Below are 285,094 nucleotides of genomic sequence, written 5' to 3'. Positions count from 1 at the left end.
TGGGGACACTAGATCAGTTTTTGCAATTAGAAAAGAACAATCCTGAAACAATTTAACAGAGCTGAGTCAAGGCTTTCATTATTTATGAACTGGCTCCCTCCCCTGTACATACCCGGTAGAGTTCTAAGGAGTACTGTAGGTAGGACCATGGCTAGGTGCTGCGTTTTTATCACTCATTCAATGAAAAAATCTTAATAAACAGCCACCTCCTCGTGAAATTATCAACTAAGCTATTAGTAATCATATTAGTAATCAGCTATCAGTAAATTCTGTCAACTGATCATTCTCAATCAAACCCAGAACCAAGATGTACGTCCTGTGAGAAATGTCTCGGGAAAAGTCATTAAAATAATTTGATTATTTACACGATCTAATCTTTTGACGTATCATCTAATCCCACATATCCGCACCAGAGTCCCAGACATTTATTACCACAAACCACTGTTACCAAGCCCACCAAATAGAAATGATACCAAACTGTGTCATACTTCCTTGACACTTCCAAACATACTCTATTAAAATGTTTTCAATCCATTATGTTATGCATACACTGGGTAAACGTCATGTATGGGCAACGTATGTGCCGTTCACATAAAAATGGTAATTAGCAACATAATGACCTTTCTGTTGAACTAGGGGGACAACAGATCCAAACATTGGTAACAAATTATTGGATTTAGGATTAACTAATAGTTATATCAGATGTTTCTCTCATATTAAATCACATAAACAAAGACATTACTGTGTGTAATTGCATTGACGAATTGTTGCTTATGGAAAAAGTATAGGTAGCTACAATCAATGACTTCACCCTGTACAATCCGTCTGCGGTGTGTTGTGTGTCTAAGTACCGCATTTTTCGAGTTTTGCTGAGCCCATAGCCTACATTCAACTTTTCATTTTTCTGATGCATACAATACACAAACATGATACAATTATTTACACTGAAATTAGTTTATTAAGATCTTTCAAATCCAACAACTTCCTGCGTTACTGTTTTTTTTTTTTTTTTTTTTTGTGGGGGGGGGGGGGGGGTATTTCCAGTCATCGTCTAAAAGCATATGTACCTTCGAATGATAAAATGGCAAGCACTACACTTCCCTGCCAGCTTCTAGCCTTAATTATATGTCAATTAATTTCAAGTAATTTGTCTGATTAATTTTAATTAAGGCTGCTGAAAATTGATTTTCCCTCACAAAGTGAGTATGATGTTCTATTAGTTTGCCGAGGAATGAATTACTGATTCTTCGTTGCATTAGATTGCTGGGGTTAGGTCTGCAGGTGGTATTAAATGGGTGGCGATTTGGATTCCACATTTGAGCTATTGGCAATAGCACAGAACCAACCATTATTTCTAAACGGCACATTTACATACCAAATTCACTCGCACAAGAGAACGTCTTTCATAAATAGTTAAAAGCGTCTAAAGTGTTTATTACATTAAATTCGAAAAGAATATCACGACAATATCAATTCCATGCCATGTTTAGATAATTCATGACGGTTTTGTTGTGAGTACCAATATATTGAACCGATCGTGTCTGCACCACGGTTAACCTGATATATTCTTTTTCCGTCCTCCTATAATTTTCATTCAGCCCAATAACAACGTATTCATTTCTCTGTCAACAAGCGACCCTTCACTGGGAAATCGGTGGCTACTGCATACATTTTACAAATGCATAAAAGTACAAGTGCGTGTTCATAAATTCTCCCATTTTAATCCCCAAAGCATACAGATTTAATTCAACAGCATTTCTATACGGCATGGGGAAAATTAAGCAAAAACACATTTTATACAGTTGAACAATGGTGCATTTCAAGTAAAACGTCAAACTTTGGTTACAGATATTTTCCCCCATATTTACCGTCAAGCTTGGTTTCCAACACACGTTGTCACCTCAGAGAAATCTCTTCTTTGGCATGTACCGATATTTCAAAAGTGTGCATTTCTTTTCCAAGAGTCATATCAAAAATGCCCAACACATGAATTAAAACAACCGAAAAGAGACATTATGGACTCGTCTTCTTATAGTTCGTCATAATTCGATCCAGCAAGCGTGCAGATGAAAAAAATGACCTTACGATTTTTCCTCTGTAAATGTAATTAAATATAAGAGTAGTGTTAATCCAATTTGCTCGTCTTCATTAGAAACGGCCCGCGGCTTAGCTTCTTGTGGGTGTCCCTCCAATATCCCAATGCATTGCAAAGTAAAGGACAAGAGGATTTTTCATCCGCTCCTCACGATTCTGGGTGCATTGCTTGGTGAAATGCCGAGATCTCCCCTTGTCCCTAATACAGAGAGGATGAACTGTAGAGAGCAGATCAAAAATGGAGCAAAGGTACTCCTAGCGGCCTTCCAAAGAACTGCAGTAAAACAGCTGAACACTTTTAAAGAGACACGGAATTTTTCTAACTCGCATATTTCAAAAGCGTCCACTTCCTCCTCATAGCCAGCCTAGTTTCACGGATATTATATGATGTCTTACTTATGTTTTATCAATTGTATCACGGCATGAAAGTAAAGGAAACAATTATTGTAGCATTTTGATGAAGGTATTGTTTTCAGAACAGCGTGTTAAGTCCTATGACTAAAAATCTTGTGGAATGCTATCAACAGGAGGAGGGTTGAGTCAGATCCAGGAGAGCCAAATTTGGCACAATATTCCATTTCACAGACTAGTGCAGCTGCATCAGAAATTCACTTTAGAGTCCTAGTGCTGCACTTCCATAGTTATTTATGGTAAGGGATGCCATTAAAAGAAGTTTAGAAAACACAAGAGGACCAGAATCCTATTAGTGGGGTTAAAGAAAGCAAATAAAAAGCCAAGGCTTCCCAGAGCAGCTTTATAAACTGCTACTATCAAAAGCAATGGGGACTCAAGGAGTAATTACGGTCCTTTCTTGAATTAAATCTCTGCTTCTTCAGCAGTAGCGGATGCGCCAATGCTGCATCTCAGACCTAATCTACAAATAATTGCTCCAGAAAATTAAGCCACAAAAGGTCAAATCATTCCATCTGATAATTTTAACAAGAAATTACACTCTTTTTTATTCAACAGAGTGACTGTATTAAATAGATTTTTATGCATTGACTACATTCTGGCAGTGACTATGCAGCAACTACAAGACAAAAAAATGTGAAGCTTCAGAAGAAAAAAAGGGTGAACCTGTGGTTATAGATGTCATAGTCATAGATGAATCTAAAATAAGTTAATACCATTCATACTTCCAAACAATATTCTAGTGAACAGTTCCTTTTTAAAATATAGTAAACCATTGATTGGTGACCTTGTGCTACATAATGTCTTAACTGACTATTTTATAATTATATACATATTTTAAATGTATGTATAAAATATTAAAATTCTAATGAAAAAAAAAATCATATATATAAATGCTAGGGATTTCAGACTGTAATACTATAATGGCTAGATTCCCTCTTCCATGTCATCAACATGGCACTGATGGACTGGCACTGTGGAATTCAATAATACAGTATTGCCATCTATGCCATCATAACAAGGACTGCACACTTGCAGTGCCTTCTACCCATCACTTCATTTACAGCAATGTATGGAATAACCCATTTCCACTACAGTGAGACTGGCCATTTGGAAGAAATGCCCCCTTGGCAATATGTGACTTCCTTGTTCAATGTCTTTGTGTCTTATTTTATTTTATGAATATTACACATTTTAACTGTTGTGCTACATTTAATTACATACAAAAGGATAACCCCCTGAAAGTTTTAATGCACTTTTCACTGTAATGTACTTCAGCCATAGCAAGAGAATGTTGCCCTGACCTCTACTTTGATTCATTCCACCTACTGAATCTAAAAGCTGCATTTTGATGACAGCATTGCGTGACTATAGAGAGTTTTAATCTCTCTGCAAACAATGTCAATTATATCCTCTCATTGGGGTTGTACATCCCTGCTCATTCCACAAGGCCCAATCTTCATAATACCCCTCTCTGTGTTATAGCTTCAATGATAACCTTACACAGCTACAAAAACAAAACTATGCTTGCATCTGGACGGCAGAACACTAACAGAACAGTCTCATCCTGCACTCTTGGACAACTGTAACACCAGCAAATAGCCAGTGTAGAGCATAAGAGAAAAGCACACAATAACCACCCCTTGCAATTGTGTGGCTTGAAAGTCCATGCAAAAAAAAAAAAAAAAAAAACAGATGGAACACTAGCAGCTATTTTCATTTGTCGGGGCTTTACCACCATTCAGAGGCATAGCCATCATACAAATTGTTCTTTTTCCAGTCCAGCACAGGACAAAAGCGAGGGCAGATGTTTGGGGGGGGGACATGCTGAGGCCTGGATGAAAGGTAGCAACACACAGAGTCATAGCCTGGAGTCAGTGTGCCCCGTGCCAGACAGGGGCTGCTCTAATGACTACCACCTCTCGCGGGCTCGAGGAACAGCTCACGCCTGGCTCCCGGGAGTCGCCACAGAGGCAAATTGCCGCTCCTTGGTGTTCACCAAGCGCCCATCCCTTCCAGAAAGGCTGGGCTATAAATAGCCCCCACTGCACATGCACTGGCAGTCTGCCGCCAGCCCTTCCACTTTACGCTTACCTGCTGGAACATGGATGTTAGCAGCAGAGGGCAAGCAGCGCTATCAAATCCACGCAGCCTCTACTGTGAGGTGGATTCACCTACTTCAATATCATGACCAGTCCTGGTCCCAGCACACAGCCCCCCAATATTATTTGATAAACTGGAACCAGCATCACTGCCATGTCATGTATATTAAGCAGATGAGTCAAAGATTAATTTTAATCCATAAAAAAAGAAATATGTTTCCTTTTTACAGCATTCGCTCTTGTTTGAGGCACAAAGAAACCTGCCAGTTATGGTCAATCACTGGAAAGAAGCTAATGACAAGGTAGGGTAGGTAGGTCCATGTTCTCATTTAGTCTGGGCCCACAAAAACTGTTTTTGTAAAGCAGTGTTTGTTATATAAGCGCATGGTTGCCATGCAGGAATGGCACACTCCTGGTATTAGGAAATCACCTGAATGGGAAAAAAATCTTCACCTTTACAACTCCTTAGGACATCTGATGCCAGTAATGAAAGCTTTTCTCCCTGATGCAAGCATTGAGATTTTGTTTTTGCTGTTGTTTTCTCTGCTCTGTGTTTGAGCATGCTTTTGAGGGGAAAAAAAATCACCTCAATGTCTGTTGCATATCTGCAAACCGAGACCTATTCAGCCATGTCAGATTTGAATAAGAGAATGATAACAGGGAAAGGATTTGCCACATTTAACACAATGGATGGAACCGAGCAGCTTATTAAAATGTATGAAAATTATTAAACACTTCTTCAGAGCAATACAGTGTGTTAGACTGCACCCAAAATGTGGAGAAAAACGGCCATGGCGCCTTAAGACACTCAAGACAGACAGTTAAAAAGTCAATAGGCAGAACTGACTTTAGCAAAAAAATGATTCATCTCTTCATGTAGAAAAAATGTATAATAAGCAAATACAATGTAGTCTAATGCATAAAAAGTCCACTTCGTGGATGGGATCAGCTTTCTAAATACATTTTGAATGGGTTTTTGTAGTGTCAAATCATTTACCGCCTACTTCCAAATTCTCCAGATATTTTTAGAACTACAGACATTCATGCACTGCATCTGTCTCCTTTTTTTCCCAAAGAATTCAGTCACAACCAAAGATTATGGAGAGAATTCAGTATCAAGGTTGGATGTGGTGCCAGGAGAGGTACTGTACACTGCTGTTCTAATAGAGAGAGAAAAATCATGTGGTATGATCAAACTGTAATGAACCTGTAGAAAACAGTATGCTTTCTGCAGATGGTGACCTCAAATGCCAAACTACTAAAAAAAAGAGCAATCCTGAAGCATGTATGGTGCTGGTGACACAATGCTTAAATGTCCCAGTTTGCAAGTTCCATGGCCAGTGTACTCAACCTTTGTAACAAGGAAAGCTTTAAACAGTAAACAGTATATCATGTGAACATTTCATTTTGAAATTCTGAAAGCATGAGTTTCTAAACAAGTACTTATCCCTTACAGCACAAAAAGTACTTGACAATAGTCTTTACAGATAGATAATAACAGGCACAGCAGCCTGAGATTATGCTATGATTGGTTGTTCTGACTATTTGCAGACCAGGAGCCCTTTTCCACACTGGGATAGTGGACTGTGCCCGTGGATCTTCAGCCCTGAGGTCTTTCCAATTACATCAGAACTCTGAGGAGCAGGAGCTGCCTGGCACATGGCGACCGCCCACTAAATCTTGTTTATATCTTGCCATAGGGTCAACAAGTGTGACTGCTGCAGCCCACTCCTGGCAAAACGGACTGACAGCTGGAGGGTTTTACAAATGCAGCGTTCTCATCTGTCCGGAGCTGTCCAGAGTGCTGAAGTATCACAAGGCACCTCAAGCAGATCATTATGACAGCATTGGGGCTGCTGCACTGCTGGGTTAACAATTATGCACCATTACAAAAACATTACAAACCTTGTGTTAAAAGAAAGCCACTTGTGCTACAGCAAGTGTTTTACTTGTGTGCACTGAAAACATTTTTTTCCCAATTCATTTTTTTTTTCATTCTAGCAGAGTGTAACACTCTCCTGCACCCATGTTGGTAAGTGTTAATCATGCAACTGTGTGTCCTCAATAACAACTCCAAGTAAACATGTGAATGGTCATCAGTTCCCCATTCTCATACGCAAATCCAAGGCATACTTCTTTTTTCATTTGCTGTGAGCCATCAGAGATGCCAGCCAAATCCAAACATATATTTTCTAAAATAAAGCTCTATTTCCCAAACCCTTGCCTTTTACTGGTAAACAAGTTAATTCACAAACTGTCAAGCTTCCCAGTAACCTTCTTAATGTCTAAATCCAAAAGCCAGTCAGAGTAAGCCAGTTTTTGAACAAAATTGGAAATATGTCTTGTTGTTGCATTTTGGTCATTGCACTTCCGCAATTCTGACCTGTCTCCTCACCATGAGTTCTCTCAGTAATAAAGAAACTAGAGAAAGACAGAATGTCCACACCTCAGACTTCAATGGGAGAACCTTGGAGAAAGCGGAGAGCTTATTAACTCTCTGACCCCCAGAGTTTCCACTGAATGATGAATCCACCCTCTCAACTTTGCTCAGCTGTTGCAATGGTAGTCAAATATGTCACAATTACGAAAGCTGTACGCTAGATTGGAGAACATTGAGCATTCTGCATTGATAAAGAAATGATCAAATATGAAGAGAGACATTGCAAGAGGCAGTTTTTTATCCAACACAAGGTCAAACTGATTTAGTGCTTTCAGAATTCTGTGCAACCGCTCAGTGAAAAAATGCAACTGACATTGAAATCACATTTCACGTCCTTGCAGGGCAGAGGTAAACTGTCTTCAGCAGAGCCTTTGCTAATTTATATTCCAAAACACGCAGGACACAAGCTTGATCAGGCTGGGCTATGAAGCCAGGCTTTCTATCTTCTTTGATGTAAAAAAGGATCTCTTACGTACTTTTTGACAATAGATAGGAAAAAAAAAAGTGCTGGGCCAGGAACTTTCAGAGTTTTCCCACCATTTTAGTCTTACATAGCAGCTGCAGCAAAAACCTTGGAAAAATCATGCCGGAATTTGTCAGTCCCATAGGGTATTGAACAGCTCTGGGTAGCATAATCCATTTAAACTAAGTGAAGAACAAACATCCACAAGACAGAATGGCCTAAAAGTAAAAAAAAAAAAAAAACAGCCCTAACTAGATTTTGCCATGAAAAATATGCCTTTTAGTCAAAGATCCACTTGTCTGTGTTTTGAAATCTGATAAATACCTAACATATTCTGTCTCTCATAATGACACAAAACGCCCACTGGAAGCAACAAAGTCTCTCTCTTTTATTTGATTTGCAGTTCCTTATTGATGAAATTGTTCATGACAACGAGGAATGCTCTGCCTCTTCAACACGAGAAAGCATCCGGTAACTTGCAATCTTCTCATTTGCAGGTAGATCCATCTCTGTAATGCATTTATGTTTTAAGTGATCTCTGCTTAGCAAGTGGATACAGGAAGGCTTTGAAATCCTGCAACAGCATTACATTTCAGAAATGCCACAAGATAATCAGCCAATCAAATTAGGTCTTTTTTTTAAAGCTTCACTTTAAGGTGTTCTGCTATTGTTGCAACATCCAATCAGGCCTCATGGCCCCTTGCTCCAGGTGCATCACCTGATAATTCCATGGCTCCAGAGACGATAAGGGGGCTCCAAATGATCACACATCTATAAAGACCAAGGCTGCTGTCTGCCGTTGCCATGGAGACCGCATGGCCTTTAAACTTGGAGAATGCAGCAGGTTCAAAGAATTACCCTATTCTAAAAGTCAGGTGGACACAGAGGAAAATCAATAGCGAGGGGGCGAGCTGGCAGATATTCAGAGAAGTGGGGGTACACAAAACACAAAATAAAACTGCGGGGGGGGGGGGGGGGCAAATAAGGTAAGAGCTCTCGTGTAACTCTTGTTGAAAAGAATAGAAATCCTTGGTGTGTGAAAGCAGCCATTTCCGCAAGGGCTACAGAGCTGCATGTGAGATCATTAATTTATCATTCTATTACACTACAAAGAGAATCGGCCACACCGATGTCTCAGGCAGCAAAACACACATCTTCTATCAGCTGCAAAAACAGGGCCTGGAAGAAGCACATCACACACAAGCTCATATAATAATACATACAATAACTCAGAGGATTTGAAAAGCTACCCTAGATGGACCTCTCTGCCCCTGATTAAATTTGAAAGTAATGAATCTTGAATGCATTAATTCTACAGTAATTAATATGTAGAATTCTGCAGTAACTCTACAGTAGTTAATATGAACTCCTGACTCTTTCCAGCCCACCATGACTAAAGCCTAAATGAAGCAGATGTATCGATTATATTGTTATACATTGATGTGAGGGAGAACCACTGGCATCAGAAACAAAGAGGACCGACCACTATAAACTGAAAACTGATGTCATATTAGATTAATTATACATGGATTTACAGTGAAACTGACAATCCTCTGAAAGTTAATACAGTGCGCTAACCCAAGGGTTGTGGGATCGATTCCCAGGTGGGCCACTGGTGTAGTCCCCTTGGGCAAGGTGCTTAATCCAAATTGCCTCGGTAAATATCCAGCTGTATAAATGGATAATATGCAAAAATTGTAAGCTATGCAAGTCACCCTGGATGAGAGTGTGTGTTAAGCAAATGTAATTTGCATCTTTATCTGCACCATACGCTCCCTTAGAGTTTTCTACAGCAATTTCTAATAATGCACACCTGAAAGTGTGTGCAGAAATGCAAATATTTTACTGTGGGAGTGTGCTTCATAAGTGTCACTCCTGCTGTCCCATAGACATTACAGAGTCATGCATATGCTGCATGTTTATCATAGTTGTGAAGCCAGACAATTTAATCTACCCAGCCTGAATTATTTATTTTTGTCATTTGTCTTCCCCTAGTACTTTGCACACAAAATGCATTAAATGTGGTGAATTCCAAGTGGATACACTGTGAATATTCCTCCTTTGTAATCTACATATGGCAGACTATGGCTATTCATTATCAAAGTGCTCTGCTGTAATCACAGATGCAGTGGCAATTAGGATTTTTAACGTCTTGATTGAGACTTGTTTGGGCCACTTCCATATACTTTCCACATGCTTTTTAATTCTGCATAATCTGCAAGGTACTGTGTGAGTGAATTAAGTCCTGTGAAAACTCCAAAAATAGAACACTTTCACTTGAGGTGGTCAGTGAGAGCTACAGCATAAACTAACAGTCTGGTGTGGAACAGGAGTTATAATGGCTTTTGGATCATATTCATCAAATTAAATATTTTTCTAGGAATAAAGTGACCAAAATTGCATCTCCCTCTCAGGTTAATACATTGCCATTTTCCCAAAAAAGAGTTTGATATCATAGGAAAAGGTCCACAGAAATTACAGCTGTAGCTACAATAATATTATCATCACTAGCTCTTTTTCAAAGCAAGACCAATAGATAATGACAGGTTTGAGAGGAGTAATGAGCAGGTAAATATTGAGTAATCCACTTGCCAGGCCAACCATGATAACCCAGCACTTTTGTAAAATTGATTGTCCCAAGTCATACATGTAATTGCAGACAGCACCAGAGATTTAATTTCCTATTCTGCCCCAAACTAGATGTAGAGAGCGTAATGAAACCCTTTAAATGGTCTTATGTTCCATGTTCCATGTTCGAACTCATGTTCCAGTCATTTTTAAGTATCACTCTCAGAAATGGGAGGGTGCTTGGGGGGGGGAGGGGGGGGGGGGTGGGCTGGCTAAACTGATTCAATCAAGACAACTTGTGTGGGTGTGATCAGCTACAGACTGCTGTGGCTGTCCTACAGTTACATTAACCTAAACATGTAAAGTTTTGTATATTTAGGTTAGTTATCATATTATTGTATTAGTTTTTATTGTTTATTTTTTCACAGCAACAGCCTTTGAGGTCTTACCTAGCCCTACCCAAATAGCTGAAATCCTGAGTAAGCACTGCATGGTAAAATCCGTATTCCCTCTTTTTAACCAGTAAAGAGGTAAAATGTCATAGACGAACTCAACAGTCTGATCAGCTCGTGCAAAGATGAAGTTGACCTAAGGACTGAGAATGAGGTGAAATGTTCCACTCCTGTTCATCACACTTTTTATTTACAGCATTTTACAAACCATCTTACACAAATTCTACTTCACTGCTTTTGAACTGGATTTAATGCCAATTTCCGTAATTATAATGACATTTCATTCTTAATTTGTTTCCTTCAGCCACACAATCCATCTTCTTCAGAAGAAATGTTTTTTTTTTTTCCTTTTACTAGGGCAGCGGCTAAACATGGAGAGAAACCTGTCTGTATTTAATGGCCTGGTTACTAAATAATGCACACTCTAAAGCCTTTAGGAAAGGAACTGGAATCCAGACTTCTTAGAACGAACATACTAGGGCTATTTGCATAGGCTGTCTATCTGCACTAATTCTCAGGGTGAAAAGCAGCCATGGGATAATTCCCATGAGCCTGCTCTCCGCCACCTTCCCTGTCAACCAGGGTTTTACACATGGGGATGACAATGCGGAAACAGAATGAAGTCAATGAAAGGCCTGGCTGTATAATTATGGGACCTATTGCATAAAGTGCTGTTCAGGCATGTGTCAGGCGACATATGCCTCAATGTATAAGCCATTCCAGGGCACCAGTAGAGAACTAACAGACATCTGTGGCTGTGCTGTCTCCTTCAGTGAAGCAAGAGCCAAAGCTAAAAGTCACAAACACAGTGAGCAGAAAGGGGTGCCAAATGGCAACTTCTAACCAATGTATTTGTTCTATGTGGCATTTTCCCCATTCTTTCGAAATCATGTTGACCAAGAAAAGTACTTCGCTCTAAATGGAAAAGCAAACAACTATTTCAGTAGGATTTCTGCCAACAGCTCGACTTGTCAAAATGAAACCCTGGATGGCCTTCATACTGCCATGCATGCAGAAGAGGAAATGTTATGGTATATTTCAAAAAGCATAGTTTATCGGCTTACCAAAAACTCAGGGGGAAATACCAAATATTTGTACCTCACCTTAGACTAATTTAGAGCAACTTCATTCCTCGGGTTTTTGGCAGAGAATTTGGATTCTCTTTGAAAAGAATCACTCCCTACAAATAATTAATTGAAGAACTTAATTTAAAATGTAGTTAGCACCCTGGTGTCATATTAGAGTTTTATTTTCAATGTTTTACTGCAATACTGCTATTTTAAAGTCACTAGCACAGGAAACTGCTCCACTGGGGAAACTTTTCCAATTCCTTGTTTTCTACACTCATTTGATAATGGCCCATTTGTTATAAGTTGGTGTACTACTAAACATGAGTCTGGATATAACTATTTGCACTCCATTTTTTGCTTGTTATAACTCATTTAAGTTCATTTTCCTGTCGCTCCCTTTGATGTACTCTAGGGATGAAAAGATAACAGAAAACAATGGTCTTTATTGTTTAAATGCAAGCCCCTTGATTGGACATGAACAACTGCATGTTGATTAGGCCAGGGATGCACTGTATGATGCTAAAAACGTATCTGCCAATTTTCTCTTTGTTTCCGCTCCAACCAAGCTTAGATGCCGTCATGAGCACAAAAGCAATCTGACCCAAATTTCAGAAGAAAAGCAGAACCTTTTTTGTTCACGCTACATCTTTGCTCCCTGTACACAGATGAATTGGAAACTCAACAACAAATAGCCTCTTGGAAAAACTACCTTCAGTTCAGCTGAATCTCATCCCTATAAAATCTGTTAATTTCCAGGATTTCTACCACTCAAATCCTGAACACTGGAAAGGTCTGAAGAAATGTATATTTCTGCAGTGACCTCAAAACAGAGGGCATCATTCCCTAAATCGTATCTGATAATGAAAACTACAGTTTTCACAATGTTTACATGGGGAGTCAGAATAAAAGATTCATTCTGTTGAAAAACATATTGTTCATATACCCAGCCAGCACACACCAAGGAAGGAATGTTGCTCACACCACAGACAAACTAAAGCTGACAATTACAGTGCCAGAGGGGCATGATTCCTCCACAAAATAACACATGAACTCCTCAGGGGTATGAGCAAAGCAGCAGACATTCTAGGACCTCCAGAGTTCCAGAGTTACGGCATAGATTGTGCACTTGCTTGCGATCAGTGACTCACGTCCATAAAGTCTCCTTCTACATACTAACAAAACAGTAATGGGGCAGAGGATATTAACCTCTGAAGGAGGAAGGATTATCACATAAGGAACAGTAATGTAACGGCTTCCCTGCATGATATTTACTGTATAGGAGTCAGATGTCTCCATAATGGCACACATATTCTCACATTTCTCAACACGATTAGGTTGGTGCCTTTTTCTCTCTGAGAGGTTACATTGTGAATGCTGATTGCATGTACAGCATGAGAGGGGCTGAAGCTCAACTGCTGTTTTCCCGTCTCCATCTTCATCAGTAAATGAAACCCTGACCTATCAATGGAGAGGTGAGTTTAAGGATCTGTACTCCCTCACCAGTATTTTTTTCCCAGTCTGTGGTTTTGACAATTGTTGTTTTGCCATAATGGTCAGCAAAGGGGCTCCCAGAATCATTAGATAAGCAGGTGTGTGTTTATCAGGCAACACACAAATGACACCCTCAGCCCCAGTTTGCACGAGCAGCAGGCAAAATAAGCTGTTGCCAGAGAAGCATGGTGTCAATTACTGTCAGAGTGGGAATAAATGAATGACAAGATCAGTGCAATTTATACAGACGCCTGCCTTTTCAGACACTACCTTGGGAATGACAAGGCATTAATTCATCACCGATTGTGACCATGCTGGGAGAGAGGAAAAAAAAAACATACACCTATTTCTTTTTACCCCTCCCTCTACACAAAAAAATCTCATAAAGCCCATATTCAAATCCATCCATTTTTAACGCCGTTCATGCCGAGTGAGATGCATGATTCATGCTCACCATTTTCGACTTCGCCTTTGCAAGAGGGAGGAGGGCTGGGCCATTAGCGGTAAACTTGAGGGGCCGTTGTGGAGCTGCCATCTCTCAGACTTCATGTGGTATGGACAGAGGAGGCGCATCAGGGGCCCACGTGACTCTGCCTCTGCAGGAAGAAATCCGTCCTTCCCACACACCCAGACAGGCAGCTCAATATCACGGCCTGCATGAACCATGCACTGCCCAGCCCCTTCTCACAGCATATTCTTTCATGCCTCTGCCTCTTCCATGAGACTTGTACTTCAGTAAGACGTGCGCCTTTTGCAGGAGAAGACAAGGGACAACCTCCAAGCCCCAGCGGGCCCCTTGGGATCCACCTCAGTGAAGGGCTTTGTGCACAAAGCAATAACCTCCCAACCACTTCCCTCAGCACTGTCAATGAAAGTGATGTCACCAAGGAGACATGATGCCAATCACCACTACTCCTGCTCAGGGTCCAATCCTGAGGCTGACCCGTTTGCCTCTCCCCCCTCCAAGACCCACATTTGGACCTTATTAAAATCCAACTTCCTCCATCAGCCTCCAACCTATCCCCAGGTGAGCGGACTGACATTTCTGAATGGGTCCGCTGAAGGGTTTATATATTTGTGAGTTCACGCAGCAGTGCCTCCCAATCTCTTTGAATCGTCATGGCATCAATGAAATAATGCAGCCTTTTTAAGGTCCACTAAACTCAGGCAACCTGAGATAAGGAACTTCACCTGTCGGGTTTCTGTTTTCCTCTCAGTGATTGGATGTGACACCTTAAGTCTTTGCCAGTACCTTCTTTACTTGCTTTGTTGTGGCCTGAGCAAAATGCAGCTACATATTTCGGCCTGCAAACACTGACTCTTCAGGGCCCACTGCTTTTCCCACTGCTTTTCACCTCATCTTCTCCCCTCTCCTTGGTGTAGGATCTGGGTGACTGACAATTGAACATGACCCATGGTTAATGTACCTGCATCAGGTTTTATCCCATTCCTACTCCACAGATAATCCTGTAAGTGAATTCTGAGGCACACTTCTGCTCGAATCCAGGCCCAGCATTTTTCTTCCTTGGGCTCCATTTCATTGCTCCTCTCTGACAACAAAGTAATGAGGTTTTGATATTTAAAGACACTAAAGTTGGATTCAGGGAGCTGAGGAGGTCCCTCCAGCTAAATATGGATTTGTTTTTAAGTATTGAACAGCTCCAGCTTCATTTCAGATGTCAGACGGAAACTCCTCACAGTATAATCTAATAAACTTCACCTCTGTATGGAAACCAATCTGTCTGTCCTTGACCATGCTCAATCTCTTTGTCACCACTTCCATTCCAATTTTTACCCAAGACAAAAACCTGCTTTAGAATAATCATATAACAACCATATAAGTTTCAAATAAGTTTCCATGGGAAGCGTTTTGCTCTGATCAGCCAAATCGAAGAGGCACTTCAGAGAGTCTGTTGCTTGTAAGGCTTGCAACTCTGCATTTGTTTGAGCCTTCAGTGTGGCTAAGGTGTCTGCTAAGATACATTAGCATTTGTAACAGCAACATTATTGCTGTTATTGAGATAAAACTTCTACTGCCTTTCTCCCCGAGAAGCTTCACCAGTGCAAACATGCAACAGAGAACACTTCACTGCCCTCTTCATTTGCCTGTCCTTGAGCACAAAGATGAAGAGGGGATTATTATTCTCTAGATGAAAGCACTGGAAACCCACCTTCTCTCCCACGGCACAGGGAAAATCCCAGACAGGTACCACACCGGCATCCCGTGGTATATGGCACCGCCCAGCTCTCCCTCCCTGACTGCATTTCCTATAGAACTTTTCTCGATGTTCTGTTTACAGCGGTGCCTTCGCTGTTTGAAAATGCAGATGACCTGCCAAGAACTGCTTTTAAAAATGTAAATCCCCTGCTACTATCAGCCACTAACACACTCCTGCTCAAAAAAGCAAGTTACATCCAAAGACACACAATGGGCCTGAACTATGAGGGATACCAGGGAGCGAGTACAAACTGAGGCAAATAATCTTGTTATTGTCTAAGCGCTTTCTGGCTCTACACCAGAGTGCCACAGTTTATCAGACACTTTGATGAAGTAAAAGCCTGGCTCTGAAAAGAGTTCCGATGCAATATCTTTCAAAAGCTGCTACTTGAAATTCAGAACGTGATATCTGACACAATTCTTGAGCCAGTCACAATGTAATTTATACACATTTATTAGAGGGATTATATTCCATCCCGTAATATTAATATTAATAAAAGCCACTCTGTAAACTGGTAGCCTCGATAATACAATAACACAGAGCGTTGCCTTCACACAACCAATAAGGAAACCATTTCACATAATTCGCAGATTTATGATGGACAGAAATTTGTTCTCCAGTCCCCTGGAAACATTAACAGAAGCCATCTCCAGGCTTCTGGAGAAGACCTCCCTAGCTTGCCTGGTGCTAGCACATGCTCTGGCAGGTATTAGTATTCCACCGGTCAAAGAGATCTGATAAGTCTGGACACGGCAAAACCATAGTGAATCACTGTGTACCCTCAGGGTGCTGCCAGTGTCCTGCCTGGCACTCTCTCTGCTTGCTGGAACACAGCCACACATGGAAGGCCTCAATTTGAGCTGAGGAAGCATTCAAAGGCAAGGCCATTCAATCATCAGTTTCCCCCTGCCTCAGATATGCAAAAAAATGAAAGGAGGGAACGCCGGCATAATAAAAGGTCACATTTTTACACCCTGTGTACTGAGACGCCGGAAGGGTCCGGGGGGCAGTCAGCACTGACTCAGGGTGCCGTGACCCCTCCCACACATGACCTCCACTTCTGTCTCACGCTGTCTTCCCATGACATTATTCATCTTCCCCCTCTGTCTCACTGAGTGCGGGAGCAGCATACTGCTCCTGCTGCAGCAGCCCGCAGTGTTTGGAATCCCGTGCAGCAGGCCGCATCCCGTCTCTCCTTCCCCCCTCTCGCATTTTTGATTAGTCATCTTGGGGAAGAGTTGCCTTTCTGTCTACCTAAAATGTACACTCGTCTAGCATTGGCCCACACGCATAACACAGGGACTTTCGGAGGAAAATGTGCCTTGCCTGTGAAGAGAAAAGCAGTGTGTATGCAAGTGTATTAGCCCAAAAGAGGAATCTGCTAATGTCATATTGAAGCACAGAAACCTGAGGAATTGTCTTATATTCTCAAATACTGATTACTCATTTTGAGCTAGTGCTTTTTAAATTTTACATTTTCATATTGGGGGCAACGGGGAGACTTGCATTCAGTGGAGTCAGTTATTCAACCTGCAGTCATGTGCGCTAATACATTTAGTTTTTCATTTTTTAGATTATTTTTAACTCAAACCTTACTGAAATGAACATGAATGATGAACATAAAATGAATGAGTTGAGAATTTTTTTTGCAGCACTTGACTCACTTGACTTTTTTGCTTATTTAACAAGAGGAGGTCTGTTCAGGTGAGTGCCTTAAGCCTTTTCTAATACATAACGCCTATCATGTTAAATGCATACTAATCAGGTAAAATAGCAAAATGATAAGAAATCGTCCCATTCACTAAAAGAATGGAAATTTGTGGTGTCAGAAATGTATATGCAGATACTGAGCAAAAAAAGAGTCCAATTGGACATCATGCATCCTTTTCCAGGTCTAATCTGTAGTTCAAGTTCATGTTACATGTATTTGGTTTTCACTCTATCAATTAATGCCTGCAAATGTATTCTTTTAATACTTTGCAGTTGTGTTATATGTTTAAATGGGGCAATATCTGACCATATGCCATTTGTCACTATGACTTATATATAAAGATTTGTTTATATAGAGATTTATACATATAAAGACAATGTTCATCAATACAACCTATCTGTCTCAGGCAGACTATATATAGCCAAACTCCAGATGGTTATTAGTGTGTTACCAGTGTGTTCTGAGTACAGTTCAGACCTGTGACTATGCAACCACAAAGTATGGCTGTGCAAAAGCGGACATGATTAGCTTTATTAGCTTGGGGCACAAGCTCCTTCTACTTCTGGTGGTGACACCACCTTTCATAGACTCACAAATTCACCATACTGACAGAATAAAAATCTAAAACCCCCAAGACAAACTTTCCTTTTCAAATAATGAATGCATAAAGTGCAAAGCACAGGTTTAAAAACATTTTTGTCAACAAATATCAATCAATCAGGTTTCACTGCTGGATCATTTATTAGAATAGTGCATATTTCAAAATTGGGAATTTAATATTTACATTACAATAATATTAATAAACATTTCAGAGTAGCTTGCCAGATCATTCACTGTTTCTTTCTGAGTGATGACCAGCTCCCTGCCTTAAGCCTGTCTTGGTCCACTGCCTGCCTATGCCAGGATCTACCTGTTGGGTGGGATATTATTGCCTCTATAATCCAATACTCATAGGGCCTTATTGCCTAAGAATACTTGTCAGCAAATTCGAATGGTGTTCTTGGGGCAAGTATGCATGTTGGCTGCTGTGCGGGCATGTTTTCAGTGCATTTGGCCTCAGTCCAGGGTAATTTTTGTAAGGACAAGTAAACTATCAGGCAGCATTCAACAGAGAGCAGTTCGAATGACATCATCAAAAGCATGAGCTGGCCTACAGTCACAGAATAACAACGTATTCAAAAAACACACTTGCATACCTATCAACAGCAACATTCTGCGATTTTTGCAGACATTTTTGTTTTCAGCCATTTGAACTACATTTTGGAAAATGTATTATTATTCTTCTTCTTATTATTATTAGTTCCTTGATAGTTACATTGACGAGGACAGCACAACATGTTCACTCCAAATTCTGACCATGAATCTCCTACTAAATTGCTTTAAAATCCTGGCACTACAATACCAAGTCAACTAGACTACTGGTTATGACAGGGAAGTAAAATAAGCATTTACTTGTGGTAGAATGTAAATGGTACTTAAGTGTGATATAAGGAGCTATTTATGAGGACATTTCCGCTCCTAAAAAGCGGAAACCATTTCATGCTTTCATCGCAGTTAAAAGTGCATTTTTTCAAGAAGGGAAATAAATGAGTAAAATCAGCACACATCTAGTAATAACATTTAGTAAATGTTCAGTTCCAGTCATCAGTGTATAACATTTTTTTCCACTCTCTTAGATGCTCCATAATGTCATTTCGTTGTCCTTGAAGAGAAACCACTAATTTTACGCCGATGTAAAAGGCAAGTAAATCAGGACACTGCGGTTTAGGAGGACACTCTGGATAACACTTGTGTAAAACAGTCATTTCGCAACGTACACTCTAATTAACTGTATCCCACAGTCTGCTCTCCTATCCGCATTTTTATTTAATGTGGTACCGCATTGATTTGGGGCCCTTAATTAAGTTTGTACAAAGACGTTTAGTGCTGTGTGAAGGTTGAAAGTGAAGAATTGCATATTAATGAGTGGACCATACAACCCTGTAAACACTCACTGTAAATATGCTTCAGAACGTCATAGATATCCATTTTAATCAGATAAACAACAAAGGGAGCTTGAGAATCCAACAACAACAAATGCTACATATGCAACACAGATCCATGTGAAAATGCTGTCCCAGAAGACATGTTAGTAAACCACTAGGACACTGACATACAAGCAGAAACCTTATGACATATAAGTGTTTCATATTTCACTTTCTAAACAGAATCTTCTGAACTGCCATTAAAATGATGTTAAATAGAACCTTGGGTTCTTCTGTGGGGGGATTGTGGGAGGTGGGGGCTTAAATTAGCATTTTCTTTTAAGCAAATTAATTTCACTTGATTGTATTTTTTAAATTAATTCCAAGAACAGCATTTTGTCAGAGAGAGTAAGTGCTCACAAAGTTGCACGGTCCACCATCCTGACCAAACACTGTCCCTCACTTTAGTTTCAGTACATTTCTGTCTCCAGGTTACCTTCAATGATGTTTAAGATCCAATTAGACACACTGCATGTCTAAAGACGACAGTACGGGAAAACCAAGGCCGCGCATTAACTTAATGGGATTCAAATGAAAACAGTAAATGGCTCGCACTGCTCTGTGACTGGGGGTCTCATTTCCATCCCTGTGATAACTGCAGTTAGGTCCCCCTGTACCAGTATGTTCATCTGCTGTAGCCAGTGGCTATTCCAGCTCCCACGCTGCACTGTGAATGGGGCTCTAACATTCACCAGGCTGGCCTAGAAAGGCAGAGAGTACATGATCATCATACCTATCAGTCCCTCGCCCTACTTTCCCTGAACATCTTTTGGCGGTTAAAAATTTCCACACTGTTAACTCTGCAATCATCCCAAAAACACATTGAGAATTATGGCACGTTTTCAAAAGTTCCTCTCCAAACATGGACTACTTTATTGACCCTGTCATTTTGGGTCCATAAGCTCAGCCTCTGCGGGGAAGAATGTTCCCCAAATCAGGGGGAATACCGTTTTTTGTAGTTTCTCAGAAACCAGTTCAATAAACGTTCAACTGATGCGTGCCTTACATGGTCAAGAGGGCTGCACTGGAAGTATTCATTGAATCCAAAGTCAAGCATTGACTTATATAACCACCCTGGGACTGAAGAGAGCACAGAGGGTGGGAGGAAAAAACTATTACCAATAAAAATGGTGAAGTGGCTGCAATAGAGAGGAAACAGATATACAGTATTTGCTGAGCACTGGCTATTAATTTATGATAGGAATTACAGTCCATACAATTAGAATAATTGCATTTCTTCAAAGTAGCCTATCGCCAAATACAACCGATAAGCCTAAATTCTGTAAGTGAATTAGTTGACATTTTCAGTTTAGAGATGGATTGGAGTAGAGTGATACAGTTAGTCATGCTGTGGGGCTAAAGACATGTGTTTATCTGTATGCCCCATACTATCTATCATTTCAGACAGATTTATTCATGAATATTTGGAGCAAATATTCAAATTTTTTATATGTAAATTATCCAAACACATTTCTAAAGATTACAGAAAGTGCATAACTACATAAAAAACACATTTAGAAAAAGCAGAACTTGTTCCTGATGAAGACGAAAGTTCAGGATAAGGATAGAGATATCCTTAACATTGAGGAAAGTGTCAAGCCCACGTTGGCCTCTCTGACCTCCGGATTTGGTGCTGGACAGCAGAGCAACTGTGAGTAAACGTTGTCTAACCTTGGCAATGGCCATGTGAAAAAGATCTATAGCTGATACACAAGAGATATGACCGCATGATCCATTTAATCTCACGGGGTGGACATTGCCTAAAGCACGCTGCTTTTAAGAACAGGCCTGTTTGATGTACGGTGAAGGCGGAAGGTCACGCTTTCCGACGTCCCGCTGTGAGCGGTCACCATGTGCACGCAGCAGACGTGGCGTGCATTCCTACGGCCACCCTCTCAGGCCCACCACACAGTTGCAGCTGTGTCAATGTCATCAGAGGACCAGAACTTATAAATCACCCAACAATTCATGGCCTCTCCCCCAGCCCCACCGCACACAATCCCCAGTACAAATACAGTCACAATAACTGGAGCGCGTCGTTGCATAGCCGGAGAGCGGCAGGGGCCGGGTGAACTCTGACTGAGGAAAACCTCAATAACATCTTAATGTTGTCATTCAATTAATCTGGCTGAAACAAATTCAATATTTCAACTGACTGTCTCGCTGACTTTTCACCTCTCCCTCTCCCGCAAGATTCACTGATTACATTACAGCCAAAACAGGGCCCCTCTCTATTTGAATGAGCGATTTTCAGAAGTGGGTCAAAAAGATGATGTCTGCAGCATTTATGGAAATAACTGTTGCATTTGAATGCAAAACTCAATCTCTGCTGATGTGATGACCTTACACGCTCAATTCTTTAAAATCTGTCACAACAAAAAATGCCCCAGTCCCTCTAATAACTAAATACAACTTCATGAATTACAAAGAAATGCATGAGGGGAAAACTAGAGCATGTTTGCCATTTAACATCATTGTTCAGATCTGCAACTGATTTTACTCAAACCATGTTTTATAACGTCCCATGAATGTCCAGAGGCTGGGAGTCATAACTGCAAATTAACATGAATAATCATACTCATAAGTTAATGAGTGACTAATTTAATAAATAAATGTCTTAAAATGTAGCTTAGAGGTCCTGTTTCAATATGTGAATGCTTGGCCGCTTGTAAATTTCTTTCCAAATTTAGAACCACATCTGAAATTCCATTTAAGCAGCAAAAGCAAGAACCTGTTTGCGTTGCGTCACAGCAAGGCATCAGTGAAACCTTTTTTAAAGACCAATATCTTCAACAGTGCAACCAATAAAGATGAATGCTGTTGATTTACACAAACTGCAAAATGGATGGATATTTTGTCACTTTTTAGTGAAAAGAAACATTGCGTAATGAGTAGTAGTGGTTGGTTTTCCCTTCTTTATGTGTTTCCTTAACATTTTCTATGTGTGATTTCCCTCTGCTGAAGTTTTATCCACAGTGCAAAGTGTTCACAATGCCTTAAACAATGACAAAAGAGTGTAATGACATTTGCAATATCTGTAGGCCCCAATCAGTCTTATTAAACTCTGTCATTACTTATGTTTTTGTTGCAGAACATAAGCCTATCCACAGAAACCCTAAAACATATTTAATCAGATCTGCAGGTCTGAGATCGATCTCTCTCCTCAAACTCTGCATGCAGTCAGTGCAGACTCATCATAGACATTTCCTGATGTGTTAATATTTGGCATGTAAATTGCAATAATTGCAGTATCTTTTGTGAGTGATTTCAGCAGGGATGGTGTCATTATGTCATTATGCAATTTCATCCTATGTCCTTATATTATCCTATGTCATTGGGGCAAAGTGAGCTTACAAGATCTAACAGTGGGGAGGTGTAAAATGCTGCCATAGGCCAGGGTTCATCCAATCCAACCTTGCCTGGCAAAGTAACAAGGTCCACAGCAAATGAAAGCACGTGGTGCTAAAAGTCCTCAGAGAAAACCTGATTGACTCAAAGTAGCCAGCACATTTTAAAGCCAGCGTCAAGTATCAGCAAGTACCACAAGCTCTTGAAACCAAAACCCTCCCTCAGGCATCAGCTCATACCCCACTGCACAGGAGTTGTGCACCAAATACTGTTGAAACAGCTGTCATGAAGATCACTTACCAAGGAGAATTCTGTGCTTTTACAGTACAGTGCAATCTCAAAACACTCAGTTCAATGTGTATGCAATATGCAGTCTATAGTGAATATGTAAGGCAGCTTCTAAACCATACACAACAGCTGTGAAGTCAAGGTCCACTATCAAGGGCACTTTATATCTGTAGACTGTCCATTCAAAGCATCATAGGCCCCTAAATACCACTGTGGCCTTGTCCAAATTGTTAAATTAGCTGGATGTGATAAACCCTAGCAAAGCATGGTTATAGTCCACTCAATTTTATGCTAATTTATTAAATGCTTCTATGGAAAAAAGTTGGGGGAGGGGGGCCTAGGCCTGTTGAGGTAAATGGGAATAAAGTCTCTGCCTGAACACTAATCAATATGATGGCCCTTAACTATTAGTCCCCTAACGTGACGAACAATTGTTGCCATTGTTAGTTCAAAATTGCCTAGTCCTAGAAAAGACAAAGCACTACATTTGGCACTACAAGCAATATTAAATATATATCAGCAATATACTCAAAACAAGTAGCCAGTAGGCATTCAACCAAGGGCTGCAAACTTTTTTTTCCATGCTCTCAACCTGAGGACCCCTCAGGCAGATGATCAACACGTGTTCAGGGTACGAGTGAGATTGGTAGGCATGAGACAGGACTCATTATTGCGGTGACTCTGCTTGTGAACCCAGCTGATTAATATGCAGCCATCCCGCACAGACTGGGCTGTAAAATTATCAGCCCTCACACTACACCAATGGGAAGGGGCAACCAAAAGCCTCCATCTGGAAGTCCAGGTTTCCAAGAAAGATTGTAGAGTAAAATTTTTAATGAGGACTTTCCTTAAAGCAGAAGACACATTGGTGTTGAAAAAGAGAAAGGTATCCTCTGGATTAATGAAATGGCATGAAAGGCACTATTTCTCTACAAAAACAGCACCTTAATTAACACATTCTGTTTAGTACTTGGAACATTGCTGTTTTCCAGTGAACATAAGGCAGTGACCCGTCATATACAGCATGCTGTTATTTAGATTAGCAGCCAACGCCTAGGGCCACTGACAAACATAAAAGACAAACCACCAGCTTTATATATTTAAGGCAGACAATTCTACAAGTCTGCAAAAATACCTTACATTTACTCCTTTGCTACAGACTGTAATAAGATAAACAGGTGTCAAACATTTACAATCATTTTCCTCTTTCCTGCTATTGTTGCCTCCTAGGTCTTTTCAGAAGTTCTCTTCGAACCGCTACCGTCAGGCAGACGGTATAGAGCCATTAGAACAAGAACAAACCGACTCAAAAACAGTTTTTATCCCACAGCTGTACAAGCTTTAAATGCCACAAAACATAATGTTCACGTTCACTGTGCAATAAGGGATCTGTGCAATTAATGCTCAGGGTTCTTCACTCTGCAACAAGGGATCTGTGCAATCTTTCTGATCTGTGCAATTTTTCAACGTAGATATCTCTGGGTGTTTTTACTTGTGTTCTACCATTTTTACTTTTTATATAGTCCTACTTTTAAATTATTTAAAATATTAAAAATAAATAAACTATTTTCTGTACTCCTGACTTTCAAATATATTCAAAAAAGAAAACACTCAATGCCATGTGTCAAAAAACCTGCTCAATGCCTTGACAGAAATGGCCATTGCATGGGTCCTGTCTTATTTTCTGAACATAAATACATTAAAAAGAACAATGACTAGAGGATAGCTGTTTCAGTTGATCTGGTGATTGGTGGTGCTTCACTCTGACAGACATTTATTTACAACATACTTGACTGCTTCCATTCTGTATTCCATGTGCTCTAGCCATGCAAGCCTGTAGAACATTCCAGAACTTATCTCCTTAATGACTGTTGACAAACTCTTCTCTGCAGTCAGACCTTCCTCTCTTTAACGACTGCGCTTGTAGCCCTAAGACATGAAATGTGAGCATAAGCAACAGAAATGTCCTTTAGTTTTTGAGTTCTCATGGATATTTGGAGTATACATTATAATGACCCTGTGCAGTCAACAATATAATAATCCATGCTATTCGGAGGGAGGATGGATAAGGTTTGTTCTCATTTCTTCTTGTTGAAATTCCTATTTTTAATCACCTGTGTTTGCATGTGACCATTCCAGGAGTGTGGATGCAGAAATCAGGTATTCTGATATTTTCCTACACAAAAGTGTCTGACAGACAGTAGTATTCTATTTTTAAAAATAACTTCCTTGAGCCTTAAAATGCAAGGGTAAAGTTAGAAAAAAACTCACTTCTTGGAAAGCCTCATAACACCGTCATTATGCCATTCACTATTGTTGCAGGTGATACTTCCACTGTAGCACATTATGTCTGAGGTGAGTTAAGGGCAGAGGGAAGCAGTGCATGTGATATTACAAAATAAGAGTAAAAATGTGCTCTGAGAAAATGACGTGTAGCTGCACTTCAGGTGTTCCAAACATCTGTAGTGTACAATTACATGTGACAGGTAAACCACGAAGCACGGACACCACTGCATCTCAGGGATTATGTTTAAATTACAGCTTTCATGGATCACTGTATTCACATGCTTAATTTACCATTCTGTGTATGCATTTTTTCAATATATGTTGACCAATTTCAAAATACGCTGTGTTTTTATGTATGTGACGAGTGGGACATATTCATGGCCAGAGAGCGTGAACCCCCCACTGCCTGGCTGTAAAACATGATATGGTCGCACAGCTGCTCACTTCATCATTATTCATATGATGGACCACATGGAACTAACAAAAACACAAAAAAATTTTATTAGCTGGAGGTAGAGAAGCAGCTTGATACACTGTCTTCCATCCCTACAAGCCCGGGCTTGAAGACTGCTGAGGCCACAATGAAAAACGTGACCTCTATTCAAAAATGTAACACAGTAGTGGGAGACAGAAATGTTTTTAGGATGCAGACTTTCGACCACAATGTGTATCAGATGAAATGCTCTTTATTGACCTCAATATAATCTTGTCACATGCATTGCTTGCTCCTGAACAAAATATTTGTTGAGACAATATCCAGTGTGGGGTTATTTGAGATCTAGTCTTTTAGGAGACTTGCCAAGACCTGCCCTGTTTATGCCTATTTCCTTTTTCTCCTATGAATTAAATCCTACCTACCACAGCTGGATATACCTAACAATTAGTACAAGTGTTTTTTTTAATTATTATTATTATTCAGCAGTAGCCATTGGTACATGCAGATTCATACAATACAAGCGTTAGAAATCCTCTCATGAGGAGTGCAGTAGAGCTGTCTGAAGTGATACAAATGTATGTATTTTAAGGCAGTACTCAACACCAACCAAATAATGCACTTGTATTATCTTTGTCTTATCATTAATATTATAATATAATGTAGATCATAACACAAACGCTCTAAATAACAAGCAGTGTCAGTGCCCATTTTAAACGAACTACATAAATTATACAGTTGGCTGCAGCAATTTTTTCCATCATTTCAACAAGTTGGTATTCACGTGTAGAGTTCAGCTGTTTATAAGGTTATTTACCAAAAGTTATACTGGGGATAAAGATGCACTTGTCATAATAGTGCCAAAATAAATTATACGCCAATATTTCGCAATGGTGCTGCAATTACACAAGTGCTGTCAGAAGCGTAACAGGATTAATGGTGCTGTGCAAAGTAAATTAATATCTGATCTACACTGCCATCTACGGGCAATGTGTGCCTAAGGTCGATTATTCACGAGGTGAAATTTACTGTGCACCCTTTACCCTAAAATAATTTACAATTTTGAAATACTCATTACAGTGAAGTCTTAAAACTAAATTATATGTTGTGAAATTTTACCAAAAGGGATTTTTCAATGTTAATGTCATATAATGAATTACACAGACTCAACATATTTCAAGTATATCATCAGCTTAGACATGACTTTGCTGTGGTAGAATTGCCTTATTACAGTGAGCGCGCATATGGCAAATGAGCATAAAGATAGCTTCTTATGTACAATATGCGATACAATTCAAGCAAGAATGTAACGCGGGGGCACATTTCTTCGACAGTGCATATTGTAGTGATATCAAATAAAGGGTCTTAAGGAAGTGCGAGTTTACATGTTTCACTCGGGTGTTCGCCACAAGCGCCAATTTCTCTTTAAGTTAACAGAGCTACAATCAAAACCAGCACTTTGGACAGCGTCGCAGCGCCTTCTGCTTGGAACATCCTAAAAGCAGAAAAATATGGGGAAACCCGCCAACAGCAGGAACTAGCCTACTATTCCGTACTCCAGTCTAATTTTTCCCGTTACAATGCAGGCACACTGATAATCGTTTGTGTACATAATTACAAACGTCATCACTACCAAAACCACATCTGAAATATATATTTTTTTATTGTACACTTCGTTCTTTCATTTCCTCTCCAAGCATTTTAGTTCTTACTGATAAAGAACTGGATGTTCAAAGGATGATTTGCAATGAGCAGGGATACTTCTGGGAATTCACTACTTATACAAAATCTTTCAAAATGCAAATTATTTCTCCTCACTGTTACAGAGTCCATTAATCTCTATCGGCGAGAAGAAAAGATTTGCAAGAGACCTGGAGAAATAAATACACCAAACCCATGATGTATAGCCGAGGCAATATTTTACTTATACAGCTCATGCCGACTCATTTCCCCCTGTGATTTGGTATATAAAGAAAGAAAGAAAGAAAGAAAGAAAATGGTCAGAGCTTAGCCTTTAAAACTTTATGCAACTACATAAAATGTTTAACACGATACTTGTGGTTTTGATTAAGCCAAGTGCATATGTTGAGGTTCAAAGATAAAATGTACATATCAGAGGGATTTCGTGCAGTGATTTCCAGCGACAGCCGAAACACAGGGTACAAATAGGATATATGATAATAAAGCGTACCTGATTCGAAAATCCTGACCTTGGTGGTAGCTCAGATTCACTCAAAAGGAAATCCTTTGTTATATTGTTGTATTTCTTTTGTAATTTGAATCGCTAGACATCCTGATAACCGTCAGCACAGTTACAGCCTAAGTGAACTTGCGTTATCGGAGGCGGGGAGGTAAGTGGCAAAGATTTTGCCTCTGTTCTCCGTTTGTGCCGTCAAATCTTGCTGATACCATGAGCGACGGACAGTTTTTATTTTTCCCTTTGCATCTAGCTTCAGTGCATAAAATACACAGGAAAAGTAAAACGTCTCCTTGTCTTCTTAGGAAACACGCAATCATTTGGCGCAATCGTTTTCCCTTTTCAAAGTTTTAAAAATACTGTAGCCCCTTTAGCCAGCTCCTGCGACGATATTGAGTTGCTCCGTGTTAGCTGGTGAGTAGGCTAGCAGAAATGCTGAGCAGAGGCGGTGCAGGGGTCCGAAGGGGGGAGCACGTCAGATCTGACGTGTAAGGGAGAGAGATTTAAATAAGGCTTGGTTGTAATGATCCTATGAAACATCGCTGTCGTCTTATAAAAACAAAACCTGACAAACAATTTATATTCCAAACATCGCTGTAGTCACAAACAGGACAAATTTCAAATTCTCAAGAGACTGCACAGCGTCTTTCAACCACGGTTACAAACTGGTCTGAGGTTCTGCAGAAATCTGCGCGTGGCGGTGACGCAATGGTTTTCAGTGTTGAGACAGGGCTAATACACATGTAAATCGCAAATCTTCAGTCAGTGAACCTACGAAGGAAAACAACACGTGCGATCGCAGAAGTTTTAGACACCTCAGTATTAGGGCTCTCATTTAGGCTCACTTGACTCCGCGTCTATTCATATTTTAAATATGTCGATGTGAGGAATCATGCGATCGTGTCTCACTAAATGCTTTATTGAGTGAATGCTTCAATAATGCTATGACAAATAATCTTAGTGCAGTAGCAAGGGTTTGCCAGAAATAAACGCATCCAGGTCCACGAGTGCTGTTGGTAAAAGCTGAAGTTCAGCAGAAGTTCAGCGTTTGTTCTTAGTGCAGTGTATTATACCGACCTCGACATGCATACGTGTTACTGGCCGTCAAACTTATCTCGCTGGCATGTGAACCGCTGTTGTTTGCAATGTACCACATTTACGTGAAGAATTGAGGCTGCTTGACACCTCTTGCTCTTATTTTGCTTGGTTCTTAATTTAGTGAGACAGACATGGTTATATTGAAAGCACCACCAGCGTCAAACACATTACTACATATTTTAACCGAATATGACCGTAATGCATTGTACTTGAATCTAGTCCCTTCTTGCATCTTGTAGTGCTATGGCTTCATACTACAGACGGTATAGATCTTACAGAGTAATGGCCAACCAGAGCCTGTGAAATGCTTTATGTTTTACCTGATATTTAATGATTCAGCTCTGAAATACAGTGTTTTACAGTGCTGTTTTCAGCAGTTCTCTGACAACAGCCATTACATGCAACATGATTCAATATGTACAAATACTCTCTAAATGATCTTTAGCTGTGGGAGAAGGTAGACTAACATCACTTTGAATGAAGACAACCAGTATAAAGAACTTGATGTGTCATTTATAATTTGGTTGGAAGAGTATGCAATATATTTTTTCCCCAATTTTCCCTAGTTTTCCTCAATTTTCATTTAACTCTACAATGGGCTAACCAATAGGAAACACTCACACAGTCACGGCTTTCACATGTGCACATAATCACTGAATGTTGCTGATTTACTGTGTAGTTAGACCTCAAAGAATAGATTGGCAGGCTGCATTAAGGTGAGCAAAATCAAATACTGGGACCACTTTACCAGTGTGATGTTTCTTCACATGACTGTTTTTCATTGTAAAGCAACATTTTTATTGTGAAATGTATTTACAACCATAGAGCATGGAAATTTATGCATGGCTTTCAGTGTAAAAACCTGTTAGAAATAAGTGAAATGTGAAATGGAGAGCTGTATGTCATGAAATGTCTACAGTAGCCCACATCTTCATGGTCGTTGAATAGAACCTGCATGATTCTGAAATACATACTATCCAGGGAATTGGCTCAGATCACAGAAATGTTGTTCATGGGTTACCTTTAGCACAGAATAAAAGAAACATGCTCTACAATTTGCTGTTCTATGTAAAAAAAATCAAGTTAAAGAATTAAGGAAACCATTCAATCCAAACTGTCATTTTCACTTTTATATATGTAAATATTAATTCAAATTGCATACAGTTTTGTTCAATATCAGCACTGATACTTAAAACAAACCATATTTTTTTCTTCCACATTTAGACTGGAACATAGTAAGATCATTATTTCTAAGATTAACTATATGTGTGACAGCATAACACCCGGGATAAAAAAAATATGCAAATTGATTGGTGAGCTCTGTATTATTCATACATTTTACTTTGTCCTAGCATATGACGCAGCTATGTTATTACACATGAGAAATACAGCAATACCTTGTAAAAATGTGGGAATCAATGGATCATCACATAAGGCTTTGGCTGCCTTCCAGAGATGTGTTATGGATGATAAATGGCAGATACCAGTTGAATGTTTAGAATGTCTTAAAATATATACTGGGAAAATTAAAGCCACAAGTAGAGCTGCATGGACCTTTGGAGTATTGTTAAGCTTCATCCAAGCCACAATATGTATAGCCTACATATACCCTACCTGGCTTGTGGAGTGAGATGGTGTCTAACCAAAGATTGAGACTAGTACATGGTGAGAAAAAAAAAATCAAAATAAAGTGGCACTTATGCTGCACGCACTACACGATACAAGTTTGGGGTGACTCAACATAAAGTGCTCTGAATAGGTGTCTTATACCTCTTCCTGCTTCTTGAGATGCCAGTTGAACCCTTGTTGCTCCTTCCAGGAGAGGGTGGTTTTTCTGTCACAATGTTCAATGTTCTAACAAATGTAAAATCAGCTTAACAAGATTTACTTAAGTTCAACTATCAAAACAAAAGGGAATATGAGAATACAGTGCTGGCCAAAAGTATTGGCACCCCTGCAATTCTGTCAGATAATGCTCAATTTCTCCCAGAAAATGATTGCAATTACAAATGTTTTGGTAGTAATATCTTCATTTATTTTGCTTGCAATGAAAAAACACAAAAGACAATGAAAAAAAAATTAAATCAATTATCATTTTACACAAAACTCCAAAAATGGACCGGACAAAAGTATTGGCACCCTCAGCCTAATACTTGGTAGCACAACCTTTGGACAAAATAACTGCGAACAACCGCTTCCGGTATCCATCAATGAGTTTCTTACAATGCTCTGCTGGAATTTTAGACCATTCTTCTTTGGCAAACTGCTCCAGCTCCCTGAGATTTGAAGGGTGCCTTCTCCAAACTGCCATTTTCAGATCTCTCCACAAGTGTTCTATGGGATTCAGGTCTGGACTCATTGCTGGCCACTTTAGAAGTCTCCAGTGCTTTCCCTCAAACCATTTTCTAGTGCTTTTTGAAGTGTGCTTTGGGTCATTGTCCTGCTGGAAGACCCATGACCTCTGAGGGAGACCCAGCTTTCTCACACTGGGCCCTACATTACGCTGCAAAATTTGTTGGTAGTCTTCAGACTTCATAATGCCATGCACACGGTCAAGCAGTCCAGTGCCAGAGGCAACAAAGCAACCCCAAAACATCAGGGAACCTCCGCCATGTTTGACTGTGGGGACCGTGTTCTTTTCTTTGAAGGCCTCGTTTTTTTTCCTGTAAACTCTATGTTGATGCCTTTTCCCAAAAAGCTCTACTTTTGTCTCATCTGACCAGAGAACATTCTTCCAAAATGTTTTTGGCTTTCTCAGGTAAGTTTTAGCAAACTCCAGCCTGGCTTTTTTATGTCTCTGGGTCAGAAGTGGAGTCTTCCTGGGTATCCTACCATAGAGTCCCTTTTCATTCAGACACCGACGGATAGTACGGGTTGACACTGTTGTACCCTCGGACTGCAGGACAGCTTGAACTTGTCTGGATGTTAGTCGAGGTTCTTTATCCACCATCCGCACAATCTTTCGTTGAAATCTCTCGTCAATTTTTCTTTTCCGTCCACATCTAGGGAGGTTAGCCACAGTGCCATGGGCTTTAAACCTATTGATGACACTGCGCATGGTAGACACAGGAGCATTCAGGTCTTTGGAGATGGACTTGTAGCCTTGAGATTGCCCATGCTTCCTCACAATTTTGCTTCTCAAGTCCTCAGACAGTTCTTTGGTCTTCTTTCTTTTCTCCATACTCAATGTGGTACACACAAGGACACAGGACAGAGGTTGAGTCAACTTTAATCCATTTTAACTGGCTGCAAGTGTGATTTAGTGATTGCCACCACCTGTTATGTGTCACAGGTAAGTAACAGGTGCTGTTAATTACACAAATTAGAGAAGCATCACATGATTTTTCAAAGGGTGCCAATACTTTTGTCCGGCCCATTTTTGGAGTTTTGTGTAAATTGATACTTGATTTGACTTTTTTTTCTTTCTCTTTTGTGTTTTTTTATTGCAAGCAAAATAAATGAAGATATTACTACCAAAACATTTGTAATTGCAATCATTTTCTGGGAGAAATTGAGCATTATCTGACAGAATTGCAGGGGTGCCAATACTTTTGGCCAGCACTGTAGAATCATGAGCAGGTTGATGAAATGGACCCTTTTTTATCAATAGAGATAATCAAATTGGGACCCAAAGCTTTATCAAATCACATCTGTCAGTTAATCAGCGTTTACACGGAAGAGAAATTCTTTATTTGCAATAAAGCCACAACTAGCCACTCACAACTCTCCCTTGCCTCCACATGCATCTTTTTTGACCCCCACTTCAGATTCACTCCCTTTATAACCTCTTCCTGAGGTGACTGCCCGGGTACAATGACATCAATGCACTGTGGCTAAACACAATCAAATGTGTATGAGTACAGGCAAGGGAGGATGCTCTGAATGTTCTGAATTCAGTCCTAACAGTATTAACTACTCAGCTATTAACTTGCATGTTTGCTTTGAGTACAGTCTGAGCCCTGCAGCCCAAATTCAAAACTGCCCACATCATTTGAAAATAATGATCAGGACTTCACAACAGCAGAGCAAATTGGCTTTGTTTCACTGGGAACTGAAGTGGGTAGGTCAAGCAGGGTTTCCTCATCTCACCGCTCACAGGCACCCTACTTCGATGAAGTCAGTGGAGTAGCACCTATCCTACAATGAACGCCCACTACACTGTACACTGTGTGGCTTGTAGTGGGAAACACAGCCACTAGCTCCATGTGAGTTTATTGTAGGGCTTTATTTTTCTTTCCTCAGCGCTCCTGCAAGACTGCATAGGTTGTCACAGTAAGACAAGTCTAATATACAATTGGCTATTAGAAACCAGGGCTGCTTGAAGGGCTGCAAAAAAGTTTAATGTTTAATGTCAAATACCTAAGTTAAACTACTATTTGTATAATTTCCTTTCTGCACCATTTTCTAAGTGGATGCCACAATATGCAATCACCACTTTATCAGTAAATTAGATATTCTTAAGCGAGCATAGTCACTTGTCCTACCACTGTTACAATAATAGTAATATACATCAATTCTACAATATCCAAGGCACTGTCACTCTTGACATCATGGTTTCAGGAGGCCCTTCTTATTTCAGGAAGTCCTACTCTCATTGTTGAAACTATTCAAAGACGACTCTGAAATACTATACTTTTCCCTGTTAAAATGCTAAATGAAACAAGAAGCCTCTGTGAGAAAGATGAACCGCTACCTGAATTCTCATGTATTAGTTGACTTGACTTACACCTAAGACACACAGAGATGATCATTCAAAATTCTCAGGATTTAATATATCTTCGGTAGATGGGGGCATAAGAAAATATTTTTAAATATCGAATACCATCTAGACCCGAATGGTACTTTCCAAATTCAGTGGCAGGTTTTCCATTGGCTGTGGACAGCATGGAGGATCAGTATGTTGCAGTATATGCTTTTAATCCAAGTTCTCTGCTAAACTTGCATAACAGCTTAGTCCAGCACATACTTTTGCTCAGTATACTGTGATCGATAATTACAGATTATCATAAGTAGTAAAGAAAAATCTCTTTGAGTGTTCATGCACTGTATGTCATACATAGAAAATTAATTTTCGCAAAATGAAAGAATCCCTCAAAAACTACTGTGTGGCAAGGGACCAGTACTCGTGTCTTATGAAACCTTTCATTAAGACAACAGAAAGCTTTTGAATGGATCCATAGTAACAAAGCTCACAATGTGTGGTGCCCCGGATTATTGTTTAAAGATAATCTGGGACACCACACATTGTGAGCTTTGTTACTATGGATCCATTGTGATGGGTTAAAGTGATACAAACATTTCTCAACAGCAATACTTGCTCTGTTATATGTGCTAGATGTGGTGCCACAATTTCTCTTACAGGGGCAGAACAATCCCTCTCATGCCTCCAAGAGCGCTGCAAGGAAAAAATGAAACCTTCACAATATCTCTACAGAAATCGATTTCACCACAATCTGACCTTTACAATATGTATGCAATGGTGACCTACAGAGCAGACACAGCAGACTGCCCTCGAGCCAAGAACACAGAATCCACACAAACCTCAAAATCTGTCAAACCTGAGCTTTAAAACATAATACTAGTATTACATGCATATACGCAGTGCATGGTTATTGAGTGACCAGTGAATGTCCTCAGTGTTGGTCACTGCACACTCTGTAGCTCAATACAAGGTTATCCTTCAATTGTAATATGGCATTGCATTATAGCATAAACCAACTGAATACTTAACAGAATTCATTTATAAATATCAATCCATTATATATCCATCTTATATGTCGATCTGTCTCTAGAAGCCTGTTTACCTCCATTTTAAGAGGCTGTATTAAAGTTTGCCAAGTGCACTAAGAGGCTCATAATGATAACTCACTGACTTGCATGACAAATTACTGTAGGGACTCTATTTAATCTAAATATACTGTACTTATTCTTAACTCTAAGTAAAAAATTTAAGCACATCTTACATTTTGTTGTTTGCATAGCAAATGTTTGACAGTCACTATAATAAAAGATGTTTTGTGAGACTGAATAGAGGCTAATGTAATTCCAGAACTTTCCAGAAAATGAGAAAAATAGTAAAATAGATGAAAATAGTCTTTCTTCAGTTAACAAAGACACAATGGAAATTCTTTTAATTCTTTTGAAAAGAAAATACTTTGTCAAAGTATTAGCTATAGTATCAGAACTATGAAGGCACAGCTCTAAAAAAAATTAAAAATATTACACAAGAGCATTATCCCTGTAGCTGCAATGTACCTTTACTTCTCATGGAATTTGACCAAAATGAGCAAGTCTAATTTTTTTAATACAAAGAATGCAGTATAGAAACAACATTTCATATTAAAATATTGACAGCCTCTTGGTGTGACTCTAAAACATTTTCTAATCCACTTTTATACCCCTCTGAGGTCTATTAATCTAAGAACCAGATACTTATCCTCTTGGTGATTTATTCCAATATAAATGACTTGACATATGGATTGGATTAAGCATTGGCATAGTGTAAGGTTTATAGTTAGGGTTTATGATTAAAGTCAAGGTTCAGAGGCGGCACTGGTGTAAAGTCCTCTTAAATCCAGGACTGAATTTAGGATTAGGATATAAGCAGCAGCTGGTTAAAAAACTTAATAAAATTTCAGTTTACCAGTGCCTGTGTCACACCATTATTCAGCACTATTCTGCTAAATGTAGTGTTATTAGTTATGTTAAAACATAGCAAGTATTATGCACTTATCCGCATGAACACCTGTTTCTATCAAGACAAATGCCTTAAAGTAATACTGCAGTGCAATGTTTAAATAAATAAATTGTAATAAATATTTTTGACTTACTGACATGTAATTGCCCATGTATTTAAGCAATGGTTGCAAATAGTCACCTCATTAGATATCACTAAGTATTTACAAATGTAAAACAAGTGGGCGGTTATGGCAATATAGGTGAAGTTCAGTATGTTCCTGGCCCCTTCATCTTGTGCTGTTGTAGTGTTTATTTTCCATTACAGAGTGTGTAATTAGTTAGAAAGAAGCTGGTAATGAACACGACCTCCTGTTACAGTGCCTTTTCCACATAGGCCTCAGTGGTAAGTGGTAATTAAGGAAACAATAAGGCATGGTAATGTGTTCATTGCACTCAAGAACCGCTTACCCACGGACGTGATAAGGCACAAGGCAGTAGCCCTGAGTGTATAGTTATTCAGTACAATCTACTCCCTGGTAAACCAAAAAAAAAAAAAAAAGAATTATTATAACTCTGTTAACAAATAGTTTTCTGACGGTCTTTTTTTTTTTTTTTTTTTTTTTTTTTTACCGTTGCTAGGATATAGTGGCTATTCATCTTAAGTATTAGATATCTGTCTGCAAAAAGACTAAATTTTGCAGACAGATATCTGTAATATTCGCTTATGAAACGTGTTTACCTCTGGAGCAGTTCCTCTTTTCTTTTTTTAACTACTGGGTTAAACTGTGTTATACCGATAGTCCCAGTCCTTCTCTCCGATTGGTGAATTCAGCATTCCTGCCAAGTGTATACGGGATGTCATGGTTAAACCTTCTTACCTTAGTGTACATAATATCTTTGCTTGCATCAGCAAAATATAAACAAACACACCCCGACTGACCGACAAGGTACTGACAACAATGGAAGCATTTAACATTAGCATTGACCTCTTTGGTGGGAAGACAGTAGATGAACGGATGAACGAACAACTTGGAGAGACACAAAATAATGTAGACAAATAACATAGGTAACTAGCCTCACAGTTTTGCATTAATGTTGCTGTTGCCTTGGCCATAACCAACATTAGCTAGCTAGTATCTCTGAGTAACGTTTTCTGTTGCATAGCCACTGCTTCTTTTTTCTACTCAGGGACTATATGCTTTGATGAAAGAGTGACAATAAATGTAATTATTAAAATAACTTCTTTAAAATAAAAATGGTCCTTTATATGGTTTAGACTATTATTTAACCGTATAAAGGCAATAAGACGCTCGAAGCTTTGGTATCTGCAGAATATACCAGCAGCATACACTGCTTGTCATTCCTAACAACCCCCTCTCGCTGTGACGATTTTTACGACACACGATGCTAGCTCACGCCTTATCGCTTTCAGAATACATAGTTTGAATCCCCACTGAGTCAATCGGGGAGGAAAGCTTTCCATCCTGCTTCATAACAGTGAAGTAGCTTTCATACTGAATTTTAAAGTAATAAGACACGTTTACACAGTACAATTCGTAATTATTAATTTTGATGCTCAGTGAACCTTAAATATACATACAACGATATTCATACTAAATGAAGGTCCTTCCTTAAGGGTAAAGTACTGCAAACGGTATTTTCATGGTAATACTGGATATACATCTATGGTAAACTCAGGTAATCAGACTATTTAAGTACAGTAATTCCTCGGTAAATTGTACACCTGTGGTGATGTTTTTTTGTCCCACTTGAATAAATAATGACAAAGAATGTGGAAACCTTAGAATCTTATCTTTCAAATACACAATTTCAGAGACACAATATAAGCACATTTATTGACAATTAATTTATACATCTGGGGTGACATCTACATATTACATAAAATGTGAATGGAGTAACCTTTTTTACTGTTTAAGGCAATATGGTAAATGTCTGAATCTTTCAGATACATATTTACTGTATATAAAAAGCATTGAGTGCAGATCTTTTATGAATGTACTGCAACTATCTGATTATTGTCAGTAAGTAATACATTTTTTCAGAAAAAATTAAGGCAATAAATAAAGTATTATCTGCTCTGGTTTGTATTGGAAACTGGCAATATAGCAAATGGCAACTGTATACATCAAGTCTGACTCATCTTAATTCTGAGGAAAGTTATTATTTGTGTAATCAGTGTTGGTCTCACTATGCCTTTAACAAACTCATTTTTATGTAGGTCTCCCTTTTGCATTCTTCAGAAGAAAATCCTATTTTGTTACCCATCACAGCTGAACTCATCTTTTCCCCTATTCAGTCTTTCATGTTTTTTGCCAAGGCCTTGAAGGAGAAGAGAGAGAGCTTTATTTAGCAGCAGTGATAAGACACAGCCTGTAATGGTGTGGCCGACGAATGAGCCCCCCTCTGCTTGTAGATACTGACACACTTTACGTCACTCCATTTCTTCAGGCTTAACTGATGAATGAGCAAGGAGATGCATCTCTGTCGACTGCTATCTGTTTAAGCATGTATGTAAGTGATTATAACTTAAAAAGAGTTTCATATACTGTTTCAGTAAAAGTATGAACAGTTTGCTTAAAATACTTCCTCTAGGATAGTACTTTATTCAAAACTGAAATGCAGATTAATATTTTAATAAGAAAACACCAGAGCTTCAGTTTGTTACTAAGATGAATTTTATGAGTGTACATGTGAAGTCATTTTCTCGGTTCTTAGTGATCTGGGTGAATATGGATGAGCAATGCAATGAATAGTAAAGAAAGTGAAAACATTAATGCAAGACATGATCTAATGCAGAATACTGTATATGTATCAAGGAATAATGCCGCTGCCTTCTATATACATATACTACACATTTATGCAATTTTGCAACATTGTATTACTGGCTTATCAAAGAAATGTTAGAGCCCCTTGGAGACTACAAATGAATAAGAATGCAGCAAACTACAGCAATAGGAGTATTTCACGTAAATGTGCTCTGTGGTAGAAGCATACCATATTTACAACACACAAAGATTAGCTTTGAAGGAGTCCTAAATACCTCAGGACTGTGGCCTTGTAAATTTGACTGTTGTGGATTGTTGTATTGTACTACAGCAAATGCAGCACACAGTTTGCATTGCAATATGCTGACCAGCTGCTAAAATCCCATCATATTCTGTAATCTTATAGGTTTGTTACAATTAACCTTAAAGTCCCTCTCTAATCTGAATCTCTTCTATGAACAATCACATTCAACGATGCAAATAAATATAGCTACTAACTGCGAACTCACTGTGCTTTTAGACACAATGTCTTTCAGATTCACTGAAATTTATTGTCTTCAGCGTGACCACGTATCCCAACTGTCCACAGACATGATGGCATCATCAAAGAAAAAGCTCTATGCACATGCAATATCATTTTATGTTGACCAATTTTTATTGTTCACCAAGCTAAAGTAACACAATACCTCAGGACTGTGGCCTTGTAAATTTGACTTTGCTGGGCACAGCCTGTTGCATCAAACCCTGACACTGAAAAAGAGAGGTAAGCCAAAGGTAAAATAAAAAAAATATTTGTATGAATCAGAGAAAAACAGAACACATTGTAGAGTAGCTGTGTGTTGTTCTCTGTCGATTAAACTAAAAAACAATCCTGTCAGCCGGTCAGTACAATAAATAACCATAGGTGTGACCACGTATCCCAACCGTCCACAGACATGATGGCATCATCAAAGAAAAAGCTCTATGCACATGCAATATCATTTTATGTTGACCAATTTTTATTGTTCACCAAGCTAAAGTAACACATCCCCAGTCCCCGTACAGCAAAATAAATAAATGCCTGGGGAATTGCTCAATGAAATTTGAAGGCAACGTGGTATATCATTAAAACTAACTTTAGCTTTAATTTTATCTCATATGAGACGACAGAATAATTTTAAGAAATGTATAAGAAATGACAGGGAGGACAGGCAAGCCCATGACACTGACACGTCTTTATTTTAATTGGTTCTGTCTGTTTGAACTGCCATATTGATGCAATAGACCAAAAGTGGTACAATTACTATAGTGTCAAAGATAGGGCTGCAGTTCAACCAGTTTACTCATAGTCTATGCCATGCATTTCCATGCGTCAGCATTAGATGTGACATTCCCACTGTGGGAATATAAACCCCTATCTCTCTGTATTCTGCATTAGTTTCACTGGCATTATGATAAACAAAACCAGCTATGGGGATTAATACAATTAGTGAAGAGTGTGTGTCAGCATGTAATAAATTTATGAGAGGATCTGGCAAGAAATGCCTAAGCCACAAGATTGTGAGGCCTACGCTATGGCAAACACAAGACGTGTGGGTATAATCCAAAGTTGATTTTTCAGTAAATTAATTTATCTTGAGTGGTTAGAATGTTAAATACCTGCACAGGAGACAAATGGCAGCTTTGCTGTCCTCAGAGAGAGTATTTTACATCTGTCACCAAGCTGTTGCAGAGGTGCCATGTCACACTGTGTTATGTGATGTTTATAAAAATAGCAAGCTGCTGTCAATGCAGCTAAGCATCTTTATTTTCAGTGCTAAACTATGGTAAATTATTGCTGTGTGCCTTAATTCCCTCAGAATTTTATAATTTATAGTTTATCAAGCTTTATATTCCTTTTATTGTACTTACTGTTTGTGTAACTGAAGCATAAAATTTTAGTTTTTCTTTTTCAGATAGGATACTACGAGAATATACTGTAAAACAATCTATACAAATATCAAGTATGTGTCAAGAATTCATGTCTGCCTTTTCTTAACATTCTCTGTTCTTAACACCAATGTTTCAGAACAGATGGGTTCAAGAAAGAGCATTTATCATCTATAACCAATAAGGCACAACTCAAATGTATGCAATTTGTGTTCAATGCATTTTGCCTGTTGGTATACACACCACTAGACCTATGACCATATATTGTGTTGGGATAATACAATGCCGGTCTACATGGTATAAAGCAACTTGTTGCGCAAGGTGTTTTATTTACATAAAGGTTTCAAAAAATTGCTGTGTGTACCTTCGAGGTGAGGATCCTTATTGCTTAAACTTCACATTTGAGGAATGACAGCATTTGCATTCTAAACTGCCTCTGAAAATAAGGCGTAAAGTGTGTTTTTAAATTGAAATAATTCATGTGTAACATATAGAGGCACATGCACATCCTTTATCTTTTCTCCTTTTCAGCTGCTTAGTACGCACATGGACAAATAAACCGAACGAACGCTTCTGATGTGACAACCTCCTGGCAAATGATGTGAGCATTTTATCGCTACGTGCGTTTGTATACCACTGCTTATTTATTTCAGGGCGGGGCAAACACAAGGTGTTGATTCTGTCAACAACAGTTCCCTGCATTCTACTTTGTCTTCAAAATTATTTGTAGGTAATTAGCTACCAACAAGCGCGTTTTAAGAACGTTATGGCGTTATAAAATGCGACCCGCCTGTTATTTTACGAAAACCAAAACTGCTTGTTATACAACGCATTCTGAGGTTCGCAATTTAAAGGAAATAACGTGGAGGTAGGAATCTGTTTAGGTATTTGGGTATTTCGTGTTGTTAAAGTAGCCTAATAATGTGGGGCCAAATAGAATTGTGAAATAATATTTCGCACCTGCCAGGGTCACGGTAGGCTATTAAATCATACTCTTGGAATTTATGAAAATTGTGTAGGAAGATCTTAAAACCGATTCGCAAAAATGAACAACTAATAAAATGGTCGACATTTAGGCCTATAACAAACGTTGGCTCCCCATCCATCTAGTTAGCTAACGTAGTTTCCTAACGCTTGCTCTAATATTCCATCGGTGATTTAAAAACGTAGGCCTATCACTAACTAGCTAAATTTACGTAATACGTAAAATAACGGAGCCCAGTGTTGCTATATCAATGGTTTTCAGTCACTTATCAAACAATGACCTAGATTTCATATTAGTGGCCAAAAGTGACTCTAAGCAATGCCAGCTAGCAAGCTGAATGGGGCCTCTGAAAAGATATGTTTGCGTTTGTTCAATTTTATTTTAGGATAATTCCTTCCAATTCCCTCTTTTACTTCAGGCCTTTAATGGTTAGCGTTAGCATAGCTTCAATTCTTTTCCTTAATATTATTAACTAGACACCTGGCCATCTCGTTCATTTCGTTGATAAAGTGAATTTGTCCTCTGTCCTTTCTTCATGCAGTTCTGTCATCTTGGTGGGGATTCAACATTTATTTTTCAAATATTGACCTCTCCTGCTTGACATTCTTGTTTTAGCGTTGTCCCTGCCTGCTTATAAAGCTGGACATCCACGGGATCATGGGTTTTCCACATAAAGTGGGCTTGTATTCTATTTGTCACAGTGGCCCTGATGTACAAGAAACTTTGTTTAATTTTCTGTATAATGTCTATTTGCTCTCATAACTAGAGCAAGAGTAATGTGTCTAAATATGTTATTTGTTAAAAACTAAATAAAATGGAAAAGATTCATTTCACGTGGCAAAGGATATTGAAACACAGGTATAGTTTTATTATTATGACTTTTATTTGTTCATTTTGTATGGGTTTGGCCTGTGCTTGGACTGAGCACCTAATTTATATATATATAAAAGCAGAATATAATCTCCAGTTTTACTCTTAAGTCTGTTAAAGTGTCTTGTATTAGCAATCACAGACATTAGCTTGCTAGCTACCAAGACTATCAGTAATTCATAATAATAATGCAATCCATTTAATAGTAGCATGTGGGTACCTAAACATTATACAAGAGATGGCTTGCAGTTTTCCTTATTAAACAGGGACAGAGTCAAAGTTGGTTAAAATGTTATAACTACTTTCAAAATATGCACCATAACTATGCCTGTTATAGCTACTCTGAAAAAAAATATATACTGAGGTTACACATAACCTAAGTTACAAGTAAGTTATACAATCAAGTCTTTTTTCTCTAACAGCATGAATTAATTGATGAAATAGGTGTCTTTTCAATTATTTACTTCAACATTCTTAAACCTCTTAAGTGTTTTTAGTTTTCCTTGTGACTATCCTTAGCTTCTTCCCAAAACTTAAGTTGCGTTCTCCTATTGACATTCACATCAAAGGGAACTTCAGTTCTCTTGTCGTCAAACACAGTGGCATATACGAACAATAATCATGACTTTTCTTCACAGAGGAACCAGGGCAAATTGCTTTGATGGAAAAGGTGGTTTACAATTAGATTGTACTTGTGGTAAATTGGTTCTGTTTCCCCACTCTTGTTTGGACAAAGGATTTAGGGCCATAGTATCGTGATAAACCAAGGTTGAATGTCAGACTTGTGTTCTTGTTATACCACAAAGAAAAATATGTCAGTTGTGTTTTACTCAGTTTCCACTGTTGAAAGCAGTAAAATATCTAAATAGGTTTCAACCCGTGGTGTATCATATTATGCTGTATGATATACTGTCTCAAGGATTAAAAAAACAGTAGATGGTCAGTCATTTTTGTGTAGATATTTCTTCCCGCTAAACATCTGGATTTTGGGTGTACTTCACGGTTTTTATGCACAGCATGAACGACCAATATAGAAGCTTTGTCACAGACACAAGCTCTGATACAATTTATGTTTAGTGCTCTTTATCACATGAGATCCATTCTGAGGTAAAAATCTCACTCAGGGGCTGCCTAGAGTACAAAGGCAATATCAACTGCCATTTTGAACTGCATATGTGAACACATGCTTTTCCTAAGGAGTGTTTCAAAACTAACAGATTGGAGTCACCTGACTGGTAACATTAGGTGCTGTTAACAAAGAAGCAGATGTGCTGTTGATGCCCATAGGAGCACCAGCATTATCTGTACTATCTTTGAAGCCAGTATCAGTAATATTGGAAATATTGGCTGATGAAATTGGCAGCCTGATGCATCAGACAAAATAATTTCTTACAGTCTCTTGAGATATATGATAGTCCTAACGACATCTTTGTCCATTTTAAGGATATACAGGACCATACTGAAACAGTAATATTCTGGTTACTGCCAGAATTGCATGCCAATGCAGTTGGTAGGTTAATGCTCACAGTACATATGTAGCACCTAAAAACTTGTCATCAGGTACTTAGGCTACTTCTAGCTGATTGATTCTTGGTTCACACCAGGAAAATTTGGCATCATCATGGCATCACCATTGAATGTTGGCTACATGGTGGCAAATTAAAACTTTAAAAGTTGAATATAAAAAAATAAACATTAGAAAAATCTAAAGGAAGAATCCTAATATTGGAGGATTCAGCATTTTTAGGCCTAATGTCAGTGATCAGTGGTCTTAAAGAGATATTGCTAGTAATGTAGAATCAAAAGTAAGGAAAAGGTTAAATGTCACAGAACTCCTTTTCCTCAATCTGTAACTTGTAACAAGGTTGTCATGCTGCCTGTAGTGGACCTGTCCTGGCTTTTTCACTTATCTGAATTATTTGGATCTTTCTTTTATATTTCTATATCACTCCCCTGCTTCCCCACTCCACATAACTCACATTCTGCTGCAGCCTCAGATTTTTGTCCATCCTGACCTTTCCTACTCCTGTTTACTCAAATCTTCATCACATTGATTCCTTTTCTTGTCAGTCTGTTGCTACTGCTACTTCCGCTCTGCTTTTCAGCCCTTACTCCTCCTCCTGACTCTGTCTGCCCAGAATATTGCTTTGCACCAAGCACTGATGGACAGTCCTTTTCTTTCTCTGCCTTCCAGTTCTCATGTTTCATCTCAGATTTCAGTATGTCTGTATGGGGGAAAAAAATTGACCTCTTACTTTCTTACTTCTGTCTGCTCTGCCATCCTCTCTGTCTCTCTATGTAGGCTGTATTTGTTTCCCTCTCCACTTTTACAAAAAACCTTATGGTCACTCCACACGTAGCTTTACTTCTTTGGCTTGCTCTGTCTTTATCTCATTGGGCTCACAGAAGTCCTTGTTCAGGCTTTAAAATGTCTTACTGTGATTACTGTTATATTATCTCCATGTTATCTTCCCTCTTAGGTTCTGTGTCTTCTAACACAAATTCAGCTGTCTTCTCTCCATCTGTTTCACATTCCATTGCTTAGTTCCCTCCACTGGCTGTCCATCACTTATGTTCATATGAAAATCCTTGTTCATATAAGTTGCTTTGTTAACCATTCTTTCTTTTGTTCAGTCTGTAGTCTCTTTGTGTACCCTTTCTTGTCCTCTAAAATCACCATAGCCTGGTAGTTAATCTCTTCGATCTTTCTTCTTATTCTTTCCCTTCATGTTAAATATCATTCTCTCTTCTCCAGCTCCTGATTTGAAGAGTGAACTGTGTACGAACATTAGAATTAGACAGCATCATCACATCTAAAAATAACCTGGTATTTCCTCAAAAAACATGGCTCACTTCACACCTCAAATGGACTCTCTTCTGGTATTTTTCAAACAAAGAATCATTTTTGAAAGATTTTGGTCATAACCTTAGAAGTTTAACAAAACAGTTCTGAAGAAATTAATCTCCCACCAGAGATTTCCCTCCCTGTAATTTTTGCCTCAGACACTTCATGTTGAGTATAACTGACCAATGTGAACATTTTCTTAATTGTACATCCAGTTTAACCAGTGTAATGTGTTCATTTACTCGCATAGGATGTACTTTTAATCCTATATTTTGTTTGACATTGCATTTGTTGTAATTAGCCCAAATATTGACATCACCCAGGGCAAGGTTTTCCATATGACGACAGCTATAAAAGTAATAATACAAAGAAGAATATTAATGGAATGGCTTACATAAACTAGGCAACAGTTTCAGGCTCAGAAGTTTTACTAAGTATTATCCAAAAAAAAAAAAAAGCATGGGCATAACCTTAGAAGCATTGCTGGGACAGTGCTAGAAGAACTGACAACCCCTCAGGTCCCCTCTCATAAAATTACTTCTGAAGTCTCTGTCTCCCCCTGCAGCAGTTATTTTTGTCATTTCAGTTCCCCAGTGAGACTCATACATCACCATCAACTCCCTATGAAAAGGTGGATGGCAGGATATTTTCATCTATGTCTTTCACCAACAGTCATTCTAAACAGGGTGAAGGGGTGCAGTTCATCAAAGGGAGGTGTCGTTACCTGGCTCTGATGATGCTTTTAACCATGACAACACAAAATTCCTTGCTCTACCTTCTTTTTTTCCAATTCAATTCTTTTGTGTTTTTTGTTTCACAAAGAGGATTTTCTTCAGCAATTTTTCTCTCTTTTAGGTGTATCGTGGTTTATTCTGCTAGAAATCCCGCACTCTCTGGTCAAGCAGACGGTCTTAGCATGGGCCCCAAAAAGGAAAAGCCAAAAGATGACTCCCAGTCCCTGCATGGGGGAGGTGTCAAAACCAAGAGGAAGAGGAGGAACAGTGGCACCAGGCCAAAGTGGAGAAACACTGAGCACACGGGGATGAAGGAGAGATCAGTGGAGGAAAAGCAAGTGAACCTGGGGTGGGAAAAGGAGGCGAGCCCTGTGCCCATGCTTCCTCGCATCCCTTTAAAAAGTATCATGGAGGTGGAGATGAAGTTAGTGTACAGCGATGAGCAGGACATTGCACAGAAGCTCACGGAGTCCCCAGCCTCCTCAGCCTCACAATTAATGTGTCAAGCCTCTGAAATAGTAGGCCCTCCAAGTGGACCTAATCTCAGCTTTCTGCCTCAAATTGACAAATGGCTCGATGTTGCTTTACAGGATGCCGACTCATACTACCGACGGAAGAAATATGGGGTAGCAGCTAGTCGTTTCACCACAGCGCTGGAGGTACTTGTTATTTAAATTAAATCTAGCTGAAGTCATGCTTTATATATTTTATTTATTAAGTTTCTAAACAAATAGATTACATTATTATTTATTGTTTCTATTTTTTCCTCAGCAAAGCTGTTGCCAAACATTTTCAATTAAAGCGTTCAAAAATTTGAATTAGAACAGCAGTGTCTAATCTCAGCAGCCCTGAGAGAATCCCTGAGGGAAAAGCGGTTTGAAGTTATGGACATTACATCTTAAATATGTCATGACTTTTGAAGTAATAGCCTATATTCTTGGCAATATCTTGTGTATACATTTCTAGATTGAAATAATGTTTTGCATAGTATTCCTTTTTCCAATTGTCTATAGCCTGTCATAGTTCAGGTTTATTTATGTATTTGCTTAGCAAATGCCCTCATACACTGCAAATTACATAGCTTGCATTTGGCAACATCTGTGCAGCTGAATATTTCCTTCAAGTTAAATTACTTTGCTGGAAGTGCTCTTCCAGGATTTGAACCACCAACCCCCTGGTAACAAAGAAATGCTAAAAATAGAATTAGCAAAAAGCTGTTGGCAATTCTGTAATAATTTAACTCATCTCTGGCATCGGTATTAAGTGGTCGTTATGGCTGCAGAGGAATGATCACAGAATCATTTTTGAGGACACTTCTTTTTGCGTTTATTTTTAAAAGTTGCTGACCCTTATTAAATACTGCATGTTCTTATGCCTTTTTTATGCAAAAAGTAAGACAATTCACTAATGCCACAGACTTAGAAAAACTTGAAAGCGTTGCCATTTTTTAACAAAGTCAGGTCCTGTTAAAATATATATATATATATATATATATTTATATGTCACAAAACATATTGAGAGATAGACTTACTCATTAACGAAGGCAAATAGATCCCTCATTCTTACGTGTGCTAATATCCACATATGTTTCCCACATAGAGTGCTTTCACCAATAAGTACAAAAGTTTTGTCTGTGGTGCTTCTGGGTTTCTTGTAGGCACCTCTGTTAAGAACTTTAGGTCAGCAGTGGTCATCACATTCAAGATAATAGAACATTAAACAAACAAAAATCATAAGGTATGATTTCAAAGGTTTTTGTGTGTGTTGGTCAAAGAGGAATACATCATAATGATAAATAAATCATGATACCTTATGTCAATGTGGAGACGCTGCTGACACTTCACCTAAAACAATCGGAGGAGCAAAGATTAAAAAAAAAAAATCTTTAAAACCCAACAAATAAAGACAAAGAAACCAGTCTAAGCAAACCAAAAACAGGAGAAAAAAAATGAGTCTCTTGCGCCAGCTGTATACCTGTACTTAATAAGCTTTCAATTAGGCAGGTGTAGATTGTTAGCCAGTAGGCTGATTTTAGGCACACAAGCAATTAGGGCTGTACTGAAAGGCATTTTTTGCCATTCAAATTGTAGCAAGCATTTTTCGAACGAAGCTTTGAATGTCTGTGACGTGGCGTCATCGTTTTGGCCTGTTGTTTCGGCATTTCGTAAGTGACCAAATTAATGTAACAAACAGTTCTGTCTACAAAAGTTCAACCAGCATTTGCTTAAGTGTACAGAATTATTCCTGTGCGATTTCATGACACATAATTCATTTCATAAACTGCTGCCTCATAGAATGTATTGGACCAAAGCCCTTTCGTGCACATCATACCTTCAGTAATCTAGCCTATGAACATAATTAATTTTGTACTTAAGCAAAACACTGATGTCTACAAAAGTTCAAGCAGCCTTTGCTTTCATGGACAGAATGCCTTCTGTAACTGCGGAGTCATGGTATATATTGTGCTAAATCCCTTTCGTGCACATCATACTTTCAGTAATATAGCAAAACAGTTAAGTGGACAAAATGAATATTCGATGGCATGGAATGATGATAGTATAGCGCATTCTGCATTTCATGCCACAAAAGCATAAATGCTGGCCGAGGACATCTATTACGTGGACAGAATCTCTTCAGTATTTCGTGGACACAATGCTAACACGTTTGTGTTTTTCGTGGACAAAACGCATTACAGTGTTACATGGTTTTGTAATGAATTTATGCGTTTCATGGTACAGAAGGCATTCTGTCTACGAAAAAAGGTCTATTACACTTGGTGCCCCACAGTTTATTGGCAAAATTGTTTATGTTAAATGATAATAGTAAGTAGTAAGTAGGCCGCTTTAACATTTAACTAAATTTCTTGTATTACAGTGGCAATAACCTTAAAACTGCAATTGAGCACTCATCCTAATACTCAAATGCTTGATTTCACAATTGAATGCCAATTCAATGAACGAAGCTTCGAAGCTTCAAATTTTTCAGTACAACCCTACAAGCAATTATGCAACTAACAATTAACAGGTTTTAGTGAAGTTGATTGCATAAGATCTCCTATTGGTCAATTAAAAATGTATAGATGACAAGAGGGCCCTTAAACATTTAACAAATGATTAACAATTAACATTTAGATTCTAGGGGGGAGGAGAAGGATCCCTTTCATGTTGAACCTCAGTGAGAGGGTTAGCAGGCTACAGTAGTGTTTTTCAGGGCATTATTGGACGTGTTGACATTCATACACCTGGGGTTCATTTATTGCTGTCTTGTTAGGGGTGTTCTGTAGTCTATTAATGGAATAAAACTACAAGAATCAATAGAGTTGGATACATAATTTGGCCAAATGAGAAAGAATATTAGCACTAAGCACAGTTATTATTTAACAGCTCATTGTTTAGTTGACGACACCCAATGGATCATCACGTGCAGACTGATAATCTGATCTTCAGTGCATTTTATATAATTAAGTTAGTCATGGATGCTGGCCTATTTTTCAAGAGGGCCTCAGTGGAGTGTTGTGAGCAATGTGAATTGCAAATAGGCTATACAGAATAAGAGGGGGCTGTATGTAGCCTACATACAGCTGTTGTTATGTGTACTGTATGTGCTAGTATGGGATATAACATAATGATAAGATAGGTTTGAAAGGCAATGCTGATGAAAGCCATTCCATGTTCTCACTCTTTTACAGCTTTGCTCTAAAGGTGCCGTGCTGAGTAAAGCCTTTGATGCTGATTATGAAGACATTTCAAAGGTTGCCAGCTTCATTGAATCGAAGCTTGTTGCCTGTTACCTAAGAATGAGGAGACCCGACTTAGCACTTAATCACTCCCACAGGTAAGGATGGGGGAAGGGATGTATAGGATTTATTTTGGGACCAGAAAGAGCAGCACTTAAGTGAAGGTACCCTGCATTGGGAGAACTGGCTAATGCCACATAATTACACATGGCAGCATCCTGAAAATAGAGAAGATAATGCAGCTACATTAATTGTTCGGGGGATAGCATACAGAATACCTCTTTCCTATGCCTGTGCTCTGCTCAGTATTAATTGGATGCCTGCGCAGTGGTCTTTTAAAAGGGCCATGTGACTGCCAATTATTTCAGCCTGCCACACGTCTTGCTTGACCTCTCCTTATCTGTGTCTGTCCTGTCAGTTAGTCATGCCGTTGCACCTGTCGACCAGGTTTTTCCATTAGGAAAGAAAGTTTTTCCTCCCTGCACTGCCATAATTCATCCTGACTGTGTTGTACCCTTGAAAGTACCGGCTGCTTAAAAAATGAAATTTGAAAATCCCTGCTTCTCACCATGTACCATTATCTAGCTCTGTTGATCAGCATTCAGGATTGTTGCATCATAAATTGAGAGCATGGCCATGAAAATGAAAAAATAAACATACTGATGTATAAACACACAGTTATACAGAAAACAGGGATTTTGCTTTGCATAGCCATCATGTGTCTACCATGTTAATGCAAAAAAACAGATGAAAAAACCCTAAGGAAAACAATATTCAGAGATCTGTTAAGGTACCTGAATGTTGGTTTAAATGTTTTGAAGACAAATATTGTCATTGAAGTACAAAATTGGATGATTTAACATATTCATGTCTTCGATGTGCCTGTGCAGATTTTTAAATATTTTTCCTTCTGCTCATTCCATCACTGTCACTGTTGAATCATTTGCCGTACTGTAAGAAGTACACTTTAAAAATACAGACTGTTCTTTCTGCAAAAACAAGACACCAATTTAACATTAAATGTATCATTAGACAGCCTGTCTGTGGGAGGATGTTAAATGTATAAATATGGCTATTCTTCGAACAATGAATGAAAGTTGGAACATTACAAACAATTCTGGTAGCAATTCAGGCACTCCTTTGAGGAAAAGTCATTTGTCAGTTTCTGTTTAAGGGTTTAGAAAGCCTGTCATTGAAGTATCATATGTTATGTATAATTTAATGGGAAAACCTCAAACTGAAGCACGGCATTCTCAATCAAAGTCATCCACTGTGAATCTCAAAAGAAAAAGTTATGACCGGAAAGCCAATCAGACAGAGCAAAATAGGTCTTTTATAAACACGCACCTTTCTTCAGGAACAGCTTTAAAGCTACATTCATTCCATGGCCTGTCATTTTAAATTGACTTTTTCACACAGCACCATATTCCCCAACATACTAAAGGTCAAGAATGTCATTTTCAAAGGTAACATACCCCACAAAAAATCTGTGGAAATCCAGTAACTTTTCTTTTCCCGAGGGTCATTTAATTTTCCAAGTGTCGTTCACACTGCTCTTTAATTACCATGGTGTGTCAATAGACTAACACTTAACATCAAAGGTAGCTGAAGGACCTGGTCATTTCATGAGGTGAACAAAAACATGCGCCCCCACAGGAGTGCCAAGACACGTGATACTGTGTCTTTACAAATCCGAAATGCTTCATCTTGTAGCTGTGTATGGCAGCAGTTAAAGAAAGATACTGCAAAGTGTGAAATAAGTCATGCTGGTGAGTGGGTTTCACTTTTCATTAATGCATTTAAGCCCCATTTCATGTAAATAAAATAATATTACTACACAGCTTTTTATGCAAATCAAAGCTGTTTTCAACCCAATTTGTGACTTTAATATGTAAAAGTGCACTGTTAAAGCCATTAATTTAGTTTTCAGTTTTTGTTTAGGTTCTGCTATTACATAGGTAAAGTGGTATTTTTTCTCATTTGTCTGCACACAAACTGTTAATAAATCAGAAGGTTGACTGAGTAATGGCTGTAATGGATACATGTTTGCAAGTGTACAGAAGTGTCATATGATAATACATAATTTGAATTTTTTTTTTAATTCCTGTTTTATTATTTCAGTATGTTTGGCAATTTATTGAAATAGAATATTGCAGGGCTGATATTCTAAAAAGTTGATATGAACTTCAAGACTTTGGAGCCACTCTGCAATACCACACTTTCCAACTTTTCAAGGTGTGTTATTGTTTTAATTATTTAATTGGCAAAGTACTAGATATTTGCCTCTTACAGTGCCATGCAAAAGTTTGGGCACCCCTGGTCAAAATTTCTGTTACTGTGAATAGCTAAGCGAGTAAAAGAACCAGATTTCCAAAAGACATCAAGTTAAAGATGACACATTTCTTTAATATTTTAAGCAAGATTACTTTTTATTTCCATCTTTTACAGTTTCAAAATAACAAAAAAGGAAAAGGGCCCGAAGCAAAAGTTTGGGCACCCTGCATGGTTAGTACCTAGTAACACTCCCTTTGGCAAGTATCACAGCTTGTAAACACTTTTTGTGGCTTTGGAGTCTTTCAGTTCTTGTTTGGGGGATTTTCACCCATTCTTCCTTGCAAAAGGCTTCTAGTTCTGTGAGATTCTTGGGCTGTCTTGCATGCACTGCTCTTTTGAGGTCTATCCACAGATTTTCGATGATGTTTAGGTCGGGGGACTGTGAGAGCCATGGCAAAACCTTCAGCTTTCACCTCTTGAGGTAGTCCATTTTGGATTTTGAGGTGTGTTTAGGATCATTATCCTGTTGTAGAAGCCATCCTCTTTTTATCTTCAGCTTTTTTACAGATGGTGTGATGTTTGCTTCCAGAATTTGCTGGTATTTTATTGAATCCATTCTTCCCACTACCAGTGAAATGTTCCCCATGCCACTGGCTGCAACACAAGCTCAAAGCATGATCAATCCACCCCCGTGCTTAACAGTTAGAGAGGTGTTCTTTTCATGAAATTCTGCACCCTCTTTCCTCCAAACATACCTTAGCTCACTGCAGCCAAAAAATTCTATTTTAACTTCATCAGTCCACAGGACTTGTTTCCAAAATGCATCAGGCTTGTTTAGATGTTCCTTTGCAAACTTCTGACACAATTTTGTGGTGAGGTTGCAGGAAAGGTTTTCTTCTGATGACTCTTCCATGAAGGTCATTTTTGTGCAGGTGTCGCTGCACAGTAGAACAGTGCACAACCACTCCAGAGTCTGCTAAATCTTCCTGAAGGTCTTTTGCAGTCGAACGTGGTTTTGATTTGCCTTTCTAGCAATCCTACAAGCAGTTCTCACTGAAAGTTTTCCCGCTCTTCCAAACTTCAACTTGACCTCCACCGTTCCTGTTAACTGCTATTTTTTATTTACATTACGAACTCAGGAAACGGCTACCTGAAAACGCTTTGCTATCTTCTCATAGCCTTCTCCTGCTTTGTGGGCATCAATTATTTTAATTTCCAGAGTGCTAGGCAGCTGCTAAGAGGAGCCCATGGCTGCTGATTGTTGGGACAAGGTTTGAGGAGTCAGAGTATTTATAAAGCTTTGAAATTTGCATCACCTGGCCTTTCCTAGCGATGATCGTGAACAAGCCATAGCCCTAAGCTAATTAAGGTCTGAGATCTTGGTAAAAGTTATCTGAGAGCTCAAATCTCTTGGGGTGCCCAAACATTTGCATGGTGCTCCTTTCCTTTTTTCCGCTCTAAAATTGTACAAAACAAAAATAATACACTAATCTTGCTTAAAATGTTGAAAAGAATGTTTCATCTTTAACTTTATGCCTTTTGGAGATCAGTTCATCTTCTACTCACTTAACTATTCACAGTAACAGAAATTTTGACCAGGAGTGCCCAAACTTATGCATGGCACTGTAAAATACTTTTACTGGTTAAATAACCCCAGGTGAGATTATATTCATCAGCCACTGGAACAGAAATTAAATTAAGTGTCATTAAATTCATAAACAGGACAATCAAATAATTCTGTCTAAAACTTGACATTTTTGGTTTACTTTTTTAAGCAAAAAATTTTTTAAATATTGTTGCCTTAACCATTGTTTATCTTACCCTACCCTCATTTGAAGCACAGCTTTATGAATTGAGGCTTTATAAGTGAAGTTTTATTTGACAGAGGATAAAAAAAATCATAATTGGAATGCCATTTGTACATAGAGTACCTCAGTTCAGATATCCATTAAGGAATGCAATCACTGAAATTAAGGCGGATATTTTTCCTTGAGAAGCCCATTGAAATTGAAAAGGTACATTCAGTTTTCGGTCAAATTACTATAATTGGATAATCCTCGAAAATTGTGTTGGGAAGTAAACAAGATTACACAGTACAGTTGAAATCAAGTGTATGCATATTTGGTGTTTAGAGAAGTGTGTAAGAAAGGTGGGATTCATGTGTATTCCATTAAAAGCAGGGCCCAATTTTGTGAGGCTTTACTGACACACAGATTCATACACTGATGTCTTGGGTTTGGGCACAGAAAAGGACTGTTCTTGTACTCAAATATTTACATTTACATTTATTCATTTGGCAGACGCTTTTATCCAAAGCGACTTACATAGGTTACAGTTCTTTACAATGTTATCCATTTATACAGCTGGATATTTACTGAGGCAACTGTGGGTTAAGTACCTTGCCCAAGGGTACAGCAGCAGTGTCCCAGCGGGGATTGAACCGGCAACCTTTCGGTTACGAGTCCTGCTCTTTAACCACTATGCTACACTGTAATTCAACTGCAGATAACACCACTATTATGTGATAACATTGTTCATTTTTATCACTGTTGGTGTTATGTCTGACCTATGGGCAGAAATCTTTATTCAACTCTTACAGTTAGTAGGGTACAGTTGTGACAGTTATTCACCTTCATGGCCCAAACATCTTTTGCGTACGTGTGAGTGTACCTATACATGTTTAAAGCTTCAGAAAGAACTTTAAACCCAAGTTATAATTCACTTAATGAATTTTCAGTCTTGATGCAAAGCATCAACTTAACACAGGCCCCAAAGAAAGATTTTTGCTATTTTCACCACATAAATTGTGTCTAGAGCATAAACATGCTGTCAGCACACACTGCTTTTTTCAGCACATGTCTCATAGTGTCTTGCATTGTGTGGAAGTGTGGAAAAAAGGTGTAGTAACATTTCTGGTGTGGTTCCATTAGCATTGCTCTGGAGTGATAGTTTCAGCTCAGACCTGTCTTATGGTTCCATCTTCTACCCTAACCTGGAAGATATTTTGGCACTAAGCAGTGTCACTAATTCAAATTCATGTAATCAGGGCATTAAAATCATTTAAAAAAAAAAAAAAGAATTTTAATTCAGCATGTCATATTGTTAGTCTGCCACTACAAACTATGCAATCAATAATATTTAAAACAGGACATTTTGGTAAGCAGTATTAATATTGTGTTTGTAATATTTAATTTGTAATACAAAGTGCAAGTCATGCAAATCAAATTACACATTGTTGAAGTCTTTTACTTGAGATTGTATATGTATATTGGCATTTTACTTAAACAGTTAGTGCCCATTCAATAATGCAACTGTAAATAGTTTTGAGAATACAGCCTAGATTAATTTCAAGGGGATTGTTAACAATCATAAAATTGAAAGAATTACTAGTGCCTAGGGTATCCATCATTTAAGTCAACAAAAATGCAAGATGAATATATCGGTAAGAAAGTGTCTGACCACCAACCAAGTTTGTTATATGGTTGGCATCCAGCCTCACTCCCAAAGATCCAATAACAAACTTGTTAACAAGGGGCAATCCTCATGTGCAGTAACAGTGTTTTTAACTTGGGGCATGGCAGAAAACAGAATTTTATAGTCAATTAATACATTAACATCACTAATGTAATTCATCTGCATGCTTGTTTTAAACTGCCCTTCTTGTAAAATAGAAGTATTTCTTATTACATAATTTAAGAAAAACCAGAATGTAAAAAATGACAAATGCTATGTAAACACGTACCATCAGTGATGAACATAAACATACCATTGGTGATGGTTAGAATATAATCATCATCCAGTTTATCATTATTGTTGTTATCGTATTATAATTTTAATGTCAGCCTAGATAGCTCTAAGACTATACGTAGTGGATTACTAATATTTTATCTTGATGCTGACTCCAGTGCAAAAAGGATACTTTTATACTTTTTATGCTTTTATATGTAGTCACTGGCTGTATGCAAGTGTATTGGAAGATTGCATTCATCATGCTTCAGCACTCCTGCTCCAGCACAGAAGATGTTGCGGTGAAGAAAGCCCAATGTGTATAAGCATTAAAAATGTAGGTTTAAGCATTTCAAATGAAAGTTTTCGCCGCTCAGGTCACACCAAGTAAGTAAAATAAATGTAGACCTGAACATGATGCAGATGATATTTATGATTTATTGTTGCTTTCTGGGTCACATATCTACTGTATTGTGCCTGCAATCTCAATGCAAATGTTATGGAATGCGCTTTCATGACTCTGTCAAAGAATCAAGAGGCTCAAGGGCTGAACATTTTTATATTAGACCACTTTATCCTTTATCATTAACTTCCTGCCATTGAATTTGTCAGTGACAAGAATTAACTGATATCCTTTCTATTGATCCATCTTTTTGGTTACTTCACTAGAGATAAGCATTCAATAAATTATTTTCAGCATGGGTCTCTTGTTATCTTAATAATTATAAAAAGAACAAGGATGATAACTAAGGTGATTATCAGTAGAAATAGATCACTAAAGTGCAATAGCAGGTGATTATTGCTTTTCGCTATGCATACACTATGGGCTCATCTATGATTTTCCCTATTGGACATGTTTATGAGGCATCTTCACCAGTTACAGGAAAATGTGATTGGGGGAAAGAATTTCACTCTAACAAACTAATGCTGTGTAAGTTGCACACTATACCTCATCAGTCATTCTATTCAGCATACTGTAGATTTGAGAGGTAATGTCACTGTGTAGCCTGATTGGACTGTAGATGGTCTTACGTTTGCTCATGACTGACTGAAAAGCATCATTGGTTTATTGCAGAATCTTCCATATGTCTAGCAGGTGATGAATCCAAGTAGCCCATGTTCACTCATATCTGAATATTAACAGATTTATTTTTTACTCTCTATTTTCAGGAGGCTGGGCGCTGGATGGAAATAACAGTGTTGAGACAAGTTTTAGATTTCACAGGTTTAACAAGTTCACATTGTTTAAAAAGCATCTGCAGAAAGATGCAAATGCTCACAACTCCTGAAATCCCGAGTGGATTACAGCCCAGTTTCACATTTTTCAGCAGTGTCATTAGTGCTAGTGGTAGAAATCAACTTCTGTGCATTCTGTGCCTTACATATTCTTCATAGAATCTTGCTTTGAAAAGGAAGGGAGTGAAGGCAGCATTCAATCAAAGCAAGTTTTGTCGATTCTCAGAAAATAGATTTTGTATATATTAGTTTCTTATGCAGGAGGCTAGAACCCAGCAAAACAATTCAGATAAAAATATCATAGTTACGTCTTTGAACTTTGCATGATGACAGTGTTTGCAGCTTTCTTTATGTTTCTAGGCTGCATTTGTCTTGTGTCTTCAGGTTAGACAACATTGTGTACAACATACAGATGAATTGTATTGTTTTTTTTTTTTACACTGTCAAAGCATAAACTCGAGTTTTTCATCTACAAACTGTTATTTTGAGATCTTGCCATCTTTTTCCAGCTGCAAAAACAAGCCATTCAACTTTATCAAAGAACTTGAGTTTTATCTCATCCAAGTTTGAATAATCTCACATTTTCTACCTGACTTTTTGCAGTTGATTTATTAATATTAAGATATACAAGTAGCCATGAATCAAGCTAATTTATTTTCACTTTTTTGGATGTAATACAGAAAGCACTGATTGGTTATTATCACTTTTTATTATTATGCTTGTAAGCTTCTACAATCTTATACAGTTACATCTTGATGAAGCCTGCACATTTATGATGAACATTTGTTCATATTGTCTCATACTGTCATATTGTCATATTTTGATGTAGTATTTCAGATGAACTCACTGAATGTGGGTGACATACTCCAGTGGCTCAAATCATTGGGCTTGCATTGTTGTCCAAATTAATATCTTCCTGATTATTCTAAAGACCAGTTATTGTTTTAAAAATGAACATTATTTTGCTGTTTTTTGTGAAAAATTGAAAGATCATTTTTAGCAGTTGCATGTCTAGCGATAAAAAAGGTATTATTTGGATTTACTTGGAACTAATGGATAAAAAATGCATCTCTGAGTTCTTAATCTCCCAAAGGAATGGAGAACAGTTAAAATGCATATCACATCAAATCCAGGAGGAAGAATCCATTTGAATTTTAAACCATAATCATATTTGAAAGGACTCATGCATGTCTCTGTAATTTAAATGTCCTTATGAGGTATTTTGTTGAACACGTAGTTAATAGACATCTTAGTTCTAAAGTTTCTAATTAAAAACCTTAAAAGACACAAAAAATCTGTGTATTCAACCAAATTGTTGACCATTAATTTAGGCTGCTGCATTAATGGAAGCAATTATTTGTGTCACTTTAAAGAGCCGACTCCTAATCTGGTAATTGTTTCCTTTTAGATTAAGTACTACAGCCATAAAGAGGTTTATAAGCACAGTATGTTTGATTATGATATACATTTTTTATCCAGGGGTTTTACAAACTTAGCATTAATAAGGTCTCTTATTTGGAAAGCAAAATTACATCATTTCCCCTCATTGGTGGTGTCCAAAGTAGTCTATCTGAGCAGCAAGTGTTCTTGGAAATGACAGGACTCTTCTGCTCTCAGGCATGGCTGTAACGTCAGCCAGGATCACCAGCAGAGGTTAGAACGGAGACACTCATGTTAAAAGAAGAGCCACAAGACATTTTTTGACAAAATATGTTTGTTGTCATATATGAGTCAGCTAGCTCATTTAATGTCCTTCTATAATGTCAAAGAGATGTTTATCTGTTTAGGGAGAGGACAGTACGGGAGCATGTCAGAATGAAGAAGGATGGGGCAATAAAAATGGCTCACTCATTAAATTCCCTGAATGTCTTTTGAATGACCATATGTAGTATTTCGTCTGACAGTTTTAGACCAGAACATATAATCTCACTTGTTTCAGCATAAGCAGTTATCTAGATGAGAGGTTTGACACACAGATGGATTACAGTGGTACAACAGTGTCAAGAAAATAATGCATGGAACTGACATATCATTTTTAAAAATGTTAGACCTCCAAAGTTTGTTACTTAATAAGAAATAAGAGGTCATTGTTTCCTCTCTAAATGGCACAGCCCCAGACATTTTAAGAAAATCGCTCTAGTGCTTTTACCAATATATGCTGAATCCAAACCCCCACCCCCCTCCACACACATGCTGGTGCTCCTGTCCACCTCTCTGCACCTTGCCTGAGTGTAGCAGCCCTCACTACATCAGTCACTCAAACGCCTCCTTCTGTACATTTAAGAACTAGGTTCTAGAGAGGGGCCAGTGTAATGGTGGTATCCACACAGCTAAGACAGTGCATAGGGCAAAAATACACAGCACGAGAGAGACAGTGAACACAGTTCAGAGGTAGACAAGCTAAACAGTGTTTTTATAGGTTTATGGGGCTTGTACTGGGACAGTGTTTCATAACTGTGAATCACTACAATAAACATAAACAGGAGAAAAAAAGAGGAGCCCACACACAAGTCCAGGGGAAAGAAAAGCCCAAATTTTCCATCTTTTGGTCACATCCCTGGACTTGGCTGTCGATTTATCTGCCTCTTTAAGGCAACAAGTCAGGGGCTGTCTAATTAAGTGAACGGGCTCCATAATCAGTGCATTTAAAGTGTAAAGAATATGAAATTAACTTTGCGGGTTTACCTCTGCAAGTGATGTTGTGGACTGAACTGTGAGCAGGAATGCCCAGTGTCTTTCTGAACTTAGAGATCGTCAGCTAATGGGGCCGCAAAATCTGTTGTGATTGCTGGCAAGCTGTGGTGTATGGAGGTGCATGCTGATTGAGTGAAAAAGCACTGCAGACATCACAGAAGCTTGTGTGTCTGTCACTTTTGGCTCTACGGTGTGGGGAGGGCATGTAGACATATGACAGTTAAATTGATACTGCATCAAAAAAAGAACCAATTATACATTCAGTCCACCATATAAGCATATAGTGAGGGTGAAACCAAGTCAGTCTGCCTTGTCTCACATACATTACATTGCTGTTGCTGCTTTTCACTGCATGCATTTTATAAGTACTTCATAAACCTGTTCAAAAACTGCTCGTCATCATATGTACAAATTCACGATTTTTAAGTGACTCCAAAAATCTTGGCAAAAGTTGGCAGACTCAAACTGTAATGTTTATGTGTGGATATTGTAAGCATTAGAATAGAGCATCCAAAAGGCTGCCTTTTCTTGACAAGATCATCATGTTAGCAGAGTAGATATAGTATTCATGGGGGAAAGCGCACAGATGAAGACGTCCGTGTACTGTATACTTATATTTCAACTTTTTTCTCCCTGTTCAAGGAGTATCCATCTGAACCCCATCCATTTCCAAAACCATTTCCGACAAGCAGTGGTGTATAGACTGCTGGGACACCCCCGTGAGGCAGCAAGGTAAGGAATTAGCTCTTATGTAACAGTGCAGGAAGGGGGCCTATTCTGGAAATTAAGACAAATTTACTCTGTCTGTTAATGGCTGAAGCTTTGAGTAATTTACAGAAAGTGAGAAACACGTGTCTGCACAGCGGGTTGTCAGATTGCTACAGGAATATTGGCCCTTTCAAGAAAAATATGCTTATTGAGGAGTATAAATACTAAACGCTCAATGGAGGATGAGTGGGGGGAGAGAACAATTAGGCTCATAATTACATCCTCATCTAATGCTGCAATAACCAAGATACTATAAGCAATCATTTTCTACAGCTTCAGTGTTGTTAATGTTCCATTTGCATTCTAATGATATGAATATATTGTATATGCATTTACCAGAAGTCCCTTAAATACGGTGCCCATTCATTACTAAATTTGGAAAAATATATTGAAGTCATACTACACGGCTATGGGTAAGCATTGTCCTTTGAAAATATTTATTTAAATAAATGGATAATTATTTAATCATTTGGTTTCATCATGACCGGGCCTCTTCACCATAACTGAAATATATTCACTCCAAGAATAGGGTATGGAGTACCTTAACTAGATTTTCTTCTTCACTAGGGGTCTGATTTAATCAAAATCAACTACTTTCAAGAAATAACAAACCTAATGCCGTTAGCAGTTTTGTGTGGGCTTTTTGATCTTAAGAACGAAAAAAGATTGCAGATGTTACAAGATTGCAAAAGATTACAAATATTTTACAATAATCCAGTACCTCCACAATTTTGATGAAATTCCTGTACAGGATCATTCAATTTCAAATAAGCCTAGAACTTAACATAGCCAAAAACCCTCTCAGATTTTCTTAAAAGCATATGCAGTACCTACAGTACATATGTGTCCTGTCAAAGGTACTGCTCAGGTTTATACATAACTGTATCTTGAATAAAAATGGAAATTTAATACCTTCACCTTCTGTTGTGCCAGGCTGCTTTTAAAATATTACAACAGTTTATAAAGACATGGTCTGTGCAGTCCCGGTGTTATATTGAAGATGATAGCATAAATTCCTTTGTCTCACAATTTTGGCAGCATTGAAATCAAGAAATAGATATTTTTTCATTACTACAGCAATTACATTTGTTTGAGAGGCTAATTTCAGCTCTTCTGACATCAAAGGGGATTGGCCCCATGATGGATTTACCTGTACTTTTCAAAGAATACCTATCATAATAAAAAAGAGTTCACACTGAGCACTGACCCATCTGAGATTGACTGCTGCACGGTGGTGTTTTTGACACATAGTACAATTCTCATCAATAGATACTCATCTACTGAGATGTATATTACAGGTTGCCAACATGAAAATTAGACTCAATAAGACTGTTTGTTTCACTAATGACAGCTCATTTGTTAGTGAAAGTTGCCTTTCTCAAGGCTTTCTCCCTTAAAATGTCTGTTCAGTTATGATTTTAGACAACTAAATTAGTCCATTTCTGCAATTAAGGATGACACTTGCAACAGTGTCTTCTGATAGATCCTGCTGAGCGATACCTCCTACTTGATGAACATAAGAGCTTGGCTCCTAGAATGCTTGAATAATGTTCCAGCAATGGTCACTGTTTTTCTCATTTACGGCAATAATGTTTTTATTTTTCAATGACCTTTCACCATTTACTGCCTGAAAACAAGGTCATTTACAAGAGCCCATTATTATGTACTTACAGAGGCATGGGGTTGTGGTCTCAGATGAATCAGCAGGCACCGTCATTAATGATGAATACCAGGGAATAAAGGGATCACAGAGACTGTCGAAAGAAATATTTACTGTTATAACTGAGGAGTCCTGCTTGCCATAACGTGCATTTGTGTTTTCAAGTGATTGAATTCTTCAGTTCAGTTTTTATACTTTTGAAACTGATTTTTAAAGGATTCTTTATACTTACTCGCTGGTTTACTAAATTCAGACCTTGGATTTGTTGAGAAAAGAATTGTTGTGTGCCAGTAAGCGTTTGGAGCAAAGTATTTTCAGAATGCTGACACTAGCAGAGAATTGCAAATGTGCGCTTGCAGATATGATGGAACAAATTGGTATGCTACCATCACCCTTGCTCCTTTCTTCCTTTGAAAGCAAAGGCAACCTCTGGTTTAAGCAGTATCACTTTGAAATGTCACTCTGTGCATCACCATGAAGTGACTCACACTCCCATTAGGCACCCATGAGATGAGTGTATATGGACACACAATGCGCCTGTCCCAACTCCGCTTGAGCTGCTGTGCTCCTCTATCCCCACCTCTGGTTTTGGGGTCTATAATAGTCTGTCACATTCTAAATTCTGTACACACTGCCCCTAATGACACTTTTCGCTTGGCAGTCACAGAAGGGCCTGTGCTGTCAGACTTGTTATTATCTTGATATGAGGTCCTCGACTTGGAAATTTCTCTCCTTGTCACGCCTCCCACCCCTTTTTTCCCCCCCTTGCTTTGACATATATCTTATTGTTCTACACCCCCATGTGGCCAGAGCAAGAGAAATAACAAGAACTTTAAAATTAACTCAACTCCCCGACTGCACATTGAATTTAACTTTGTCATATTGACTGCCAGCACCGACATAAAAGTGATTTATTTTTTAAAGGTACACACATCAAGGGGGAGGAGAAGGAGGGGTGTAGAGGTGGAAAAGTCGGCCATGAACCATAGAGCAACAGGAAGGATTCAAGCTATTTTTTTGCCCCCATTTTCCCCACACGAGAACCACATCCGCTATCCATCGCGTCACTCGATAGAAGGGGCTTTCATGTAATGGAATTATTGACTGTTATTACCCCCTTTACCCCAGGCCCTGAGAAAAGGAGGATTAAGTGATCAATTTACATTATTGGCAGGCTCTTTTTATAGCTCTCTGCAAGTGTACTGCGCTAGTGGCGTGACAGGATTTTAAATTGCATTAAAACAATGTTTGGCCCTGTTCTGTTGAAAAAATCTAACAAGTGCAGCCTATGGCACCTAAGCACATACAGCTGAAAGCAGTGGCTCCTTTATTCTCACCTTTTGTTCTCATTCCACATTTATACAGTATGCAGCCCAAACTGGAGAGTGACAGTTTTAATTTAGACAATGTGTTTGCAGTTCATATTTCAGAAATAGCTGAAGAAAAATAGACAAGAAATGCAACGTAGGCTTGAGTCTCTATTTTATGTGAGATCTAAATGAACTTAATGTGAGCATTTTAAAAATGTACATTCTTTGAACATCAGGTGTACGTTGGGGTTTATGGTTTAATTAATACTTGGAGATGACTGACAATTTTATACAACAATATGCCTCAGATTTACAGCTACATTAGGGGGACATTTTAATTTGTTGAGCAGGAGATGCAAAATAAGAGTTCTCTGAAATGCCCCCATCAAATACAGCTGTTAGTTCCTGCATCTAATTTTAAAACATTTGTTGGGTTTAAATGGTACAGAATGCATACTACATTAGCAAAGAATACATTATTACAGTTTGTCCATCTTCAAATTAGTCCAAACATTCAAATTGTACAATTAGTTTATATGCCCTGTCAACAAAGATTCTCAAAGTCCTCCCATTCTGTCACAAAAATGTTTTCTGACTTGGCCAGTCATGATGAAAATATAAGTTGTCCAACACCTCGTAGGTACCCTGATTACAATTTGTGTGTGTATAACATTAATTGATGGTCACCTACTCGGGGCTTGTTTGCATCTATCCTCTTTATTGTTCTAGTTGCTCCGATGTTGAACATTCATGCTCCCTTCCATGATGGCCTTGTAAGATGCTATGGGTAAGAGTATCTGCAAAATAAATTAGTAATGGTTTTAGAAATAGGATATTTATGCGGTAATGTTTAAATTTTACAGTCCAAATTCATTTTATGTACTTTCCATAGCTGGATATTAACCTGCCCCCACCAAAGATTGCCTAATATAGTACATACAGTATTCCTAGCCTGGCATAGAACTGTGATACTGATATATATATATATATATATATATATATATATATATATATATATATATAAATATATAATTACATCTATCTATCTATATATATAGATATTATTTGTTTAATTGTGTTTTTATTGTGATAAGCCACCAACAGTTATACCTTTAATGATAAACCAATAAAATGAGGTAGAAAATGAAGAAAACTGGGTATTACTATTTAAATGCTGTTCCTAAGAGCCAAAACAATCTCTCTACCATTACAAAGAATGTAATGTAACTAATGGAGTATAAATATTTTAATATTCACAGGAGAATTAATATGTCTCCTCCCTCACATTATGACTGAGCAGGGCACTTGTACTTGACCATTTTCCTCATTGAGAAGTCTCTTGTAGGCAAGTGTTAGTTTTTCTAATGTCTTTTACTTGTCTGACTTTAGTTTTCTATTTTTGACTTCTGCACACTAAACAGACTCAATCACTAAAGACTCCTCTGGCTTCAGCATGTCTTGCAAAACTAATGTAACTGCATGCTGTTCTGCTCCTCTGAGGCTGGCTCCACCCCTGCTCTGCTACATCAGATACAGTACACTGTTAATGGATACAAAGATGAATCATTGTGTATACATAAATACAGCACATTGTTTAGCATTGCAGTGTCATTATATGTGTACAACCTGATGTAATCTGGCACTTTACAGGACTAAATTGAGTCCCTCTTATGAAATTGGGGGAGAAAAATTCAGCAGCAGTGTTATACCATTAGATACCATATGTTCCAATTTCCTTTGATTGTAGCTATCAACATACACTTTCATGTGAAAAGTGTATAAATATTTATTTAATAGTTCAGTATTTTGTATTTTGTGCAACATTTCTGATTGCAGGCCAGAAATAATCAGATTACCTAAACCTCAAATAAACTGTGTGTGAATCTACTGCAATCAACAAACATTTTTATGCATGCCACCCATTATACAAGGTTCATTTGAACTACTATTAATGATGTCATTCAACTGGATAATTGAAATGAAATTAGCAATAGTTTCTTTATAACTTGCCTTTTGTTCCTATCATTTTCATTATTTGCTACTACTAAACTCACACTCATATTGTAACGTGTCAAGGACACACTGTAGAGTTTGGATTGATACAACATAACGATGTTTAGTCACTATGTGCTCAATGTGACTTTTACAATCTGGTTATCTTTGGAAACCAAAATGTTTTGGTAAAAATGAAGAAAGAAAAAATGCACACTGATAAATGAAAAGCTTCCTGATGACAGAATGCCAGGAAATCTCCCTCTCTTTGAAAAATAGTAAGTCTGACATCAGTAGAATGACAGAAACAAAGCACAACATTATTTCCTTCCTTTTTCTTGCAATACTGCCTTTCACATTACTTTGATTATGCACAGTAGCTCAGGGTTTATTAGTGCAACACTCACAGGATCTGTAGGAGGGAGGACTTACAAACATTTGCACAAGTCATTTTTAGTACTGCGTAAACAGATGCTTGGGTGTTGGTGTGTATGCAGTTTTCTCCCCATTGAATATTTGCTGTCTCTTGTATCTTTCTCCGCCCAGGGATGTTACATCTTGATTGAAAGTTGTCTGATACTCTCTACGCGTTTCTGTCCTTGTCATTAGGAGTGCCATGATTGCTGACTATGTATACTGGCTGTCCGGAGGCACAGAGCAGCACATAAGCAAGCTCATCAAACTGTATTGGCAGGTGAGAACTGATGGCTGGAGCTGTGAGGAGGGGCCAATCGGCCAATCAAAAGGCCGGTGAAGGATTATTGCTTAAAAGACTGCCGACTGAGGTATCTCTTAGCATATCAATCAGGCAGAGCGCTGCATAGCGGTAAACTATTCATAATGAAGTGCATGGAATTCCACCTGACAGTAAATTCCAGGAGCTATGGCCTAGCCCTTAACACTTTATTTCCAGTGTTTGTCATGGAAGCACCCTGGCTCTGTTCACATAATTACAATCACCACCATGCCATTTGACTACACAAAAAAAAAAACAGGTAATGTTAGCAAAAGGCTTAAAATACTTTGTTTGGCAGTAGGCAGTTAGGGAGGATTCAAATTACATTAATATGCATACATTACATTAACGTACAATAATAAGTTGTATGTTTTGCCAAAACCCCATTCACAAGCTCTTTACTTACCTCTGTAGACTCATTAATTCCCTTCTTAATGACCAGTCAATTAACAGGTGCATATCCATTAAACCATTAAACCTCTTACACTCACATCATATACACATCACAATGCAAACAACACAAAATGGGAACACTGATATGCAATTGACAGCACCATTGCACACCTCACAATCCAGACAACACAAATAGGAAAAGTGATGTGCAATTGATAGGTCCATTTTGCAGGTTGTGTTAAGTGGCCTTTGAAAAAAACTAGATATCCACCTAAATAAAAAAAACAGAGCTGATGTTCACACCACTTTCAACATGTTTCCTGCATAATAAGCACATCCATTAATTTCCAGCATGATTAAAACCGATAATTAACTGCAAAAAAATAAGTGCAGTGTTTGACAAGTGAAGGCATACCTCCATGCCCTCACCTCAAGAATGGATCATTTATAAATATGGCCTCTTATTGCTTGCTCACAGTTAAAATGGAACCCAACTGAGTTTCACTTCCTTATATGGTATTTTCTGCGCAGATTTAAAAACAGGGCTAAAGGCACCGAATATTAGGTTGACTTCGCAATTTAAATGCTGAAACTAGCAGAACAATCAGAACATTTGGTTTGAGCTTCAGTGGAACATATACATTTGGTACCAGTTCTAAAATCATTCAAGTTTGTAATACAGAGGTGAAATGTGTCATGGTGGAAGATTAAATAGACATTTTACTGCAAAATTAAGGAAGTTCATTCATATCTATACTTATTCTAAGCTATGTTCACGCATCTAAAATTTCACATAGTACACTGCATTTTGCATTAGGGTTCACACTAAGTTCTCTTGGGAGGGTTTAGGGTTTTAATTCTGAAGGTGAAACAAATGCATTGACCCTGAAAGTGGCATGTATCTGAATCCAAACCAAGATTTGCATTCCCTTGTTGTAAGATGAGTGCTGAATAAGTCTCCGTATACATCAAGCAGGCTTTTTCACTTCTCATTTCCATTCCACATGGATTCCAATTCGACTCTGTGTACATTTACATCCTGGCAGTACTCAAAAGAGGTGTGTTTTTCATCCAGAAAAAGGGGTAAAAACTGAGCCTCCTCCCCTAGGGTTTCATTTTTCTCCATGAAAGGGCTGCTGTACAATGGGAGCTCATCTGTCCAGACTTCCTCCCCTGAAAGTATAAGCACAGGAGGAAATTGCAGTGCCTTGACCCATATGAATGTGAAAAGGAAGATTGTTTTCTAACCACTACAAGTAAAAGGCATCATTCCACTTAAATAAGATATAGAATACATGTCCTTGTACTTCTGAGCAGCAAGAAACAGAATCAAAATTAAGGACCTCACATCATAAATTCCACAGGGCTAGTCACATTTAGTCATGATAGACAGTTTCATACAGTTACATAAGGCATCATGTTTCTGTCTTTATTTGTGTTCTTTTGTTGGTACAATACACAGACAAGAAAATATTCCTTTGCAGTCAAGTGGATAGATGTATTGACCATTGATTTTATTCATGAATAGTATATGATTCATTTTTGTTCAGATGAGGACCTTATAATGCAACTCCCCTACTGGCCTCCTTGTATGTGCTATGAGACCCCCGCAGCTCATCCCGAATGCTGCTGCTTGGCTAGTCTACAGTGTCCCCAAATTCAGGCTAGTGGCAATGGCTCACATACAGTATGTTTCAGAATGCAGCACCATATAGTGCACAATATAAGATAAAATGTCTGGTTGATCTGGCAAATTGAGCAACTACTAAATATCAGTGTTTGAAAGGATGTAAAAGTCAAACATGCAAGTAGCCCCATTAGTACAGCAAACAAACTAAAAGAGCTGGATGATTTCAGTTACTGCAGGTCAACAATGGCACAATTCTATTCATGTTCCCAATACCATATATAGAATAACTTACCACTGTTTATCAGTTTTAAATATTAATATCATATGGTTGCTATCCAGTCTGACCAAAAATAACAGATATTTTGATGTCTAAGGACCAAGAATCATTTATACACCCACTATTCAGCTCATAGAGCTCTTATTTTGGGGAATTTTACATAGATTAAAGTAGATCTTGTGTATCTGTGTATATACATGTTCTTATTGCCAGGTTCAGAGTAATCTCAGGTCAGTGCTGTGGTTATGTTCCTACACAAATGGCAGTACTTCAGAACCACAGTGACCGCAGTGTGAAAACACATTGCTTCAAGTGGTGTTTCTCAATAGCCCTCAATACACCCACCTTCTTCTAAAGGCAAATGGTTCTGAAAAGGAAAAAAAAAACCACTACCAATAGTAACATTACCACAGGCTGTGTCCTGAGGGTCTTTGCAGAAACACTGGCAAACCTGAGTTCCCCTGGCTCTCAGGCCCACCTTTGTATAGGCACTTCTCTAAATAAATTTCACTTTCCACATCCTTTGGGTCCTTATTAAATCAAATCTACTAATCTCAGGCAAAACAACAGTATTTGACCTTCCCCACCTAACCATCTGCAACAGCAGAAGAAAATAGCTGTATGGTATTGCTTGTTGTTTCGATCTCTCAGCTCTCTAGCGTATCTTCCTGTTTTAATCTGTCTGCCCAGTAAATTGCTCCAAATTTGTCTGTCACTTCTCATCGATATATAAGATTTTCTATGTTGTATTTCAATCAGTAAGCGTAAATGAGAGCATAATGTTGCCACTCTCTAGATAAACTACATTATATAGCTTCAGCAAGTCATATTCTCCTCTGAAAACACCTGTATGATACAACTGATTAGGTAGACAGGAGTACTGAAATTAACCCAATTCAAATTCAAATCCAAAATTGAAATTAACCAAATTCAAAGGAGTGAATCTTATTTTTTTAATATTTTTTTAATATAAGTTTAATATTATCAGTCCTCAAAACAAAACTGCCAATTATTAGGGCAGGATGAGATTGGATCCACAGGCTAACATAAGACACTGTAGTTTTCATTTCAGTGTCCAATCCATTTGATTTCAAGACCACGTGTTAAAGGTTAGGAACATGAAATCCATGATCAATCCCTCAATCCCTAATAATCTGTTCCTTCTTCTAGTGAGTGGATTTCAATCATGGGAAGATTAGTCAAATAACATCACTCAAAAACAGTCACACTGAATAAAACATCACACACTCAATACCACAGTGAGCTGGCACACATTATACACCTTATAATGATCTGTAAATCGTTACAAATGGGTGGGTGGAGGTGTTAGATGTTAGATTTTCTACCTTCCTCATGGAGTGATGTTTTAGATATTAAATAACAAAGTGAGGAATGAAGTGAGAGTTAAAATGGTGCTTTGTCATCTACTGTCTCTTTATGTTTTTGAAAGGGCAGGCGATGCTGGAGGAAGCCATCACAATGGAGGATAATTTTTCTGTCATGTACACCCCTTGCAACGGGAGTCTCTCCAAGGATGGAATTCAAAAGACCAAGGAGATCTTCCAGAGGCAGCATCCTGTGTACACACAGTACCTGTTCACAGGTATAGAATTGGCCCAGGATGGGGTGACCATCTCCATTTTCCTGTTTTTCAACAGTTCCGTAACATAACACTGTAGACTTTCTGATGAAAACACAACTCGTTGTTGGAGTCATGGTTATCAGTCAAGCTAACTATACTAAACACTACAGACCATCAATTCATAATGTCACCAATTGAGCTGGCTCATAAACTGTGGTCATGCCTCAAAACATTGTTGCCTATTAAAAAATATCAACTGATAAATCACCATTGTGTCACAGTTATTGATACTGGATCCAAAAAACATAGTCCTTAGTTCCTACACTACCCCAAGATCTTTTCCACTTTACACTATTTTATACATTGTGTGATCTACATTACATATATGCTTAACAGACACCTTTGCAGAAGGTGATTTGCAGAGCTGTCATATATAATCCATTTACGCAGCCAGATGCGTACAACAGTACAGCAGTATCTCGGACAGGACTCAGAACCACAATCTTTGGACAATTGCAGGTACCCTCGCACTACTCCTCACTGTGACAGAGCATAAGCAGCAATCTTTCTGAAAGAATGAACTGAGGATTAATTTCGAGAAAGTGAACATATCTTGCTTCATTTTAGGGATTTGCACTATTTTGTCTGAAATAAGTAAACTGCTTCTGCAACCAGGAGCTAAAAGGTGTTAAAAAGGTTATGCTCTCTGAATGCATCTCAGGTGACTATGAGCGACAGGTCATAAATTAGAGCAATCACAGGCTAGCTGTGACCTAGCACCTCTGCACCTCTAAATTGCGTCGAGCTGTTCATGCAAGGAGCCCACAGTGCTGCATAGCAGGGGTCAAACACACACGTTCACGCTTCAATTACAGCTTGCCCTGCGTTTCTTCATCTCTCCTGAAAGAAATGTATGTTATACGAAATGCATATCTCCAGTACCGAGACTGTGACTTTGCTGTGACAGGCTTCAAATTGCATAAATATCTCACTCCCCTGTGTAAGTATGTACGATCTATGATGCTCTTTAAAGGTCCCATCCCACCTCCAGTTCCCTGTGCGATTGACAGTACTATTCAGCTAACTACTGAATTAACCCACAGCAAAGAAATTGTAGTGGGTTGCTGCACATGTACACAGGCTCAACGGGATCAGGTTGGAGTATCGTGGGAAGCAATCAGAAAAAGTGGAGTGGGGAGACAAATGGGAAGTAAAAAGGATGCTGTGTGCCTTCTGTGAGGAATCTCTCAAGGCCTTTGCTTAAGCTTCCTGAGGCAAGCCTAGCCCCTATTACTCTGAAATAGGATAACGGGCCCAGCAAAGAATATCTCCAGGTGACCCGACCAAAAGGTCAGAGGTCAGAGAGAAGAAGGTAATAATCATCTATAAAGTGTCGCTGAGAGATGACCTGTAAAGATATGTGAAATAATAGGATGGAGATTCAGCACTTTCTAATCACTACGTCTGAGGGTAAGTGGTAACCCTTACAAAATTTGAATTTGTTAAAATATGAATATGTCAATATAATTTCTAAAAGAAGGCACATTATAGCAGATAAAAATACAGCAACCTTCAAAGGTATGCACATGCCATTTTGAAGAAACAATAACAAAAAGATGATTTAACACTGCATATTAAGAAAACATGGTAGATACACTGTTTGAATTATTCTTATGTCCAAATAAGATCCTGAAAATTTAATCCTGCTACTCAAGGTTGTTTCAGAGTTAATGGATATTAAAACGATGGCACTGAAGCATCAAAAACCATCAGGTGTAAAAGGCAGTTACACAGTACAGTAGTAAGCAATACATTAGTATCATTTTTTACTTTTCTAAAAGACAGTGCTGTCTGAAGAAATTCCCTACATGGTAGGTGGTAGCTGTATTAAAACAAAAAAAAAATCACAAGAAGCTGAACCAACTATTTTCCAAAAAGAGGATACAAGATAATGTTCATGTGAGGAAAGTGCTTTAGAAGGGTAACTCAAAACCAAGGACAGTGTTGGCTGCATGAATCTGATGTTCATGGCAGAGTTGTAGGAAGAAGCCTTTTTAACACCATTGCACAAAAAGAAATCGACCTGACTGCAACTTAATGACGCTCAATTTCTGTTGGATGAAGCAAGTTTTAACAACAGAATGTTTGATGCAAGAAGGTCAGGCTGTAGTTCAGAAGAACATCATCACTTTTGTGAAATATGGAGGTGGATCCGTTTTTTTTTTCTTTTTTATTGTGGGTTGATTTATATCTTCTGGCCCTGATGAAGGTTTGAGATTTATGTGAGGACATTTGGCTAAAAATCTGGTTCCCCCTGCTGTGGAGCTCAAGATCAAGAAATTTGAAGGAGAAATTCTGCTAGAAGTAGTGATCAAAATCCCTGTGGAGATGTGCTTGACCCTCATAAAAGACTGTGGAAATTGTCTTCTCTGTGTCATCAAAGAATAATGCATAACATACAGCTAGTAGGTGTGTATATATTTCATCATCATAATCATGTTTAAGAAAAGAAAATGCAATTGTTCATGAAATATGCTGTTGTCTTATGTTTTGGAAATATAAGATATAGGAATTTTGGATTTGGAATTATTAATGCAAAAAGTATTGACCTCTTATTTCTGTTATATATTTGTAATTTATCAAAGAATGAGGATGAATGAATAATGAATACATCTTTAAAATGCACATATATATTTTAAACATGTATTGTTTCAAAATGGAAAATTACCAAATATTTTTGTACAGATTTTTAATCCACAATATGTGAAAGGCCTACTATTTTGGTTCAATTTGTGCTCTCTCGTCACATTTTTTGCCACATGTAACTTCACAGTAATGTCGGATTTTGCTCAGATCTGGCACACTTATTGACCTTAGTCCAATGCATTACATTTTTGGTTGCCTTAGGTCCAAGGCCATACCCAGTATGCACTCCAGATATATTTTGTACACATCACTAGAAGTTAATTAATTCATTTCACATCATCAGGCATAGATTCTCAGGCATTCTGGCACACAGGGTTGCAGCATTGCTTGATTGACACATGTCATAGTGTGTATGTATATGACATTCATTGGTTACACAAAGTATCTTTACTGGGAAGCCAACACACATAAAACACACACACATGAAAATGAACATATTTCTTTTTCCCCGTAACTCCACAAATGTTGAAAGAAAAACACCATAAAGTGCAGACTTCAGTTGCACACTGATAAATACTGCTACACTCTAGGGGAGTGGACCTCAAATTGGATTTGGATTAAATGGGAAGCCTAACAGTAATTCCCCCCATCTTCCTCTCTAGATGCCAGTGGTAGCCACTTCCTGCCACAGACGACCAGCTGGACTGGATCTGCATCTCAGAGGTACACCCTGACTTTGGGGTTCAGGAGGAGTGAGGATGGGAACTTCCTAGATCAACTGCTCACCAGGAAGTGTCCCATATTTACAGGTGAATGTGATCAAGGTGGACTGCATGGTTGCACCCCAAGTGCCACTCGCGCTCTAACAAGCGAGTCAACCACTTTATAATAACCTGCGATGATACGTTGACAAAATACAGTTTGGGAATATGTGTGAAAGCAGAGATAAAACAAAGCTTTCTTGCAAAAAATGCAAACAAACTGAATATGTGAATTCATGGCCATGCACCAGTGATTTCACGACCTTGACGTAGTGTAAAGGCATGGCTGTCACTGCCTCCGCTTGCTGATTATCATATCAGACTGTCAGCCAGCAGCCTCTCGGCGCTTCACACAGTACATAGGTGGAAACTGCTCACTTGTACAGAGAATCTAACAGAGATGGAGGCTCAGCTTACCACCTGCATCAGAGTTTATACAGCACGTGGATGCCAAAATACCACAGTACTACAGATAACAAAACACCAGGCCTGTTATTGCATACATTTTTAGTGCATTTATTTTTGGCAGTTAGTCTCTTCACTGATGTTAATTCACTGATGATTGTTTTCCTGTCCTGTGCATGTTATAACAAGGAGCAGAATAATGTGCTATCAAACTGAATTATTCTTTCATTGAATCGATAGTCAGCTTTAGTTAATTAATCTACCCGATGAATCCAAGAATCACTATAGCTCTGCACAATACAATAACATGTAAACATCTTTGGAATGGTGGGTCACCTTTCCACCTTTTTCAAATGGTCAAGTTCACAGAGCCCAGTTGATCTATTGACTGCTATGACTCAGTGTTTCTTAATTAACCTCACTGTGTGTGGAACCAGATAAGCGAGTGGCTTTCTGACTCGAGATATTCTGTCCATGGCTCCGTAACCTGAGGAGTTGAGGAGGTCAGCACTGTTTGTGCCATGGTTGGGAGCGTGGAGTGTTAGGAGGCGAAAAATCAATACATTTGTGTAATGTATCAAAGAAGAGGGACGAAGGGGGTCTTCAAAACAAATCAATCATCTTCAAATGATGGCAGCAGGTGTCACTGCTGTGCTTTGCGATGGCATACTGCTTGTATTTAATAGCTGCGCTACTGGAATGAAGAGTTTCTCAAAGGAGGAAGGGGAAAAAATGTGCTAATGCTTAAGAGAGCACACTGTGACAAAGTTGGACCAGCATGTTGAAGTGAGGTACTGCAGTCTTAACACAATGTCTTTCTTCATTTATTTTGTTTTTAAGGAAGTAGAACACCGTTCAACCCCCTGTCTACAGAAGACATTGAGAGGATGAGTGACAACTTAGAGAGGAAGATTCTCCCAGTCTTAGATTTCCTTAAGTGCACCAAGTTAGCTGTGGGTATATTTTAAAATATTTAGATTCCAATCATTACTGGTCCCCTGACCCATCGCGAGCAGAGAGTACTGGTCAGCAGAATCTACTGGTTAGATTGGAATGCATCTGAGCCATCAACCATAAATTCAAGGGAAGTATTTGAAACAATGCTGGACATGAAATAATGGATACCATGATGTGTATCTGTTACCCATCACTCTATAGGTTTCCAGTATTGTACAAAATGCATTACTAATTTTCATGTTCTGCATGAACGTAAGATAGTTCCAACATACTGGTTGAGGTATTGGGGGCTGGGGGGGAGGGTCATATACTGTGATGTCTTGCAAGTCAAGGAGAAAAATATAGTCAAGTGCTTTTAACTGCACTAAAACTGCAATAGCCCCAAAATCACTTCACTCTTTCATTCACATGATAATAATATGCCAATGCCTCACAAATAATCCACTATCTAGGTAGGATATATTCTGTATCCTACTACAGTACTGTTGCTCAGTCTAGAAATGATCTCTGATGGGAGGCATACTGGAGTACCGACACTTAAAGGAGGCATATCACTCTTTAACTAATCACCAACTCAGTGTTTGGCTGTTACAGATTTGCATGACAATAATTAAACCCCTGCTATTAATTGATAAAGTCAGCGCTAATTATGAACTTGAAACAGGATGACAGTGAGGATTATTGAGCTGCTTCTTACTGGGTTACATTTTCTACCATAGTGCAGCAAATAAAATGACTGTTTTTGAAAACAGGCAAAGCATAAAATGTGCGGTTTTAAAATGTTACTGAAGGGCTGCTGGGGCCTGTCATCAAAGATCCACATTTATACCAGAGACCGGTATACAAAGGCCACAAGAGAAGCCCATTGCTGCTGTTTAAAAGAACAAGCCTTTAACTGAAGTGAAGTGAATGCCACAGCACCAACTAGGCATGTCCCCACTGTCACATTCTCCTCAGGTATTAGTCAGGCCTGCCATTTCTCCCAAATGACATGACATACACATGTGAATGCAATATATTATATATATATATATATATATATATATATATACAAATAATCACAAGTTTTATTTTAACTGCCCATCTTACATGCATGGGGTTTCTGAACTGCAGTGACTAAGATTCACATGAGCCCTCTCCCATGAGATTTCAGTGGCTTTCCTCATGGCAACTTGAGAGAGTGCAACAGTAAATGAATGACAGAGGAGTTCAGTCACAGTTCATTCTCTTGCTGAGGTGTCTCAGTGCCTCATCATTTATTAAAAGGGAATGCAAATGCAGATGCATATTGCTATTAGCCTACAAATTGGAGCCAGTAAACAGTCATAGGGGAAAAAAGTTACACAGCAATTTAAGGTGCATCAGACAGAAAACAAAATAGCAGCAGATGTGCCCGTATCTTGCAGTTTGCAGTGCTCAGTAACCCAGCTTGATTTGTGTTGTGTGTCTCAGGATGCTGGAGGAGTGCAAGGCCCAAAAGAAGCGTTCTGTGCACATGACCAAGGCACAGAGAGAGCGAGAGAAAGGGAAAGAGAGAGAGAGAGACCACCATCACGAACACAGGCCCTTCGCTGACTAACCCATTTTCTCCCTTTGGAGCTCTCAATAATTCAGATCACAGATTATTGGATTTTTTAGATGGACCGAGCGCCCAAAGATCTTTGGAATTCATACAGAGCAAAAGAAAAAGCTCTTGCCGCATGTTTGGCCATTTTTGATTCGATTACACCCGCGACAGCAGTATGAGATGCAGGGAGACACAATCTTCTGACACGTTAGTCACTCACTCTGTAGAGACAAACCCAAATGAAATTCTGTCTGCCCAGTATTAAAAAAGGGGATTGAGCCTGGAACTCAGGAACTTAGAGCCGCAGCCTTGCCATTTTCAACTAATGTGATTGTAACAATACATCAGTTTAATTCACCCTCAGTACTGTAATGTGAGAGCCGGCGCCTGTATTCATCCACATTGGGTGGTAGCGTTACTCAGAATCAGAATTTATAAGGAGCTGTGGTGAAAAGATTTCTTTTCCCTGGATAATATAATGTAAATATAATGTGCATTGAATATAAGTTGGTTTTAATTTTTTATAAAAAGAAGTGTATTGACAAGCATCGTGATAGAGTAATTGCATGTGGCCAGTGTCAAAACACTCATTGCTGTAGGTGAAAGCTGGACATCCATTTCTGACTGTCAAAAAGAAAACCAGCAAGGATGGTGTAATCACAGTAGTTAATTTTCATGACCAGCTGTGGGGCACTGTATTAGTTATTATATTTCATACAGTGATCCCCTTAAGAATTGGTGTGGCTTGACAAAATAATAAATATCAATGCCATTCCATATATCTGCTAGCCCTCATTTTCATGAGTGACCACTGACACTTTTCAATGCAGCAGTGTAGCAAATGTGAAAAAAGAGGTTTTGTAATGTGTATATGACCAATATCTATCAATATGTGGATGGATTAAATGCTTAAAAATGACCTGTCCATAACCTCAACTTTTTTTTGGTTTGTTTTTGTTTTTTGTTTTTTGTTTTTTGTTTTTTTTGCAATATGGAAGGTGGAAGGGTGCAAGCAAATACATTTTGAAAATGGGCAGTGATCTTATGAAATATTCACCAGGAGAAAAACAACATCAATCCTAAAGTAGGGGAGTTGCTTTTTTTGCTGGGAATCGAAAGTAAATAGTGCGATGGTGAGGGCAAAAACAGCAGGATGGGCCAGAAGTAGAGAAATGGTGCTGGTGAAAAATGATGCATGCTGAGGGATATGTATCTGTAATAAAAATGACCATTAAAACGATGAATGACAGAAAGGATGATAGCAGGCCATCCTCATGCTAGAGAAACGAAGGTTGGGATATGAGCACCATGAGCACCGTGCAACAGAAAAAGAGCATTCACAATTTGTAGTGGAGATCTCAAGCTCTTTGTTACTAGAAATAAAAGAACTAGCCTTACTTCCACTGAATTCCACTTTTCAGTTTATAGAGAAACAGCACAAAGGGCGTGCCATCTGACGAGATTAGCCTTGCTATTTTGCCATTTCCTACTGACGTGCCATAAGAGAGAACAAATGTGATGAATAAATTAGGGAGGTTTTACAGCTGTAATGCAGGGAAATTGAGTTTTGCTTAGCATCTGTGAATGGGGATTGATTGGGGGGTGGACAGCATGGCTGTGTCAAACCTTTTCCTTCTTCTCATGCGCACTGTGCTTATGCCCACCAGGTGGGGTTCTCAGCAGGCTCGGGGTTGATGGAGAGGCTACAGTATGCCGACTGCCTGGGCCAACTGCGGCGCGCCAAGGAGCAGTCTGTGGCCGTGCATCAGACTTTGGCTGAACTAGCAGTTGCGCCTTACCTGCAGGACATCAGTCACTCAGAGACCCAAATGGTGAGCAGACTCCTGCGCCTGTTGGATGTGCGTCGACCTCGCGTGCCAGCAGCAAGACGTCCATGACCTCGGCTGCACCTTTGAGTTTCAGAGCCGCTGCATCTCCCGAGGGCCTGCAGTGGAATTATCAAGGAGCACATTAATGGAATGCAGGGGAAAGGACTGGGTAGCTGTTTTAATAAAGCCTTAAATTATGCACGCCAATAAGCAGGCCTTTGTTTTGAATATTTATGGCACAGAAAAATGGAAAAAAAAATGCAAGGCAGAGCCTTGGCATGTCCATTTTCGAGAGTGAAAGAGAGAGAAGTCTGAAATAGGTGGCATAAATCTCGTTCTGGTATAGTGATGATGCTTTATAATTGCCTCTTTACTAGATTAGCGCTGTGGTGAGATTGACCCAGATCAATGCAGCATGATTTATGTGATAGAGTGACTAAATATGCTGTGAATAGAGAGCCAGAGCCCTCTAATTGCTGGGGCGTTTATATGGGCTCAACAGGTCGGTTCATAGAGTTGTTAAATGCATTCAATTCAAGGGTCACCTCATCGGAACTTTGCACGGAGTGCTTCTCCATCTGTAGCTGTGCAAGGTGATAATTATAATTCAAGAGTCAAGCAGAAAAGGGGAGTGTTCACTGTCTTACAAGGCAGTACAACACAAACAATGGATGAAAAGGGTTCCTTTTCAAGGAGGTGAAGAGAATGGAACTTACAAGATCTTGCTGGATGCTCAGTGATAAAACCTTTTTTTACACGTTGAAAGGAAGTCAATTGAAATTGCACTTTTAACAGAGATACAAAGTCACCATTTCTCAGAATTCACACCACATAATGCATATCAGCAACTCGTTTGTTTGTGAAGATTACAAGACAAGACTTTCCACTTCTTTAAGGGAAACTTTGAGTAATTCAGGTTGCATTCAGCTGACTAAAATTTCCAGAAAAGGTTATGTATGTCCTTGTTTAATAGCTCCTATAGAAAAAAATTGGAAAATGATGTGCTGGGGTACTCCACATCAAAATGATGTGCAATTTCAACAGAGGCCCTGCTTCAGTGTTCCACAATCTTTCCATGATCACAGCCTTCTCATAGATGGGTCACGGTGCATATTAGTTGCTCCCACATGGAATGATGAATGAGGTGCGCTCAACTCGGCCATTGTTTTCCCTCAGCCCCCTGTGTTGTGAAAACCCTCATTTGCCTTCACTAGAAAAGGAGCGGAGACAAGATGGCGGTGCTCATTGTATGAGGAATGAGTTATAAAATCATCCTCCGACAAATGATTTTTTAATTAGCTTTTAAGTCTGTGTGTTTAGAGAAGTTATGGCGGTGTGTGAATTGCGCTCTGATAATCTTTATCTCCGGCCCACAGCTGCAGGCTCTAATGGCAGACAGCATGGACACCCTTGAAGGAAGGCGGACTGATAAAGAACGTGTGTGGAATGAAATGCAAAAGGTAAATAGAGAGAAAGGGTAAGAATAATGGATGCCACCCGCCCCCTCTACCCCCCAAACACTTAGCATTCTCCCCAGAATCAAGGCAATGATGACACATATTAAATGAGGAAAAAATACTGTGCATTTTGTTAGGAAAAATACTTGATGTGACTGTCACCTCTGCTCAAATTAACAATGCCTACTGAACTTTAAAATGGCGAGACTTGAGGGGTTTTATTAAATATTGTGGGCCAAATGATTGCCTTTCGTTAATTAGCGTGGATTGGGCATTTCCCGTCGCTGTTATCAGGGAAAAAAGCCAATTGCTTGAATGAAAACAATTTCAAAAAGCACTGAACACAGAGGTACTGTATAAATAGCACAGTTTTGAAAACAGAGCCCGGGGGGGGGGGGGGGGTCTCAGCCTGAATTACAACAGATGGGAGTCATACCAAATGGTCAATATCTTCATTAAAAAATCTTCGTCCACTATTACACATTACTATTAAACATTTGTGGACATTGCATCCAATGCATACTTTCCAAGAGCCAATAACACTGCCCCAGTTATGCGTATGGAACATGAATTTGGAGTCTGAAGAAAAAGAAAAACACTTTGTGTGCATAGATTTAAGGAGCAAGGCTCTGACTGAGGCATTGACCGCGGTGATGGTGATGAATGGGGAGGAGAGAGGAGACATGACAGTGGGTCAGTCTCTCTCTGCATAGTGAACGATGACGTGGAAGAGGGTCAGTATTAATCACACTCCCAAGCCCCAGCTGATCCCACGGCACTTTACTGCCTGTTGCCTCCAACCAAACTTTGGTATCGGTGCATTTTCTTTGAGAATCATGGCCATACATCATCTGACACCATTTGTAATCTTGATTGGTGGGGAGGAGGAGGAGAGGCACAGTGGGGTACAAGGCAGTTTCATTTGAAAATATAGGAAACTTTTTTGTACAAGAATGAAAAGTTTTTGCATCAAAACCGAGCTTGCCAAATAGTATGACAGATTCGGGGGAAATGGTAGCATTATACGGAATATACAGCTATACTTGTGAGCTTGTCTTGTGAACATTAACATCAGGCTTATTGTGACACATTTTTCCAGCTACACCGTTTTGGAGATGACATACAGTAATATCAGCCAGTGTTTCTCACTGAAGTGTAGGGTTTGAAATTAGTCATAAAAGCTGGCGATGCTACGCCAGCCATTCATGTCTGGCAGAAATTCATAGCTGTAGTCCTGGTGCTTGACAAAATTGAAGTTCAAACTTGTTAAAACAAGCAAATTAGTTATCTAGACAGTGCATCTTCCTCTTGTCCTTCACACAGTCAGCCTAAATGTTTCATACCACATGCCGATTTCTAGACATTAGACCTGACAAAAAAGACAGTTTGTTTTAGAAGGTGTATATACAACTACCCATATCATGAAAGAAATGAACCACCTTGTGTGTTTCAATTTCAGTTTGAAAACTGGTACTTGGAAAATTGGATGATGGTAATAACCTGTGATGCCCACAGCTTTTTATGAAGTTATGAGCATCAACCAGGAAAACTCTTACTGCAGCATATCCATCAAGTATGGCTTCATTTCCACAAATGCTGTTATGAATTCCATTTTGTCAGTAATTTGGTTGTGGAAAGCATTCTTTGAGAGCTTTTATGGTTTAAAGTGCGGTATCCACTCAATTACACAAATTGACTTCAAGGTGGTAGTCTTTCTATGGTAAGATGAAATTGATTGTGTTTTTTTTTCTTCTGACAAAATCCAAGGTATGTTGCAATTTGAAAGGTCCATAATTGCATAAAGTGTGGTGCATAGTTGCATAGGTCTCAGTAAGAGGGCACTGTACTTGATGACATTTTAGTGACAGAAGCAATTTTCTCTGATTGTTACATATATTGTGCACATTTTTTTCCTTTTTTGTACTTACCATCAGGAAAACAGTAAAGATAGGCTGTTACTACTGGGGTAAACTTTGCCTTCATACATTTTCTCTATGAAGCATTTAGAGAACTCTTCATTGTATTAGCTGACATAAATAAACTGCTTAAATACTGACCACTTCCTCCCTTAAGTTTGTCACTCCAAGTACCCAATACCGTAATCTTACCAGCATTCTTGGTGTGCTCAGATATGCACTAAAGATGGGTAAATCATTGCTACGGTTGTGTTTGTGAAAATGAACAGTTGCCTGCAAATTATGAAGTTAATGCCAATATGTGAATTTCCCCCCTTTTACTGTATATAATCAATGCCCAAACCCATCATAAATACACATGAAATATCCTACCAGTGGCAATCATCTGTTTTTAATACATTCACTCCTTGAATTCCATCCAAATTCTCCACTAAGTCAAAAGTACATTATCAGAGAGACACAAATGCCAACTAACTTGTAGTCCCATAAATACACTGATTGTCCAGTTTGTTTGGACAAGTCATTATGTATGTAGGTCCCATTGTAAATCCCACCACATAAAAAATAACAGTTCTTTCTTCTCTCCTTTAGATCGTACCAACAGTTTCCACATAATAAAGTAACAAGAAGGGACATCAGCTTTTTCTCCTTGCAGCATCTGATACTTTGTGTCTTGCTTTCTCCCCGATATGAATCATGAAATATCAAATGGGATAGGACTGCACCATTTAAACTGTAGATGAAGACCTGTAGTACCCCTCTATGGAAAATAATCAGGACAAAATTATTGCACAATACTGCTGGAATATCAAGTTAAAGCAGTATGATCAGTGATGTACTGATGGGCTGTACTGGAGTCACTGACCACCATCTGCAGCAAACATGTTCAACACACACACACACACACAAACCAAAACTACCATTAACAAGCACATTATAGGTATTATTTTCATGGGAAATGGACCCTTAGCCACAAAATATTACAAAAATAAGTCAATATTCATTAGCATATGTCAATACACTATTTCCCTCCTCCCTCGCCTTCTGATTTCAGTTGGACGTGCTTTGGCAGAAGTGATGGACAGTGTGACAGGCTTTGCTTTAGAGCACATCAGCTCAGCTTCCAGTAGTATTACAGCAAGTATCACATTCCTGCAATGCTTGCATTTACTCTTTGATTTTCAGAGCAGCACATGCCGATACATTGTGCACACTAATAGACCAGTTAATTGTAGGCTGAGCTGGGTTCTACCTTTGTGTGTGGGGGTGGGCTCGGCGTGCTCTGCAGCAACAAGGAGCAGGGAGCAGTATTGCAGGAGCAGGCCATCCACACATTACCGCTTGCACGTCACCTGCAAGCAAAATTCTTGCGCCCCAGTGCCCTGCAAGTGAACGTGCTCATTCTGGGCTCCAATCAGATGGCTAAGATAAATAGACCTTGCCACCAGGCCAGCCTCCCCAGTTCTCATTAGCGCGTCAGGCAGTCTGCGGGAGTGTGGTGCTTTATGCCCAGGTCCCAGCTGCCCCTTCTCTCATGTTCCGTGGTCTTTTCTTTCCAAATCGGCTTTAATTCATTTCTTAATCCAACATTCACTATTAGCTCTCCTCCCCTCCTTCCTGTTTGAATACTGCAGACGTAAATTCCCACGCCCCTCAGTCTCATCACTAGAAAATGAATGAAGGAGCAGGGGCTAGTACTGCATTTTAGAAAAATAATTAAGTCCCAGAGGGTTTACACTCCCAGCACTGCACAAAACGACGAGGGCACTGCAGGCCAGTTACCTCTAGTTCCTTGAAATCTGTTTAAGAACAACAAGACACAGCTCAGCCTGTGTGTCTCACTGCTGGTCATTCCTAGATTGGTTTGCTGGAGGACCTGGTCTATCAGCTGGAGGAGAAGTATCTGAAGGACAGAGGACTGAAGGACACCAGGAAGCCAAAAGCCAGGGAGAAGAGGGGCAGGAAAAGGAAGGCCGCACCCAGTCTCGAGGAAAGGTTGGCAGCCACAAACCAAGGGACTGTGGCAGCCAAGACATTTATACACTCCAGGCATGACAATTGGGACAGCAAAGGCCTGTCTTCAAATTAATGAGCCATCCCTTCACAAAGACTCATCTTTAGCAGGAGGTTCTCGCACACCATTAGTCTTAGCTGGCAGAAATAAATGGACTTTGCAGCCTCGCCTTGACTCTGATTTAGGGTTTTCCCCCTCCCCCCATCTTCCTTGTTTACTTGTTAGACACAGAGTTTCCAGTACTGTGCCCCAGTTACAAGGCCTGGTCAGACAGGATGCCTGGGGGGGGGGGGGGGGGGGGGAGATGGGCTGCTGAATTTATGCACAAGAAGTGCTAAAATGTTTGCATATTTGAACTTGCTTATTTGCTCATGCCTGTTCATTTAAGATATTGTAAAGCAGTCTTATGCTAATTTGTAAACAAAACCAAAAAACACATGCTGTATCTCTGCATTTTAATAACGTGCCTTAATTTCAGTTTATGCATCTTATTCCATGATTTTTAACAGGGGGTTTCCACTTAATAAGCTTCATTATTGGGCTTACACCCTTAACCTGAACTGTGCCAGGAAATATGCAGCTGTATAAATATATAAGCTGAAAAAATGTAGATTATGTATATTAAGTCACCCAGAAAGGGACATCAGCAGAGTGAATAGATAATAATAGTAGACAACTGGTATATTGTATATACTGGTATATGTGTACTTGAGTAAATTAAATAATTACTTGTAATAAATCAATTGACCTCATCAACAGAGAAAAACTGCACAATAATATCCCATACCATAACTGCAGTGCATAAGCCAATAACAGGTAATAGTTTGCTTTAGATGTAATGTGTTGTTGTTACAATTATCTTAATAGTATGTAGTAACAATCACGTTAATGCAAAAAGTGCAATTTGAGGATTGATGCAGCCCAGGCAAACCACGTGAGTATACACTATCAGAGGGCTTCTTGTCACTCACGTACCAGCTATTGATTGATTGTCCAGTGCTGCCTTCTTCAAAGTCTGAAGAGTCCCCCAAGGGACAGCAGTCACAACCATTCAGCAGTATTGACAGGTTCACCAGCATCCAGTATGCCGCTCAGCCCAGTTTCACAGCATTCACCCACCACTGTTTGATACACTTACTTTTCCCAACAAATACAGGTATTCACTCAGAGGACCTTTCAATTGATGCTGTGTTATGGACCCCTTTATGCAGCTAGAACTGCATATTTTCCTGTTAGAACCGCTATTATAGTGACCTTCAGACTAGAATGCGATGACAGCAGGATGCAAGAAGTGGAATTACTCTGACACTGAAAATGACATGTGCAATGTTGTGATCAGCAATATGGCTGTGCATTCATTGCAGTAAGGAATAAATTAATGACATTCATTGTTGAGTAGTCAAAAAAGAAACCCTCGGGCTTTGTACAATATTGGCACTTCCTAAAGATTAATTATGTTTGCAGTGCTTTCCAATTGGTAAACAAGTATTATAATCCTGTCTTAGACTATGTTTAATGTATGTTTCAAATTAAAGGTCATTGATGGAATGCTACAGTGCTGTAATGAAAATATTTGATTGCTGCTTAGTACGTCACAAATGTTAATGGTGTGATATGTGGGCATTAGAATGTTTCTATGCCGAATGACATGAAAGACTGTCAAGGAAATGTGTTATTGAAAATATGTCTTCTGTTTCATTAATCTTTACCACCACTTCTTATAATTATGAAGCGACAGTAAGGTGCACTTTATTTTGCCGTGTATTTGTCTTTATAGTGGAGAAATAATCTCTGGATTCGAAGATCTTCTTGTTTGTGTTAGCTGTCTGTGTACCCTGAATTTCAGAGGCCACTGTCAATTTAGTCTCACTGACTGGAGGAAGGGCCCTGAATTCTGTGGTCAACCACTAAATTGAGATGACAGTAAATCAAAATCGTCACATAGGCCTACAATTCAAGCACAGACTCAATATTCTCACTAGGTGTGACAAGTCACCCTGCTTTAGAAGGGTAACAGTTGTCTGCTACTGCATGTTCTACAACAACTTGCACTGTTAGTAAAATCAAGTTATTGCAAGACTCCTGGCAGAATACTTAGGTCAATAATGATAAACTCAAGACTTACTTGCATGGCAACAAGCTGAAACAAACCAACCAGTGTGAGCCCAGACATACTTCAATAAATGAATATCTTGTTTTTGAATGTGGGGAAGATTTTTGAGAAGCTTAGCATAATGTGAGAAAGAAGCTAGATTCCCCTGGTGAACTGTCTCCGGTGATGTTGACCCATCTAATTAAAAGCATAATAAACCATCCTGATTAAATGCTAATACTGCAAATAATGGAGCTGGGAGTGGGAGGACCAAAGAAGCCATTCGGAAGGAGCTACAGGCAAGCAACTGCTGGAGCTGCAAGAGTCAGTGCTGACTTCAGATAGTGGCCTCAAGTTAAAAATGTTTTGTTTGGAAAGCGGAAATTGTACAGTGTCATTTTGATGCCTCATGAATATTAAAAAAAAATAGGAGGTGGGGAGAGGGAGGGGTAACATGATAACAATGGAAAAAAATTGCGATGAAAAAAAATTAAGACGGTATATAAAATCCTGGCGATGGACTGTTTGACTTACAAATATGCAGTTGTCAGTGAGAGAAGCAGCAGGCTTGGCTGACAGGCTCTCGGGGAATGCGAGATCCTTCAGAAAGCACGGGGATAAACTATTTGCTCAGTGCCCAAGAGGGAGCGGAGGTAAACATCTCGTTTGCCGTGTTTTCAAAGTCTGAGGAGCCCTTCCGATCAAATGCGCTAAGCACAATAACAGTGCCGTGACGTAGACATGCTGCGGAGACCTCCCCCGTCTGGAGAAGACAGAAATTAAGTTCCTGTCACCACAGCACACAGGATCCGTAACGATTCCATCTCCAAACATAATAGGATTCAGAAAGAGTGCAATGCAGATAGCAGGATGTCATCGGCAGCTGGATGATTAACCATGAGTCGAGCATGTCATGTGCATTAATGCAGTCACAGTACAGTGTGGGTTTGGGGAAGAACAGACATAGGAACCTGTGGCCTCAGTACCGTGAAGGCCTGTGAGGCAGACAAGCTTAACTGCTGTACAATTCGATGAACCAAGACCTGCCTTAGTGAATCATCAAGGATTACCACAGGGGTGATGGGCGCTGAGCCGTTGCTCAATTTGGTGATAACTAGGATTGGGTACCGAAAGCCGATGCCAATATGGCACCGGTTCCTATACGACCGGTATCTACTGGACCAAATCGCAACGCAGATTTCGGTGGCACTTAAATGCTAGAGCTTAGGGCTCTAGCATTTAAGCTCTAGCATCGCCGTCGCGATACATCGAATAGCTATTTCTAGCGCAATAACAGCTATCCCCAGTATGTGGCATTAGGTTTCTGCCCTTATTTTTTGCCCTTCAGTCATACCTGTTGCAGGAGCACACCTCCAGTTTTCCGAGGCCATGTGAAATGCTTCCGGGGGAAAAAACGCCACTCGTATCTATTCAATGTTGATATCACAGCAACAGCACTATGCTGCTTCCATGTGGTAGATAGAAACACATGGCTACAAAAATAAAGAGTGAAAACATATGTTATGTGTTTTTCAAAGCTAATAGGTAAGTTAATAGGTAATTAACATATAGATACAAGGGATATTTTTCTGCCCCGGAAGCATGTTACTGAACTTTGGAGGTGTGAATTTGTTATGTAAATTTGTTAAATATATAAATATAAATAAATACAAAACACTTAAGTGTACTTTAAACTGTTAACAGTTAATATATTGTTCAATTTCAAATATATTGTTCAAATATTAGCAATAAAAAAAGACATTCTTTAATGTCGTCGATCATCGTTTTGTGCTTTTTTTTTGTTGTTGTTTTTATTGAAGTGGTTCTTGGCACTGTTTCAGGTACCGTTAAGGCACCGGTACCATTTTAAAAGTATTGCTTTAGCACTGGTATTGGAAAAAACCCAACCCTAGTGATAACATACATCTGATAACCAAGGTAAGCTGCACTGACACAAAACACACACACAAACACTGCAAAAAAAATCAAATAAATACAGGGTTGGTGATGAATGCATCTGGTGCAGCCAGTGCTCTCTCAAACTCAAAGCCCCATTTACACCATATGACTGTCAACACGCAAGCCTCTGCTAGAACAGAGACTTTTAGGATTTCTCAGAACAGGGGTTATTAAAGGCCACTGAGGAGAATGGCTCCCTGGAAAACAAAAACTGAAAACAGCCTGCTTGGGCATGCCAAGCATTTCTCAAACACACATGTACATATATAAAGACAATATATAAACATATCATTATGTATATTATATCCTAAAGAGATATTATATAAGTCAGTCCACTTGGATGATCCCTAGTAAAGCCCATCAACATCTTAAAAAATACACTTCAGTCTCCCTGATTAAATTGTGCTATTTATTAAAAAAAAAAAAAAAAAAAAAAAAAAAAACCACCATATACATTTAACCTACTAGCTGACACAGGGAACCCCTCTAATTATTTACAACAGCAGTGCATCAGCAGGGAATCAAACCAGCAACCTTTTGGTTACTTGATGGCCTTTTGCAAAGAGTCAGGGAATAATCTTTCAGTTTTCCACAAAATTTTCCCATGACCATTCAATCCTATGCAAAAAAAGATAAAACCTAATGAACAAATCTGCTTTAACTATTTGGGTGTGTAAGTATAATTATGCAACTCTCAGGTTAAAAACTGACCCCGGGGTTAAATCATCATTTATGCTTAACTTTAAATTGCAATTAAAAGTAAGAATTTGCATGTATTTGGAAGTCAAAATTAAGGGTGAATTTTGGTTGAGGTCAGACAAGTTGGAAAAACCAGGGGAAACGCTTGTTTGGTGCGTACGAGTTAATGTGGGCACTGGGCACAACTTATTTGTAATATCAAATTCATTACTTTGAATGACAGAGCTAATTTTGTAAATTGTATGTAGTGAGCTATTAAGAATATGTGATTTGTACATGTAACTCAAGCTTTTGTCTGCTGAAAGAGTTTGTTGTCGATACGGGTTTCCGAAGTATGTTGTGTCAGATTAATAACATGTAAATAAAATTGTGAAAGAGAAGCCAAGTGAAATCAAGGGTGCAAAAAGTTGTAGAACAGCAGACATCATGATGCAACTGTAAATCAAGAAAGACCCTCTGCAATTTTCCAGTAGGCAGAAGACGTACTGAAATTTAATCATACTTTTCACTGTAAAAGTAGAGAGTTATAAAGGTACTGCAGAGCATTTTTTTTTACAAGCATGTATCTGCTTATGCATGTCTGTGAATATCACAGCCTCTGTTGTAATCCATGTTTTTGCCATGTATCTTATGTGTTAAAATGATAATAGGCATACAAATTTGTGAACAGGTCAGACAAATGTGCATACAAACTGTAAGAAATTTGTTGAACAAGACATGTAGTGATGGCACTGAGCAATAGGAAAGATTTTTAATTTTTCTAGGGGCAGAAAATGGTACTACAACCACATTATTCAAGTGCCTGTAGATAAATGTTCTTCATTTATGCTTTTCTTGTGACCATTTATTTCTATTAGGAACTATTTTCATGCAACTCAAGTTATCCCACACTGCATATTTTTATTCAAAGGGTTCAGTTCTGATTTTGTATTGGTCGGGTTATATTAAAAACCACTGTAGCACTGTACTGTAGCAGTTGGCTAGAGTAAACCATTGTAGTATTGTATCACCTGAGTATGATGAAATTTAGTCTATACAAACAAGACTGGCTGATACCCCCAATAGTAATGACAATTATTATGGCGGGAGTATTGGAGGATCTGTGATGTCATTCAGCAGGAAAATTAGAAAATGGTCTAAGTTTGGCTATTTGTTGTGTATTGATGGTCATATGAAGTTGCATCAGAATTTACAGAATGTTAGGAGAACAAGCATCACATAAAAATGTTCCATCTCTTTTCAAGAAATCACGTCTAGTTCAATTAATGGAAGCAAAGAGTGGCTGCGGAAAAAAAAAATGGCAGCACTTCACTTTTTAATTGACACTGGGCTATGATATACCAATCCTCTACTTTGTAACAACTGGATGCACTTTTGAGGAATTCGATTGTAAAGCTTGATGTTAGTTAAGGTCTTAGAGAATATAAAGAACCATTTTCATCAGATATGAAATCTGGTTTATCAAGGAGTTTCAAAATGGGATCTACACCATGTTATGGTCATTAGACATACTGTGTCTGCTTAATCAAGTGGAAAAACTTTTTTTGTGTAGGGAAAATCTAGCCTGCCCAGCACACAGCTAGACAGTATAGGATACTTGCACTCAGTGGGAATGATGCAATTATGTAATTTATATGAAGCAGCTCATAAATTTATATTCCTGCACCAAATTATGTGCGATTAGCTGCTTTGTTCCATTGGATTCATTTCATTTTCCGAGATTGAAAGGGCACTTTATCGCATTTGTTCTTCCCTATCGTTCTCCCTCCCTCTGCAAAAAATTTAAAAAAAAAAGAAAAAGTAATTGATGCAGGAAGACGTTTGCAACAAACCGAAAGCCTCAAAAAAAGTGCAACTGGTCTCTTTTTATCAGCTTACTTGGAAGCATTAAAAAAGAAAAGAATAATGGTGAAATGGGAATTTAGCTGACGCCAGGGAATATGAGAATATAAAAGGCCCCAGTACATAGTTATCTCATTAATATGCAGTCTGCCTAAATTAGCATCCAAAACTATAAGCAAATCATCAAAGGTGGTTACATGGTACTAACCGTTAGTGAGGTTTTGGTAGTTGCACAAATGTTCCTTCATCACGGTTGCAGCAATTGTTATTGGTATAATAAGTACAAATGGAGTTTATTTTCTTAGAGTGCACGATCCATTAAATCTGTACACACAAGCCATTCAGTCCTGTGAAACGCGAGCCCCCAGCAGTCAAAAAAGAAAAAAGATAACAAATTTCAATTTCAAACACACAAGAAAAAGTTTGAAGCTGCCTCCATAAAATTTGAAAGCAGCATTAACTGTAACATCTGAAGAGTTTTAAAGGAGTAGAAGTAAACGGTTTAGTTTGTCTCCTAATAATCCAACTGCAAAAGCAGGAGGGAGGGAGAGAGTTCATAAGTGATCCACACATAATTTAAGTGAACTCAAACTCTACTGCAAAGAAGAATGGGAGAAACTGCAAAATGTACGTGTGAGAAGTTGGTAGAGACTTAACTTAATGGAATCTTTGCAGTTATCAAAGCAAAAGGTGCTTCCACCAAGTATTAACTTCAGGGTGTGCAGACTTATGCAACCAAAACAATAAAAGATTTTCCATTTTGTAAAACCTTTTTGAAAATATGCGGCATTTGATTCTCACTTAGACATTGCTGGTTACGATGTGTAAATAAAGCTTAAAAAAGGTCTGAACAAATTTTGAAAAAGTGTGTTGTGTGTGTGTGTGTGTATAGCTCACACTGCACAGAGTCTTTAAATAGATAAACTGTGGATGATAATATTAAAGGTAAAGAGATAAGTATTTATATCTCATTTGCCAGAGATCATTTAGCAACATGCACATTGTATAAGACGTCCATTAATCCTTTGAGCTGTCACAACCAGGTCGCTTCCACTTCCTCTGACATATCAAAGCATTTGGTGTAACAGCCACTTTCCTGCTGGATAGGGTGTGATATCTTTGTGAACCTGTCTGAATTTTAAGGAATACGGCTTTCAGTGGTTGCCAGGTAAGTATCTCCTTTCTAAAATAGCTGACGTTTAATTGCCACTGATTAAAATGCAATCATGCACAAGGTTTCGCTGAATGATAACTGTGCCTTCTTTGACACATCATGCAATGGTGCCTATTCCCTTTGTGTTCTCTCTGAGTTTTTTTTTTTTACCACCGAAACTGGGGTCATTACGATCACCTTCAAGAAGTTAACATGATGAAAACTCATTTGTGCACAGTGCCTTTTGAACACACAAAGAGCTTCAGTTGACTGAGAAACTTTGAACGTAGCAATTACTGACGTTAATGGCTGAATAACAGCCAGCTAGAAACTTAGCAACTGCATGAAGAAAGATTATAACTCTATTTAGTACTCAGCTTTCAGTCCAGCTAGACCCCCGTGATACCTCCCAACCCTGACCATTGATGCAGTAACATGTACCTACTCATTTCAAAGTATTCGAGGGTTCCCAGCTTAGGAGCCATTCTTCATGGAAGAGAAGTTAAAATACTGTATGTTTCAAAGGAACGTATATCCATTCAGTGAAGAATGGAACAGTGGCAGGGTTGACTACTCCTGAAGATGGGTTCTGTAGTGATGCAACTGTGCATATGAGGTTACTTGCATGTCGTAAGTACACAGTCTCTTCCTGACTTGGTTGGAATCAAGCCGTCATTTCATTTTTCCATAAGGGTCAATGGCAGTACAAAAAAAAAAAAAAAAACACAACAACTAAAATGTCAGTGATCAGACAGAAACTTTCTGGTTTTAGACCTTTCTTCAGATAATCACCTGCAGAGAGATCTACAAACTATTCAGATATCATTGTTTTCTTTGGGGATGGAGATATGTACAGACTCACATCATCAACAAGCCATTACCTGCACAAGTGAAGCACACATGCATTCCAATGTATAATATGATATGTGTCCCCAATGGTCATTCATACTTGGTATGCCAATTTTTTTAAAAAACACCCTCCCATCCACCTTTGTTCCCACCTTTGTTTCCCATTGTTCCCTCTTAAGCTTTCCCCATTTTTCTCATCAGCATCACAGCTTTCAAACGAAATCAAAAAGGAATATTGGCTCATGTAAGACAGAGAGGGGAGAAGGTGCGAGAGAAGGGACCTGGAAATGAATATGAATTAGTTAGGCATCATAAAAGCAAACCCAGAGTGACTAACATGTGCTGGGCACCAGTTGCAACTGTCACGTTGCAGTGACATGTGCCATTATGACTGCATCTCCATGCCTGTCATTCTCTCACTTTCTCATGTGTCTGACCCATATTGGCACCTCAACCAACCCCCCCCCCCCCCAAAGCGAAGTCTCTGATAAGGTCTTCTCTGGTATCTGTGACTCCTGCAGCAGATGCCTGAGCTTATGCTACAGACAGAAATTCTGTCCCATCCACACAGATCTATCACCCCCACCCTCTAAATCAACTGCAAATCCTTATTATTTCCATTGACATGTGCCGGAAATTTATACACACAAAAAAGAAATAATAAAGGCCTTGATGACAGAACACAGGCTTAGGCAAATACACCGTGTCATATGCAGTCTTTTATAAATATTCATCTGTGTATTCAGCATTGAATAATGCATGTCCTGGAGGTAAAACGCTCGTTCCCATTTTGACATGCCGCTAAAGAGGGATGCAGAATAGCTGAAGGGCACGAGATTCAATTGACTGTCATCATGCTTGCTATTATATGTGGTGTTCTACCTATAAGCCCCTTTGATAGCTCCATAGATTTCAGGCACAATGAATACAGTTCTCTGCCTTACGGATCAGAAATAAAACTGTTCTATTTTATACACTATCTTTTCATAATGTAATCATTTTCACGAAGCCCAAAACCTATTTATGGCGGTTCTGGATTGTACAATTGATCTTTGTAAATTATTCTAATGACCTCGCACAGCAAAACAGATTGACAGCACACAAGGACAAATGGCTCAATCAGAACAATTTTGTGTAATACAGCTACTTTGCTTGATTTACAGAAATAGAATACACTAAGCCTGCTCTTGCGTATGTTATAAAAACAGATAAATAAAAGCTGAACCTTTTCTCTCTGAGGTATGGCAAACCATTTGCTGCATGAGTAGTCAAACATGTTGCCCACCTGTAAATGCTTGGTTTCTGTAATCTCATTATTGTGCATCCATTTGTCTTCATCTGAAGCATTGATCCATGTCCTCTGTCGTACTATCTCCAACTTACAAATTGTGATATATTTCAGGAGTCAGCATTTTCCTCATTTGAAATTGCTTATAATACTACAGCTTAATTTCTGTGGACTATTATTTGACAAAAAAGGGGAGAGAACCGGCTGTGCTTGGATTTTCTCGTCTAATTCATCAGGGGGTTAGATGGAATAAGACCTCCAAAGGTTTGATAAATGTTTAAACCAGGGGCAGCCAACTTGTTACACTAGAGCCTAATGTAGATCTTTAGGTTGCATGTGCAGCCCCTTAACTGACTGTGAAGACAGACAAATCCCATCCATTCTGAATTAGACTTATGCTGCAATTAAATGTGTTATTGTTAGGTCCCGTGAAATGTGCAAATGTCATTACAGCATAAGCAAACGACACACCTGTAATGTATGTTTAGCAAAATATCCATCACCCTCCCCGCGTGTCAGATTTAAGAGATTTTCACATATAAATACATGGATGGATAATAAAAACACTTGACAATTCTCAGTTTAGTGAATGATCTGGGTCTGGATCTGAATGATACTGGTCAATTTTGCCTTTGTACATTTCAGGTTGGCCACTCCTAGTTTAAACCAATGGATTTATGTCACATCTACATGTCTACACACTATCTCATGCTGGGATGTATACAAGAAAATGAAATAATTACTGTCAGCAAGCTGAATTAATAAAAAGTCCATGTTACATAAAATCCTTTTCAATGTGTGTAAATGTAACTGAGCAAAGAATTCAATTTACTTCCCAAAATGCAGTGTGCAAAGTTGACTTACCTCAATGAAATGCTGATGAAATCTGGTACTGCCGTCCATAAAATGGTGGGATCAACAAGCATTTGATTATGCAATATTCCCATGCTTCTGAGAGTTGATGCATGTCATTTTTCATTTCTTTACCTGCAACTGTGGACTTGGTCCTCTACTAGCATCTCTGCAAAAATGTCGCTCAACATTTGCCTAGAAAACTGACCCCAGAGTGCAATGTTTGGGATTTTATGTAAATGCACCTGATTGGTTAAGGAAACCAGTGGATTTCTTTAATGCAACTCACCTGTATTTGGGGGGCTACAATTGTCAAAGTCTGCTTGGTCTTCTGCAAACCAGCTTTTCCATCACGGTCTTGTTAAGCAGCGGCTTCAAGTGAAGGTGACTAAAAGGAGCATGAAAAATTCACGAGTCATCTGTCATTTCAACCGCAGGTCATTTTACCTATGTAAAATCATAGTTTCATTCACACCTATGCACCTATACCAGATGGCTGTATTTTCATGGTGATTGAAATTTTATTCTTCACACTTTACACATGTTGGGAGCAAAGGGAAATAAAGAAACTAACGATGTTTATTACGCACTTTCTTTACAGGGTCTCAAGCACTCTTTTCTAGTTGTTCTAGCTCATTGTTTCATACAGGCAAATGAATTCCAATCTTCAACATTCAGGATGGATCAGTAATGGACAGCATGCTGAACACCTTTGCCAGGTAAAACTCATTGTAAGAAACAAAGGACAGTGGTGTTATTACAGCTTGCAGCTGTTATTCCCTGCAAGGTCAGAACAGGATGGGCAGGCTGAGGAAGTCTCGTACAAGATGATCCTGGTGGGACACGCTGGTCTTAGGGCCACTTACCTCAAGAGAACAGCTCAACCTTATTCAAGTAAAACCTCTTACTTATTAAAGGAAAGGAATACAGGCCACTTTCTCCAGGAACACCAGATTCCTTTGTTGACTGAGGATATTAAGGAAGGAAAATTGCATGCTTGTCCAGTTTTACTGCTATTTAAGCTACAGTCAAACCCATATACTGGCCAGAACCTTGAGGCAACTAACTGCATCAAATGGCCATTTCTGAGATCAATAAGGGCCACTGCAGGTGGCCCTTTAAGAGCTGACATAGGGAATCCTAGGCTGCACCTCCACACACTCAAAAATTCCTCTGCCTCTAACATGCTGCTCATGACAAAAAAACAGGTTAAATGACTGAATAAACCGGTCACGCGTACGCTTTTCACAGCAGCGAACAGAGGAGCCACTGAAAGTGACAACTGATTAGCTGTTTAAGGAAAAAAAAGCTGAATTATGTCACCAGGAAGCCATGATCATTACCTTAACCGGAAAACCCTCCATGAGGTATGAGCCATTCTGAACCACAACAAACATGGACTGCATCAGAAAAGAACAAAGCAGCAATTTCTCCTTTTTATTAAGAGTAAATTAAGTCAGTTTCAACTGTAATAAAACAGTGATTGTGTATAATCACAGCCAGATAGGACCATTCAATGAATGTATGAAGTGCATATATTTTCTTTGTGTTTGTCCAAAGACAAACCTGCAAATTGCTGACGACAATTCAAACACTACATATGTGCTTAAAACTAGAATAATTGTATATAAAAGATACATAAGTGCCTTTGATTGAGAGTGTGTATTACAGACAAAGACAAAGCTTAAGATAACCATATAAAACAATTATAAGTATGACACACTTACAGGTAGGAAGAAGGGGAAAAAAAATCATATTTACATATAAATATTTTGAAAGGAAAACAGTTTACTCATAACAGACTTTGTAAAATGAAAATACAACACTTCCAAATCCTCTTCTAAAACATCTAGCAACACCACAACATAAAATGTACGAACGGCTTGAAAAAACACACCAGTCACTGGGTACGGTTTGCTAATTTAACGTGATCACTTGTATTAGAAGTTCATATTGAAGAGCTTTATAAAAGCTGTCTATGTTAGGTTACTGACGGCAGGCAGGCTTACTTCAATAAAATATTTCGACATACTTTAAAAGGTTAATTAAGTCAAAATGTCTCTATGGAAAAACAAAATTCTACAGCTGTCAGTTAATGAATTGTGCAAAAAGGACTATGGAGCCAAACGTAACCAAAAAAAAAAAAAAAAAAAAGGAATCCTTCATTCAGTTCTGACAACATATGAACTTCTGTTAATTAAGCACTTACAAAATGAGATTATCTTCAGTACCATTCCAGAGAGGTTAATTGTATTAGAGATAAAAGCAGTTTAACTAGTCTTTTGAGGGTCTATTATATGAGGTGAGTTGTCGATCGACTGAACGAGTGGCACTTCCTCTCGAACATGGATGGCAGGTTGACCATGGATGGAGAATGGATGACCTACAGAGGGAATGGGAGGGAGAGAAGAGTCAGACTTGATCCCAACACCAAAAACATTGTACCCAAGCCCAGAACACCACATTAGATGAGTAAGCACTATTTGCAGTTAGAAACAGACGCTAAGAACAAGCGAACCATCTGACGGTACTGGCACATACTTTGCGTGCACCTGGACTCCTTGAAAGACTATTGAAAAGCCGTGCTGTAAAGATGTATGGCTGTGTGGGCAGATGTGGAGAATGCTCGGGGATACAAGGTCTTTACATATGCACACATTACCTTTCACTGCATTTACACCAGATCACATTCTGCCTTTTTGGACTGTGGCCATTCAACAGCAATTTCATTCACTGTTACAAGGACAAATGTTAAACTGTTTAAAACTCAATACCCTGCAGTTTAAGCCAGAGGTTTTTACTTGTGCTGTTATGTCGTATTTTTTGCGAATCCGTTGAAAGAAAAACGTTGATTATATGTTCCTATGTTCAGCAGTGTGAAAGGTGCACACAAAAGGTGCTGAAAAAACCCGTGGCAATTACACAGGTTGCAAGGTCACCCCATCCGACCCTCATTAAAAGCCGATGGAAATGAGAGTGCTGTCGAATGGCTTTGTAAAAACATGGAATCGCTCTGGTTCCAAATGCACGGGTGGAAAAGGGGGCTGCATAATGCAAACCCACTTATTCACCTTGCACCATTCGACCGCTGTGACCACCACCAGGTCTGCACTGCTCGTGTTTCAGACTGCTGCTGGCCCAGGGACACGCGGCGTGGTTTACGAGACTGGAGGTGACAGTGCACCTTAATTTGAGCTCCTGTGCTACCTCTCTCTTAATTTGAGGCCCTGAGATCAATAAGAGTGAGCGATTGAGAAACAAATTAATCTGCTCCCAGGTTGGCCCAAGACAATCCAGGATGAATTACCAATGGACCCGTGACCACCATTAAACCAGCACACCGTGCACAGACCAGTACACAGACATCAGTTTATTGAATTACATTAGTGGAAGAATGATTAAATCACCGTCACTGCATTATTTACTGCCGTCAGCTCATAGATCTTTTTTTTTTGCCATGGAATATTATCCATTCGTAACTCTAATACCAGGAGTAATTAGGACACGTGGAACAAATCAGTGGGCAGGCTTCAGAAGTTTCACAGAATTTAGTCACGGGATTTAAACATCCTCCGTGTATCACAGGAGCTGGGAGGGAGAACAAAGGAGACAGCCACCGCTGGCGGGAGAACACAGCGGCGCGCCTCTGAAGCTTGGCCCCGGTGAGTAGGTGAGTGCCACAACCGTTCCCCGCGTGAGTTAGGACAAAGGCCAGAACTGGCGCTCACGTTAGCTGCGAGGCTACAGAAGGGTTTCCCTGCGGGGGGCAGCGCTGGGCTTTCGGGGGTCTGCGGGTTGCTGCTGCTCTTGGGAGGCCCCAGGTGGAGGCGCTAGAGTTACGGAGGCTGGGACTGGATCACTCTGAGCGGAGTGACCTGGGCTCAGGCATTTAGGATAATCTGCGACCTGGACGGCCCTACTGGGGGAACTGTCCGGACTGCTGGGGGTGCGAATACAGATTGGGACCCGTGGACGGGGGGTGGGGTCCAGGGAGTTTGAGCGTTGCACGACAGCATTCTTGTTGGAGCTATTGAGGCTGAATGTGGAGGTGGATCGAGACATCTACAGTAGAGGGGAGGCAGGGACAAGGAAGAGAGAGAGCGTTAGCTGGCATTTCACTTGTCTCACCACCGAACAACGTGCACTTAAAATCATTCTTTTTATAGGCAGTTTTATAACAGCACTCGAAAGCTTCACCTTTCTTCAAATATTTAGCATTCTATGATTCACCTGTTCCCTTTTAAAACAAGGAAATACTAACAAATGGGAGGGGGGTGAGGTGGGGGGAAACATCAAAGGCAACTGTCCTCATAAAAATAAAAATGCATCTTCGAATACAGGCTACATACACATCAGCCATTTTATTCATCTTTGTATGGGGAAAAAAAGACAGATCTGAGCTTAAATCCATATTTTGTAGATGTAGTTCTGTAAAATTTAGTCAGCTTTTACAACAATTATCAATCACTGAGCAAATCATCATTTGTGCCTGTTGAAGAAAGGCAGGCCTAATACACTCCCCTGATTCCTTAAGCTTGAGCAGTGCAGAGCTGCTCAGCACTGAACAATAGGTCCAATATTAATTGGTGCATTCTGACTACATTATCTACAGTAAACCCAGGGTACTTCTGTTAAGGATCTTAAAGACTGTAGTGAAAAATATATTCCATCTTCCATGGTAACTGCAGCACACATAGCAAAAAGTAGGACAACACACAGATGGAACTACTGTCTTGTTAATACCAAGTGAATAAAAGTAGCTTTAATTTTCAAGAGCTAAACTTCCTGCTAAAAAAAAAAAACATAGTAAAATAGAGAGTTGTTTCACTAAGAGAGTGATGATATTCTCTGCAATTCTCACCTCAGAGGTGTGAATGTTGCCCTCAATTTCTGCAAACCACTTTCCTTCTTATACCACAGGACATTGGACGAGTCACTTGGCTAAAATTAATGAGGAATGATCTCTCTATGACAGTTCCTTCCCTCCAGCCTGTTTTTTCCAGACTCATAGAATGCCAGGTCACATAAAAAGACTGGGCTGAGACTGACAAACAATTGAAAGGACCCATTAATTTATAGCAGAAAGTAAAACGATAACAGTTCCATGTAACTAACCTTTTGACTTTCATTCTGATGTGCCGAACACAACCAACAAGCTAGTAAATTACTACCATACTATATTAGATTAGCTTGGTAGCACTTTACACTCAAGGGATGACAGAAATAAAGTACTACTGTAAATTAGCTTGCTAACATGCCATTTCATCAAGGGAGCTAACTGCATTAAGACAGCTGTCAATATCAAGCTGGCCAGCCACATATGGAACATCAACACTTTCTCTCCAAAAGTTCATGTCCTTAATTTGGCTGACTCACTCTCAGCCATCCTTATAAACATCAATGAAAATATGTTTAATGGTGCAGATTTGCTGATTCAAATGATATTTTAAGCTTGTCAAGGGAAATGTACACACTTCTGAATAAGTTTCATCAGAAGACAGGCTTAGTTCTATTTCTAATTACGTAGTCATTTCCACAGACACCACATAAATCTGTAAATATGAAAGGCAAAAAGGACACAGTGCTGCAAAAAATGAAGGCATATTTTGCACTTCTGTCAGCCCTGATTAAAAAAACAAAACTACACAATCAGTTCCACTGCAACTGATGCAAAAATAAATAGTTTGTCCATACACATGGACAAACTAGCCACCAGCCACAGCACAGAATCTTCAAACTGCACGTGATGGCATGAACTCAACACTGACTGATCATCTTCTGACTTCTGCTGCATGCTGTTCCAGCCATGTCCCAGTTTGACTGATTTCCGGTGGGTAACTGTACATGAATTCTAACTGTGGTCCTTTAAGATATTTTACCACAGATCAATTCAAGGCTGTCATCTGCTCATTAACAACCACGCCCCTCCTACTACACAGTGGCTGTGTCTCCACAGTTTCTCCCCTGCGTTACTGAACCACTGTGCCGTGTTCAAGCTGCACACATAAAGGGAGGAGCTTACAGACACTGTGAAAGAGCTGCCCAGACGGCCTCTGTGCTCAGAGCCAGGGGCGGGGCTTTTGTCATCCGGGGTGCTGCTCGCCATGAAGGCCCTCTGGATCACACGCTTGGGGGTTTTGGTGAAGGAAAACGCTCTGGTGACCTGGAATCCACAAAGAGGCCCCGTGAACAGGTGAGGGGACAGTGAGATACAGCTCCTAAAAATATTTTGCACCATTGCCACCACCCAGGTTCGCTAACAGATTCTCGAGTTTCACATCGTACATTTCTTTCAAAAGAACCACAATAGGTTGGGAGAGAGCTTTGCCCTCTGTCCTACCACAAAATAATGACCACCTTCTTTGAAGTTTTCTTGATGACCCTGGACGCCCGACTCAATGTGCTGTCCATATCCTTTGTGTTCACTTGGACAGAGTCAGGATCAGTGCACTGAATTAGATCTTCCTGTTTAAAATAGACACAAAAATAAATAAATATACAGGATTCTGCTTAGCTGTCAAAATGCAAAGAGTGAGGCACTGGTGTACAGTTTTACAAGCAGTTGTGGCTAGTTTGTATTCAGAGTGCAACAAAGCCACAGAATCAATTAGGAGCTCTGAGAGGTGTATATCGCCACCTTGTGGCCAATTCTACTCAATACAGCAAGGACAAACTGTTCAGACTTCTACTACCCAATTTCCATGTTACTATTAGCTTTACACAGAAATATACACTTTGATCCTCCAGAGCAAGTTATGCCTATGTTTCTTCATCTTCATACTAAAACGTCATCATAGAGCAGCCCTGCAGAGTTGCAAATACAATCTCATGTGTGGCATGAAGTGTAAAGCTCAAGTTCAAATCTACTTCTCCTTACATTCATGCTTTTTCCACAGTGGAAAAACATAGCAGGAACAAAAACTCATGTCTCAGGGAACACAACTAGTTATTGTAAAAAAGAGAAAATTATATTGCATATCTGATTTGTTCAGTTCCAGGCTCAAATGTGCTTCAGACCTCTCTAATACGAATCGTGACAATATAATGAAGTCCAAGTCCGCGGTCCAAGAGTTATGTGAATAAGGTCTTGGGTCCATTTCACTGACCCCGACCCTCCTCCCCGCGTCTGAAGTGGAGCATCCCCGCCACTCACCGCATCAGCTTTGCAGATGGTGTTGGCCACGTGCCGGCACAGCGTCTTGAGCCAAGTTGCCTTGACGGTGTCATCGGCCGTCAGCTGGAAGCTGAACAGTAGGTTCTCCTGCTCGGTTGGGGGGTGCACCACCAGGGCAAAGGCGTTCCGGCAGTCTGTGCATGGGACGGACAGAGAAAAGTTCACAGAAGTGCGCTTACGTTACTGTTGCAAGTCTGTCTGAACCCATTCCACAAAGAGCACCATCAACAATAGCACGAGCGGGCCAAAGTGCTGCCTGGCTCAGTACGCAGCGAAGCTGAAGGAGTTTAGTATCCTTTTAGAGACTGCTGAAGCTCAGAGGGTTAATGGGTGGGAGCAAACACAGTCCACCCTCAACTTTTTTAGCTCTCCTAGCTGGGTCCTCTTCAGCCATTTCAAAACAGACATTGATGGGTGTTGAATTGAAATTTATGCCATTGTTTCTAATTCCAAGCTAATAACCGAGGGGTATAAATGCTAGAACGGATGTCAATGTGATCAGCTTCATTCTGTTCAAATCATGTGGTCTGAATAAATGGCCCCAGCTAAAGATAGCGAGCTTTATACGGCATGGAAAGGACCTTATAAATGCAGGACATCTCTCCCACTTTAACAAGTATTTTCAGACATGACAGACATAAATATACTGGCTTTTCATCCACATTTCTGACCAAAATTTGCACCCATTTCATTATGACTACAGTATTAACTATGGGCACAATCATTTTTCCACCGTCTGCTGTACACAGAAAATCTGGGTCAGGCGAATCTGAGTTGAATGATGAGTTTCAGCGACAGTGACTCATTAAGTTGAGAATCAGAGTTCTCTTTCTATGCTGAGTGCTTCAGATCCCGGCCCGGCGGTTCTCCACCTTCAGCTGCTGCCACCACGTACATAAAGTAGGGCTAGACTGAAGGCAGCCGCTTCCTGCTCGAGCGGTGCTTTACTGAAGCGCGAAGCAGGAGGTGGTGGCAGGGGGCAGCATTCACCTTCCGTCTCCTGCAGGTCCAGGACCCTCCTGATCTGGGACAGGGGCATGAGGGCAATGTGCTTGAGTTGGGCCGGGGGCCGCGTCTGCCCCATAGGGCTCTTGAACGTGCTGATCACCTTGTGCCTCTTCCTGGCAATCTGCAAATGAGAGCAGGCAATGAGAACTTCATCTTAAAGTGCGGCGCAGCCCCCCTCCCCCCAGGCAGGTGGGCGGCGCGTGTGGTCAGGCGTCGGGGGAACGGGTTATGCTGCGACAATCGATACGTCCTTAATAAAGGTAAACGCTCCCACTCATTAGCAGGTCTTTAATTGTCCGGTGCTGAGCCCGGATTTGAAATATTGAGGAATATGCGGGGGGGTATGAATATAGAAGAGTTAATCAATGAATAATTGAAGAGTGCAGGTCCGCTTTTCCCTCCGCTCATTACCAGGCAGCTCTGACACTCCTGAATCAGGAGGCCGAGATTCTGGTTTTGAGCGCTAACCCCATTCTAATGCAACACTCCGTTAATTAGGAAACAGATAAGAAGCTGTGTCAGCAACGATAGATTGCACACGCATAAATAATTCACATTTTTTAACAGCGCTGCTCCTTGCAAAATGAATTTGCACTTTTAGCATCTTAAGCAGAAAGGCCCCAGAATTTTTTTTTTTTTTAAATGAACAAGGGGGATTGGGGGGGGGGGGGGGGGGGGGGCGTATTGTTTGAAGGGAGTCAGCGACTGAAAACAAGGCTAGAATGTCAACTTCAAAGGAGTGGAGACCGTTATTTAAATACGACCTTGTGGCAGTTTCTGACAAGTGGTTATGGATGGCATTGCACTGACAGACCACAAAAAAAGCACTTCGCCACACTGCGCAAATCAAAGAAAACCCATGGCTCCAAGTCCCACCAATCCGGGGCTCCGTCTCGGTGTTACCTCGAGGCAGTCGTTGAAGAGAAACAGGGTGACGTGCTCCCCTCGATCGCAGGGCTTATCTCCTAAAGCGACGGTCTCCACTCTATGGACTAGGCTGCGATGCGAGGACAGCAGATTGGCCTGCAAACAAGCAGAGCTGGAATGAACCGCGAGCTCGGCACAAAGCATCAGAATAACATGCGTAACTTATGAATAAATAATAATCAGCTGGGCAGATACTGGCTTCCCTATACAATCACAGGCACACTTTAATGGCGCTGACATTGTGTTTATGTGTGACCTCTGTGACATTGTTCTTTCTGTTGCACCACTAATAGGATTTAGATCTCTTCCTTTTCTGCCCAAAAGACTTAAGGCTATTTATTGATTTGGGTGCCAAGCTTATCCAAATCAAGATGGGAGCTGCACCCACTCACCAACTACACAGATGTACTTATTTATGCCCTCTAATCGTTTTTTTCCCCCCATTTAAATTACTCACTTCTAAAACAGAAAAAATGAAAACTGGTTAACATGGAACGCAAATCTTTCAACACAAGTTAGTATAAAGTGGTTAGCAGAGCCCAAAACATCTCTCTGCTGCAGTGAAAAATGCTAACAGCCGATTATCAAGTTGACTGGAAGGCATTAAGCTATGCTTTAGATGGTATAAATGTGCAGTGAGTTGTACCATGAATTCATCCCTGGTAAATTAACCGGATCTAAACCTGCATGCTTGGGAGAGAGACAGGGTGTTTGATGGTTGTGGTACGTTGCTTTAGGGACGACTGAAACTACAAAAAACAGAACTCGCTGATGTGGAAAGTACACCAACGACTCACTGGGCAGCCATCCACTTCATAAACCACGTCGAAGATCTGCTTCTGTCCCTCGGTCTTTCTCTTGTCCTCGTTTATGTGCCTGAAAAACATCCATTATCACATTTTACTTTCCAGCTCTGCTCATAATTGCTTACACACAAAAACATAGGATGCGGGAGAAATGAGGCTGAGCTTTTTTAAGATGAACAAAATGATTCCAACGAAATGTTCCATTTGAAAAGCTCCCACTGCTTACGTCATGACTTCCTTTAGTGATTCAATGGCTTTCTCCAACGTTACTTTGTCAGGATTGTCATCTGCGGTGTGCTTCTTTATGTCTGTAACACAGGTAGAAACTCATGTAAACGTCCACAGACTGGTGGATACTGATTTTATTAACCCATCGACAATAATTCATGAAATCAGAGCTACAATATGTTAAGGGGGCATGAGTTTACTGATGAAAAATAAAAAGGAAAAATAAACTGACATAGGCCTGGCCCTGAGCGAAGCAGCCTTCAATCAGAGCAGTCTATAAGTGGGATGCTAACATAAAACTAAAGCTGCCAGCCCCGCGCCCCTGTTAAAAAGCAGTACTGTTGTTGTCAATCCCGCATGCTCTACGAGGCATACCGTTGAGCAGGAGGGCGACACTCGGCAACCTCTGCACTGGGCGAATCAGCAACTCTGCCAGGGTCTGTCGGCCACACTCTGGTTTTGCCTGATTGATCTGAGAGAAAAAAGGTGCCAGTGGGAACACACAGATACAGGTCCCCTCCCCCAGTCAGGCTGTACCAATGAGCGGCATACCTTCAGGAAGGCGTGGAACCTCGGTTTCTGCTTCTCACACTTCACAATGGTCTCCTTGCTCATCTCAAAGAAGTTGACGAATGGAGGGTAAGCTTTCACCAAGTCTTTGGACTATTACAGAAAGCAGGACTGTTATCAGGTACAGGTCTTGTTAAGTCAATTCACTTTGAAGCCTTTACAATCATGAATCAAAGGGTTTAAAATGGCCAAATCATCATGTATTCAGACTGAAATACCATTGTACTTACATATTTCAGAATGATGTCTCCAACACTTTTATCCTCCGACCAGTCTATGACAAGCTCCTCCAGATCAGCCTGCAAATACATACATGAATTCATTCATTAAACAAGGGACAGAAAATGGGCCTTTGATAACTTGACTGGAGATCAAGCAAGATCCAGATAATTACACTCAGCCAGCCTGAATGCTGGAGGAAAAGCCTACCCACCTTTATCCTGGTATGCACTTCATAAATATCTGGGATGCTGCCAAAGATCGTCTTGATTTCTTCCTGTGCCAAAATCGGTCCACCAACCTGGCCCTCTTTCTCCAGGGGATGCTTAAACAGCTGGAGGAAAAAGTGTATTTCATACAGAGGCTCAAAGAGAAGCATTCAAAAATCAAGTTCGATTTGTAATGCTTTTTGTTGGCAGGAGATGCAGCTGGTGTCTGGTGCTTCCTTAGCAAGACTGGCTGAGGGACATTCTGGGCCAGCGCGCTGTGCTGGGCTGGTCTGCCTTGCATTCTTTGCCATTCTCACTTCAGTCCATAAGCTGCAGTACATGGCACGCGTATCTGTGAACAAGGGCACTCCAGAGGCCACAGAGACCAGCGCAGTGCCTGTTGTACTCCTTTGGCTAAAATCAAACCCATTCCCTTACCACACTAACAGGGCCCCAGCGGTGAGTGAGGCAGATACCAGTGCACCAACCTGTAAGACGGTGGCAAGGATGCCAACATAGTTGCTCTCTGTCTGGTAGAGCTCCTTGGAGACCTGCCATCTTGCTGACTGCTTCTGGGGGGCAGGGGTGGAGCTTTTTGCTAGCTTCGAATTCTCTGGAACAGAACCACGAATCAACACAAAGTAGATGGAGATGGTGCACACTATGCTGTAGCTTAGTTTTGCTTTGAATGCATGAGTCTGCGTATTTATTAATGTGACGTGCCTATTAGTAGGCAGTGCCATGGGCCTTCTATTATTCTAGTATTTGCTGTGAACAGTGGCTTTTGGCTTTGCCGGTGTGTGCTTAACACCTTCTGAATTAAGGTTCTCTCTTTAAACTCAACAGCAGTGCTCACTAAGAACTTAAAGTTCCACCCAGCCTACCCATCACATAAAGCAAGCAGCCATTTCCTGCGGTCTGAGTCACTGGATGTACTGAACATTGGGGAGCTTCCTTTCTTGGACAGTCCTGTCTTTCCTGCTCTGACATCTCTCCTGGATCACATGATGGGGCCTCACTTTTACTGAGACAATCAGGGCCCGAGCCCTCCATGGAGGAGTCGAGGGACACCATCTTGACGACCTTGGCCTGCCCCGGACGGACGCCTGTGCCGCCCCCGAGGCCCCATGGCAAACAGAATGCATCTCCCACCGAGTAGACAGGGCATGCGGGGAGGCCTGCCCCCTGCTTCGGGGTGCTAGTGCAGCTAAAGCTCCGCTCTGCCTCTGATCTGATCTGCCTCTCCCTGTCGCTCCTCCTCCTGTCCCTCCGCTGGCTGGCGTCGACACCCTTCCTACGCCTGCCGTCTGTGCTGCGCCGCGGCGGGCCCTCTGAAAGAGAACACAGCTCCAGACCGCGTGCTCCCCGCCACTTCACACGGAATGCCAAACGTTGCCGTCGCCTCCCGACAACTGACAGTGACACTGACTGCTCAATTTCAGGCAGGTGCTTGGCGCGAATCAAGATGAGGTGGTGCAGCGTTGGTTAACGTTTTGTGGCGTTTGTTAAGCGGCAGCGAGGCCAGGTCACGACAGGCAGTGAAAGCAGAGAGGGGGAGAAGCGTGTCACAGCCTCACCTCCTAGGGCTTTGCCCGTCTCTGGGGTGTTGGAGATGTCCAGCAGGGATCCCATGGACAGCGAGTGCTCGGCCGATTGCCTCTTGCGGGGCGGGAAGGGCGAGATCTCTGTCTCTCTGGTCAACTGGGCCAGTGTGTCCCGGAGACGACGCCTCTTGCGGTTGCTGTTGGGTGTGTTGAGGGACAGCAGGGAAACCGCCTTCTTCATGACGGGGCTGTCCGGCTGAGAGACAAACAAACCACCCAGGGCTGAAGCAACATAGTAACCTTGTCTGTGAGCACCGTCATACCACATACTCCTTTCTCCTGCAGATGACAAGTGGTAACACACCATCCACAACATGCCTAGCCCTGAGCGCTAGCCTGCGCACAGGACATAACACTGACTGATTTGCGCTGCTTTCCCCCATGCTGAACCGGAGCCTCAGAGGATACCACAGTCATGTGTGAGGATTAAACAGACTCGACACTTTCATCACAGCCACGTTACGTACCTTTTCATAGAAATACATGGACTCCCCTGCTCTGGCATCCATCTGAATGCTTCCCCAGAACCACTTTAGTGGAAAAAAAACAAAGCAAGAGTGGGAGTGAGACATGATATTAGGTGGTAAATTCTACAACTTATCACCTCCTCAGAAATGTCTTGTTAAAGCCAAAAACAATATTGATCAGGGAAAGATCTGAACAGACAGACGCGCTACTACAAGTTACAAGCCTTAGACGGATGTAAACAGCCTGGTAAACTCACTAACATGAAACAAAAAGAGCGTTTGACATTCATTGTAGACAGAAATGACAGGGTTTACTTCCTTAGAATAAAAAAACACTACAGAGGATTTGCCAAGCCTTGATTTACATCAAACAGACTCATGCAAAATGCCAGTTTTTCTAGAAAATTACCTACGTCGCACAACCTTGAAAGCATGATATCTGAGGTAAATGAAAGCTGTGTATTTACCTCCTGCTTTACAACGTATAATCTCTTTGAGGGTACAAAGGGCAGCTCTTTAATGGAGTTCTCTTCCACGACCATGTGGGTGCACTTCTCATCTCCCACCTCCAAGTAATGACCACCTTGAAAATGACACACAAACAATGACAAGACCCATGTATGAAGAATGTATGAAGATCACTGGCTACATACACAAGAGATTACCCACTCCGCTGGACGTGGTGGGGGGTGGGGGACGATACATCTGACATTACCAAATACTTAGAAACCACGAGTGGCCTCCTGGAAGCACAATGTCAAGATGCCACTGATGATCATATCAAGGAGTGACGAGAATAAAACCATCAGATAAACACCATGCTTTATTGTCCTCTCCTCCATGTTCGCCTTCTCCTCTTCAGAGAAGCCCAAGAAGCTTAGCACGCAGTCTTGGAAAGGAGGGACTTTGAATTCAGTACGGAACTCCTCCTCTCCAGCACTGAAATCGCTGTTAAGGAAAGATGGTCATCAGCCGCCAGAACGCAAAGTGTGTCATAAAGTGAGCATTAAACACATGAATTGAGAATAATGACAGCTGTATGTGCTTTATTGCTGTGACTAAGTGGAACTGAGCTTTTTATTATGTCCAGACAGGTTCTTGAATCTCAAGGGCATGCATGCCTCCTGGTCAAGGTGATCAATGTAACAGCTCTCAGGAGACTACAGTGCCTGGTTAAAATAGCGCTGAAGCGGAGATGGCTGCAGGACTAAATACAGCTGCAAATGAGGAGATATCATCATGATCGCTGTTGCACAGAGACCTGGAAATGTCTTGCTTTGGATGTGCCTGTGACGCTGAATGACTTACACCTCATCCCTGCGTTCCCAGGCCTTGTGGATCCACTCTGGCGTCAGGATGGGTATGCCCATGCATACTGCCAGCTGGTGGTGAAATGGCACATTTAATATCACTTAGACAGTACATGCTCACTGTGTCATTTTGAAGGGATACTCTGATGCACATTCTACATCTACAGTCTCTCTGATCTACTGAGAACAGCTAGTAAACAACTTCCCTTAAAATTTCAGTCAAATCAAACCATTGATCTAAGATTGGCATTTCAACACCAGGCACTATATTAATCAGGTGGATTTTTGCTTGGTTTGGTGATTCAACCAGTTTTTACATCCAGTATAATTACAACAGTAACACGGCACCAAAGGGGTTCATGCAGGGAACACATTTGCATAAGAAAGAGCCTATTCTTAGTTTTTTTTAGTAGAATCTGCTAAAACATCCAACTTTCTTCCATAGATCCAAGTTATTTCAAGTCGTGGCAGCAGAGCACAAAATGCACCAGAGCAAGAGAAATTGGGAGACAAGAAGAGGGGAAAAAATGCACCGAGCACAGGGGAATCAATAACGTGAGCAGCTCTGTCATCCAGTAAATCTCCCAGGAATGAAACCCAACGGGAGACAAAAGCAGCTCCCTAAGCAGACTCCTCACACAATCAGACGCTTAGGAAAGGCAGTGAGTGATGCATTATTGCTCAGGCCATTGCATCATCCCACATTTACCTGCCTAAATGAAGTTCTGCTCAACAGTATACAGCAAAAAGCTACAGAACTGCTAAGAAAACAACCATTATGGATACTTATTGGGAAAACCACAATGTATGAACCAAGGCAAAGGGGTGGTACTTCGGCATCAGGTACAAACCCTATACTTCTCCCCGTGGGTCGAGTGCGCAATGAGGTGGGTGACTTTGGCACTGAAGTCCTTGCGAATAGTGCCCCCCATGTGGTGGACCAGATTCACCAGATTCACCTATGGAAGAAAAGGGCATTTGCTCAATAATTGTCAAATGCTGACCACTGCCTGTTTCGCCCAACAGTAGGTGGGAATATGACTAGCAAACTTAGCGACATGAACAGGAACACTCACAACTTCTTCTTTCTTGCGGAATCCGGTGAAGCACAATGCCAGATTTAGCATGGTGGTGGAGTACAGCGGTCGGGAGGAAAACGGCAGAGGCTACAGAACACACAGTCAGGCACACAACTAAGAACTTTGCATAAAATAAAACAATTTGGTTTGTCTATGTCGCCACCATCACAAGCCAAAATGGTCAGCAACCTCCTGAGCATCACCACAATAGCGTTTGATCTTTTCCTGCCCAATTTCTCAGATTCCAGGCATAAAAAATGTCTATCCTGATTTTCTGTGGTCACAGCTTTTACCTCAGGTAGTGATGCTTGTCTTCCTTCAGTCTGAAGTCTCAATAAGTAATGCTGGTTCATAAATGACAGAGCTGTGAAAGCATGAGATTGCTGATCTGAATGCAGTCGCGTTTGACTCTTGCAACCTGACTGAGCTGAACAGGTGCTCCACTTTACCCGAGAAAACAGCGGTGCACTTTCCAGGCTTCATCGGAATAATCAAATCCGCTTATGGATCAAATTTAACTTCTGGGTGCAACTTTTTACTGTTTGCATTTCCCTGCTCTCTTCCACGCAGAAATTAAACTAAAATGGTCAAAACTGAACAGTTTATAAGGAGAAATTCACTGCGAAAAACAAATGAAAATTTCAGTTGCTCAGTTGTGTCCACACAGAAACTGTGATTTGCGCGTTCCCTTACCTCCCCCCTTGCTGTGCAGTGGAGCACGACGGGCGGGCCCACTATCCGGTTGTCATTTTTGTATAAGTAGCTGTATTCAGGAGACTGGAAATCCGTCAGCACAAACACTGTCTCGAACTCGGCATTCTCTCCATCTCCAAACTCTTTGACATCATGGGTCTTTATGCAGGGCATGTTAATGTCCTGAACAAAAACAATTTAAAGGGGATATTTGTGTTAAAGGTTGAGCATAACTGTAACCATTATGGGTGGAACATAAGCAAACATTGCAGTCAGTTTTACACTACAGTAATCTTGATGGCAAGCATCATTTCATCATGTAGGTGAAATGAACAGTCGAGATGGACGGCCTGTTCTCAAAATTAAACTTACATTCTCTCTTTTTTATTGTGTAAGTGTTCATACAATATAAAAGCGGTACACTTTCTCACACATACCATTAGCCCAAAATTAGTTATCATGTAATACTGAATGACACCATGATTTAAAAGATAGGGACAAAAGACAACACATGGGCTATGTTTAAAGATGAACCCTTATCAACTTCATCTTGACATAGTGCACAAATTTCAGCTTACACAGACAAAGTTTTCATCCTAATCGAGAAAATTGTCTATTTCTGTCTGCAAAACTACATGTTCACTACTTAATATTCCTTCTACCTTTCATTATTCCATGAAAGTCCATCACAGTGCATCTTCAGAGTACCAAAAAATAAAAACCTGTACCAACCATACTCAGGAAACTCAATGAAGGGCAAAACAAAATGGAGAAAGGTGAAGACAGATAACACTTGTTAGAAAATGACTCAAAGGCCTCAGTGAGGTGACGAGTACAGATAGGCTTTGTTATAAATGAATCCCAAGTGTCATTTCTCCCGTGAATCAGAAGATGGGCGTGAATTCGGAAACACGAGCAGCAGACAGGATTGTGTGGCATCGTTTTGTTAGAGACGGTCAGTGTGAGCACCATGTGTTAAAAGGGGATTTGGACACAGTTGTTTTGTAAATGTGATTAAGACACATAGGGTTCCAACTGCCAATCACCTTAAGACTGTCCATGCAGAAATCGACCCACAACGAATTCAGCATGCAACACCCAAATCCGGAGACATACCATATTGACTATAGATTTTATCAACTTTTCACTCGACTCGGCACCCGGTTCACCTCCCTTTATCTTTACCACTGGGACTTCCATTATCCTGATGGCCTGTAAAAACGAAGGATTGACATAAAACTGGCAACAGTCAACTGACAAATTCACTGAAGAGGGCCTGAGTCCTTGTTATACGTGAGGCTTGAACTTCGAACAAATGTCAGATCAGATGCACGAAAGTTTTGCTGAATTAGTAGAGTTCAAAGGTGCAGGGAGACTTTTTGGCGATTCACTGCAGACTTCCTCCCTCTGATTAGGCTGTCGGCAGCTGTGTCAGTACTGCAGAGTGGCAACAGAAATAGATCATTTAAAGAAGGCCTCTCATCTGACAAGCCTCCCGTCTCAAGGGCAAACAGGTTTTATTCCTGGAATGCAGTACCATTGCATCATCACCCCCCCCCCCCCCCCCCAGCACCCCTTGCCTGACTTCATCATTAAGGCCGCCTTACTGCGCCGGTTTCCAAGACTACGGACACACCCTGAGGTTTAGCCAAACCCCCTCAGTGTGAATCTTTTCAACTCGACTCATCTCTCCCAAAGGCCTCCAGTCCACACAACTTTCTATCACACATCAAAAAGCCGACTGAAGAAGGTGAACCTTATTTTTTATTCACCCTCCGTCAAAAACATCAGCTTCCTGACTTAGGCTCAGCAGAGGAGAAAAACACAGCTGAAGCCAATTCCCATGTCACAGGCGGACAGGAAATTAAGCAACGCACATGTTTGTCAACAAGATTAACAGCTGGGAGCTATGAGCGAATCAAACTGCCCTTTTATTTCTACGCACAGAAATGATTTAAAGCCTTTCAAAATTCAGCAAGATACGCCTAGCATCTCTGCAAAATTCCCCATAAACTTTCCCTTATCTCAGGGTGCAGATGTGAAAGCTTACTCCTAGCACACCTGACTTGAGTTTCCTGCACGGAGAGCAACACGGTAGCAATGCATTTGAGTTTAATTGTCTCTATAAACCCTTTCAAGCAATTACCCAATTGGGGGGAAAAAAACATCTCTGCTTTGTGAGAAAAACAAACAATTAAAAATGCTTACACGTGTATACATTTTACACTACACCGATTACTGCCCAGACGAGAAAAATGCTGATACACGAAACAACACTTCTGTCTGGCCTCCTCTACTTTTACACAAGCACACAAGACTTAAATATCAGAGACAACTACTGAGGTTCCTAAAGCCACTGTGCTGTCTCCTCCTTTTATTTGTATTCCTGGATACAAATGAAAGCCATAACCATACCTACAAATCATTTTGGGGCGGCTGGTGTAGCATAGGGGTTAAGGATCAGGACTCATAATCAAAAGGTTGCCGGTTCGATTCCCCACAGGGACACTGCTGTTGTACCCTTGGGCAAGATACTTAACCCACAATTGCCTCAGTAAATATCCAGCTGTATGAATGAATAACATTGTGGAAAAAAACTGTAATTGATGTAAGTCGCTCTGGATAAAAGCGTCTGCTAAATGAATAAATGTAAATAAGAGCGTCTGCTAAATGCCAATAATTGTAATGCAATGTAATGTAATTTTACCTCCAATGCTTTCACAAGGTCTTGATTGTTGCCAGCGTCTCCCACCAGTACAACTCTGGTTTCAACTTGAGGAAGCACATCTGCCAGACAGAGGAATATGATAAGCATGGCTGGCAAAGGTCTGGGTGAAATTCAGCCAGCTGAATGTGAGTGTCAGAAATCCTAACATGCTAGTGCCTGTTAGGTTTTCAGACTCTACATTGCATGGTCCAAGCCCTGACCCTTTTGGCAAGAGCAGTTGGAAGCACACAGATAGAGACTAGGAAAGGTTCTGGGCACCTTGTGTGTCTTCTGATGCTAAGCCCAGGAACACATGCTCCTTGGAGGTCTCAGCCATTCTGGAGTCATACACGGAGGAGTCCACCAGCAGGCTCCGAGCTGTGCCCACTGTCATTGTGCTGCTGTCAGCCATGATAGAACGATGGATGTGGTTCCCCCAATCCTGTCAAAATAAATAAATAAAAACTTGAAGCAGCCATACCATGAACTATAATGATATGCAAATATTTCGCTAAGATGAAGCTAAAAGGAAATGCTTAATTAATATTTTAAGCTAATATGTTTTCAGATTTGAGAAGCAGGGTATTTACAGAGCTCACATTAGTCGACCCTCATTCTGTTTGTTGGCATGTTTCTTGAGGTGCAGACACATTAACAAATCAATGTTAGCCACCTCAATACTGGTTATTATTTTGTCCCACAAAGCTGGTTAGCAAGCCAGCCAGCGGCATGTTGCCCTGCATTACCGTTAGGCCCCGAGTTTGTTTTCCTAGTGCAGAATCGCGTCTCAGAAAAAGCCACGTTCCACGTTCTTGAAATCCACAGTCCAGTGACGTTAAATATTAGTTTAGCACAACATGCAGGTGCGTTAAAATATTTTAAAATCTAAACATGTCCTTTCCCAAAACACTTCAGTTGTACTTTGCCAAACAGATTGCCAAACCAGCTTACCAACCAGTCCCTTTATTTATTTATTTTTCTTCAAACAATAAACCTAGCATGACTTACACAACTAACGTTAGCCCTGATAACGTTAACTGACTAAACTTGCTAGCTCACTATTTTAGCTAACGTTAGCTGCATACCCTTTTATTTATATGTCACAATAACTAGCTAGATAATGCATAGATTGTGGACTTGATGGTTAAATTATTCGTTATCTCAGGCTGGCTGGCTGTTTCAGCTACCTAGCTAAGGATAGCTGACTTTCCCAAATGTGACCGAATACCAGATTCATATCTAACTAGCTAAAGCTAGCTAAATAAAAGCCGGCGTTACTGTTTACCTAGCTAGTCTGTAACTTTAGCTACCACTTCAATAAGTTGTGATTTAAAAGACAAGTTATACAAAACTCACTGAGCGGAAAGACACAATCACTTACCAAGAAGAAATTAAACTTAAGTTGAAGCAAATGTTAGGTTCCAGGAACTTCTTACAATGACCCGTAAAGCGCCCAGGTAAGCAGCTAGCTAACGTCAGTTTTCTCGCTGGCTAGCTACAAATAAACACTGACAGAAACACCTGTATGCCGTCGAATGCGCAGCTAAAACATGCGTCTCAAAAATAATCTATATATAGATACATTTAGAGTAAATCTTAGATTGTGGAACACCTAAATATACAAAACAGTTCATTTTTAAACGAAATCATGTAACAGTAAATCTCAATGATTCTCAGCTGTCCTACTGCTACCATGTCTTTCAGACTCCACCTAAATTCAAAATTAAGACCAACACAAAAGCTGCAGGCTGATTGGGCACATAGCTTGACGGAAGTAATGCCTGAAAACGTATCCTATTGGCTGGTGCGTTCAAACTGCAATGCGCGGAGGTCTGCGAGCATAACTGTTGGAATGCAGTTAAGATTAGCTCAGTTTGAGAGCTAGCAAGTAGCAGCCCTACGAGTTAGCAAGTGTTCGCATGCATAACTAGCTTGTTTTTTAATACACATCTTTCGTACTTTAGTTTATATTTTGCATAGGAAATTTGTGTTTAAGTGGTTTAGTTTCTTCCGTTGCCAATAGTGAGCTACTTGCTTTTTCTGAACTCATGTTTCATGAAGGCTCTTGCCTGCTAGCCAGCTAGCTAGTCTACCTAGATAGCTAACATTGTGTGATAACATTAAAGAAAATTCAGAAGCCTCTCGGTCACTTTTGATTGCAGGTTTTCTGGTTTTATCATGATCGATGGCTTGTTGTATTAGACTTAGCCGAATAAAAATATTATACATGTTAAACTTTACCTCGGATAATTATGGGGTAAAAATTACTCCACCAAGCACACATTGACATACGGGAAGCCAATCAAAGTTGGTGCAGGTGCAGTACTGTGCGATAATCGAGAAATGTTTTTGTTTTTTTTTCCCCTCTCTTTTAAGACTATGAAGTAAAAACAGAACAGTTAAACTATCTCTGCACTGCCCCAACCCATTTTTGAAAATCAGTTTATGAGGTAAATGCTGATGATGAATCCCTTCCAGACCTCTTTGGCTGTGTTTGTCTTCAGAAGGCATCTGCAGACTTGTGCCAGGCCTGGGAGGGAGCATTATGAGCACTGGTATCTTGATCTGCAGTCTGTATGCCTGTCACGTCCCCAGCTCTTTGTGTCACTGCCTCTTTTGCTCACCTTATGCCTGCAACTTGAAAGGCACTGTCTGCAGCACAAACCTTAATATTACAGAGGCTTCTCTCACCCTAGTTTGCCCCTTGGTCTTTTTACCTGCTCTCCTAGCTCTTATGAGATGATTGACTATGAATGTATATTTATGTTGAGGTTATGATCCTTCTGGTAACATCACAACACATCTCTGTCTTTGGAATGTATTTTTATTAAAGAACAGAAGTAAAAAGCAGTGTGCCAGTACAGTGTGCTTGATCCATTGTTTAAATACCAAGATATCCTACACACACACTTTTAGACGGATTTAGGTAACCACCTTATCCCAGGAGGTGATATGCCTAAAATCAATGCCATGAAGGAGAGAGTGAACACTTCAATATGCTTTGAATTCAGTGTCAGCAATTTCTTTAATTTCCTTCCTTCCTGCACAAAGCACACCTTGAAGCTGGTGACTAATGTTTCAATGGTTAATGGATATCAGCCTTTGAAACATCGTATCTTTTTGTTTACTTGTGTACAACCAAGCAGACATAAATTCTTGCAGCCTTCCATTACTGGACAACAGATGCTTTACAAGGCTCTTTTTTGACTCACTTCAATCCACCGAGGTTTAAGTTTTGGTTCTAATCAGTTATTGATAATAGCAACAGTTACAATGCCATGTCATGGCCAACAGGACACTCGTGACACCAGGAACAAAGCATCTCAAAGTGCCACCAATATTTGAAATTTGTAATGTGGGTGTCTTTCAGAAGACAAAAGCAGATAAAAAGCTAGTGCCAGCCACCAAGTGAGAGAATACATGATGCTTTAAGTCTAACATTAATGTTTTTTTTTCCTCCCTTAAGGATGTAGCAGGAGGTGGAGTGAAATTATAATACTGTGCTGCCTGAAAGCTCCCATAGCTAACGCAGCATCGGTCACCAACAAAAGAAGTGCACAAATATTAGTTTTTATAATCCATGTATTTCTCTCTATGTGTAAAATGTGCAGAAGGGTAATATACACATTTCATTCCAATGACACTGTCCATACAAAACACAGGATTCAGGTTTGTAGTTTTGTTTTTAAATAACAATATAGTATACAGTATGATAATACATTTAAATATAGCTTGAATTAGTGAAAAAAAAGAAAATCAGTTCAACAATTTTTACTTAAAAGGACATGCACAGCCTTCCTTGCTCAGTACAAATTCTTAAGCAAATGTCAGGAGCACAGAAAGTCTCATTTAGTAGGCTTTGAACCAGAGTCCTTTACAAATACAGTTTTGGTAACAAGATCATGAATGGCAAAGATAGATCAAGCATTTCAGTTTTGACCTGTGCTTAACATTCCTGTCATAGGCTAAGAAAAATTACAATCATTTCTTTAAAACTGAAATAAACAAAATGTCATTGTCCTCGGCACAAGTGCTGTAAACTGTTTTAATGATATGTTTAAATCAATGTTAACTGTCATCATACATTTAGAAAGCTTCCTGCCACCCTCTATTAGCCTTCCATTTACTGGAAATAAGTAACATGTGTACATTATACAAAGATGTCTCAAACAATGTTTAACATGTATGCACTATACATAACAGTGAAATGCCATTTTGATTTTTACAGTCCTATATGTAGCATGTATCCCCTGGACAATGTTCTGGGAAGGGGGGAGGTCTGCAGCTGTTGTCATACTATTGTTAAGGGAAACACTAAAATTAGCAACCATAAAATGCAAAAACTCATGAGAAACAGAAAACACATATTGCAAGTTTTTGTATTTGTGTTTTTAACATTCACTAAATTTCACATTGGCTAAATTGTTGCATTTAAATGCCCTTTTCACCATGGTATGATATTCTTAAAATAGACATAGATATAAAAATACATAAAAAGAAGATTTGCTCAAAGAAAATGCCCAGTCTTATTCAAAACAAGATAATAAGGTGCTGTTTCAGAGGAAAATGTAATAACTGATAATTTTAAACCAGCCATGAACAACATTTCCAGATATAATACATCAGATAGAAGCAAAACTGTACACTTGAATGAAAACAAGTTTATATGAATTACATTAAGAAGGGATTCTTTCTTCTTGAAGTCAGTGGACACAAATGTATGCCTTGCAAAGAATGTTTTATTTGAAATGTGTGCACAGTTTGAGAAGCCAATCTTTTTTTTTTCCTGTTTTCTGCAGGGGCTTTATTTGCTTCACACTATATCAATACTGGTCTGAAAAAAAACATCCAGTACAACATAAAAAATAACAAGAATTTAAAACGTCCTCTCTACTGACATAGGAATCAACAGGACAGTATAGTTGGGAGCAATTACAAAAACAGATGATCCATCTGAAACTGAAATATATCTCTGCCCCTGGATCAGTCATTTCAGCCCATGACCCTGGATCAGTCATTTCAGACCCTGACCGTGGATCTGGCATTTCTGGAACTGAACCTGGATCAGACGTTTCAGCAAATGACATCTGTGCCAAGGCTTCTCCGCCTGCCTCTTCTCTCATCGTGTCCCTCCCAGTGACGCTGTGTGCCATCCAGGTAATTTATCGGTGTTGCACAGCAAAGGCACAGCAGCACAGCTAATGAAAGCGCAAAGCACCAGTCCGGGTGGATCTCTGATCCTTTGAGGGCACAGCAGCTGAGTATGTGCATGGCTTTGTCACTCAATGACCGCAGGTGACACAGAGTTTGGGAGGGAGGGATTTTTTCAGTGTGGCTGAGCACAGCAGTAAAACACATAGCCCCACAATGGTAGCTGGCTCCTGTGGTTCTTCAGAGGGCACAGCAGCTAAAAAGGGCCCCCTTCTAGAAGTTTGGAAAGGGAGGGAATTTGCATCTTCCATGAACAAATGGCACAACTTTAAGCGGAAAGCCAAAGGTAGGACAGTGGAGCAAGTTGGATTCAGTAAGTTAGTCTGTTTTCTGTTGCTGTTTTCCCCACAAAATCAGTTTCCTTTTCCTCAGTGTCTACTAAAGCAGCAGTACACCTATCGCTGAAGATATCTGTGAAAGAGAGAAAGCAATAACACACATGGAGGGCCGATGTTTCTTTGTGTGACAAGCAACTGGCAAGCACAGAGAGACGGCTGCAGATCAGACAGTAAGTTAAACAACAGCAACACCTACAGTGTCTTCAAGCAACAGGATTCTCTAATTACTACCTTAAAGTGGAAAAACAAATCTGACCACCGGCCACAAATTCAAGTCTGTGAGTGAAGAACGTAACATGAAAAAGAGGATGGAACACATTAAAAAGATGGCATCAAAATGGGTGAATAGTAGTTGTACTGTTTAGGACTCTACATCAGACTCCACTTGTAAGAGTTCAGTCTGAACGTTAGTGAGTAAAACTCAATCAAAACATTCAAACTGCCTCAGGAGCTGTGTTCCCAGAGTAATGAAACTGGATATCTTCTCTGTTCTTGCCATGAAAGAATACATGCTATGAAAAGGACAGAGCTCCAAGCCACCAGGTCAAGCAAAGCGGTGAACAGTACAAGGGCATGGTCAGTGGTGACAGAGAACATGCAGCATTGAGTGACATCATGCTTTACTGATTGATTTTATACCCAGAATATTAATTCCACAGTCCTCCTTATCCTGAGAATGGGGGAACTATGGGCTTGCTTCTTAAGATGTAATGGATGAGTTAGTTGGAAGTACCCGTGTTATGGTAAATGTGAGCTCCTCCTGCTGACTGCAGTATTCTGGGAGGAATCAGCCCTGTCTTCTGTGTAATAAGGTTCTTGACTAGCCTAAAACACACGAAAGAGAATGTTTGCTTTAATTGAAGGCTGAAGTGCCGTACACAAGTATGTAAATGCTCAAAGTAATTTGGAAATAGATTTTTTGCTGCTTAGGAAACATGTTGACCTTGACTCTACAAAAAAATCACATATTCACATCTTATTTGGTCTTGAGTTCTGTGTGGTCTTTTCTTTGAAGTGTCACTGGGATATATCTACAAGAGAAACAAGCTGACAGATCAAATGTTTCCATTTCTGGCACCCTTGTTTTTTGCAGGGTTTTTGAAAGTGTTTTGATCAGACATTTAGGTTTAAGGAGAGATTTTGACACTTTTTCTGTCCTAAGTCAGGCTGCATATATGCATTTAACTTCCCAGCTGTCTCTGGTTTAGCATAATGGTGTTGGACCAACGTACAGTTGCATTGGAACTTCTGCACATTTTGTGCTAGACTGGAGTAATAACAGGATTTCGCAGGCGCGCTGTCTCAATTTCTGATGAAAACATGCTGTAAACAGTCAGTTGAGGATCTGCAATCCTCTGCCTGGCTTGTAGCTATGAAACTGTCAGTGGACAGGTGTTCAGACTCTGGGGAGTAATCCACTTACATTGAGGACAGCATGGACAAAAATCAAAACTTCACAAGCATTAGTAAACTGAGTGTATAAATTCTTGTGCAATTAAAAGCCAGGATGTGAAGGGAATATATTTGACAAAGGTCTCCCCATGTTGATGTCAGTTCCTAAAAGCCTCCCAAACTCTTCATATCTGTAAAGCTTAGACAACTAAAGGAGTAAGAGGAGCTGCCAGACTTTTTAGTGCTTAACCCTAAGATGCAGATGATTGAAGATGGATTTACAGATGAAATATGCATGAGGTGATGAAATATGAGTATATCCAAAGCATTATAAAGTAAAGCATTAATGTAAGAGGGTATTAGTCACTCCAAAATGCATCGCAAATCTTGTGTGAAACTAAGATACGCTCTCATCCATTGGTGTTTGCAATGGATTCTGGAGGCTGTTTTTATTTGTAGCAAACACAGATCTTTGTGGAGAGGAAAGCTTTGAATGTGAAATCTCTTATTCATTTAAACTTTATGTTTCCAGTGCCAATATGAAATATACATTCACTCAACGAAGTAGGGTGTAATATCCTAGCTGGTGCATAATGGAAACCTTACAGGAAATTACTTTCAATTAACAGAACCTGCTGAAAGAGCCTCATAAACCATAGGTGACATAAGCCACCTGATAATACACATTACAATTGGGGAATCTGTTTTGATTATGTCCAAATGAAGAGTAACACTGACATGCATCTAACCATGACACAGAGGTCCCCTAATATGGAGCAAATAAGGCGAGGGCCAACATCTAGGTCTGAATTGACCTGCTCACTTCATCGGAGCCACTCCCTGTATTTCTCTGTGGAAGTGGAAATGTGGCCCCACTGTGTGTATAATGCTGGGGATGAATAGGGTGGCCCTTTTGTAACTTACCACTGCCCATTTTCCGCTTCTTCCAGAAACTGCACTAAATCCCCTGACTCCAAAGACAGGTCCTGCGCTGTTTTCGCCTCATATGTCAACTGAACCCGAAACTGGTCATGGTCCCCCTAACAGAGAGTGGAATGGGAAGAGAACACAGTAGGGAGTTGGTGGGGTGGAGGCAATCAGTTTTATTTCTCCTTACATCATCAAAAAGCACTGTCTCCTTCTCCTCTGTCAATGCAGCACTTCTGCTAAAACAGATCCAGGCTCATACGTCAGACAGATTATAATTGAAGGCGAAATCCCGTCAACTGAACCGCTAGAGAGAGCCACAGAAGGCTAATCTCTTTCCCTTTTTGTCTTTTAAATGTCAAGTCGTCAGTCTGTGTTAACAAGCGTCAGTAATAGTGGGAAATAATTAACAGCAAAGTCTTCTTTGAGGGGATTCAGAGGGCTTACTAAAACCAAAGCAGGGAATGGGCGAATTTACCTGTCAGGTCTTATTTAACGCAACTTACATTTTTATCACTGCACTCCTCCTCAGCGTCGGAGGAGTTTGAAAGATCCTCAGCACTGGAAGGAATGGTTTCAAAGTCTTCAGTATCCATCGAAGGCAGACGCCTCTGGGTCCATCCTGAAAACAACATCAAGATGAGCCCCGCTTTTCTCTAAGACACACAGGAATTACAATATGTTATGTAAAGGAAATGATTCGACACTGACACAATGAGACATGATGGAACCCTGGCCATGCTGGGTGCCCACCCCATTCCCAAAAGAAAAGCAATGAAGAGGAAGAAGGCGGTTTAAATTTTTAAAAAATCGCAACACCATTAAAATGCGCACAGAATATAATCAAATAAAGTAAGTGCCACCAGACCATACACGAGACACAACAGGGGAAAAAAGACCAAATAATGAGAGCATGGTGAACAGACCCCAAAGCATTATGTTGTGATGTTTTTCCACTGCAGTTTACCTGTTTGAGAGGTAGATCTAGGGACAGTTGAATCTGTACTTGAAGTACTGTTACGTTTGCTTTCTGCTGGGATAGCATCACGTAAAGTATCTGGGAGGAAATTGAACCCTTTACTAACAAATATAATCTGTAACTTTTGGACATATTAGCAATCGTTGTGTACATGCAACATCAACTACAGCATATTTTCCTAAATATCAGAACAATATCTCCACACCACATATTTCATGACATGCACCTACATTACAGATATGATGTGACACAGTATACAGTCAATATATTTAAAATGCCATTCATGTGATCACATTCATAAGATTAAATGGAGATAGCATTATAAGGGTTCTCCCCTCACCCGCATTAGAATATACTATTTACCATGCATATGAACAACTAGAGTAGCACACATGGCACATAATAACACATGGTAGTTACCAACATTCACAATGAAGTCAAAGGTCCACATGCATAATCCAAAAGCATCATTTTATACCTTCATACCCCAGTGGTGTGGGGTCACTCTTAATTTCATGTCTCTTGGTTTTAAGGTTACCAGATAGAGGACCTGAACAGATCAATGCATACAAAGGATAAGACATTAATCAATATGAGACATTTTCTTTTGACTGAAAAATCTCATTACACATTCTTTATAACAACCTAATAGTTTGCCTTCATCACCTATAAGATACTGAAATATTCTTATTGCAGGGCAAAGGCAGCAGTTGGGTTCAAGGAAGGCAAGGCATTTTTCAGAGAATTGAAATTCTCATCTAAATTCCAGCAATAACTGCATTTGTGATTCTGCTGTGAATGTCACTCCACATTCCAAATGTCAGCTTATCAAAATTCGCAGATTATTACCAATGAAGTTCTTTAATATTCAATGTTGTTGCCTTTTTTCATTTTCGATAGGAGTCTGATTTTTTTATGCATTTCATGAATTTCATAAACGTTTATGACTACCGAGAGCGGCTGGGTTTTTCCTCCCTCTTCGTTTCATTATTTCAGCTGACTCTCGGCAAAGGCTCTCTAACAAACCAGTCTGTACCTGTTCTAGGCAGCCAAAAAAAAGTGGCTAATATTAGAGGAGGGGTAACAGCAGGCAATCAGGTACCTTTTGTGCGTCTAGTGGCGGAAGCACTGATAGAGGATGCTAAAGAGAAGCGGCGCGTGACATCTGTTTCCTTAGATGGAGGCTCTGAAGTGAAAGGCAGCGAAGGGTTAGCAATTAGTCAGCCAGAGAAATGAAAGCAAGGAGGCAAAGGAATACAGAGAGGCTTTTAAATAGTGGGAAACTGTGAGACCAAATTGCTTGGAGGATCAGGCTTTTGCTTCAGGATTGATTTTTGATTTTTGTTATCTGACTTGGCGTAACTGTGACTGTTGATCCCCTACACAAAAGCAGGGAGGCTTAAGAGCATTCATTTCCACAGAGTCATTTCATTTAGTGAGTTTGAACAGTCAGACAGGTGATTTGGGGATTGGCGAACATATGATATAAGTGAGAGAGACAGGGAGGATGGAGAGATATATAGAAATCACAGATTCATACTGCAGAGGCTGGTTCACAGGCACAGAAGAAAAATCAATGGGAGATATGCTAACAAGATTAAATTTATTGACAACCAAAGTTCACAGTCCAGTGTTGCTTCAGTAGGCCAACAAGCAGCAAAACATAGCTTAATGTTTCCATTTATCAGAGTCCTCAGCTATCTCTTTTTCCATAATAAAAAGACTTACCTAGGTAGAGTCATCAATAGTCAACAAATTGCACTCAGCATACTAATCGTTTGGCTCATTTAGAAAATTCAAGAGCTATATTTTTAGTATAGCTCCAACTGGTAAAGACATGCAATGTATCAAAGCAATGAGCAATCTTGCATCTAAATTGCAAATCCATTTGCCTTGTTAATGCTAATTTAATGTTGAATGTCTGCCCAGAGATTTGATATTGTTTATAATGGTCCAAACATCCTATAAAGTTAAAATAGAGAACTGTTGCTAAGCCTGCAGAGAAGCATAAATCTCTGATCAATTATAAAAGATTTCTCACATCATTCACTAAGCCATACAGTGCTCCTTATCCAATCAAATTATTCTTTCTTAACATATCTGACATTGTTTAAAATGCCAAACTTTATACAGTATTTAAACACTATAAATTGAGATGTAAGTATTTTGTGAACACTCTTCTAGAACTGTGCTTTAATGTTTTTTCATACGAGGATAAAAATGTTTTCCTTTGTTCACTAATGTTCAGTGCTCCATGTTTTCAAGCTTTCTTCTGACCACACCATCAAAGTACATTTCATCGCAACATGCCATCAAAGACCTTAGCGGAGAAGGAGGCCTGTAATTTTAACAGTCCTTGAAAGAAGACAGACACAGGATGCTTTGAGGGGGTAGGATGTTAGATGAACTGGTGAGGGGGGTTTATAAGACCCAGGGTGTGTGATAATGATGACGATGATGACATCATCATTGGTCAGGGGGACAGGCTCAGGTGTTTTACCTTGGGGTAGAGACCTGCGATTGGAGAGGCCCTGCAATGTGAAGCGCTTTTTAGCAAGAGCGGATTGCTCAGAGTTACGGCTGGCAGAAGCATCCGCTGGGGAAGGAAAGGGAAAGGAAGAGGTGAGGGCTGCATCCAGGGAGCTAGAGTGAGACTGACACCCCATGCAGGTGGCTTTAAAACCAGGCCCAAGAGCACTGCAGGCGCTGTCCAGCATGTATTGGCCATAGCTTCACATGGTCATCATTTTGGGAATGCTAATCTAATGATCTTGGCTGATTAGCATTGCACAATATTGATCAACTTAACCAATTTAGTCTTCACAGAAGCGACAAATTACAGTTCAGCTCATATCCTCTCAGGCTACCTTGTGTAACCTCTTGGATCAAAGGAGGGCAGATCCGGACCTTGAGAGCTGGACTGGCAGTGCTTTCAGGCTCAGTTGTGAACATGACTGCCTTTAGAGGTACTTGTGCAGTTCAGCTGTGTTTTTTGGTGTCCCTGGGTGTCAGAATGCTGTAAGCCCAGACAGGGAGAAGGACCAAGTGTAGATAGGCAAAGCATGGGAGTGAGGCCCTGCTGCCAGCCAGGTGGAAATGATGGTGAATCAATATGCAAGGGCCAGGAACTCTTCCCACCCCTGGACCTCCATGAATACCAATTCACCTCAAACAGGTCTCAGAGAAAAGCAGTTGCAAGTACATTTTCAGAACATTTAAGATGGGAATGTTCAAATGTTTGCAGCTGACATGTGGCAACAGAAGATACTGCCTAAGATGACTTCAACTGGACTGTGGTGTAAAATGTGTAAAAATATCCACTGACAGCCATCCATGGAAAAAGCAGTGTTTTTTATGAAGGATTTTGCACTCTTCCATTCACTCCAATGGAAAACTCCACTGGTTGTACTAGTTTGCATCATAAACTCAAAGATGGCTGGGCTACAGACTTACAGGAAATGGTTCAGAGTGAATCTGGTATGAACACGTGCTTGATACATAACATCCAGCTTTATTTTTTGACCTGAGTTCTCCTTTAAGTCATGCGGTAGCCAGATGGTTCTTAATCTGTTTTTCTCAACCACACCCAATGGGACTGTGGTCGCCTTGCCCCAGAACTCTTTGAACATGACTCTGACTGTGATCTATATTGCATAATCTACTCAGCTGGACGCTGATTCGAGCTATTCACCATGTGGAATTAACTGTCCCATTATCAACATCAGCAAGCATCATCAAAACACAATCTGCATGAAACAGTCTCAGAGTCAGAATTCAACATATCAACAGCATGGACAGCTTGAGGTCCTCAGCACATCACTCATAACATATGTCAGAAAACCAAGGAAAAGAGTCATTAAAAAGGAGTGCTTCTTTCCTGACATGTTCAGGAGATGGTTTACAAAGTGCCTTTTTTCACTCGCACCTGCTGTAAAACAGTTGTGCGATATCTCACCTTACTTGCTTTCATAACCATCACCTCGCAGGTCCTAGGACACACAGTTCTCTAACCTCTGACAGGCTCTGGGAATCATCTCGCCAGCCTCTCAGTTCAAATTTCACAAAGTGAGTGCTGGTGTCAAAGTTGTCACATCCATCCCTGAATTCAGACAGATTGCTTTAGTGTGCCTCCCTGAATAAACAAATCTGTGCTTTTTGGACCTGAATGAGGTGGAACAAGCACTTGTTTGAGGGTGGGAAGTGCATCACAGAGACTGCTTGAGCGTGGCTTACAACACCATTTCCGAAAATATACAGAACAGGTGGCCAAAGCAACTTCAGTGGGCTGGGAGTGAATCCTCAATGGAGGACAGGCGTTATGGGTCTTGGCCTCATTATGGATAAGCCTAACTGAAAGTACAGTGGTGCAGTTCACTTTCATGCTTTTCTACAGCTTAATCCATAAGGCAGTAAGTAACTTTAGATGTGTGTCCTTCCCGTGCCATTTGACTACTGATTATTTTGTAACAAGAACGCTTCTGATTGAATAGTAACATGAGGAGGGAGAGAAGGGAGGGGGGATGGTGAGGGCACAGGCCACTAATGTACTAAATCCACTAATTTAAAACAGCTTTTACCTACAAGTATTATAATGTTCAATATACACATACATATGAAACAAGCTTGAAGGCAGCTGCCTGCCATGCATATCCATTAGGGACCAGCCTATCTAACCACTTCTGTACCAACAATATCTCTTGCTCTGGAGTTCAAATTCCACGACTGCTGCTGAGTACACACTGTTGTAAGATGCAACTGATGGATGAATAATTTACTGTTACTATGAAATTCAATTTGCATGTCCTCCTGCTCTCTGATTGGATGAGCAGGTGAAATCTGATTGCAACATTCAGACAGAGCTTTAAGTAGCACATTGATGGTCGTAATTTAAAAAAATGATGTCAATGTGATTTTGTGTTATATAGACACCGTGAAACTCATATGTGCAAAGAACAGTACCTGCATTGAATGGTTATATACAACTAAAATAACAGTGTATTGCATTAACACACCAACTTTCAGGGATTTCAAAGCAATTTACAGTAAAGGGGGTATCATTCACTTCAACCATCACCAATGTATGAGACCCAACTTTTGTGCTAAAGTGCTCACCACAGATTGACTGCGGTTGAGAGGTAGGGAATTATTAGCCAATTACACTGGGGTATTATTGGATGGCATGGCTAAAAGTGTATAATAATGAATTTGGCAAGGGCACTGGGGAACCCCCCTACTCTATACTAAAAGTGCCAAGGGATCTTTAATGACCACAGTGAGTCCGGATCTCAGTTTAATGTCTCATGTGAAAGTCATCCTCTGGCAGGTTCCCTTTTACTGAACTGGAGCATACTCCTTCCCCCACTGGCTCACCATCATCACTTTCAGCTGCAACCTGTTAGTCTCCAGGAAATCTTCCATCCCATTTCTAACCAAGTACAGCTCTGCTTAACTTCAGACACGAATGAGGACAGGGTGACAGGGTGGTACCACTGCTGCATATATGAAGTGTAACATGACTCAGAAATCGTTAGAACATTTTACAAAGAGCAAATCAAAGTTGCAACATATGCATCAGATCTTTTAAGAATTCCCTTTATGTTTTCCTGTTGACACTAGATGCCATTTTTATTTTTTTGTCTACAATTACAAGTTAGTTTTAGAGTGTGCTTTTACGTCACAGCAGTGTGTCAGATATGTTGCACTTTTTCATTTTTGCCTGTGAGGTATTCCCTTTTTGACTCTCACCTTTATGTGCTGTTTTCATGAATCCAGCTCAATCAAAGGTTTTTTTCATCATGGATTTTCACACATATGAAGAGAACCGGTCTGCAGTGGTCTAGCTGACGGCACCGTGATGGCCCTGTCATCCACAGGGCTAAATACCTGTCGGATTCACTTACTCGGTGAGCTGCTCATCTCTGGCAGCTGACCACCACTAAAGTTCAAAAATGCCCTCCTTGACACATTTGCTCAGGACATGTTTTCTCTCATTAGCTAAGAGCTGTCAGGTCCTACGGTGCCCGAGGTGTGAAACTGTACCTGTTACATCACTCTCTGCTGAGGTGCTGCCCACAAGTAAATAATAACCAAAGGCCTGGGGTCAGCCGGGGTGACTGGATGGCTGAACGAAGGCTGAGGAAGCTGAGAAAACACAGTCCTGAGCTAATGCCCACAGCAGACATACCTCGTTTCTGTCTCATGTTGGGGCTGGGGTTGCTCCTCCGGTAGCCCACCTCAGGGCTGGAGGAGTCTGACTGCTTCAGTGCCGCCTTCCTCACCATCCTGACAGGAAGGCAATCGATATCAGCCCGAGTAACGGTAAAGCATCCATCGTTCCTGTGAGCATCTGGGCACACCAGCCATTCAATTACACTGCATAATGAAAATGTCTCAACGTGGGCGAGAAGCACAATACCTGGCATTAGACATATTCATGGGAGCGTGGTATACATTCTCTGTGATCCTCTGATGTAGCTGACTTGCTTCTGTGCAGATGAAAAGAAGAACGTTGTTGGAACAGAAAAAAGAAACCAATGCCAAGAGGCTGAATTCTTCTTCACCTGGATACCAGCTACTGTGGAAAATGTCTTTTTTCGTCTCAGGGCTCAATGTGTCAACAATGTACAAAAGGCTAAAATGTAACCAGACGCACCGGGGATAACAGAGAGAACATGCTGCTTGTCTGAAATATCACGGGGGCTTATGAGTTCACCTAAAATATTTATCAACGTGAAAATATATAATGTAGCTGTTGCAGTGAAGCAGAGGTCAAAGACTTGTCTTTCTCAGAACATTTAAAAAAGGAGACAGGAAGCCAAGAGGCATGAGCTTATTTATATAGGCTAAACAGGCTCATAGCCTAACCTTCAAATGTTTTGAACAAATGTTCACTCTGAGAACTCCACCTGCTTGGGTTTTTTGATATTTCTCTAATTGTGGGGCAGGACAGTTTAAGACCATACACACTCCCAGGGGGCCCAGATCGAAAGAAACGTGGCGTTCAGATAAATGCCCCTACATAATATGTGACAGACGTTTAGGATCTCAAAAGGTCAGGCTTAACCTGTTTTCCCCCTGTGTGTGAGTCTGTATGGATCAGATGTATCCCTCAAGTGAAGGAGCTCTACTCTTAGCGAGTCAGCTCGTCATTATTCAGTCGTCTCACACACCGCTTGTCAGCATGGCTGACAGCACGCAGAGAGCACTCTCCCTGCCTGTCAGGGCTTCGGAGCATGCTACCGGAGGTTGGCGGCTCGCTGGGGATGAATGGACTGAATTGACTGGGTCAGCAGCACCCGGTACACTCTGCGTTTCAGTAAACGCTGCTGCCGCAGATTTAACATTCACTCTGTACATCTGAAACACCCGCAATACTTGGTGCATGCAACCGACGGTGAGAGGAATTGGTAAGTTCCTCCAATGATTTTTTTTTACTTCAGATAACGGATTTGAGGAGGGTTTGCGAATGCGGACCATTGAAACCAAATTCAGCGGATGGTCATGCATGGAAGGCTCCATACCTCTGCACGCCTCCAGCTGTCCCGTCAGCACTTTTCTGATCTCTGAAACCCACATGTTCTTCACATCCATGGAGGAGGCCTAGGAATGCACAGACACACTGCCTCACACCAAATGGACTCTGACCCCAGATTGACCCCTTATGTGTTCAAATCACGCAAGGGGTTCAGATCATTAGACAGATCCATGCCGATCCTGGATCAGTTAGCGATGGATAAAAGCAAACAGAGCATAGGAAACTTAACGTGCTGAGGCAAAATGCTGCATTCACTTCCTGTGAGCCAACACTGCCACACAGTGGTCAATGCCATAAGTATTTTAAGCAACATCAAGTGACAAATGAGGAAGACATCAGAGCACAAATAAAAGCATAACAGCATTAAAACTGTGATTAAGAGAAACAGATAAACTCTTATGATTACATGTGAGTTCATACAAAGAGTTTTGGAAAGTGACATAATGAAAAAAGTAAAAGTATGAAGTATAATAATTACTGTAAGCTTGTATTATATTGTACTCCTCTGCGTCAGGTGAGCACACCTACCTGAATAATGTAGACTTCCTCTCGTCCATTGTACCAAACCTCGAACTTCTTGACATCACCTTTGACATTTTCAGTTATGCCAACTGCACTCATCTAGGACAGAAACAAATGGAAACAAAATGGGCTACAGTAACAGCTCTGCGAACAATAGTTTGTGCAGGGAGTGTTTTTAAAGTGAATTTGGACTTTTCAAATTAATATCATTTTTCCTATATCTCTTGAGGAAAACTTAATTTAAAAGCTGACAAAATGCATGTATTTCATTGATTAGGGATCCTTTGAGTTCTTTGAGTTGTGACACAATTTTAATTCTGTTACAAGTTGTGACAAGTGCGTACAGAAGCTGGAGTCCTGATAAACTGTCAAAGGGCAAATGGAAGGGCACAGTAATTTGTTGTTTTTTTTTTCAGATGGATTTCCAAGTTGTATTACTTTGAAAATACAGTAGCTCCAGGCTGACTAAATGTGCACTACTCAGCTAAATCGTTCCTCTAAAGGCTTCCTTCAGAAATCCAAGGTTCCTTCTCCTATCACAAAAGCTCTTCCTGTCTTGAACAGGATGCTTTTCCCCCATTTCATCTCCATGTGCTGTGATAAACACTTCAGTAGCAATGAACTTGATTATATCTATTCTGTCTTTTTCCTGGCTAGTTTTGACATCGTTTATAGATCAAAGTGAAAACCAGAGATTTTTACTATCTGCCAAAATGCATACTGCTAATCCTGGTGCAGTTTGAACGAGAAGTGATGGAAAAGATGAAACTTTACAAAGAGATATGACTATACACATAGCAGGTGCCCCTCTATAGAAGGCTATAGAGTGTGCCAGCTCCCATGGGAGAACTTTACCTTCAAGCAGTGCTTGAAGCTGTAGGAGGGGGATTTCTCGTGGCCATCTGATGTCTCCTCTCGTTTTTTGCAGAACAGCAGCATCTTGTTGTAGAGGAAGAGGTGCCTCTGCATGGGCTTGAAGCGCGCCAGGTCCTTCACCTTGCTGTGACCTTTTTTGTGGTCTGTCCACACATTGAAGGAGCCCTGCATTAGCAGCTTGCCAAGGTCGTTCAGGTTGCCCTGGGGACAACAAAGCATAAAAGTCTTCTATTCCTTCTTCACAGCAGGTGAAGGTGGGCTCTGTCACACATCACCCACTGTGCTTGCCAAGCCAAGCTCTACCTTCAAAGCAGCCTGTCAGTGAGGCACTGCTGCTATTACTATAATGCACCCTTGAACTCTACTATTAGAATGTGACAGTTTATAAAATGATTCAGTTGAATTTTCAGTTCAATGAATGACCCAATCTGTCTACTAATCAACAGAACCTTACTTAATACAACAGCATGTTATAAGTCTGTGCTGGAAAATGCTGTATGGGTAAAAATGCCAAAAATAAAGCCTAACGGCTTAATAAAAACATTTAACTGGCTGCTTTTAAAGGCTGTTTTGGACCATTAACAATTCTAAGGTTTTACAGTTAAGAACATACAAACTTTGATGGTACACACCTCAAACCCTGTAATGGCAATCTGATGCATGGAATCATTGACTGACTTTATGATGTCGAGCATTGTTGCCAAGGCCTCTTCAAGCTCTGCAGTGCCCTCTGCATTTTTGTTACACTTCAGCATCTCCTAAAATCAAACAAACAACTTTTTACACAGAAACAAAAAACACTGCGTTTACATATGTACAGTACACTCTCAGTGTGCTCCCCTCCAAGGCACCAACGACCCAGATTCCCATTAGCCAGACTCACACACCTGTCCCTGGATGGAAGGAGCACTGATCCCCGATTACAAGGATCATATTACAGTTTCATTCCGATGGCTGACAGTCACTGCTGATACTTGGAATCAATTCACTGAACAGTGGCTCAAATCAGCGGGATGCAATACTGCTCTCAATATAAGAAACAGCTGAGATGAAGTGGAATGATGACATACAACATTTCCCACATGAGAAAGTATGCCACTGATATTGTTGCCACTGATAATTCAGTTTCTATATGCCTACTTGACCAACCTCGTTGAATGCACTTTTTGTAAGTCAATCTGGATAAGAGCATCTGCCAAATGAATACACGTAAATGTAAACACACACTTATACTGATTTTTGAGTGGAATGGTTATGGATTTAACCAGGTGACAAAAAAGCATTTACTGGTTAGGGATCCATTATGTGAAGAAATCTATATGGACACATAACGACAGAACAAACTGTTGCTGCTCTCTTTACTTCTAAATGGTCTACGTACCAAGATTACAAGCCTGAGTATGGTACTCAAAAGAAAATATTAACCTTATCCTTTACTGCTTGGCTTTGTATGCTTTGACAAATGTGTTGTAAAATGAGACAAATTTAGGTGGCATTCATGTTTTGCTCCTTAATAAAGATTTATCCACCCTTGTGACAACATTAGAGCATGAGTTAAATTACTGCTGCTCACAGCAGGCTTTACACACTCCACACCTTCACACATATACAGTGCAGGGGGTCATTGATGGCTGAAGACACAGTATGCAGCATCGAACTGTGAAAGGATGTGTCTGTGAAAAACATTCTTGTTTTGCAGCCCTACAGTGAATACACTCAAGTCAAATGTGCTTCCAGTCAAATTACAGTTGCACAATCATACTGTTCCAATTAACTATTTCACAGATGCAGATAGTCTCACTCAAGACAATTTATATATTATGCACAATCTAAAAAACACATGTTTGTCCACATAACTATGGTGAATGTGAGTAGTAAAAATGGAATTTAAACCATTTTAAATGTATGCAAATTTTTAACTCACAGTGTACAACCTCAGTTGAACCTCAGTGAGAGTTTCACACTTCTGAGGTTAGTTTGCATTCTAATGGTATTGTGGGTGTGTCAGGTGGTAAGTGTTCTGGCTAATGAAAGGGCCATTGCCTCTGGGCTTGGAAAAGTGTCTCCCCTGAGTGAGATGCTAACAGACAGTAAGTGGTATTGCAAGAGCATAACAATGGATGCCTCTGATTTGAATAGACGTAACACTAGCATTCACTGGATAGCCCATTAAAATCCACTTCAACAGCTTGGAGGGGGAGAGAGAGCACAATATCTTTTCCATAGGGATGGTAATTGACATGTCTTTATGAGTGCTAATGGTGTTTTGTGTTTTGTTTACTTTCATTTTGGTACAGAACCCTGACCCTTGTGAATGCATGTACTGGCATCAGTATGTTCCTCAGGGGTTAAACCTGCCTTCAACATCAACTGGTACTTGGTGATTCTCTGAACAGGTTTCAGCAGGTATGCATCCAGAGAGAGCTTGTGGTCCAACTTTTTCTGACATTCCTATGACAGAAAAATTCACCCAGTGAACAAGATCTCACAATACATGTCCAGACAAAAATAACTTTCAGAACTTTTTTTCTTTGCTTTTTTAATTTGGTATGTGTCTTCCTAGCAGGGAACTCATCGAATCAAAGCATCAACAAATCAAATGTTGATTTATTCCACAAAACTATCAGCATTTTATAGCTAGAGATTGTGTCCACTTATAGCAGGCCTGAAGTAACATACTCATGATTGTACTCTTATTTTTATTCTTATTATTATGCAGGGAGAATCACCTGGAAGAAGGCACAGTCTCCATACTGTCTCCATAGAGCCTCAGAACGTGGTTTGTTCTGGCAGTACTTCTCATAGATCTGCAGGTCTTCTTTCTGGAAGGGAACACAAGGAGAGGGCCATCACTTTCTCATTGCACAGACAGACACAGTCACACTCATCCACAAGCTGCTCTGTCATTCTCTACTGTGCCTATATTCAGACCAATGAGTCACTCACCCTTTTCAGAAAGCACGTTCCCACCAACTCCGGCTTTTCAACGCAATTTTCAAGCTCTTTCAGAAATGTCCTGAAAATTCCGTGGAGATGGTTAAAGACAAGGGAAGATAATGGAAAATCACTGACTGACTGATTAACTGTTGTCACCGATATTTGAAGCATACCGTACTGTCCAATGGATGTAGGCAAAAAATATAACTCAAAGTCAAAGGAAACAGCAAGCAGAGGTACATGTATAAAAAATTATTAATTTTGGACTATAAAGTGATCATTCCAGATCTATATTAGACAGAGACAAAGCTGTTTAAACCCACGTTCAATGGATATTCATAGCAGGAACCCGGAGAGAGAATCCCCACTGTCGGAGTTGTCTCTGCCTGGGTTTGTGGGGCAGAAAAGTGTGCCACCTCTCTGAGACATACCATGAAATACTGGAGTTCTTGGGAAGCATTGCACATGAGATTAAATCAACCTACTTATGCTCAGCTACTTGTGATCTGTGCCCACATGCATTGCGAATGCCTCATTTGCCTTATTTGTCCCATGTTCTGTCCTGTTTTGCATTTTGTTTTGATAATCTGAGTTTTATATCGCGATAGCAGCCAAAACAAATGGGGAAAAATGGAAGGAGATTCTCATGTAAATCTGGATAACTGATTCTTGTTCTATTATTTAATCTGGGGTATCAAACTCCATTCCTGGAGGGTCATGCATATGCTGGTTGTTTTCCAACCAGGACTAATTGGTCCAATAAGGTAATTAGCTGAATATTAATAAATATGCCCCTCTAAAAACAGCAGTAAAAATCAGTGTGGCATATATTTAAATTTCAACTGTGACGTATTCTTGGCATCAATGTGGAAACTGACAAAAGGATCAGTCACTTAGAGCAGAGTGTAGAGCAAAAACAACACATTTACTGATCACCATAAGAAACATGACTTTATTTATAATTTTGTTCTTGCAGTGTGACAATGGAATGAAACACTTTGTCTCTTCACAGGGAGATAATATCAAAGTGTTCTTTGCTTTCTTTGTTATCACCAAACTTTCAGCAGGTTAAGTCATCTCACAACCAGTGCCAGTCCTGTCTGGGACTAATGTGGTGACGTAGTGCTTATGTGGAGGTCTATGGACTGAATGACCAATTAATGAAACTGCTGCTGAACATTTTCACCACGTTCTATTGCTCTAACAACATATGTGCATGAACAGAGTGTTTCCACATGGATGACACTCCAGGAAATGGGCTCAACACCTTTGTGTTAGCTGACAGTTCTCAGAAAGACAGGAACCGGTTTATCAGCAGGGCAGTTGTTGTCCCCTGAACAGCGAGGAGAAGCCGGCAGAGAGCACCGAGTGTGAGTAAGACGTGCATGTGTGTGTGTGTGACATTGTGGGAAATAACAGGTGCTGCGGGTATCAGATGTTGTTGCCGAGAAGAGGTCTCTAAGTCCTGTAGGTACCCTTTTGTTGTGCCTTCGCTTCTCTCTGTAACCCAATATAACCTGGTGGGGGTGTGGGGAAATGATCAGAGGAAAGTATATTTTCATGCAGGGCCGAACAATGTGCTGCCCAGCCCTGAGGCATGGTGACAAGCAGGCCTGACACAATGTGGCCTTCGCTGTCTGGAGCTGCTTCAGCCCCACAACTTTGGACTTAGATCTCATTTTTTCTGTCACGCCGGGAAGTGTTCACTGTGCATGTCTAACATTGTGTTCCATGAATGCTCAGGAAGAAAAAAAAAACTGCCAGACCAGTCCCTCTACATTTTAACTAGGGAAACTGTGGCAAGAATGTGCTAAATAAACCAGTTTCAGTACAGCTGCAAACAGCAGGAAACAAAGGAAGACATTTCTGGCTTGGTTCTGTAAATAGTGTGTTCAGTCTTCGCTGAGTCATTTGATCAGCTGGTAATAAGACAGGAAAGCAGAAAATCATTTCTTACCTGTTGTGAAACTCGTAGATTTCAGGTAGATTTCCAAAAAGCACATCTTTTTTGTTCTGCAGTGCCGCTGGGATGAGGTGGGCTAACTCTGCATTGTCAAGCTCAGCAGCATATCCCTAGATCATAATCGGAATCCAGGACAGTGAACAATAAGAATGTGAACAGATAATAAGATCAGCATTCATATCATAGGCCATGTAATACAACTAAAGGACATCTAAATCAAATTTAAGATTGCTAGACACCAGATGAAGCCACGTGATCAGGCTGCAACAGCAACTGTTACTATGTTCGAGATAACACAAGGTTCAAGATCATTTCTGGCATCTGTTAGATGACACAGGCTACACCATAACTGTCCTGTTCTGAGATATCTGACACATTTTCAGTGTACCCATTACTGCTACATCATCTTCCATTACAGTCCTACAGTCCTGCATAGTTGTTGCAATATTACAATGACATTGTTAGCATTATTGCAATGTTGCAAAAACACAGTGAGAACATTATGATGCCATCGCATGGTGACGTAAATACAGTTCACATGCGCAGAGATGATTTCACATTTACAGTGCCAACCAGTCATTTTTAGGACCCAAACCCAATCCAGTGGATAATGTACAATCTGTGCTGACATGCTTGCCTACTCCAGTAAACAGAAAGGCCGGTATCTGGATTCACATTCACTGAAAAAAGAATCATACTGAACGGACAAATAAAAACTTGCCTCCATGATACTCTGCAACTCTTCAACATACAGCCTTTCTGTTTCAATCAGCTCATTCATGATGTGTCTACAAGATAAAAAGTTACAATGTTACAGCAATTTAGCTACAGGGTGATATTATTATACATGACAAATTGAGATAACTGGTAGGTAACCAAACTGATCAAAAATTCTCAAAGCATTAAAATTCATATCTTAATTTCTTTTGTATAATGAATTTCAATTCAGTTGGTTTTGTGGCACTGTTCATACATAATCTTCAATCAAATCAACAAATCTGCCGTTGCTGCTGAGATGAAAGTCTTCCTCTTCTATTGTTGTATTACCTTTAGAGATATCTATCATTATCTAGAAGGTGTCCCATGTGTTGCAATTGTGAGAGAAGGGGAATATTTAAAAAAGTAGGCCCTTTGCAGAATTAAACAAGAAGATGGCTATAAAAGAGCCTTAGCAAAGCTAACATTTCCTGTCTTTAATGGCCGCTTTAATGTGCACATTTGTATGAGTTTTGAGGTCTTGATTTTTATGTGCCATCACGAGCCCATCAAGCGGTTGAGTGCTGTTTGATGTACAGCCACATTTTATTGTTCAATAAAGCTGAGATTGCTCGCTGCTTTCTGACCGGTGAATTCCAGACATCTGTCACGATAGGTATTGCTTTCTGCTACAACAGAGTCAGTGTCCATTTGCACCAAAAAAACCTCCAGGGACAAATGAATCTTTCATTAGTCTCCAAGAGCCACTGTTCCTGGAAGTCATGCAGCACGTTCTGCCCTCTTGTTGTATTGCTCTATGCTCTATGTTCGTGGCTGCATTACACGGGCCCCATATCTAATAGTGTTAACAAGCACATTTTACAGCTAACCTGCTCCCCACTGTGTTTATCTGCTACTAGCGGTGATACTTCACAACACTGATAAGCAAATGGGGGCTCCTCCCCCTTAAAAAAGACACAACCCTGGCATCCCGTGTGCGAAAAAATGTATACAAGTTCTGCTTAGCAGACTCAAAAGACTCAAAGCCATCTTGCCCTGTACATATTTATATGAATTGGTATCTGTTTGCCCTCTAATGTAATCAAGCAGAGGACTGAATTACATTTATTGTCCTTGAGGTTGTAGTGGTTTATGCGATTCAGATGACACAAATTTCAGGGCTGGCGCTGCCCATCCAGCCACAGATGTGCTTGCTGCCTTCCCTGGGTTCATACAATAAGGAATACATGCTGGGTCTGGGGCTCACACTGAAAGCAAGAGGGCAGAGTTTCCCTTCGAGCTGCACTTCCTCCTCCTCCACTGCCACAAAAAGAACGAGCAGCTGAGGCGACAGCCACAAGTACTGCATTCACAGCTCAGGGAGCTACAGCTCCCCGCTCCATTCAACAGGAGGGAAAACTCACGCCTCGCCACCGCTTGGATTTCTAGGAGAAAACTCACACAGCTGGTGTACTATTACAGACACATGGATTAAACTTTCAAATTCTGGTAAGTGTTCTGACAAAGGTTTTTTTTTTCCCTTTTGTCTGGCTGTAGCTCTATTTTTAATATGGAGCACTGCATGATACAGTGGTGTTTGCTTTCAGGGGAGAATCTGAGAACTGGCTGAGACAACAAATGTAGCCAGAAAACCAGCCTTTTCTCACTATTGTGGAGTCTTTGAAATTTCAAGCTGATTTCACAAATTACCAGAAGGGAAGTGAGAGCTCATGTCAGGACCTGGCTGTGGAGGTGAACAAGGGAAAAAAGGCAACACCCTTCGATTGTATATCTTACACAATGTGGTCAGAAACATCAGTCTAAAATCAAAGTTTTCTACAAACAAATGTGCAAAGGAACACCAGTAAATGATAAAGGAACATTAAGCGCTGCTTTTTCATGAGCAATTGTAGTCCTATTTCTTTTATCTGTGGGTGGACTCTTAATAGCACAAAATAGCATGCTGTAATGTTGATGACTGATCCTCAGATATACTCCAACTGCAATGTTTCATCCCTGAACAACTTGTTGAATATACCTTAAATGTGTACTATTGAAGTGATTAAATTCAGAACATTTGTGTCCTCACGCCCAGAACAGCACAGAACTGCAGTTTAAGAGTGTGCTGGCCATTTTTATTTCATCTTAAAACAACCTCTCCTTCAGTAAATATTTGTGGACTTCGTGGTTTGCCTACAAACCTTCAGTTCTACAAACTACACTCCACCACTATCACCACAGTGGTTCAGAAAATGTATCCCTTTAGAATGTTCTATTGTTGCAATAAACATTAAATTTTGTACTAACACCTGCACTAACAACAATTAGTCTAAAGTATCGATCAATCACTTGTGTAATATTAAGGAATTAATACACAGATGGAAATTTCCTGTTGTGGTAAATATTTTCTTTGTAAGGAATGTAAGCAGACTGGAAAAAGTGATCAATTTCTTAGAAGAGGCAATACATGCAAAATGAATACATACAAATCTCCCTCTCAAAATTCCAAATTATTTCACATATGAAACATTACTAACATCAATGCACAAACAGTGGAAAATATCATAATATGAAGGTAAATGCTAAATGCTAGGTGATTCATGCTTAATGTGAAATAAACACAAACTGTGAAAATGAAAGTAGAGACATGCATTCTCTGAACATTTCCATTAGGCGTGGGCTCTCAGTAATAGAAGTTTCAAAACGTTTTCAATGCATTGGCTGCTTTGGGGAGCTCCCGGATAGATGATCCCCGTGGTATTGACACAGGGCTATTTGAAGCACGCGTTCTGGCGCCTCATTGTTATAAACGGTCTCTTTACGCCAAACTGCTGTTGTAATGATATTTTTTGTTGTGAAAGTTTTACACAGCTCTCAGCAATTCTGTTTGGTCTGTCTTTTAAACCCCTCCATTATTGAGCGGAGCGCTGTGTTGGCTTTTATATTCACTCACAAAAAAATTCGGCAACTCCTACTGCATGGTCAAGGGATTTTTAAGCTATGGTCTCCTTTCCAAACAACAAAAAAGGTTTGTAAGGTGATATCTGTTAGACAAATATAATGAACAGCACAATTTTCCTCACCTCCATGGGGGCGTAAAACTGGAATGAACATCATGACTGCAACAGTATAATAGCAAGGATTTAAGGTACATTCAACCATAGGCATCGTTTACGCTGGGGACACTGGGGACATGTCCCAACCACTTTTTGAAAGCTTTTAGTTAGTTGTCATGTCATTTTCCCCAGCACTTTTCAAAACAATCTGATGCCCATGCATTCAACAAGTGTTTTAGGGATGAAACACTACAGCAGGAGTATAATATCTGAGCATCAGCCATCCATACTACAGCATATAGATGACTACAGAAAACAGACAGTACTCACAAAGTAGTCACTGTTTTGATTTGACCTCATCCTTTTTTCTTGTCTTTTTTAGTATTGTTGTGTGTAAACTGTAGCCCAGCATGTGTTCCATCACTGTTTATCGTATTTATTTAATTTGTGACTTATGCACCTCGCCTGCTATTTGCAGGGTGCAAAACTGTCCCCCCAATGGCCAAACGTAGAGAGTAAGCCCTATTTTGTTATTTTGGTACAGCACAAACAAGGGAAATAGTGGTTCTGTCCAAAGTTGCTATTTCCCCACTTGCTGTTTTAGCGCTTACACTGAGTAGTTGTGACAGGGGTGTGATCATCAGTGATTAGCGTAAATGTTAAGCACAGTGATAATTAAGTGATCCTGCAAAATACTGACACTAAAAGGTGCTCTTAACGTAAATGACAGACAGCAAGTATAAGAAAAATAAAGACTATGTATGTAGGCGGCTTCTACACAAAGACACTATTATAGTACCAATATGACATATGTAACACAGTTGTATTTATTTTGTTGAAACTTTAATTTGTGTTTAATGTTTCATTTGCAGTAATAGATAAATCTATATAGTTAAACATACAATTTAAAACACAGGGCACTGTCAATATGGAAAATTAAGGGATTAAGCTTTTGTTGTGTCATCCTTAGTTGTTCACCTGTCCCTGAGTTTAGTCAATCAATCACATCTGTATAGCTCTACAATCAAGATACGAACACATTGCATATACCTGGATTAATATAATGCAAAAATCTTGAATATTGACAAGAGGGATCTTTTCAATGTTACCCAGTTTTCTGACAAGAAGTCAAAATGTTAAATGTTACTGTTAAATTTGGAATCAAGTGGCACTTTGGGTTTCCACATACCTTCATGTTAGATGCTGCTACAACTGGCATTTCAGACAAAGCAAAACAACTACATGTGACAAATGACTATTTGGGGGTAATAATAATTATTCAAAAATTCTGAACATGATGCATTGCACACTAAAGGTACTGAAGACGTCAGTGACTCTGGGCTTGTCCAGAAACTTCAGGCATGATTGATTCATTGATTTTTAAGTAACAAATGAGGACAGCAATCAATGTTACGTAAGCCTAAAAAACAAATGATCTATTTGTTGGTGCTCCAAACAACTTAGGTATGACCTTAAGCAGACACAAGTCTTTGAAATAATCAAAACCTGTTAAAAAATAACAGAAAGTCCTATTAAGCCATAGTATATCTGGATAATAATACAGATACCAAATATATTTCAAGCTGCTAATTACATTCACATGACAATGATGACAAACAGGTTTTCTGTTAGAACTGAATAATTACAGTCAGGCCAAAGAACCCAATCTCCTTTAGCAACCGCTTCAGGAACACATCGCTGCTATGATGCAGTTTCATATCTTACACACTGTAAGCTGATGCTGCCTTTCATTGAAGGAAACTGTTGAATTGAGAGTCACATTGTAACTTACACTGATCTGTGTTTCAAAGATAAATGCATGGTGCAATACTTTCAGGGAAAAGAATGAAAAGTAGGGCAGAAAAGGTCCACAAGGTTTCATTTGGCCTAGATGGCTGGTATCTGTGCCATTTCTTCAGCGTGCCCTAAGTTCAATAGCAACTCTGCACACATACACATTTTCTACAGGCAAGAAGTTGCACAGGAAGCTATGTAACTATGCTTTGGTGATAAACGTCAATCTTCCCAAGTTTATAAAAATCATATACATATTCTTGGCTGCAATGCTCAGAAATAACCCAAAAAGCAAAACTGATTGTTTTAAATATTGGTACAATTGTTGGAGAGTGGACTGTTTAACAAAGGCAATGCAAAGAGTGTCCATGTGCAAAAGCTATCATTTGAATAAATTTCCCCCTTATGTAGAATGTCACTCCCTTTTACAATTACATTTACATGTATTCATTTGGCAGACACCCTTAGCAAGAGCGACATAAAAAATTTCATTCAGAAGTGTTAGGCATATAGCCATACAGACTGAATCTTTACTCAACAAATTATCTGCTTTTCTGCACCTTTATACAATTGTCCTATAACAGTAATTTTCATGTATTTGTGACTTGAACTTTGCAAACCTTTGCATTTTCACACATTTGAAAGGTCTACATAATTTTTTAAATCTGAGAGGTATCATTCTCTTTGTGTGCTTTGTTTTATGTTCTGCTAGTCCGTAAGCATGTCACTGCATAATACCAGCTGCTGCAACAGAAAGTGCTAGACGTATGGAACAGAAAATGATAGACAAATGCAACATTTATCATTTTCATTCAATCTATGATGACCTTGTTTGACCTGAAGCCTTTTTACTAAAACAAATGTGTGCTCTTCATTACATTTCATAGAGGATGCGATGACCTGCACTGTGGCAGAAGCCTGCAGGTTCCTTGACAACATGATGCTTTTCGCCTCCAGAGCAATCCACCCTGGAGTCTAACCCCAACAGGCTGAGGTGAGAAAAAGTGGTCAGAGAAGATGTTACCAAATATCTCCAGGGGATTTCTCTGAGGAACCTATTCCCCCCTTTGTCCTGTGGGATCAACTGCTATGGAACTCAAACATTTGAATTATTGTAAGAGCAGCAAGCATATCCCATCTTCAAAGGCTTCTTACTGGACCTGACAGTGACAGCAGGAGGGGGTGGACAGGACAGTTGCAGGATGTTTATGAATTTTAGGAGGATCAGAAAATGTCAATGTGTACAGCTGATAACCACATGCTTCATCCTGTCAATCATGACGGCCTGCTGGGAGCAGCTGGACCACCACATCGTGAGCCACATGAAGTCCTACTCCTACCGCTACCTCGTCAACAGCTACAACTTCATCAACACAAGCTTTACCATTAGCCGCAAGGAAGCCAACAGCCTCAACAACTACTCCTACGTGATCAACCATGAGCGTGCATGCGACAGTAGTGATGTGCTGCTGCTCCTGTTCGTGAAGTCGTCCCCCCAGAACGTGGCGAGGAGGCAGTCCATCCGTTCCACCTGGGGGAATGAGACGTATGTGCGGCGGGAGCTAGGGGCCAACGTGCGGGTGGTGTTCGCCCTGGGGCTTCACCCGCAGCCCGAGCAGAGGAGCCGGGTCCAGCAGGAGCTCCTTAGGGAAGACCGCATGTACCGAGACCTGATCCAGCAGGACTTCGAGGACACCTTCCACAACCTCACCATCAAGCTGCTCCTGCAGTTTCGCTGGGCGCACACTCACTGCAGCCACGCCCGCTTCCTCATGTCCGCTGACGATGACATCTTTGTGCACATGCCCAACCTGGTGCGCTATCTGCAGGAACTGAGCTGGAAGGGCGTGCAGGACTTCTGGGTGGGCCGCGTACACAGGGGTGCTCCGCCCATCCGTCGTAAAGACAGCAAGTATTATGTGCCCTACGAGATGTATCAGTGGGCTTCTTACCCAGACTACACAGCAGGAGCAGGGTATGTAGTTTCAGGGGATGTGGCGGCAAAAATATACCAGGCCTCATTGACTCTTAACACCACGCTCTACATCGACGACGTCTTCATGGGTATTTGTGCCACCGCAATGGGAGTGTCGCCCCAAGAACATGTTTACTTTTCAGGAGAGGGTAAGGCTCCATATCACCCGTGCATATACAACAAGATGATAACCTCCCATGGACATGTGACAGACATCCAGGACCTCTGGAAGGCAGCAACTAATCCTGAGGTCCAAAACATCTCCTCTGGACTCATGGGGAGGCTGTACTGTACAGCAGTGAAAGCCATTCTTCTTTGTAAACCATACTATTATGACACCTACCCCTGCAAGGCAGCCTTTTCATAGCGTGAGCTCCTCATTACCAGTCAAGGCGGTTCTCTTTTTAGTGTTTCAAGCCAGGGGCATTCTCAAATTAAGGGCTTGGGTCATATGTTCAAGCATCTGTTTATGCCTTGTGTCTCTGGCTTGTAGTTTTGGATTTACTGAGAGAGGAAACACACTGCACGGTTGCACAGACCCTGAGTAGCGCTGGATTTACTTAAGAGTAGTTAGGGTGAGGTAAAAAGTTTGAGGGGAAGAATCCATTCAACACAATGTCCTTCTGACAAGTTCCTAGCGGGATATTGTCCAGACATGCTGACAGCTATTAGTGTTATAATTCAGTTCCCTATCCTATCTTCTTCAATTAAACTGATTTAAAGGGTATTTTCCTTGTTTCGCATTCTTTCTTTCCCCATGGAATACGCAAAGGACAGTGTCGCCTGACTGTGCTCCTGTGAAACTAGAGCAGCACACTAGCAGCCATTTTCTGCCACTGGCATTTTCCAAGACATCACAAAACGACCTCAGACTCCATCCTATTCACTAAATAATTCCACATGAACATTCAAGCTCTACGCTTCCTGAATCTTTCCACATAACAATTAGTGTCCGTACAGCAGCTCTTTACTCTGTGGTGGTTCAAACAGAAATTCTGAAGAACAGTGCTGGAGCTTTAGTGTAAAACTGTGTTTAGTTAACAGCTTCGACTATATGGATTCTTTTGACTGTAACCACATAAATGATTTGTTATAAACAGCAAAGTGATCAAAGCGGAAAGAATGAGTGACTTATTTTCCCACCATTTTGCAGTTATGTAGGTCAGTGAGCCAAATGCAGCAAAAAGGGAACACTCAGGGAGAATCGTACACCATGCCCTTTCATCACATGCTTTTAAAAGCCACAGAGTACAACTACGGTGTTTTAATCGCTATGGCATGGTATAGCGCTTAACCAGGTGACATCTACAAACCAACACAGAAAAAGTGGTTTCTGACAAACATACATCCTCAGGGGGAAAGAGCCTAAAAAATTTACCTTATATGGTAGCAGATGCACATCATTCGTTATTGATTCTCTGTTGCCATGGTTAATTGTGCACTGAAGAAATATCAGGAAAACACAGCCCGGCATACGTTATATTGCCCAATGGCACAAGTACTGGATGTTCTCTCTTTTTTACTGTTGTTGTTTTTTACTGTTGCAGCAATCGTTTACTGTTGAATTTCCTTAACTAATCAATGCTTTATTTATATAAGAATAAAAATGCATACAAATTTGTTTAAAAATCTTCCCTTTTGTAAGCGCTATCATCCAAAGCTTAGTCTTTGAACAGGTACAATTCAGATAATATACGATGTATGTAAAATCAATGTCTGACCCATAAACAGGTTGTTTTCTCATTACCAGGTGTAAGCGCTGTCACAGTGTCTGTGCAATCAGCAGAATAGCTCACAGAAGTGACTCATAATGACGTTGTCAATAGCATGATAAGGCTGTATTTAATTTCCATGGTGATAAACAATCCTAAAGTCAGATTATCAAATTATCAATGCGGTCATATCCCATGCGGATAAATTGTATATTGATATAGACTTAATAAAAACATGAAACCTGTTGTAAATCTTATAATATGGAATATTTTGTCTGTAAATTGAGGTTGACATAACTGTAACAACAAGTATTGTGTTGGAAAGAGCAGTGAGTTACACCTAAACACCACTGAATGACAAGAACATCACAGCCTGTCAACCTGTTAACCACTGAATCTTTCCTCTGAGGTTTTAAGGTAGGTCACCATTCAAAGTCTCTATCATGTATAAAGAATGCAAACACATAACACTGTATGTTGTCAAATTTACATATGTCAGGAAAAGCATATGTTACCTCATAAAATTGGAAAAATTTAATCTTTAGTGTTTTTGGATACTCTGTCTCATTATCTATTTTGGTGGCTTGATAGTTAATTCTAATATAAAAATGTAATAAATTTTGTACTGTAAATGAGGATAAGAACAGCATGGTTCTGTATGCACAGAAAACAATCACTGGAAATAATGTGATAGAAGTATTTTGTTTACATTGTGTCTTTTATTTATATTATTTGTGCAAAAGGCTTGAAGCACAAGTATTGTGGCGCTGCAATACTGACTGTTTACATTCAGTTGGAATACATTGCTAGGTACTCTGACTACTTATTCTTTGTGTATCCAGGTTACAGTGCTTATGGAAATGTTAAGAAAATACACAGCACAACAATAATCTGGTTTGAAGCTGTTTCTTTACTTAAAGTAGCTATGGTGAACAACTGACTCTATTCTAAAGACCACTTGAGATTTCCATTTTACTTTGAGAGATTCAGACCACATACCTACTCTTTCTCTTCTGAATAAAAAGATTTCAAATAAATGTGTGTGCTGTATACCATGCTTTATGTGTTTTGAGTCATACAGATGCTAACAGCCTTGCCAGCCTAGATCATAAAAATGCTATTTTTTGTTTTTCAATCTATTTTAATTTTGTCAGATGTTAATTTCATACTGAAATTCCCCTCCAGGATGAAATCAACTCCTAGCGAAAACACATCCTTGCATTACTTTACCGGTCAGAGGGGGAATATTGACACTGTTTGCCATGTGATAATAATGTGATAATGTATGTATAGTTGATACTTTTTCATGCGTCATTTCCTTTATGAAAAATTTCAGACACCATTGTGAGCACAGTATAAAATGGAATGCAAGTTAAAGAGGTGATAAAACCTTTCTGTGTTCACAAGCCACATTTTCCCTACCGATGGTAAAGCTGACAAAAATGCCGAAATATCTTCCTTAGTAGTTGAGACTGGTTCAAGGTGCAAAATTTCAGTCTAAAGGCTAATCCAAAGTTTCCAGCTACAAATGTCTGCTATGGTACTTCTGTCTGCTATGGTTCTGGTACCATTACTGTTGTAATTGTTCTAATGCAGTTTTGCATAACCTTTGATACTACTTGAATTTTCATACTTTCAAAATGGAAACTAAAATGATGATTTGCCCATTGACACCTTTGAATAAAACTAGGTGTTTTATTAAGTGGAGTTTGTGTGAGCACTGGGCACCTATGACAAGATATAAAGACAAGATGGCCAGACAAGAAAGGCTGGAAAATGGGAAAGGCATCTATCTGGGCAAAGTGCAATGGATGCACAGCAGAAACGAGTAAGTGGAAAAACATCTTGATTAAAATCAGTGCTGGTTGGTGGACTATGAATAGAGGAGGCAGAAGGAGAGAACCTTTATTTGATTAATATCCAAAATCTGTTTTTAATGGTGGTGCAACATTAACAAGCATGTCCGTTTAAATAAGGATCACCCGACAGCAGGTGATTCTTTTGTATCTGATCACATCCATTGTAGTAGCTCTGCCTTTGTCCACCTCACTCAAAATTATTTAATTTATGATACTTTTTATGTTTAAGTCACTTTATGACAATTACAATAATTCCACGTGACCCTTGTTTGGCATTATTAAAATTAGTAAAGCACCTAAAGGGAAGGGAAACACACTGGATTGACTTCAGTGAAAAGTAATCGCTAATGTTCTATCCTTTCTATCAACAAGCTGGTTAATCGTGAAAAACAGGTCCAGGATGACTGTGAACAGAAAGGTAAGTTATTTTATTCCTGTTTGTGGTTTTCTGGTTAACACTTTAAAATAAAGAAATGCTTGTTTGTGGTGTGCTTCCAACAGTAACGTGGAAAACGAATTATTTTATATATTCTCTGCAGACGTTATAGGCGAAGAGAGGGTCTCAATGTCACCCAAACTGTAAAACGAAGCACTCTGTGTTCTCTGACCCTATGTTTGTATTAAAAACAAAAGTAAACAAGAGAATTGAACAGGAAAACATCTTGCAACTAAATAAACCATCAGTAAACACCATTTCAAGTTGGAAGAACTGACACTATTGATCTCTTTTACTGTGACATCACATGCTTCAACTATCTATCACAGAGAACATTTATGAAGTGAAAAATGCAGATACGTATAAAACAGTAATGGATGAACACACAGTAACAAGACACCTGTGTGTCTGAAGAATACAACCTGAGACAAAACAGTAAATCCCTGCAGTAAGATGGTTCTGGAGAACAGACAGCAGACTCTTACCTCCGTCGATTTGACAAGCTTTCCTCGGTCTCGTTTGACACCAGGACATGGCTTGAGCCCCCCTGGCTGGCTTCATGCATAACTTCAATCTATCGAATTGGAGGACAAACAGCATCATATTTACTCGCAAAGACAGTAACTGTCTACTGTGCAACAGCCATACCATTCAAAGCCACACAAGCACTAAGATGGCATCTGAGAATTGTTGATTTGACTCCCAGACGGTGCATTTCATTTGAACCATTGAGCAAGCTGCTTAATTTAAACTGCACATTCGACTGAGCTGTTGATTCTCTGCAGCATTCTTTGAAGCGCTCTGCTGAATGTGCATGATCTGAACCGCAAGCATTCTAAGATGCTCTCATTCTAAGCTGCTCTCTGATGCAGCAGTGTTGCATAGTGGTAAGGAGCAGGACTTGTAACCTAAAGGTTGCTGGGTCAATTCCCCACTGGGGCACTGCTGTTGCACCCTTGGCAAGGTACTTAACCCAGAATTCCCTCAGTAAATATCCAGCCGAATAAATGGATAACATTTAAAAAACTGTAACCTATGTAAGTCGCTCTGGATAAGAGTGTGTGCTAAATGCTAATAATCTAATAATGTAATGTGAAGGACATGAGCAATACATGAGTAATACAATGTGGGTTACAGAACCAAACCAAAGCCTATCATGGACAAGTACACCAACACTGTCCACCACTCATGCTGCTATTGTTTCCAAGTAAGGTTCAGAAATTTAATAAAGACAGAATAAAACAGGAAAATAGAATCCATGTACGCAAAAGGAGAACATGCAACACTAAGGCTCATCAGCGGGGTTTACCAGCAGGCACATTCCTTCTGTGCAACATTAGTGCCATTCGTCAGCTGTCAAGTTGTCAGAGCTAATGAACATGCTTCAAATGGGCCTTGCCTTCTGCTCCTAACAGGACTGTACAGCTGGGGAGTGGGAGTAAATGGCATCCACAGAAACAAGTTTTTCCTTTTCCTGTTTAAAAAAATGTTCCCGCTATCATTGATTTCAGGGGACAGCCACTGATGAGTGTTGATTACATTAACATACTCGAAAACGGAAAGTAAACATGCACAGCCTTGGCAAGCAAGCAAACAGAGGTAAGGAAGTACTGTATGAGGGCTTAACCTTTCATGTGTGGTGGCAGCAGCCTGAATGTATTCAGGTCAGTAATGGTGTGTTTCCACCAAGCAGTACAGTACAGTTCGGTACAGTACGGTACACAATTATTTGTGTTCAAAAAGTTGCGAACCATACCAAAAGAAGCGTACCGTACCGTATTGGTATTTGGTACCCTTCTGTTGGGGTAGCAAGCACGGTGGTATGGTTTGTTTGGAATGGTTTGGTATGGAGCTACACCCACTGCCGTCCGTTGATTGGTCGACAGAGAGTCGTCACTTCCGTGCGACAACATGAATACAAACTAGGGCTGTCTGTCAAGGCTCAGGCAAGGACTCAGGCGCGGACCACGGGAGCTTCGGGTTCCAAGCGTCTATAATAAAATCGTCAGACAGATCGCTAATCAGAAACGGGCAGAGTCGAAAACCGGAAGGCAGTCCGTGGACAGAATGAGGATCGGGAACTGGAGCAGGCAGGGTCGGGAACCGGACAGGCAGGCAATCAGGCGAACGTGGCAAGGTGGCAGGCAAAAACGAGGTCAGGATACGAGCAGGGTTGAAAACAAGAAACACGCAGACAGAAGCAAAAAGCAAACGGCGGGGACGAAACAGGAGACACACTGTGACGAACTAGCAACAGGACAGGGAAAAGCAGGGAAGATATAGGGCAGGGCTGACGAGGGGATGGGAAGCAGGTGTGCAGGCAAACAGGTGGGCGGAGACCGGGCGGGGAGCGGGGCAGGACTAAAACACAAGGAAAACAAAAGCACAACAGTTAAGGAGGCGGAGCACTGACACTGTCAACGTTAATGCATTAACGCTCGTTCGCGATTAATCTGGAAACTGTTGGCAGTGGAGAAAACAAGCCGTACCAGGGTTTACCGTACCAAACCGTTATGTAACGAACCGAACTGTACTGCACTGCTTGGTGGAAACGCACCATGAGATCCTTTCTATGCAAAGTCCAGTGGATTTCAGCATGTCCTACCTTAATGCCACCTTTAGCTTTGCGAATATTTTTCTTCCTGGTGAAATCGGAGTCAGCGGATTGCTTTGGGGTGCTGGAATTCTCTGGTCCCCGACGGTTTGGCACTGGAAGAGAGCAGGGCACAGACATGAGAGGTGGGACATGATCAGATAGATAGATAGACAGACAGACAGATGGACAGATAGACAGATGTGCATCCTACACCATTACTGTGCATGTTTGTCAGATGTGCGCTCACTTTGTCCTTAAATCATTTACACCAGCCATTTGCACTGACTGAACTAGTATGTTCCAAAAATGCAAATAGTTAAATAATATACCATATTGTTAGTCTGTCTCCTACACTACTTACTGATGAGCCTTCAAAACTAAGCGCAACAAGTGTGCTCTGTGGGAGGACTTCACAGTACTTTGCATCAAAACAAACAACAGCGCAGGACATTCACCAGGAAGGCTGAATACCCTGTAACCTGTCTCACATCTATTCAGTGAATGGAGTTTACCTGCAGCTTAGCCAGTGTACATTTGGCTTTGGCTTTGAAGCCAGCTTTCATGGACAGATTTAAAGCCAGCTTTCATAGATGGTTCAATATCAGATTTGAGCCAGCAATTGTACAGCACAAATGGTGCTACTGTCTGACGAGTACACTGGTGCAAAAAAAATGAGGCTCTACATACAGGTACAAACATACAGATTCATACAGAAAATGGATAAATGTGTTTCATCTCAGGTAGTGAAAGCCCTGCTATAACAGTGGCCTTGGTGGTGTGTCCTGAATATTTCAGAAGTAATGTGTAACTGGTACTACTGAGCAAGTGACTTACTGGGACCTGTGGTCCTGGGCGTTTTGGGTGAGGAGCGTTTTGGGGAGGACTCAGGGCGGGGAGCGACAGGCTGTACCGGCCGGGTCTGCTTGGCCGACAGCTTCTTGAGACTGACGTGTCTCCTGTCAAACATCTCCTGCACGTCCTCCAGTCTCTGCAGGGCCTTCTGCACTTTGGCCTGCAGTGAGGAGAAACCTGGGTTTAAAACTGATCAAAATATAAGGCCTGGGTAAAATAAGGACAGCCTGCGGCTTCACCAATTGGTGCAGTCTGCATTTTGCTAGCAGCCGTGGTCGCTGTCAGAATTGCTCTGGCTTTAGATCACAGAGGCTCGCACGGCCAATGGAACTCGGTCTCTAATGGACAGGTGGTGGGGGGCTGATTGGACTGGCTAGAGAGAGTCTGGAGGGCTATACCTTGATGTCAGCGGTGAGGACGATCTCATACTGGTTGTGGAGGTCTTTGAGGCTGTTCAGATGCTGGTCTTCTGCGGTCTCCAGGAACTTCTCAATATCCTGCAGGGCAGCCTCGGCTCCTTCCTGTGACTGACACTTATCCACGGCCTGGGAGGCCAGAAGGTACACGCCCGACTCGCACCAGTGGTTCACCTGTGTGAAGAGCATGTCCCTTCATGTCCCTCTCATAGCACAGTGACACATTAAGGCCACATATAACTGCCAAGCAACCTGTAGGACTGGTCTTTCTCCTTTGCATCTGTTGATTCAGTTAAATGATTTACACTAGACATTACGTCATTACAAAGTCTGAAATACACAAGTAAGAGATGCCACTCAAGTATATGTTCAAGTGGCATTCAAAACGGCTATCTGCATTGTTGTTGAATTTCTGCCTATTATATCTGACCTCTGATCTCTGCATTATATTGCATACATTTCTGAGGGGCTTTGTCTTTATTAATCACTGTTGACAAACCTGAATTCTAGTGATTGCTGCTGTAGTTAAGTTGGCAGATGCAAAATAATATATACGTGGCATATGAGCATGGTCTAATAATATGTTTCCTTGGAAGATGTTTCAATCACCTTGCCACACAAAATATATACTGAGAATATTACATGCAGCTGGCAAAGCATAATTCATTACAACAGAACTCCAGAATGATAAATATTACCTTAACAAATGAATTGCCTACGCTCAACATTGTTCTGTAATGTTTCTCACAGTGACTTGCTGAGGACTTCAGGCTTCACTGTTTGTTTATGGAAGGTGTGTGCAATGGTATGCAAACAAAACATCCTGATCCCTAATCCACACAATTCACTATAATCACACCTATTTTCCCTTTTCTTGATTTTGGCCATGTAACAACATCAGAAAATGTGCTCAGAGAGTCTAGTCCTGGTCCAGCCTGATGTCTGCCTGGAGGTAATGTAAACATGACAAAACCCCCAGCCCCAGGTACAGCTTAATCTGGTAATTTTTTTTTCTCCCCAACACTGTGTCTGATTTCTTTTTGCCCCGACCACATATGTGACGTCTTTAACAATGCATGATTTATATGTATGGCTGGGTGACTTCCATAGCTTATATACTGCACATTATTCATTTACAGTACACTGCTAAGTGTTTACCGAGGCAATTCAGATTAAGAACCTGAAGCCACACTGTATCTAATTGGATCAATATTCACTGCATTCTTTCAGCTATGCTTTGCTGAGCAGCAGGGGCCTCTTAATTAAGGACCGATCCTAAATAATCCAAAATATCTATATACGGCTCTGGTCTTTTCAGATCCTGCTCCAGGCATCTGCATAAATATCTTATGCAAAAATCTAAGTGCTAATTATTTCTTGCAGTATTTCTGTTTTGAGCTTAAGTTAGTACTGTACCACAGCATTTCTGTTAAATCTATGTACTAACCGAAGGCAGCCTGTGGTACTGTGGTTAAACAAAACATCTCAACTTGGAGATCCTTTCAGATTATGTAACAGGTAACCATGGTGACATATTTCCTTTTCTGGTTGATGAAAATAGGGAACAGAAATATCCTAACAGGGGTTTAGTTGATAGATTCTGTCTGATACATTCAGAAGAAGTAGTGCATATCTGTATGCATGTCATGTTGTATTTTTTATATTTTTATAAATGTCTTCATGACTGGTGGTGGTGTTTTCATTTGAAATGAGTCACCCTACTCAGTGTAAATCACTCTGAGCTCCTTTAATGGGATGAAGGGTGCAATATAGATGTGTCGCATTATCATTACTGTCATTCAGTCACAATACTCTCTCATGGCTGTACTGATGAGTCACAGAATCAGGGCTCTAGAGGCAAGCAGTATTTTACCTTGTCTATTCCTTTGTGAATTTCATGTGACTTTGTGAGGATGTCATACTTCTTTTTGGCTCCGTTGGTGAAGTCATCACAGATGCGCCTCAGTTCAACACACTTGGGTCGAATGGAGTCGACAGCATAGTGATTGCTCTGGATCAGCTGGTCACCGTGCAAAGCATGCAGCTGGGCCTTTTCCAATGATTCCTACGAAAACCAGGGCATAGAAGAGCATTCATAGTAACAAATTACCCAGGAGAATCTGCAGGAGCATTTCCAAATTGCCGTAGCAGAACTCCCTGATAATCGCATTCTGTACAATTCTAAAAAGAGCACTACAATGCCTCAACCATTCCTATCACATAAGACAAATATGCTACAATTCTGTCCAAGTCAAGGTGGTAATGAATATTTGTGATTTGCCCACAAATATTGCCATTAGATATCTTTTATCTTTAAAAATATTACCATGGAACAAAAACGAAAGCCACCATATTATGGGTTTATTGTGTTTTTATTGATGAAAGTGGCTTCAATATGTGTATCTAAAAGAATGAGAAGAGAATGGCAAAGTGGCTTGAAGTAGCTATTAACTTTAATACAGCCATGTTGACAAAATTCCACAGCTCAAACAAAGAGTGGTTTAGGGTATGGAGTGCAGAGTGCTCACCACCTTATTTAAATGGTGCACAACCACAACAGCATCTATGTCTTTGCAATGTTGTAGTATTTCTCTTAGGTATGTGGTAGACTTAAAATAGGGCATCCTTCATTGCATTACATGTATTGAAACATGTGCGCACTAGTACTTCAGTACTGTGTAAGGGGCAGAAGCATGTTTTAACATGGTTACTTGTGTCCTGTACATACTGTCCTTCATGATACTTTATTACATGCAGTTTGTACTCACTCTGTGTAAGTTGCTCTGGATAAGATGTAAGTTGTATGATATAAGACAGCATTTTTCAAGAATGGCAGATAAATAAATTGTTTTGTATAGTACTTCTTGAAAAAAAACAACTCAATATTGTTTATCTCAGGAAAATGACTAGAAGGAAAACCCTTACGACAGAGAAAACACACATCTGCTTTGTCCAGACAGTGAGACTCTCTCATATGACAGATTTAATACTGGTGCAATGATAGTTTATTTAGTTTCTCATTCTCTTTAAAAATGTATATAAAACATCAAGAATCAGCAATGTTAACAAGAGATTAAAGGCTAGGTATCTGAAAAAATATCCATCATCTATGCATGCAGTACCAACGCACTAAACATGAGCACACAGAGATACAAAAACAGGTGTGTGATGTTGCTTCATTTTTGAGATGTGTTTGTATGTATAGCAGTCTGACAGCACTGACCTGGGCTTTCTCTTCTAAGGCCTTAAGCTCTCTCAGTAGCTGCTCTATGCGGCCTACACAGTCTCCAATATCCGAGAAGGCGGCCTGACTTTCCATCAGACTGTCCAGGGACACTTTCACCTGAGGAGGAACATGCAGACTCAGCACATATAGCACAAAGGCTTCCCCAGCTCTTAGTTCAGCTTTCTTCAAGGCCCCATGGTATCACTTTTAACTCTCCCATGGCCATCAAATGCATACGTTCTCATGGACAGACGCATCCGAATTAAAACTCACTTCTCTGAAGTCCTGTTCAAAATGGCGCAGCTGCAAACACTGTTCCAGCTTCAGCTGGTGTTTTGACCAAAACTGTTCAAAAGCATTTTCTGTTTCATCCAGCTGGGCCAGCAACCTGAAACAGACACAGCTGAAGTGTTGCTCTCTCTGTTTGTTAACTTATTCCATTTCGATTTTCCAGGGGAGACAAGTGAGATATATTGCGTATAATATACAGGAAAAAGCAACATATTTTACTGACACATACAAGGTATTTACATAATAATCCTAAAACCTACACTGAAATGGTGCCTGCACCTGTGTATTGGATATTCTCTTGATTCACTGTTCTAAAACATTGTAAAAGGTGCAGGATGATGCCTTGACTGCCATTATTTACTTAACAGCATAATTCATTTCATTTAAAATGTACAAGAAGAAACCATACCTATATGGAAGCTACCTATCAAGATAATAGCATTTTCCAACACAGACAAGTTCATACACAAGAATTTGAACATGTTGTGTGTATACAGTGAGACGGTTTCACTTACAGCCAAAATCCAACAATAACAAACCTTTCCACAGTTGTCAGATTCTCAGCTTCATCAGGGTTAAGTTTGTAAGTGACATTTTTTGCTGCTTGTTCTTTGATGCAGGAAAGCAGAGTAGTTCCTTGTTTCATGGCAAGTCTAAGTTCATCCTGTCAGACATCCATGACACAGACATGAAAATAAACCAGTGCATGGTGCTGTCATATGCAAAACCACTTGCAAATGTTTCAGCTTATGTCAACTATTTTCAATATGCCACTATCTTTATCAAGTCACATAACAATACACATCTGATGTTTACTTCATCTACTGCAAATAATTCTATTCTGATGTTTACCAGATCTCACAAGTCCAGAGTAAAGGCCTTTGCACACCAAGTCCGTGTTTTTCGTCCGAAATTGGCGCACGTTTAAAAATAAATACGATCTCACGTTGTGTCAATCACGTTTACACACCGACACCAAAGCTTTCGTCCGTCATTAAAGTTTTCGGAACAGGTTCGATTCTCTGCGTTTTCTCGCATCCGTCAAAAGCCTTTGACCACTCAGTTTGATGGAACAATTTAAAGGAATCTCAAGAGGGTGTAAACACTGTGCATGCACGAACCAGGCAATTAAGCACGACTGGATCCGGGACCTCAGCACAGCCTCGAAACACAATTATATCAGCTCTGGCAGAAAAGTGTGATAAACAGACTGGTCACAGTACAACTGTTGACCATGATACTGTATGTTGCAGCGTTTTGAGGCTGTGCCCTGAATATAACTTCGGATCCAGTCGAAACTTTTCTGATGGCACAATTTGGATTGCCTATTAAACTCATGAAGTGTGTGTGTGTGTGTGTGTCCCGACATACTGCCAGCCGCTGCTCAGGATCAATTGGATCGCAGAAATTGGTGGTCTTCTTTTTAATGTGTGGTTCCAATGTAGCAGCATATCAAACTGTACCACTGACATCATGAAATAGACCTGGAAACGATCAGGATAATTCCGCAGCTCCTTCATCAGCAGATGAAACTCTCCTTCCTCTTGACGCATTCTCAGGATTGGATGGACGCAATATTTTCTTTTTCTTTTTCTACTTTCAAGAAAGGACCACAAAATCATCCTCACTGCTTGATGATTCCATTTTGTCTCGTACTGCGAATTTTCACAACAAACACAATAATAAAACGCATTGGACTCAGTGTGCAAGATTTCTGTGTGTAACGATTTTTATCAGATGACAGATTAAAAAAACACATACTAAAAATACAGACTTGGTGTGCAACGGCCTTAAGTACTGGTAATTCTTCCAAATAATGCATTATGTGACCCATCACGGTCTGCAATAACATACAATAGTGATAACAAGATTCTAACCAAAGATAGCCAAGCCACTTTGTTTGCAAAATATATCAGAAACCTGACCCCTTCAAAGCATGGAAAATCAAATTCCCCACAGTCAAAAACAATGAGACCACAAACCAGGAAACCAGAGGTAGCCGCTATCACCTACCTTCAACTTATCATGCTTTTCTGTGTGGGCATCCAACAGATCTTTGGTGCACTGCACGTCATTGGGCAGCTCGGTCTCTGCAAGATCCGTCCCAAATTTCTGCAGCATCTGGGCTGTGGTCTTCACCGTCACTGCAAAGTTCTCTATGGCCTGCAGAGCCCCAGGGAAGACACAATAGTGTGCAGCCATATGATCACTCCCACTGTTAATATCACCTTTGAGAGGCTATGTTTCCCATATAGGCCACCCAGTGCAAGCCTCCCTGCCTTTAACATTGTATACTTTTGTATTGTAGGCTGTCCATCATAGTTCATACGACTGGGACATTTTAAGCGGCACAGGCATCTATATCTGTGATCATTCCCAGCTTATCTATTATTGACTGGAAATGATGGCCTCCCTTATCAAATCCTCTATAATGTTGATTGCCTAACATTTTCCACATTGCATTAATTGAGCTATTGATGATGCGTACAGCAGGTCAGGACAGATAGGAGAACCTACTCCCTTAAACGTGACATTATGACAGGTGACTCACTGTTCGATGATGAATCCACTGACTGTGGCAGTACTCCAAGTTTCCACCCAGTTCACATGTCAGTTGAGCCTTATCAATGTACCCATGTAAGTCAGACAGGGAGTTGAGCATAACAATCTAGAAAACAGGAAGGAACAGGAAGGGGAACACATAAAAGTAAGTATGGCAAAATGGTAAAAAGATATTTTATGATTCATTAAAATAGTCTCTGTGACACCATCACAGCCGAACAACAGTCAGATACATCTCCCATTTAGCATTTCAGAGTGTTGGAACCATTTGCAACTTTGCCACACAACTGTGATACCCGTGAATTTCAGATAGTGTCTGGCATTGCGTGCATAGTGGTTTTGTGATCAAACAGATAAAACACAGATAGATTTTTTGCTTTTCTCACGCTTATTTTCTCACACTCATTCGTTTCTCTTTACCTAGAAACAATATAATCAAATAAACTGCTACTCATATTCAAATACTCCAAATGCAATCTAAGGGGCCTGTGTCAGAAACATTTAGTACCAATAACAATACCTGCTGGATTTTAAAATCTCAAGTGTTCCTTATTTTAGATCACTAATTCTGTCAATGCTGTTTATTACCTGTCTGGTCTTGCAAAGAGATCAAAAGGCCATTTTCACCATAGCTAATGTCTTCTGTTACATTTTTATCCCAGGAAGTAGAACACAGACCAAAAGAGGTTGATTTCTCACCTAGGTTGGGCTAGTTGGTGTAACCCCACCACGTGCATATATAATTACCTCTCTTTCCTGGGGTCCTGACGAGAACTCCAAAAAATTCTATGTTGTATTTGTATCTCTGGTAACAAAATTTCTGACAACAAAATAACCTTATGGAACTCATCTACTTCATAACCCATTTGTTATACCTGTTCTTGTGTTTAACATAATCTGGAAAACACAAAAGCACGGGAAGAAGAACACATAACAGTAACCATGGCAGTATGGCAAAAAGATTCATTAAAACAGTATTTGTTACACCACAGTGTGAGAGCAGTGAGACACCATCCCCCATTTGGAATTCAGAGTGACAATGCTGAGTGCTGGAACCATCTGCAACTTTGCCACATTCCTGTGCTACCCATGCATTTCAGCCAGCTCAATGTCTGGCATTGCGTGCACAGTGGTTTTGTGTTAAGATCAAACAGATGTTTTTTTTTTCCATTTCTCCTGCTTAACCATCTTAAATTGAGTAAGTTCTCTTCACCTTGAAACATTATAGCTGAACTAACTGCTGTTCATACTATGAACCTAAATTTTTTAACGCAATCCAGGGGGCCTCTGTCAGAAAGAGTCAGGGCCAATAATAATAGACATGGGACTTTAAATGCTTAGGTGGCCTTTATTTTTGATCATCATTAGCTCTATCTATTACAACTACTTTAATTATTAGCCGTTTGTTATTACAAATAGAAGTCTGTGCACGTCATTATCTATCTGTTATACCTGCATTGAATTAATAATTCTGTATTAAGAATAAAAAATATTTATAGTAGGACAAATCCATGCCCCTCTGGTCAGGCATATGTATAATAGCAACAGTAACTTACAACTGCATTTCATGAGGCCATAATTAATGTTTAAATGGAGTTTTAAGTATCTGAAAAGTTGCGACATCAAGCAAGAGTGGTATGTGTAAGGATATTAAGTCCATCAAGATTTAGATCTTGCTGACACTTTGACATTATGCAAAATTGCATGCAGTGGACATGCAGCAATAATATGACAACAATCATTTTCAGATGAGTGTGCTCAACAATACAGCATGCATAAAATGCAGCTGTTGTGACTGGTATACTGATTGGTTGGGCTAATAAAAAATTTTCGTAAATCTGATGTGAGATAACTGGGAATTGTACACCAGAAGGAGATCAAAGATGTTCATTGTGATGCCACGTCAGAACACACACACAAACACACACACAGGTGAATTCCTTACAAGCAAACGAGCAACATGTGGGAGAACAGCTGGAAGCATGCTTACCGGTACCTTCATTTTAAAGTCATCACGGTGCAGTCGGATGCCAATATCAGCGAAGGCTCTCTGGATAAAGCGGGAAGGTCGGAGAACAAGGACCAGCTGCAGATTTCCTGGAAACGCCCCCTGCAGGGCGTAAGCATAGCTAGTGTGTGAAAAATGGTTTAGCTGAAACCACACACACTTCTTTGTGACATAAAATCCATTCTCAGCCCTGTGCCCTGTGAACATAACCTCTCAGTGAGCTCTGCAAGAGATCCCAGTATGGCCTCACCAATTACAGTACACACTCCTGACAATGCTGTGATATGTGCCCATCCATGATGAAAGTCAACACGCGAGGGCGAGCTTCTTGTGATGAGTTCACCTACCGCTATCCGTGCCAGTGATGCTTTCACCGAGCTCCATTTGTCTCTGCGCCGGTCTATGATTATGATGAAACCAATGCTAGCTGCATCCAGGCTAGGAATGGGGAGGTGAAAACAGCATGCAGTCAGTGGAACTGTTACAGTTAGCATGTTTTCCACCTGTGGATCAACTGCCTTTCTAGAAGATCAGCTCCAGCCTAAGTGCAAACTCTTTGTCATGAACACAGAGCAACCACAGGGTGTATTACATGACCCTTTGCAAAGCTGGCTAGTCAGGAAGATGAAAAGCAAGAGAATATGATCACTTTTGGAACAGCAAGAACAACATAAAACAGAAGGGAATCTTTTGCAGACAGTTGTGAGGCTTGACATTTCCTGGTAATGGTTGACAGTTATTTTGGTCACCAACATCCTTGGTGTCTTTCACATCACTCCTTTTCCCATTTAATGACTGGAAACAAACAATTCAATATTCATTTTTTGTGAACTGGAGGTACGTACCGGCGCAGAATTTTACATTCAATGCCATGTCTCCATGAAAACATAAAGACACAGTGTGGTCTGTGTTGTAAATCTTTCAGATTGTTGTGCAACCATAAAATTTCTTTTGAAAAGCATGTGACTTTGCTGACAACTAGAAGTCATAAACATTCTCTTTGTAGACAACTTCAACTGCACATTCGTAATTGTATGAGGTCACTAAGCCCAGACTCCATATAATGGCAATGTGCTTTCTTGATAATTCTGAGTGTCCCTTTCAAACAACTGTCTTTTCTATTTTTTTATGCTTGACCCTTAATTATGAATAAGGAATTTAAACTTTTGTGGTAGAATAAATAAATAGTATTGCAGACAGAAAAAGGAGATACTATCCTGTATGTGCAGGGCATAACGTGTTACGTGGAAATGAATGTCACATCCAATCCTGCGAATAGTGTCATATGATACATATGACATAGCTGGGGTGATATCATGTGACACTGTTGGTGGGGCTGAAAGTAACATTCACTTCTACACAACACACTGTAACAGGACCAGGGGAGTGGCTCCATTCCCCGGTGGCCTGGTACCAGGCCACATCAAGCCCGACCGCAGCCACACAGCTGTTGCCAATGAACTCTCTCCTGGCTTATTTAAGGTTCCTCAACCTTAATTTAAGGTACCATTGAGGCAAAAGTGTAGAGGGAGTGAGTAGTGTTTTGAATGAACTGATAACTGAATTTGCATGCTGAATAATTTTGTATGAGAAACTGCATTGGTGTCTGATTTACAATTTACAATTTACAATTTGGTATTTTGCAGACGCTTTTAAACCAAAGCGACTTACAATTAGTGCATCAATCTGGTTTGGCTAACTACCTCATAAGCAAAAGATCCTGGATGGTGTCTTACCTGCTGACTTGGATTTGTTTGCTACACTGGGAACCAGCTTAGCTTCCCAGTAAAAGATATGGATTTGTGCAGGCAGGCTCCCAATGGAGTTGGGACGTTTCTTTTTCTTTTTACCTTTGTTTTGTGCCATTGCTGTGGGCAGTACATATCTGTCACAGTCCTTTTTGTATTACCTTGTGTTTGGTCCCTCATTTTATTGCACAACTCTGTGCCTCACCTCTGGTTCCATCACAACATATAGATAAAGTCTGTCATGTATAATGTACAGTGTATTACGAATACTTACGCAGTCATCATGCAATTTTTATGTAGGTTTTATGTATGATTCACATACAATGTGACGGAAAAGTCACTTCCTTAATTCAACACTCAAAATTAGAAGAAAATTCATGGTGGCCATATGGAATCTGGGCCATAGGTTAGAGATGATCTGAAACTGACTAGTCAGATGACGCTGATTTTGAAATGACAGCTTCTTGAGTTTCCAAAACATGTCAAGGGATTAAAACGAAATGTTTCTTACCTGGGGATGCTGGTCAGATATGTGATGACATTGAGGAAATCTTCATCCGGTAGGTCACTGAAGCCAGAGTACTCTGGGAATGTGATAATAGGGGCTCCATCTTTTCCTCTTCCACCTAAACAATAAAATATTTGTCATGATTGTCTTCAGTTATGTTATGTTCTGTTCTGCCAAGACTTAAAACTTGAATTAACCTTACTGCCTTCACCCATTTTTTATAGGTTAGTGTTACATAGAGATAGACACAATAGTGGTTTGTGTGAGAGGGACTGCACACAAAGGGTTACACAGAATTCAGTGTTCAGCACACTTTGGTTAAAAATGGGAAATTTTCATGTGTCCATGTCAGGGAGAGGGGCTGTCTTAGTGTTTCAAATCCATTTAATTTCTGCACTTTGAAACACCACTAGATGGTGATGTTGGGCTTAGTAATGCTGACAAATTCAGCTTGAGAGAGAAATGTTGAAAAGCACATCATTGAGATAGCTTCCTTATAAAGTTGTCATGAAATATGTATTATGCATTATGTGAAGAGCACCTTCCTTATTATATTACACTACATTTTAAAGAATTAAAATTATATCAATATTACTAATACTATTAATAATTGACAATTAATGTTAAACTACTTTTATAATACTTATATTAAAGAATATATATGTAGTGTTTATATCGGTAAGTTTAAACTAAGTCAAACAAAGTCAGCGCAATGTTACCTACTGTGGGGTGTTGTATACCCACAATACAATCAGACAGGTACAGAAGCAAAACTAGCAAAAATTGAGTAAGATCCCACTTACTTTCTATCACATACATATCTGAAAGGAATACTGTACCACTGCCCAAAAAGTCTGTCATTCCATCCTTCTAATTCTTCCTCTTAATTAAAAAAAAAAAAAAAAGTTCCACTGGGACAGGGCTGGCGTTGGGGGTAGGCCAGACCGGCTGTGCCCGCTCATTTGAACTCTTTGCACGCTTACGGCGGCCCCGCCCTCACATATAAACCTATTTGCATGAGTTTAAGATCTCCGGCCCCACGCCGGAAATCCGGCGTGCAGAACTTTAGATCAGGCAATAAATTGTAACTGCTGTAAACGGCCTCTGATATTACCAGACCGGAACGCAATTTTATGAAAAACAATCACTGACCTGGTGTTTTTTCCCGATGAGTTTTAACCAATGGTAGCCTGTTTAGGCGACGTACTGGCACAAGAGCACTTTCTGTGAGGCGGTGCCAGGAAGTATTTGCGGGACCGTATCAGTTGATTACTGCACAATGGGCTAGCATGCATTCAGTAGATGAAGCATGGAAGCGAACTTGTGAAGGTTGGCGCAGACACAAACACAATAGAACGGGGTTGAAAAATAAATGGCGATAGGCTTAGTTAGATGAAAACGGTAATGACGGACAAACGATAGGCGTATATTGTCACAAAGTAAACGAGCCCGGGAGCTGCTGTGCATCGTGTGTCCAAAAAAAAAAAAAAAAAACAGCGGCAAGCGGCCATGCGGCAAAAAGTGTTGTTTCGGCATGATACAGATCGCTCACACAAAGCAGCTGTTCGGGCTCATAGACGTCAACGTTGCCGGGAGCTGTGACCACTAGCTGCTGCCACTTCATCCATCCAAGACCGCGTGTGCAATCATAAAGTCCGCATTTATAGCGGAACATGACCTGTCTTTCAGGATAGCGCCAGCGCTAGTTGACCTGTGCAAAACATCACAGGACAGAACTGCACTCTACAAACTTAGCGTGTGAAATAGCCTACACAGACCAGCTACCTATCCACTAACGACACTGCCTTGTCACATTAGGCAATGTTTAGCCCACAAGCTGTCAAAACAGATGTTTTCACAGAACGTTGACGAGTTCACAAACCGCAACAGGGACAGAATGTATTGAGAATGTATGTATTGGTCCCATTCTATGATGATGACTTGGACAAAGTTGTAACACAGCATCTTGTTGCCTCTAAATGGGAAGTTCACAATCACTAAACTTTAGCATTATTTAAGCACAGTAATGTGGCGTGGCAGACTTCAGAAATGAGTACAGTGCAACAGAAATACAGTAACATTTTTGTTAATTGGCATATATTAAATGTCTATCTTTGTCTACACATCTATCTTATCCATTTATGTACAGTAAAAAATATGTTTAGGTTTACGGCTTATACATCACCGTTCTCTGGCTGATATTTCAACAAACCCTGACTCAGACAAAGAAATGGTATAATATTGAATGCTATCATGCAGGGCCATTCTACACCTTTAAATTTAGATGTTCTCAGCAGAGGAAGGATCAAGGGGACCCTCCGTTCATTAACGCATGAACTAATGCCCTGGACTAATTTCCAGGGCATTAGTCTTTTCCCACACCACTGTTTGACTTGCACAAGGCAGTCTGATTTTTACTTAAATGCCCCGCGGCTGGGTGCTCCTTTTCTTCACACACTTTCTCCTCATTCCTGCTGATGGTTTCAATAAAAAGCTGCATCTGAGTTCACTGAGCTCTCCTCTGAATATTCCTGGATCTTTCCAGTGTTGATCCTGAACACAGCACCTCAGCAAGAGACCATAACCCAAGGATCCATCAACACCCATGACTCTTCATTGATTTATACAGAACAGCTTTCCAATTTGCCAGCGGTCTATCCATGCTACCCGTCCTGTCTCGACAAGCCCCTTCTGATTGGGCAGACAAAGAGAACTGCCAGGACAAGAGCCCATTTCTGTGGGACCCCTTTAGAGCACCCTGCCTCCACAGTGCCTGCCTCATTCAATTCTATTTCCTGTCCCTTCTCTGCCAACTGCCACCCTTCACCAGGACACCTCACCTCTCACTCACCCAACGTGACACTTCCAATTAAGTGCGGATGGCAAGATCTATACTGACCTTCTCCCATACCGCAGGGCGTCCCCATCTGCCTCTTACTCTGAAGGAAGAGCATGTGACTTCCAGGTTCCTGGCTCTAAATTAGAGCCATGAGAGTGAGCCCACAGAGAGAGAGACCATAGAAAGCCCTCTTGCAGGAATCAGTACCTTGCTCAGGGAGTTCTATGGAGTAATTATTCCTTCTTAATATTAGATGTAGCCTGTACTCACAACACACACACAAGCAGACACACATACAAATGCACACACACACACGCACCATTGGCATGACCTGACTGACACCAGTGACGTAGGGGTTAATGACTGTCACCTCCCTCATCATCTGATCATCCATCCTGAGAAGAGGAAGAAACATCTACAGACTGGCATCCACATTTTGATGTGTATTTTAAATCCAAAAGCGCTGATCTGCCTGCTTCTCCTGCAGCATACTTACATAACCCCAGAATTTGGTTTAGCTGGTATAACTTGGCAGTGGAGTCTCTGGCGGTTTGACATGAGTGGGAGAGAATGAGAACAATGTCTCTTGTGGAACTGGTGATAGTGGCTGCAGGGGCCTTCCCACCAACTACTACCAACTCCACATGCTAACTAAGCTCTGCCCCCCCCCATCCCCCCTTCTCTCTCTCTCTCTCTCTCTCTCTCTCTCTCTCTCACTCTCTCACACACACACACACACACACACACACACAAACACATACACACTCACTTCAAAGTGTTAAAAGCTTCATAAGAGCTCAATACAACAGACAGGCAGACAAAGAGAGAATCTGATCAGATACTGCAACAGTTTTATAGAGAAGTCTCATGTCACATTGCTTTGCCAAATCATTTCAGGTTTGGCTCTATCTCAATGGTTTTTGCACTTTTACAACTAGGACATCAGTGCCTGTTGTAACCTTATAATCTTTCATCTCTAGGGAAAGTATTGTTTGAAAGCAGAGGAAAAAATTAAAAGGGGAGAACACTTATGGCCAGTCTTTTCCTCATGAATTTTACCTGTCTGAAGACTGAAAGCCATGAACTTCACAGCTGTCAAAATTTATGGATTTAATTTAACATGATGCAACATTAGATGGAGGTAACCAAGGTGTTAAATCTGTGCCGCTCATGTAGGTTCCTGAATTTTATGATAGACTTCCTGGATCCAGGACTTCTGAGATTTTATGACAGAATGTAGAAATGCACAAGTCCCTGAATATAAACATTATCACATTATCCTTACTAACCAAATGTGCTTTGGTTTTTCAAAATATACCAACCTGCCTGAGAATCAGTTATGACTGTTATATGTCTCAATGTATAATATGTCGGATGGTTGTTCAATTTCTAGTGGTAAGGGGGGAGGGCACTGCATGCTAATTAATGTGTTTATATGCAGACATTAGCCCAATACACCAGATGCTTCAGCGGCAGATTATATCAACTAGAATAATCAAAAACAGGATTAGCAGTCATGCATTCATTGCAACATATTATAATCTAGTGTCATTCGAACTCCAATAGTATGTGTCTTGTTTAAATATTCTACAATGGCATGATACACACAATACACATTTCTAATGCATACTGAGTGCATCTGTACTCACTCTTTATGTTTTTTACCCAAAGAAGTTATTTCATCTTAATACATTTGTTTTTTTTTTTTTTTTTTTTGCTTTGTTTTAAACTTTGAATTGTTTGTAAGCATTTTAGGCAGTCAACATAAACTTACATTATGACTAAGCCCTTTATGAACAAACATTGATTTATTCAGTTTGAAAATGAATGTCCTCTTTCATAGCACATAACCACATACTCAAAGAATTCTAACAGAAGTCTCATTTCATTTTACTGTCCAGACTTTGTACAGTAATTAAATTTCAGCCTATTGTGACACAAGGGGAGATGTGATTGAGGGCCTTTACTTCCCCCACCAGTGGCTTCACCTCTTCCCCAGCTCAAACCACGCCTTCCCAGTGGACACACCTGACAGACCTTTAGGCTGATTAACACCAGATAAAGGGGAGTCCTCTCACTTGTTCTGGGTGTTTGAGTGAGGAGGATTTGCTGTTTGCTGAGCAATGGAAGTGGTATGCAAAACAGAATTTATATTAGTGTATGACCTTGCTTGGGGGAGAGCCTGACTTTTGGATTCCCCCTGTTGGACTTTTATGCCTAATTTTTCCCTTTTTGTTCCATTAAACACCCAGCGTTTACACTGCAGGGACCATATTTGCTGTGGTCTTATGATATTATCGCTTATGTGCTGGCACTTTGAGGCTCGACCTCTCACCATGTTACACTATGCTTTCTCAACCAGCTTGCTCTTTGTTTGCTTACTATGTTTTCAATGTAGTTTTTATTCAGAGAATCTGATCTGTTATTCATTTCAACGTGCGAACAGAACACTGGACAGAAAGCTTGATTTGGTTTCCTGTGAAATTGCTCACAGTGGCACAGAGACTTCCTTAAGAAGTAGGAACATATCACAGACAGCCTTTGAAAACAAAGTCTTATATGCACATATGCATTTTGAGGAAATGGGGACAGGGTTGGAACTACCTGCCATATAAATCCACAACACCCTGACTTTGAATTGGGTATCTCTTCAACCTCCTCAAATTCTCCCATGTTACTCCCCTGCTTAAATCCCACCACTGGCTTCCTGTCGCTGCCAGGACCAGATTCAAGACCCTGACCCTCGCCTTCTCTGCAATCAACAGGACAGCCCCTGCCTACCTCCAAGAACTCATCCAGCCCTACACCCCAGCCCGACCCCTGCGCTCAGCAACTGGACGCCTCGCTCCTTGCATGGTCAAGGCAGGAGGTGCTTGTTCTGCCAGACATCGGCGTTTCACCTACATCGCTCCCCAGTGGTGAAACAAACTCCCTGTCCTGCTACAGACAGCTCCTTCACCCCATTCCTTCAGACGGGGCCTGAAGATGCACCTCTTCAGACTCTACCTGGACTGACCTAGTACACAATTGCTGTGAGAATGTATTTTAGCAAATATATTTTTTTAGTTCTATCAATTTAAAATATTTGAATTGTTGCTGTATATTGTAATTCTGATTTGCAATTTGAAATTTTGCAATTGCAATTGTATATGCAATATTTCTTGGGCTGAACAACATATTTCTCAATATATTACAATATATTTTATTTCCAAATATTTTTAAACAAGGCTTGATGGCAGGTTAAATCACTTTATCATGTGTGTCCAACAACACCTCTGACTAAAGAGGGGTGCTTACTCATATGTATAAATCTAATATGTAAAAGATGAAAGGTTTTAGTGGGTTGACAACTTTCAAGTGCAAGGTAAAATATGATGCTTCAGTGTTTATGTAGCTGTCTTGGTGCTGTCAGTCTTATAAATGCATCATTTCAAAATTCTGGCTTGCAGTCTGGTCTGCTTCCACTCTTACATTGCATTCAGTGAATTGAAAAGGTTTTGAAATCAACCACATGTTAAAACTTGTCTAGTTTTTCCATGTGCAAAACAAGCTGAAATTCAGTTAAAATAGTAAGATTCCAAAAATAACTTTCACAGGCTGTGCAAGCACACACATAAAATGACCCCCAATTATACATTTCCACAGCAACTAAGTAAAATGTGTGTTCAATTAACTGCTCCAGAACCTTTATGTACTAAAATCAATAATAAATGAATTGTAAACTTTTGGCCAGGGGAGGGGGATTTACAGGGACATTTAAAAGGTTGTTCATCAAATTTTTGTGCATAAGAAAATTACTTCACAAATATTTGTTAGCCCAGTAAGCCTCAAAACAAATATCTCCTTACTGCACAAAGCACAGAGTCCCTTGAATGCTATCAGTAAAATTGTACTGCCTTCACCTGGTGAGGAAATGGCTAGGCTGTAATCTAATATAATGCTGTTGTGATGGAACATAAGACCACTACACAGCTACAAGATGTACTGGAAAGGGAGCAATTAGACTGTACACACTTCCAGTATTTAAGGCTGAGTTTAAACAAAGACCAATGCATTTGTCCAGGGTAAACCAATTTTTAAAATTATCAGGTAAAATGCCTTGCTATAAAACATGGATTTATGATTTTGCCATTCATTAATCAATAATTAATCTCTCATGCAGATGTAGAAATGCTACTGAGAGGTTTACCTGAGAGTACGGCGAACTGCCTATGAAGCTGCTCAATGATGTCGACTGCCAGCAGGGGCCTGATCTCCTGCTGCATGATCTCGTCTGTGGGAGAAGAGAAAGAAATTTTTAGGGATAGTTCATTTAGTTCACAGACCGGTTCAGAGGTCATAGTCATAAGCAATTACTACCAAAGGAGTTATGTCCACAGGAGGTCAGAAATAAACGCTTGAGCCAAGATTAATGCTACTTCATCATACATAGAATGAAGATGTATGAGAAAAAGGCTTCACTGTGACCCTGCTTTTTAACAGAGCTGTCCATATCCCCAGCAAATTCAGCAATTCTGTATGGTCATCCTGTCCAGTCAAGCCTGCCCTTTTGTGGAAAATTCAATTAAGTCAAATCTTACATTAAGGTCACAAACTCAAAGAAATCTCTTTTTTTTCCACACAGAACAGCTATTCACTGCACTGTTCTTAAATAAATGAAGGTCATTATATATGCTAGGGGGCACTTTCATTCCCATAATTCTTTGCTGTAATATTCTGGGTCACCCCAAAGTACAGAAGCCATGCACTGAACTTACATACAAACAAAAGACCCCTTTGTCTCCTGGCATAAAGGATTGCATTAAAATGGACTACACTTTACTAAAAGCTGGATACCCTGTGAAGGGACTCACCACCAGGCTAATTATAGCACAAAGAGCTCCACACAGACCAGATTGTAAAAGCTGAAGTCGTATTTCCACAGACACCGAATAGACACAGAGACACCACGCTCACTCCCTGCGATTTTCAACGATCAAACCCACAGACAAACGCAAAGAGTGATGATTACAGATTAGTCTGAGGAATTGCTTTTCATTCCCATCATAATACGGTGGCCTGTGGGAGAAGGGAGGGCCTGCACTTGTTTCGCAAACACATAAGGTTGTCAGCACTCAGGACAGAACAGACCAGTAAACAGCCTGCTGTGATCATATATGATGGACAAGAGATACAGTGCCTTGAAAAAGTGTTCAGCCCCTAACCCTTTTTTCACACAAATGATTTCCACAACCAGAGATTTTGACTGATTAGACTGAGATTTCTTGTTTGTGAATCATTCAATCAACAAAGAAATAAAATTATAATCCATTAAAGAATAAAAAATCAAGAACTGAAATGTCAACAATTAATAAGTATTCATCCCCCTTCTTTAGTACTTGGTTGAGCCACCTTTCACAGCTATTACAGCCATCAGTCTTTTCGGATAATCCTCCATTAATTTTGCATAACATGATGGAGCAATATTAACACATTTCTCCTTGAAAAATTGCTTAAGACCAGGTTAGTTGGGGAGTGGCAGTGGACAGAAATTTTGAGGTCTTTTCACAGATGTTTGATGGGGTTAAGGTCAGGACTCCGACTGGGCCACTCAAGGATGTCCATTTTCTTCATTTTAAGCCAATCCAGTGTTGCTCTGGCAGTGTGCAGTGTGTTGTTGTCCTGCTGAAACACACTTCCTCCCTAGTTTATACTTTCTGGCAGATGGGAGTAGATTTTTATCCAGAATCTCCCTGTATTGTACAGCATTCATCTTCCCATCAATCTTGAACAGATTACCAGTCCCTGCTGCTGAAAAGCACCCCAATAACATGATGCTACCACCAGGGTATTTCACTGTGGGGATGGTGATTTCTGGCTGATGCGCAGTGTTATCTTTACACCACACATACCGCTTAGTGTTTGAGTCAAAAAGTTCCACATTAGTCTCATCAGACCTTCTGCCATATCTTTGTAGTATTTTCTAGGTGAAGATTTGCAAAGCCTTTACGGGCAAGCATGTGCTTTTTTTCCATCAAGGGCTTCTTCCTTGCCACTGTTCCATAAAGGCAATAGCTGGAGATTGTTGACCCATGGACATCATTTTCAGTTGCAGCCGCTGACTTCTGTAGCTTGGTTAGATACAGTTGGCGTCACAGTAGCCTCTCTGACAAGTGCCACTCTTGTTTGGTGACCAGGTTTAGGGGGCAGCCTGCCCTGGGCAGTGTGGCTGCAGTTCCATATTTCTTCCACTTCTGTATGATGGACTGTACTGAGCTCCGAGGTTTGTTCAGTGCCTTTGGATTGTTCTTGTATCCTTTCCCAGATTTGTGTTTCTCCACAGTTATATCCCTCACTTGTTACGAATGGTCTTTTCTCTTCATTTTGGTTTGTTAAAAAAAAGTCAACCATACTGTTTGACCTTCTAGAGAGGGAAGGTATTTACGCTCATGAAGTAATTCAAAATAGGTGATCCACTACCTACACAGGTGGAGACCATCAACAAATTGGATGAGTTTATGAAACAATATCTTGCACCTGAGCAAGGTTAGCCTTTTCTGACATTTTTTGATGTTTCTTTTGGTTTGTCATGATGTACAATACTGTGTAGATGTACATCAAAACTTACTTTAATATATTTTCAATTTGGAATCTGAGACAATAAATTGTGAAAACAGTATTTGGGGCTGAAAACTTTTTCAATGCACTGTATGTTGTCATTTACGGCAACCAATGCAAGTTAACCGTTGTGCTTCCGCTCAGGTGGTTGCTTGTTTTCACAGAGATCCACACGGTGGGAGAGTGACCTGGCAAAAACTTTGCACTTGCTCATGCTGTCCCCTTGCACACGAGCACAGAGCATGCAGCCAAGTGGGCTTAAAGGAAGGAGGACCTGCGTCAGGAGCATGTTCAGCCTAGATCTTATCTTCTTCTCAAGGAATCAGAGCACCTGATGGTAATGTCATTATAATAACTGTCATGAACCTGACAGAGAGGTCACAGAGTCCATTCCCAGAAGGATGTTAAGAGGACATCACAGCTCACATGCTTGCCTTCCTCCAATTTGTCAGGGCTCCGCCCCCCTAGCTGTGGTGTTTTTGTTTTTCCCTGTCCATGTGCTTTTTGTTTTTCCTTGTGTTCCAGCCCCGCCCCGCTCCCCGCCTGGTCCCCGCCCACCTGATTGCCCCATTACCTTCACCTGCCTGCCTGCCCACCTGCATCTCATCTCTTCATCAGCCCAGCCCTATTTCTACCCTGCTTGTTCCTGTCTTGTTTGCCAGTTCGTCTCAGCGTTTTCGTACCTGTTTCGTTCCCGCAATTTTTTGGATTTCCGTATTCTCCGTGCCTGACTCTGCCTGCCCTTCGTCTTCGTTTTCTGCCTGCCGTTTTGTCCCTTTGCCTGATCGTTTGCCTGCCTGGTTCCTGATCCTGCCTGCTTCTGTTATTCGACCCTGTTTTTGTCCACGGACTGCCTTCTGGTTTTTCGACCCTGCCTGCTTTTGTTTTGCAACTTTCCTGCCGTCATTTATAATCCCACCTGCAACCTGGAGCTCTCTTGGTCTGCGACTGAGTCCCTGCCTGAGCCCTTACACAATTAAGGTTTTTGGAGAAACTCTATATAACTATAACTAACTCTATATAACTCTATATAACTGAGATTATAAATTCAGAAAAACCACCCAGCCCTTAAAATGTCACATATTCATATTCTTCAAGGCGGATGTTAGTGGATAGCGTGAAGATGACCACCACAATCAAATTCCCACAAACACACGTGACTATTTAAGAAGTAAAGAAAAAGTTAAGAAAACATCCCACCATTATGTTTAAAACATTTATAAAGCCTACATTTTACAGAGCATAAAACCATTACAATTATGCACACGGAATTCCTCGGACAGCTTGCTTGATTCCTGTTCCAGCTTTCAATAGAATGCACATTTGGAATGTGAAAGGAATAGTGGAGTGTGGTGTAATACCTTGCAGAAATCAGAATAGAGGGATTTTGTTCTTGCTGTGTGGCTAATTGAGCCAGCTACACCCATCTCCATAAAACAATGCCATGGCAACACATGGGGTACCTTTTTTCACCAGAAACTGAAAAAAACTGGTTACCTATTCCTTGTTAGCTTTCTTTGATTTACATAATTTACAAATACTGAAATGCATGCCTTGGTTCTGTATGTGTATAAAGCACCTGGCATTGCCACAGCTGCTGAAAGTGGTGGTAGTATGCCAGTTGGGGGCAATCTTCTAGTACTAACAGGAGAGTAATATCCCAGGCAGTAGAGAGACACTGTGCTGTAGGAGATACTGCCATTTGGATGAGGTGTTCTGACTTGCTGTTGTTTCAGATTTAATTTAACTGGCTAAATAAGCCCCTCCATCTTCACCCCAGCTGATGTGTGATGAGCATTCTGGTACAAAGTGGCTGCTATGCATACCCCACATGGCTGCAGTGAGTCCCCTACTTCAGTAGAAAGTGCTCTGAGAACCTCGAAGTTGTCACATAGAGGATGACTCAATACAGCTAGAGACAATGTACTTTATAAGGTACCAGTGCAAATTGGCATTGGTAAATAAGCAGTTCTTTATAGTGGAGCTCCAAATTAGGGTTGTAACTGTTGATTACTTTCATACTCGATTAGTCATTAATCTATATTTTTTCTACTGTTCAATTTACCAAAACAAATAGGTCCTGTCTTTCAATTAAAAAAGTTATGAAAAAAAGTGCATATGCTTCATAATTGCCATGAGTTGCAGGGTTGCTTTTCTTTTATAAATTAAAATGCATATTCCTCAACAAATAAAAAGTTGATCCTGGAGATCGATGGTGTGAATGCTTTAAATGCTATAAACTGTCAATTTGATTGACAGTTGCTAACTAGCAGTTGACTAATGACTCAAAGTGACAGTAAGATACTATTATATAAAATATTCCAACTCAAGAGTATTAAAGCATCATCCTTAATATCTGCATAGCTGGTTACATTCACTTGAATGGACCACCACACGTATTCTACTGCTCTAGCAAGTGTCATTTTTATATTCTTGTAAAAAAAATTAGTTTCTAGCTAAAGAGACCTTCATTCAGCCTAACATTGTTTACAGAGATGCAGATATAACACAAATAGATTGTGCCACTGTGTTCACAATAGGGTTCTGTAATTTGATATATAAACAAGTGGCCAAGTGCAGGCATAGATTGATAAAAGTATGGTTTCATATTATGTGTGTTTTACTACAGTAATGTCAGTATTTCCTATTATTGAAGTGGACTGTATTGAAGTTCACTGTGGTTTCTCTCAATGTAGGCTTGCTCTTCCCCATTTATCACTGTGAACAAGACTGCTGTTCCACTGTGCAGTATTCTAATGAACAAACTAATGAGTTTAGACTTTAAGTACACGAGGACACACTCTGTAATCTCTATGTAATTATTCCATGTTACATGGTTACTGCTGTGGAATCCAAAATTCCATGTGATTATATACTAACTTAATAACCATAAATCTTCCTCTAACTTTAACCCCAACCCAAAACCCTCACCAAACTGCTGCCACTCACACCAAATTTCGGGACTGCCAGTTGCCATTGGATAAATGAAATGAAAAAATGAGTTATGGTTCACCACTCTCCTTGATGAAGACAACTACATTTTGACATACATTATTTTGTGAGTGCAGTCCCAGGCAGTCTACATTTATGTACAGAACAAATTTGAGAGCTGTATCCAATGTGTTTTTATACTATCCTATTTCAATACAAGATCAGTAAATGGCATGTGGATGATCAAATGGGTCTTCAACATGGATTTCAGCATTGCCAGATATTAATTCAACTTTACTGTTTCTTTAAGCTTCCCAGGAACAAACCATATGTAGAAAACCTAGATCAACAGAGAGGTGAAATGAAATGTACTTTACTCTTTTGTTTTTACATCAATTGTTAAATTTAGAAGAAGAACTGCTGTCATACTAGAGAAACAGGCCTTTCCTCACACAGTCTTACACTACTAAAAACTATTTGTGTCTGTATTCAGGCAGGAGCAATTCATGGCCATATGCTGTTTAAGGCCTTATGTTTACAGATCTTAAATTAAACCAACAAATCATGCTAAAGGAAATTATGAGAACCATTAAACCAACAAATCATGCTAAAGGAAATTATGAGAACCAAAGGGCAAATTGTTCTGATAACAAATCATCTGTCTGTTAGTTAAATCATAGCATTGACAACTTTGCTCCACAAGTTCATAGTTCAGTTTCAATAAATTCAGCTGCTTTTGGGAAAATTCTCTAGACAAAATGCTGTCCCTCTCTATTGCGCATTCAAGTGCTGATTTCATGCCCGAAATTTGTTGAAATATTAGCTAGGTGATTTAAGTGTTGGTAAACAAACCAAAACAAGACTATGCTTTCTAGATGCTAGTTGACAATTTGATTCTTCTTTGATTTAACTTTCAAACCTTAACTGAATCCATTTCTTCTGTGTGAGCAACAATACTCTTAAAAATGAAAGTTTCTTTTACAAGAAGGAAATCTTGAAAAGATCAGTATGTTACAAGAATTACCAGTGTATGTGCACTTGAACGTTTTACACATTTTTTGGAGGTCAACAACCTTGCATTTTTCTCATAGAAAATTTCAGCATGATTAGGGTACTTGACTAACATACTTAGCTTAATTGTGAACCGCTGAGAGCTTCAAAAGAAATCCTGGAGTTTTCCATTTCTTTCGCTCAGACAACTGGTTTGAGCTGCAAGCCTGTGTGTGCATGCAGGCAAGGCGCCCACACTTTAGCAACAAGGACAATAAAACAGCACTATCTGACAGTAAACACGCCCTCAGCCTTATTACAAGCAGAAACTATAAATGTCTTACCTATCAGAGGTCTAGTTTGCTTCATCATGCTGGAATTGAGTATTGAAACAGTCACATTAATCCAGGCGAGAGCAGCAGCTTGAAAGCCAGAGACAGATGACGACTGAGTTTGTGACAATTTTCATCTCTGCACTCCTCCTCAAGGTTTCTACGCGCACCAGCTGTGGCTGTCTGCTGGCAGGACAAACATTTTTGTGGGGTGCGATGTGTCCTCGGTCACTTTTTCCAGCCCAACAGCTCCCCTAACAGCAGCGCTCTGCTCTCTGACATAATCTCTCAAGGCTCTGCACTCACAGACCTATCAGAGCCCAGGGAGGAGGGAGGAAACCCACTGCGGGCTGCCTTTCTGCAGCCCCGTATCTGTCGGACACAAGGGAAGCGGGATGGCGCACGCCGGCAGGATAGCCAGCCTTTCGAGCGGAGGAACGAACGTGAGTTTTTCCATCAGCTCTGACCAGAGCGGTCGCCTGGGAAGGTGGGAGTGTTTACGATCTGAGAGGAAGCATTTCCCAAAACACCGGTGGCAGCCACTGAGGCATTGTATGTGAAACAAACCTTCTTCCTTCCCATTGTACACTGGTTTACAAAAGAGTGACATTTCATAAAACATTTGGAATGACGTTGAAGCGATGAAAATGTGAGAATATTGCGTAAGTGACATGGTAAGAACTTAAAGTTATAATCCTTCATAATTTTCTTGGTCTTTCAATTAAAAACACATGAAACACATTTTAAAAAATATATGTGTCTGTCTTATATTGTTGCAGTATAGTTGCTTGATTTACTCAAATTTTAGAGAAAAGTTATTTATATTTCTTTAAGGAGGAAAGCTTAAAACTGTCTCCAGAGTTTTACAAAAAAGGAGCTTTCATCCAGTTTGAAAAGCTAATTACACAGCATGCGGGAAAAGGTTAGACTGTGAACCCAAGTTTGGAGGGACAACAAAAAATAATTTTTACAGACATAATTGGATAATTAGTAGATAATTAGTTTAATCAATTGGCTAGTCTACAGTAGCTTACAGTGATAAAAGAGATAAAAACAGTTTAATCAAAAGGCCACACACTTTCCAAAGGTTATGCACATTTCAAAAAAGGAACAACGTCACTTTTAGTCCAACAACCCACATCAGTTTACCTGGTTCTGTTTAGAATGCTTGTATACATCAATGTATTCTTCTTTCTCATGCATTCCTCATTTTCTCATTTAAAATGGTAGTCATTGCTCAATCATTTATCCACCAGTGACCAAGGACATCTGAGGAGGGAAATTCACCTCTGCATCCCACCTGTCCTCCAAAAATAGCCAAAAGAGGGCTGAACAGCCACCTAATGAGGGTACATGAAAACTTGGAGGCTCAGAAGAGTGATATGGCTCCTGAAATGTTCAACATGTGACTGCAAACGCAGAAAAAATACTTTCAGTAATTATCACTACTAATCTCATGATGTTCTCTTATTAGAGAGTCAACTGGCCTGAGCTCCAGACACTGAGGAGTCAATGCATGAATGGGTACCTCAGAAAGAAATCAAATTACAGTTTACTCCAAATTTTTTTTTAAGTATTAAACTGATCACCATCCTCTAAACTATTCATAGCAATTCAAATATAGCATACTTGCTTTGCATGCTTACAACAACATATTCATTTTACAAATAATGCCCACTTGAAAAAAGTTCCAAAGAATATCTTGTCCTTACTTGTTTTATTTTTCCTTATCTTTTTCTTAAATGTAATATACTCCTTCTGCATTCCCTGAAACCTGAAACTACTTACAATTCCATTTTCTTGCTACAACTACAAAAATTTCAGGCAAACACTACAGAGATTTGCATTGAAATGGTTAATGACTTGAGCTCTTAAGGCACTGTGAGAAAACACTCCCTGGGAGAAGGAGAATTAGGCCAAGCATCGTCTCTGGAAGCCGCCCTCCCCACAGGAGGAACAGCAGAGTGCAAGTGGGGGAGGAGCAGGGCTGTAATCACAGCCTGCCACACCACATGCGTTCAGGTTGGCTCACACTACAGCAAGTTCACGTTCCATTGGGAGACTAGCCGGAATGCCTCTAGCAAGTTTTACTCCATGGTCTAAAATAGGAATGTGCACAACTTTACTGCGATCTATTACTGCGGCCTATTCTCTCAATGCAGCTGTTCTTAGTTCAGTGAAAAAGACATTTTCATTTATTGGGCCATGATGATAGACCACTGGATGATGAATGTCCACAGCATTCTGAATATTTGTGCTTTCATCTATGTTGTTTATGTGGGAATGGCAATTATAAAAAGTGGTTCACAGAGAAACACAATAAAATGTTTTTCATAGATGTACAGGGGAAAAAGTAGACATGCAACAAACAGTAACAGGGTGTTTGACACAGGACTATTTATCTCTGGACAGGCCAGAACCCTGTAGATGATGAATATTATGTTCTTTGTCAGGGGAAAAAGTCCCCTAGCTCTTACAAGCTCTCCAGGAACAAAGTCCTATGATGTCTCAGTGTATGACCTATCACAGATCACACAGAAGTGACACACCCACAGGGACTGAGAAGAAAAACAACTGGTAACAGTGAATGCATAGCGCATGTTCTTTTGCCCCTGAGGGAGGGCTGCAGACCTGTGAGATGACCAGGTGGGTTTGATTAGGGCAGGCCCTTTTGAGGCCACCCCCCTGGAAAGTCTGGATGCTTCTGAGGCGTGCTGTGGGGTGAGCGACATTTCAAGGGGAGGGGAAGTCTACATACACAGCAGAGAACTGCGTGTGGGGACAGGGGCCTTTGTTCTAACCACAGTCCACTTTCTTCTAGAGGTTCACAATTTTGACTAATAGATTTTTGTGCTTCTCACACAACACTTCTTGTTAATTTCAGCAACGGCTGGGTTCGCGGTGCAGTGTGAGAAATGAAAAAGCTGCTAAAAGCTTGAAACAAAAGCAAATCACTTTGAGACTGAATAGTGACTTGTGCTTATTTGTGTAGATCAAAGAAAAGAGACTTAATATACCCTGGACGTCTTCCATTCAATTCACATATAGCTTTTTGGGCAGGAATTCATAAATGCTAGGCAAATTGAATATAACATAAATACAACATAATCAGCATTTTACTTTTGGTCACACCTCCTCAATACACCCTTAGAATGTCATCCCAAGGAATCTCCCAACAATATCTGGCTTTCATATTTCAGTTAAATTTTCACCCTGCAGAAAAATTTCATAGGGTGCACAAGCAAAAAGTGAAAGCCTTAATAACTAGCACTGTTTGACATGAGGGAAGGTCAAAGTTCACATCTGTCTTTACCCCTATTGTGAATAATCCAGATTTTCAGCCTGGGATGGTCGATACTGGTTTTAAAAAGTGGAGGGATAGAGGCATTCATAGACTGAAGGATCTATTTTCTGATAATGTGATGATGACGTTTGAACAAATAATAGAGAAATATTCTATCCCTAGGTGTGACTTTTTTCGTTACTTGCAGATAAGGCACTATGTTTCACATAGCACCACGTTAGCTGAGAACCATGAAAGTTCTCCTGTTGAGAAATTAATATTTTCTTCAGACAGAGAGATATCTGTAAGTTTACTGTATAAAGCTATGTGTCTCGCAACCCCAAATAAGTTGTTGAAGCTTAAAGGCACGTGGGAAAAGGAGCTAAATACCATAATTGACGACGAAGCATGGGAGAATGTCTGGAGATATGCTAAGTCAATCTCAGTTTGCAATCGTGCTCAAGCAATGCAGTTAAAAATTATACACAGAATGCACATATCTCCCAACCGCAGACATTATTTCAATCCAACTCTCTCACCCACTTGCCTTAAATGCAAGACTGAAGTTGGTACCCTAACCCACTGTTTTTGGTCATGTCGAAAACTGCAAATGTATTGGTTTAATGTACTATCTGAAATGGAGAAGATATTTGGTTTGAAACTGGAGATGGACCCTGTGTCTCTCATACTGGGCCTCCCAAATCGTCGTCTAACATCAAAATATAATAAGAGGCTGTACTGTATTCTTACTTATGCGGCGAGAAAGAATATTCTGTTACAATGGATAAATGACAGGGTGCCAACTGTTAAAGGCTGGCAGGGAGTGGTGTTCGAGCTAGTGCCATTAGAGTATCTTACATGCATATTGCATTTAAGAACAGACCAATTTCATAAAGTTTGGGAACCCTATTTGAAATATTTAGAGCCTGGTGTCTCCTGTATAATGTTGCGGGGATTTTCTTGAATGCTCATACTGTATTTCTTTATTTATTTTACTGATTTATCTTTTTTACTGTAACCCTAATAACATAGATCTGAGCTGATGGTTGTTGCTGTTGTTCTTGTATTATTATTATTATTTTTTTTTTTATTAATCTTGTCTGTCTGTTTGTTTTGTTTTCATTCCTGTGGATCATATTATGTATCCATTCTTCTCTGGTGAAAATTAAAAATCAATAAAAATATTTATAAAAAAAAAAAAAAAAAAAAAAAACTAGCACTGTTTGTGATAAACAGCATAAATGACATTGCTGATTTTTTTTTTAAATTTATAGTTTATTAAATATAACTGAGTGAGGAGTATATTACATTTAGGGATCATCACTTACTGTTGCTTCTCTGAGAAAGAGAAGCAGATGGACACCTCTGGATTTAAGAGCTGCTGGTTGCGTTGGGCACCTTCATTTACATTAACATTTATTCATTTGTAAGGCACTTATCCAAAGTGACTTACAAGTGAGCTTCACACATTTCATCATTGAAAAGAGATCTGAAATAACCAAGCTGTGTTCTAGGTATATTCTGGGTATATTCTTAGTAGTTAGTAGTTAGTATTCAGACAGCAGACCATTTTGAATTCAGACACTGTTAGTGAATCAACCAATGACAGACCATGAGCAAGTTGCCATGATTTGATGCTCAAAATACAATTACAACTACAATCATCAGAGATATACAAGGGTATGATAAGCTAACTTTTTTAACTTTTTATAAGTACAGTGCAATACAAAGACCCTATTTCCTTTAATTTAAAACCACTCAGCAGACTATCTGCAATCTCAAAATACTGAATCAAAGATAAATGCCACATATCTTCCTGGGATGAAGCTTGGTGAGGGGTCTTGAAAAATTAAAGTGTATTACATGAGCATAATAAGTTAGTTGTTCCATCTTTTCTTTGGTAATTCAAATACTTAATAATACATGTCTGATTTGGTCAGAGTGACAGTTTTTAATCATCACCTGATCCCTTCCTTGTGGCTATAATTGTCTAGATTTTCAATTCACCTGCATTATAGGAGAAAGCACGCCTACATCCAGAACGCCAGATTCCTGCTGGTCACCTCGAAGGGCATGAAAAGACCCTATCAATATCACACCACAGGCATCGGTACCAGAGCAGAGACTAATCAGACCGGGAGAGCCGATGACAGAGGAAATCTGGAATCTGGCACCACAAAGACGTCATGAGCAATAAAAAAGGGACAAAGGTGGCAAAGGACATACTTCTCTCTGTGGCAGACTCGGTCTCCTGACACACCCCCAGGAAGCGGTGGTAGGACTCCATCTCCCCAGCAGAGATGCACACCATGGAGAAGGACGCTCCGCGCGTTCGGCGCCCACATGCTGAGCACCTGGACGGGATGGTCTGGTACCGAGGAATATAGCCATCCATTCCGCAGCAGAATGCCAGAAGTTCCGCATGCATATCTTGCGCGCACGTGTGAGTGTGTGCCTGCCCCGTCACTGCACCACTCCACTCTCGTCAGTAGCGAGCCTCTGACGACCGCAGCTGCTTTGTGCCCAGTTCAGCCAAGGTCAGTCCGGTCCAGTCCAGTGCGGCATGAGAGCTTAGAGCAGCAGCCGGAGCATGCTTCACTCAAGGCTGAGTGGATTACCCCCGCGGTTGACACGGGCTTCCCACCGGCTCCTCCGGGCAACGCTTCCACACAGTAACCTCTGGATGATATTCTGGGATCGCGCGGTTTCTCACCCCCCACATTTCACCCTCCCTCCCCAGCCTGCTTCATCACTCAAATTCACTTTCAGCTTCCCCAGAACCCAGATATCCTTCTCCTCTGCAGTCTGGAGCCTCCGTCCTCTCCACACCTCCCTGTCCTCTGCTTCCTTCTCCGTCGGGTGACAGATAACCAGGGATAATGAAGACCTGCACAGCGGGCTAAATTTTGCTACCTGTCTTTAAGTAACCTCCATCTTATAGTGAGCGCATTAACTGCAGAAAATGGATGCATTTCTCTGCTGCTTGCTACTAAATAAAGAAAATGGACAATGCGGCAGTGTTACTACCACAGCTGACAACGTTAGATCTATTGTTCTATTTTCAACTCGGTTCTCACAAGGCATAAACAGGGCAATTATTGGCTTTCTTTTTTGGGTCATGTCATTCAGCGACTTAACCGCTATTAAGAACGCAAATCTCCTTATTGTGAACGTCATCAGGAAACACCACTGCCTGACACTCATTCCCTTATACACACGAGGAGATTTCCTCTTCAACCACAGCATGTCTGTGACAAAGAGAACTCTGAAGGGTAAGCTAAACAAGTGGTAACCCAACAAATGTGGTAATCTTCACATCCAAAAGTTAGACTTAGGACTTAGGCGCGATCACATGAAACAAAGACTTACACATTATAGATCCCATGATGGAGTGTGCCGGCGGTCCAGCAGAGCAGATCCTCCCATGTACAAACAGCCAGGGTTTGAGTCAAAGCCACTGGACAAGTCCTGCAGATTGGCATGATTTATACTAATATCCTCAACAATACCGTAAGCACAGAGGGCTTCCCTTTCCTCTCCCACCCAGCACTGCATTCATCATTGTGGAGTACAGGCGCAGTCCTTCAGGAACTTCTCACAGGGAGACTTTGTACTTCCTAATTCTCTCCAAGACCAACTCCAAAAACACCACTTTAGCTCAAGACAGCCATGCAAACATAAATATTTATAATCCTGTGACTTTTATTATATGCATACATTACTTTAGTACATAATTTCAGTGAGCTTTGCGTTTGGGCTTTTACATGAATAAAATGATTTCCTTTACAGTTAAAGTAAAAACTGCCCTTGTAAGGAAAGATGCATTGTCTCTGTAAAAGGGAAACTATTTTAAATATTTGACATATAAACAGTTACTATTCAAGAATTCAATTTTCAGTGAACAGACAATGTAAAAAAAAAACAAAAAAAAAATCTTTAAACCAAAATATTAAGAACTAAAGGCCTGAGTCATTTTTTAAATTCTTAATCCACCTTTCAAAGGCATCTTACTGCATTTCAGGGTTTGAAATAATAATAACAATAATAATAATAATAATAAATGCATAAAAATATAAAAATGAAAATTCAATAAATAAATGGTACATGGTAAAAGGGAATTGTTACATATCATATTCAAGTTACTCAAATAAAAAGTATAATTCCTGTGTAATGCTAGTCATGAGTTTTGTGAAGCACATGAACAGGCATTTATTCTCAGGCATTTTTAAATGTTAGACACCCTAAATTAATGTTTTTATTGATATAACAAGCTTGAACAGTAATTTAGTATCTAATATAACAAACACGAGACATGAGAATGAGTATACACTGAGTAAAATGAAACTTACAATATATTATACCAGTTTCAACAATCCCTCTGTATTAAATGTCCAACCAGCAAAGGAGAAAAATTACCTTACCAAAATTACAGTTAAGACTCTATATGGCACTATATTTTAGGTTAATCTCTGCCAGAGAGTTCAACAGATGTCATGCTGTATAATCTTATTACTTTGATCTATTTAAGGAGGGCTATAGACATGGCAGTGGTGTTCACCCTCAGTGGCAAATTCCCTGCACAATTCACAGTCAATCATCTGCTTCTAATTTTCTGTGTCACCCGAACAATCAACACATACAACAAGAGACGCGCACAGCTCTGCTGTGCAATCCCTTCTGGGCAATCCCTGGTGAAGTCTTCTGTACTTCCTGAAATCACTTAGACAGCTATGGTCACAGGCTGTGGCTTAAATCTACTGTTCTGTTAGATGCCATTCACGAGACATCACCTGCTTAAAATGTGATTTTAAAACACATTTCTCTGTCTAACGTACGTTATAGAAGCAATCACTAACCAGACTGCCTTTAAATGCTATTACTGCACCCCCATCAGTCTTTCACTAACATATCCAGCTTTCCAAACCCTTTAACCACGCTGAGCACTCACGTCCAGTTAGTGGTCCCTTTGGGTCCTCGAGAAAGAGACATAGGCATATTATACAGGAAGCTACAGAGGCTAAAGTCAGTTGTAGGGATTATAAATGTGGTGCAGGTACACCACATAGAGCAGCTGGCAAGAGACAAAGGTTTAGTGAGGATTGTGTAGCTCAGGTACTACAAGAGCTCAGTGTTGCAGATGACAGGTGCAGAGATTTGAGACGTTAGTTTGTCAACAGCACAGACAAAGACAGGAAGTTATGACACTGGTGCTCTGTGCACTGTTAGTGCAGGTATATCACGTTCTATCTTTCAACAGTCTTGACAGGTCACCACAGCCCTGGTGCTAACCCTACTCTCAAAGTAAATTGTCTAAACCAAATGGGCATGTTTGCAGAACAGAGGAAATCAAATACAATCAGACAGAGATCAAAAAAATAAATCATTAGGCAAACTAAGGGGTCATATACATCCACACTGCTTTTATTCAGCTAAAACAAACCCCAGAGTTCTATGCAATGCTCTCAACCACATCCCAGGCTTATGAACCTGTCACAATACAGCTGTCACATGTGCTGCTCACCAAGGTGCACACACACTAACAAAATGTGACTCATAGCAAGGGCAGTGACCAATTTCCACAGAATTCAAGGCCTATCACCCTTGCCTTTCGCCCACATGTTTTCAATCACCAGTGTGTGAAACCCTCACAGCTGGTCTGACAAATGCAGCCATTTAGGTTAGCTACCCATGGCATCTATTTCTGGTTACAGTGCCAAGCTGTAATTACACTTAAGTATTATTACTGGAGTAACAAACTCCAGAAGGACTCAGACCTACAAAAAAATGGTAGGCTAAATTGCCAGACCCTCAGTCATTGAAAGGACCTCCTATCAAACTATTTTTAGCATAAGGTGAAAGATTTCCAATGTCATCTTTACAATGGTAAAAAATAAAGATAAACATTGACTTCCGTCAGCTGTGGAAAATCTATACTTTCCATGCCATTTAGTTTTTTTTCCAGGATATATGCTTTGAAATATTTGAAAACCAAGGTTTTTTACTTACTGTTTTAAAACAACTCTATTCAAAATGTGATCAACCAAGCTATAATGGTCTTAGCTCCAAAACTGGTTCAAAAACAGCTATAATATCGCTACTCCGACTGGCAGCTGTGTCAGTGATTTATATAGTGATTCATATAGCCTATAATCGGAAATGGCAGATCATAACACCTACTTTGAGACAGTAATTATTCTCTGCTTCATTTTGTATCTATAGAAAAGGTTAATGCCAACAAAGATGTCTAATTATTTCAGCCATAATGATTCAGTGAATCTTAATTTCAGCAATCCAGACAGATGAACTTTTTTTTTTTTTTTTTTTGAACTTATGAAAGTATTTTAACGTCAAATCAGTGTAACAGACACCATGCTTGAAAGAGGATGCCACATCTTTTAATGGACAGATTTTGCACAAATCAACAAAACAACCAAGACACTCTTCTGTATGTTAGAAAAAATGCATTAGTTTGGTATGTTGATATAGGAAATGTTGTCCACAAGCTGTGGACAGATATCAAGAGAATTTAGCCTGCTAACATTATTTTGCAGCTGTGGAAGTATTCAATATCACATGTGGAATCCTTTGAGGAGAATTCTTCAATACCACATACCAAGTCTCTATGGCTTTAAAATAAATATACAGTATATACTATGCTGCATTTCAGCAGAATCTTAATAATGGATGAACACTAATGGGCTCTCATAGGTACAGAGTGTGAGCATGTGTAAAGAGCATGCTCAGCTACCATGAGTCCAGCAGACATAAAAGTGCTGCTATGAATAGCCAGGAAAGGGCAAATAAATGGACACAAAAGCTGAGCCCACAATGACACATGCAAGGCTGTTGAAAGCCATGAGGCAGAGTAATGCATTTTTAAATAGTTTGCTATCTTTGACAGAAATCAGCAGTTCAACTAATGATGCAAAATGTGGAAGGATGGGTCCTCAGTGGGTTGAAGGTCAAAGGAAGAGCTAGCTGTGAGGGAGATGAAACAGAGCCTCTGTGAAGCCCCTGAGCATGGTCGACTTGCATTGGCTGCCTTTCAAGTCTGTTATTTTCTCAGTCCTAGAGACGGCTTTGACCTCTAGTGATCTGGGCACCAAGGACAATCCAGTCCTTCCCAATGGGAGTCTGTTTGACTTGTATTTAGTACAATAATAGGGTTGGCCCATTGGATTTTAACCTACAGAGGCTGAAGAGACTATTGTTCCATTGTTTTGCCTGTTAAGGACAAATTCTGTCCTGCAACTAAAACGGCCTCAGGAAAGACGGACACTTTCAAAAGGATGCAGATTGGTGCACAAATAGGAAGCAGTGCTGATACACCTCATGTCATAACAAAAGGCTACAGATGTCTGGATAAATAAACACTGTACCGGGCTGGGTATGACAACTGGGACAAAAGGGAAGGATACACAACATGTCAAGGATTCAATCATTACCCACCCACACTGTAAACATCTAAACACATATCTTTCCCAAAGTATATGACAGACAACAGGACAGACTTTGTAGAAAGTATATAAATGACTGCTTTATAAAATAAACATTTATCTCTCCTATGAAAATTTTGGGATATGTTTGGATTGCCAAGACAACACTGAATTAAAACTTGGTTTTCTGCATACAAATCAATACAAAACAACATTGCTTCATCTACAGCTTATTTAGGTGTTTCATCATAAATGTGAACCATGTATTGCCAAGATCATGTGCAATAGGAATAAGTGGAGAGCCTGAGAAATGTGTACTGTACTGTGTTAGTTGTATTTAAAAAATGCTAATATTATGCTATGTAACATAAGATCTGTAAAGTCTATTCAAACAAAGACAATTGCAAAATTTATATGAAAATTCATACTGGTTGCAATGATATACCAGTGTGTGCACATACATATATTCTTAGTGCCATAAGTGTGAATGAGGATCTTGCAAGTGTAGTAATCATTGCATACTAGTGTAAGAGGATAGATGTAACCTCAGTCTAAATGCGTTAAAGGAAGGAAGACGTATGCTCAGATTGTCTGAGATGACGAAAATGAGCAATGGAACGGGACGGGGAGGGAGATGGAAGGAAGTTCCCTGACTCCCCCATTGTCCACCTTTTATGGTCTGAGCTATTTTCAGGTCAGTGTCTTGTCTTACACACTACCACATCCTTTGAGTGTGCTTTCCCTTACTCTGGGGTTTGTAGCATAGTCCTCCGCTGACAGCAAAAGGAAAATGAAAAACAGTTATTATGTCTTATTACTACTTGTTACCTTGCACAATGATTATGTTTCTGTTGAATTAACAGATGCAGGGTCTATTAAAGCCGACTCCCCTCAAGGTGATCAAAACATTCTGGCAGAGTAAAATGTGGTAGAAAAGGTTTTTAAAACAATGCAAATGTGCGTTAATATAAAATTCAACACAACAATGTTACTTAATTGCAGTGCTGTACTGTAATTTTCTCTGAGACAACAGTGTACTGTATGCTCAGTATACATTTGCAGTGGACTCTCAAGTAGTTTGTCAGGCTTGGCTGAACATCTCCGGAAGGTGTGTATGAACCATGTTTCTGAGTCCAACCACCTAAAGCTAAACCTGGAAAAGACCAATCTACTGTCCATCCCGGCAAAGCTCTCTCCTCTTCAAGAGCTCTCAGTTACTGTTGACGGCACCACAGTAACTTCCTCTACATCTGTGAGGAGCCTGGGTGTCACCCTCAACAACAGGCTGGATTTCAACGACTACATCTTGCAGACAACATGCTCCTGTCGATTCCTTCTCTTCAACATCAGCAGGATTTGCCCTTTTCTGACCACCTACTCCACCCAGCTGCTTGTCCAGGCCACCATGCTCTCCTGCCTGGACTACTGCAATGCCCTGCTTGCAGTCTCCCAGCCTGCACCATTCAGCCGCTGCAGCTCATCCAAAATGCAGCTGCTAGACTGATCTACAACCTCCCAAACTTCTCCCGCGTCACCCCTTTACTGAGATCCCTCCACTGGCTTCCGGTCGCAGCCAGGATCCGCTTCTAAACCTTGACCCTCACCTTTTCTGCTGCAAAAAAGACCGCCCCGACCTACCTCCAGGACCTCATCCTACCCTACACACCTGCTCGACAAATTCGCTCTGCTACATCCGGACACCTCGCTCCTCAGTACGAAAGGCCCACACTCCTTTGAACGTCACTTTTCCATCATTGCCCCCCAGTGGTGGAATGAACTCCCCACCCCCCTGAGAACAACTCCCTCACTCCAACCCTTCAGACGTGGGCTGAAGACACACCTCTTCAGACTCTACCTTACCATTTGACTTTGTAAATCTAAGATTCTTGGCTCGTATTTGTAGCACTATCTCTTACGTTATATTTGTAGCACATTTTTGCCTAGGTAGTATAGCAGCATTTTATTGTCCCAGTGACTGTATTTGATATATATAACCTTAGATCAGATTAGTTAGGCTACACTGACCTTGTGCTCTGCTTCAGCACTATATGCATTGTATGACCTGTACACATCTTGCCCTTGTGCTTGTTTTTAGCCCACTATAAGCACTTTTGTACGTCGCTTTGGATAAAAGCGTCTGCTAAATGAATAAATGTAAATGTAAATATGGAATATGCTGACCATATATTTTCCAATCATTTTGCCTATACAATGTTCCAATCTGTTGTATGTTTGCACCCATTCTCATTTTATGAACAAGTTACAATGTTGGCTTATGTTTCTGTGTTTGCCATATCGGAAATCAAGCTTTAAATAGTCTATGTTCTTCTCACAATTACAGATGGATGACTGAATCAGTGGTTTCTTTATTTGGCCAAACTAAAGGTGTCATTACAAAGTATAACTTGGATGAAAAACTGGCAGTCAAGGTTTTACCTTTATACAGCTTTTTTCTATGTTTCAATTTAAAATATTACGGTTTTCATGTTATTGATTTGTTTTATAATACAAGGATATAATATTAATGTGGGTTGGTGGTGTTTTTATCAGAATGAGAAACGGAACTCTCGATGGAAATATCTCTCTACACACAATATCTGTACTCCACCTCTCCAATTCCGATTCTTTGGGTTGCCACTGGCAACGAGAGAACAGATAAGCCCAAGCCTCAATCCTCCTTGGTCATGTGTTACAGTTTAGCTGAATTTCATATTACCCATCACTTACCTTTGACAGTCATACTCTAAGCAAGAAACTACGATTTTCATTGACAGTAACATAAAACATAATTTGCATTGAGATCCACATCAAAACTGAACATAATTCTAAGAGCTGGCCTAAATTAAATTAATTGTAGAAGAGAGTCAGACACTGGAAAGCCCTTTTATTGAGCAAACAGCTGTTACTTCAGATTTATTTCACAAAAATTATCTGAACAACTCCGAAACTGATTTTAGTGTTACCGTTGTTGGTAATGTTGGTCAATAATTAAATAATTTGATCCAAACAGAATTCACCTTTTTAGAAAATTACTGATGACAATACTGTAAATAAAGACAGTAAAGTAATATAGATTTTATTATTATTATTAATAATAATAATAATAATAATAAAAATTTTCCCCTTTGTGAAGTGAACCTTTAATGGGTCACTGACATTGGCTGAAACTACTGTGAACATTTTAACCAGTTTGCCTTTATTCACCAAGATTGATATTCATGAAATCCATAACTCACAAGGCATTGTAAATTTCACAGCATTAGCATTTTTAAAAGCATGATGTAATTTTCAACCAATCACAGTGCAGACAATCCCTGTATATCGTAAGTGTGAGCCTCTCCATCCAGGAACTGTGTGAGTCACTCAGCACATTGCAAGGCTAGAGTGCAATAGCAATTTTGTGCTGCTGAGCTACTCAGTGGACTGACATCTACTTCCCCACTAGATATCTATGAAATTCTTGCTTCAGTGCTTTAAAGGTAAATCACTGATGAGACAAAATCTAATGACTCAATAGTCCTAAAAAGAGAGTAGAATAGCATGTATATCTTAATATGTAAATAAAAACACACAATACTTCTACTGAAGACAATTAAAGAATATGTAATATTCATATATACCACTATGTAATATAAACTATAGCTCTACCAAGCATAACAAGCTTATGCACTCAGAACATTGGGGTAAAATTCCAAACACAAAATAATAGCTCTTACAAAGACCACTGTATCACATGACACAGATATTGGTTCAGAGCAGAAGAGCACAGAACTTCAATTCAGGGTAGACATATTAAGCATGAAAAAATGGAGACCAGTAGCAACCCACAGCTTGAAAGCTGAAGTCCTGTAATAGGGAGATCTTCACAGGCTGAAAGCACAAGGAGCATTTGAGCAGAAACCCAGTAGGAGCTGCTCTCATGAATCAATGTGGCCTGATACACACACACTGCACAGGCATTGGCTGTCTTTGTTTCCATAGCAACTGCTGGCACATCCCTCAAGGGTGGCCGCAGTGCTGGAACTGATGATATATCACACACTTCACGACAACCTCCATCCAGCGTGGCACAATAACCTACTTACCCTGCTCAGCCTCAAAACCCGGAGATGGGTTACGGAAGGGCCGTAATGAACATGAACACAGTGCAGGCACATTTGCATCTGCAACACCTCTGCAAGTAACAGCACGTCAACAGCACAAACCAGTCCGAGATGTGGAATAGAGCTGCCCATGCTACTGACAGGAATAACCTTTAATTAGTCAAATTTGTACCTACAACATGAGTGCACAGCAGCTGAAGTAATATTGATTGCATGTTGTACATTTAAGTACCTACAATTTAAGAGGTAAATTGTGCCAGTCATCTGGGTTTTGTCTTCAGGACTGATGTGTCAGGTGCTAAATCTGCCTATTTTCCAATCATTCTTCAAAAATCAAACCTGAAAACAATGTTTTTATAACGATTTGTACTGCAGTGAAGTACAGTGCTCAGTGTTGTTTTTAGACAGCATAATATTTCACTGTGTCTTGTCAAGTAACTAAATGTGTGCAAATGTAAAGTTAAAATTTAACTGTATGCTTTATCATGTAAAACATATGAAGAAAATGCACTAAATGTGCACATCCATACTTTAAAGACATGGCAACCAATTAAAAAGCAAACCTCTTCTGTTTGGCAACATATCAATTGATTATTGTTTTCTATTAAAATCTCAGCAGGACAAAATGTAGAACCCTGGTCATCTGAGAGGAATTAATCTTTGAAATAGCTAATTTTCATTTAAGTCAAAGCTTTGTGTCAACCAGGATATGGTCCCATTGTCACATCCGTGCACAGATTGCCACAGTCCCAGCAATTAATAGGAATCAGGACAGCCAAAGGCAAACCAAGACTCATTAAATTAAATCTGCACACTATATTTTTTCTTGTAAAGGGAGATCAGACAGCATCAGGGGTTCCTCCCAGGTAACAGCTGAGCCACGACACAAGTCTGACCCAGGAAGAGGCTTCAGCACCCCTCATCCCTGTATCATTTCTGCACCCCGCCTCCCAAGGCTTTCACCAAGATGACAGCAGTAGGGACACTCACCGACATGGGTGATGACACAGTCCACGCGCTGCTGTAGCTCCTGCAAAGACATCTCTTCCTCCCTCAGCCAGCAGAGCATCTCAGACCAGGCACCGCAACCACTTCTCCTGCTCCTCTCCTCCTCCTCCTCCCCCCCCAGACTCCCTGCACACACAAAGCAAGTGCCACTCCCAGTCACAAGCACCTCTGATAGATAAGCCAGGAAAGCCCACTGATGCTTCAGGGAGTGGATCTGTCTGCTCTCCTCCACAGCTGAAATTCTCTTATTAAAGCACTTTTCTGTGTGTATTGTTCTGCATTAAAGCTGAACGCACCCACACAATTGAAGGCACCGGAGGATTTTCCTCTGTGTTCTAGACGGTGCTGAGCTTGCTGTCATCAGGGCTGAGTCAGGCACCAGGCAGCAAATCAGAAAGCAGCTACCTGCCTCCAGGGAGAGGTAAAGCCCTAATGGATCTTTTAAAGAAAACCTGGAGTGCTGGCGCATATGGAACGGAGCTGACCTCCATAGGGCTACAATAGCAGCCTCGAGACTCCCGATGATCGTGCTTTCCCAGCTGTCCCGTGACTGAGTCATGCTCAATTAGAACCTGCCCTGTGTTACTGCATTAGTATTCTCAGCTAGGTACGACTTATTAAATGGTAAAAAACCATGTGATCCCAGAAATATGACACAACTAAGTTTTTTCTTGTTTCAGCCGATTCAAGGGTAACAATAAACCAGCTAAACACAGCTATATGTGTGTATCCAGCTATGTTTGTATTTGTGTAGGCATACTTTGTAATGAAAAGCTTCTGTAAAGTATAGCCACACCGTGAGCAAAAAACCGTATATTTGTCCATATGTTTTACATGTGCGCTGCATGCAGCATCTTGGTGATAACAAACCCGCCATTGCCATGGGACCGTGACGAGTGTCTTGGCAACGGCCGGTAACAGAACGGCAGCTGGGCAATGATTCCCTTACTTTAACCTAGAAAGCATGTCAGATCTGCACGACTGGTAAAAAGAGAATTGGTCCTTGCCAAAGAAGAAACCAGCTGGTATTCAAAAAACGGATAATTCGAACCCGCACCCTGTTACAGACGCAGTTTCCGGCTATTCCCTAAGATATAATGAACACGAATTCGCAAAATGTACATAAATCGGATGGATTTCCGGACAGTACACCAATGATTATTGTGGGTCAATTCATAAACTGTCAAAATGTCTTGTCTTATTGTAATCTACTGCCACATTAAATTGTTTCATCCCTCCATAATCACATATATTTGAAAATGTTCCATATGCATGATTCAGTTGATCATTTAAAATAGCCTTCAGTAATTCACATACTTGTGAACAACTTACTTTCCTGAACACAGTTTAACAGGATAGAGCAAAAACCAGCAACCCCTGACCTGTTACATGTACTTCAAGTGTATTCTGTGTTTTAACAAATAGATTTCGTTTATTCCAATCTTAAAATATGTCTTTGGTCAAATTCGCAGTCAATGTTTGTTCGCAAAGTAATGTGACGTCGATTCTGTAAATGCCTTATTAAAAGTCAGCAAAAGTCAAGCTGTGAAGCATAAGATATAGACTTGTAAAAAATAATGTTTGTTAATAAATTAATAAAATAAACGTGTACAACATTTTGCAGCTTTTGCATTGGGATGGTCAGTATGCCTAAACTATGCTTACTAATTGTCCATGGTATACAAATCAATATCATTTTATGATGGGACACTATTATCTCCTGTTTTATTTAACCTGTATTTGTGTACTTTCAATTATCCAGTATATAAAATCAGTGTGGACTACAATATTTTCACATAAATGGTGCAAATCTACCATAGGGTGGTATAGATGTTGATATTCAATATTTTACTAAAGTAGCCTCCCTGTCACAATACATAATCTCACTCAGTCAGATTTGTTGTAGGAATACTGCATTTTATTTCACTCACAGAAACACAGAAGGTTATTGAACCATAGACACCTCACAAATTTCTTAGGGACATATTCTTATACTTTTGTTTACAGTATAATTTCGATGTAGTTGTTGGTGCCAGTAAAATGGTCAATATCCATGTTTTACTGTGATATGACAAAATTTGATAACATATGAGACTACAACTCAATAGTCAAATAAGACATTTGTTTAAAATTAAAAGACTTTTTTTTTTTTTTTTTTTTCTTCCCCAATAGATCTCATGACTGGCAATGTGAAGCAGTTACAAAACAGGGGAGCTTGCTTCGATGATATCACCTCTCAGACAGCTCAGATATAAATGTGGGAAGGATTATTTCCCACTGTGGGGATGTCTGTATTAATACCCATGACACATTTAATACTCTTTAATACTTGCAACAGTGCAACTCTAACAGACTATGTGACACTCAGGTCTTTCAAGAAGAAGAGGTACCCTGTTATGTATTTATCTCACTGGCTGAGTTCCAAGAACCTCAGAAATGTCTTCTTGACTGCATTTAAGTGAATATGGATCAAGGGTCAGGGTTGGGAGGTTGGGGGTCGAGGGTGATCAGTTACAGACAGTAAGTATTAAGGTAAATATGCTGACCCACTGAAATGGAAATGGGGGACATATCAGTTGTTTTTAGTTTAGTCCTCTCTAGACCTGTGTTGCTTGGGGCTGGACTGAAGCCAAACATAAACTTGTCCATGCCTGAACTGAACTAAGCAATTTTTTGGACAAGATTCTGTAGTAAAAAAGCACATGGCAAACCATTGCCACAGCCATTAAAATATTTCTAGACCATATCTTTTCAATCAATTCCTGCATTCCTTATCCTTCAGGGCAGTTACAATTGACTGTGCTATCATATTAAGCAGTGGGGAAAACAAAAAAAAAACAAAACTTTGCATACTGTCTCAGAATTAAGTTAAGGCTTATATTTACTTACCATGTGACTGAGTATCATTCAGATGTTGGCCCGACAACTTCACAGTACTAATGAGTAAAAAATCATTAAACACCTGTCTAAACCTGCAATCCATATATGGTAAATATCCTCCAGCAAATAAAACCAAGTTAGGACCCAAATGAAACATACACAGTTCTAAATAAAATACATCAAATGACTGACAGAATTATCATGCTGATATCACCACTTCCTTTTTGAACACCATCGAATTTTAGATCTGACAGCTCATGGGACACTGCAATGTAATGAATTTGTCATACAGTACAGTTCCCAATAGCTTAAGGATGGGAATATAAATGGCTTTTAGTGAAAAGAATTGTTACAAAAGCAAAATCCCACAATAAGCCTGTCACAGATTACCTCTTAGGATGGCTGGTAGTTGGTGGTTGGAGTGGGGTGTTATTGCTGAGTAGGAACTACATCACAAATTAGATGTGTGAAGTGTGTTTGAGGAGAACTGGCAGAAGACTATGAATGATTTTAACACACTGTCAGAAGAATCCAGCCAATGGAGTTAGAGAAATGCAAATCTGGCCATACTTTGCTGGTCATTTATTGTTTGTTACCCCTCCCATCCCCAGAGGTTTTATTTCCCGTTGTTAGACAGAACACAGACAGAACAGAGACAATGACATGAAATGATTTGCTTGAACTCAGTAATCACTCCCCATATTTTCTAATGGCTACATAGATCAGCCAAGTGGAAGGATATTTCGGAAAATATATCCTAGTGTAACTTTGTGTGCATTTGTAATTGTGTTGATCTTGACTGAGGTGATTCTGATGTGCAATTCATATCTTTGAGGTATCGATCCTAAATTATTTTCACATGCTGCACAGAATTGATTTGTAGGCCTGAGGAGGATGACAGTGTGGAGAATTTAGAGGATGGTGTTACAGGCTTTATGGTAACAAGCACTGGTTCTCTTTTTCTGTCATATACATTTAGTCTACATAGCTCAGTGCAGTGGTAATCACTGAGAGAAATACTGTATCTTTAAGTCTTCCGACCGCTTGCAAATATTTTTGTAAAATCCCACTTTACCTCCTGTAACTTAGGTGGCAGCAATGAGCACTTACTGCTCGGCTGTACAGAAGAAGAAAAACAGCATCATATGACATTGCAGTGCGGCTTCAGGAAAGGCAATGTCGTAAGCGGAAGTAGACTTTCCATCAAGTGCGCCTGGCGGGAATCTGACGTATATTAAATTGGATGTAAATATTACCTTCTGTCTGGGTTTGAAGTATCTTTAGTGTCTTCTCTACAAAAACGTTGAATCGTAAGGAAATTGGGTAAGAACATAACGGTTTTTTTTTAAGTGGATCAACGAACGGTTTAGTACCCTCAGAAGTTTAGCCAACAAGATAGCTAGCTAGCAACTTAATGCGAGAGAAAGAACAGCAAGCCGATTCTCTACAATTTATAAGTTTATAGCCAATGTTAGATATAGTTTTGTGAAGTATCATTGTTAGTTAACCAGTAATTTTATAATTCTACTTAGCTAGAAAGCAGTTTGGCTAACCAACAGCCGCTTCGGAATTGCACTTTGATATTAATGTTAGCCACCAAGCATAGTTGTTACTCTTGCTACATTAGCTCTCTTAAATGTAGGAGAAGCCCGCATTTGATTCGCTAGTCATCTTTGTCCATTTTTCTAAAGTGCAATGTATTAGGTGTGTTTTTTTCGCTCACGTGGATCAACTGTCTATTTGTAATTCAGATATCATTGATACAAATAACAGCGAATAGCTAACAGGTAGCTGTGATTTGTCAAATAACCCCTGGTCCTTTCAAAGTCTGACACTTTCCTATGGCTGTTCATAGAGTAAGTGAATCATGCAGGCGTTTTTGAAGGGGGCATCCATTCAGAGCACTAAACCCCAGAAAGACAAAGCTGCCGGGCCAAGTGGTGAAAAGAAACACAAGCCGGTGCCTTGGGTAGAGAAATAGTAAGTTATTGTCATTTCTTCGACACACCGTGAGTAGGTATAACATCACTTCCATCAGTATGACAACAGGCTCCTTGTGCTGCATTCCTAGGTAGCTGGTGAGCTTTCTCATCGGTAAAATAATTATAGTTAGCTGAATGATAACGTCATTTTAGGCGATAAGTTTACGTTTTAAGTTAGTCATCATTCCCTAATTAATGGATATCTTTGTTGAAAAATTAAAATTCTGTACCGCCTAGCGCCAAACATCTGTCTCAAATTTGTTATTTCGCTAGACTATGCAATTTTTTTTTTTCACCCACACAGCCGACCAAAATGTGTGGATGAAGTAGCTTTCCAAGAAGAGGTGGTTGCAGTTCTAAAGAAGTCTTTAGAGGGCGCTGATGTGAGTATTTCTCTTGCGGTGTATGGTAGGTTCAGGAAGTGCTTTCAGACCATTTGGAAGGGTGATACTAATTAGTTGCTTTATTACCTATGGGAACGTTTCTGTGCCCTGTAGCCAGTTTTGCTGAGAATCTGTTGTCACTGTAAATTCTTCAAGGGTGCAGAGTTTACTGAATTTGGTTTGGTAAATTGAAAGCAGGTAAAATTGCAGTAGGTGTGAGGGCACTTGCTTGAAAATATATTCCCATTTCAGTTTCTTCATGTGAGGCTTCTGTTAAAAAGTAGAAGCAACTGTGAAATATTCTTTGTGAATACAGGAGCCATCACACATAATTAAAAATCTGACACAGAAATGTTAAATATTATACTATTTATCTCTATATTTTGTGACCTATACATAATCTACTTTTAGGAAAATTTCAATAATATATACAAGTTGAGTAGTACAGTGTTAACAGCAGGCTACACTTGTGTATTACCTGTAATCTTGCAGAAATTGTAGATCCCCCCCCCCCCCCCCCCCCCCACACACACACACACACACACACACACACATACACACACACGCACGCACACTATCCTGATTATGTTTCTGTTGCACTATTAATAGCTACAGACCTCTTCCCTTGAATCTGAGCCCTGCTATGTTGAACACTAGTGTAATTGAACCCCTTATACCAAGAGCACCATGTAGTATACCTAGCATTTGCTTACCCCCTCCTATTCCTGAGGTACCCCTTGTCTTAATTAACCAGCACAGACAGCTCCGTCCTGCTCATTGATTTTAATTTTGTACTTTTGATGCTGTCTGTTGAAAGTGCATGTAACTTCAAACTTAAAAGTCCTTGCCAAAGAAAACATTAAGATTTAAACTGCTAGTTTTGAAGTTCCACATGGTTCACTTGATTTACCGCACTGACGATACATTGTCCTCGTGCTCTGCATTGCAGCTGCCCAACCTGCTGTTCTATGGGCCGCCTGGGACAGGGAAAACCTCCACCATCCTGGCAGCGGCGAGGGAGCTATATGGGTGAGCAGAGCGGGTTCTGCAGTTTTGCCCCATGCTGTCCCAGCCGCAGTCTGCTGACAGCCTGATGCTTGCGCTCCTTGTACAACAGTTCAGATTGCTCCATTTGTGTACGTGGTGCCTGTTCATAGTTCTTGCACTGTGGAACAGTAAAGCACACACTCTCAACGAGCCTAGAGACTGCCCAGCCACATTGATATGAAAAGCTGCCTTTAGAGGTAACTGTAGTCAGCCACTTGCAGTTGGCAGCCAGTTACTTAAACTCTTGGTATGTGCTACAAGGGTCAAAGGCTACAGGTCTTCCCATTAGGAGGCTCCGAAAGCATATCCATCTCCCCATTCATACATGCCCAAGAGACTAATTTGCATTCTTGATTTAACTATGTCCCCAAAATTGCGGAAATGAATGATGGCTGAATGCACTATCAAACAATTGAATTGTACAGCAGTTTTAAATGAAGGTAATTCTACACATTGTCATAATGAGCATCTGTCATTTGTCTGTAGACCGGAGCTGTACAGACAGAGAGTGTTGGAGCTGAATGCCTCAGATGAACGCGGGATCCAGGTGATCAGGGAAAAAGTGAAGACTTTTGCCCAGCTGACCGTGGCTGGAACGCGCACAGAGTGAGTGTTGGTTTTTGCTGACCTGTGTTCCCTGTCTCATTTAGTCTTTACAACTTTCCACATCCGGACTGACACTAGTCATACCCATTCCAATGCAAAGCTTAGTCATTTGCCACCATGCCGTATACATAAATCCATGCACCAAAGACAGTTTAGTCCGGTCTTCCCTTTATGGCTTTCCTCTCGGTTTCCTTGACATGATACCCTGGAGCCTAATAGTCTTAAATTGAACACTGTGAGACTTGTTGTCATGTCCCCTGTGTAGCATGCGTGATACCCCTTCCTCTCATCCCTGCAGTGGGAAGCCTTGTCCCCCTTTTAAGATTATTATCCTGGACGAAGCGGACTCCATGACAAATGCAGCGCAGGCTGCCCTCAGACGCACCATGGAGAAGGAGTCCAGGACCACACGTTTCTGCCTCATCTGTAACTACGTCAGCCGGTCAGTCAGTGCTCACTGCCCAAACACTGCACACCTGCAAGGGACAGACTCTAAAAGCCCCTTTCGCCTTTCAGGATAATCGAGCCCCTGACGTCTCGATGCTCCAAGTTCCGCTTCAAGCCTCTCGATGACCAGATACAAGAAGAGCGGCTTGTGGAGATCTGCGAGAAGGAGAATCTCAAGTACACCAAAGAGGTATTGACCAACCATGGAGACAGACATCTTCCAGCCGTTGTTGCTCTGTGAGCCTGGTCACTGAGCCAGCCTCTGCCTCTGCATTAGCTCAGTTGGTTTTCAACCACTCGCAGCTCCATGAGGAGTTCAGGTCTGCAGAAGTAAAAGTTTCACAGGATCCTTTGCTTGTTTAGGATGACTTTCATCATGCAGTGTTCTGACAGCTGCCTGATATAATGAACGCGTTGCCTTTTATGCTCATCGCAAGACTTATAGACCGTCTGTCTTTGTAGGCAATCGCAGCTTTGGTGAAGGTGTCAGAGGGGGACCTGCGGAAAGCTATCACCTTTTTACAAAGTGCAGCTCGACTCAACAGCGAGAAGGAAATAACAGAGAGCATTGTCATCGAGATTGCTGGGGTGAGTGCTGTTGGGAAAGGTTAACTCTTCTACAAAATGTTGTAAGTTCAGTGGTTATTGTAGAGATTTCTTATTTTTGATGTGGTAAAATGAAGTGTGTAGCCCAGACTGCAATGTTACAGTCCAGACTATAAAGTGTTTTCTTTGTCCCCAGGTTCTAAAGATCTGTTTTATTTGAATTTTAGGTCGTTCCCACAAAGATGCTCAACAGTCTGCTACAGATTTGTTACAGCAGCACCTTTGATAAACTTGAAATTGCTGTTAAGGTATGTGCTTAACCTGATGGCTTACAGCTTGTGACCTCTCAAAATATGAATACACGTTCAATGATTCCTCACATATTTCGCTGTGACACATCCTCCCTGTTTATCTGTGTTCGCCAAATTTTGCAAACCTTAGAATGGCTTATTTAAGCCCCCTTGTTTCTGTGAGGGGTTTTTACAAAACTTCATTGTTTTAAAGCAAGGGCATCTTTAGTCTTAATTGAATCTTTTCCCTGAAATATTAATAGTGAATCTTGTGGATTCATGGAGTCAATTCACAGTGCATGTAAAAATGATTTGCAGCCCCTGCATAGCATCAAAATGCCTTCAGTGTTGTCACAACGCATGAATGCATTTTAGTCTTGATGAAAGATTTCATTATCATTTTATGTTATTCCAATGCGGATGGAATTGCTTAGGGCTGTAGAGCTCCCCGTGTCGGTTCCCTTTGTTGTAAAATAATGCTGATTTTCAAACCAGAAGAGATTGTGTTTGATTGATTCAGCCATTGTGAAGATTAAATATGGGAGCCAAGGTGCAAGTTAATCTTTTAGAGTGAAAAGAGTGTTAAGTCTAGTCTTTGCAAATTAAGTATGCTACATTCATGGAAACCCAATGTTACTGGAATTATGTCATTGTTGCATATACCAGAATACTTCAGAACCCTCTCCAAAAGAGGTGGCTACATTTGGTAAATGGTTATCTCTCTCTATATATAAATGTGGAGACTGGTTAACTTTTTGCCAAGCACAGAATATGAGATGGTTTTCAGTATTAACCTATGGTGACCTCAAATAATCAAATAGTTTAATCCTGTGAAAAACATTCTACAATGTATTATGGTTATTTTTGACTACAACATAAAAAGGGGAAAAAAATAGCCCCAAGGCCTCAGTTTTTTTTTGTATTTGGTATAATTCTGCACCATTGTATGATGCTTGACTCGATCAATCATTATCTTGTTTGGGGCCCTGTTTTTCATGTTTATAGGTAATTTTGTTGACTATTTTAGACATTGACTGCATGATTGCACTGAAGCTTGATAAATTGCTTAGGGATCACACCCGACAAATATAATCCTCAGCCAGAGTATTCCAGCACATATATGGCATTATCAGAATAAGGAACTCCAAATAGCAAACAGTGGCCAAGACTCCCTTTGAGCACAGTCAGCTAGGACATGGTCTGGAGTCCTCTCCTTGGCTACCTCCACCAAAGTGCTACTATATTCTGGCAGGCAGCTCTTAACATCTCCAGGTGACTAATCAGCAGGTCTCCCCGTCGCTTTCACAGAACATGATAGACGAGGGCTACGCCGCCACGCAAATCATCAGCCAGCTGCACGACATGATCATAGAGGAGAGCCTGAGTGACCGGCAGAAGTCAGCCATCACAGAAAAAATGGCGGTAGGAGTCACATGTGAATAGAAGCCCTCCTTCCTCCGCTTTGGCTTGTATAATTTTATCCTTCGCTGTCAAGGAGTCCAACTGTATGAATTGCTGCACAAGTGATTTAATTGAACTTATGCCTCCATACTTCGCTACATTTTAACACAAGTGTTGGTGGCTCCAGCAATAAATTCCTTACAAAATAAAATGCTGCTGTACGCTGCATCACCCTAACTCAACAGTTTTCAGTAACTGCTTGTTTCTAGTGTATGTTAGTGTAGGCAATTGGTGTTTAAGCAAAGTCGTTGAGAATCATATCCATTCAACCCGATTGTCTTAATACAGCAGTGAGTATTCAGTTATATAAAAGCTTTTTGTATTCCAGAGTAATACTGTCTCGGTACATGAAACCTAATTATTCCTTTTTTATTTTGGCAGGAGGTGGACAAGTGTTTGGCCGACGGTGCAGATGAGTATTTGCAGATGATGAGTCTGTGCTCTGTGATCATGCAGCAGGCATCCCAAAGCAACTGAACCAGAGCTCCAGTTCTTCCTACATCTTACCTGAACACCAGAGCTCCTCACATCCTTGTATATTTGCTGTTTGTACCTTTTTGTGTTATTAAAAAATTGCTTGTCAAATTAGCACTCCTTTTAATGTCCAAGTATTTGCAAAACCACTTAACAGCACATTAATCCACAATGACTATACTCAATTAGTTATGTGTTAAGTACATCAACTGAGGGCAAGTAGCAGGGATCAGTATTGCTCAGCAAGCTGAAGAAATTCACATGCTTGGTTAATTAAGCCATCACTGCAAACAGCACAAATGGGATTCATGGTCAAACGTTGGGCAAAATTAGTTTTGGCATGTGGGTTACATCATTTCTTGATTAAACCATCTATCAAGGCAAATAAATCCATAGCTACCAGACCAACTCATGCTCCTGTGGCCTAAATGTATACCACTCCCATTAAGGCTTACACAGATGAGGCAATTATCAATGACCAGATATACTGAAGTGCATGGTGGTAGAATCAACACAACTAAGACTAATAAATTCAGATACCAAAAGGAATTGTTTGGAAAGTCAAAGACTCAACATTAAATAATTAGCCACAATGATTTATTTTATCCTGAATTATGACATTGAATGATGGCTATACCATAGTAATGCTGGTAACTTAATGGAAGTGGCAATGACTTCAAGATACAAGTACTGTGACAGTTCACCTAGTCATTTCACTAAATAGGCATTTCAGTGGGTTTCTGAGTCAGTGAAAAAAACACAAGTAACCATAAATTCCTCTTTATTTTGAAACAAGGGTCAAATACAATTCATAATTTAAGGTCAGTTAATTAAAATCATTGCCCACATTTAAAGAGGTTAATTTTGAGTCTCATTGGAAAAGCGTGATTAAATAGATTAAATACATTGCACAAAATAAACAAAAGTGCTTGATAATTTGGAAGGTCATTGCATCTGACCCAAGTTTTACAATAACTAAATGTTAGTTTCACATAATTGGCAGACTTAATACAGCACTTATATCTTTTAGTCCACAAGTAAATTATTAAATGATAGAGAACATCTAACACACACACATTTATTGAACTAGGAAATGAATATCTAGTAAAGAATAAATGTAAAGACTCCATGTCTTTGTTTCCCACCCCTGCAGTCTAACTGTAGAGTCCTCTGAACTAGAGAACTGGTTCTACAACTGTCCTCAAAAGAGCTCACGACCAAAGTCGATAGACTTAGCAAATATCTGAATTTCTGATCCGCATTCCGCATTGAGACAAGATTCAATATTTTCCAATAAAATAAGCACAATGCACGTGTTTATTCAACAACAGCGAGCACCGCATAAAATAGATCTCATCTCAGGGATTAAATCAGATCAGCCACATTCATAGGCATTTCCTCAACAGTAGTATTGTAAAAAGTCTCGATATCCCGAAGAATCCTCTTGTCTTCTTCAGTAACAAAGTTAATAGCAACTCCTTTCCTGCCAAAACGGCCACCACGACCAATTCTGTCAAATAAAAGATGAGGGGGAGGGAAAAAATAAGTCAGTAAACCAGTTTTTCTACAAGAGAAGACTGCAAAAATTATGGTTACGTATCGTCTCACCTGTGGATGTAGTTTTCCCGATTTGTTGGCAGATCATAGTTAATAACTAGAGACACTTGCTGTACATCGATGCCACGCGCCTAGAACATGACCGTTTTACAGTTAGTATCTGTGCAGAGTGAAGGGGGTTTTGTAGTCTACAATTAAGTGATGAATTTCAACTGTGAAACCCACTGTGGAGTGCAGACATTTCTCTTCCAAAGGGCCTGGCTGCTCGGTAAGGAGAACCTTTGCAGAAACAATGAGCACCTTTGGTTTCACTACACAGCATGCCTCCAATGACATCCAGCCACTTATATTTTGAGACGTCTCAAAACTGACTGCTGAGTGGCACACTGGTGGCATCAAAGTTGCACCATTTAGCTGGTGTAGCTGCATCATACCTCATTACACCTGGGTCTATCACATGAGTCTTTAACATTCAAAAAAAAAATTTGAACCTGAGGTCAGCCTTACCAGCAAGTCCGTAGTGATCAGAACTCTGCTAGATCCTGATCTGAATTCTCGCATGATCACATCACGCTCCTTCTGGTCCATGTCCCCATGCTGCAAAGCAGTGACACAATATTCACTTCAAGCATTAACCTGCTGCTTTCCCATGCACATCCACAGAAGAAAGAGATCCAGCTTCATCTTCTAGTTGAAATCTTGCATGGCAACTGCATCTTACCAGGGCAGAGACCGTGAAGTCCCTTGCATGCATCTTCTCAGTCAGCCAGTCAACCTTTCTTCTTGTGTTCAAGAAGATGACAGCTTGGGTGATTGTCAGAGTCTCATACAGGTCACACAGGGTGTCCAGTTTCCACTCCTGACAGAAAAAACCATTCAGACACAAACCAAGCCATTTGTTTGCTGAAGACTTACAGCTACTGCTGAAAACTGTTGCACAGCATCCTGAGACAATGGACATTGGACATTAAGAAAGAGGTCCATCCTTGTCTCATTCCAGATGATGTGCAGTTATTCTCCTTCTTGGGTGTACTCTTACTAGCATTATCACAAGACCCAAGCCAAAGGCTTTGGTCTTGCAATTTTAGCAGAGTGCTTTTGCAAGAAGGAAGCTGGAGCTCACAATCCATTGTTACACCGATATGTTAATGTCTAGCATGATGCTAAAGAAAGTTTTTTAAAGTGGAACTGCGGTACCACTCACCTCCCTTTCTACATTGATGTAGAACTGCTTGATACCCTCCAAGGTAAGCTCCTCCTTTTTCACAAGGATCCGAATTGGATCGCGCATAAACTTTTTGGTCACCTCCAACACATCAGCTGGCATTGTAGCCGACAAAAGCACAACCTGCAAAGGTGAAAAATCTTTTGTAGAGTGCAGCAACTCAGATCCAAACAAACTCCTCATCAGCAGTCACATTAGATGAGGAAACGGACATTGATAGAGCCCAATCTCACTGCAATGCAGCACCAACTCATTCCCACAGTCTGCAAGCATGACTGGCAAAACCAAGGTGAGCTGGTTTTTTTCCCCATCATTTCAGCAGTTCATCAGCAGTTGCCTTATCAAAATACTCCGTTTAAGCTTAAAGGAAGTAATGATCTTTTTCAAACCCTAACCATGATGCATCAAATCTAAAACAGAAATGCATGCTCTGGTTACAGGCTTGTGGGGGCCATCTCGTGGTGTGTTGTTATGTAACAGCTGTCAGACAGACTGCTCCCAAAACAAACCAGACACTCACTTGGATGTTTGTGCTTAATTTTTGGAAAATCTCATAGATTTGATCCTTGAATCCCCGACTCAACATTTCATCAGCTTCATCCAAGACAAACATCTTGATCCATTTTGGAGCTGTGAAAACGAGGACACTAGTGTAAGGCCACGTGGTCCGTGGAGCGATGTCCAATCTGTGCGTACATTACCATAGTGATCAGTGGAAAATAAGGCATCTCCATTACGTGTCAAGAGGGTTGGGCATCATTTCGCTGTGCAACAGAGAACTGGTATTTTCCTCAGGAACGGATACTCACACAAGTACCTCCTGTTCAGCATGTCAAAGACTCGCCCTGGAGTTCCAACAACTATGTGGGGAGCCTCCGCTTGGAGCTTCTGCATCTCATTTCGGACATTCGTTCCTCCAATGCAGGCATGGCAGGTGGCACCCATGTAGTCACCCAGAGCCAGGATTACTTTCTGAATCTGGAGGATTACATCAGTTAAAAGATGTACTTGTATCACCACAGCCAGAATCTACATGTGCATACTGTAGCAAGAGCTTGGAGGCACACTAGACCACGCTATCACACTCAACTGTCAAATGCATGCACTCAGGGATTGTACAATGCACTCTGACACATGCTTGGCTTGCAAACCACTTACCAACTGCAGCTTTAGTGATGTATAACACGCAGATCACAGAGCTACCTTAAATGTGCAGATTATTCCAGTTGCCATTGGAATGCTAAGTACTTCTTAACTGAACACTGAACAAGTGCAGAATACATTCCAAACATGCTGCCCTGTTCTAAATGATTTTTCAGGTTCTGTTATGAGTTGCAGCATACCTGTTGAGCCAGTTCTCTAGTTGGAGCCAAGACCAGAGCCTGTGTCTCCTTCTGGTCTATTTCCAGCTGCTGCAGGATGGAAATTGCAAATGTGGCTGTCTTGCCAGTTCCTGACTGGGCCTGGGCAATGACATCATAGCCTAGGACAAAAGAACACCAGGACTGAGCCAATAGCACACTACATAACTATCGTGCATGCATTTGAAATTAGCTTCAGCCTTCACTAGTTAAAAACAAGTTCGCCTGCACACCAAAATCACCACCAAGCAGCTAAAACACAAATGTAACTATACATGACAAGACTGCTGACTACTACTTGAGTGATCAGGAACAAAAATGCTCTCTCCATTCCAGGTCAGTCCCGAAAGATGGTATGGCATCATCTCACTCGATATGCCTGGCATTATTTCACAGTAGCAATAATGAGAAACTTGAGGCCAACCTTTAATGCATGGAATTATTGCTCTCTGTTGAATGGCAGACGGCTTCTCGAATCCATATGCATAAATGCCCCTCAGGAGAGTCTCCTTCAGGTTCATGTCATCGAAATTGTCTGTGATCTCATTCCAGTTGCTCTGTATTAAGAAAAGATAGTGTTAAACCAAGTAATCTTACCAAACAAACTCCCAATATGCAACACGATGCATGCAACAATATGTTAGAATTTTACCTCGATGACACCATCAGGCTCCATTCCTTCTGGGCCCCCATGGTCTCGGTCTCTAGAGCTGTTCAACAAAAGATTTTAAGAAATGATGAATCCATTTGGCCAGCAACCGACAGATTTAAATGTAAGGAACGAGCCACTTGCAGCAGATTAATTGCCAATGGCCAAAGATCCGAGTCAACCTAAACCAAATGTAATCGCCCGTTCCCGGGAGCTCAACAGCGAAGTGGTATTGCTCATCCCCCGAATGCTAGAATGATGCATAATGATCAACTGTAAAAACACCGCGGTGCGGTAGTCCGAAATACAACAGGCCTGTGCAGTACCACCACACTCGGAGCATTACTAGAGTAGTACTTAAACCTCGACTAAAATAATTCCTTCAGATTAGTTACGAGAAAACAGCCAAAAAAGAAAGTTCAGAGGGTCACAAGTCTTGGATGCGCCGCATAGGTACGATCAATATCGACATTAACTGCTTTGCCAATCATGCGGTATTCCTTCATCCACAACAGACCAAAGCACCCATGATAGCAAACTCGCTAACAACTGGCTGTTTTCTGAACCACTTTTTTTCATCCAAGTAGCTACCTAGTTCGCTTGTCAACTAGCAAGTAATCTACAGTGATCTCACCTTTTAACGTTAGTGTCGTCTGCCATCAATTACTACCATGACGTCCCACGCTTGCGACTCCTGTTGTGCATAACCTCGGAGACTTAGGAAATGTGGTTCCATCTTAATGTACGATACTATATATGCGGTCAAATTCCCATCCGATGTAGCATCGACATACATCGGATTTAGTGCAAAGTTAATGAGCATTTTATTTTTTATATATATTTTTAAGAATGGCAGCCGGAAGGGGTATCACGGCCTAATCCCGAACTGGGTGGGATTGCGTTAACTGATTGGCTAATATTAATTTTGTTCTCCGATCCTTTTGATGTAACATTAGCTCAATAGCTATCGACAGATAACAGTAAATCTTTAATAAAAAACTGACATCAAAATCATAAATATACCTAATGTGAAAAAGACGATTTACTATAACACCTCACAGTCAGGATTGTCAGTTAGCGAGCAGCTAACCTAGCAGTGCAAAACTGGATAGTTCCAATAGCAGGCCAAGGTTCTTGCTAAACTAGGCAGTTACGTTGCGTTTAAACCATGTGATGTTCAGTTACCTACAGTGAGAACTGTTCTATACACCAATCATACCAACCAATATAACAGTTACTCTAACATATCAAAAATACTTTAAACAAAAAAAAATCTGAATTATACCTGTTGTAATCCGCAGAACCGCTTGACATGATCCGGCCGACGCTTCAGCGCTCAACTGAAAAGGAGGAGGAACTAAAGCGCACATCATTTAATCCAGCCGGGACTTAAACTTCCGGCAAGTAAAACAGACAACTATAGAATAACACCACGCTGTTCGATAGGACCGCGATCAAAATTATTTTTATATTTTGCACAATATATAACATTGATTTTCAAAAAATGTACAGTTTTAATGTGTTAATTTTAAAGACACCGCATTTCGAACTATACATAGCGGCGGAAGGATATTGCAGTAAAAGAAAATAGTGTTCAGATTGCTACGGGGTTTCCTCACGACCCCTGTACAGGACGGCACCGGAAGCCTAGTCATGCTGTGCAGGTCTGGACTTTTTTTTTTTGTTTTTTGAGACGAATGAGGAAAAGTGTTTTGGAGTATTACAGCTTGTTCCACACAAAACAACCATATGTGCTGATTAAATCGCATTTTATTGGCTGCAGAAATCTAAACGTTATGTGCAGCGAATTCAAAAAAATGTCCTGCTACTACAAAGTCGTAGTTTGACGTTTGACGTTTTAAAATGGCGACATCCAACAAGATTAAAATCGCCATCAACGTATAGCAGCCATCTGAGGTCTGTGACGACATTTAGCAGTTGAAAGGTCACTACATTGTTAACTTAAACGGACATGGAATTATATTTTAGACATTGAAACCTAAGGCTGCCTATACATAAAGAACCATATTCTGAATTTGGCCAGGAAATTAGGGAACAATAAATATATGCTCTTTGTAATAAGTAAGAAGGGCACTTAAATTACAACACTGATTATGGACCTGATTGGCAACATTTGGATGAGTAACGCCACTTACTGTAGACATGTTGCTGGAAAGGGCTACAGGGTGGTGCACCTACGGGTTAATAAAAGTGTATGGCTAAGGGTTTATACTTGTGCTATGAAAACACTTGAATCAGAAGGAAAGTAGTATGTCTTCATTACAGCTAAATGAGTGAGTATCCTTCATCCATCACCACATTGTTTTACATCATATGATAGTTCCTAAGTTTAAGTGGTTAGAGAAACAAGGCCTTTGCGTTGGTCTGTGCACAATAAGCAAGAGAACCATTATTGTGCTAGAAATACCAGATCATTTGGAAATTATTCATCCATTGCTCAGTGTTTTCTGAAAATCTCCACTGAAGCAAGCTAGTCCACTTTATAATTCCTTGAAGTAGCTATATACCATATATCTAAGTTAAGAGGTCTTGAGAATATTTTTAAATTGCATACAGTAAGTACATCACCAAAATATCACCAGGATAGTTTATTTTTCATCTGTTAAGTCAGTAACAAAGTATATTGATCCAACTTTATTTCTTGTTTTCTACAAAGAATTTATGCTGTAACTCCATACCATCCCTCATAGGAGGCTTCTATGCTAACAAGTCTGAATCACTAAACCCCTCATCTGCTTGCACAAGTTCCTAGGCAGCAGTGGGCTCCTGCTGAGGGGGAGGTGGGGTAGTGGTGGAGACAAACTGCTTCCAGGGCTCTGACGGGCAGCGGAATGGGCTGACTGGTTCTGCTAGCGGAAGCTCCAGTGAAAGGCCTGGATTTTCAGGGGGCACATCTGCGACCCCGGTGTCCACAACTGGAAGGATGGGAGTCTGCGCGGTGATTTCCTGAGACTCCTCCGATGACTCCTTTTTAGCAGTTGGGTTTGGCACTGAAGTTGTAGCTGGAGTCGGAGTGACCCTCGCTGCATAGATGAAGTGTCTTAAGGGAGACCAGCCAGGTGGCCTCCTCCTTGAAAAGGAGGTCTGTGAAATGTAAATGTATATCAGTGTTAGTAGAGTGATACATGATTGAGAGCTTTGCTTTTAATCATCCTTGATGATTCTTAGCCATGAAATCTAAGGCATATGCCACATCAACATATTTGACATCAAGTTTCATACTTAGAAAAATGAGGAAAAATATTTCAAGAATGTCTGTTTTTATTATCCATTAAACTACAGCTATCCAGTAATATACTAAATATCTCACCATAAGACGCCCTGGTTCACAGTTCATGTGTGCTTCAGGCTCCTCACGCCTCCAAGGGGCAATATAAACTGTAGAATTACAGTTTGCAAACTCCTGCACATTGGATATAACATAATAATCAGAGGACAGGTAGGACTGTAGCAGTAAATAAAAGGAAATACAAGCTTTAAGCAAAAATGTGCCTGTTATTTTAAGTTTCAGTTATTTTATTTTTGATCTTCATATCTTACCTTCTCTGTGTCATGTGGGCGACAATCATCTGTAACCTCTTTGAAATCACCTTTTGAGCAGTTGCTTTTAACCATTTCAAACTGAAGGTCATACCGGAATCCAGCAACCACCTATGGAGACGTTTAGATTTCTTTCATAGGAATTTTGTCTTTTAGTACAATACCCAATTTATTTACACATAACTCAAAGTAATGTATCTACTTTAATACTGGTGACAATGCCTGTGACTGAAAACAAAGTGGTGTAAAGTGAGGCAATGAACACGCTTATCCTTCATTCCAGACGTTAGAGGGCTATGAGGCACCATGAGCAATGTAATGTAACTTACTGAAACCCCCTGCCCTCTATCAGGTAGGAAATAGGCAACTCCCACACAAATGAATAGTTGCTGTGTGAAGCAACCTAGGGCATAATGTGCACTGATAATGTAGCACTAGTTATGTTGTAATGTTGTTCTGACATGTGGCACACAAGGAATTGTTACTAACCTGTCGTGTGGCTGATGCAATGTCGTTCAGGATAAAGTGATGGCTGGAGCTGTTTTCTGTGTTAAATTTTGCCACAGAATATAACAGTGGTTCCCTAAGGTCCTCATTAGCAATATCAATTTCTTCACGGCAACCCAGACATGGGGCACGGTCAGCAGAAATCCAGGGCTCAACTGTAGAAAAGAATGTTTTGTTATTTTTTTCCCACATCTAGTTGGCTTGACATTTTAATCTAATTACTAAAGCTGCATTGTAATAACTACTGATGAAATCTAAACATTCAGCGCTCTGCATTTGTAGTTTATTACAGTTTAAAGGCTTGTACGTATCTGATACCTCAACAGAGTTTGGCATTAGTTGCATAAACTCAGTTCCATTTCCTTTCCTTCCTTCAGTGGACTCCTTCAGGGCAATTGTAAAACATTCCTTTCTGGTTTTCTCTGATTTTACTGCACTTCCTGCACTAAATTCCAGAGTGCAGAGTTCTGCGGTTTGGTTGGTACCATTTTTTGGCAACTCAAAATTGTACAATATTTTCTCTTCAGTCTTTCATCTATTTCAGTATTAAATCTGGAATTTTTGCTTTGTCTTTTTTTGCAGTGAACACAGCCATTATAATGACCCAAATAATATAATCACCCAAATAGGAATGTATACTGTATGTATTATAATGTATACTGTTGTTGGCTAATACTCCTCAATATTGTGTACCATCAAGTATAAGTTTGCGTATCCTGTACACAATTGGTGGTAATATAAATCAGTTCAATTTAGAAAAAATCAGAGGGGGGTGCCATAAACCAACAGCACATAGCTGTTTCTAATAAGTGGGTACAGTGTTGAAATTATTTGTTATAGCTGGACAGAGTCCAAAGGCAGTATGAATCTCAGATTACATCATTACAGGTGCATTTTGAAACTGGCCAACTATTTCTGTACTAACCTTAAAGAACTGAGTTTGTGAGACTAGATGCTGAGGAGTACAAATATATACCATTGTTCATGTTATGAATCCAAACTGTTATAAATTTTCCCAGAGTCAGAATGACATCTTACCTTTAGCTTTGCAATCAACTGAGATAACCTTTGGACTGTCTTCAAGGCTACTTTTGTGTACCTCTGAAGTGCATGTCATTGGCATCTGGTAAACAGTGACAGTATGCACATTTGTAAAACATGTGATAACCACAAAAATGTCCCCTTTCAATCTATGTCCTTTACCTGGGAGAACAACTGACCTTATCACCGTGTGGCAGGTAGTCACAGTCTCGCCAAGCTTTGTCTCCCCCTACTGGACAATCAGACACTCTTGCAAAGAAATGCAGAGATAACAAGGTGCCTGACTCGTTCACAACCTGAAAACAGAGACAGGACCAGTCTGTAGCTCACGTACATACAATCACCATCCACTTTAAATGTTACATTACAATATACATAGACACGTATGGGTGATTTCTTACAAGATATAGTGAAGAGTATTAAAATGGTAGTAGAGGAGATGACTGAACATTTGGTGAAATGATTTTGGAGTCAACCACAGCCTTATCACACTACAAGAAACCTAAAAAGCATAGAGCCTGCATAAAATTATTAATTATCACTTACTTTTAAAGCCTTCACAACTTGGTACAGTGCAAGCTTATTGCCATGCGGAAGGATTCCATTATGGTGTACAAGGGCCAAATCCACAGCGGCCTCAACATCTTTGTCATCGCAAAAAACTTCAGTCAGCTCTTGCGTATATCCTTGTGTCCAAAGTTGGAGGGAGACTGCACAAAGTACCAGGAGCCAAATCCTTAACATTGTGGAGGCATGTACAGTCCAGGTCCACTATGAGCTGCAGTGAGTGTACAGCAGAGACCTCTCTCTCCAGAGAGTTGTGCTTAAGTAATGATTGACTGATATTATATAGCCCTCCCCAGAACTGTGGATTCAGCCCAATACGCAACAGGCCTGTTCAAATAAAATGCAAAGAGCAGAAAAGTTCAGCATTGAGTGGCCACAGTACAAATGTTTGCTTATCAGTAGTCCTTCCAAACCTACAGACATTAAAATCAATATTGCACATAGTCATAGTCATTTGTCATACTTTTATTCTGTGTGCATGCACAAACCAGATACAGGGGGCCTATTTTGCAGACTGTCTTTCACTAACTGTGTTGCATCCACATTCCCTGCCTTGTCTGAATGGGTCATTTAGTCTCACAACTTAAAAGTTTTTTTTCTGTCTATCACTCAAACGTAAGTGTGTCACTGGTGTCCCCCTCTTCTGTAGACTATAACTATCCAGTATGTATGTGAGGGTTCAGACTGGTCAATAACATACTACAGGCAATAATTAATTTGAAAAAAGTAGCTTGTTTGTTGGTTTGTGTTTGTCAAATGGGGCATTAACAACAATCAATATATATCTTCTTTAACGCAGTGGCATAGGGTACTGCTAATTGCTTAAGATAATGGATTAATCAGTTATGTTAATACACTTAACAACAGATTGATTATTAATTGTTGAAAAATATTTCAGGATTAAATAAAGGTTATTGTTATACAATTATTGAACATTTTGGAATGGGGTGCAGGACTGTCAAAATGAATCAATTAGTTTATTATGAAATATATAATTGTAAATCAAACCTAATTTCAACACAGGAGTCACTTAAGAATGCATCAGCCAATAATAAATGCTCTAATATGGTGCTGCTGTCAGTAGCCCATTTCACAGAGGGTGAATCTGCTTCAAAGGAGAAAACGTCTCTGCCATGATAAGTAAAGACCTTGAATGGGTAAACATGCCCCCTCACCAAACGCTTTCCACAGTGCAAAGTTACATTGATCCCACTGACAAAATTGTGTGTTTAAGGAGATACTTTGTTCCTCCACCTTTGAACCAACTTGCATCGCCCAGCCTGCCTACAGTTAAATTCCCAAATCCTTCCTTCCTAGAATTTGCTCAGATCTCCCACGCAGTGTGTGTGTGTGTGTCGTATGTCTGTATGTACGTGAAATGGCTTTAAAACACTTTACTGAAATGCCCATGAAACAAAACCCACAGCACAGCCACATAATAGGAATGTGAGCACCATCAAAGGATTAATTATATTATGCAGAATTGACCTAACTGATACATGTATAAAATACAAGGCCCAGCAACAAACACACAGCAGCAGGAAGCATTTCAGAAAAGAGCTTTTGTTGTCCTTTTGCATCAGAACTATACAACAGATGGAAAAAAAACTTTCAAAATTAGATAGCATTAATTGTACAATTTGTAACATAACACATACTCACAGTTGTTTCCAAATTTATACATTGGCTTTCCAGTCAAAATTGTTTTGCCATTTGAAGGCTTACATTCAGAAGAGAAAACGACTAGTCATTTAAAGATAATTCCCAATTGGCAAAATTACACTTGGCTCATTATTGTATCCCAAACACATGCTACATAGTGAGGCTTTCATACAAAAAAGAATGAGGATATCTGCACATATAATTGTTCTAACAGAGTTGAGGAGGCCGAGAAAATGCACTCTATTTTCAATCAGAGGTAATATCTGTATCTCAGCATGATGCCATTTAGTCAGTAGCAATACATGACTTCCTGTTAAAAGGCATCTTATTGGGAGTAAAGCAACAAAATGCTTTAGGTTCACCAGTTTGCCAGCTCATCGTGAGAGTGTTCTTATGGATATACCTTGTCCTTTCACGTCAATAAATATTTCACTTTACCCAACAACACATGACAGCTTTCCCTATTCCTTCCCTAGTTCCTTACGAACTCCGGCATGTCACATTTTATCGGGAGAACGCACACATAATGATGGGTTGCCTGTTAGGACTGCACTACATTTCTAGCCTGGGTGCAACGTTACATTGTGCAGCCAGTGTTACGCCACAAGTGTTTCTCTTCAGCCCACCACAACGGATGACTACATCAAAACCAGCTCTTTCCCCACCCTTTCAACAACATTTCTTTGACGCATTTGCACTCCTCCTCACTGAGCACATTTCTTGCATCTCATCAGCAGCACCCAAGCAGTCATTTAGAGTTCAGTAAGAACTTCAGATGACAAACACCACAGTAAATATCGAGCACAATGAAGCAACACTACTTCTGTGGGTCCTGTTTCTGTTTGGTAAGTTTTTTGTTGTACTTTGTTACTTTTATCTAAGTTTCAAAGTTGTTGAGCCAGTGTTCACAGACCATATACTTAATAAAAGGTTTGATATGGGCACTGATGTAAAGTTTTCATGGGTATTATCCATATAGTCAATTCTTTATATTGTAAATTCTACTTTCAAACATGAAGGTTGCTTTTTATAATGACTTCACAATGTTGAAATGTGAATTTGCACACCCACAATATAGTCTGACTTTATTTTATAGCATATAATAATCTCCTAAGCAAAGCAGCCATTCATATTTTTTCATGCATGTATAGAATTCATTCAGGGTCAGAGTCACATATGAACTTCCTTTTCACGACCTTAGCATGCAAGGAGCCTTACAGGTAAGGTATAAAATTATTGCATCTAGCATGCAATTACACAGCATTGTCACAACATGAAAAATTAAATCATGCTGGTAGAATAAGTCATGAGATGTTTTCACAAACAGTTAGGAGGACTGAAAAGTATGGTTCACATTTCACTTGAAACTGAAGGCTGCAAGTATTCAGCAAAGAAGTCTCTTGTGGGTAGTAGTGCATTCACACTCAACAAGCACTGACACCACACTGCTATTTTGTCATTACAGGAACCTACTTTACCACAGAGGCAGTCCCTGACACGACCCCCACTACCATGGGCAACATAACTACAGCAGCAGCCACCTACATGGCCTTTCCATACAACCCTGTGAACTTAGTGTCCATGTCTGTCCTCCATCTAAAACATTCTCTCCCCCTCACTGGGACCTTCAGCCTGAGTGACAACAAAGGCAAAGTGTGCCTTAAGGTCGTCATGGGAGTGCAGTACACGATAACGAAAAACAAGGTTGGTCTTGGCGCTTTTTTCTGAATTTCTATATGCACTTTAACATATCCACATGAGTGAAATCTTACTTTGGCTGTGAAGGGGCAGGTGTGAACAGGCCTAGATTGCATAGATGTGACTACGTGAGGATTATGCCTTTTCTCACTTTCAAAAATGACTACCATTGTGCTGCACATGCATTTTAATAATTGATAGCTACTACTGAGCTGTAAAATGTACCTTGTTTCTTCATTTTGCAGAAAATATCATATTTCAATCTTGACCCCCCCTCCACAGAGGCAACAGGAGTTTGTGGGGAAAATATTTCCTTTCTGACGCTAAAATTTAAAACAGGGAATCTTGGGCTCACCTTTAACAAGGTATTTATTTCATTAAAAAGCAACTTTCTGAAACTGTTTCAGCATACTTGTGAAATATTATCATGTGCTTTTCAATGCAGTTGACTCATTTTGTGATCCCCAATGAGTCAACCACACTGAAAAGCACAGAATGATGTGATGTTTGTATGTGTGAGAACAATGGTCTGGCAGGTACAACCACCCCAATTTTCCAACCACAAAGCTGTAGCGGACTGTGCTTTAAAATGGTGTTCTAACCTAACGCAGCTACTGCTATTAACTATTAGAAAATGAAAGGCCATACTCATTTCTACAGTGATGTTTGCTTCATACTGTCAATAGTCAATTGCAAACCTGATGGTCACATTCCCTCATCCTATCCTAACTTAGAACCCTTTTTAAAGACAGACCCAACCAAAAGAAACAGAAACAGATGAGGTTAAAGCGGAGCGGATAAACACAAGGTTCAAGGTTACGGTTTTGTCCACAGGATGGAAATGTTTCATACGTAACCACTGTGAATGGCAGTTTGGAAATATCTGCATGCAAAAGCTGTAAGAGTAAGTATAGGATGTGCAAACTGTGTCTGTTGCAAGTTGTATTACTTAGTATTACTCAGTTACTTTGTATTTAAAATGTAATTAACTTCATCAAACATAACACACTGCCTCTAGGTCAGCTTTTTACAGGTGTTATCAGCAATAGGACATTGTTCCAAGCGGCAAATGGATTTTCCTACAAGTGTAACAGCCCAAGGATACTTCTTCTGGCAGAAAATTTCAGAATCAAGATAGTAAATGTCCAAGTTCAAGCATTTGATATAATCGATGGCCAATTTGGAATGGGTAGGTTGACTCTGAAGTTCCCATATGAAGAGCTTCTACTTAAGACCATCTCATGATAAATTCTGTGCTTATGGTAATCAGATACAGTAAGAAATAATGCCTGATGCAATTCTTCACAAATCACAGCAGAAAAAATCCTCATCTTTAACATAATTGTACTAATAACTGTATTGCTTGAAGTCATTTTTTGCCTGCTGTTTTTCTTACAATTTCAGTGGAAGAGTGTTGGCCAGATTACCACAAAAGAATCCTTCCCATCATCCTGGGGGCCACAGCAGTGGGGATGGGCTTGATTGTCATCCTAACATTCCTGGTTGTCCGAGACAATCGGCCCCAAGGCTACGAGAGAATCTAATATGACATTGCAGACCTGACTGTTCTACATCATTAGCATTTTTTTCAATGCCTTTTTTATTATTATTATTTTTTTTTTTTACCTTTTTATCATTTTAAATTCACCTGTTTTTGTGCATTATTCAACCCCACAAATGATCTTGCCACTGGCTTCATGTATACTAATATGACCTTAATCTGTGGCTGGAAGAGGAGTGTGTGTGGTAAGGGCAAGGTGAATGAACTGTAAACTCAACAAAAAAAATTGTACACAGTGGTTGCTACTATATAAGCAGATTTTCATTTGGGCCGTGTGTCGCAATCCTTGCCTTGTCAATGAGTAAGAGGTATTCTTTCGTTTTATCACACTGTGACAAAACATCAATGTATTCTATCAACCAGGCATCTTACAAAATCTGTTTCCATAGTGTTTTATTGCTGTTACTTTTTTATGTATATTGGCACATTTTAATATGACTCTAAATGCAACATTTATATATATATATATATATATATATATATATATATTTTTTTTTTTTTCCCCCTTCCTTATATGGTAGCAGTAAATCTTTGAGCAAATTGGCATTAAGTGGTGTCTCTGGTAGTGCAGGCAGGGTAAGCATGTCACATGTGGGATCCAGTCAGTGGCCCCACCCCTAGGGAAAAAAGCTCATTTATGGTCACTAAATCTGGTATTTTTATTAGTTCTGTGAGTGAAATCTGTAGTAAGTAAGAAGTTTTGTTGTACTTCAGTATTGAGAATGTATATTTTTATCTGAATCCAAACAATACCTTTGGGTTTCATATACTTTTTCATACAATGCATAAATCAAAGCAACATAGCTGATTATGTAAGCTAATATATCCTCGAGATGAATGCACAATAACCAATGATATTCCATATGTTTATAAAACTACATGAGGGAATTTTAACAATATGGGCACCACACACTATTTTTTTCTATCGCAAACGTATTTTGTAAAGTATCATATGTATGTTCTTTCCATCATCACATGTGAGATTTCTGTTTTTATCAGGTCAAAGTCAAAGCTAAAATAGAATAACTTCCATTAATGTGCATAATCAACAAACATGAATTTTGTGGCAAAACTTGACTTGACAAGAAATGACTTTTCAGTAATGATTCCCCATTACGTCATTTTTATCAGTCGCAGAAAAATATACAACTTATTGAATGTACATAGATGTTGTATACAGTTGTATATTACAAATAAAGGCTGAAAAATGGCCATCTACTGGTTCAGATAACACACTGCAGGTACCTTCTTGAAAGGTCAAATTAAGACAACTGAATGAATGAACAAGTTGCATCTGTGACACTTTTCAGCCATTTCAAGGATTTCAAAGTGCTTGACAGTGAGGGTAGTAACTGAACTCACCCACCAAAAATGCATGACTCCTCACACCTGTATGGTAGCCATTTCCTTCCAGGATATATATATAAAAGGTTAAGAGGGGGAGTTATTTAGCCAATTAAACTAGTGAATAATTGAATGGCCAGATTGAGAAAACTATTAAATGAGGAAGCCAACAGGACAGATAAACCCTTAACTTTAATTTTATAAGTATGTAGTAATACAAAATCCTATAAGAGAAGGCTATTAATGTAGGCAGTTATTTGGAAGAAGTGAATCTTTAAATCTCTAGTATTCACGCCATTACAGAAATATTTAAAACAATGGACCATGTTACGTGGCTCCATGCTACTGACAAATTAGCACAACTGAGGTAATTTACATGTGGATTATGAATGAGTTAATAAATTAATTAAAACAAGCACATCAGCGCTATTTGTGAAAACACGCACGTCCACATTAACAGCCAGCCTTCACCATAGTCCACGCCTTTAAGATGTGAAGACCTCTGGTATTTTGCCAACGTATTATTAATGACTCCTTTGGATCTTCTGCTCAAACATTCAAAGAGTGAGTTTGTTGTTGATTTCTATCCAAATTTTCATTGTGTGCTGGGGGATTAATGAAACAATGGGTACAGTCAACTGCAACAACTGGGAAGCTAGCAAGAATGTAAAATCCATGTTTTAATCCATGCAGAGATTTCCAACTATTCATGAGGTAAAACACTCTCCCAAAAATGCCATCAGCCTTCAAAAAACACATTTGGAATTTCTGCATTCTGCATGGGTACACTCTTTCAGAAAACTCTAATATCTCACATTGGAGCTCCCAAAAAATAATTTATAATATGCACTGGTATCTGTGTGCCAGTTTAGTAAATGCATCCAGGCTTCTCGCAGAAGGTGACAGTTTTGCTCGTGCTAAATCACCAACAAAGATACAGTTCAGTAAATCTGTTCCTTAGTAAATTCTCAGTACTGACAACCAGCAAACACCAGTTCAAAGAAACCCACATTATTGTTGATTCTGATAAGTGATAAGACACAATATTTTCTCTTCTGAAGCAAGTCAGAATTCATTACTAGACAGTGTCTTCCCTAGATACAGGTAAAACAGAAAAGCATTGTATATCAGTATCTGTATTTATATCTATATGTTTCACCCATGGAAAAGAGAGACACATGGACACAGTCAGCCAGCACCCTTGCTGTCCAGTCATGGCCTGTAATACTAGGCTGTGGTCAGTTCCAGTCTGAGATGCAGGTATTGTCAGTTTTAATTTTACAGTAGTTGATTATTGTAGTTAAGCAATGTTGCCAATGTTTCTCATTTGAATAAATCAGAAATATTAAACAACCATCACAATGAAGATGGTCCGAAAAGCCTCATTTTCATTACAGTCACCACGCGTTCGACTGTTTGATTCAGCATACTGGATGAATCGTATGGTCAACTGCATCAGTTTACCAAAAAAAAAAATCAAAAACACACACAGAAAAACATTCCCAGCACTGCACGATCAAGGCTGGCCACTTCGACCTTTCCATCCTTTCATTCATTTCATAAATGGCATCGTTTCACTTATCTGTACCCAACGACAGAACTGCGCAGATAAACCGAGGACAATAACACCACAGGAACTCCTTGATGAAAACAGGAAGAGACGCGTTTTATTCCCACTGATAAACGATCTCTTGTAGTTTAACGGTGAGAAACTTCAGGTAAGACCGTCAGCAAGTGGGCTATAAGTAGCTAATAAGTTTACTAATTTCAAAAATGCAACAGTTTGTCATAAACAGTGTATCGTATTAACTGTACTGTTTCTTTTATTTTAATAAAGCCTCAAACAAACGACAAAATGATGAGCAAGAAACGTATTTGCAGTGTAAGTAAATAAATAAATAAATAAATAAATACAAGTGTCTAGCCTGCTTGCAAGCTACATACCTGCACCAAGCGTTTCAGATTTCACTTGTTTAGCCAGAGCCATGCCCACCCCTACCCTACCCTCCTCCGCCGTCCAAAGTTTTCATTGGTTGTCCTTTCTAAGGGTCGTCATAAGAGACAAACAGAACTAGCAAGTACTGATGAGAGCATATACGCATTGCAGCTAGCTGACTAAAAATAAAAGCGCAGCATTTAAATACTTTACACATTTATATATTCACTGTTGTTGTGGTAACATTTATCTCTGGCTTGCGAGATTGCTAAAGCAGTCAGAAATGGGCACATCGATTTTTGCGATTCGTTAATCTAAAACGCCCTCTGTGCTAGGCAGTGATACCGAACATGGCCGCAGTCATATTGAAAGTACAGTCCTTTCAGGTCTTGAAAGCAGTATTGCAACAGTAAGTAACGGGGATTATTTTTTTAATAAAGAGATGTTCTATTTATTATGCATGTAGACCATCAAGATGAATGTTTGCTGACGGAAAATTGATGTCGCTATCCTGAGTGCGTGCCTACCACAGCTAGCTAGCAATCTAAGATGTGCTAGGTGGTTAGCGCATTAAAATGATGAATTATGTGAGAAGCTAGATTGTAAGCAAGCTAACATCATTACTAAATGCTTTTATGATGTACAGTTGTTTTAGCTTGTTTGATAGATTCCTAGCATGATACTTGGCTAGTTTGTTTGCTTGTTGAATCTGCAAGGTGAAATAAAGGTGTTCGCTCAAAGGCAAAATTTCTTAGGTAAATATTTCGCATTTCTGATTCATCTTATTTCACCAGTTTAACTGCGGCTACAGCGGATCATTACAATCTATGTCTAACGCACAAGGTTTCAGTAAAGACACTTTTCTGGGTGAACTTCAAATGTCTAGCCACTTACTGACTGCATTTGGCTACCCATTCAGTGCCAGTTTCTCTTCGTACACATGCAAAATCATTTCTTGCAACTAAATGGAAAGCCAAACAAATTTTATGTTCGTAGCTTAATTAAAATCTGTTGTATCATCTTTAGGAAATGGTTGTGGACCAAAGGATTCGTCAGGTGTGCGTCTGTTGGTAAGGAGCTAGCTGACAACTATTTCGATTAATCAAGTAGCACTATGTTTGAAGTTGTGGTACAGTTATATGAAACAGATTAGATTCTCTTGTATTCTGAGTATCAGCAAAACGTTCTTGCCTACGGAATCATGAAATGTGTGTGTTAACAGTCAGACAAAGTTATGATTATAGTTATGAAGTCAGATATATCCAGGCAGATCACTTGTAATTAAACACTGTTGCGAGTTGGCAATGCCTTGAAATGAGTCAGACATCAAATTAAATTGCATTTATTCTGTAAGGCAAGAAAATGTAAGTGTAAAATTTAGAAGTATTAAACAGCCAGTTAGAAAGATAGAAGAATATGGTCATATTTTTTGTACATTCAGGTAAATATGGTTTCTAACCCAGAGTTGAGAGATTTACCTTATTTTTATGTAGTATGTCTTTTGCCATGAATAATGGACTGATCCTCAGGCCGAGCATGTGGCTGGGTCATTGAGCTGTACTCCCATGCTGAGGTTTCTTTAATGTGGGTCCAGGGCCAGGCAGGATCGAGAAGGTCCTCATAGCCAACAGAGGGGAGATTGCATGCCGAGTGATGCGGACAGCAAAGAAGATGGGAGTGCGCTCAGTTGCAGTGTACAGTGAAGCCGACAGACATGCTATGCATGTAGCCATGGTGAGGAAACGCAACTCCCCGTTTTTTCCCTGCTCTTTACATTTCTGCCCTTCCCGCAGGCAATGTCAGCAGATATGTTAGTGTCATCCACTATTTTCTTTGTAAGCCTGCCAAAGGCACAATTACTTCTCAGCCAATCGAGTCTTAGAGGTGAATACTGCACAACAGATCTATGTGGTAAAGCAGTGGCTTGTTCTTTGGTTCCAGGCTGATGAAGCTTATCATATTGGCCCAGCTGCATCCCAGCTGAGCTACTTGTCTATGGAGAAAGTCATGGAAGTTGCCAAGAAATCTTCTGCACAGGTAAGCTTGAGCCTGTGGAGGGCCATCCTTGTGCTATCAGAGGCACATCTGCAGTAGGAAAGGTACTGGTTTTAAATTTAGTAATATTTTCCGTATATCATACCCTGAATTTGATGATAGAAAGAGACATTAAAGGGATGATAAATTATGCATCACGGGGTTTACAAGGGAAGCCTATTGACTGAGACTGGTGATGTGGAGTGGTTATACTTACTTGCACACAGTCATATGTAGTTTATATGCCATGTATGTGTTAATGCTAATATTAGTGTCTGCTCCAGGTGTGTTATGTTTTCATGGTATAAATGTGCAATGTATACTACAAACAGGATATTTTTAGTGCTTTGTTGTCTCCTCTCAGTATTTGATGCATTGAGATGGTAGTGATATTAAGGGAGATTTGTAGAATGTGTTTTACTGGTCATTAATTCTCCCAATTTTGAAATGAATTGCTACCAACAGTATTGATGATAAGACAGAAAATGTGTAGATTTCCCACACAAATTCCAAACTGGAATTTAAAAAAAAAAAAAAAAAACTTTCAATCAAAACCATGAAGTATCTCCAACTAGGGAAGACAGTGAGCACCTTCTGCTGCAGCTTTAGTTGGTCTCTGGATCCTTGTGTTCCCTAATCAAAGACCAAACATGACAGTAACGTCTACAGCCCCAGGCTAAAAACCTATCCACATACGCTTTACTCTTACTCAGTGCACACAGGTATATATTGGAGATATGATAAGAAAAATATCATAGTGGTAATGATGAAAAAGGGTTTATGTAGCTCTGGTACTTTCAGTTCACCATGTTTAAGAGGCTGTTGTATTGCTGTGTCTCACTGTTTTAGGCTATTCACCCAGGATATGGGTTCCTGTCGGAAAACACAGAGTTTGCTGAGTTGTGTAAACAGGAAGGCATCATCTTCATCGGCCCTCCGTCTTCTGCCATACGAGATATGGGGATTAAAAGGTATTCAGACATGAAGTGATTTTTTTCACACTTGTTAAGGTCAGCCCCTGAAGGCCCTTTTCAGGTGATGCTCTGTAAGCAACATTTTTCAGTGAATAATTCCATGGCTCTTTTATGAACCTTGTTAATTAATTTTTCAGCACATCAAAACACATCATGTCAGCAGCTGGTGTGCCCATCATTGAGGGTTACCATGGTGAGGATCAATCAGATGAGAAGCTGCAAGCAGAAGCTGCCAGGATTGGTTACCCTGTGATGATCAAGGCAGTTCGTGGAGGAGGTGGGAAGGCAAGTGTACAGCCCTGACAGGGCAGCACTGCCTTGCTGTTTGGTAAATGGCTCCACAGACCAGTGAAAAAGACCCGGGGTTGCTATGTTATACCATATCAACATACTGACTATGTGTGGGATTTCATGTGTTTTCATGTAAAATGAATGTTAAGCTTAAGTTGAGACATATGCCTATCAGTGTTTTTGATTGAAATTGTAAACAGTAAATGTTCTTTGTGTTTGTCACCATTCTGTGGGTTTAACTTTTCTGCAGTTAAACTAAAGCTGTATGTCACTGAGTGATCATTGTGTCTGTCCCTGGACTTACGTAATTCCTCTGCCATACTGCTCAGGGAATGCGCATCGCACGTTCAGAGGCAGATTTCCATGAGCAGCTGGAGTCGGCTCGGCGAGAAGCTCGCAAGTCTTTCAATGATGACGTCATGCTGGTGGAGAAGTTTGTGGAGAATCCCAGGTTGGTGCAGGTCAATTTGGGCGCTCTCTTTGTGCTGAGGAAATGCAGACCCCATCCTAATGAACCGTGGGCCCGTCCTTTCTCCTAATCAGGCACGTGGAAGTCCAGGTGTTTGGAGACCAGCACGGGAATGCTGTCTACCTGTTTGAGAGGGACTGCAGCGTGCAAAGGAGACATCAGAAGATCATAGAGGAGGCACCAGGGGTAAAAAAAAATAAATAAATAAATAACCTGTCTCAGTTTTGTCACAAATTCTCAGTCATTGTGTTGGGTGTGACTTTGTTGCATTTTGTGTTTTGGGCGCTTTTGGATGCAGACAGGCGTTCAGTATTCCCTGTGCTCCTGAAATGCTTCTGCCTGGAGTACACAAGGGTCCATTTATTGACAGTCTGTTTGGATTTGTGTGTGTGTGTGTGTGTGTGTGTGTGTGTGTGTGTGTGTGCACGCAGCCTGGCATCAGCCCCGAGGTGAGGAGGAAGCTGGGCGAGGCCGCGGTGCGTGCAGCCAAGGCCGTCGACTACGTGGGAGCAGGTGAGGGGTGTAGGGCCGCTGCTACCCGAGTGGACTGACAGCGCTGCTGCTTCCTCTCTCAGTGCTGCCCTCCCTCGTACCTCGAGGGCGAGCTTGCGTAGCATGACGCGGGAGGGTCGTTCTCATAGTCCTTTACGTGTCTGCGTAAAGGGATGTGGAGTTTGAGGACTCCAGCGAGTCACTGGATGGAATTAACAGCCACCCTCCTCCGTGTGTTCAGGCACTGTGGAGTTCATCATGGACGCTCAGCACAACTTCTTCTTCATGGAGATGAACACCAGGTTGCAGGTTGAGCACCCAGTGTCTGAGATGATCACAGGCACCGACCTGGTGGAGTGGCAGCTGAGGGTGAGAGGGTCGGCCTGGCATTCCAGAAGGGGTGTGGCTGCTCGTTACAGAGCACTGAGGGCTCCTGACACTTGCGACACACAGGACACATTTATAACCCTGCAAGACAGGAATCCATGGCTAACACACGCTGGCGGAAGGGCACAGATATGAATTTCCGTATTCACAGTAGCAATGTCAATTTCCCGGAACATCCACTAGAGGGCATGAGTACACCAAAGTATCACCAATTCATCTGTATAGCAGTCTTTGCACTGCATTTCAGTACATTCAGTTTGCCTTGCAGAAGAGACATCCATGCCTTTGGGCCCTCTGTCATGTCCTCCTCTGAAGGCATTGGTCATGACGTATCAATGCTGTTCCGATGTCCCTGTGCTCTACTGATCAGGTGGCTGCCGGGGAGAAGCTGCCCCTTAGTCAGGAGGAGATTGTTCTCCGTGGCCACTCCTTCGAGGCCCGCATCTACGCTGAAGACCCAAATAACGACTTCCTTCCAGGGGCAGGGCCCCTCCTGCACCTTTCTACCCCACAGGCGGATGAGTACACACGTATCGAGACAGGGGTTCGTGAAGGTACGGGAAACTCAGGTGACCTGTGCTGACTGGGGATACATTCACAGGCTTCAGTCAGCTGCAAACTTCAATTTTAGTTTTACCATCCACTGCTTTTAGTGTTGCCCTTCAAAACCTGAATATTGCATGCCTTCAGAATGACTGTCTGGTGGAATTTATGATGTGTTCAGCTGTTTCTGAATGCCTTCTCAGGAGATGAAGTGTCAGCACACTATGACCCAATGATTGCAAAGCTAGTGGTGTGGGGGGAGGACCGTTCTGCTGCCCTGAAGAAGCTAAGATACTGCCTTCGCCAGTACAACGTAAGTCCAAGAGACACCTGGGAGGAGCCCCATCACTGCCTTTGCCCAAAGACACTGCACAGAGAATACTGTATATCTCTATAGCTGACACAGCGTGTAGCATAGTGGTTAAGGAGCATGACTCATAACCGAAAGGTTGCCGGTTTGATTCCCCACTTGGGCACTGCTGTTGTACTCTTGGGCAAGGTACTTAAGCCACAATTGCCTCAGTGAAATATCCGGCTGTGTAAATGGATAACATTGTTAAAACTAACTGATGTATTTATTTATTTATTTATTTATTTAAGTCACTCTGGATAAGAGCGTCTGCTAAATGCCAATAATGTAATGTAATGATTAAAAGGGAAAGTTACCCATTAAGATCCCAAATATGCATATGAGACTTGTGTGTGATGTGATATGTTTGTGCTTTTGGGTAGTGAGAGCAGAGACATCTGTTACAGATTAGAAGTGAGGCCTGTAATACAGAGGAATGGAGCAAATGAGAGAGCAGGGAGGTCTCAGTCTTTCTCACACTGATGTTGCAGTGTCCTCTGTGTGTCTCGGAGGATCTGGTATTGCAGTTACGTGTTTTCCTCCAGTGTTCGTGCAGTTCAAGCAGCTCAAAGGATGGGGTATTTGAAGTAGTAGATAGTGGTTCTGTGCTTGTCTTCACTTGATTTGTCTGCACCCTGTCAGATTGTGGGTCTCAGCACCAACATCGACTTCCTCTTGAGCCTGTCCGGCCACCCGGAGTTCGAGGCAGGCAACGTGCACACCAGCTTCATCGCCCAGCACCACAGCGAGCTCTTCCCTGCCCCACGGGCCCCCTCCAGGGAGGTGGTGTGCCAGGCAGCCCTGGGGCTGCTGCTCAGAGAGAGGGCCCACACCCAGGAGTTCGGGGCGTGCAGTGACGGTAAGAGCCGAGAGACAGGCCACCGACAGAGCTGACCATTCCAGAGCAGAGCTCTCAATATCCTCAGGCATACATTGTTCTTCTGCGCCACATATGAAAAGCATCTGGCAGCAAAGAGCTTTAGGAGACTCCGCTGAGAAATCCAGTTATGGCTACTTTGTGGTTTAATTCATTTAATGTTTAATGACAATATTCTGTTTCAGTTCATGCTTGAAGCCCCTCTCTCTGTCATTTTGAGGGTTTTTTCCATATACTGATCTTGTTCTAGTAACTTTTTCCATGAGATGATTGTCCAGATTTGGTACGTAGCCAATGGATAGTCATGATTTGTGAATTAAGGGCAATGCTAATGGCTGCCCCTGGACCCCTGCATTGTGGGAGGCTCTTTTCTAATTGTTTCTCTCCTTTCGCAGACCAGTACTCCCCTTTTGCCTCCAGCAACGGGAGGAGGCTGAATATTCTGTACACCAGGCACATGAGACTGCAGCTGGGAGAAAATAGTAAGTGCTGTCCCAGTCTGAGAACAACAACAGCAAGGAGGGGGGCCGTGGTGCCATTCAGGGTAAATGGAAACACAGATGTTCACGGCTGTATCAGTAGGGCGTTCTGAAACACAGGAGGGAAAACTGTGTCCTGTCCCAGTTGATCCCCTTAGATTACAGTTCATTTACAGAGCGAGTGACAGGGGAGCGAAGCCAGCAGGGAATGCTGGGAGCTAGTAGGGGGGCCAACGAAGATGTCCACGTGCTGTGACAGTTGCCACACGACAAAGAGGGAAAGGGCCAAAACCCTGCAGACCTCACGGCACGGCTGTAGGGAGAACCCAGTTACCCTGTATTGATTTTTGTGGTTGAACACAGGTTCAGCCTTGGAGGAATATCTATAGAATCACACAAAGAGACCATTAATACGGGTAATTCTTTTAAGTGTCCCAACGCAGTGATGCTTTTTGTCACTTGTGCAGCAATGCAAGCCATTTGTGTTTTTGTTTCATAAATAGCTTTACAGTCGGCGAAATGAGGCACCATGCTCTGAATGCCTGTCATGCTCCTTGCTTTGAAAGGTTTGAGTCACATTGAAAGGCTTCTGCAGCCCCGACATATTGAACTAGTGTAGAGATTTTCATTTGAATTTCTCTCCTCAAGAAATCGGGAAGGCAATCTGGGAGAATGAAAGCTCAAGAATGAACAGCTGTCATACACATTTGCCTGGCCTTGCATATTAGGTACATACAGCACCAGTACTGCATAGTACCAGTGATTCTTATTATCGGCTCCCTGACTGATGCATGGAGGTGAATGTGTTGTGTTTACACAGGCCTATTTAATCCATTATTTATAAGCCCATGGAAGGACATTAATCACTGTGATAGGTTTCTTTTGTGCTTCAGGCATAAGCTTAATGGATGAAACATTTAAAGTGGTGTTTCAGTTGCAAATACTGTCTTTTGAGGAGAAGTTCTCCATTAAAAGAGGGAGTGAATAAATTCTGTCTCAGCAGAAACTACAGATTCAATAAATGGGCTCTGAACATTTACATTGTTTTTTGCAGAGGTGGAAGTGGCTGTTACGTACAACCCAGACGGCACATACAGTATGGAGGTAAATATTCAATGTTTTAGCCTCCACTGCTGTCAGAGAACTGAAATATTCACTTACGATTTGACCACTTGTTAGCCAGCCTATGTATCCACACTGTTTACCACACATCATTATATACATTATAACTTATAGGTAGGACCTGGAGTTATGCACCACCTGTTTTAGAGCATATAAATTTTGTTCCACGTGTTTTCATAACGCTAATTGCATATAACACGATGAATGTGTCAGAGAACACATTTTTTACAATGCATGTGTAAATTGGGTATATTGACTGAGTTAATAGAACTACATCACATGAGCAGAACTAAGTGGTTTTGCGGCAGTCGTGGCGTGACATCACATAAAACAGACTTTGTTCAGCCTGCATACGCACCTTACATCTTGCTGTGGATTGTGCTTCTACCTTATATTATTTCTCACTTTACATAAAGCCGCTCATTTTAACTACCATGAGTGGCAAGGGTATGAAGTGCTCTGGTAGCAGTGCTAGTGGCACTACAGAAAGGAAAAGCTATTACTTGTGAACAAAAACATGAACATGATAAAGCAGTCTATACGATGGTGTTCTTTAGAAATGTAACTGCCGTGTTATAGGAGAAGAGACTGCATATGGATTCTGTGTCAGAAAAATGAAACAAATAAAAGGGGAACATGAAATTTAGTGGAAGAGAGTCCAGTGTTCTAAATTGTGTGCATTATTTTTGCATTTAATCATTGTCAATAAATTAATGGTCTTTTCTTTCATGAATTGATAATACTGTGTGATGACTTGCCCACACAAAGATACCCTTTTCTCAGCATTGACAGAATTGGTACCAACTTACAAGTATCATTTAGCCCTCTGTGCTAGACTGTGAAATCTTTTTTTCAGATTTGTACGAGAATTCATCCAGCGACTGTCTATTGCCATTTTCTTTTGCATATAGTTTAAATTCATTCAGTAGGAATATGGGTATAATGGGGCGGGGTCCACATCCAAACTAAAAATTTGTAAGGGGAAAATATTCTGACAGCGTTAAGAAACTTGTTGACTGAAACTCATTTTCTTCAATTGATCTTGGTTGCAATGTGCTGTTATCTTTTCTGCGACCAATGTTTGACATATTGGCAGTTTCTTGTTCTGTGCCTGCAGTGCATCTGTCATACCAGTGCTTCATTCGTCAGCTCTCCCAGATTATTATAAGGTTGATTGCAGCAAGCCTAGAAGGATGCACAATGCAAACAATGTGTAGCTGAAACTCCCACAGGCCACTTGGTGGAGCAAAGCTCCAGGCCCTACTTATAGGTGATAATTGTGTAGTGGTCTAGAGTGGACTAAGATACATCCATTTGCATACAGCAGATCAGGTATTTATTTTGTTCTTACTGTCCTGCCTGTTGTTGTTTACTCATAGGAAAGGTTTCACGACAGCTCTGTTAATGAATGAAAGTGAATGCATTCAGACAGCTGTCCCTCCCTCAGATTGGGGAGGTGGTCTTCCAGGTTTCAGGAGAGCTGCATGAAGAGGGGGAGGCCTTGTACCTGTGCTGCTCTGTGAACGGGGTGCTGTCACGCCCCAAGCTGGTCATACTTGACAACACTGTCCACCTCTTCTCCATGGTGAGCGAACCCCCTCCACTTTCTCAGTGCCTATGCAGAAGCAGTCCAGGATGCTCCTCTGACCCCGCCGTTCCTTTTGCACCATACAGGAGGGCAGCGCCCAGGTGGCAGTGCCTGTGCCCAAGTTCCTGGCAGGTGTCAGCACCTCGGGGACACAGAGCGGGGCAGTTGCCCCCATGACAGGGACAATTGAGAAGGTAACTCTTAGCCTCGGGAATAATGTCACCACTGACATGGCGATGTCTCCCGCTGGGCTCAGCCTGCAGTGCTCAAGCCTCCTTTTCTCTTTCATGAAAAGGCTTTGTAGAAAGGAATCCACTCCGGCTATCAGTTGCAATATTGTTGAGTAAATCATTCTGTGTGTTTCTATGTCTTCACATGTGCCTGTGTCTGTGCAGCCTTGCTAAAGAGCACTCAGGACTTTTCTTCTCTGAAAACTGTTGACTTATGATATACACACAGTATTAAATAATAACTTATTATTTCTTGTATATGTAATATATTGTTACTATCAAATTGAAATTAACCTCAAAGAATATTTAGTTGGATGAACCAGGCATTTATGAAGTCAGTGGCCCTTGCAAGGCAAACTGCTTGGGATGTCCAACCCAGCACTTTCTCCAGATTTTATTTTGTGATAGATCGACTCTTGGTGCCTTTTGAAGACTCATACAGCGTACTGGCGATTTTTCATTTCACTGTATCCTGTCTGTGTGAGATTCAACACCATGCTACTCCGAGGCTTTGTAAACAACAGCAAGACAGTTTATTACATTCAGATGTGATGGCTATCTGTTGTGCTAACATAATAACCGCTTTGTTATCTCTCTGCTTCCTTTTTCACCCTCTGTCGTCTTTTTCTCTCTGCTTTCTTCTGCCATCCCCCCACCTCTTTCTGTTATCACTGATGTATCTAGTGCACTGTCTCTGTGTAATATGTGCAAGATGGCCTGTCAGATCCACTAGGTGTACTGATCCATGGGTTATTTCTCATTATGTGGCCATTAGCTTACTGTATGGAGACATGCTGACTTTATTTACACCTCCCCATACACCTGTTGAGTGGATATCAACTGATTCATAACCTCATGTGCATGGAGCAATTGGGCCAACGGTGCAAGGAAAACCAGATGTGGAAAACAAGACACGCGATCATGAAAAAGCACTGTCCAGGTTTGTTATAACAACCGGCCCCTGACATGAGTCACTCGCCTCGACAGCGTCATCTGTGTGATCTGTGTTGTCACCAAGATCGTCTATGCATGCCACGTCCAGGAGTCGGATGTTAACAGCCCCTGCTGGTTGGGAAAGGGGGGAGTGTAGGGGGAGAGGGTGGCATGTCTGCAGGGTTAATGCTGCAGGGAGTCTGTTGACTGGCAGTCACATGCCTCAGGAAGTCATACATCCTCAGCGAAGAAGTTGTAATAATTTGTTCCATCTCTTACTGTTAGTCACTTACACATGTAAGTCACACAACTGTGTGTCAGTTTCCCACTTCCTCCATGCACTGCAACTAGGATCAGGGAAACGGACATCACAAGATGACAAGCTAATTTTTTCCCTGTCCTGAAAGTGAAAGACATTTTTGCTCCTTTTAAGTAAAGTCTGTGGCTTTAAATAAAGTCAGCATTTACCATTCACAATCTTGGGTATAACTGAGAAGGCCAAAACCTTTATTTAGAATAATAAAGGATCTAGACTGTGGTAGCTCACTCCATTTTTGACATTACATCACCTCGGAGTGTCATCCAGCAGTTGAACTATGGTAGAACTATGAGCCATGAAAAATTTTTCCCTCACCTTATTTGAAACCCCTGCTTTGAGCTTGGTTGTGCAGGTGGAAGTGCAGTGTGAGGTTGCTCTTGGAGGCAGAAATGCAATGGTCACCCAAGAAACTCACTGCAGTGTGCCTCCCTGCAGGTCCTGGTCAAGGCAGGCGATAAAGTGCAGGTGGGAGATGCCCTGATGGTGATGATCGCCATGAAAATGGAGGTAAGGCCGCGCATTTCTCCAAGCTGAGTGGGGCGTCATGGCCGTGGTCATCCAGATCCTGCCTGCCACTCCCCTTAGCTGTCCAGTGTTACACAGCCTCCAAGCAAAGTGGGAGAGTCTAGAAATGGAAAGTTACAGGCAGAACAGGGCCTCTAGCATGTGTGCTCCTCACACGTCCTTCCTGTACTTTTATTGTCCCCAGTTACTCGAAAGGTACAGCATAGACTTATGTGTTATTGTCCTTTGTGAGTCTGCGCTTGTAACTGACTGCATATTCTCTTCTCTGGCTTTCAGCACACCATCCGAGCCCCCAAAGCAGGTGTTATCAAAAAGGTTTTCTTCAAAGAGGGCTCCCAGGCCAACAGACATGCGCCACTCGTAGAATTGGAGGAAGAGGAGAACAATGAACAATAAGCCATATTACCGTGGTTGAATAAACGGACAGACATGGGTGACTGTAGAAATTGTAGGAATACCTTTTTTAATGCAATAGAAGGGTTAGTGAGAGTACAGATGTTAAAAGTGTAGCTAGTGCTGCCTGTGCCCTGACAAAACACTACAGCTCAGATGCCTTGAAGATTCCAAACAAAATGCCTTCTCTAAACAAACCATGCCAGGGCAAGACACATTTGTATATTTTCTAATCTGATTCTGGTGGATGTGATGAAAAAGTCTTTGTACTGTGTCTGTTTTCAATACAGAATTCCCAAATGTGCACCTGCTGTCTCTCCATATCTTGCTGTATGTTCAGTCTTGGGTTTCCATGGTAACCCCTTGTTGGTCGCTCTCGGTCAGCTTATCCTTTTGTACCTCTCACCACCCCCTTTTTCCTGGCTCCTTCATTCCACTCCCAGCCTCTCTTTCCCCCTTTCTCTGTCACTTACAAGTGGGAAGAAGAGTGATTCCGGTCCCCATTGACTCCCCCCTCCCCCCAACGTCTGAAACGCATGAGTGGATTTGCAGGCTGTCTGCTTGGAGCCGGGGAAGCCACAGGATTTATGTGCCAGCAGACAGAGCCTCCTCCTGCCTGGGTTGTGCAGACAGCACTGAACACCCTCTGTACTCTGCCCACTACATGGAATACAAGATGGCTCTCCAAATCAAGCTCAAAAATATTGTATAGTGCTTGTGCAGAAGGTGATCATAATCTAAAACATTTAAACATGTGTATCATGTTGAAAATGTTCTCAGCATAAGGGGATACCAAGGGATACGTGTGTCACATTTTTTCCTAATACATGGTGGGAAGAAAGTTTGGTCAGGGGAAGAAGGTTTTGCATCAGAGAAGCTAAGCTGATGCTCTTGACTGTGTTTCTCTGAAAAAAATGCTTTAACGCACTAATTGTTGTATGCACTGGAGAGGAACTCTTATCATTCTTTGATTAATGTATCTTTACCTCCCTGTGTTTTCTTTCAATTAAAGTACTGAGAACTGCACAACTGTATACTTTTTTCCAGAATGAACAATTGTGGATAATTTTCTGGTCTGTAGTGAATGTGTACATGTAGTGCTATATTTTCTGCAGTTTATTGAAAACACAAAATATTGTGGGAAAAATTTCTCAAAAGTAATCAAGGGTTGCTGGAGTAAATTCTTTGCACATACTGGAGTGGGAAAATGTCCCCTGGGCATAGTGACATCCACTTCAAGGATGAGATTCAAGAAATCTTTACCAGTCTGCCACCCCGCATCACAATGGTCATTATGACTTTGGGGGTTTGAGGAACACTCAGGGCCTCTGCATAGTAGTGTGTCCTGTACTTCCAGGGGAACCGCTTTGCGCAGTGGGGATCAGTATCGCAGGGAGAGGACAGCATGGTAAGCCCAAATGGCTCACTCATTTCAGGGAGTGATTCTGCACCTGTCATTGACCCGCCAGGTGTGGTCAGGGTGACCACTGGCATTATAGGCTGTTGCTCCTCTGCGGAGAGGTGGCAGGATGCAGAGGTGTTTATCTGTTCACCACTGGTGGCCACCAGGGGGCGCTCAGTTGCCAGTGGTGCTTCAGACAACACCGGTGCATGGCTGACCACAGCCGGTGACCTGTCAACATTCTGTTTACCCTGAATCTCACTCAGAAGCCCAAGGGCTCTTATGTAGGGTGGGGCTCCACAGGCATCCACACTGAAGGAGTCATCGTCATCACTACAGGCTCCTCCTCCCTCAGTGTCACTGCTTGCACCTACAGACAGGGCCAGGTCATTTCTGCTCAGAGCCTGCATTGGTATCTCTCCACCTGTTTGTGTTGGATGGCAGTGATGGCTAGCAGTGTGCTCCCACTTTGCTCTGTCCATCCAGTCACTGTCTGTTAAAGAAGGATTGTTTATGATGCAGCCCTCAGGCTCCCCAGGTGTGGTTTGTGATGAAAAACCACAACTCTCTTTCCCCCTGCTGTTGTGATTGCTTCCACTGCAGGCTTTCAGAACCGCAGAAGCCTCTCTGCTCTGCAGGAGGTGCAGTTCCACAGGTGACGCTAAAGCTTTGGCAAGGGGAGCCAGGTATTGTTGCAGAACATTCACCAAAATCGCTTCAGGAGCATAACACGGGCCTCCCGCAGGTGGGATAATAGTGCTGTTTTCATTCTGTGAATGTTCATGCACCAGCTTTTCTGCCGTGCTTCCAGCAAGCTTGCTGCAGACAGATGAGTCCTTTGTTCCTGCTCTTTGATCGCAATCAATTGGGTATTTACTTTCTTGGCTTTCAGACAGGGAGTGCTCTTCTGTATGCCGGCCAATCGGGGTGGAAGAACCTGGGTCAGTGAACAATGTGTGGCCCATTTTCTCGGATGGTTGCAGTTGTGTTGTCTCGATCTCTGACTGCTTGGTGGTACGTGGAAGCTGGCTGTCCCTGGAGACAGTAGTCTCCTTTTCAGGGAGGATAAGTCTCTCTAGTCTGTCTTTCAGGCCAAGTTTGGTGAACCTGGACTGGAGGAGCTGGAAGCGGGTCGGGCGGGGCTGGAGGCCTATCGTCTTGGGCCCCCCCTCTCCCTCCCTCACTGGCCACATGCTCTCCCGTAGGGCTGCTGTGTTCTTCTCCACAAGGGCCATGTAGTTGAGGAGGTTGTTGATTTCATCAGCTGTGCGCTTTCTGGACAATCTTTTGACCACCTGCCGCAAATTGGCAGAGGGCACAGGATCATCACACAACTTTGATCTAAGAATGGAAGGAAAGTTTTTAAAAATTTCATTTTTCTGTGAACACTGAAAACTTGAAAAATGATTTCCATGTGTACACTCACTGAACATTTCCACACACATGAAATGCTTATTACCTTTCCCCATCAGCAGCATTGTACAGGGCTTGTCCTAATTTTTCCATCAGATCTTTTAGTCCAAGGTTAAGCAGGAATGACTCAGGGACCTCTGAAGAACCATAGAGAAGGCCGTACAAGAAGCCCACAATTGTGCCTGTTGCTTCGCTGTCACCTGCAATAATGAATTCATAGTTGTTCCCGCAAGAATTAAATTATTACTAATTATTAAAGTATTTCTATCTCCTCCTCTTCCTTTTCGCATATCAGCACAATAACTGGAGGGTGCCAGCATTTACTTATATTTGCATCAGTTTACAAAGAAATCTGTTTTTCAGTGTTCTGCCTGTCCTGGTACAACCTGTGACTCATGGAGCCCCCTACCTCCATGAATCATGGCCCATTGACAGAGCTTGTTCCAGTTGCTCCCGGTGCCAAGCATAGCATCATACACCATCAATGTGATCTCTAAACCCTTTTTTCTTCCAGGAGACTCCGCACACCAGCGTCTGTACAGCTGTCACAGACAAATTGTGGCATCAGGTTAGTTTGGACAGAAATAATGCCGAGTGGCCCATTAGGGTTTCTGGCATTCCGTCCCTTTAGCCTGAGTCATGGCAGCCACGACTACCCCAGGGCAGAACAAGCCAAGTCCTTCAATAATGCAGAGCACACGGGCCACTTGGCCTGAAAAGTCACAATACAATGTTCCACATTCATGAGATATTCACATTAATACATCCTCCTGCAGCTGTCTGAAAAACACCCCTACATTGTAATTCTAAATATCCACAGGGGCTTGCTTTCATGACCCATTTCATTAAGCAATTGTAACTAGCTTTCATGGTTCACTCAGATTTACTTTAAAAGCATTGCAGATAAGCCTCAGCATCATTTATGTAAATTGATGCTGTTGACTGCCTCGAGTCAGACCCTTGTAGCTTATTAATCTTATAAAAGAACACAAATGTTGCTGATAAAGAATATGCACTTCTCTGCTGTTTCTTTTGACAGGAAACTAAATAAATAACTATTTCGTGGCATTAACATACGGTATTAGTTACAGTGACATCTCATGAGAATGTCTGTTGCTTTTTATCATCCCAGTCCTGGTATGATCCTAATAGATGTACCCAGGGTAAAACAACTCAGAGGTTTTGTGAAAAGGCAGTAAGTCTTACTGGGATGTTTTGGTATTTTTGTTAATACAGCATGATAAAACATGAGTCGGGAAGAGAAATACCTTATTTCTTTCTTTGGAGTTGTAATTTTCAGGAAAGAAGGTTGTGTCACAGCCATCCCTGTCAATCATCCTCTGTTGAAGGTAAAACTGCCATTTTGTTTCAAAGTAGAACCAGTTTTCTCTGTAATCTGGGAAGAAACATGGGAAGAGTGATTTCAACTGTTGTGTGTGGCGATATACACAAAAGTTGTACAGTATGTGTCTTTATGTGAATCGCTACTATGAAACTTCTCTCAGTTAACAGAAATGATAATAAACATGAGTATGTTCCAGGGCTACTGTATTTAGAACATACTTTACTATTCACAGGCCACAAACACAGCTGTATTGCAGGAAAGTAAATAATAATGAAATAAATTATGTTGTAGTTGACTGGTATAGTCTGCATTCTGCAAAGCAGTAGGGGTCAGTGTGGCTGGCCAGCATGTGCATGTATTTGCTATTCCTATTGTACCTGAAAAGAGGGCTGTTTTCTTCTGGCAGTACTCTTCTGCCTTTGGCAGTTCTTCCAGCATCAACCGGCCCCACTGGGACACTGGCTTCCCTTGTATGGCGTATGAAGTGAATAACGCCATGCAGAGACATCCAAGGTAGCCTGCCAAAACAATACATCTAATGAAATACAGTACAACATCTTAACTGCATCCTTAGCGCTCTTTTTAATGTTCCCAGAAGTTAGTTGCGCTGTGCTCCACTGAGAAAACACACTCCCAATGCTCTAATGATAGCTATCCATTATTAGAGCAGTGTTACAAGCATTAGGGCCATTATCACATTACATTATGTATTTTCGTAGCTGACATTCTTATCCAGAGTCATTTACATAACTTACAATTCTATTGATTTATACAGCAGGATATCTGATGAAGCAAGCTAGGTGAAATGCCTTGTTTCTACCTGTGGGGTATCTGTGAGTCATCTGTCCACATTCAATGCTGGCTTGAATAAGATCCGTTACTTGTTCAGGTCTTGGAAAACACATTCCTATACACAACCCCCTTACTGCCACACCTGCCTTGGGATCTGCAAAGGGGACAGGAGGCTCCTTCTGTTAACTGAAAGTGGTATAGGTACTCAGTTTATTTAGGATCAAAAATACATCAAAAATCATGTACCCTTTCCTCAAAAATAACAATAAATGGAATGAGTGAGGGTATCACTTAATTCTGTCACAACTTAAGTGGAATTTTTTTATGATGCTGTAAAATGTAATATAATAGAACTTAATTTTATAAACTTTGTGGCATATCAACCTGCAGCATAGTGCATCACCGTAAAGGTTAAAACAGAGGCATGATGGCATAGACATGTTACACACAGCATATATACACAGGCACTCATGTACACATGAATCAATAAAGTATTACAATAAGAGTGCTCAGAGTCCATTTCAGATGCCTGAGAGTAGTTATGGGCTTGGTCTTCATTTCAGGCCCTTGTTTAAAAGTCCTACTGACAATGGAGCAAAGTGACAATGGGCTCTGTATGAAAGAGTGGGCATCGTAATCTCCAACTCAACGGTAACAGCTCAGAATGGCTGTTGAGAGAGTAGGTGGAATCAGACATAATAGCTTTTCTGTTTCTGACCAAAGATTTTGCCACTGATGGACACCACTTTGCCCAGGAGGTTTTTATTAACACTAGTCAGGGAGCTACACCATGCCATAATGTTAAAAGATCAAAATGTCGGCAATGTAACACCCAACTGCTCCTTATCACAGGGCTGGGTAGTTACCTGTTGTCTATAATTAAGGCAACACCCTGTGAAAGAATATAGGTCTACAGACAGGTGTGAGTTCACCAAAAAACCCACAGACAATTAGCAGGTAATCTTCAAATGATATAAATATTAAATTATAATGGAACAGTTTTTCCTGTTACAAGGTCATCTTCACTTAAAGAACATACATCACCTGATTTTGTCTTCAAAGCATGACTCTTATCTTCATTACTGCTTTGGTATTTCTCAAGTGCTATCATATATCGTTTGACCACTTCTTTGTAAAAGGTCTGTAGACTGTTCACACCTACAGTTAGACCACAAGGTTAGATAATGTCAGACAAATAAAAATATTAATAAAATAGCAATTTTACAAACAAATATTTTTCCTAAAATATTGACATTTACAAACACAACAAAAGTGAGACACATCTTTGCAATAATGATTCAAGTTCTGACTAATGAAAAAATGTACTGAAGTAAAAGATAAATCAAGCAAAATTTACATTGTCCAAATCCAACAAGATCCCATCCAAAAAGTAAACCTCTAAATAGTGCTGTGATATTGTAACATGACAAAGTTGGTGCAGCATTAAAGAAACATTATTTATTTACTTATCAGAAACCCTTATCCGGGAAGACCTACATGTTGTCCATTTACACAGCTGGATATTTTACTGGAGCAATTCAGAATAAATACTTCAGCTTAAAACCACAATGACCACACAGACTTACAAACCCAGGTCCATTACACCACTGAAACACCTTAAATTGTGTTGTGTTAGCTGAAAACAGAAAACTTTCCACTGTCTCTGAACTGACCTGCCAGCAAAGCCTCAGCAGTAGCAATATGCATCAGGATGTCCAAGGGAACCCTGCGCTTCTCTGCACTCTCCAGTGCCTTCTCCAGGCTCTCCCAGCTCTCCTCCAGCTGCGGGAGACGCCTCCAGTAGTTGTGTCTGGCGTTATAGTGACCTACCTTGTTCCCTACCTCCATTAGCACCATGGCTGCCTGATAGTTCTCCATTGCTGCAAAAGCCAAACTGCCAGCACCCAGAATCCTGGGGATTTGAATCACAGGGGAGGACGGCAAGTCACAGGGACACACACGCGCACACACACCCACACATAACACAGTGTTCATTTGCACAACCCTGAATGGCCTTAGTTGGCTGATGCACTGAAATAGCAATACGAACTATAGCATGACTCCCAAAGAATTCCATCTGGCTTTCCTTGCTGGGTTGTTCTTCCAAGATCAACTACTGAACTTTTTCATTGGGTGTTATGACACATGAACATCATCACGTAATACCACATTTATGGAACACAAATGACGGTAAAAACATCCACCCTTATTTAGCATCATGTTCTAATCATCAAACTCATTTCACAGTAATTCTGGACTGGTAATCCATCAACATTTTTATACCCCACCAATGAAGCTGAAAGGGACATTATGTTTTTGTATCTTTCTGTTCTTTTGCATTCTGTCAATGGTTCCGTTACAACAGTGGTCTCCGGTATTTCATTAAGGCATGTTGTCATCACTGATGCCAAAACTCTCTTGGTTTTTAGGACAGACAGTTAAATAGCACAGAGGCTACTGATAGGTTTTCAATTTCTAGTCTGTAACCTTGCTAGTTATGCATGGACTCCGATTAAGGCTGACACAAATGTTATCCTTACTATTCCCCAGAACCTCAGTGATCATTAGGTTAAAAGGTCAAATCGCAACATCACAGAGGTTCATAGGTTTCATACTCACACTTTCACTATGTTTCCTTTAGCTAATATTTAAATATTTCCATTATGCATTAATGGAACTTCCTCTCACAATAGATGACCATTTAATTTATCTATTGCCTCAATGCTAGTAAACCTTCTGATAGGATTAATATGAGGGATGCCATCTTCCATTCTTCTGTATAATGTTAATTGCATAGGTACACAATATTTTGTACATTTGACAACACTAGTTCTTATAATACAGGCAGTTGTCTTTTTACTCATCAAGCACTGCATCATGTGGAATCTGTGTTCATTTTGTTGGGGTATAGTGAATCATGTCACCTCTTTTGCAGTACATACATGCTGAAAATCTATGTCTTTTTATGACATTAAATTTATACAAGACATAAAAGGAGTTCTCCCACCAAGGAAGGAACGCTTCAGCTCTGCTGTAGTGTAGTACTGGTTTTTTGCTGCCTGGTGGCACTTTAATATAGAAAGACAAAGTAGGGTAAACAGATGCTGGAAAGAATCTTGTGTTCTCCCTTGATGGATAAATGGCCCCAGTATGAAATAATCAGGACTTGAATTTGTGGTCATTAATTTACACTTCAACGAGCTTGTCATGCTGTAATTACAAAACATTTCAAGAAACATTTGCATACTGGCTGGATGTGGATGATTATTCATGATTAGGAAATTTGCTTTCTTACTGACCTGTCATCGATGAAGGATGCTCAGACTATTTTGACAGGCTTATTGTGTTCTTTATTTCCCTGGTGTCTTACAGTGCTTTACACACAGCTTTCCTGTCAGCCAGGCCAACAGTGATTCCTCATTGCTAAAGCTGTGATGACTAGACAAGAATAATACATTTATTCATCTCATTTCTGTTCTACCTTTCTGTAATGTCAAACACTATTCTTTGCCTGATCTTCCACTATCAACAGCACACTATCATCTTTCCTAATGGCATCACTATATTATTTCTATTCTCATTGATAATTATAACACAGCGTCTCCCTCTGCTATCCTAATGGGAATGCTGATTTTCTATATAAAGGCTTGAATAATCCAGGAATCATTAGGAATTCTAGGAACAACGGCACTAGTTGTCATCACTATGTATATATAGCGCTATATCTTGGCTGAAGGGAGTAAGGTTGGCATGCTGAGGGTGCAGAGTGATAACTAAACATGGGCAGTATGCTGATGCAATGTCACACTGTGGCAACATCTCTAATCCCTGATGGTCTCATATTCACAGCACACACAGCGTCACTCAGCCCTTGAAAACAGGGTCCACTCAGCAGGTATGAATCAATTGCTACATTTGGATACCTCACACCGACAGCCAGCCCACCACCCCCCCCCCCCCCCCAAATAATTCTGTCAGCCAACATTGTGAAGACATTTTCATAACAGAGCCTGGCGCTTGCCTGTGACCATTGCTACTGCTTGGAACAGGGGAGGACGACAAGACTGGCATCCTTTTTTCATGGTAACAAGTCTCGTATGGAACTCAAGACTTTCCAGTTATCAGATAAATTCTGCCCTCTGTTAAAAGTGCTCAGGGCTCCAACGTATTAGAAACGTTGTGCATCTTTAAACAAAAAGCAGTATGTTATGCAATGCAAAGTATTCTGGTGTCACCCAAGAGTGGTGGTGATATGAAAGCACTTTATGTGCGTGTTTCCTCTGGCCCAAAAGTCCTTGAATTATCTGAATTAATGACCAAAACAGATGGTGTAATAAACTTAGTTATAACTAAACATATTAACTGCATCATAAACATAGGTCAAATCACAGCTTATTCTTATATTATTATATTATTACTACCAGTTGAACTGTTATCCCAACAGAGTTACTGTCTGTGTCAGAATACCAACCAACAAAGTAAATCATGTCTGTTGTCTGCCTCTGCCTTTTTGAGACTTTGGAAGCCCTGACTGGAATAACCAACGTAACTGCGCATGAGCGGGAAGTGGTAGCTAGTGGAGGAGAGGAGAGCGGAAGAGTCTGTCAATTATAAACATGGTAAGTGAAATAACACTTTGTTTTGTGTTATTCCTTTCCTCCTAACATATAAAATGGTATGTCGGAACCATACTACCGCAGATGTGAACATCGCTTCCGGATAGCAGCTCTGGATTGCTGTCATGTGTAGATTAGCTGGCTAGCTAGAGTTTTCCTCTACCGGTTTCAATTCATTGTTAGAAAACCTCAAAAGCAGAAGCCAGTTGCACCAGCGAGATCTCCACTGCGCACTAAACTCGAGAGAGAATACGTGCGCAATCGAGGCCGTGGATTGCCAAGGCCTACGTGTGTGCTTAGCAGTTCTACTGTAAAACAGTGAAATCGACGGAGACGGTTCTTTTGTAAACACTTAAGCAAATATGTGATACAAGCATATTTTAGTTGTATGGTTAACTGACTTGCGAGAGAAATGACTATCTCAATTACCTAGGGGATCACCTGGGTAGCAATCTAAAATAGAAAATTTAATTCAGGACTTCTGAATTGTGTGTAACGTTAACGTTAGCCAGTTAGCTAAGGTTCAGCAATTTAACCTTTGTCAGCTGAACTAGCTGCACTTAGCTAGCCAGCTACCCCTATCTAATAACACTGTAAGGTAAGGTTAGCTTGCCAAGTTACCTAGTTGGGTGACAAACGTGGGCTTTCCCAGAGGCTAACAGGCTGTAGTGTGGCTAGTTCATAAACCAGGAAACCTACCTGGCCTCAGAGTTATGAACCAGCTAACGCGTCAACTAGCTCAAAAGTCTTCAAAGCTAGCTCAAGGAAGCGTCTTTACCCTGATTTGCAGTTTTATCAAAACTAGGGGCAGATGTCCATGTCGGTGAAATTGGATCAAAAAACGTGAGCAAACCTGCAGAATTTACTTATTTTGTTGCACCTATAACTTGGGTCAATAACACAGCCTTACCCCGTACCAAGAGTTTCGAGCTCGCGTGTTAAGTTATTAGCTACGTTAGCCACCCACGTTTGCTAATCATAAAACTCTACAAAATCTTAGAATGTTTATACTGTTGAGGAGAACACCACACGTTAGGAAGCTAAGTTAGCTAGGTCGTTAGCTAGTTTTTTATCTGTAGGACCAGAGAGCGCGGCTGCGTTATTGAGCTGTAGTAACATTCACTTAGGTATTTAGTTATCAAAACGCATTTGAATAGACGCTCTGGAATATATTATAGCAATGCGATGAATTGCTGTGCGTAACATGTTTGTCTTCCGCAGAACAAGCTGAAGTCCTCGCAGAAGGATAAAGTTCGTCAGTTCATGCTCTTCACACAGTCTAGTGAAAAGACTGCAGTGAGCTGTCTGTCACAGAATGACTGGAAATTAGACGTGGCGACGGACAATTTCTTTCAAAACCCAGAACTCTACATTCGCGAAAGCCTAAAAGGAGCTTTGGACAGGAAAAAGTTAGAACAGCTTTACAACAGATACAGAGGCAAGTAAACTCTGTACAGTGCACGAACGTTTAAATGCAGAAAAGAAAATGCATTACTGGTTTTAACTCCGCCACTGTTAATGGGTTTCTCGAAGTACAGTCTATTTAGCCATCAAAGTGACAATTTATGCATGGGTGGGAAAACTTTCTTCATCTGTAGCTAGTGATAACCTGAACATTGGATATTTTGGTAAAGTAATAACCAAATAACCATGCATACTTTCTGCCAATCTAAAAGTTGACACATAGTGGTTTACTGAGCACCTCAAGGGCTTCTAAGTAGGTCTTTAACAGCACTAGGTTTTGAAATGACTAATTAATGAGGTATTCTAATAACACTTGAGATGATGGCAAGTAAATAATTATAGAGTAGTTGAAATGGCTCTTTATTGCATGAACATAATAAGCATTTGTGCAGATGCTCCGCACATTGTATTTGACCCCTAAGCTATATTATCTCATTGCTGTCAGGAGTGGAAATGTCTCACGCTCAGTAATAACTTAATTAACATGATGTTACTTTGGTATTGTTGCAGATCCTCAAGATGACAACAAAATTGGTGTTGATGGAGTCCAGCAGTTCTGTGATGACCTGGGTTTGGACCCTGCCAGTATTAGTGTGCTGCTTATAGCTTGGAAGTTCCGGGCAGCAACACAGTGTGAGTTCTCAAAGCAGGAGTTCATGGATGGAATGACAGAGCAAGGGTGAGTGCAAGGCTGGAGGAGGTTCAGACCCATCTGGATGTATTCATGAGTATTGCATCACAAACAAATGCAGTCCTTGTTTCAGAAGGCTGATGTGGTAATTCCTCAGTGCAGTGAAGCCCAGTGACTGAAGTCACCAGGAAGCACCATCTAGTGAACAAACCTAGTTACAATATAAAAGGATATTTTAAGGATAAAATGATATTTTTAAAGACTGAGACTACAAAACTTTATAAATGTAATTTTCATGACAGGAAAAAAAAAGCATCGCAATATTAGACACCGACAATCTGCCATGTGTTTAGAATTTAATATGAGGAGTACAGCTCCATACTACTTGTTATACACAGATAAATTAATTTATATGATATTCAATTAAATGTGAAATTATGGGGTTTAGAAGCTTAAAAAGAACAAAAACAATTGGGGGACACCGCTTTCATCAGTTGCGTGAAACATCCTCTGATAGAGGGGCAGCAAGTTCTGAGATGGTGGTTGTTGGGCCCAAGTCTTTTTAGTTGGATTAACTCCTCTGTTTATGTGCTGTATTTACAATATTTTGTGATTGATCTTTATGTGATACATGCTGTTAATTATGTGATACATGTTGTTAATGTTCTTTTACTTAAATGAATAACATGCATGATTTAACCAAATCAGGTGAAGTCAGTTTATTCAGCTTTACTTTCTTAGCTTGTCATGTCAGCAGTGGCCCAAATTGTGAACATGGATAACGTAGTTAGATCGTTGTTGCAAGTTGTAATAATTCAAGTAATAATTAGACACCAACCTGAGAACTTAGGTCAAACTGCAATTTATTCAGATGAAAATAAAGGAACATAGGCACAGATTCAGTCCAGTGGTATCATGTTTTTGGTCAACTATCACACCAAAATTTAAACATAGGCAATTTTTTGTTATTTACACATTGTGTTGAGGGTGATGGTCACTAAATTGTGAAGAACCTCTATTTCAAAAATCGTAATATTGTATGAGATTATTCAAACACTGAAGGCTATTGGAATGTTATTAAGGAACCTCATTGGAATAAACTGGTTATCACTCTTTGAAACAGTGACTGACTGAGCATTTTCTCTTTTCCAAGGTGCGACAGCATAGAGAAACTGAAAGCACAGTTGCCAAAAATGGAACAGGAGTTAAAAGACCAAGGGAAGTTTAAGGACTTTTATCAGTTTACGTTTAACTTTGCAAAAAATCCTGGACAGAAGGGTTTAGGTGTGTATTGGTGTTACTACTTTTTTCCATAATAGTATTTAGTTAGTTGTTGTTTTTTTTTTTTTGTATTTGTCCTCAAGGTATGGAAACTTGTAGCAAGTACAGTATTTTGCTTCTCTTATTTACAGTTTATCATTTATGTTTATGTATGTTCCAGATTTAGAAATGGCAATTGCATATTGGAATTTAGTACTTGCAGGAAGATTCAAATTCCTAGACCTGTGGAACCAGTTTTTATTGGTAAGTTTATCCGTCATTCATTTCTTTGTTTACTCATCCTCTGTTATGTTAGGCAATTATGCTGTTATTATTTGTAGTCAATGGCTGATAGTGTAGATTGGGACAGGGGGGCTTTGATCATGTTAGAACTAATCCCATTTTGTCCCAACCGGTATATTTTGGCAACTTTATAGGATACGTTCAGATTGGTGTTTTACTGGGCTCCGGGGCTCCGGTTTAGTTTCTGGCCCTGCGGGTTTCTTCTTACTGTGGAAAGACATGATGTCTAGGTTGCATCTCTAATTGTCCCCTGTCACCATGTGTGCATGCACATGAATGGCGTTCATGAGTCTGGTGTGGTCCTTCCCCGCGCCAGTATTGGCTCAGGCTCGATGTGATGCTCTAATCAATAATGTGGCTACTGAAATGGATTGCTTTTTATTTTTTTTTTCTTTTGACCGCACATTGTGCCATTCTCCATCCTTTGAGTAAGAGCCTTTCTCATACAGGAATTACACGCACAAGGACAAATACATGGAAGCATTTAGGCTGCCTGACTCTCTCCTCACTGGTGAATGTTTCAGCGTACACAAATGACTAATCTACATCGGGAGAACATCCTTTGTATTGTGAACCGTACTGGGCACCTGTTCTTTGTGCCTTTCTTGTCTTACAATAATGTATCGGCGCTTGAAACTTGAATAGTGTTAAATCACAACTTTAACAACATTTTATCTCTTTCCTTCTTCAGGAACATCATAAAAGGTCAATACCGAAAGACACCTGGAACCTCCTGTTAGACTTTAGTACAATGATCGCTGATGACATGTCCAATTATGACGAGGAAGGTAAAGCCCTTTGCATACTAACTCTTTGCATAACTTTTATCTCCACTGGTCCATTAGACTTGAAGCTGAATAAATGGGCTGCAAGGTGTTAGCCTGTAGTATTATAAGTTACTTGAGATAAGCACATCTGTTAACGGTGAAAGTAATGATAATTGATAACAGACTAATAATTAATATTAAATTGGCACAGAGCAATGATCTAAGGTGTTTTATATTCCAGAGGGGCACTGCCAGAAGTCTTCTATTGGGTAGTTTTCACCAGCGGTGTGGTTGCAAACTCAAATCATATTTTAGTGCCAAAAAAAGTCGTGTATGCAAAGAATCTAACAAAATGGAGCATTTGCATTCTTACCGTTGAACATTTCTGAGAAGTGTAAAACATCTGGTTTGCCAAAGATAAAAACATTTTACGCAGGTTTTTAACAGAGGGGAAGAATGTACTTAACATATTCTTTAAACATGATTCTGACCAGGACTTTTCACGTGGCTGTTCCTTTTAGGTGCATGGCCGGTTCTCATCGATGACTTTGTGGAGTTTGCGCGACCAAAAATTGGGACAAAAAGTACAACTGTGTAAAGGGTGCTGCTGGAAGAATGTGCGTAGTTTTGTACTTGCGGCACACAGCAAAGACGACGGTGGATAAAACGCATGGCAGGACTGGGCTTCGGATCACCCCCAGGAACGAGACTTCGCAGCAGACACTCGAAAAGCATATCCTCTCAGTCTTGTAACGGTGGTTTGGGCCTGTCATTAGCACAGCATTCTTTTGTATCTCCTCCAGCCAGCTGGAGTTCAAGTCGATATTCTGGACCATCCTTATTGTTCTTTTACCAGTGTTAGGGCTGATGCTGTCTTTTGAAGCAGCCATTATTTACACCAAGCACAACTGCGTCTTACTTCAAACAGGGTCCATTAACAAATGAATTTCATGCGCTGGAGTTTTTTTCACTTTGATACTTAGTGCATCCCTGCTTTGGTATTTCTTCCATAATTTTACTATGTTGAGTGACAGACCAGCACAAAGCATTTATTGTAGCATTTTTGTTTTAAAAATAACTTGACTCAAAATGTTTGGTGTAGGTCATGAAAGCATTCATTTGGCATAGCTGAGCTGACTACATCTGTTGGTCTGCCATTGATTATTTGTGCGTGTCTGACACCTAGAAATTTTTTGTCAAAGCCTCTAACTGAATCATGTGTTTTAATTTGTATAGCCTACTTGATATGTACAAATGAAAATTCTGAATTTGTACCTTTTTAGAGTTGTTTTGCTAAAGACAAAAACATCATTCCTGTTGTGGCAAAGCAGCTGCTGCTAAAGGCAGTTAAATGCAGTTGTTTGTGCAGTGAATTGAAATGCCAGCCGCTGATTTAGAATAGTGTTGTCAAAATTACTCTCATTTGGTAAATATCCAATGGACATTCTCTTTGGTGCAGTGAGTTTTAGGGCCAAAGGCCCAGGTGCTAACAGGAAATAATCAAGCACCTCCCTAGTTGAGAACTTGATCATTCTAGGTTCTTTAAAAATTGTTTTTAAGGCTTTATGAAGTAAATAAAATTGCCAAATCTAACCTGAGCAGAGAGGATGAGAGGATGTCCGTTCGAAAGGTGCAAGCTAAACCAGTCCAGATTGACCCAGCTGTACAATGTTTAGGCTTCTTTTCTACAAGTATTTATAAAGGAGATATATGGTAATAGCAGTACGAAATGGGCATGGTTGTGGATGGCTGACAACCTGACTTTTTTTAGTTTGACTTCTTGTGCTTCATTTGCAGAGAGACAGTGTAAGATGTCCACACGGCTGAGCATCCCCATTAACCTTGCTGAGCAGTGACTGGTTTACCATTATCTTCGTTACAACAGCTGTCTTAAATGTAACCCACCTGAGTCATGCATCCGAGAGGATGTCATTGAGGAATCACACAAATCACCTTGACCGTTATCGACAGAGAAAGTTCTTTGTTGGTGAGTTTGTGGAATATTCCACATCCACCAAAGCTGCTTCTATATTAAGGTTTGTTTAGTGTGCTTAATACCCCCTACAGAGGATATATGAACTTTAGGTGTATTATTTCCTTATATTGTGTGGAAAAAGGATTGTAAAATTCCATTTTATTTTATTCATACTTAAAAGCAAACAAAAGTGGTTATTGTACTTGCCTGTGTGAAACGTGTGGTGAGCAGTGGTCCAGGATTGCTGGTTGACAGAAACACCTTGGTCATGGTCTATACTCATTGAGCTGTAAGTCCTCCAAGTAATTACAAATATTCAGAGTGGTACTGCATTGTTATAATTACTATGTAATTATAAAATAAATCGACTGAAGCTTGAAATGTTCACTGAAAGCAAGAAAAATTGTTTTTTCTTCGTTCCTAAACTGTGAAGGTTTTGGTTTGGTTCTGAAATGCACAGCATTTGGATGTCGGGGGGCTCATATGTTGAATCCAGTTGTTCATTGTGGTTTACAAATCATACCTTTGTCCCAGCGCACACACAGCTGCAAAAACTGCACTTTTCCCCTCCTCCCCAGTAATGGGTTTCTGCAAGATGCTACTGGTTCTGATTTAGGTGCAATATCCACGATTTTTAGTAATCTTAAGGATATACAATCTTATAGCAATGTCATAACCAAAATTTGGATGTAAAATTTTATTTTCTTCCATTGATAAACTCAAAATAAGGCTCTGTAAGTTGTGTCAACAGCTATACTCTGACATCCGAGAAGTACCCTCATCTTTTAGGTTGTGCTGTGAATTGTAACAATGCTGGTGTTCCTAATATGAGGGGAAAACATTAACACGAGTGGAAAAGTAGTGCTCAGAGACATGACAAATAACTGGCCAGACATTAAAGGCCATTTACAAATCTTATTTTCTACTATGTAAAAGTGTTCCTTAACTAGTCAACACTAAGTAAAGGAAAGACAAAGATTGCTGTAAATCACATTAAGCCTATGCTTAATCTTTGGGTAAGATTCTGTTCTGACATGCTGCTATGTTAGTGAGGTTTATGTTTACGCTGAATCAAGATCCAACTATGAATTAAAAATCACAATTTTCCTAGTTAAATTGTGAAGATGAACACCATATGACTAATATTAGTTTTAAAAAGATAGAGTAAATGTTAGTATTAACAATTTGCAAATGGTATTTTTCTTACTTTTTTATTCTGTAAATAGAATTCTCATAACATCAGCAATAAAACAGCTTCACCTACAGAATACAGCTGACAGACTTCATTTTGAATTTTACTGAAATGGAAACAAAGAAAAAAAAAAGATATTACATAAGACAGTGTCCGAGGTCCAAGCAGGTTCTTATTGCTAATCATCAGTAACCCAATTAAACATCCCTCATTTAACATGGATAAATTTTGAGCCAGTGGAATACAAAAAACACATCTGCATCTCCTGGGCAACTATTATGCACATGATTTCAACACTGGATACACAATGACAAAACAAAAGAAATGAAGTACCTCACTGCAACTGACCATTTCTTTGGAATCTTACTTCAGCGTGGACAATTTATTGATCTATGATGTAACTTCATTTCCTGAAGTGATCGAAATTTGCCATCTGTCTGATAGGCCAGTTCCCCTTTGATCAGTAATGTAACTATGAGGGGCTATTTCATTATGGTGGAACTTGAGACAAAATCTTTTATGACAGGTTGAGCAGCATGTTCCTCTTCCTCAGCCTCTCATTACCTTTATGGTGGTGTCACTGCACAGGTTAGCACACGGAAAATCCCACAACTACCTGTTAAATTGTTTCCTCTTTATGGGCGGATGAGGTCATAGGTCTAGTTGCAGACTTGTCTCATCACATAGCTCAGTTCTAATCACTGGCTGCCTGCAGCTTAGCACACACTTCAACATGTTTCACCGTGTAATTCATGGCAAGTTTAAAACGGTTGTCTCAGTGATCTCCTGTACCCAGCCACTTCCTTTGTCTATCACTGTGACCTAAGCCCTCCAGGACAAACAAATAGCATGCAGCTCAGTGACCCTTACTCAGGGGTGTGAGCCCCACACACACACACACACACACACACACACACACACACACACACACACACACACACAGACAGACACGCATGAGTGAAGAATGTTGTGAACAAGTGGTTAGTAACAGGGTGAGGAAAAAAAACACTCCAACCAGATAAAATGCAGACAATGATTTGGAAAACAAAACTGAGATGTAAGATTTAACAAAAATGTGCAAATCATACTCAACATACAGCAAATTAAAGAAAATGATAAGCCTCCCCTTGGAGCCTTAATGGGAACTTTCTTCCATCAAACCTTCTAAAATGGGACTAACATCTACAGTATGCAAGCAGGCATTTCAGGGACAATGTCCAATGAAGCACCAGACTTGAGCTCTCATTGCTCTCACGTCTTCATACCTTAAAAATCAGGTACATTAAAAATGGAGAATATGGCTTAAAAAAGGACCCCTTTTCCTCAGGAAAGATGGCGGACCTTCAAAACAGTCAGAGGGGTAACACAGCGGTAGCTTAATGGAGCAACAATGGATTGGCTCAAGTCTGACATGTCCAGTAACAGGTTCCATGTTTTTGTCTTTGGTGTCACTTCTTTCCCTTTTGTTTTGAATACGAAAATGGCAGATGATACTGTTCTCAGGTGTTCGTTGGAGCAAGGCCTCAAACCGTCACACATTCTTTCTTGCGATTTAGCCTGGCAGCACGCGGGGGTGAGGCGCAGGGGGTCAGCGTCTCAGAACCGGATACCGCTCGCGGGCCGCCTCAGCAACGACTGCCCTCCACTGGGGAGAGCGTCAGGATGCTCCGGTCATTCGAATAGAAGGGGTCCGAGTCGCTCCACGATCTAAAAAGCAGCAACGGAAACACGAACAAGGGTTGGGAGCCTGGAAGCGAGCTGGGCTTTCCGCGCGGCTCTCCCGCTCCCCCTGCGTTGCCACAGCCCTGCTGGCGGACAGATGGTGTGGGCGGTGCAGCCACGCGCATGTTCGGAGACGCGGAGCGCGCTCGCACAGGCACCGTGGCCTCGTCGCTCTCACCATCTGTCTGCCGCGGTGGCCCTGCGCGGCGTCCCCGCTCGCGACACCCAGCACCACAGCATTACGAACACAACCAAATAAAAAGCAATGGAGAAATGGAGTGAGACAAGCTGTTAGTACAGAATGGTTTGACATGGGTGACGAGTGATGTTTACAGATGTGACTCATACTTACTTCTTTCATCAGTGTGTACTCATTTACATACATCCTTATATTCACGATATTCAGCATTTCTTCTGCGCATTATCAGCTAAACGCAACTGATACGAATAACAAAATATAATTTCCCAGTTGTTTATATATACATAATATATAAACATTCTGACTAACTGTACAGTATATATAAAAATAAGACAAAAAAATATAAGGTTTCATTTTTTTCTGACAAATATCTTAATATTGGTATCCATATATGTTATAAAATCTATAGCTTTCTTTTTTAACAGAGCATTGTATTTTTAATAGCCCTTGAAAATAATAGACATCTTTAAAAATGTGGAAAGGCACCAGGGCCATGTTCAACAAATAGCTTACTACCACCAGGGGGCGCACTAGCCATTTGCAGTGTTTAAGCTGGGATGGCTGGCCAACCCCCTTTCAACTTTGTACTACTATATTAAGTGTCTTAATCCATCACATTCTGGATATGTCTGTTATACAAACATTTTGTGTGATTATGGGTTTTATCATGCTAAGTATGAACCATTTCTTCTCTTTGGACAAAGTGCTTAATTGCTCCCATTCTAGACTGTGATCATAATTAAAATGGTAAAAATGTTGAGTCAAGTCTGATATATTCAGAAGTTTACCTTTCAGACAACCGTTTTAAGACCTTGTGCACTAGATAATGTGCATTCATATTTATCATCTATCTCCCTATGAAAACAAAGAACAAAATACGCAATACAGTACATCTGTATTATGTTGCCATTAACTACATAAAAGCAAAAAAAAAAATCTATTTGCATACTGAACTCTGAGATGGTTAACAACTGTATTACCTTGATTTGCCAGACCAAGAGTGAGAAAGATTTTTAACAGCAAAGGAGGAGAAGACGGCTAGAAAGGACCTGCGGACACAGTTAAAAACACAGGACTTCTGATCACTCAGCTTACAAAATACCAAAGGCAGCCCCATGCGATTGAAAGACTTTCTTATCTAAAGCACCTATAAGGCTTCAAGTTTAAAGTAAAAATCGCTAAAGATGCAATATTCCTTTCGAGACTCGATCGTGTCCAGTCTTTCTCTTGATGTGGTCCTGTATCTCGGCTGTGGAAACCTCCCAGCACAGCAGTGTTTAGGACTCAGGCTACTGTTTTGCCGCACGGGAGAGTTTCTGCCCTCTCGTGTTGCTGAGGGTGGGGATCCACCCCGTAGGTGGCAGTGTTCAAGCGCTAAGACTGGAACGAGTGTCAGTCGAGACTGACTGAGTGCTTGCCTCGCAGCCTGGAAACCCGTGATTACTGTTCCATTCCTGGAGTACCAGAACAGCTAAAGTGGACTTCTGACAGACGACTACGAGGAGAAGGCAGAGGCAGGGGAAAGCTTCACAAAGGCATGCCGCCATTCTTCTCTCACCACTGGAGCATGACAACATACTTTGGCAAGTAAGAAACTAGGAACGTGAAGCTAGCAAGGAATGCTACATCTTTAACGGTAAGAGAACGAATCCGAGATGTGCAAAAGGTTTGCTTTTCGAGTTAAGAGCATTCGACGAGGATACATGTCAAGTTTTTCTATGGATAAATACGTTTTACATTTCGTTTCATTTTGTATGGAAAAGACAGACCAAACAAAAGGAACTACAATGCACTGAAGGACGAACACATTGAATCTGTGGGGCAGAAGAGTTACAGCGAGTATGAAACCTTCTGCAAACCTCTGGAAGAAGACAAAGCAGATCAGTCAGTCACAAAGATTAGACACAGAGAAGGCCCTCCACCATCAGAGGAGGGCAGACTGTGAAAGAAAAACAAAGAAAGACGGGGGTCTGGAAAGATCAATCCGATTATAGTGACACATGGTTATAAAGACACTGCAGGCATGTCCCTATCGTACATAGAACACCGGAAAGGCGATGCATCAGAGGGACCCTCAGAAACCTTATATTATAGCACATAATAGAAACAGGTTTCCAGAAAAAAGGCCAGCAAATCCCCACCTCTCTCCCCACCCTTTGGCCCCCTGACCAACTTCAACCCCCCCACCCCCCTCCCCTACCCCGTGGGGCTCAGACCTCGAGCGCTGTTGGCTCGTCCCGCTCCAGCTTGTAGGAGATGCGCCTACAGCAGAGGCTGTTTAGAGAAATGTCACACCTGCTGACCCGGGTGGGGTCACAGCGGCCCATCAGTCGCTCCACCATCCGGCCCAGCCGCGCGCACCCGTTCTCCCCCTCCGAGAGGCAACACATCGAGTCCACGCAACTGATGCCCTGGTGGGTCTCAATAAGCTAGAGAGAGAGAGAGAGAGAGAGAGAGATAGAGAGAGGGAGTGGGAGCGTGAGAGAGAGAGTGAGAGAGAGAGAGAGAGAGAGAGAGAGAGGGAGGGAGGGAGGGGCAGTGAGACAGTACATTAGGATCGGCACATAGGGAGATGTCCGGTAAGGGAATGGTGATCAAGGTCACATTTCCAGGGGAGGACTGTGCCACACATATCAAGTTCTCTTATGTTCTTCCAGCGTTAAAAAATTGGTGGTGGGGAGGGGGGGGGGGTTATGCATGGTTGAAATGCAAAATTATGAAGACAACAAAAAAAGGTGATAAACACCGCAGTATATTCAGAGCCACGCTTCTACTGACCTCTGTGTGGCTGGACTGCACAATCATATTACAAAGGACTGGAGCAAAGCCAGCCATGGGCATCGAGAATCTCGTCCCTCTCAATCTATTCACATGTAAATTGTTGAAGCTTGACACATTACGTTCTATATCAGAGAATTTCAAACAGTGAATGAATAAGGATGGTCAGTTTTTTGGTCTAAAAACATGAATAGGAAATGAAGTGAACATGAGCAGGATAGAAAGGCATTCATAATGCAGTACGTTGCATAAAGTGAGGTTAAGTCGATTCTTCGATCTGAGACCAGTCTGGTCTCTTACAGCCAAACCAGAATTTTCCTGACTAAGCGCTGAGCTGTGCAGTCTTACAGACCCTTGCACAACACAATCTACCAGCTTTGGGTTACAAATTCGATATTTTTCTTCCCACCAAAACGTGAATGGAAAACGTCTGTGTATGCAGCCTGCAATCTTGCAACAAAGAATTTCCTTGGAATGTCTGCATTAGCAGAAACGATCTGACACATTTTTGATCTTCATTAGCTACGATGGATGAATGTGATTTAAAGGATTATCCATGGGACAACCCTTTAGAAATAATAGGTAACACATAAATTGCATTCTATTCCATTCAATTTGAATCAAGGGACAGACTGAACTCTATCTCACAGCCTATAAGATAAGAATGTGGAACACATGACACAATTCCCAAGCACGCTCCTTGCATATTTTGAGTGTGAGTGAATACGAGGCATTCGGCCCAAAACAGTGAGAAGGGGGACTCCAGCTCAGACAGCATTCAACTCAGCACTAGCAGTACATTTGTCTTGCAACTAAAACACAGACGTCCACAATGTATCAGATTTTCTTGTGGTTCCGTCTCACTAAAATAGACACATCAGTTCATCTGCACTTTGCTAGAGTACATGGAAAACCTCAACTGCAAACACTCTTCGCTATACATTTCATCTTTGACCTGTAACTGGGGGACGAATGGAATAAATCTTTATGGTGATATTTTACATACAGCCGTTTTCACTTGCCACCCGAGGCTGGAGTCACATGTAAATATGAGACATCCAACCTGAAGGACAAGGACTACATAATATTATACAAACAACCAATGTGCAAAATGCAAACACATACACTGCTGTCCAAAATCAGTCAGCGGCAGGGAACAATCAGGGCAAGGAACTGTGGCAAAAGATTAAAGTCACTCTGTGAACCCGCGACACTGCACACATAGCACATTTCAAAGGATCAGGAAACAGGGAAGATGACAACACTCAAAGTTAGTCTGTAACGAAAGCCATTTTTGTTTACAGTCAGAATTTTGCAAAGTGGATATTAATGGTTATTAATGGTATTCAGAGCACCAGCAGCTATAAGGTGGGACATAAGCCACCTGGTGACACTGAATCTTACTAGGCTAAAATTGTTTTTAAAAAATTAACAAGAGTATATTTTCAATACTCTCTAAAGGTTTTTTTCTGGGTTGCAAGATCAGCTGCAATACCGATGAAACTTTAAAAAGACATTTTAGATTCAAAGTAGACAATGAAATGGATTTTAAGTGCTGCTGTGATAGGACATGAATATGCAGAACTTATGATAAAGAAAACATGGGTAAAATATGTCTTTATTCAAAAGAAAAAGGCAAACAAAAATTAAAGCTCAATGAAAATGAAAAGATCAATTTATTGTTTTAAAATATATATATATATAAAATATTGTATTTGTCATGTAGAAAGTGGTTATCATAATAGAAAAGCTGAAATGCACGACCACCTTCATTTTTATTTCGAAGTTGGTGAAGCCAGTCCTTGGGCCAAGCTTCCGTCAAATGCTCTATATCTTCTTGATGGAAAAGAATATTAAACATGCATGCAGTCTAAGTAATCGCTTATACTCAAGCCCCATTGTTTTCGGTTCAAAAAAAGGATTTTTAACACAAAGTTTCCAGATTTATTTAAAAACAGCGTTTCGCTTTTCGAGATTTTTTGAGATTTCTGTACCTCCCACAAATCAAATCATGTGTAAACAGAAAATAATGCATTTTGGCGGATTTTCCTCATTTTCTTTCTAAAGATGGACTGTTGGACATTTCTACAGATTTCAAAATGAACCCAGACAAACCAACACATCATTTTTGGTGGATGAAGGCCGAAAACGATGAGGCTCGCTCATAAAACATCTCGAGACAGGTTTAATAAAAATGAACAACATGACACCAGAGGGGTTGACATACGGCACATCGCTATACAATGGACAAGAGCACAGGGTTCACAACATTGAGGACACAGGAACAAACATGCCAGCATTTCCCAATGGCTGCCCTTGGTCCCTGTCTACAGTCTCTTCCCGTGTCTGCTCTACCTCGCACAGTGGCTACATGGGGGATGGGTGGGTGATGGTGGCCTGCGGGCAGACACACGCACAAGCCCGGGCTGGGGAGCACTACCTAGGAATGGACAGGCCTGCCCCACGGGCAGGGAGAGGCGGCTAGCAGTTGCCAATTGTCCTCCCTTCTGCTCCTGCTTTCAGCAGAGTCATATTCTGAGCTGACTGAAATCTTATCCTCTTCCATCTGGAAGAACAAAACACTTGTGAGTCTCCTGCATGTAGCGAAACAGGACAAAAAACAACGAGACAGTAGGCCTGTGTCTGCATAAGCAGCATACAGAAAGCCCCCCTTGAGCTGTGGGTCACACCGAGTGCTGGCAGGCTGGGGAAAAAACCAGCCAATAAATCTAGACAGAGTAAATCTGGATTGCCCTTGTAGTATAATCCCAATTACGTAAATTAATAAAACAGATGAGAAGTTTATTAGAAACGGGATGCTCAGTTCGGGGTGTTGGAATTATTGAAGGAATTAGAAAAATCAGAATAGTCAAATTAATTACAAAAACATACATTATACATAATTACACATCGTATTAACCACAAGCTCACATCTTAAAGCAGTAGAGGCTTTCTGAACACTCCTTACTGCAGTGAGTACTGATAATTTCCACTGTCCATCATACATGCTATAAAAATGAATCCACATGCATTTTTAAAATGCAGACTGGTTTAAAATCTAATATAGATTAATGAGCACATGTCAGATGGAAGGATCCATCAAATTCCTTCCACAGAGTAAATAAATTCAAGCAGCCTTACAGAAAAAAGGCATATTAAAAAGGGCTATGGTGGAGGCACCTCCGGATGCAGTGTTAGGCTACCAGGACTGCGCCATGCTGCAGTAACAGGTAGAGGGAACCTGTGCGGCTTGCAGTGCACCGAGGAGCATGCAGAGGCAGAGTGCCCCATGGCTGTGGGACTTGGGACAGGGCATACGAGGGGAGGGGTGTTCCCGAGTCTCAGCTAGCACGCAGGCCCTTTGGCCTGTCTTCCTGTCCGTCTGTCCGTCCGTCCCCCACCCCTGAATGCTGGTTAGTTTGTCCTTGTCATGCAGACGGGCTCAGGGAAGTCAGCTCTCCTACTCTACCTAATTTTGCCCAGCTGATTCTTGGCTCTGGACAAGGGCTGCAGAGCGATGAAGTCATCACCTATAGCGACTCTGTTGGAGTACATCTATGAAGCAGAGGGGGGGGGGGGGGGGGGGACACACAGGAGGTCAGTAAGGAGAGAAGAGACACAAACGCTGGTCAAACACACACACACACAAACACCAACAAATACGCGCATACACACACACTCACACAGGCCAGATGCGCATACACACGCAGAGGCCTCAGGTGGACTACCAGCCTGAGAAGACCCAAACTCAGAGAAGCAGGGAACATTTCTCAACCCACAGAAAAAGGAAACAAGTTTGTCTGGTGCTCTGTGGACGGGTCCCAAACCACACACATGCCCTTCTGCCGTATCAATCTACTTGCGGCTGTATGTTTGACACAAAACCGGTCCCAGTGCCTAGTTAGCAAGAGTGAAGTATGTGACTCAGACATTTATATGCCTGCTTCCAGTGTGACTGGGGCACTTAACACTGCCTTGCATGTGTGACTGGGGCATTGAATGCTCTCTTCCTGTGTAACAAGGGCAAACAATGGTCTTACTTCAGATGCCATCGGCTGTAACACAGACTGCATGTTTATTCTTTGCATTTTCATTATTTTTCTGTCACTGACTTTAGATGGAGAGATCTGTTGATGGGGCAAAAACATGACCCCACCAGTGGAAGAGCAGATTTTCAGAGCAGCTCCTAAAATGAAAATACTTCTGTATCTTATATTTTTGTATGCTATTTTTGTGTCCATACATCTGTAGATTCTAAAATTTTGTATCACTGTGCAATAATCACAACCGGAACCTTGAGGAAGTGTTAAAAAAAAAAGTGTATACATTTGTGTCTGACTGATCTCAGGTTGTTATTCACAATGAGGCACATGTTCTGTGAGGCCATTTCTCTTGGTTAGAATGGTCAAATTTGCACAGGGCAAAATTCTAGACTATTTGGGGGGTCCAAGTGGGCAGCGACAGGGGAGGGAGATAATTTCATGATCAAGGCCAACTTGTCAGAGCATAATGTTATCATTATTGCACAATTATTATGCTCCAGCTCAGGCTAGGATGTTCTGATTAGCATATTTTGAAACGGTACACCTAATTTGCTAACCAATTTAAATTCAAGCGTGAATGAATATCAGATCCTATTAAACTGGAGGATTGCATATAGTTAGATACCTTGCAAGGCTGTTGTGATGGTAACCCATCCTGCCCTCAGCTTTTCCCCACTAGCAGACCTCCTCAGAGGCATTAGGAAAGCGTTATGAAAAGTAGGCTTGATTTTTTAAAAAAATTCTCCTTCCTCTTTATGCAACCCATTTCAAATTCAGCTTGTCTCATCATGACAACCTCTGCAAGTTGTGCAGAAGCACTTAAGTGAAATGAATGCAATCCTCCAACACACTCTGTTTTTCACACTACAAGCCCCACACTGCACCAAAGTGAAGCTGGCATCAACTCGAGGATAAGCGCTGCTCCACTGATGCCATCCAACGCACCTGATGAACAGCAGGATATCTGAAAGCGGCGTGACGAGCTAGCCCACCTCTATCCCTGCTCAGCAAATTTTCCACCATTGTAGGTTCCCTGTCATTTTCAGGTGATGACAGGCTAGGACTGAACCCAGTCCACAGGGCTTAGCCCGAACTTGAAACAAGCACTTCGCAGACTGAACCACTCCCTTGATCAAATTTTCTGATGACAACTGTGCAGTTTGGGATGCAGCCTGTCAACCCCAAAAGAAAGTAATTCATTGATTAAGGACTCAAAGGTTCAATGTCTATGTCTCCAGCAATGATACAGCTATTCCTTACTTCAATGTATGTGCATAAGAAAAATAAATGCAAAACCCAGTGTTTATAGGATCTACTTAAAGGGACAGTTGAGTTAGGGTTCACTGTAACTAGAAGGGATGCTTTTAGAACAAGTGTTTTATTTAGGGATATTTTTTTCAATTTACATTATAGTGTCTTGTACATTTAATATATTTACAAAATATCATTATAAACTCCAGTTCTACACATAACTCCCATCACCTCTACACAAAGACTACTATACAAATCTTAACCACTGATACGGTGCCACAATATATTTTATGCTACGAACACACAAAAGTATGTCTGTAGATCATACAAAATCCACCCCCTGTTCATGTACTTGCTAGCAGAATATATTCTGATCTCAGACAAACAAAGCCATCTGCAGCCATCTGATCCTGACAAATGTATTCCTTTACATGAATGACTCTAAAGCATTCCTCTAAGATGACACCAAGAGCAAATCTAGTTTGCAGTTTTTTTTTAAATGCAAACTTTCTTTCGTATCTGTTACCACTGTAACTGTCTCCCCTCAATCCAGCACTGCTCGTGCACAGGAGAGGGCTGCTTGTCTTAGATCTGAACTCACTTAAACCAAACATTTCAAGTTCCCCAAACAGGAGTAACCAGACTGAGCTAGCAGTGACTAGAGACAGGTCTCTTGAGCGGGCTCAAGAGGAGCAGATGATAGAAGAGTCCGGCTACCAGCGGTTGCCTGTTGTGTGAAGCGAAGGTGAGGCAAGTGCAGCGGGCCCCGCCCAATCTGGGGCGAGGGTGGGGTGCCGGGTGCCAAGCCATGCTGTGGAGTGAGGGGCGCATGCTGCTCCCACCCAGCGTGGCCAGCCACGGCGCACTGCGCTGTTGTCCGCGGCACTCCGACATTCACATTCCTGGACAGCTACAATCGATCCTCAGCGAGTGGGCGTGCTCGGCAGCTCGCGGCAGCTGCAGCGGAGGCGTGGCCCTCAGTCTGCCAGCAGGGACGTGTAGGGAGCAGAGGGCCGCGGCCCACGGCGGACACTTGCCTGGGACTTCTGAGTGCTGGTAGGCTGGAGGTGCCTGTAGAGGACCTTCTTGATGACATCAGGGAACAGGCAGGTGAGGACGATGATGATGATGGCGAACCAGGCCGAGCCGCTGGACAGCAGCTGGACAAAGACGAAGTACATGTCCTGTGTGTGGAGGAAGGGCCTGGGGATAGAGGAGCACACAGCTCTGAGCTCACCACCAAAAAACAGGACAGGGTGCATCTGTTCTACATGCCTGATGTCTAAATGTATGATTAAGTCTGTTTGGACAGTCAGGCAATGGAGACCGAGTGCTGGAGCTGGTCTCCATTGCCTGACTGTTTTTCTCTGTTTTTCTTACACTTCGCTTATACACATACACAGCATGAACACATACAGCATATACACAGTGGCAATATACTCCAAACTGTGAACACCTTGACTTTGACTCATGGAGGCTTACCAGATGATTCCCCCATAAAACAGGGAGAAGATGAAATAGAAGGCGATGGAGCCCCATGTGACAAAATGATTCATCCATGTCCAGAAGTGAGTCTCCAAGGCCAACTGTAGACAGAGGGGAAGAGGTGACCTTCTAATCAAATACTCAAGAGGACCACATGATGAAGTTACACTTTACTGTTATAGCCATTATTTATCAATGTCAAGTATAAAATATGTTTGTAATTTCCTTCTTTATCTACAACATTAAGTGCTCATTTAACATGCATGTTGTTTTGAAACATCCTACTCCTACCAGATATACCAGAGTGAATGCACTTACCTTCAGTGTAACTGTAATGACCATTACAGTGAATACCAAAGTGCCAAATGTCCAGTTTCCAAACATCTAAAACAGGAAAAAAGCACTTACAGATCAACAATGTACAAAACACACACTTCCGCCTGCACTTTCAACTGCAATTCAGCTCACTTGAATTAGTGTTAACCTAATGTTAACATGTTTGTGGAGAGGTCTGTTCAAACACGGTGCATGGGTTTGTTTGTTTGGAATGACACAGATCACATTTAAAAGCCCTGGGTGAAATCCGCATATATTTGCATGACAAGACTAGCATCACTGTAGCATTTAGCCCGTGCAAATGAGAACAGTAACACACGAAAAGAACAGCACGCAAGAGACTCCCGCAGAACAGAAAACCAGATGATGGGGACGGACGCTGAGCGGTGAGAACATGCAAACAGACAGAACGCAGTCAACTCTTACCAGCTGTCTGTTAGCTTTCAAAATCTGAAGACATGCATAGCATGAAGAGAGGGAGGAGAAAAGAAAGATGAAAGAGAGCAGGCAAGAAGGGGTGAGAGTGCTTTCCACTTTTACAGGACCCCACAGTGATGTAGAAACACGGGCAACCCAAGAAAAGGCAGCAGCAGAAATCTGATCCAAATGAAGGTAAAACAAACTATGTTAACAAAGACCAGGGAAGGTAAAGTCCAACCCTTCAGGGAAGGCTTTGGAGTTCTCTTTCAGTTGGTAACCCATCTTCACACACCACATCTGGGGAGTTAAATTCCAACGCAAGGAACGACTTCAATTAAACTTCAATTAACAAATCAGCGGAACCTGTGGTCTCACAGGACAGGATCTCTTCAACCCTGGTCTACACAAATGCCCTATTCTTCCCTTCATTTCAAATGAACTGCTCTGTGGATCAAAACGCACTATACACTAGATCACGTGATTCTTAGTATTCTGTTTCAATGGTGAAATTGAATGTTTTGACCGTGCAGCTCTTCCTTGGGTTCTTTCTTACTTTCTTTACTTTTCATTTATTTTTCTTGCACAGCAGCTGGGGCAATCTGCTGTTGCTCTAGAGCAACCGTTCAACTTTCACTCCTATCAGCCTTCACTCCATGCAAAGTTACGGTGTAACGGCTGTGGGGAAGTGCGTCCACCGACTCTCCTTGGGTGGTTCTGCAAGAGCCGAGGCCTGCTTCTGCTGACTGCCATTTCATTAAGGGTAAAGCAAGCAATGCCTCCCTTTACTCACAGAGCAGAGCACCACTCACTAAAACAAAGCAGCACAATCCACATAATCAGACCCTGTTAAAGCAAAACAGTCAGGGAGAAACACAAGTGTTCACACTGAAGGCTTCTGTATATACGCGTCTTGCTCTGCTTATTGGAATTCTGTCTCAGGCTTAGACGGCAACAGGCCCTGTGAGAAGACCACTGTATTGTGGACAGTCTGATGGTGATGTGAAGAGCGTGCTCAGTGCAGCGAGCTGTCGGCTCCGCCCCCTCACCTGCCCGTTGCCCATTAGCGAGGTGTCTTCTCCCATCAGGATGTAGGAGCCGAAGAAGAAGACAAAGGCGTGGCAGAACCCGAGCAGCGTCCAGTACAGAAATGTTTTAAAGGAGAGGAGGGAGTTCTTACTGATGTCTCTGTCAGAGTGGGGGAAGGAAGTAAAGACATTACACATTTGTGAATAAGCGAACGGTCTATAAAATACCAATTAGTCTGGCACATTCATTCATAACAATTGGTTCTTTATACAGCCAGATGTCCATCTGCATGTTTTCATCTGAACTTTTGCTCTGTACATGGTATGAATTCATGGTTTTACCAAGAGCTCAAAAAAGAAGCGAGTGGAACTGATTCAAAGCGAGAGGTGTAACATTAAGGCGCATAAGCGATGCCTTAAGTGTATGCAGTGTAAATGCTCAAAAGTCAACATACTGTGAACCCTTGAGAGTTGACTGATGACAGCAGCATAACCATCACACAAAATTCCTCTCAATATAACTTTAGATTAGTAGCAAGTTCAGATTACTTTATTATATGTAGGGTGGTCATCTTGTGAGCTTAGTACCTAAACCCACTGGACTCTTTTTTTTTTTTTAAACACAATTTGCACAGTCTTGTTCAGAGATTGTAACCAGCATGTAATCAGGGACCTGACTATATGATTTTGTGTCCCCAGTGGTACAATTTACCAAGAACCTAATTTCCCCATCAGAAGTGAGGGTTGTTAGTCCACCTGAGTCACTACAGCTTTACAATGGTCCACTGGTAACCCTGGAGATGTGGCCCCTCCCCCTCTGGCCTACCTGTAAAGCGCAGGTTTGCTCTGCAGCACATGTGGATGAACCAGCTGTTCAAACAGGCTGTACACCAGGATGGGCAGGGACGTGAAGCAGATATTGTACAGTGTAAGATACACACTGTCATACAGCGTCTGGTGGCGGAAAGTGGAAACCTTTCAGAGTTCTTACTGGACCAGAGCTTCTGAGGTACAAATAAAGCTCTCACTCTCTCTCTCTCAATCAGAGAGAAAAGAGAACGATGGGCACTGATGTGACAGAGGACCACATTCAGAACCCCCACCATGAATCTGCACTTCTTGTTCCTGGCTACAGGGAAACAAGTCACATCCTTGTCATAAACCATCAAGCTGATTTCACTGAAATTTGACTTCAAAGTCCCTACATGAGCAGTGCAATTATACAGGTCTTACTTCACAGAAAAGGTCAGTGTAGTTTATTCAAACAACACAATGTATTATGAATGAGGCTATAGATGCACACACACAGTGATTGCTTTCCCAGAGAAACCATGAAAACACTACATGGAACATACACAAAGATATCATGACACACACAAAGACACTTACTTGTTGTGAAAACAGACAGAAGAACTGGTATAAAAACTGGGGTGTGATAAAACACACATTCTAAAAGAAAATAAAGAGCAATTTAGAACATCAAGGAAGTCTGAGTCAGCAGTGACACCCAAATTGGCATTCATACTTTGTGCCAGGACAACCCCTCCTTCAACTTACCTTGTAGAAAAAGTACTGTACAAGGGTTGCTATTCTAATATAGTAGAAGTGGCCATGGACCAACAGTAATTTTGCAAGGAATTTAAACCTTGCAATTGCATAGTCACTGTTTCTTACAGCTTGACGTCCTTCTTTGCCCATGATACCTGAAAACAATCACATTTAAGTTACTTCAGAATCCTCATTAGTGACAGTTTTACATTATAAATTATAATTTCTTTGCATTTCCTGCTACATTAATGTTATGACCGAACTTAACCCTACAGATGTTAGTGCTCTGTGTGAATTACTAAAAGAGGAGAGCAATTAAAAAAAAAGTTAGATTGTTAATACAGTCATTCAGTAACCAGTGTGCCAGTTTGCTGGCTAACATTAGCCTTTCAAGCTAAATGGACAGCAGTCCGGAATCCATACTCAAAGGAAAGATTAACCATTGAACATTTGACACAAAGAGCACTGATTAGCTGCAGATAGATGTCAGTCAATTTCAAGGGGTTTGTCTATCACAAAACAACTGCAGTACCATACAGCTGAGAAACAAAATGAAGGGTTTGAAACAACTAAATGTCTACAACAATGATATGACTGTGCAACTGCTTTGGCTGTCAACAAACTGAACTGTATTTGTGAGCATTCTATGACAATGCGGGTATGATTCTGTGGGGGATATGTCCTTGCTCTTGTGTCTACAGAATTCGACAAGAGCGCTATCTCCCAGGGAAAACAGCTCCCTGCTGCTCAAACTTATAAATGACACCATGGTAAATCATTTTTGATTTGATCTTGTGGCTGCGAGGCTTGTAACACTGGCTAACAGACTTGGACCCAGGCAAATACTGATTAGCTTCACGAGCGAGTTTCGGCACTTACCTATACCAACGTGGGCCTCCTGAATCATGCTAACATCGTTAGCGCCGTCTCCAATCGCTAACGTGATAGGCTTCTCTGGAGAGGTCTTCAACAATCGTACCACCTGCCAAACACAGGACAACCATTAACCCTTGATGGTTTCTGAGACTTTTTATGGTGCTGTGCATCTTCACAACACGTCAAAATTTTCATATCACATGAATCAGACAACAGTAGACACCAAAGAGACTAATGCTTCCAGTTGTGATACATGAGGCGAGGATGGTGGGGGGGGGGGGGATGTTTAGGGGCAGCACCTTGGCTTTCTGCAGCGGAGCCATGCGGCAGCAGAGCACAGCTGAACAGCTCCGGCACACCTCCATAAAGAGCTTCTCGTGCTCCCGGAGAGCCAGCGACAGGCTGGTCCCGTCCACCACCAGGCCGTGCTGGATCACATGGTCCTCTTTGATCCTGCCGGGAGACGCAGGGAGCACGCTCACTGCTCAGCGCTCACAGGATGTTCCAACACAGTAGGCACAGCGCTCCGCAAAAAGCAGAGAGGAATGCGGCTGACAGATTAACGAAGGGCGACAGTGTAGCATAGTGGTTGAGGAGCAGGACTCCTAACCGCAAAGTTGCCGATTGGATTCCTCACTTGCGCACTGCTGTTGTACCCTAGGGCAAGGTACTTAACCCACAACTGCCTCAGAAAATATCCAGTTGTATAAATGGATAGAACTGTAACCTGTGTAAGTTGCTCTGCTAAATGCCAATAATGTAATGTAATGTAATGCCATCTCCCCTTATGAAGTAGGCAAGCAACAATGAATTTATAAAAATACGGAAAACGTTTGTGATTCTCTCAAGCAGGCCATTTCACTCAATAAAACCATGACACTTAAAAGGTGACTGTATGAATATGGGTGACAGTGAAGTCAAACATGTAAGCATAACAAACGGAACAATCTTCCACGACCATATAAGAAACAAATTATTTTTTAGGTTCACAAGCAAGGGCCAAGCTGCTATTGTATTGTGTATCTTTACAGTCTTTCTTCATCTTTTGTAAATACTCATACAGAATTAGCAGGTCAAATTCATTCAATGTGTCGCTTGTTCAGTGTCTTTGTTGCCTCTTAAAACACCAGTAACACATCACTGTCAAGATATTTTAGCAAATGAAAAGCCCTGTGGCTACTATATTTACTGTTCTAGAAGCACAGATTTCAGGGACAGGAGAAAAGGAAAGAGCTGTGGAGTGCTCAGACTCATGAATGAAGCAGAGTGCTCTTTGTCATGATAAATTACAGGCTTCCCCCATTCAATAAAATGCGGGCAAATGGCAGGAAATGGAATCACTACATTGCATGGTAAATCCATCATGTTGAAAATACGCCATTTCAGGTGACAGGATATATGAAAAAATGCCTGCCTCACCCTGACAGGACGGGTATAACATTCCACACTACTCTGTCTCCCTCAGGATCTCAGTGTAAGCTCCTTCCTCACAATTATAAAAGCTCAGCGCTGAGGGGTAAAAACGGTGTTGGGAATGTGCTATAGGTTGTGACGGTGCAGACAGAGGGTGCCTGGGCCGAGCGTGGAGCAGGTGACCCGCGCGGGGGCGCCGTTACCTCCTAGCCAGCCTCCTGAGCTGCTCGGCGCACTCGCTGTCCGTCTTCTGCTGCACCAGCTCCAGGATGTTCATGGTCCGGTGGAAGTGGCCGCAGGAAAGGCTGACGCTGACCGCCGTCTCCACCTTGTCCCCCGTCAGCACCCACACCTTGATCCCAGCTAGGCGCAGGGCTTCAATAGTCTCCTGGACCTTCTCTTGCAGCCTGCGGGGTCACACAGAGCTCACACTCAGCGGGCCCTTCCACAGCGCAGGCAGCACACACCCACGGTTAGCGTGAGTATGTCAGTGTGGGGCCCCGCTGCTAAGAAACAGCGGGGGAGGGGCAGATCATAGCACTCGTTCGACTGATGCGCTCCCAGCATTTCACGGACTTTCATGTCACACAGTGCTGATGTGTTCTGCTTTCCTCGACAAAGGTGTTTTTGTGGAGCAGAACAGATTCAGATTATCTCCAGCTAACGCGCGCAATATTTAGAGAACGGAGACAGAAAGTTATGCAAAATAAGCGAGGGCACTTCCCTCAGACCATAAAAAAAAGACTGTGCGTGTGAGATGATGCGGATCATCCTTTGAAGATGGATTTCCTACACGAAGCCGGCAGCCCTGCACTGTGGAGCCGCCACCCTTCTTTCCTCGGGGGGGGGAGACTAATTAGGCACAGAGCAGGATCACAAGCAGATGGTGTTTGTGGACTTTTACAGCCAAACACAAACACACAAACTTCAGAAGGCAGCCAATCAAGCTCCTCTCCTGCCCCGTCTCTGGTCCCGGAGGGGGTGGAGAGGGTGACGCAGTGGCCCTGATCGCACAAGGCTGGCCTTGCTCCAGTGTCCCCGCAGCCATTTCGCTGATTGACCGTCACCCTGCCAGCACGGGGCGGACGGCGGGCATTGCATTCTCGTTACGGAGAGCTGACGGATTGGGCCCGCCGCGGCCCTGCACTTATCAAATAATGAATCACATCAAAATGCTGAGCTGGATTAATGCCTCATAGCGCCCGGCCAGTAACCGCCACCACACAGTAACTCACTCCCCGCTGTCAAGGCAGGTGTGCAGTCAGGGAGGACGAGGTTGTGCGGTCGGGGTGCAGGCTGGGTGATAAACAGAAAGGGCCTGACTCATACAACTCTTCCACTGCCAGTGGGGTGTCTCCCTGCCCCACCACACCCCCCCAACCCCAGTCGTACTTGTCTTCCACCCCAGTGGCTCCCAGCAGCTGCAGGTCCCTCTCGATGAAGGCGAAGGCCTCGGCCAGCCTCTCCTCACGCTGCTGCAGGGCCGTCCTGGCCTCGTGGAGGCGCCTGTCCACCTCCTCGTACTCCTCGGCACTAAAGCGTCTGCAGGCCACCACTAGGGTCCGCAGGCCTTTCTGAGGAAGGTGAACACAGACGCAGACAGGACAGCTCTAAATCAACTGCAGGGCAGACCTCAGTCGCAAATCAAAAACAAATCAGCTCCCCACCTGGAGTATCCAATATCCCCTTCCATTAATGGTAATCGCTGGTGGAGGATATATTACTTTCTAAGCATTTACAAGCAGTAACTCCCAAAGCTAATCACTGATCACAACCACACCACAGCTGAGGGAGAGAGACCGAGGTCTCAAAAAAATTTTAAAAAAATGCGTGGAATTCACTGCTTCACAGACAAGCTTGTGACCTGTCAACTACCTTCTGTCAATCCCTGCACCCTGCCTGAGCATTTGCGTGTGTGTGGGCATGCTTGCATGTGTGTGTCTGAGGAAGCATGCGACATTCCAGGCTGCGAGAGTACCTTTGTTATGAGAGTGTTAAGTTTAGCGCAAATAAATGATCTTTTGTTTACAGCTATGAGAAGGGGATCATTAACATCACCACGCTGCAGGCAGCCGAGCTGAGCTTGAGTGTCTCCATAAATCTGCCTTACCAGCGCAAACTCGTCCACGTGAACACGCGTTTTGTCTATTTCCCCACTCTTGGTGTAAGGAAGAACGGACGATTCTGCTCCTTTGGTGAACAGCATCTTGTCCCCTGTGATGGACAAAACAGTGCTGCATCAACAGAGAGGGACTCCGTGGTGCGAAGTGCAGAACAGATATGCCTGAAGGGTTACGCACCTGAGGGGGTCTGTAATATAACACTCATTCTTCTTCTGTTTGCGTCAAATTCTAAAACATGCAGCAGTTTATACCTACAACAAGGAAAAAGGGTAGAGTTTTGTGTACACATAGCTTCCTTCACCAAAAATACTTCACCAAAAATGCACTCTTCCAACCTTGATAGTCAATGAATACGGTTATGTATATATTAGTAACTTGGGTTTGAGACACAGTGGCTTCAGAAAGTATTCAGACCCCTTAATTTTTGCACACTTTGTGTTACAGACTTAATCTAAAAAGGATTAAATGTATTCTTCTGCCTGTCAACCTACACGCAATAACCCATACTGACAAAGTGACATTTTTTAGAAATTTTTGCAAATTTATTAAAAATAAAAAACTGAAATATCTCATGATCTCATCTATGTAGGTATTCAGACACTTTATTCAGTACTTTGTAGAAACACCTTTGGCAGCAATCACAGCTTCAAGCCTTCTTGGGTAAGTCTCTAAAAGCTTTGCGCACCTGGATTTGAGTCGTTTTTCCCATTCTTCCAGGCAGATTCTCCCAAACTCAGTCAGATTGGATAGGGAGTGTCTGTACACTGCCATCCTCTGGTCTCTCCACAGATGTTCTATGATGTTCAAGTCCGGACTTTGGCTAGGCCACTCAAGGACATTCAGACTCCAGTGTTGTTTGGGCTTTATACTTATATACCCCAGTCTGAGGTTGTGCACTCTCTGGAGCAGGTTTTCTTCAAGGACCTCTCTGTATTTGGCTGCATTCATACTTCCCTCAGTTCTGACCAGTCTCCCTGTCCCTGCCCCATTGCATGATGCTGCTGCCAACATGCTTCACCGTAGGGATGGTATTAGCCAAGTGATGACCAGTACAAGGTTTTCGCCAGGTGTAGCACTTGGAGTGCAGCCAAAGGAGTTCAATTTTTGTCTAATCAGACCAGAGAATCTTTCTCCTTGTGTCCTCTGAGTCCTTTGGCAAACTTCAGGTGGGCTGTCATAGGCCTTTTAGTCAGGAGTGGCTTCCATCTAGCCACCTTTCCATGAAGGCCTGATTGATCAAGTGCTTATAAGATGGCTGTCTGGTTACTGTACGGTTACTGAGTTTAGTCTAGACAGCCGGCTCAAGGAAGAGTCCTGGTGGTTCCAAAATTCTTTCATTTCACAATGACTGAGCCCACTGTGCTCCGGGGAACATTCAAAGCTTTAGAATTTATACCCTTGCCCAGATCTATTCCAACATAATTTAATTGCAGAAATCTACATAGAGTTACTTGGTGTGTGTGCCCCTCTAAATCATGTCCAATCAATTAAATTATGCACAAGTGGATTTCAATAAAGTTCTACGAAGATTTCAAGGATAATCGAACCAAACAGAATGCACCTGAGCTCAATTCAGAATGCCATAGCAAAGGGTCTGAAAATTTATAAGTATATGTAAATAAGATATTTTAGTTTTTATTTTAAAAAAAATCACAAAAATATCTAAAAAAAATGTTTTTGTTTTGTCATTACGGGTTATTGTGTGTAGACTGACAGCCAAAAGAATACTTCTAATCAATTTTAGATTAAGCCTTTAACACAACAAAGTGTGCAAAATGTGAAAGGGTCTGAATACTTTCTGAAGCCACTGTATCCCTAACAATTTCAGTCATTATATGCTGGGAAACTGAATGGCATGGGCCATAAATTCTGAATCAAAGCTGTATTTATATAAAGAGGTGTTTGTAAACTATTTCGAAACAATTTAAGATTTCATTTTTGCTCTTAAACAAAGATACCGAATATTGTAATTCACAGAGACTAAATTACTTGCAGATCCTAAACTCACTTTACCAAAACACTTTCAGAACAATAATTTAATTACAGCTAAAATAAAATGTCCTTTTCATGTATCCTGTGCATTATACCATTGTTCAAATAAACTGTGTTATGCAATTAATCTTATGAGCACCAGCAAAAAACAAATACAGTCTACATTTTTTTTTCATAATACACAACTCTGTTGTGTATTTTCTTTAAAAATAAAAAAAATGGCACAGACAGCTCTTCCACAAATTTATCTGGATTCCATTATCAGCTACAGCCCATGAGATGTTATGGGTATAGACCTGGTTACGGGATTTCCCGAAGGACAGTATGAAACAAATATCAGCAATTAAGAACAAGGAGAAACCCAGTTTTTAAAATGTAGAGTTTAAACAGTCTTTTTGTCATTTAAAAGCACCATTGTGAGCAGATGTGGCAAGGTAATATGTTAAAGCAAAGCACTCCACAGGATTGCAGCTTAATGCAATGTAGTGCTGGACAAGAGTAAGATGGGGTCCTGACACATGCTCAGTTGCCTGCTGCACAGAATAATCCAGTTATATACTTTAAATGCATCAAACACTAACACAATTTACAGACTACGCGGGTGATTTTTCAGGAAATTGTGATTTTAAAAAAGGGGGGATTCCAGAGGATCTAGTTCCTGGTCATAAAGCATTACTAACAGCAGATTTCATGCCACCTTTTTGTCCACAGTGGTGTAACAAACATTTATGATTCCAACTACAACTGGACAACCAGACTGAAACTAAACAATGTGAATGTGGAAAAGAAAAGACAGCTCTTACTTCTCTGATCTTCCAAATGTTTTAATTTCCATGTTTTCTCCATTGCTCCCTATGAAGGTTACTCCCATCCTGCAGTGAGATAACACTTACGTCAAACACACAGTCAGAACTGAAGTTCCAATTGGGGCAAAGTTTTTTCACTAACTGTGTCTGAGACTGGAATTGGGCTTTCATATTATTCAGGCTTGTGACAAGTTGTAACATGCTGGGGGTTATGATCTCAAAACACTCAGTGTCCAATAAACAGGGGGTGATATTGCCAATTTTGAAATGGAGAGAGAATGAAAAGCAGATGTTTAACCAATACGTTCACACTTCCCTTTTACACAGATGAATGAATCCCACCTGAAATGACAGATCTAAGGATCCAAATTCATGCCATTTCCTCACACTGTAGCTGGCATCATGTGCACTGGTTAAAGACAGGGCTCCTCCAGCACTATAACATTACAAGTGTGGTCTTGTCAGGCCTGCACCTCACCTTTTTGTAGCCTCCACTAAAGCTTTTTCGTCCGGTGAGGAGGCATAGTACTCCATCTGGGACGAGATGCCGTTGACGCGTGGGAAAGTGTCCCCGAAGCCGTCTGTTTGATCATAGCTGATCTGGACTGTGTGGCACAGCGAGACGGCTTTCAGGAACAGCTCCTCCTCTCCGCTCTGCACACAAGCACAGGGCGCGATTCAAGACCAACGAACAATTATCTTTGCGATGGTGAAAAACACAGTTAGCAGGAAATTTTCAAGTGACTTGAAGAAGTGAAAAACATTTTATGGCTCATTTTTCCTGCATTTGGGTGAATCTCTGACGCGATATTTGAGGTGTGCAGGGTGAAGACGGAAGGAGGATGAGTACCAGATGAGGCACAGAGCCGTCGGGGAAATCGTCGGTCATTCCCTCTGGGACCAGCTTGCCGTTGATCTCCTGGTATTTGATGCCATTGATGGAGCATTCTCGGAACTGCATTTCGTTTTCTGTGAGGGTGCCAGTTTTGTCGGTAAACACATACTCCACCTGAAACGCAAGCGCGAGAAATGCTTTAAGCCCATTCCCAAAAGTACACATGTACACTGTGAAATATTGCATGAGAGGTCCATCCAGATGTTGGTCAGCTGCTACTGACAGGCAATATGATTGGTGCAGCACACACCCACACACCTGCCCTAGCTCCTCGTTGAGGTCTGATGTGTTGACCTGGGCCTTCTGATCACTTTCTTCATGGTATAGATCCAGATCCCAGCCAATGAAGAAAGACCCAAGGAACTTCTGCATCTCCACGGTTACATAGAGCGAAATGGGGATGATGAAGTTGTACAGGACCAGGAAGGCCAGAAAATCAGAGATGAACTTCAAAATCTGTAAACGTGGACAGCAAAGGAGAGAAACCACTTGAGGCCTAGCTTCACAAATAGAAGGAGAAGTTTGAAGACAGCCTTATATTTCTTGCTGATTGATGGAATATGTCAGGTTTTCAGGCAGGGGTGCCTGCCTGAGAGGCATTTTCTCTTATTCCCTGTCATAATATTGAGTCACCATCTGAAGCTCCTGCGTGGGCGTGTTCTCCAACGGCTACAGGAATAGCATTAATCAAACAAAATCCATAACACTCCTACCCTGCTTACAGAGCTGCTACTACTACAACACTGACTACACTCACAAAGTAAACAAACTTATGCGGCATGCACGTCAGCACAGACCTGACTGCTGTTCCTCTCCTGCTCTGTCTTCTGGTTGTAGAAGGGCTCATCCCACTTGTTCTCTGCCTGCCAGGCATACTTGAGGATGGTGCTGAGGATTGCCTCGAACAGCAGGATGCCCAGGTAGATGATCAGAAATGTGTTCATGGATCTGAGACATGCAGAAAAAAGACAGATGGCTGAGGAGAGAGAAACACACGTGCACACACGCACGCACACAATACTCAGGCCTAGAATGGCTGATGCTTTATCTATTATGGCACCTACTTCTCTACTGCGGAGCGCTTCTGGGATTTGCACTTGTAATTCAAGGCCATCTTTGACTCCATTCCTGTGTACACTGCCACACCTGAGGAAAGGCAAAGGGAACATGTATGAACCAGCTCAGAATCGGTGAAGGTTGAACAGAGCAGGTTCAGCCATTTCAAATTCCAGTGAATCGCTGATGCTACGATTGAGGTTAAACTTTAAGACCGCAGCTAAGGTTTAAACCTTTCTTCTGTGTTACAAATGCACAAACAGTTCTGCGTACAAGATAATCCTGAGAAATGGGAACAAAAGCCTACCAAAAATTTCTTTGGTGTTTTTCAGTCTTGCTCCACGGAGGAGGAGGTTTTCTGGCCCCAGGGGTCTAATGAGACAACAGCAGATGTCAACGACATGTTACAAGGTCCTGCACTCCTAAAGCATCATTTTTCCCTAGGCCTGGTGCTGGCAGTCAAGTCAGAATTTCTGCTGCAAGACCTTCACTAACAGTCAAAAGGGTTAGAAGGGCTTTTGACACCAGGATGTGTGTTCACAAGCTCTATAATAATCGCTGTAACACAGGGTGTTAAGGCTGATGCTAAGGCTGACCTATTGAAGGCATTAATGTTGCAAGATCCAGTACCCAAAAGCATGCCAGCTACAAGAGTCTGTTTTCCCACAAAAAAAAGCCCCAGAAAAAGGAATTACAATCCAACTCATTTTACCTTACAATTTCTTCCCCTTGTTGTGTCACTGTTATTCGCCCAACAAACCTGAAAAAAGAGAGGCATTTCTGCTGAGCTGGAGAAACAGACAAACTGCCACAGGGACAGGCTCCAGTCTAAAGATGGAAGCTGATACAGCGATCGATGATCCCTCGTCCCGCGTGACATCAGATCACCTGTACAGATCTGCCTCCGGCTGCTGGCACTCCACCACGGCCTGCAGAGCCTCGAGCCTCGACACGGACTGTGACACGGCCGTCTCCGGTACCGCATAGTGGGTCTACAGGTAAAAGAGGTGGCGCAGAGTCAGGGCTTTAGCAGGGAAAATGCCCCCTGTGGACTCAAAGATCAAAGACTGCAACCCGAGTCTAAAATCAAATGTGCTCCAGACAACAAGGCAGCATTCCCTGGAATCTGCTGAAGATTAACCAGGTGCTTGCCTTTCTCCTAAGGTAGTAATGTGCTTGAGCCTGAGACTAAAGAGCTGAGGGCCAGTTCAGATATTGCAGCTATAGCACCAGGGATGCTTTAGTAAAACTCACATCTGCTTAAAAAAGTAGTAGCGTTCTACAAAGTAAAAACAATTTCCTTAGCAGCAGATAATGAGCTATATGACCTGCAGCAACTCATGACCCCCAGACTGTGAAATTAAGACAAAAAAAAATAAATAAAGGGAAGAGATAAAGGTATTAAAAGAGCTGTTTCAAAGCCATTTCAAAGCCCCCTACATTTAGGTTTAAAGCACCAACCTTCAGGTTAGTCTCTCCATCCAGACTGGCAGTAGTGATGTGGCATGTCCCTTCTGCTCTGTCAGATGATAAAAGGACTAAATCTGCTGGGAATGTCTCATCTTTGGCTACTCTCACGATGTCCCCAACCTGGCAAGACAGACAAGCAAAGTGTCCCAGTGGCTCAAGGGCTGCTAGGTAAATCTTAGCTCAGGTAAAACACAGCAAAGGAAACAGCATTCCAAACCAAACACCAACAAAAACCTCTCTTCACTCCACCTTTTCTTCACAACAGGAGTGAAAACAGTACCATAGTATCATATCTGAATCCACATCTTTACCACAGACACTTTGTTCACAGAGGATTGAATGTGGAATGAGCCTTGTTCTTGTTTTGCCGTACACATTGGTACAAATACCATCACCAAGCGTGTTTGCCATCACTTTCATGAACTGTAAAGTAATACATGTTTATCGGTTCATTTCAATAAACAGAGTTTTTGCAAAACCACCAACAGACCAACCAAATTTCCAACAACAAAACCTGGAAAACAGGTTAAATAAACACCTTCCTGAAGACAACAATTTGCATCTTGCCATTCTCCTGGTTTATGTCAGGAACACACTGCACCGTGGAAGGGGTGACTGCAGGCGTAGTGACTACTGTGTAACTGTGCTCCTGTAATCTGAAATTCTCTGAATTTTTTTTTAAGTAAGCACACATTGTTCATGAATGATTGTCACTAAAATAGCCAAATATGACTTTTTGTAGAGCTTTGTCCAGTTTTTGTGTTGCCTATTTTCAAAACATTATTCAGCCAGGCCTGGTTGTATGACACGTCCTGAAAATAAACATGGAATAAAACTGAAAATATATGCTGGAAATACATGTTGATATTACCTGTCAATTTTGAATATCTTAAATCACACCCTGACAAGCTTAACCTTAAATATATGATCCATATAGCTAAAGGAAAAGATGCAAAAAAAAAAAAAAAAAAGTTATTTAATTTGGCACAGCAATCTGCTTTTATCCATATTCACTCCTGTGGAATGGAATAACCCGCCACTATCACAATAATAAAGTCAGGCCTCCAGGTTAAGGATGACAGTGCCTAGGTATTGGTGGTATATCCGCCTAACATTTCACAGGGGCTGCAAAACAAACAGGCTCCAGCTGAGAATGTAGCACCTAATGTTTGCCTTTGACTGACATGCTGCTCTCACATTCTTCCCCTGAGCGGCCCCCTGGGGGGGCCCGCTGGCCCTGGGAGGGCGTGGAGACGCACAGCGGTCACTCACCCTGATGTTCTTCGACCTGGTCTGCACCAGGCTGCCGCTGCGCACCACGAACACGGGCGCCCCGTTAACCTCATTGTCGGCCTTGTGACGCAGCCAGTCCTCATAGCCCTGTGGTGGGGGAAAACATCGCAGTCTGTAACAACACACTCCTGAAGAGGTGAGCGGAGACACGGCTCACTTTCTGTAGATTCAGGCGGCTACCTAACACTACAGTGAAAAATTTCACTCTGCTGCAGAGTCTGTCTGTATCGTGCGCATCCCTCTCATCGAAAAGTAGTTTTAATAATCAATGACAGGCTCATTCTTTTTCACCTCTCACTGGGAAAACGTACAGCTTTTTAATGCTTTGAGCAGCTTTTCAACAAGAGCCCTTGGCATGCAAACTATGGTGGGGAATGTGTCTGAAGGGGAAGCTGTTGGCCAACAGCATTAACGGATCAAGCACTGTCAACTCAGCAGTCACTGTTTTGGAACTCCATTGACAGAAAAGAAACACGAACGTCCCCGTGTTCGGCACTCACCTGCTTTATAGCCGTCACTGTGATGACAAAGAACAAAGGAAGTCCACTGGTCACAGGAGAGGTAGGGGTATCTATCATGAGCTGAAAAATAACAGGAGCCACAATGAATTTAGGAAATATGCTGCTGCCACATCAATCTCATTACAAATATGCATCAGTCCACGTCTGCATCTTGTGAAATGTACAGACACTAGAATCACAAAAATCGAATGCCTAATATCAGGCACGCTAGATGACAAAGATCTTTAGCACTTCTGGCACAATCACTAAGTTTTGCTCTCCTTTAGCTCTGTCTAATGCAAACTGGAGAGGGATGCTGGCCTCCGCTTCACTGCATGCATAAGAAATCAGAGAAATCTGAATCATCACCCACTGAGACTCAGTGACTCATGCTGTGTGAACAACAGCTAGTACCCAAGCAAGGAGAATGCACCTACCTGGACGAGAAATATTATAAGGAAATAAAAATTGGCTATTCTTCGGAACTGCTCAAACAAATTCTTGGGAACAAAATTCCAGATGGTGTACTGTGAAGAAAGGAGGAGATCAACAGAATGGAGGATTTCAGTCAGATTCAATGAGTCAACACTGGACTTATTAAAGAGAAGATACATGCTTCACAATAAATTTGATTTACAGTCTTTTGTGCGGACTCAATGTCCGGTGAGACACACAAGAGTCGGCAAGTAAAATGATGCAGAAAGATGGTAGAAAACCACATTTTCCTGCTTTACCTTGGAAGATATGATTCTGTTATCTGCAAACTTCTGGGGGACATAATGACCATGTTGGGGGAACCGGTTTGCTATGTAAACTGTTCTGGTTTCACTCTGATGAGGTGGGTCAAAGCCCTAGAAGCAAGAGAAGAATAGGAAAATAGGTCAGACGGTTTAGCTTCAACAAAACAGTAAGGCTGTCACTGTTCTACATGCTAGAAATGCTTGTTGAATGCCAAATGAGAGTTCCCAGCTATGACACTTTTCAATCCAAGATACAACAGCTGTTGAAATGTTTTCACAGTTACCACTGGATCAGAACTCGGGCACACATATCCTCACAAAGCTACTGTTACCTTGCCAAATGGACATTACAGCAGTGAAACAGAACTAGTGTCTCATGGAATTAAAAGTTGGTGTAATATAAACTACTATTAGGAATCACGCACTGATTGAATGAGGTGTGAACAGGGCTGTCTAGGCCTAGCAAATAATAAAAAAAATTGTCGCCTGTTAACCTTGAGAACCATGCACTGTGGAGCCAGTGATTTCTTCAACCACTGCTGCACCTGAGCGGTCCCCTTTAGTCTACTGTTAGCTGTACGGTACACCAGTCAATGATGATGGCTGCACTAAGACCACACTCTGAACCACAGATTAAACACTGCAGCCAATTGCAAATGTTAAGCTTCTCAAAGGGACCTTTAAGTGATTTTTGTTTTGATGTAATTCAACACCACTCAAGTGGACAGCAATACAATACTGAGGTTAAGGGTGCTCTGGTGTACAATTTTGATACGGTGGGAGATGAAACCACATTAAGGAAGGCTCAGTCATATTACTTAAGAGTAAATCCAATTCCGCCTGAACTGTGATTCTACGTTCTACGTGTATTAATGGTACACGTCATCCTAGATGAAATATAGCATGCCCACTAAGATTTATAGGCGTGTGTTGGCTTGAAATCACATTCCAAGAACTGAAATGGCCCTTCACCACATAAAGCAAATAAGGAGATGAGTATCTTCTCCCCATTGATTTCACAAGGTTTACATGAATGAAATGGAAAATTACCCATCAGTTAAGAAGTTAAATGAGACAACGATACCAATGAAAGCATATTTCACGGAGCATTACTGCCATCTCAGAGTAATCTTAATGGCAAAGCTGTTCATAGTGTAATCTGGAAAAGCTGTCAGGCCAATTATTTGCATGACAGGCATTATGAATAGAAACAAGCGTAGATGTGGAATATCTACTCTGTATGAGAGTGGAGGGATTGCTACTCCATAAGTCAAGTCAAAGCCACGTCATCAAACCCTGATGGGAACACATGCTTTCAATTACTGCTGTTTGACTGCATTCTTGTGTGTGTATTGTACACACAGGCTGCGCAGACTGTCTACGGGGTGTGGAGACCTACCCAATTCACCACTGCTTACTCCACAAACATCTCTCTCACAAATGCACCTACACAACTTTTGCCAAAAGTCAAACATCACCCATGCTAACAAGAAACCAATCTGCTACAAGAAACACCCGCAATTCAAGTAACATTAGAGTTACCATACTACTGGTATTTCCTGTGGGGTCAGTATGCTCTGACATGAATATAGGCTTGACACCTCAGGAGAGGATAAAGAGGAAGTTTACAAGAGCTCATCTCAGTAGCAAACTATTCTTTGGGTCACTACTGAAGACACCTGTCCTCAAATGACCTCTCCCCAAAGACCTGAGGGATACGTGATGCTAGCGCTGTAGAAATGTCCACCGAGACTTATTCTGACTTACTAAAACTGATAGAATTAAAATGGGCTATTACCATTGAAAATACCCTAACTGCAAAAGGGGCCACAGTGAAGAGAGGAGACACTTTCTGAGAGGCGGTTCTATTCAGTTTCTATTTTTTTTCACTGAGAAAATGAAGCCCCACCTTTAAACAAGCTACTAAAACATTTGACAAGCAGTCTTAAACACTAATCCTTAGGGGGCAGTGGACTGAAATTTGCACTGTGCATGGTAAGACAAAGTGAACACTTAATGAAGGCCTGGAATAAACCTTCACCAAAACACAACAAGTGTAAAACATCTGATACAACAGATGTAAATAACATCTATTTCACACCCAAAAAAATACAAATTCATCTTGACTGGAACATATTCTCCAAATCAGCAATAAATTCTGAATTTCTACATACAGGAAACTATCCTAGCTAAAGTTACTTGCCCTAAAGAACGAGAGGAGAGAAAGCGAAAAAAAAAAAAAACTTTTCATCTCCATCATGAATAATTCTGGTGATCTTGCTGTAACAAGAATAACCATCCCCACAAAGCACTAATTTACACGCAATTAAGTTACTCTAATATATTAAACAGCATTCTTAATAAACACTAATAAACCCTCTAAATGCTGTTCATTACAAAGGATGAATCTTCTCTCTTCGGTAATCCATTACTGATTAAACATTCATTTTAAATATGGCAAATACCGGCCCTCTAAATGGACTGCTGTGAGCGCCACACAATCAGTGTGAAGTTAATAAGGGTGACGATAACTGTTAAGCAGGTAACAGCAGCTGTGGAGGAACCAGCAGACTGGTGGCCTCCCCTCCTTCTCTGCCTGCATCTGTCTGTGGCTTGAAAGGTCAGCGCACATCCTGTGCAAAGGTGGGCCAGGCCTTAGGTTCTCAGAGGAAGTCAGTCAGTGTTACTCACCTCCAAACACATCACAGCACGGAACAGCTGTGGGCGGTTCTGCTCTTGAAATAATAGACTGTACCTGGGCACCTACATAAGGCTGACAGGAGCTTATTTTACTCAGTGAGCAAACAAGAATGCACCGTTTCAACGACAGTGCAGACCGTCTCATGGGAGGGTCCCGATGGGAGAGAACCTGTAAGGTCAAACAATAATGACGGACTGCATGATTACAGTCATTTAAAATGAGTATGTTCTTCACTAGGGGATTGAAATACTCTGAAATGAAGACCTCAGTGACAAAACTAATACTACATAGATTAGAAATATTTTCTCCTCCTAATCAGATCAGCAGTCTGAATCTATGAAAATGTATAAGATGTACTAACAGTCATGCTAATTGGAATGGACTGGAAGAAATTACATACCAAGAAATTAGGGATGTGCATGTCATATAGCTGGATATTTTGATATACTTTGACTCCCAGGGGCTGAATTCTCCACATCAAATCCTCTTAAGCACTGTATGAAACACCAGTTCTTTCTGTGTAAATAATGACTCACTGCACACAGATGGGAATTCACTCAAGCTTACAGGCAGGAAAATTAATGACACTAACAAATTATCTCATTTTATGCATGGTCCATTGACTTTCCTTCAAGAATATTGATAAGAGGAAACACAACAATTTTTCTACATTTTTTTAAACAATAAGAAACTGAATAGTCATCGAAGTTATATACTAGTGATCTCATGGTCAAACATCCAATGAACATATATTAACCATAATGTTTAGCCACTTTCTTACTAAAATGTTTTCAATTACAAAGCGCTACAATGCTAAGAGTATGGCTAAGAGTATGCATTTTTGTAAGCCGCTCTGGTAAAGAGCATCTACTAAATGACTAAATTTAAAAGTAAGTATAAAATATAAAAGATTATAAGCTCTTTATTAAATTACATCACAGGAAAGTATTGCCATATAAAGGACATATATTCCTAACTGCAATGTAAGGTTGGCATCAAATACTGCATGCAAGAACCCATATCTATGGACTCAAAGACTAAGTGACTGGCTGTATTCCACTAACTGCAGGTATGAAGCAGATTTAACAGTATGCAGACAATCATAGGCTTCTAGAATAAATTGCAATCCTAAGAATACTGTCATCATATAATGAATGACAGCTGTGTCAAGGCTGGCATATAAACCCAGAGAATGTTAATGAAAATCTCTCCTATCGATTCTGATCACACTTTCTCATATATAGGTATTTGTTTGCACATGTACTTGCATTACTTCAACATAAAGGAACGTGACTCTGGGTCTGCTTGTGTGAGGACCTCTTGCAGCACTTTACTGCTGCAGCCCACAGAGGGTAAATAAAATGAGGTCATGCTCCTGTGCGACTGTCCGCAAGCCCGCCTTGTCAGGTGACTGCGCTCGGCCATGCAAAATCATGCCACCTGCTGCGCCATTTCTAGGCAAGGGAGACGCTCTCAAAATACAAGCAAAGCCTCTCTCGGCGAAGCCCTTTTCAGATTAAATCTAAACGCCCAGTTAAATGGCTTTATGAGTGAGTGATTGAACTGATCCCGAAGATGTAATGAGGCCAGAGCTGGAGGCAGCCTCTGGCGTTTCAGTCAGTCCCAGGTCACGGCCGCACTCTGCAACTTCAATAGCAATCCCATCAGTAGTGACAAAACGGTACCAAGCCTCTCCCTGCAAGTCCTGTTGTAATCATTGAGACAGCTCTGTTTTCTAGCCTCTCTCCAGCCATGGAATCATGGACTCACAGTCACTGATACTGCCTCATCTGGAAGAATGTCAGTATTGAAGAGGTCTTCAAACCCTGCTATATGCAGTATGCTTTGATCATTTTCATTAAATAAAACTTCACTTTCAGCTTTTACTTTACCTGAAGCCTGGCCACTTTTTCGATGGTTTTACCACTGACAAAAACAGTTTGTCTCAAATATTTGGGATCTCATTTTCTTCCCAAATTTTAAGGAAACCTCTTAATACTGTTTGTGAAAACCAAGGGTAAAATACACTTGTTTAAAGCATCTTAAAGATATCCACATTTTAAAAATGTATAAAATTTTCATCTAAAAAAAAAAATCTGATACAACACTGCACCTTCATGTTATCATATGAAGAACACTAAAGTTTATATCATTGGCGCAGGGAGCGCTCTATTCTTGTAAAGAATATGACATAACTGCAGAGGACGCCAATTCAATGTTGCGAATAGTTGTAACTGTAAATTTAAACAACCCGACAACAGACACCGAAAACACAACAGCGTGATCACAGCCTGACAACAGACAGCTCTGCGATGTTCTTTCTCTCGGTTATGCAGCCACACGCTCACTACTCTCGCCCTACGGCCGCAGTGAAACTGGCACCTACACTCTGTAAATATAGTTTACAATACGGTGACGGTGTTAAACCCTCACGCATACCTTGGATATTATCTTTTGACCACGATGAACGCCCGCATCACGTTCTGTTCATTTATGCAGTCAGATGATTTCACGATTGTTTCCTGAGCAATGTCAAGAAATGGACATTTACTCTGGGAATATGGCTTCACTGCTACATGCTCACGATGACCAATGTGATTCACGTTAGTATGTTCACCGTTTAAGGCGGTAACTATATGCTTAGATAGCAAGCTACTAAACTTAACTAGCACTTGATAGCTAATTATATTAACCAGATATCTGACGTTTACTAACTATATATTGGAAACATTCCTGAACTTCTGGGTGTGTCTATGTGACATATCTACCTAGACACACTGTCATGAATTTACTGGTGACTGTTTTGAAAACTAGCTAAGTTAACTGTAAGCTAGTTAAAGCTAGCTAGGCAGCCTGACGGAAGGTTAACGTGATGTTGTCTGTCTAGCCAGTGTTTCTCAACAGTGTGTCAGATTATAACAGTAATGAATGCCTACTGTACAATCAACCTAGACTAAAGATTTCCCTACAAAATGCTGGCAGATGCCTAGATAAACATTTCCACCCAATCCGATTTAACGTCAGTTCGCTAAGCTGGGAAGCTAAGTTAGCTCAGAGTCAAAGTAGGGAAATGCCCACTAAGCAAGGTCTTTTAGCTGAAGGGAATCAACATCGAATTAGCAATACAGCTAACATGCGCGACAATCAGCACCGGTGAGCTGTGCTTGGTAACCCCACGATGTAGCAATCTAGCTAATGCTGCAGTGATGGCAAGGTAAAATAAAGCTTGTAACCAAAAGTTAGCTTCAAAAGTTAGCTAGCCATCAGAGCAGACCTTTTTGAGTTGGTGCGAGGTGTTGATGACACTTCGCTAGTCAAACTACCTAACAACTATCAGCCGGAAGCGAGCTAGTTAGCTCAATTAGTTATAACTTTTTCCACTCTAACACACTCACACACAACTGATTTTGCTTCGCTGCTTTTGTATACATCTGACTAGGTGAGCAAAAACGCAAGGGAGAGCTGAAGGGCCTAACGTTAGGTAGCTAGACGAGCAGCACTGCATTCACGTAGACAGGCCAGTTCTTCTGTGTACGTAACGTAAGATAGCTAGCTAGTTTGTCAATTGAGGAAACACCTTTGCCACGAAGCAAGATTCGCAGCTCCCGTTTCTTATCTGATGATAGATAGTATCTGAACGACGCAACCACACAGTTGCAAACAGAATAGCGACAGCAGACCGCTTACCAGCTGTTGTCGTATCCACCGTAGCATCCTTGAGCAATTTCTTCGCTAACATCAGCTAGACTAGCTAGTCTAGCTAACTTAGCAAGCTACTCCAGGCAAAACCATCCAAAACATAAATATTTCCTTTATACAGTTTACTCTCCCTGTGTGTATTATTTAAAAATACCCCACAGGTTGCCCGTTTGTCTTTTCAAGATATATTTTGTTTCCCCATTACTGTGTAAGAAATGTACTCCAGCTCCGTGGCGTCCGTAGCGTCGAGTTCTCACTACTACCTCCTTCCTCCTCCTCCTCTGCTTTCGTCTGCTTACACCGCCACTGCCTTCATCGTTGTACTTCCACTGACAACATCCAGGAAATGACGCCATAATTTTGTCTGACAGTGGGTCCATCGGGTGTCAAATAATTAATGTCGTGACGGTGAATATTTGGGAAATCCTTTGATTTTTGTGGTATGAATGGATTATGGTAGCTAGTAAGAACACTTCTTAGTATCCAGTCAGCGTCTGTCTATACATGTTGGTGTATTGTGTTGCTGCTGTGAAGTCCAGGTCCACCCAGGGTAAATTAATACAAGTTTTACTTCAGATTAGAACATGAAATATTGTGTGCTAACAAAATTAAGACTGCCTGATAATATTCATAGTCTTACAAGTGATGAGCTGAGTGGGCAAATTTACTGCACAACTCTATCTTGAGTTGAAAAGATTAGCAGCTCAGTTTAAAAAAAAAAAAAAAAGTACAAATATTATGCTAGATTTGAAGTAGAGTCATGGTAAACATAAAGTGCTGCAGAAAATCTGTGTCATTTATTTGCAATTTAAACGTGGTAATTAATGTGACTGTGTAGTGACAGCTCTCAGCTTGCATGGGAGTACTAACGCACAGGGAATGCAGTCCTTTTCTTATACAGTGGCTGGTTTCACACCACATTTCCACAGTGCACCAGGAGAGCAAACACTGAATGGGGGATAAGTGCATTTCTCTGTGACATCTGACATCTGATGGGACAAATTTCAGGGTGCTGAGAATGGAGTGATGAAGGGACCCTGACTGACTAAATCCACTCTACACGGTGTAATGAGGCCAGTTGTATTCTGCCACAGCAGATTCCTGATTGAAGTTGACAAATGATTTCAGACCCCTGTATGGCTCTGAGCAACTTATGGCCCCGATTGCAATGAATGGACAAATTGTGCTACACCCACTTCTGCCATCTCCTACTTGGTGGTAGGTGGATTATCTTTGTATTAAAATTTGTCCTTCATTTAAAAATTGGAAAGCAGAGGCAGCTGAGTAGCTCAGCAGTTAAGATGAGCTGTACAGACCAGCTTTGATCCCAGCCACGTCATTAACTGACGATGACCGCAGCCCACAGCTGCGGAACAAATTGGCTTTGTTCCACGGGGGATAGGGGTGCATACGTGTCCCAGGGTCCCCTTCCCTCACTGCTCTCAGGCACCCTGCAATTCATCATGCACCTGTGAGTTGCTTAAGTGATGTCAGTGGAGTGGAAATTGACAGGAGGGGTGCACTTTGGGATTTGCAGAGAATTGGTTTTGTTCATTCAGAATCCTTGGTGTATAATCTATGCCTGCCAGAATTTATTATTCTATTATTTATTATTTATTATTATTCTATAGAGGAATCATTAAGAATAATCTTAATCCTATCATTTACACAAATTTTCACTTATCAACGTTACCTGTAGCTACATGTAGTTTATATTAGATTCTGTACCCATTACATTACAATTTATCTGGAGCGACTTACATAGTGCAGCTAATAAATAAAAATGAATGAGAAGTTGCACCAACAGGATACCACTAACCACATATGAACAAGCATCATTGCCCAACATAGTGCTGATAGCATGTGTGTGCTTAGATCAACATGTACATGCAATGCAATATGCATGGCTTAGGGACTGTACCATTCCAAATACAATACTAGCACATACCCTTATGTAAACCTCCACATATCTATTGACATTAAATACTTAATAGTTTCCTTGTATGGTCCTTTAATTATTCTGAGAAGGAGCCAGGTT

At 40.7% G+C, this 285,094-nt stretch overlaps 12 protein-coding genes and 2 non-coding genes across 27 annotated transcripts; 6 read left to right on the top strand and 8 right to left on the bottom strand.

The window, feature by feature from the left end:
* Positions 1-45,683: 45,683 nt before the first annotated feature.
* LOC118771044 (spermatogenesis-associated protein 16-like) lies at positions 45,684-83,142 on the top strand. The gene is made up of 10 exons (XM_036518899.1): positions 45,684-46,160; positions 49,190-49,335; positions 59,810-59,899; positions 65,507-65,591; positions 69,389-69,536; positions 72,824-72,970; positions 74,168-74,280; positions 77,519-77,683; positions 79,057-79,140; positions 82,912-83,142. Exons 1-10 carry the CDS (start codon positions 45,684-45,686, stop codon positions 83,140-83,142), a joined length of 1,686 nt encoding a protein of 561 aa, XP_036374792.1.
* Positions 83,143-96,094: 12,952 nt separating this feature from the next.
* Positions 96,095-113,214, bottom strand: ect2 (epithelial cell transforming 2). 3 transcript variants are annotated; one of them, XM_036522252.1, is made up of 24 exons: positions 113,082-113,214; positions 112,803-112,882; positions 111,212-111,307; positions 110,096-110,278; positions 109,400-109,489; positions 109,175-109,282; positions 108,322-108,395; positions 107,831-107,961; positions 107,481-107,596; positions 107,014-107,076; positions 106,512-106,742; positions 105,431-105,553; positions 104,948-105,067; positions 104,745-104,813; positions 104,497-104,607; positions 104,320-104,416; positions 103,943-104,024; positions 103,708-103,786; positions 102,887-103,006; positions 101,966-102,104; positions 100,955-101,109; positions 100,159-100,266; positions 99,824-99,964; positions 96,095-96,184 (listed from the first exon to the last, which is right to left on the bottom strand). In XM_036522252.1, the coding sequence occupies exons 1-24, from the start codon at positions 113,212-113,214 to the stop codon at positions 96,095-96,097; spliced, it is 2,739 nt and encodes a 912-aa protein (XP_036378145.1). The 3 variants fall into 3 exon arrangements, with proteins under 3 accessions (XP_036378145.1, XP_036378147.1, XP_036378148.1); XM_036522254.1 differs by lacking the exon at positions 111,212-111,307; XM_036522255.1 differs by lacking the exon at positions 111,212-111,307 and having other exon boundaries at positions 106,593-106,742.
* A 4,144-nt stretch (positions 113,215-117,358) lies between these two features.
* mcf2l2 (MCF.2 cell line derived transforming sequence-like 2) lies at positions 117,359-191,039 on the bottom strand. Of its 6 annotated transcripts, none has more exons than XM_036515784.1 (33): positions 190,718-191,039; positions 168,245-168,328; positions 161,220-161,334; positions 159,308-159,398; positions 158,943-159,062; positions 156,942-157,058; positions 156,404-156,553; positions 154,930-155,054; positions 154,373-154,487; positions 154,097-154,216; positions 152,747-152,938; positions 150,856-151,047; positions 150,440-150,617; positions 149,615-149,718; positions 147,495-147,583; positions 136,203-136,269; positions 135,476-135,591; positions 133,528-133,597; positions 133,311-133,403; positions 132,940-133,032; positions 131,214-131,339; positions 130,561-130,782; positions 129,712-129,804; positions 129,170-129,248; positions 128,065-128,134; positions 127,834-127,931; positions 124,150-124,245; positions 122,752-122,835; positions 122,128-122,199; positions 121,638-121,727; positions 121,177-121,292; positions 120,668-120,783; positions 117,359-118,424 (listed from the first exon to the last, which is right to left on the bottom strand). In XM_036515784.1, coding segments are annotated over exons 1-33 (3,573 nt in total). In that variant the 5' UTR covers positions 190,797-191,039; the 3' UTR covers positions 117,359-118,423. The 6 variants fall into 6 exon arrangements, with proteins under 6 accessions (XP_036371677.1, XP_036371643.1, XP_036371652.1 ...); XM_036515750.1 differs by lacking the exon at positions 117,359-118,424 and adding an exon at positions 118,998-119,176; XM_036515759.1 differs by lacking the exon at positions 117,359-118,424 and adding an exon at positions 118,998-119,176 and having other exon boundaries at positions 158,949-159,062.
* Positions 137,432-145,170, top strand: LOC118768847 (lactosylceramide 1,3-N-acetyl-beta-D-glucosaminyltransferase A-like). Of its 3 annotated transcripts, XM_036515821.1 has the most exons (3): positions 137,432-137,686; positions 141,915-142,021; positions 142,326-145,170. In XM_036515821.1, the coding sequence occupies exon 3, from the start codon at positions 142,350-142,352 to the stop codon at positions 143,367-143,369; it is 1,020 nt and encodes a 339-aa protein (XP_036371714.1). In that variant the 5' UTR covers positions 137,432-137,686; positions 141,915-142,021; positions 142,326-142,349; the 3' UTR covers positions 143,370-145,170. The 3 variants fall into 3 exon arrangements, with proteins under 3 accessions (XP_036371714.1, XP_036371706.1, XP_036371698.1); XM_036515813.1 differs by having other exon boundaries at positions 141,985-145,170; XM_036515805.1 differs by having other exon boundaries at positions 141,915-145,170.
* A 3,768-nt stretch (positions 191,040-194,807) lies between the features above and the next one.
* On the top strand, positions 194,808-201,698 carry rfc4 (replication factor C (activator 1) 4). Its single transcript, XM_036521500.1, has 11 exons — positions 194,808-194,938; positions 195,471-195,595; positions 195,902-195,980; positions 196,930-197,009; positions 197,514-197,633; positions 197,932-198,075; positions 198,150-198,270; positions 198,543-198,668; positions 198,854-198,934; positions 200,225-200,338; positions 200,759-201,698. Exons 2-11 carry the CDS (start codon positions 195,483-195,485, stop codon positions 200,852-200,854), a joined length of 1,074 nt encoding a protein of 357 aa, XP_036377393.1. The 5' UTR covers positions 194,808-194,938; positions 195,471-195,482; the 3' UTR covers positions 200,855-201,698.
* An 86-nt stretch (positions 201,699-201,784) lies between these two features.
* Positions 201,785-206,995, bottom strand: LOC118772860 (eukaryotic initiation factor 4A-II-like). The gene is made up of 11 exons (XM_036521499.1): positions 206,929-206,995; positions 205,647-205,704; positions 205,419-205,551; positions 204,977-205,116; positions 204,443-204,611; positions 204,154-204,263; positions 203,613-203,756; positions 203,130-203,267; positions 202,916-203,005; positions 202,460-202,539; positions 201,785-202,361 (listed from the first exon to the last, which is right to left on the bottom strand). Exons 1-11 carry the CDS (start codon positions 206,955-206,957, stop codon positions 202,217-202,219), a joined length of 1,236 nt encoding a protein of 411 aa, XP_036377392.1. The 5' UTR covers positions 206,958-206,995; the 3' UTR covers positions 201,785-202,216.
* On the bottom strand, positions 203,337-203,518 carry LOC118773875. Its single transcript, XR_005004785.1, has one exon. It is a non-coding gene; the product is annotated as a small nucleolar RNA SNORA81 (small nucleolar RNA).
* LOC118773878 lies at positions 205,295-205,366 on the bottom strand. Its single transcript, XR_005004788.1, has one exon. It is a non-coding gene; the product is annotated as a small nucleolar RNA SNORD2 (small nucleolar RNA).
* Positions 206,996-208,239: 1,244 nt separating the features above from the next.
* kng1 (kininogen 1) lies at positions 208,240-211,577 on the bottom strand. The gene is made up of 7 exons (XM_036522854.1): positions 211,299-211,577; positions 210,932-211,048; positions 210,750-210,834; positions 209,694-209,866; positions 209,205-209,315; positions 208,975-209,067; positions 208,240-208,748 (listed from the first exon to the last, which is right to left on the bottom strand). Exons 1-7 carry the CDS (start codon positions 211,494-211,496, stop codon positions 208,413-208,415), a joined length of 1,113 nt encoding a protein of 370 aa, XP_036378747.1. The 5' UTR covers positions 211,497-211,577; the 3' UTR covers positions 208,240-208,412.
* Positions 211,578-213,646: 2,069 nt separating this feature from the next.
* LOC118773775 (lysosome-associated membrane glycoprotein 3) lies at positions 213,647-216,278 on the top strand. Its single transcript, XM_036522855.1, has 6 exons — positions 213,647-213,826; positions 214,447-214,685; positions 214,925-215,044; positions 215,514-215,583; positions 215,698-215,868; positions 216,084-216,278. Exons 1-6 carry the CDS (start codon positions 213,757-213,759, stop codon positions 216,221-216,223), a joined length of 810 nt encoding a protein of 269 aa, XP_036378748.1. The 5' UTR covers positions 213,647-213,756; the 3' UTR covers positions 216,224-216,278.
* Positions 216,279-219,661: 3,383 nt separating this feature from the next.
* Positions 219,662-231,544, top strand: mccc1 (methylcrotonoyl-CoA carboxylase 1 (alpha)). The gene is made up of 19 exons (XM_036521141.1): positions 219,662-219,929; positions 220,547-220,590; positions 221,115-221,254; positions 221,462-221,557; positions 222,404-222,525; positions 222,666-222,813; positions 223,149-223,270; positions 223,363-223,474; positions 223,720-223,801; positions 224,022-224,149; positions 224,538-224,721; positions 224,914-225,023; positions 225,702-225,918; positions 226,332-226,418; positions 227,470-227,519; positions 228,985-229,122; positions 229,212-229,319; positions 231,043-231,114; positions 231,409-231,544. The coding sequence occupies exons 1-19, from the start codon at positions 219,871-219,873 to the stop codon at positions 231,526-231,528; spliced, it is 2,139 nt and encodes a 712-aa protein (XP_036377034.1). The 5' UTR covers positions 219,662-219,870; the 3' UTR covers positions 231,529-231,544.
* A 22-nt stretch (positions 231,545-231,566) lies between these two features.
* LOC118772628 lies at positions 231,567-238,434 on the bottom strand. Of its 2 annotated transcripts, XM_036521139.1 has the most exons (8): positions 238,151-238,434; positions 237,522-237,635; positions 236,506-236,631; positions 236,063-236,203; positions 235,609-235,736; positions 234,750-234,882; positions 234,387-234,540; positions 231,567-234,268 (listed from the first exon to the last, which is right to left on the bottom strand). In XM_036521139.1, the coding sequence occupies exons 1-8, from the start codon at positions 238,353-238,355 to the stop codon at positions 232,774-232,776; spliced, it is 2,496 nt and encodes an 831-aa protein (XP_036377032.1). In that variant the 5' UTR covers positions 238,356-238,434; the 3' UTR covers positions 231,567-232,773. The 2 variants fall into 2 exon arrangements, with proteins under 2 accessions (XP_036377032.1, XP_036377033.1); XM_036521140.1 differs by lacking the exon at positions 238,151-238,434 and having other exon boundaries at positions 236,506-236,663; positions 237,522-237,598.
* Positions 238,435-241,054: 2,620 nt separating this feature from the next.
* Positions 241,055-247,878, top strand: LOC118773597 (DCN1-like protein 1). The gene is made up of 7 exons (XM_036522608.1): positions 241,055-241,096; positions 242,315-242,531; positions 243,068-243,236; positions 244,342-244,472; positions 244,630-244,712; positions 245,443-245,539; positions 246,040-247,878. The coding sequence occupies exons 1-7, from the start codon at positions 241,094-241,096 to the stop codon at positions 246,114-246,116; spliced, it is 777 nt and encodes a 258-aa protein (XP_036378501.1). The 5' UTR covers positions 241,055-241,093; the 3' UTR covers positions 246,117-247,878.
* A 1,884-nt stretch (positions 247,879-249,762) lies between these two features.
* atp11b (ATPase phospholipid transporting 11B (putative)) lies at positions 249,763-283,367 on the bottom strand. Of its 4 annotated transcripts, XM_036516367.1 has the most exons (32): positions 283,045-283,367; positions 276,651-276,767; positions 276,354-276,443; positions 275,917-275,997; positions 275,396-275,503; positions 274,115-274,243; positions 273,542-273,645; positions 273,366-273,413; positions 272,961-273,025; positions 272,662-272,743; positions 272,395-272,545; positions 271,856-272,053; positions 271,553-271,711; positions 271,181-271,356; positions 270,700-270,768; positions 268,082-268,155; positions 267,892-267,995; positions 267,174-267,355; positions 265,985-266,188; positions 264,668-264,821; positions 264,372-264,474; positions 263,502-263,647; positions 263,334-263,393; positions 262,771-262,898; positions 261,966-262,104; positions 260,926-260,949; positions 260,482-260,547; positions 260,161-260,264; positions 259,716-259,881; positions 256,854-256,939; positions 252,902-253,035; positions 250,338-250,392 (listed from the first exon to the last, which is right to left on the bottom strand). In XM_036516367.1, exons 1-31 carry the CDS (start codon positions 283,069-283,071, stop codon positions 252,933-252,935), a joined length of 3,447 nt encoding a protein of 1,148 aa, XP_036372260.1. In that variant the 5' UTR covers positions 283,072-283,367; the 3' UTR covers positions 250,338-250,392; positions 252,902-252,932. The 4 variants fall into 4 exon arrangements, with proteins under 4 accessions (XP_036372243.1, XP_036372251.1, XP_036372260.1 ...); XM_036516350.1 differs by lacking the exon at positions 256,854-256,939 and having other exon boundaries at positions 249,763-250,392; XM_036516368.1 differs by lacking the exons at positions 250,338-250,392; positions 252,902-253,035 and adding an exon at positions 255,172-255,950.
* Positions 283,368-285,094: the final 1,727 nt, after the last annotated feature.

This window comes from Megalops cyprinoides, chromosome 2, assembly GCF_013368585.1.
Source record: "Megalops cyprinoides isolate fMegCyp1 chromosome 2, fMegCyp1.pri, whole genome shotgun sequence".
Taxonomy (NCBI): Eukaryota; Metazoa; Chordata; class Actinopteri; order Elopiformes; family Megalopidae; genus Megalops; species Megalops cyprinoides.
Note: the sequence above shows the minus strand (reverse complement) of the source record. Positions and strands in the feature narration are given on the sequence as shown.

What these genes read in the sequence shown, in the direction of transcription:
- ect2 (XM_036522252.1), bottom strand. Translation starts at nt 113,214, where the DNA reads ATGGCTGACAGCAGCACAATGACAGTGGGCACAGCTCGGAGCCTGCTG. An exon ending in TCCGCAAGAAAGAAGAAGTT is followed by an intron (nt 109,283 to 109,399) that starts GTGAGTGTTCCT and finishes TTTCTTCCATAG; the next exon opens with GTGAATCTGGTGAATCTGGT. An exon ending in GAGACATCATTCTGAAATAT is followed by an intron (nt 104,608 to 104,744) that starts GTAAGTACAATG and finishes TTTCTGTAATAG; the next exon opens with TCCAAAGACTTGGTGAAAGC.
- LOC118772628 (XM_036521139.1), bottom strand. Translation starts at nt 238,355, where the DNA reads ATGGAGAACTATCAGGCAGCCATGGTGCTAATGGAGGTAGGGAACAAG. An exon ending in ACTCCAAAGAAAGAAATAAG is followed by an intron (nt 234,883 to 235,608) that starts GTATTTCTCTTC and finishes TGTCTGTGACAG; the next exon opens with CTGTACAGACGCTGGTGTGC. An exon ending in ATGGGCCATGATTCATGGAG is followed by an intron (nt 234,541 to 234,749) that starts GTAGGGGGCTCC and finishes TCATTATTGCAG; the next exon opens with GTGACAGCGAAGCAACAGGC.
- rfc4 (XM_036521500.1), top strand. Translation starts at nt 195,483, where the DNA reads ATGCAGGCGTTTTTGAAGGGGGCATCCATTCAGAGCACTAAACCCCAG. An exon ending in GCGGCGAGGGAGCTATATGG is followed by an intron (nt 197,010 to 197,513) that starts GTGAGCAGAGCG and finishes ATTTGTCTGTAG; the next exon opens with ACCGGAGCTGTACAGACAGA. An exon ending in GTGGCTGGAACGCGCACAGA is followed by an intron (nt 197,634 to 197,931) that starts GTGAGTGTTGGT and finishes TCATCCCTGCAG; the next exon opens with TGGGAAGCCTTGTCCCCCTT.
- atp11b (XM_036516350.1), bottom strand. Translation starts at nt 283,071, where the DNA reads ATGCTACGGTGGATACGACAACAGCTG. An exon ending in CAAGGGGAAGAAATTGTAAG is followed by an intron (nt 273,026 to 273,365) that starts GTAAAATGAGTT and finishes TTGTCTCATTAG; the next exon opens with ACCCCTGGGGCCAGAAAACC. An exon ending in CTCAGGAGGCTGGCTAGGAG is followed by an intron (nt 264,822 to 265,984) that starts GTAACGGCGCCC and finishes GTCTCCCGGCAG; the next exon opens with GATCAAAGAGGACCATGTGA.
- kng1 (XM_036522854.1), bottom strand. Translation starts at nt 211,496, where the DNA reads ATGTTAAGGATTTGGCTCCTGGTACTTTGTGCAGTCTCCCTCCAACTT. An exon ending in AAGTTGTGAAGGCTTTAAAA is followed by an intron (nt 211,049 to 211,298) that starts GTAAGTGATAAT and finishes CTCTGTTTTCAG; the next exon opens with GTTGTGAACGAGTCAGGCAC. An exon ending in GTGAACCAGGGCGTCTTATG is followed by an intron (nt 208,749 to 208,974) that starts GTGAGATATTTA and finishes TACATTTCACAG; the next exon opens with ACCTCCTTTTCAAGGAGGAG.
- mcf2l2 (XM_036515750.1), bottom strand. Translation starts at nt 190,796, where the DNA reads ATGCTCTGCTGGCTGAGGGAGGAAGAGATGTCTTTGCAGGAGCTACAG. An exon ending in GCAGTTCGCCGTACTCTCAG is followed by an intron (nt 161,335 to 168,244) that starts GTAAACCTCTCA and finishes TTTATTGTTTAG; the next exon opens with GTGGAAGAGGAAAAGATGGA. An exon ending in CGCCACTAGACGCACAAAAG is followed by an intron (nt 122,200 to 122,751) that starts GTACCTGATTGC and finishes TGATCTGTTCAG; the next exon opens with GTCCTCTATCTGGTAACCTT.
- LOC118773597 (XM_036522608.1), top strand. An exon ending in GCTTTACAACAGATACAGAG is followed by an intron (nt 242,532 to 243,067) that starts GCAAGTAAACTC and finishes GTATTGTTGCAG; the next exon opens with ATCCTCAAGATGACAACAAA. An exon ending in GTCCAATTATGACGAGGAAG is followed by an intron (nt 245,540 to 246,039) that starts GTAAAGCCCTTT and finishes TGTTCCTTTTAG; the next exon opens with GTGCATGGCCGGTTCTCATC.
- LOC118771044 (XM_036518899.1), top strand. Translation starts at nt 45,684, where the DNA reads ATGGGCCCCAAAAAGGAAAAGCCAAAAGATGACTCCCAGTCCCTGCAT. An exon ending in TTAAGTGCACCAAGTTAGCT is followed by an intron (nt 74,281 to 77,518) that starts GTGGGTATATTT and finishes TATGCCCACCAG; the next exon opens with GTGGGGTTCTCAGCAGGCTC. An exon ending in GTCACTCAGAGACCCAAATG is followed by an intron (nt 77,684 to 79,056) that starts GTGAGCAGACTC and finishes TCCGGCCCACAG; the next exon opens with CTGCAGGCTCTAATGGCAGA.
- LOC118772860 (XM_036521499.1), bottom strand. Translation starts at nt 206,957, where the DNA reads ATGTCAAGCGGTTCTGCGGATTACAACAG. An exon ending in AATAATTCCATGCATTAAAG is followed by an intron (nt 205,117 to 205,418) that starts GTTGGCCTCAAG and finishes CTTTTGTCCTAG; the next exon opens with GCTATGATGTCATTGCCCAG. An exon ending in ACATCAATGTAGAAAGGGAG is followed by an intron (nt 203,268 to 203,612) that starts GTGAGTGGTACC and finishes TTTTTCTGTCAG; the next exon opens with GAGTGGAAACTGGACACCCT.
- mccc1 (XM_036521141.1), top strand. Translation starts at nt 219,871, where the DNA reads ATGGCCGCAGTCATATTGAAAGTACAGTCCTTTCAGGTCTTGAAAGCA. An exon ending in ACGGCACATACAGTATGGAG is followed by an intron (nt 227,520 to 228,984) that starts GTAAATATTCAA and finishes TCCCTCCCTCAG; the next exon opens with ATTGGGGAGGTGGTCTTCCA. An exon ending in TGATCGCCATGAAAATGGAG is followed by an intron (nt 231,115 to 231,408) that starts GTAAGGCCGCGC and finishes TCTGGCTTTCAG; the next exon opens with CACACCATCCGAGCCCCCAA.
- LOC118773775 (XM_036522855.1), top strand. Translation starts at nt 213,757, where the DNA reads ATGACAAACACCACAGTAAATATCGAGCACAATGAAGCAACACTACTT. An exon ending in GTGGGTCCTGTTTCTGTTTG is followed by an intron (nt 213,827 to 214,446) that starts GTAAGTTTTTTG and finishes TTGTCATTACAG; the next exon opens with GAACCTACTTTACCACAGAG. An exon ending in CGATGGCCAATTTGGAATGG is followed by an intron (nt 215,869 to 216,083) that starts GTAGGTTGACTC and finishes TTACAATTTCAG; the next exon opens with TGGAAGAGTGTTGGCCAGAT.
- LOC118768847 (XM_036515813.1), top strand. Translation starts at nt 142,230, where the DNA reads ATGTTTATGAATTTTAGGAGGATCAGAAAATGTCAATGTGTACAGCTG.